General features: G+C 45.5%; 12 protein-coding genes and 3 long non-coding RNA genes across 37 annotated transcripts in view; 9 read left to right on the top strand and 6 right to left on the bottom strand.

Annotated features, from left to right (window-relative positions):
- Positions 1–883, top strand: part of ZSWIM9 (zinc finger SWIM-type containing 9) — a 5,843-nt gene extending 4,960 nt beyond the window's left edge. For all 7 annotated transcript variants that reach the window (XM_081835012.1, XM_081835015.1, XM_081835010.1 and 4 more), the window contains one exon: positions 1–883. This exon is cut by the window's left edge and continues 1,347 nt beyond it. In XM_081835012.1, coding sequence (XP_081691138.1) covers positions 1–25 — 25 coding nt within the window. In that variant the 3' untranslated portion in view covers positions 26–883.
- A 3,370-nt stretch (positions 884–4,253) lies between these two features.
- On the top strand, positions 4,254–23,856 carry LIG1 (DNA ligase 1). Its single transcript, XM_081835046.1, has 27 exons — positions 4,254–4,356; positions 5,052–5,138; positions 7,836–7,992; positions 8,341–8,452; positions 9,485–9,595; positions 9,713–9,868; positions 9,968–10,123; positions 11,189–11,300; positions 12,650–12,748; positions 13,401–13,457; positions 13,551–13,723; positions 13,896–14,062; positions 15,169–15,245; positions 15,539–15,630; positions 16,178–16,277; positions 16,902–16,987; positions 18,036–18,151; positions 18,252–18,347; positions 18,493–18,603; positions 18,920–18,991; positions 19,133–19,277; positions 19,594–19,676; positions 20,039–20,191; positions 20,455–20,508; positions 20,863–21,006; positions 22,674–22,766; positions 23,553–23,856. The coding sequence occupies exons 1-27, from the start codon at positions 4,340–4,342 to the stop codon at positions 23,628–23,630; spliced, it is 2,904 nt and encodes a 967-aa protein (XP_081691172.1). The 5' UTR covers positions 4,254–4,339; the 3' UTR covers positions 23,631–23,856.
- A 55-nt stretch (positions 23,857–23,911) lies between these two features.
- ATF5 (activating transcription factor 5) lies at positions 23,912–30,326 on the bottom strand. Its single transcript, XM_081835042.1, has 4 exons — positions 30,056–30,326; positions 27,588–27,716; positions 26,223–26,501; positions 23,912–25,057 (listed from the first exon to the last, which is right to left on the bottom strand). Exons 3-4 carry the CDS (start codon positions 26,398–26,400, stop codon positions 24,414–24,416), a joined length of 822 nt encoding a protein of 273 aa, XP_081691168.1. The 5' UTR covers positions 26,401–26,501; positions 27,588–27,716; positions 30,056–30,326; the 3' UTR covers positions 23,912–24,413.
- A 225-nt stretch (positions 30,327–30,551) lies between these two features.
- LOC309326375 (uncharacterized protein) lies at positions 30,552–45,855 on the top strand. Of its 3 annotated transcripts, none has more exons than XM_081835020.1 (4): positions 30,552–30,572; positions 40,092–40,253; positions 41,874–42,626; positions 43,533–45,855. In XM_081835020.1, exons 3-4 carry the CDS (start codon positions 41,907–41,909, stop codon positions 44,346–44,348), a joined length of 1,536 nt encoding a protein of 511 aa, XP_081691146.1. In that variant the 5' UTR covers positions 30,552–30,572; positions 40,092–40,253; positions 41,874–41,906; the 3' UTR covers positions 44,349–45,855. The 3 variants fall into 3 exon arrangements, with proteins under 3 accessions (XP_081691146.1, XP_081691144.1, XP_081691145.1); XM_081835018.1 differs by lacking the exon at positions 30,552–30,572 and adding an exon at positions 38,731–38,936; XM_081835019.1 differs by lacking the exon at positions 30,552–30,572 and adding an exon at positions 39,370–39,677.
- A 2,888-nt stretch (positions 45,856–48,743) lies between these two features.
- On the top strand, positions 48,744–59,214 carry SULT2A1 (sulfotransferase family 2A member 1). 3 transcript variants are annotated; one of them, XM_081835040.1, is made up of 8 exons: positions 48,744–50,183; positions 50,428–51,027; positions 52,246–52,381; positions 53,168–53,376; positions 54,005–54,131; positions 54,982–55,076; positions 56,422–56,602; positions 57,442–59,214. In XM_081835040.1, exons 3-8 carry the CDS (start codon positions 52,246–52,248, stop codon positions 57,591–57,593), a joined length of 900 nt encoding a protein of 299 aa, XP_081691166.1. In that variant the 5' UTR covers positions 48,744–50,183; positions 50,428–51,027; the 3' UTR covers positions 57,594–59,214. The 3 variants fall into 3 exon arrangements, with proteins under 3 accessions (XP_081691166.1, XP_081691164.1, XP_081691165.1); XM_081835038.1 differs by having other exon boundaries at positions 52,243–52,381; XM_081835039.1 differs by lacking the exons at positions 48,744–50,183; positions 50,428–51,027 and having other exon boundaries at positions 51,172–52,381.
- A 1,140-nt stretch (positions 59,215–60,354) lies between these two features.
- On the top strand, positions 60,355–100,829 carry ARHGEF40 (Rho guanine nucleotide exchange factor 40). 3 transcript variants are annotated; one of them, XM_081834998.1, is made up of 20 exons: positions 60,355–60,630; positions 72,636–72,833; positions 73,568–75,359; positions 80,401–80,521; positions 83,365–83,470; positions 84,339–84,437; positions 85,376–85,492; positions 85,961–86,059; positions 87,422–87,549; positions 88,531–88,648; positions 89,579–90,180; positions 91,067–91,313; positions 91,804–91,890; positions 92,816–93,040; positions 93,347–93,508; positions 94,317–94,479; positions 95,622–95,774; positions 95,867–95,973; positions 96,534–96,587; positions 97,326–100,829. In XM_081834998.1, the coding sequence occupies exons 1-19, from the start codon at positions 60,628–60,630 to the stop codon at positions 96,570–96,572; spliced, it is 4,566 nt and encodes a 1,521-aa protein (XP_081691124.1). In that variant the 5' UTR covers positions 60,355–60,627; the 3' UTR covers positions 96,573–96,587; positions 97,326–100,829. The 3 variants fall into 3 exon arrangements, 2 of the variants coding, with proteins under 2 accessions (XP_081691124.1, XP_081691123.1); XM_081834997.1 differs by lacking the exon at positions 96,534–96,587; XR_014150285.1 differs by lacking the exons at positions 95,622–95,774; positions 95,867–95,973; positions 96,534–96,587; positions 97,326–100,829 and having other exon boundaries at positions 92,816–92,906; positions 94,317–94,454.
- A 1,556-nt stretch (positions 100,830–102,385) lies between these two features.
- Positions 102,386–121,008, top strand: ZNF219 (zinc finger protein 219). The gene is made up of 5 exons (XM_081835003.1): positions 102,386–102,969; positions 111,814–111,922; positions 113,312–114,713; positions 117,444–117,563; positions 118,817–121,008. Exons 2-5 carry the CDS (start codon positions 111,917–111,919, stop codon positions 119,638–119,640), a joined length of 2,352 nt encoding a protein of 783 aa, XP_081691129.1. The 5' UTR covers positions 102,386–102,969; positions 111,814–111,916; the 3' UTR covers positions 119,641–121,008.
- A 2,825-nt stretch (positions 121,009–123,833) lies between these two features.
- On the top strand, positions 123,834–141,487 carry LOC309326371 (tubulin polymerization-promoting protein family member 2-like). Of its 3 annotated transcripts, XM_081835006.1 has the most exons (5): positions 123,914–124,020; positions 128,477–128,566; positions 138,142–138,322; positions 140,226–140,376; positions 141,223–141,487. In XM_081835006.1, exons 3-5 carry the CDS (start codon positions 138,153–138,155, stop codon positions 141,406–141,408), a joined length of 507 nt encoding a protein of 168 aa, XP_081691132.1. In that variant the 5' UTR covers positions 123,914–124,020; positions 128,477–128,566; positions 138,142–138,152; the 3' UTR covers positions 141,409–141,487. The 3 variants fall into 3 exon arrangements, with proteins under 3 accessions (XP_081691130.1, XP_081691132.1, XP_081691131.1); XM_081835005.1 differs by lacking the exons at positions 123,914–124,020; positions 128,477–128,566 and adding an exon at positions 132,772–132,890; XM_081835004.1 differs by lacking the exons at positions 138,142–138,322; positions 140,226–140,376; positions 141,223–141,487 and adding an exon at positions 129,546–132,232 and having other exon boundaries at positions 123,834–124,020.
- Positions 141,488–141,774: 287 nt separating this feature from the next.
- LOC309326393 lies at positions 141,775–143,196 on the bottom strand. The gene is made up of 2 exons (XR_014150288.1): positions 143,094–143,196; positions 141,775–142,188 (listed from the first exon to the last, which is right to left on the bottom strand). It is a non-coding gene; the product is annotated as an uncharacterized lncRNA (long non-coding RNA).
- Positions 143,197–143,266: 70 nt separating this feature from the next.
- Positions 143,267–146,632, top strand: LOC309326387 (tubulin polymerization-promoting protein family member 2-like). Of its 2 annotated transcripts, none has more exons than XM_081835043.1 (4): positions 143,267–143,375; positions 143,961–144,138; positions 144,970–145,123; positions 146,374–146,632. In XM_081835043.1, the coding sequence occupies exons 2-4, from the start codon at positions 143,966–143,968 to the stop codon at positions 146,554–146,556; spliced, it is 510 nt and encodes a 169-aa protein (XP_081691169.1). In that variant the 5' UTR covers positions 143,267–143,375; positions 143,961–143,965; the 3' UTR covers positions 146,557–146,632. The 2 variants fall into 2 exon arrangements, with proteins under 2 accessions (XP_081691169.1, XP_081691170.1); XM_081835044.1 differs by lacking the exon at positions 143,267–143,375 and adding an exon at positions 143,393–143,544.
- Positions 146,633–151,448: 4,816 nt separating this feature from the next.
- Positions 151,449–191,578, bottom strand: NDRG2 (NDRG family member 2). Of its 6 annotated transcripts, none has more exons than XM_081835024.1 (17): positions 191,432–191,578; positions 182,522–182,604; positions 180,259–180,303; positions 173,898–174,003; positions 171,116–171,236; positions 170,949–171,011; positions 170,239–170,299; positions 169,219–169,305; positions 167,348–167,404; positions 165,028–165,131; positions 161,511–161,555; positions 157,369–157,420; positions 157,152–157,199; positions 155,883–155,918; positions 155,099–155,150; positions 154,617–154,650; positions 151,449–153,467 (listed from the first exon to the last, which is right to left on the bottom strand). In XM_081835024.1, exons 2-17 carry the CDS (start codon positions 182,597–182,599, stop codon positions 153,269–153,271), a joined length of 1,188 nt encoding a protein of 395 aa, XP_081691150.1. In that variant the 5' UTR covers positions 182,600–182,604; positions 191,432–191,578; the 3' UTR covers positions 151,449–153,268. The 6 variants fall into 6 exon arrangements, with proteins under 6 accessions (XP_081691150.1, XP_081691151.1, XP_081691154.1 ...); XM_081835025.1 differs by having other exon boundaries at positions 191,428–191,555; XM_081835028.1 differs by lacking the exon at positions 154,617–154,650.
- On the bottom strand, positions 159,637–161,494 carry LOC309326395. Its single transcript, XR_014150290.1, has 2 exons — positions 160,830–161,494; positions 159,637–160,516 (listed from the first exon to the last, which is right to left on the bottom strand). It is a non-coding gene; the product is annotated as an uncharacterized lncRNA (long non-coding RNA).
- A 49-nt stretch (positions 191,579–191,627) lies between the features above and the next one.
- LOC309326392 lies at positions 191,628–206,235 on the top strand. Of its 2 annotated transcripts, none has more exons than XR_014150286.1 (4): positions 191,628–192,302; positions 192,532–192,732; positions 199,074–202,769; positions 204,159–206,235. It is a non-coding gene; the product is annotated as an uncharacterized lncRNA (long non-coding RNA). The 2 variants fall into 2 exon arrangements; XR_014150287.1 differs by adding an exon at positions 194,879–194,986 and having other exon boundaries at positions 191,628–192,732; positions 199,566–202,769.
- Positions 206,236–216,261: 10,026 nt separating this feature from the next.
- On the bottom strand, positions 216,262–238,494 carry LOC309326368 (von Willebrand factor A domain-containing protein 5A-like). Of its 2 annotated transcripts, none has more exons than XM_081835000.1 (18): positions 238,352–238,494; positions 235,211–235,307; positions 234,258–234,460; positions 233,599–233,821; positions 232,602–232,774; positions 228,796–228,985; positions 227,351–227,532; positions 226,930–227,018; positions 226,216–226,360; positions 225,665–225,744; positions 225,471–225,585; positions 223,851–224,015; positions 223,590–223,693; positions 222,679–222,884; positions 220,832–220,999; positions 218,039–218,190; positions 217,390–217,513; positions 216,262–216,914 (listed from the first exon to the last, which is right to left on the bottom strand). In XM_081835000.1, the coding sequence occupies exons 2-18, from the start codon at positions 235,248–235,250 to the stop codon at positions 216,835–216,837; spliced, it is 2,439 nt and encodes an 812-aa protein (XP_081691126.1). In that variant the 5' UTR covers positions 235,251–235,307; positions 238,352–238,494; the 3' UTR covers positions 216,262–216,834. The 2 variants fall into 2 exon arrangements, with proteins under 2 accessions (XP_081691126.1, XP_081691127.1); XM_081835001.1 differs by having other exon boundaries at positions 228,871–228,985.
- A 5,288-nt stretch (positions 238,495–243,782) lies between these two features.
- Positions 243,783–279,087, bottom strand: LOC309326367 (von Willebrand factor A domain-containing protein 5A-like). Its single transcript, XM_081834999.1, has 19 exons — positions 278,949–279,087; positions 276,063–276,156; positions 275,625–275,827; positions 274,967–275,189; positions 273,823–273,995; positions 265,834–265,948; positions 265,539–265,711; positions 265,260–265,348; positions 264,417–264,561; positions 260,897–260,976; positions 255,602–255,716; positions 254,202–254,366; positions 253,941–254,044; positions 253,513–253,718; positions 251,368–251,598; positions 250,693–250,797; positions 247,771–247,913; positions 245,690–245,813; positions 243,783–244,114 (listed from the first exon to the last, which is right to left on the bottom strand). The coding sequence occupies exons 2-19, from the start codon at positions 276,100–276,102 to the stop codon at positions 244,035–244,037; spliced, it is 2,514 nt and encodes an 837-aa protein (XP_081691125.1). The 5' UTR covers positions 276,103–276,156; positions 278,949–279,087; the 3' UTR covers positions 243,783–244,034.
- Positions 279,088–281,808: the final 2,721 nt, after the last annotated feature.

Raw genomic sequence — 281,808 nt, 5'->3', positions numbered from 1 at the left:
CTGCACAGGCCAGGAGGAATGCTAGCTATGTTGCCCAAGTGCCGGTCCATTAAAGTGGCAGAACACAGTCCTGGTGACCACTTCTGTAATTGCCACGCCGGCACAAGGAAGATGCTGGCTGCCACACTTCTTTGGGTGGAAGTGATCCAGCCTGGGGCACTAGACAGATTACTGACCAGCTGTCGCTGGACAGACGTCTAGTACCCAGCCATATGCCCAAAATTTGGTGGGTACTACAAAACATCACATGAGCACTGACACATTCTAGGACCAATACTAATGGACCAATCGTCTTATTCAGTAGAAGGCAGCTTCCAGTGTTCCCAGGATGCTAGTTCATTATGCAAGTCAAAGCACAGCTAAAAAAAGCCAAGTTCTGACCATTTTCAGTGAGTAGATCTGTGTACACACTGCCTTAAAAAAAAAAATATAAAGATTGTGCACCAAGGTAGCTCAATTTTTTTGTGAGGAAAGCTAAATTCTGTATACATTACTTTATGCAATTTGCAGCACAATCCTGTGCAGAGTTCCATGAACCCATCTACTGAAATCAGTGGACTAAAGGTGTGCCTAGCTCAGCCTAGGATAGGGTGTTAAGCATATTCTAATTTTGTTAGTTATAAGAGGAGGCAGAAAGCGATGGAAGTCGCCGAAAGGCCATCCTCCAACCAACAGCAGTCCTGCTCAGCTCTCCCCTAAGCTTCTTAATTACCCCACCTCAAATACGTCCACTGACTCCAGAACCTGGATTTTATGTCTCGTATTAGTTCTCCTAGTAGCCAAATGCACAGAGCCCTAGGAATAAGCAATGTATCTAAATAGATGGATGTATACCATGCTATCTGACTATCTGATCTAATAAATTCACTCATTTATTTATTCATTCAGAGATTTATATATTGCCTTTCATTGTGTTGTGTCCTCAGAAGGAAATGTATGTACAGTTTTAAAAAATAAAAATAACAATTAGAAATGAAGCATTGATTTGCTTATAGGCAGCAGCAACTAAAAAATTTCAGACCCACAATGGACTGAATTTTTTTCAAGCTTCTTAAAAACCAACAGACACTGAGAAGATCGTGTTTCTGATACCTGGCAATCTAACAGCTCCTACCAGCAGTCTGGAGAGCAGGAACTAGACATGTAATGCTCAAGCAGTCTCATAACAGGAGTAAGCAATCCTTCCAATAACACAGTTGCAAACCATTAGTGCTTTAAAGGCCAAAGCCAGCAAATAGAATTGCACATGGAAGCAAATAGGCAGCCAATGTAACCAGTACAGAACATGTGGAATATATCTCAGCTCCCACATTCTTGCTGCTGCATTCTGCACCAATTGCAGTTTCCAAGCACCATCAACTATTCTTCAGTGGAATGGATATTTTGTGGCTTCCACAACAGTTTTTTTTTAGATTTTCAAAGATGCCCCCTGGCCCCAAAAGGTAAGGATGGGCTGATCTAAGTTAAAGGGCACGTTGCGAAGCAGGACTATTTGCACATTAGTGGCTAGGCTAGAGTTTTGAACCATTTTGTGTTTCTGTTTTCATATTGTTGGTAAAATGTCTGAAGAAAAATACACTGGGAATAAAGGTTTCCAGGATCAGAAGATCTTAAGCCTTTTCAGTTTTAAGATTGAGCAGAAAAACAGTGGATTTGGTTTGGATCTAAAGTGTTAACATGGTTATATGCCACTATTTTACATTAATACCGAATGTTCTAACACACCTTCAAATCAGTAGTGTCTGTTTTCTCCCAATAAGAGGAGCAACTGCCACAGTCCTATAAAAAGAGTACTGAAAACTGGAATAAAATCATTTAATTGTGCCTTCGCTAACCGCAGCAGCACTTGCCCAAACTCACAAACATAGACTACATTTCCCAGCACGCACTTCACTAAGCAGTTCTGAGTGCAGGACATCAAAAAGTGGAATGCGATCTAAAAAATAATAATAAATCCATTTTCTAGGATGCCGCCGCCCGACCACGAGTAGTACAAAGCGCTTGGGCTGCCTCAGATCGGACTTCATTTCCCAGCATGCCCACGGAAGGAAGGATGGAAACGGGGGAAGAGTGATTCCCCACCACACCACCACCAGAAAACTACGTTTCCCAGCGTGCTGAGGGTTGTCGAGTGTGTGACGTAGCTCCGCCTGTCAGGGTTGGATTTTCGCGCGAAAAAAAATAGAAAGGTTTGCAAAGCGGCAGAGAGAGACAAACAGACAGCGATATCGACGTTGCAGAGGCTCGTGCAGGTAACTGTCGCGTGCAGGCCGTTGAAGGAACCTTCGCAACGAGGGGGGAGGGGCGGGGTAAAGTTTTGGCGGGAATTCACTGGCCAGCGCGAGACGGAGAGTGGGGCCCCCCTTTCGCGAGGGGGGGGAATGGCGGGAATGTGGCAACCCCTCCCCCCACCCCAGTTCTCCAAGGAGGCGCCCCCTCACCTGCCCCTTTTTTCTTCTTACTCTTCTTCCCAGGGACCCAAGAGGGCGTCGGGTATTATTCTCTTTGGCTCCCTCCCTCCTCCGTTGGAGGTGGCTGCTGAGGGGGGCGGCCTATACTTTTCACCTCCTCTGCTCCTCTCAGTGGATGGGGTTCTTTAAACGAAAAACGGTTTATTCGTTCGTTGTTTGTCTCATTCGCCGTCATGAGGGCGGCGTATTTCTGTCTCTCCCTCCCCCTCCCCCCCCCGCACGCCTTTCTTCAACAGAAGGTGTGGCGACGTTTGATCATACAAAATCAAGGGGCGCAGGCAGAGATACTATTGTGCCAGCCAGCCTGTTCCTGGTGAAAGAAACAAATCCTGCCACATCCGGAGTTCTGTTTCTTGGTCATTTAAAATGTGGCAGGACACGAGAAACTAGATAAAACTGTGGGGCACGTGAGCGTCACCAGGGACGCCTGTTTGGCTACTGAGGTTCCTGCGCTTTCAAAAGTTAGGAAAGAGCGGAAAGCCTCTCCTGCTGAAGTTTCTCCTTTTCCACAACTTTTCAAGGCACAGGGACCCTGTCCCTGCTTTCTATCAGACAACATATGTAGCAGCTGCAAGGAATTTTGCCTACTGTGTATTTTGTAAGTCGATTAATCTTAAGAGGTCTAGCATTTCTCTGCTATGCAGCTGAAGCACAAGGATGTTCCTCTGGACCCTGAAAAAGACATGGCACCAGATAATGTAGCTTCTCCGCTGTCCCTTATACTTCACAGATCTTTCCTTTTTTTAGATTACTGTACATGCTCTTGGCTGTGTAGTGCCACACGAAGCGTTTCAACATAATTTCTTTTTTACAAAAGAAAGCCTTTCCAATTTCACACACACGTATCTTCAGCAGCTGCCATCCCCTTCTATCCTGTCCTGTGGCACATAGTACTACAGTACGAGGGATTTACAGGGGGACTGCACACACACACACACACACACACACAATTGTAGTTGGGCTGTTTTATGCACAGTTGAGTAAAACAGTTCTAATCCATGTTAGTGACGGGGGATATAAAATCATTAGCTAGTACAGTAGTCATTCTTGATTAGTTCACTATATACATGTAAGATTATGTGTAGAAGGGTGCACAAGTTAGCTGCATTTTTTCCCCACCACCCTTTCCTATTTAAATTTAGTCTCAAGGACAACTGATGCTACAGGAAGTGCTCTCCTTTTTCCTAAGGTGCCTCTGTCAGTCCCTCACCAACTCCATCCTCTTTTTTGTACCTAGCGAAAGGGTTGTGGAGGCTCACAGCATTGTCTCTCAGCTGACATCCTAGGAGGGAACTGGAGCTGTAACTGGAGACACTGTCTTGTGAACCAGACAGCTGTGTCTCATAAGACTAGCTATTCATACTACACTTTTGGGTTTCCTCCACAGCACAAGTATGTATGTGTGGATGTTTGAGGTGCCATGTTTACTACATAGCATGCTCCCACTGTCATGCCTTATATATATACACATACACACATACATACATACATACATATACGCACACACACATTTCTAATTGTCATATCACAATAACTTGGAATGGATATCAACACTTAAAGCAAGATCATGAAAAATATAAAGTACTGCATCTTGAGATGGATTAATATTTATATTTTATTTGAGCTTTAAAATCAACCCAGATGAGGTCTTGCCATACTTCTGGGAGTAGCTCAGGCTCAAACTAATTCATGACTTGTTTGTTCATCTGCTTCCTCTTTTCATTTTTATCAGCTATAGGCCATGAGAGGATAGGATCTAACAACCTGTTCCATGAACCCCACTTGTGCTCTCTTTGCCTTGTGGAAGTGGCCAGCCGAGTTGTTATTCTGACAGCAGGTTCAGTACTACCCTTATCCAAAGCTGCACAATGCAAAGCACTATAAGGTAAGCATCACCTTGGAATGTGGGAATGAGGAGAACTTCCCCCCCCCCCAATGTTCAAACATAGAAATTGGCAACTTGGGGAAATGTTTGCTTGTCAAATATTTTTTGCTGAGCTGAACAGTGTGCTCGTTCTTTAGAGCAGGTATTGTCAGCCTTTTCAGACCCAGTTCCCACTTTTAACCCAGACATGCATTTGGGGACCCATTTCTTAATCTTTTACCATACATTTGCACGGTGGTAGTTTTCCTGTAGCAACCCACCTTGGATCAGGCCACAACCCACTAGTGGGTTCCAACCCACCAGTACTGTGTGCATGGTTCTCCTTCTCCCTATTTTTATCCTCACAACAACCCTGTGCGGTAGGTCAGGCTGAGAGAGACTAGTTGGCCCAAGGTCACTTAGCAAGCTTCATGACTGCATGGGAGGACTTGAACCCTGCTCTCCTAGTTCCTAGTCTGCCACTCTAACCACTCCACCACCACTGACTTGCCATGTATCATCATGCGTACTATTTCTGCCTAAGATACCCATGTAATAATATGTGACTCTATTTGGTATTGGGGGGAACTATTGGCTTTTCGAACAGCCAGAAGTACTGATAACCTCAGTCCTGTTGTTGAAAGAAGTGGGTGAACTCTGTCGCCAGGAGTAGAGGAAGATAATAGACATAACCATATTTATTTGTATCTGGGCAGATCATTCTTCCAACCCCTGGCACAAACGAAGCCTGGAAAAGAAGCAGCAGAGAAGAATCACCTGGAAGAGGAGCCTGCCCCCAAAAGGTAAGTCACATTGGGGTATGCACTGGTATATGGACAAAACTGTACACTACTCACCCTTTTTAATGCAGTTTGAAACTCTCAGGATGCAAAATTTTCACAGAATATCAGATTCCACACATGCACAATAAAATCTGCTGAAGACTAGTGCTTTTAAGTAAGAGCCTTTTGGTTTTACTCTTACAATGCAGTGGTACTTTGGTTCTCAAACTTAATCCATTCCAGAAGTCTGTTCTAAAACCAAAGCATTCCAAAACCAAGGCGCACTTTCCCATAGAAAATGGATCAATCCATTCCAGACTTTTAAAAACAACCTCTAAAACAGCAATTTAACATGAATTTTACTATCTAATGAGACCATTGATCCATTAAATGAAAGCAATAATCAATATACTGTACTATAAAATAAATAAGACAGTATCATAGATGATAAAAATAAAAATTAATTTTTTTCTTACCTCCACGGATGATAGTCATTGTTTGAATAGGGGGCTTTTATCCATTTCCGCAGTCACACAATCAACCAGTAGCTGAATTGGGTTCCACACAGTAACAAAAACAAGTGAACTGAAAAAGCCTCAAAAACAAAAATGCAAAATAAATGGCAAAAACAAAAGTGCCAAACTTAATCTATTCTGGAAGTCCGTTTGACTTCTGAAATGTTCGAAAACTAAGGCACAGCTTCTGATTGGTGCAGGTGCCCTGGAAACAATAGCCGACAGCCGGGTTTTCGGCGTTTAAGAACCAAGGCGTTTGAGAACCAAGGTACCACTGTATTTTCTCAAAATATTTAAAATGCATTTAATGATATTAGATAAATACACGTGCAGAAGTACAAATTAGGAACAGTGTTAATGTAAAACAATTTTATACTTCCAAGCAGCACTTTTCAATTCTACCACATGTTTCTCTCTCGGAAGCAAAGAAGCTTTAATTACTATTATTACATTTATATCCCACTTTTTAGGATAACAGATTTCTTGTTGAAGCTAAAAATGAAATTTAAAGGAAAACCAAAAATACTGCTCAGCAATCCAATATGGTCATTATCTGTTTAAATATGAAATATATTTTTATTGGCTTGCTATTTTAATTTTTGTTATAATTATGTCATGGGTTTTGTTATATTATTATAGAGTAGGAGCATTTATCATTCCAACACTGAAAAGTGTTGACCCTCTTAGAAGGCTGGTAAGGAACTGTATCATGTGATGGACAAGAGCATTCCAAAGCAGTTAGAATCGGTTAGGAGAAAGCTGCAATCTGATAAACTCTTGCCCATCCATAGGGCTTAATTCTGAGTAGACAAGTGTAGTCCAACTACTGTAGAGTGAAGAAAAACAGGAGAATATGGAAAGAGAGACTTCACAGGCGTTTTAGTGTCAGGATTTAATGTAACTATTAACATGAACAAGTTTGATCTTTTACTTACTGTTTGCTTTTTCACTTTTTATGTACAAGTTCCTTGACATTGATATAAGAATCAGAGACCCAGGGTGTACATTTTGATTTAATTATGTTTCAGATATTAATAACATCTAATGTTTATAAAGATAGAATGCATCACTGAATAGTTTTTATGTGTAGTTCCTGTGTGCCTATATTTTATAACCCCTGTGCTCTCTAGGCCATAAACAAGAAACCCTATCTAACCTTGAAAGTGGCACAAATGGTTATGTTGTTCTAGTTAACATCAGAGTGTAAATACAAACATCTCCTTGAAGCTTCCTGAAATGTCCCAGGGACAAGGGAAGTGAGATAGGGACTGGAATGTAAACAACCCTTCTGAAGGCCTGGTTGGCAAGGAAATTGTGATAGAAATACAACATTTGAGACTAAAAAGCCAGGACACTCTTGGGGATCTCAAGGTGATTGCAGGGGTGAATATATAGAACCATATATGTTTTACTTGTCATGTAACCTTTCTTGATGTATGTAGAAGGATGTTTATGTTTTGAGAATGCTTAGGTGTTTTATGACTCTTTGTGTGCTGTGCCTATAAAACCCTTGTTTTAATTCTTCTCATGGCAGACCTTCTTAAGTGGTGGTTTGACTAGAATAGCCGCATTAAGTTGGTTCTTTTGCAATAGTATCTAATAAACTTCAAGTCCTTAACTGGATCTGCTGAATCTTGCTGTAATTCTCTTGGTTCCGTGTTTTATTTAAAAGCTGTCCCCTCACCTGGGTAACAGGTGGTGTAAAAGTAAATTCTTGCCACACCATCAATTCTTTTTACCTCTTCACAATGTGCCTGAAGTGTAATTGCTACCTAAACCTCTCTACTAGAACATTTGCTCCTGCTTTTTGCTGATGGCACATAAACTAGAATGGATTTTGAAATGAATCCAGCTCAAAGAGTCCGCATTAGGGATGGATGATGGGCTTATGCATACATTGGAGAGCCTGTATGGTATAGAGGTTAGTGTTTTGGATTAGGACCGTAGAGATCCAAATTCAGATGCCCATTCAGCCATAAATGTCACTTCATGAATTTGGGCCAGTAATTATCTCTCAGCCTAACCTACCTTATAGGGCTGTTGTGAGTATAAAATGATTGAGGAAGACTACGTTTGCCAACTTGAGGTCTTTGGAGGAAAGTTGAGGATAATAATAATAATAATAATAATAATAATAATAATAATAATAATAATAATTAATATGTCCAGTTGTTCTGTTGCTAAGCATTCTGTCTCGTTTTAGGAAACTTGTAGATTCTGAACCACAGGTAAATGGTACAACACACCATGCAAATTCCCCAGTGAATACTGCAGCCCAAAAAACCACCTCCGTTATTAAAAGTGAAGAGGATTCTGGGAAACCAAAACAAAAGGATACAGAGGCAGATAATAACAAGCAGGTAGGCCCCCTTTCTGACATGCCCTGATCTTCGAATAACTATTCATGCAGAAATCAATCCATCTCTGAAAACTGTAGTTCAGGTCTTGCAGCCCTGGTCTTTTGGGTGTGATTTCAGTTTCCAGCAACTTAGTGTATTTAGGGTGCCCTGGTTCATCACTATGTATAAAGAATGCTACATCCCCCTTTTACCCTCAAAACCGCATCCTTTGTAGTGCCTCTTTCATTTCAACATTAAATTGATTCTCAGGTAGTTTTCTTGTCTTGCCCAGCCCCAAGAATGCAACACTTTTATTTGGAGTTATTTCTTCTGCTGTCACCTTTTTACTGTGCAGTTCTGCCTTTTTAGGTTTCTGACTGTGTTCCTGAGCAAAAGGTTCCTGTGCAGAGCACCTCACAAAGCACCAGCCCAGCTACCTCTAATTCTCCCTCACCCACCTACATTCCCCGGCGTAGAACAGGTAGGTACCCAGCCATTTGGTCATCAAGAGCATCCATAAAATCTTAGGTTTTTTCTTCTTCTGTACATGATAGTATAATGGAATATTGACCTGGCTCTTATCTTACAACTTTCACCTCTCTGCTATAAGACTTCTTTAGTGGCATTTGTTTTGAAATTATTCTTTAAACACATAAGAAAGTAAGTTTCTTTGAAGTTAGAGAGGTTTAGTTCTAAGTAAGCATGCACTGTTTAGAATATGGGCTTATTGATCAGTGCCACTTCTAGTTCTTTTAGCTGCTTGGAAAGACTGTTACATACATGCACATCACATATTTAAATTCCCTAATTTCCCCTGTGTTACACATTTGAAAAATTAAGATGGCAAGGATGGATGGACCCACAACTTGCAATAAAATACTTTTTCTGATGCAGCAGAACAGGTTGAAATCACAAATGTGTTGAAAAGTTTCTTGCACACTTTAAAGTAATAGGCTGTTTCCTCTTAACTGGAGAAATTTGGCTCTGAACAGAAGGACAACTTGCAGTTTGAGATACACATAGGGGATTCATTAGATTCCAGAGCCTGGGGAAGTAGTTTTCAATCATAGCAATCCTAGAAAAATGCAAAGAATTTTCAAATAGTAAATGCAGGCAAAGAAAAACTGGAACTAAGGCTTCCAACATGGTATTCTCTAAGGCTTCCCTTAAAATATTTCACTTCCCTTTCAGCAGCCTACCATCTTAACCCTTTTGGGAAAATTCCCTCAGGCTAACACATCAGTGTGTGGTATTATGGCTAGACAAGTGCAGAGACAGAACCCATAGGACCTGAACATCATTAATGTCTGTGAATGTGACATTCCATTGTTGCACCCATAACCTAGGTTTAAGGTGACATTTAGCTCCTAGGTTTCATATCTCAGTTTGGCTGAGGGGCTAGTGAGGTGACAACTAACTCTTACTTTAGTTTGTACCAACAAGAAATTATCTTAATTGTTAAGAAAATTGTAGTGCCAATTTGTCCATCAGCAAGACTTATCTCTGCCTTCAGCACGCAAGCAGCTCCCTAAACGTAAAGCAGAGGAAGAAGTCATTAACCATGATAGCATCCAGCAGGAACATTGTACCAAAAGATGGAAAGGAGATAATGAGGATGGAGAGGGTGAGTACTTTCTGATGCCTGGTTGCAAGGCTGAAGAAAGGTACAAGATGATATCCAGATATCCAGACTGAACCTTCTTTGAATTCTGTTAGACCTTGTCTTCTCCTTCTTGTGTAGGCACAAAAGGGGAGCCAGATGAGGAGTCCATCAAGACAGAAGAAATGAAAGATGATAATTCAGAAGTGGTGCAGGTAAAAATTGAGCAAGATGCAGAGGAAGAGACAACACCAGCACCCCCTAAGCCATCCAGCAAGCCCATCTATAATTTTTTTGGTGAGCATATGGTAGATGCAAATATTCATGCTCAAATGATAGTACTTCTATTAGATCCCCACTGAGAATGTTGTGTGGGAATGTATCCTTCTTGTGTAGGCACAAAAGGGGAGCCAGATGAGGGGTCCATCAAGACAGAAGAAATGAAAGATGATAATTCAGAAGTGGTGCAGGTAAAAATTGAGCAAGATACAGAGGAAGAGACAACACCAGCACCCCCTAAGCCATCCAGCAAGCCCATCTCTAATTTTTTTGGTGAGCATATGGTAGATGCAAATATTCATGCTCAAATGATAGTACTTCTATTAGATCCTCACTGAGAATGTTGTGTGGAAATGTATCCATGGCCCCATTTAGAAACCACTATATTATGAGAGTTTTGGATTCTTGAAAATATAGGATTTTTTAAAAAAAAATTTAGTCAGAATGGTTGTGAAAGGAAATTGGAAAGGGATTGGCAAAGAACTGTGTGGAAGAAAGAATACCTTCTACACCAGTACTGTGCTGCATAACACGGAGATAACAAATGCCAGGAGGTTTGTGGGTTTCCCTCTGAAGACTGTTTGGAAACTTCAGCTGGTGCAGAATTCAGTGGCCAGGTTGCTCACTGGGGCAAGATGGCTTGAGCATATAACACCAATCCTGGTTCGACTGCACCTGCTGCTATTAGCTTCTGGGCCTACTCAGGACCACAATACCTCAAGGTCCGCCTCTCCCCATATGAACCAACCCAGACCCTGCACACTTCATCTGAGGCCATTCTTCATGTGCCTCCTCTGCAAGAAGTCCAGAGGTCAGCAACACAAGAACTGGCATTTTCTGCAGTGGCTCCTCATTTGTGGAATGCTCTATCCAGTGAGGCTCACCTGGCCCTATTATTATATATCTTTAGGTACCAGGCAAAAACTTCCCTTTATAACCAGGCCTTTTTCACTTTTAACTATTTGTGGTCTTTTAGAAGTGAGTGGGATGTTTTTAATGTATTCCTCTTTCATCTTGGTTTCAATGTATCTATGTGGGTTTTATTGTCTATTTGTTTGATTGGAAGTTGCTTTGGATTGCCCTAGGCAAGATAAAGCAACTGACAAATTTAATAGAATAAAAAAGGAAAAGGAAAAATAAGAAGTGATTCTGAAATCTCACTGTTGATAGTCCAAGAAGGGGCTAAGAGTCTGGCCTACTGCAGAATGCTTCCAATGTCTTAGACTTGGTCCCAGTACCTCCCAAGTTTGTGGTAATTCTCATAGATTCATCAGTACTCCAATAGTTGTTCTGCCTATGGAGGGAAACTGCCACTTTTGTCTCATTTCTGCCTTATAGCCCCTCGGAAAGCCTCTATGAAGACAGAGAAAAAAGAAGTGCCGGTGATAGGAGGAATCATGCCTGCACCAAAGAGCCTTAATGGCCATGAATCCAATAGCAAAGCTGACTGGCAAGTGATCAGTGCCATCTGAGGCACTATATTTCTTTTGTGTTACCACCAGGTTAGGACTCTAGAGTAACTTGCAGGAATTCATACAATTGCCAGCCACTCTGTATGGAAGCAAGCTAGTTTTTGCTCACTTGGGAGAGTTGATTGGAGGGAAAACCAAAGGTAATGGTAGCAGCACAGTAAGAGAGACTGTAAAGTGTTTTGTCCACAGAAAAAAACCACCATAGATGACAATAAATTCAAATATTTCTGTTTTGGACTGTATGGGAGTCCCACAATTGTACATGTTATGTTGGTTGTTTCTAACAACTGTAATGATGGTGATAAGAAGTTAGGGCTGGGAGACAGTGCCTTGACAAACTTTGAACTTTCTGTTTCACTGTTTGTATAGAGGAATTGGTCTATGTTTCCGCTCATTCCCAAGTAAGGAATCCCACCACAATCACCCTTCATTTTTACCCATCTTCTCTCCTGCATAAACTAGGCATACTTTGAGAATCTCCTTGTCCAATGAGACAGTTGAATTGATGGTTGTGGTCAGTGCTTTTTTTCCTAGAAAAATAGGTACTGGTACTCACCATGAAGCTGTTACAGTAAGTGTCACTTTTTAACAAAACAAAAAAAGGAGAGGTGTCGGTAATGTGTACCCTTGAGTACTCCCTGGGGGAAAAAAAAGCACTGGTTGTGGTCATTATTGGCCCCTTCATTCACTTGATGTTGCTAATTTTACTTAGTTGTCTTCTCTGTTCCTTCTCACATTTGTGAAGGCTATCCCTAGAGCTTTGATTAGCTTAGTACTGATTATAAGAAAAAGCTAGTAACTCCAATCCCAGACTGGGTAAAGAATGTCTGGGGAAATAATATGTGTTAACCTAGGTCTTGGCTGGCTTTGTGGGAAGAGTTGGGGTTGTTAATATTTTTCAAGGTGCCATTGAATTCCACACCCTCAAGTATCTAGTCACATGTGGGGTCTAAAATGGTTTTGACTATATTATTTTTATCTTTTTCTAACTAATGTGTATTTAGTAATGCTAGAAAGTTTCAGCTCTTGTCAGTGCTAGTTTGTCTAAATAAGATTACCAACTTTGAACCATTTTGGATCCTATCAGTCTGTCTTTAGGAGAGATCTATAAATAACCACTTGCTTGTGCTGAGCCAGAAATTAGCATCAGAAGATGGAGAATTATTGTAAACAAAGTAACAGTGGATTATGCATGTGCAGGTGAACTAATTTATTTTAAGAGAAAAGGGTTAATGGTTTGAAACCTTTGTGGACTTATTTGCTAAGTTGCCTGAACACATACATGATGGTCACAGTCAAACTGCATGCCTATTTCCTACTTTTATAGTTATGCCAAGCCATCTCTTACACTTGAGCCTACAAATTACAACCCAATGAAGGGAAATTATCATCCTATAAATGATGCTTGTTGGGGCCCTGGCCAGAGGTAAGTGCTGCTAGGATGGGGGCCTTTTTGTGTGTGACAGAAGGCTGTTAGTCGCAACCCTTGTTTCCATAGTCTACCTTCATACACCCCTTATAATCCAAGAACTAGAGAGCATAGTTAACAAGTGGCTAACCTGTGACCCCCAGATGTTGTTGGACTCCCAACTCCCATCAACTCCAGGCAGCATGGCCTATAGTCAGGGAAGATGGCAGGCCAGCAACATCAGGAAGGCTAAAGATTAGCCATCCTGTTTGGATAGTCTGTTTTCATGTTAGCCACATTCATGCTTGACCATAGAATCATAGTGCTGAAAATTACTGCATTGATCATCTAATCCAATTCCTGCCCTGAGGTCAGATTCTAAATGGTCCAAAAAAGCACTCTTGTCATTGGTTTGTCGCTCCATGTTTGCTTTGGTTGGAGGGGGAAAGTGGCTTTCTTCTATGGTGTATCTTGGTTTACTTGTTTCAGTCAATCAGAAGGTGGATGGACTTTTTGGTATGACTTAAGACTTTTTAATACTCACATTCTATGACCACAGCCCTTGCCAGGCAATGTAAAAGGTACAAGAAAGCAGCAACTGACACTGTTGCCTGATCCTTATTTAGCTACATGGTTCTGAACCAGTGTCATGTCCTCATTCCTCTGACAGGGTACCATACCTGGCAGTAGCTCGTACCTTTGAGAAGATTGAGGAGGAATCTGCCCGGTAAGGTCACTTTCTAGAATTCATGGAATGAATGGGGGTAGCATTTTATCTGACCACAAGGTGTTCTAATACGCTTCTGATCTATGTTGCCAGGTTGAAAATTGTAGAGACCCTGAGCAATCTTTTCCGCTCTGTGATTGCTCTGTCTCCAGAAGACTTGCTGCCCTGTGTCTACCTCTGTCTCAACCGGTTAGGCCCAGCATATGAGGGCCTAGAGTTGGGCATTGGTAAAACCATCCTCATGAAAGCTTTGGCTCAGGCTACAGGTGAGTTTGCCCAGTTACAGTTACTGCTAATCTCCAGGCATTCAGCACCAATGTAATAATGGCTGCCTCTGTCCTTATCTAAATGATGAGACTGTCAGGAATTCATAAGAAATTGGCGATTGAGCTAGACCATGGTGTTCATGATCATTGTGGTCCTTCCTTCCTTCTGTAGGTCGTAATTTGGACCAGATCAAGGCAGAAGCAGCAGAAAAGGGAGACCTGGGTTTGGTTGCTGAGAGTAGCCGCACTACACAGGGTACCATGTTTGCCCCACCCAAGCTTGATGCTGCTTCTGTCTTTGGCAAACTTCAGGCCATTGGGCGTATGACAGGGAGCTCTGTAAGTAATGGATGATTGGGCACGGATGGTCAGGGACAAGAGTCAAGAGAAATCATTGGGTTATCTGGGGAAGGGGCAAGACTGAGGTCAGGTTAAGCCTAAAGCAGAGACTTAGAACCTCCAGCACATGGGTCTAATTTGGCCTGCTAGCCCCTTTTTGTCAAGCCACACTCATCTGTGGAGCATGTAAAGACCTGGTTTAGGCAGAAGAGGTTTGCTATGGTTTGTGCAATAGGCTTTGCAATACCTGACCACCAGTGAAACACTTTGAAAGGAGCTTTGCAACCAGTGCACTTGCCTGCACAGTTGGATTTGAAACTGCAGGCGACAAAGATCAGCTGATGTAACACCAGATGATTGACAGGTGGACCATCCTTCCCACCTACCAAATTTGTCTTACACAAGGAAGAGATATAATAATTCTGGCCCACCATCCAAATCTAGTTCACCACCCCCCAAAGCGTTTCTCCTCTAATGTGCATTTGGTGCAACATATCTGATGTGATATTTTCCAAGAAAGCACAGATAATGCTGTGCTAAAGGAGTATACATGTGTGGTACTCAAATAGTACAAGAATTCTAAAGCAGAGGTTTTTTCTCTGTACTTTTAGATTGGGCTGTTCTTTTACTACAAATACAAAGGATAGGCTGCAGAGTCCCCAAGGGAACATAGCTATAAGCTAATATCTGGGAGGGGAGTTGTAAAAGCATTAATATGAACACAATTTTTGTGAGCTTGCTGTCTTCATTCATTCATTTAAAAGCATTTCTAAGCTACTTAATATTTAAAAATCTGTAAGCAGTATACAAAAATAGCATAAAAACAATTAAAAGCAGTAAAACAGCATTATAAAAAGAGGAGCAGTGAAACACAGGAATTCAGAAACATCAGGGTCCATTCTTTCAGGTCAGTGAAAGCTGGGCAAAAATATATCTCTTCACATGATGTCTGAAGCAACCAAGATATATGCTTCATGTATGACAGAGGAGTGGGGATTCCGCTGTGTTTCATTATATAACACTAAAAAGAGTTCCTGAAGTATGTGCCAGGTTGCCCTTCCCTCCAGATGCATCTCAACATTAACTCCCATTTGTGCTCCTTTCAGTCAATGAACAAGAAGATTGACATTATCAAGACTTTGTTTGTTGCTTGTCGCTATTCAGAGGCTCGCTACGTTGCTCGGTGAGTGAGATATATCTTCTTCTAGTGTGCATCCACTCATATCCTCACTTTAGCACCTCCATACTGCACCCCTGTAACATTCTGTTCCCTAAAACTATACTGTAAGTTATTTCTCCCACTCCTATCTTACCCGCTGGTTTATTGTTGCCACACACCACCCTATTTCTCAGTCCCCACTCCTAATATCCCTGCTTCCAACAAACACAGACCCATTCACACACAGAGTTCTCCTAGAGCCCTCAATTCCAGCCTTGTAATGTTACAATTGGGTTTTTTTTTTTCTTGTATCACAGGTCACTAGAAGGAAAACTGAGGATTGGGTTAGCAGAGCAGTCTGTCCTGTCTGCTCTAGCCCAGGCAGCATCACTCACTCCTCCAGGACAAAGTGAGTTCAGGATACAGTACAGCAGTGAGGGTTGGAGCTGTGTTGTGTTGCAGCTGGGAATAGTTAGTGTCCAGTGTCAAGCATTTGGATGTTGCATGTAGGGAATTTGGTGCCATCCACAGGACAAGAGTAATGTGTATTTTGCAATTGGTCAGAATTAAATGCAAATAAATGGGTATCTTATTTCCAAAGATGAGATTTTGTAAGAATGTGGAATTTGAAGCTTTGAGACATGGAGGAGAAGGAATAGGAGAAAGACAAAAAGTTGGGCTGTGGTAGCCATGAATGATACAGAACTTTGCAATATATTTAAGCACGCTCAGCTTCCCTTTGTTTCCTGATCTGTTTCCAGATACTGTCTATGTATAAAAACTTCCTTGTTATCTTGCAAGCTTAAGGGTTAGGAATTAAAATTAAAAACTGTGTTTAACAGATTCCGTATTTTTCATAGTGAAATCATAAACAAAGAGGCCCACATCCCAGCTACAGGGACCTTAGCAGTTTATATGTGAGCCACTGGGAATAGATATATTTCTTCCCTCTATAGAATTTCCCCCAGGAGTTTTGGATGCTTCAAAGGGCAAGTCTGCAGAAGTGCGCAAAAACTGGTTGGACGAGAGAGCATTGATTGTTAAACAGGCCTTCTGGTAAGTAACATTCTGCTTAATGTTCAGACCCAATTGTTTTTCATCTGTCCCTAGTTCTCTGTCTTCAGAGGCTGAAATAGCTAAAGTTTCAAAGAGCAATGGGACCTCAAGGAATATCAGATCTTTTTGCTCTCAGCCACGTGTATGTGGGCCTTTCCAGACTAAAATAAATAAGTGTATCCATTCTGGGATGGTAAGAATAACCATGTGTGGTAAAAGAGTAATTGTGGGTACTGTTAATCTGCTAGTTTGCATTTTATTTGTAAACTCAGCCTACCCCACCCAATGCCTAAATGCACTCCTTTTTGGGGGGAGGGAAGGGGAGAGGGTTGCTCTTACTGTATTGTAATTAGATTGGAGTGCAAATTATCAAATTAGTAGTAAAATGTGGGTTTTTCTCACGTTAGCCTTTCTTTCCTACAACCTGGAGCCTGATAGAACTTTTTGCAAGAGCAAATAAATGCCAGAGAAGACATACATAGCCATAGGGAGTGCTGCATGAGTAGTGCTGGCTTCTGAATCAGCAGCCTAGGGCTGCAAGCAGTACTACTCTTTTGCAAGACCTTGGCTTGGAACTAAGGCCTTAGCAGAAATCTTAAGTCATTCTGGTTACTTTGTTTTCAGTGAGCTGCCAAATTATGATACTATTGTGCCTGTCCTTCTGGAACATGGTGTGGAGAGTCTGCCTCATCACTGCAAGATCACACCAGGTACCTAGAACATTTGTCTTGTGGGTGGAAGGCAATGTATTGCCTTCAGCAGAGTGGTTACCTCTTTTCCAGAATTATTTATTCTCCTACAAGGAGGAGGGAATCTTCAGATGGGTTGGTCCTCTCTCTCACACCAATATGCAGGGCTATTCAAATTAGCTGCAATACAAGGGAGAAAGTCCCTCTCAGTTCTAGTCCTGCCTCTGATCAGGGTTCTGGCTAGCTCCACCTTTTTTGCTTATTCTGCCTAGAATTTTTTTGTCCTTCTCTCAGTTTTCTTCTGAAAACTGTTAACCAGTGCAAAACAAAAATTTCTAAAAAACATATGCTTTCATTTACAGAAACAAAATAAACCAGTTTCTAATCCTCTTGGTTGTGGGTGTATATTTTAAAACACAGGTGTTGTCTATAACAACAGTAAGAAGTGATTCTGTCATGCATGATTTCATGTTTTGGAATCTCTTAAGTTGGGACCTCCATACTTAAATTGGGAATAAATAATAATAATAATAATAATAATAATAATAATAATAATAATAAATGTATTACTTATACCACGCCCATCCAGCTGGGTGTCCCCAGCCACTCTGGGTGGCTCCCAAGAGATTAAAAACAAAATAAAACATTAAAAGCTTCCCTAAATAGGGCTGCCTTCAGATGTCTTCTAAAAGTCAGATAATTGTTTATTTCCTTGACATCTGATGGGAGGGCGTTCCACAGGGTGGGCACCATCACCAAGAAGGCCCTCTGCCTGGTTCCCTGTAACCTCACATCTTTCAGTGAGGGAACCACCAGAAGGCCCTCGGAGCTGGACCTCAGTGTCTGGGCAGAACAGTGAGGGTGGAGACGCTCCTTCAGGTATACTGGGCTGAGGCTATATTAATAGGGGGGGTAATGTTGAGCTTCCCATGCCCCTTTCTTCTCCATTACCATCATATGTTTCCTGAATCCTGTTCTTTTCCATACAGGGATCTCTGTCACTTTCCATTCCAATGACTTGCTGATTAAACTGTAGTTGCAAATCTCAGCTTGTGTACTTTCCCCACAGGGATTCCACTGAAGCCCATGCTGGCTCACCCAACAAGGGGAATTGGAGAGATATTAAAGCGATTTGAAGAGGCAGCTTTCACCTGTGAATACAAATACGATGGGGAGCGAGCACAGGTAAGGGTGCTAAGGATGCATGGTGTAAGGCCAAAAAGGGGGATCCACCCCCATCCCTTTTCAATTTGTAGCTCAAGATAAACTGTTTCCTTTCTCACAGATACACATCCTGGATAATGGAGAAGTGCACGTCTATAGCCGGAACCAAGAGAACAACACAACAAAGTACCCCGACATTGTTAGCCGTATCCCCAAGGTGCAGCAACATTTAGAAGTATGGGGTGAAAGGAGTGCATAACTAGGAGGGAACAGAATGTGGTGGAGGCTTGCTAACACAGGGTCATCTCTATAGCTACTGGGTCTCAAAAGGGTAGCTAAGCTAAATCCACTCCCTTGTTCAGGTAAAAAAGAGCACTGTGCAATCATGCATTTTGGATGCAGAAGCTGTGGCCTGGGATCCTGATTCCAAACAGATCCAGCCATTCCAGGTACTCACCACCCGCAAGCGCAAGGTAAGTGGCCTCTGCTGGATTGTTTTACAAAAATATTAACCGGGTATGGTGCACACCATAGTTATAATGAGGTGGGTTATGTTTGGATTGGGGAAGGAGGGTATTGCATGTGGGAGTTGTGGCTTTGGGAATAAGAGTACCTTCCATGAATAAATTGTGCGGCATATGGAAAGAAGATTTCTCTTCTAGCATCTGTTAGTTGGGGTGTGCAAGAGACATGAAGAAAAATAAAACCAATAAGCAGAAACATTTCAAAGAAATTTTCCTGTGAAAATTTGTACTTCCCCTTTTTTCTGACTGCACCTTTATTCTCCAGGATGTAGAGGCCACAGAGATCCGAGTGCAGGTTTGTGTGTATGCATTCGACATGCTCTTCCTTAATGGACAGGTAAGTGTATCCAGTATTACCTGGATCTTTGGTGCTTTCAGTCATTTGTTTTCCTGATGCCCTGCTTTAGGCTTTCCTCACCCCACTGGAGTCCCTGTTCTGTATCTGCCTTTCAAAACGTGTAATTGTGCATCTTTCCAGTCTCTAGTCCGGAAACCCCTATCTGAGCGTCGGGCTTTGCTTCATGATTCCTTCAATGAAGTTGAAGGCCAGTTCCTGTTTGCAACCTCCATGGACACTAGTAACACTGATGAGATAGCAGACTTCCTCGAATGCTCCATCAAAGGTATTGTGGGGATAGTGGTGGATCACTGTTCTCCTTGCCACTGTATTATTTCACATAAGAAGCTCTAGACTCCTGGTGAGCCCCCACAATGAGAGCCAGCATGCAGTCATGGGTAGGAGACCCAGGTTTAATTCTGTGCTTAACATGAAGCTCACTGAGTGACCTTGAGCATGTCCCTCTTTCTGCCTAACCTATTTTATAGTATTGTGAGGATAATAGGGGGAACCATGTGGACAGCTTAAAGCTCCTTAACAAAAGGAGCAGGATAAATAAATGTGCCATAGAGGTTGGGATAATGATGGTTTGTCTCCCTCAGACTCATGCGAGGGGCTAATGGTGAAGACGCTGGAAGTGGATGCCACATACGAAATTGCAAAGAGATCTCACAACTGGCTGAAGGTGAGAACAGAATCCCGGTCCAGCTTGTAGTGCCACCTGGCAAAAGAAAGTCTGCTTTAACTCGACTGACCTGAGGCAGAAGTGAAGATCCTGCCCCCTTCCTTCCCCAAATTGACTGTGCTCTTGTTGGAGGGAGGAGGGCATCTTATTTATTTTCCTCCTTGCTTCTTCATTTGAATAAAATGTCCTTATGGAATGCTGACAATGATATTATAAGCAAAAATTCATAAAAGCAACATTATATACCTCAAATTCAGAATCAAAATTTGCATCATTTGAAAGTTCCAGACAAAGATACAAGTTCAGCCCATATGCCTGAACAGACAAGTTGCTCCACTTAGTAACTCTGTTTTCCATACCAGCTTAAGAAAGATTATCTGGAGGGTGTTGGCGACACCTTGGACCTTGTGGTGATCGGTGCCTATCTGGGCAAGGGCAAACGTGCAGGCGTATATGGTTGTTTCCTCTTGGCTTGCTATGATGAGGATAGCGAGGAGTTCCAGAGCATCTGCAAGGTAAGGCATCCCCAGGATTACCCAACTGTTAAGGACACTTGGCTTAGTGGTGCCCTGTAGCATCAAGTGCACCTGGCCCGAAACTTTAAAAAGTACTTTTGTTTGTTGTCGTTTTATAAGTTAAAAGGCAGGAGGGTAGATGAAAGTAGTCTGAGAAGTAAACTGAGTGGGTCTTGCACTTCCCACATCATGTCCAGCACATGGATTTGCCAGCTCTGCAAGGCAACACTTCCCTAACAGCCATGTTTCCCCTCTACTCTCAGATCGGCTGTGGATTCACAGATTACGACCTAGAAGAATTCCACACCTCTCTCAAGGTAGGAGCTTTTTTCTGCTCTGACAAACTATCCTCCTGTATGTCCCTCCATGCTTGGATACAGAAGAAATTCTCATTCCCGTCACCCCCACCGTATCGCTTTACAAGGAATTTCTATTTATGTGGAGTTAGGAGTGGCAAAGAAGGGAGCCCATCCTCCTTGGATCTGGCCTTCTGCCCTAGTCAACTATTTCTTGATTTATAGGGGAGAAACGCCAGTGTTCTGGGTCCTATGCCTAGAGAGTCTTAAGTGGGCACCCAACCCTCAGCTATAAGTAGAGCCCAGAGGAAGATTGTTCAAACTCCTCTGAAATAGTCCATACAAATACTACTTACTCTAGTCTCTATATTGCAGGACTATGTGATTCCACAGCCACGACCCTACTACCGCTGGGGTGGAACAGCTGAGCCTGACCATTGGCTAGAGGCTCAGCATGTCTGGGAGGTGAGGTGTGCTGACTTATCCATTTCTCCAGTCCACAAAGCAGCAGCTGGTTTGGTGAGTGATTGATGGGCCATTGGTGAGAGATTGTATGTATAATTCTACACTAAACCTCTCAAAACTATCCGTAAGACAGGCTTAGATGCATATACTTCACTTACCTGCTTTTTGTTCCTGAACTGTCCCACCCTGGAATAAATTTGTATGAAGGGCAGTACACACATACCTTGAGTTAGGAAACTATTTTTTGTTCACATTAATCATTCTGATTAGATACACAGTGGGTAATGAGTAGGATGTAACTATTCAGGAAATCTTTTTAATGCAAAGTTCTCTGAGAACATTAATTCAGCATGCTATATAAAGGCACTGTTTAGGTTTTGTCACTGGAGAATCAAAAGACAACTGGGTGTAAAGCATTGTGCCAAACTGAAAACGTGCTAGTGAAAAACCACAAAACTTTATTGTCCAAACACAATCAAATGCTAACTAATTTTGACCACATACTCTTTTTTTCAGAGATTATGTGTTAAATAGGAATTCCTCATGGGATTTTGAAGCAATTGTTAATATGTAACACATTTTATTTGAAAAACATTCTAAATATATATATATATATGGTGCAGAATTTACTGTTCATTGCTATGTGTGTTTATAATCAAATGAACAAGTAATGTGCTTCTATGGGTGCAGAGAAGCTGGATTACACTTTGATCTGGCTGAAATCCATCACTTGCCTTTAATAATGTAAAGACAGGTAACGTTTCTTGGAAGATTACTTCATATTTAAGTGTGCTAACCTTGAAAGACCTTCAGCACCCTGTTTCTAGAAGCATCAATGCCAAAGTCACACATAAATTCTTATTTCTGTCACATGCTTGGTGAATGTCCTGACATCCGTCATAGTTAAAACTCCTCTGGGCTCTTCTGCTTAGAACATACAATTACTGTTGAACAATATTTTGCAGCTATTTACAAAGTTGTACTATTTGTCCTATTAGTAACCATACTATGTAATTTGTGGCAAGTTATATTTTATCCATTCAAATCATTATGTGCTGCCAAAATTGTGGTATAGTTTGTATACTACTGCACAGTATTGTGGAGTGTGTAATGTTTTACATAGTTTTTCATGTTTTTAGAATTTTGTAAAACATGCAAGTTTATTATGGCCAGTGGCTTAACACTGGCAAACATTTTTTCAATGTTTCGTGAAATGTCTTGTCATTGGTGCTTCAGTATATCAGATCAGTCATAATGTTGACTTTTAGACAGACGTTGCAATTGGTCTGAGCAAATTTTTCAGTTCTGTATTATTGGTGTATTTCATGTGTGTTCCTCCTCAGATTTTTTTTCTTCTGCAGTGTATACATATGCATGCAGACATGGATAGAAAGAGCCCCGCATATGCTGAAAGGCAGTGTCAAGATTGCTCCCAAGAGATCATGGCTTAGTTCTGGACAAGGAAAGAGTAGTCAGTGCTTCAAGTAAACTAGGCACTAAAATTTGCCTCTTCAGAATTAAAATAAGTATCACATCGCAAAAACTGTATTGCAGAAGAAGGGCATATCCTATACTGTTTCTTTTCCCTTGCTATCCAAATCGCCAAGTTCTGAAATTGGCTAGAACTCTAGATAACATATTTTGGGGGAAACTGCCTTGTACAAATGAGGCACTGAAACATCCAACCCTAAACTTCTGACCAGCAAGTCCTTCCACTGCAGGTTGATGAAGAAAAGGGCATCTCCCTCCGCTTTCCCAGATTCGTACGCATCCGTGATGATAAGAAACCAGAGGAAGCCACTGCCAGTACTCAGGTACAGTGATGGGAGGATACATATGTATGGGATTGTAGTCTATGGGTCTAATAGTCATTGTCTGTTTGCAGACTGTGCAGAGCCATCTCTTCCTTTTACTACTCTAGTATTTAATTTCTGTAGACCGGCTAAGAAGCGGGTGAGGAGGGAGAAGGGATCATCTTCAGGTTTTCTTGACAGATCTGTGACATGGAAGAGAATGGCCTTGTTTTTCTTTGGAAACATATACAGTGGTACCTCGGGTTAAGAACTTAACCTGAAACTGTTCTTAACCTGAGGTACCACTTTAGCTAATGGGGCCTCCCACTGTCGCCACACGATTTTTGTTTTCATCCTGAAGCAAAGTTCTTAACCCAAGGTACTATTTCTGGGTTAGCGGAGTCTGTAACCTGAAGCGTCTGTAACCCAAGGTACCACTGTACAATCTAGGACATTAAGGAACCATCTCCCTCCAGAGATCTAAAGGTTTAGGAACACTGGGCAATATTCTAACACATTCCTTCAGCACAAGGAATTCTGCTTGCACAATAGGACTTCCTCCCTCTCCTCCCCACTATGTGCCCCATTTCCTCCCCAGAGAATTAGGAGAACCCCCTAGAACTGAATTAGGGTTAATGTTCCATTGTGCAAACAGAAACCCTTGCACTGACAGAATGTTCTCCATAGTGCTATGTTGGATTCCACCCACTGGAACTGTAGATAAGGACTAGGTAGCAGTGTGCAGGGTTACTATGGTGAATGGCAATGGAAAATGGACAACTTTCCATAATATTTCTCTGGCTGCAGGTGGCTGAGTTGTACCGGAAGCAGCAGCAGATTCTGAATCAGCAATCAGTGGAAAAAGGAGATGATGATTTCTACTAATCCTATTCATCTGATTGTGAAAGGGTTTTTGCTGAACCCCTCTTGGAGTCAAGGTAGAATCTTGGTGCTATCTTCAGACTTTATCTAATGAATGTACCCCACCCACTCTGTGGAGCTGTGGTAAAGATACAACGAGGCATGTTCTGATAAGGACCTGCGCTTGCCCAAATGCAGGCATATGTTGAGTTGATGATGGTCTGTTAATAAATCCTTGTATTTTTGGTAACTGCCTGTATCATTTGCTGTGCTATCTTGGACTTTCACTCACATGACTCATGGCAGGTGTTCAAAACAAGTGTTTATTGGTGCATAGTTGAGAAAAGGTGCAAGAAAGTAGTGCTATATAGTGTACATACGAAAAAGCCATCTCACAGCCTTGAGACTGTTGTCTGTTTCCTGATTTGGGGGACAAGTAAGGATGGGGAAGGAGAAAGAGAGAGAAGAGAGGTACTATCCTGTCACAGCCTACTCCAAAAAACCTGAGACAATTTCCAAAACTAGCTCATCTTGGGCCTTTACACAACAGCAATCCTCTTTTCCTCCAAATGTAATCCATTCTCCCCCTAATTTGGGCAGAGTTCAGTAGCCCCACAACTCTGAATCTGTCTTGTATAGTTCGTCTACGTGGCCCTAACCTCATGCAGGCTCCTAATTCCCAACACATCCCAAACTTTATTCCTACATGCTTGATCTGTTCTTGTCTACTTCTGGTATCCCCATGGTTTCTCCTTGAGGCTATTATTTGGGGAAGTGGAGAGAGAATTGATACACAGCCCCCTGCCTTTAGGGGGAGGTGCGCTGGCGCTGACTTCGTGCCTTATAGACTTCAATGAGAAGGTCTTTTACATACTGAATTTCTCTCTCAATGGATTCTGCTTTCTCGCGCAGCTCACGATTGCGTGCCTCCAGGGCCTGGCACTCATCCCCCAGTGCCTCATGTTCAGCCCGCTTGCGCTGACGGTACCGCAAGGCTGCTGTCTTGTTCTGGTCTCGCTTCTTCTGGCGCCGGTCCCCCTTGGGTGCCAGGGCAGATGACCGTGGTAATGGGGCATGGACATCACTGCCCTGCAGGGGGAGCTCAGCAGGCACTTCTCCGCCATAGATCTCCAGCAATTCTAAGCAGCTTGAATCCAAGGTTTGCAGGGGAGCAGGTGCAGGGTGGTGGTCGAGGGGTTGAAAACCATCACCAAAGGGGAAGTGGAAGTTCCCATCAGAGGGAGGGGTGCTGGGTGCTACCTGGTCTGGTGAGAGTGACTCCTCCAAGAAATAATCCTCCATCTGCTCCAACTCTTTCTTGAGCAGTGAGGCCATGGCCTCCAGGTCCGGAGCAGGAGGGGAGGGCAGTGAGAGTGGCGAGGGCTCCCCTGACACACTCAGGAGCGTGGCCAGGTCTGTGCGCTCCGTCATCCAGTCTGAGAAGCCATCGCCTACAAACAAGCAGCAAGAAAGTCAGCTGTAGACAGGCAAGTATGAATCTACAAGACTCTGCTAGAAAGCTGACCCCATCAACTTCTACACATGAGAGTGGACAAACTGGGAGTCAAGAGCTCTTGCACATTAGGCAGTTGGTACATATGGGATGTTCTGGAGACAGCCACGTGTCAGAATAAGCACAGGAAGGTCAAAATATGCAGCAACCAGAAGCCAAATGTGGGAAAGGGTAGGAGGAAAGTGTAAAAGAAATTAAAAGACTAATTGAAGCCTTCTCCAGTCCTTTTATTGGTTGTAAAACAGCTGTTCACCTTTTAGCTTTCAAGCTGTCCAGTATAATTGTGAGTCTTGAGTCTTTAAAAAATTAATAATTGAATACTGTGTAATGGATATCAAGAGGATAATATCAAAGAGGAATAATAAGTTCACTGGGGGGGGGGAATGCTAACCCTTGATGGAGTGGCATAGCCATCCCTGCTTTCACAGTCGTCCTGCTTAAGATGGGAAGGGAGTATGGAAGAATACATTTTCACAAGCTGCAGCAGCAAAGAGGCCTGGATCAGGTCTGTTGCTGTCGTACGATAGCAGGCTTCTCGGGCCTATACTCACCCCCTCCATGAAATGCCCCAGTGGTAGCTCCCACACAGCTTCTGTTGGGGCAAGGCCATTGTAGTACTCCTCACAAATGGGGCTGGAGCCATAGCTCAATGGTAGAGCATTGCTTTGCATGCCCAAGGTCCCAATTTCAGTTTGTAGACATCTCCAGGTAGGGCTGAGAGATAATCTCATCTAAAACTCTGGAGTGCTGATGACAACCCCGAGCTACACAGCCAATGATCTGACTCAATATAAGGAAGCTTTCTGTGTTAATGGCAGAGACCAGCCAGGCAGACACATCCACCCAGCAAAACCCTCTCCAGCACAGAGGATCATCAGATGGGATTGCTCTGCCCACTCTCAAATATATCTGATTTGCTGATACTTTGGTGTTTCCCAATGCTGTAGCAGTTTTATGAGCAATGCTTAGAACTACAATCTATGCCAATGCTAGTTTCTCAATGACCTTCAGGGAAAAGATTCTCCTTTCCTGCTGCACCTGGAACAATTCCCCACAGCCCTCAGACTCCAGCTTATGGTTCCTCCTCTGCTCAACCTACTCACCTGTCAGCAGTGGGCGCTCCATGCTGAGGGCAAAGCCCTCATCCACAGGTCCGGCAAGCAGCTCGCAATGACCGGCGTGGGGCAGCCGGTGCTTGAGCAGCTCCGGCCTGCAGGACATGGTGCTAGCTGGGAGCATGGTCAGGTCCAGGTCCAGGGTCAGTGCCGCCAGCAGGGACATCGTAGCAATGGTAATTCAGGGTTGACACAGGATTGGGATGCAGCACGCAAGGAGTAGCTCGGCTCCTGCAGGCAGGGATAGTGGTGGTGGCAAAAAGGGACCTGGAGGAGGAGGAAAATACAGGTCAGAAATGCATACAGTTTACCATTTTGGTAGAGGACCGGAGAAAAGGCGAGATCCCTTCCTACTCCATACCAGGCTTAGTTTACCCATCTCAAACTGGAACTTTTAACTTTTTTGTTCTGCTACAGAATTTAAGTGATATCAGAGCAGACAACAGGACTTGCAATGCAGGCCTTCGTATGTTGTTAGGCGGTTAGCTGTGGCCTGGCCACTCCCCACCTCCAATCCTACAACCTTCCTAGCTTCTCTCTCCCCTCCCCCATCAAGAGTATTATCCAGATGGACACGGCATGTGTATGTTGTACAATTCCTGCCAGCATAGCCTTTGGAAGAAGTGTTTCATGATTCCAACCATGTGGCATCCACAGTACAAGCTCTGGACCATTCGACTGCTGGTTTCGGGTGTCATGAAAGGGCAGCATATGGTAGATTCCATTGATTATCATTGTATTTTGACTGCCAGGCATAGAGCAGGCATTTGTGGGACTTTCCGTCTTGGGTGCCAAAATAACCTGGCCGCAAAACAGCATAAAAAAAAAAAGCTTGGGCCAGCCCTATAGAAGCACTACGCCCTTGGGACAGTGGAAAATCTCCCTAGAGGTTTAGCATGGGATAGACAAGTCGCGCTCTCTCCCCCCCCCCCCATCCATCTGCCTTATGCGCTGGGAGGGGAAGAGGGCGGGGACATGTCATCACGCACCTGCTTCTCCCGGTGAGGTTTGGCATGACGCACCTGCTCCCTTCCCTAGACAGCCCAGAAGAACAACGCGCCGAGAACCGAGGGAGCAGATTTCTCTCTGCGTTTTTTCGGGGGGGGGGGAGTCGTGCTGTTCTACAGCAATACAGAGGACTATGCGGCGTTAGGAAAACCTCGATGTCTAGCAACACGCCCCCACCCACTGCGTTTCGGTCTGTATCCTCAACGCCCCCCGGGATTGCAAAAAGAGATACAGGGAGGGAGAAAGGGGGAAAGGGACCCGACCGCAGCAAGAGGCAGCTCGATCCCCGACCCGCTTTTCCTAAAGATGGGTTCTGCCAGCGGAAGCCCCAAAAGATCTACTCACTCCATTATGCTTGTTTCGTTGCAGCGTGCAATACACGCTTGTTCGCTTCAAGATCCGCGCAGCTCTAGAAAGCCATCTCCTCGATCTCGCCCACGCGTCGCCGCTCTCCGTCTGAATCCTCTGTTGTATCTGTGTCGAGAAAGGAATGAGTCATAGCGGGGTGGAGTCTTCCTATATAACGCTCCAGCCGCCCAAGCCGCAGCGCCCGCTCGTCGCGTATCCATCCACCGGCCCTTTCCCTTGACACTGCGCATGCTCCTTTTGGAACGGGATTGTAATCTCTTTATCCTTCCTTAAAACATATTCTTTCTTCCACGTTAGGAAATGCGCGGTTAGTTCGTAGCTAATTCTTTAAAATAAAGGTGTTTCGGTGCTGTACTTCCCGAGGAATGCAGAGCTGAGCTGCGGTTAGTTGAGCGAGATGCATGTACTCTGCACATGCTCAAAGGCAGCCTTGTGATCTAAGAACACCTGTTCAGAGGTTGAGCCTTGAAAACGAGGTTCCTGGCAAATTCCTTCTCTACTCGAATTAAGTTATGGCATTACAGGTGCAGAGTGCCCTGGCTCAGTTTAGCTGGAGCCATACCTGGTAGGACATGAGCAAGTAAATCATACTTGACATATACTGTACCCAGCCATACTTTTGCTAATGCACAACAGCTCTCGAGTTGAACAGATGTTTTCCATGGAGGAATAAAAAATCAGAAAGGTGACCTACAACCCAGATCAATTTTCTCTTCTGGTTCTTTGAACTTTCTTTACTAGCAAGAAGAATTGAAGAAAAGGTGGGAGAGGAGGGAGGAGTCATGGTGAAGACCCTCTGCTTCTAAGTCATTGATGGGACTTCATTGCTGCTTCTACTTCTGCAAGCAGTTTTCAAGTGATTTCTGATATTTGCCTGTTCCCAACAACTTTATGCCTTAGGTCCTCCATGTTCCTATTGTGTGATCTAAGAGGTTGAGATCACAAAGCATCATGTGATAGGAAAATGAAACATGAAAAGGATCCAATCTAGATCAAATATTTGCTCTAAGCGGGTGGGTGAGTTATTTCCCACTGATATAGACTGCCACATGCTTCCATCACAATCACACAAATAACATAACGTATGCTCCTTGTTTCAAATGATATTTGAATATTGGGTCTTAGATGTGGCATCTTTCTCTGACAACACTAGCTGGTGTAAGCAGTGTGACTTGCACAGTTGAAAATAGTGGAGGTTGCCAAGCTCGGCCGTCTTCCACTGCAAACAAAACAGTAGCCCAAGTGGGTCTTTCCCAACTCAACAAATGTCAGGCCCTCTAGTCCCTCTGATTCACAGGGAAAGCACCAAAAAGTCTCCACAGAGTAGTGTGCAAGATTTTAAGATGCACCTTCAAACACCCATCCCAAAGAATCCTGGGTAACATGAAAGCTTGCACATTTGTTTCTTGATTCTCAAAAAGCTGGTGTATAACTCTCATTGGAATATACTTATTTTTAACCATCTAACATAGATATTAAACCCCTGGCCCATCTCTTTTCTATACAGTATTTAGCACTCAAGTGGCTAAAGAAGATTTTAAGCAGTAACAATAGCCCTCTCCTCTGCCCCCAAATTGAAAATGAGATAATCACAAGCTGGTCTTTGGGCTTGCCAGCCTATAATGTCCACATGTTAGCAAGAACTAAATGGTACGGTATTTCAGAACTATTTTACCAGTGCAGAGAGCAGAACACACACAGCAAAGGCAGCCGCGATACGGCTCATTGCACTAGGGTTGCATCAGCTGTGGGTGTACTAGGATAAAGAAGGGAAATTCTCAGTTGCTTCTCATTGGCTACTGGACAGGCAAGTGCGGCATCAAGATTAGCTTCAGGAACTGTCCATCTAACAGGAGACCAGCAACTCAGGCCCGCCTCCTGCAACGGCCTGCTGAGGTTGTCACAAATGATTCCCACATATGCTGAAGTGGCTCCTTTTATTAGTGTCCCTGAAAGTAAGCAAGCTTTTGCATTGCACAGGTCTCCTATCAGGCAACAACTGTGAAGGCTGTTGTTACTATGTTGCTGTTAGTCAGGGATAAGAGCTACAAAGAATATAGGAATCCCAAAAGTATCACATGGTTTTAGGGAGAGAATTTAAAGCTTATTGTAGCAGAGGAGGGAGTCACTTTGGGTTTGTCATATACTGCTGGCCATGGCACTGCCATCTGCTTCTGAAATCAGTCCCACTCAGAAAGGTTAAAAGTCCATCTGTATTGACCTGAGATGAGTAACAGAATGTAGATTTCTGAATGTGGAATCTGCATGTCAAGAGGGAAAATAAAAAAATGAAACCCTTGCTATTTGTACTGTGAGGTTTTAAAAATCAGATTCTTCTGATTTTTTTGTAGTGAATTTGGATAAAGGTTGACCCTTGAAATCGGGTCTTTTTTCACTGCCATCATGCTGAATTTTTAAATGTGTGGGATTCATTATACTCTTACCTCTTTTCTCCTGATCGAGCTAATAACATTCACATCTTATCTCCGTTTATTCTTTAATTCAGTTATTTCTTTCCTGTTACTCTTGCCTCTGTCTTCCCTTTGTCATCGTGGCAATAGAGTTTGGATAGAAATGCTGCTTCAGGAACTGAAGGAGAGAGTTGTTGTCAAAGGACTTGTAATTATTGAAGAACATTGAACAGAGATTTTATCTTATTGGCCAATGCTTCCCATAACATGTCAGTTTCAAGACAATAATAATCTGGAAAGTCCCTATTATCCGCCTCCTCCTTTCCTCTCCCTGCTCTGACTAACTTCTCTTCCTGAACTGACTCCAACTGCCTTGGAATGCTTCTGCCCATCATGAGTGGCATTCCAAACGACTCCATCAGCAAAATTTGGATAGTAAGCTCCTTGGGGCAGGGAGCAGTCTTTTTTCCCTTATATTATTATGTTAAGCGCTGTGGGATGGATGAAGGAAAAATTCTGAGCTTGAATCCTGGCAAGAAATCCTGGCACTGTAAGTAGTTCCTGTGTCAGAGAAACTGGCCCATTATCTGCCCTGGACAGATGGAGGAGGAGGAGCACAGTTTGTTCGGGTGTGCACCCAGGAATTATTTGTGCATTTATTTATTCATTTATCATTTCGAAGAAAGGAGAAGGGAAAATGACAAGACAAGGAAATAAGGACAAAGGAAGAGGCAAAAAGCTAACAAAACAACCACAAGAAGTGTGCTCACAAAGCTGAAACAGGAGATTTTCCCTGAAGAGGGGAAAAAAACAAACTCGTGCCAAAGTGACCAGAGGCAGGGCTGATTTGGAAGGCTGAGGGCACCAGACCCTCAAAGTGTCCCTATTTTCGAGGGATGTCCCTGATTTACAGAAGCCATCCATTTCTGAATTGATCCCAGAATGTCCCACTTTTCCTTAGGATTTCCCTATTTTCATTGGAGAAATGTTGGAGGGTATGGAGTTATATGATCCCTGAGCTGTCTGAAGGCAATCTTGTATAGGGAAGTTTTTTTTTTTTAATGTTTAATGTTTTATTATGTTTTATCTATGTTGGAAGCTGCCCAGAGTGGCTGGGACAATCCAGTCAGATGTGAGGGGTATAAATAGTAAAATTATCATTATGGAATGGGACGTCCCTATTTTCATCGGAGAAACATTGGAGGGTATGAGGCAGGATGGCTCCTTCTCTACACTTCCAGGCCACAAAAGCAGCCCCTCACCCCCACAGATCTCTCTCCACAAAAGATGGCAGCCTATGGGGCTGGGAGAGCTTGGCCACAGTAGTCCAGGCATTGGTGAATCCAAGACTAGATTACTGCAATATACTTTAGGTGTGGAGTTTCCCTTGCACTTGATCTGAAAATGGCAGTTAGTGCAGAATGATTGTTAACATGGTCAGCATATAATACCCATGCTCAAAGATCCGCTAGTTTGTTGCCAGATTCTGGGGGTGGGCAGTAAGGTTTTGGAGGGGACACAGTTGTGTGTGCCCTACAGCCTGTGTTTTGTTGCCTAAGCTAGCCAGCTGACTTCAGTTGTGGCAAAGACAGCAGCCCTGTCACCAGTACCAAAGTACTTACTTGTAAACACTCCTAAGGCAAAATAGGAAGCGGAAGATAATTCCCAGACCATCAGTTTATTGTATCAGATGCAGGTTTTTTATTTAAATAACCTTTGGATTTCAGAACTTGTGATTTCACAGAACATTTGAGGATCTCTTGTGAAAAACTGAGTGAATCTCTGTGGTACTTTGAATTGTTTGCTCCACTGGCAATGGCAAGGCCTGGCCAAGAGGCCACCCTCTGTTGCCTTGACCCCTGGTCAGTTCTCTCTTGCTGTAGGGTGACCCTTGCCTTGCCAACTGCATTCCTGGAGGTCAATAGCCCAGAAGGGGCAGAGGTTGCCGTATGCAGCCAGCATGGCGGGGACAAGGCCTCTGTCTCCTGGATTACCCCTGTATGTTATTTTCTCTGCCCTTTTGCCGGCCATGAAGGCAGCACGTGGAGATTGCTAACTGTGGCTGGTTAATGAGGCCAGGAAATCTAGGACTTTTGGGTACCTCTGTCCCTTGCATTAGTTCTATTATTGCTATTATTTATATAGGTTTAGAGTAACAAACCAAACAAAAAGCAGGTCCCTGCCCCAAAGCACTTACAGTTAGGGTTGGGCAAATCTAGCACTTTTGGTTTTCCCTCAGTTTTCCAGACCAAAATTCATTTCCACATAAGTTTGCACTTTTTAAAAAAGCTCCTCATGAAAAATTTATAGCATTTTAGTAAGAACTTCCCCTAATAAGCACATCTGAATGCAATATTGTTAGACGTTTTCCAATAATACAATGCATTTGGTATGACATGTTCACTAATACATGCATATTTATGCACACTTGACCTCAGTGTATGCGTTTTTGTATGCATTGTCTCAGGGAGCACAATGCAACATTTGGAGAAGTGCACATTTTGAAGGTTTCCTGTGTTTCAGTTCTCATTAGTTTTGGAAAGTTTACATTAGGTAGATTTGCCTTTAAACACAAACATAATTTAATTTCTCTTGCGCCCCAACTTATGGTCCACAATTTACTGTGAGGCAGGCAACAGAAGAGGGGGGGAAAGATGGAAGCAAAGGTCAAGTGGGAAAACCTATCCAGTCAGTGCAGCACCAGAAGCTTAGTTTCAGTACAGAATGAGTACTAAGGTGTTGTGCCAAAGGTGTCATAGAAAAGGGGCTTTTGCTGATTGCCACGAAGTTGGGGGGGGGGGGTGACTGGCTTCAGGGTTGGCCCAGGACCTGCTGCCTGAAATGAGGGGCAAGATGTTCCCACACAGGGGTGTAGCTAGCTGCTCTGGTACCTGGAGCGGTGGGCGTGGGCTGTGGCCATCCTCCCAGGGGGGTGCCACGGCAAGCTGCCCACGGAGTCCGCCTGGCGGACGCAAGCCCCACGCTCCCATTTTGGGCAGTGCAGGGCCCCGAGCCACCGCGTCACTCCCAGGAGAGACGCGTGGCTCGGGTGCGCTGCAGGCCAGGCCCTGCTGTAAGTGCCGCCCCCTGTAGTGTACCATTTTGTCACCCCCTCAGGTATGACACCCAGGGCGGACTGCACCCCCTGCACCCCCCCTTCCTACGCCCCTGTCCCCGCACCCATTCCATGTACAGAAGCTGACAGGTTTCCTCCTCTGCAAACTTTGCAAGATATTTGTAGCTATGCAAAACCTGAGGTGCTTGGGGTAGCAGACCACGCTTCACAGGAAGAAAAAAGACAAAACAGATAGCTGATGCTTATACATAGACACACATTGTTATAAATGGGTAGCTTGGGCTGTAATGTGCCAAAGGGAGAAGTGGATGGTCTCAGTGGCGTAGCGTGGGGGGTGCAAGGGGGGCCAGCCGCACCGGGCGCAACATCTGGGGGGGCGCACTCGCCGCCTCCGGAGTTGCCGAAGAGCCTCGGGCGCAGAGTTTAACTCTGAGCTGCCTGTGATGTGGAGGGCACGACTGTTCCGCGGGGGGCGTGGTGTGGATCTGTACCATTTGCCGCTTTGATCTGGCGCCTTTTGCGGAGAGCACAAGACGGGCACGTCGCTTTGCGGGAGCCGGGGAGAGGAACCTGGTTCAGTCCCGCGGGGCGCGCTTCTCTTGCGAGCCCCCCCCCAGCCGCCTCCCACTGCCCACGCTGCACTTCTCCGCCCCCGCCCCTTCTCCTCGCTGTCAGCAGCCATCTGTGTCTGATTTGAGAGGAGAACGGAGGCGAGGCGAGGCGGCTGCAGCCAGCGACCCCCCTCCGCCTCCCACCCCGGGGCTACCAGAAGCCCCCCTCGGCTTCAGCTGGGGACAGAGAGCGCGCCTGCTCGTCCCTGCGGGCCGCTGCCCCACTGGAAGGGCGGCGGAGGAGCTGCAAGCCGGGGTGCGCGCCATGAGCCTCAGCCTTGGGGTTCAGGGGCCAGTGGTGGAAGCAGGGCCAGTGGTGGAAGTGCGGCGCTTTCCCCGGGTTGCTGGGCGCGGGGAGCCCTCGGGGCGCGGGAAGAGGCAGCGCTCCTGGCTGCAGGTCCGAGGCCCGGCTGCTGCCCGCCTCTCGCGGCAGGAGGGAGTTGCGCTGCCGCCACCGCCGCCCGCAAGGAGCCAGCCACTCGCTGCCTGCGAGGCTCCTCTCTGGCCGGCCTGCCAGCTGGGCTCATCCTCCTTGCCAGCGCAGGCAGCGGGCTCTGCTCCCGGGGGACCTCCCGGGGGAGCGCAGCAAAGGGGCGCCCTTCTCAGCCTCCCCAGCAAAGGGGCACAAGCAAAGGGCACGTCCCGGCGCCGTGGTCGTGCCCTTTGCTCCGCTGCAAGCCACGCTGCCGCTCGCCTTTGCCTTTCACAACAGCCCCGCAGGGTAACCCAGGCTGCGAGGTCAACGCAGTGAGAACTCTCCGAGGCTTCTCTCCGGCCCCAGACCAGCCCCCCAGCGCCGCCACGGCCGGTCTCTTGAGTCCGTTGCCAGGCCACGGAGGGCCAGCAGCCGAGCCTGACAAGCGCAGAATATAGAGGCTTGGTGGGGGGGGGGCGCCACGGCGTGGGGCGCAAATTACTTGCCTTGCCCCGGGTTAGGGGGCGCAAATTACTTGCCTTGCCCCGGGTTAGGGGGCGCAAATTACTTGCCTTGCCCCGGGTTAGGGGGCGCAAATTACTTCCCTTGCCCCGGGTTCTGACAACCCACGCTACGCCGCTGGATGGTCTTGCCTCCTGGCAGGGAATGGTTGGACGGTTGAATGTGTGGCAGAAAAGATACCTAGAATGAAGCCTGTCTGCAGTCTATGCACACACACACACACACACAGAGAGAGAGAGAGAGAGAGAGAGAGAGAGGAGATAAGTAGCCCTTGCAACATTTCCTAGGTGTGGAGATGCTGGCTGCAATTAGGAGGGAAATGCACTCTGCATATGCACATAAGCAACCATTTCCTAATACAGTACTAAAACTAAAATTCCAAGGTTGATCCTAAGCCTTGGCTTGAAGCAAACTCTATTGACCTTGAAAGCCTTTTCAACCTTTTTGAGGCCCACTAAAAGTACTTGGGGGGTTTTTTGTTTTGTTTTTGGCATGCTGAACAAAGTTCCCCATGGAGTATTGTGTAACTAAATGTTGGCTCCATCCTCATCGCAACCTCCAAGTCTCCATGGTGACCATGGCTGGATCTTCCCCTCTCTTTAGTGAGTTGTCATGGAGATTCCTTTTAAAACTCAGGGGAACTGAAGTGTTCCAGCCAGTCCTTCCTCGAAGCTCAAGGCAGGGTGAAACATAAAATCCTGTGGGGAGTTACTGTCAGCTTTTCCACTGAGACTTTGTAGGAAAACATACTTGGGTTGTGTAAATGCAAGGCAGCCACTCTTCCCATTTACCTGAGGCAGTCCCTGTCTTCTGATAGTCAGTTACTACCCCTTTCTGAGGGAAATTTTATTTATTAACTCAGGTATTCATTCATTCCACATTGCATTAACATCTCTACATCCAAAAAACACCCAAGTCATTTACCGAAAAAGAAAATACCTAAATGGATGTTGGAGATACCGTCTTTTAATGTTGTTATGTGCACTAAAGAGGGTGTTCACCTGTCCTACTTTACAGAGGACAGTCCTCAGTTTGGAGACCTGACCAGTTCAATGTTGTGTACACACCATACCTTCAAGGTACTTTCCCCCCACAAAAAAATAATCCTGGGAACTGTGGTTTGTTATGGGTGCTGGGGATTGTAGCTCTGGGGTGATGAACTATAGTTCCTATGAGACTTTAAACGTATGCTATGTATGCAGCCTCAGCTTGGTTTAGAGAGAGAAAACTATCAGAAAGCCTTCAAGTTGCTCATCCACAGTTGGCACCTAGACAGCAGACTGAAGATGAGGCACTTCTAGGGTGACCTAGTCATCCACCTACATCTACCTTTGCTCCAGTACAAAAGCATGAACCCACACTTCTGCCCCCCCACCTGCCTCCCTGGTGTAAGGTATTGCATTTTTATGAACATTAAAGTGCATCTATTCATATTAATTAGTGCAGTGTTTCCCAACCTTGGGCCTCCAGCTGTTTTTGAACTACAATTCCCATCATCCCTGACCACTGGTCTTGCTAGCTAGGGATGATGGGAGTTGTAGGCCAAAAACATCTGGAGGCCCAAGGTTGGGAAACACTGAATTAGTGTATGCACATTTTATTGAAATCATCTTTGGCCCTCTTTTTGAGCGGTGGAAGGGTAAGATATATAGCTACAGCCATTCTTGGATTGAGCTATCTGTGAAATGGTAACCACATGGTTGGATTACTGCAATACACTCTAGGTGTGTGTGTGGGGGGGCTACTTTGGAATCATAGAATTGTAAAGTTGGGAGGGACCTTGCGGATCATCTATTTAAACCCTCTGCAATGCAGGAATACACAGCTGTCCCATATGGGGATCAAACCTGCAACCTTGTCACTATCAGCACCATGTTCTAACCAACTGAGCTATCCAGAAGTTGTTGTTCTGGAGGCTACAGCTGGTACAGAAAGCAGCAGCTAGGTTGCTTGTGGGTGGGTGGGTGGGTGGGTGGGACATTGGATAGAACACCTTTGCTATCCCAATCCCGCAATGGCTGTAGCTATATATCCTGTCTTTCCTCTGGAAGAAGCCCAGGGTGACAAGCACATCAACAATAAAGCATATTTTTTTAAAAAAAAGCATTCTAAAAACAGTTACATTCTAACAAGCTTAAAACATTCTCTGAACCAGTGATCTCAGGGTTGCCAGGAACAGTGTTTCATGCCAGGGAATTTTCGATTTCCTCCTGAAAGTCAATAATGTAAATAATGAGGGAGATAGATGCACCTCACCAGAGGAGGACATACCAAAAATAGGGAACAACAAACAGGTCAATGCCAACCATGCAATCACCAGCAGCAGTGGCATCACCATGAAGCTTGATTTGGTTGGCACTTGGGTCCTAAGCCATTTAAGGCTCCATCTGCTACTACTACCTTGAATTGGGCCCAGTAGCTCACTGGCAGCTAGTGCTGTTAAGTTGTGGGTTGACATAGCAGACGAAACAGCGATTTTTCCAAAGCAGCTCTTTATTTTGTAAGCTGGAATAGAACTGACTAGCAAACAGCTCAGCCGGCCTGCTTTTATAGGCAGCCGGCTGTCAACATTGTAGCAACAACAACCCAGAGTTTCCCGCCTAAAATAACTGACGTGGACCTGAGTGAAAACTATCTACAGACCTGAGTGAAAACTATCTACAGTATCCCCCTGCTGGCCCAGGGTGAAACTTCACTACATAACAAGTGCAGTGATTTCAGGACCAGTGACACCTGATGTCACTGCACTGGATCCCACCCTAGTTTCTGCCTCCAGACTATCTTCAAGGGCGGCCCCACAAACACACGGTCTTATTTGGTATAATAAAAAGCTTTCCTATGTTCCTGACTTTAGCCCATGACCAGCATGGTAATGCAAATCAATACTATACAGCATTTTCTCATAGGGTGCACGGCTAAAAGCTCTGTTATTATCAATTAAAAAACAACAACCAGATTGACATTCTCAGTTTTAATCAGATCTATTACTGAGAGACTAGCTTCTCTTCCAAGGTTCGAAACATTCTTCTCCCGGGAACATTTACAGCCTTGTTGACATTGCTGAGGCAATGAGCACAATTCAGGGACTGTGTTTACTACCTCTGGTTAGTGTACTTGGCATCTGAACAGCTCCAGCTTCTTCCATCTAAGGTGGGTGCTATCTGTTGTCAGACTACAGGGCCAGATTTAGGTTTGATGAGGCCCTAAGCTACTAAAGGTAATGGGGCCCTTTATATGTCCAGCTGTCCTTTGTCAACAACAAATTGTTACTTTTTTTTTTTGGAGTTGAATATATGCTATATGGTAATTTATGGATCTAAGTAGGTATCTAAAGCCATTTGCCACTACTGCTGTATGTAGATTTTATTTTATTTGTTTTTATCTTATATTTTGGAAATGTACATCCAGGTTTTTTCCCCCTTTACATTTTTGGGGGGGGCTCCAAGGGAGCGGGGCCCTAAGTTATAGCTTGTTTAGCTTATACGTAAATCCGGCACTGTCGGACTACATCAGCCCTTGACCATGAGCCACGCTGGTTTCATGTAAAGGAAATTCCAAATAAACATCAGGAAGAGCTTTCTGACAAGAGCTGTTGGACAGTCTCCCTTAGAAGGTGCTGGGCTCTCCTTCCTTGGAGGTTTCCAAGCAGAGGCTGGGTGGCCATCTGCCATGGATGCTTTAGCTGAGATTCCTGCAGTGCTGGGGGCTGGACTAGATGACTCTGGGGGTCCCTTCCAACTGTACAATTCTATGATGGGAGGGGGGAGAGGGAGTAGGTCAGCCCCGCCCCGCGTAATTGATCAGAAGACGCAGCACATCATTTGCACGACAATGCCTACTAACGGGGGGGGGGCTCAAATATTTTACTGGGGCGGAGCTAAGGGCCCCTGGGCCCTTAGGAGTTGGCCCTATGAAGCAAAGAAAGGGGGCGGCCAATGGCGCGGGAGGGAGAGGGAGAGGGAAGAGAAGTTCCTTGGTGCTTGATCCATTGCGGAATCCAGTGCGGGGCGGGGGGCGGCAGCGAGACGGTGCATGCGCACTTGCGATGGAAAGCAAGCAGGGTGTGTGTGGGGGGGCTGCTAAGACATGCACCAGCCTTGCTGCTGCAGCTGCCGCCGCCGCCTGGAAGTGCTGCCGGGTCTGCCGAGAGGAAGAGGAGGGCGGCCCAACTCTTGGTGCGATCGCGTGTCCGCCAGGAAGGGGTCGGGTTGGGGGAGCTCCGAAGCAGCGCCGGCGCGAAAGGGGCGGAGGAAGGAGGAGCGAGACAGAGGAGGCGGGCGGCTCCGCAGGGTGAGTTGCGGCAAGACCCGCCGCCCCCCTCTCCCGACTCCCGCAGGCAGGCAGGCGAGAAAGGGGTCCGCGCCACCCCACCCTAGGGCGCCCACAGAGGGAGGCGGTGCAACCCCTCTCGGGCGGTGCTCCATGAACCCCGATCCCCACAGGCTGCCAGTGCCCCCGTGGCAACACCTGAGCCATTCTCGAAGGGGAGGGTCAGAAGGGAGAGCCCTCCCCCTAGAGGTGGAAGGAGGGACGTGGGATCCTTGGCTTGCCCCATGGAGGAAGTGGGGAACCTGATTTTATTTTATTTTAGCGATGCTGAGGTGGTCCGTCTGCCGCCTCTGCCTTCCGCCCCTATTTTCCTTATTAGCAGTGGATTCAGACGTGCTACACACAGTTTGTGAAACAGTATGGGAATTCCAATCTCTCCCCTCCGCTTAGCGAGATGACGGCAGTAATGCCATTTGATCTGCCATCCTCACTTCCTTACCTAAATAAAAGAAAAAAGGCAGGATAGAATTGGGATGGGGGGGGGGTGTAACATTTTTTAATAAACCAACATACCAACAAACAGAAGTAGCAAAATCAATCACCATATGCTGTAGGTTCTGTCTTGCAGTACTGTGCTCTCCACCTTCCACAAACCTGGTAAACTCCCAAATGTTATTTGAGGTGTCACTTGCTGGGTTAATTTCAGCAGGTCTTGCGAAATCCAGTAGTCCCAGGGGTATTTTGAATTTCTGTGCCTTCAAGGTAGGGCTGTTTTGTCTGTCGTTCTCAAAGGAGAAGCTGTTTAGGGCATTCACCCATAGTAGATTGGTGGATATATACCGTATTTTTTGCACCACAACACTCACTTTTTTCCTCCTAAAAAGTAAGGGGAAATGTCTGTGCGTGTTATGGAGGGAATGCCTACGGGTGGCATGCCTACGGATTTTCCTCCTCTAAAAACTACGTGCGTGTTATGGTTGGGTGCGTGTTATAGAGCGAAAAATACGGTATATATATTCTAAGATGATTGGAGCATGGGTTACATGCCGTGTATTGTGGTGAATTTCCTGTGGTGGGGTGGTGGGCAATGTCATCAGTAGACAACACCACATTGTATGTGTTTGTGTGGCCTCCAGAGTCATATTTTTTATTGTTTTCTCCTGTTTTTTTGCATAGGGTCAAGGAGACCAGTTAACTCTCAGCATTGTTCTTTGTTGGATTAGTCACTGAAGAGATGGCCCATACTGCTGCCAACTGCCATTTTGAAAGGATGGTAGTGGCAGGATCCACATTCCCATTTCACTCGCCAATAGTCTTAAAATGAAGAACTTCATTTAGGTAAGTATATGAAAATGTGGCAGATCACTTGACTCCTAAATACCTAGTAGTGCCTTCCATTAGGCCTTTATTGCTTTGCGGCAGCCAGGTTTCATGATACTTGGAGAATTTGGAAATGCACAAGAATATTCATAGAAGCAGAAGGCACCCTTTCCCATAATGCTATAGCTAGTAGTTGTGGTTGGAAACTTGATTTTTCCCTTGCAGAAACACAAACACTTGGAATATTTTCGTATGCACCGCGTATGTACTTTGTTGGCATTATAAAGTGTCTTGGGAAATCAAGCTGTATTTCACACCCAACAAAACAGTATATCGTTCCAAGTTATGGAGTATATAACATCTCACAGGCACACATTGTAGATATTAGGATGGCTTAGAACACGACACAAAACATTTACACGGGAAAAGTTTCTGTGCAGAGAATATGTCATTAACACAGGATTATTGTACAATTGTATATTTGCTCTGCTTAGCCTTGTGTGCTTGTGTTTTTCTACTGCATGCAGTTGTGTGCATGCTGCAAAACAGACTTGGTAAATGTGCACACGGATTGAATGTTCCATCTTTTCCTCTGTTACATGAACTTTAACATATGAAACTGCCCTTCCTGAGCCAGCAAAATGCGATCTGCTTTTCTCATTGATTGGCTTGCAGCTGCCCCTGCTGGAGCAATATTGAGGCTGCTTCTGGAACCAAATTACCTAAGAACACCAGAAGCCACCTTCTACTGAGTCAGTCCATTGGTCCATCTAGCCCAATACTACTGTCAGTAGTGGCTCTCCAGGGTTTCAGCCAGGAGTCCTAGCTGGAGTTGCCGGGGATTGAACCTGGGACTTTGTTCATGCAAACCATGTGCTCTAAGCCCTGAGCTATGGCCCTTCCCCAATTTACCAACTGCCCAAACACATCATCAGCACACAGAGAGGCAAAAGATCCAGAGCTTGGAGAGGAGAGGACCATGCTCGCCAGGTGAATGCGGCTAGACTGAGAAACACACTCTGGTCTTGAATCGGTGTCATGTAATGACTATGATTTTGTATATATATATAATTTTTATTGAATTTTCTGTTTTACAATTTAAAGAAGTCAATGACTTCCCTTCTTCCCTTTCCATGGTTCATTTTACATATCATAAATCCCTGCATATTTTACAGAAACTATACCATTCAGTATTCCATTATTACATCCATCTTAACTTGTTTACATTGTTGAATTTATCTTGATGCTGCCAGCGTTTTCAGCTGTACACAGTTATTTCACATATATTCAATAAATGTTTTCCAATCTTCTCTAAACATATGTTCTTCTTGTTCTCTTATTCTGTCAACTTAAGCTGCCACTCTCCTTTGGTTGGGACCTTATTTGTTTTCCATTTTTGGGCTAACAAAACACGGACTGCAGTTGTGGCATACATGAATGATTATGATTTTGAGTTGTCTGTTCAACTTTTTACCAGGTGGTTTTGGGCAAGCCACCATCCCTCAGCCGTAGTCTTATCTTCAGTGATAACAACGCTGACCTACCAGACAGTGTAGGTAGTGAGAAGCATGTGTGAAGTGCTTTGAATGGGAATAAAAAACACTAGGCAGATTACTTGTTTTTTGTCATTTCTTGTAGAGGAGTGGGCTCGTGAAGTTAGCAGCACCCGCCATGGTGGATGTTCCCTCTTCTCCTGACCATGAAGCAGATTTCTCACCATGTCGCATACCAGAGAACAGCTCTGAGGGATCTGAGCTGCTGGTATCCCTGGAGGACTGGAACGATGGTGAGAAGGAGCTGGACTTCTCCAGAAGCTCTGTAGGCCACTCTAGGAAAAAGCAATTTCTATGTGTCTCCTTACAAGGCAAGGATGCCGCCGCCACCACCTCCAAGACTGAGGTGAGGGTGGCAGAACTGCAACACTCCTCCCTCTCTAGCCACAAGCCCCAGCAATGTAGAAAGCAAGCGTTTGTGGCCCAGGAGGTTGGCAGGCCTGTAGCAAGCATGGAGGAAGCTGGGCCTTCCCATGGGAGGCATCTATGGTCTCAGGGTGCCTGCAAGAAGAAGGGAACTGTGGCGAATGGGCAGGAAGTGCAGGAGAATCTAGACTCCCAAGCTCCCCACTCAGATGACGTGGTGCGGCTGATAAATGAAGATGGGGTGTATTCCTCAGCCAAGCTGGTGCCCGCTACAAAGGAGGCGCTCTCGCCGTGCCTGCCGCAGCGTTTGGAGCTCTGCAGAGGGGAGGATTTTGAGATCCGGGAGGTGATCGTGGATGAGAAGCCATTCCAGTGTGCCATCTGCGCCAAGGCTTTCAAGCGGGCATGGGAGCTGTTCAGCCATGAAGTGGTGCACAATGAGGAACGCCCCTTCTGCTGCCAACTGTGCCAGGTGAGCGGGGTGAAAGCAGACAGGAAGCTAGAAATGGGAATGAAAGCAAAAAAACACAGAGAACTAAATTGTTGGGTTCCCACAATTAGCTTTTGGAGCAAGGTAAATATCCAACTCGTATTTTGAGGCAGAGCTGCCGCCCATTGTTAGAAGGAACCAAATGTATTGATTCATGCTTCCTGCTTTCCCAGACCTGTAAACACCATCTAGGGCAAAGAGTCGTTCGCTGCAGCATTTTCCTTGGGAGGAAATAGTAAGGGATATATATGTGTGTGTTTGTGTTTTGTGCTCTTTATATTGCGATACCTAAGGGCCTCCATATGTTGCTGGACTGCAACTCCCACCATCTCTGACCACTGGGCATGCTGGCTAGGGCTGATGGGAGTTGTAGTCCAGCAACACCATTGTAAAGTTGCAGTTCTCATATATAACAACCAGCTGGGATGGAAGCAGTTCAGGTATTCTGATGGAATGGCAACAGCTCAGGGAAGCCAAGGCATTCTTTTCATTTTGGGCAACTGCTGGTAGCCACCAGCCATTCAAAAGCAATCAGAGCTCCTTACATAAGGATGTTTCATGGTTAAGCCATACAAAAATCCAAAGAGATGACTATCTTCTTTTTTTGTATTTTTTTTTTTTTTGGTTGATTTTCCATTAATAGCTTTCCAATTAATAACATACCAAATCGTAACACAAATAATAAAGCCAATTATACATTCCAAATTAAATAGATGACTATCTTCTTTCTGTGTGGCTTTATCAATATGATAAATGACAAGAGGCAATTTGTGCAGAGGAGCAGGCACCGGAAATTATTCCGCTCTGTCCTGCAGTGGATCCCTGGGGGTTGCTGCGTGTGTGTGTCAGCCTGTTGCTTTGTGCCCCGCTTTCCCTCTCCCGCTCCAGGCCTCGTTCAAGCGCCATTCGGACTACAAGAGCCACGCTCTCGTGCACACGGAAGAGCGGCCCCATCGCTGCGAGCTCTGCGGGAAGCGTTTCAAGCGCGCCTCCAACCTCGCCGAGCACCGGCGCATCCACTCGGGGGAGCGCCCTCACCGCTGCGCCGCCTGCGCCAAGCGCTTCAAGACTCCCTACGAGCTGCAGAGGCACATGCTGACGCACTGTGCGGAGCGCCCCTTCGCCTGCACCGCCTGCGGGAAAGGCTTTGCCGCGGCGGGGGCCCTCCTCCTGCACCAGCGGCAGCACTGTGACGACAAGCCCCACGTCTGCGGCGTCTGCGGCAAGCGCTTTGCCTACGGACACAGCCTGCGCGTCCACGAGAGGGTGCACACCGGGGACCGCCCGTTTTCCTGCGTCCTCTGCGGCAAGGCCTTCAAGCAGTCCAACGCGCTGGCCTCGCACGAGCGGGTGCACACGGGGGAGCGGCCCTTTGCCTGTGCCACGTGCGGCAAGGCCTTCAAGCAGTCCTCGTACCTGGCCATCCATGCGCGGTCTCACACCGGCGAGCGCCCCTATGCCTGCGGGGCGTGTGGCAAGGCCTTTGCACGGCCCTCGCTCCTCCTGCAGCACCAGCGCGTTCACAGCACCGAGCGGCCTCACCGGTGCCGGCACTGCAGCAAACTCTTCAAGGACTTGGCCTACCTGGCCGTGCACGAGAAGGTGCACACCGGTGAGACTCCGTACAAGTGCTCCATCTGCCAGAAGGGCTTTGCGCACCCGTCCAACCTCCTTCAGCACCAGCGAATCCACCGGGATGGATAGCAAGGACGGACGCAAAGAATAATTTGTCATTCAGTGTAACTTTATGTTCCCCGACTAACAGAAACACAGCAGTTTCTGTTCACCTGTGCACTCCAACCTGCCTCAGTGCCACACATGCATGCTGCGGTGGACGGAGAGCATCACTTGCATGCCCTTTTGCACATTCCCCAAGCCATGCTCAAGCTTGCCTGGGCGTTCGTTGTTGTACACAAATGCACTATGGTTCCCCGCTCCTGCAGCAGCACAAAAATAAATAGTAGCGGGAGTATGAGGATCAGGGCTCCATGTATTTCACACAAAATCGCACCCTCTGAGAATCTGTGCTGTGGCTTGGTTTTCCATACTGCAAGCGTGTTTCTAGTCCATAAGATTATAGAAATAATGTTGAAAACCATGCATGGTGTAGTTTTGCAAATCGGAGCCATAGGGCCGAGCAGGAAATCTACAAGAGCTGCAGTGCTCTGGGTAACCCTTTGTCCTTTTCCTTAGCTAGCAAAAACAGAAGGCAATTGTGTAATATAAGCAAATGTATGCACATTGGCTTAATTTGCATAATGTGCTCCACTGACTATTTTTTAAAAGCACAGCCATGGTTCTGAGTATTGTTGTCTTATACCCTGATGGGCAGTATTGCTGACTTACAGTGCCTTGCATATTTGCAGGCGCTTACAGAACTTCCGAAAAAAGTAATTTGTGGATTCTTTTTATAAAAATGTGGGTCAATGCCAAGTCTCTCACAGTGTTGTGAGAGTGTGTTTGTGTGTATTGTATTATGCAGGGCCAGCCTTACCATTAGGTAGAGCGAAGCAGCTGTCTCAGGAAGCAGATGCTGGAGGTTGGAGCTGGAGGTACCATGAGCCTTGCCATATGCCACCTAAGCTAGCCTGCTACCCTCAGGTGCAGTGCAGGATACTGACCTGTCATCATTGTTGATGTAAGATTGACTTGCCAGGCCTGTCTGTATACAGAATGGGAGGGAGGAGGTCTTAACCTTTCTTCTCTATTGTAGCTTAGGCAGAATGGGCCTCCTTCCCTCTACCGCTGCCTTTGAGCAAGAGGCGGTGTTTGCAGTATTACAGAAATAAGCTAGGGAAAATGCCATCTATATGTTTAAATTGTAAACAGCCCTAAGAGCTACAGTAATGGGGTGGAGTACAAATAATAATAATAATTTCAATTAAAAAGCAATCCTCTTTATTTTCTTTGTCTTGTGATTTCCACATGCATGTAGATTATTTGTGGGATAAAAAAATTCCTGTTCTCTATGGGGTAACCAAATTGAGAAGATCAGTGGATCTCACATCCACGAACTGGAGGTTGTCTGTTCACCATACTCTCACACATGAAATTCAAATGGTGTTAATTATATGTGTGGTCTAAAACCACTGAACCTCTTGGGCTTGCCGATCAGAAGGTCGGCGGTTCGAATCCCCATGACGGGGTGAGCTCCCTTGCTTTTTCCCAGCTCCTGCCAACTAGCAGTTTGAAAGCATGCCTGTGCAAGTAGATAAATAGGTACCGCTGTGGTGGGAAGTTAAACAACATTCCTGTGTGCTCTCGCTTATGTCACGGTGTTGCGTTATGCCAGAAGCTGTTTAGTCATGCTGGCCACATGACCTGGAAAGCTGTCTGTGGACAAACGCCGGCTCCCTCGGCCTGAAAGCCAGATGAGTGCTGCAACCCCATAGTTGCCTTTGACTGTACTTAACCGTCTAGGGGTCCTTTACCTTTACTTTAGTTTAACATATACTTAGAATTTAAATAAGGATCTCTCAATAGTTCACATTCAGACACAATGACAATCCATCATCTGCTGTTATGAGGGTGCGCTTTCCCTTCCCCTTCTTTTGCACACAAGGGAAAAGAGATTAGGAGATTTTATTTTGCAACAGTACATAGTTTGGGTTCTGGATTTGAGGGCAATATGGTTTGCACAAATCAGTAGTTTGGTGCGTTTAGAATCTAACTAAGTCAGCAGACTAGAAGCAAAACCTAATCTCAACACCCACAAGGGGATGATGAAGAGAAGGAACAGCACACATCTTTTTATGTCGAACTCTGAATCGAACCATTGCCTCTGTTATTCTTACATGCCAGAATTATCTCCATACTTGCAGACGCAGGGGCTGAGGCTGAAAGGGCGGTGGATTGCCAGAGACATGTGGGTTCATAACAGAGGCAGGGTTTGAACCCCTGCCTTGACCGTTGGCCTCTACTTCTGTGTATGTGTGTGTGTAAGCATGTAAAACTCCCTGTGGCTTTGGGGTGATTTTTAAGGGTAACTTTTTTGGTGTTTTAGAAACCCATCACCACCAGGCCTGGATTCTCTTATTGTGGCCTGATTAACAGACCTGGACACCAATAAGCTTAATGTGACCTGCCACAAAGTTTTCATTTGGTGGTTGTTGCTGACTGCCATTTTGAATCTTGACTAGAACCTCACTGTTCCATCTTTTACAGTGATTTGAATTCAAAACCTATAAATCCATAAAATGCAAACCTCTTGAACAGCCTAACAAGAAGAATACCTGCCCATAACAATGTTAATTTAATAAGTTGCTGAGATGCCTTTTTTAAAGGTGATGTTATGAAAGCAATTCGGACCTCAGAGCCCAGTATGAGAGATATCAACAAGTTTGGTCTCAGTTTTATGACACTCTTAATGTGCCCTGGAGACACCTCATCAGTTGTGGAGAGATAGAATTGACCAAGGCTTAAATACTTTCCTCTTGGATACATATGAAATTACCTGTTAAAACCACATATAAACCATAGAATCAAAATAGGCCATTCATTCTTGTGGAAACAAATTGATCTCTGACTTTGACTTTCCAAGCTATTCTTTAAGCTCTACAGATCACCACAGATCCTGCACGTTCAGGGCTCTTCCACTAGAGGGCATGGAGGAGTAAGAGACTGGGCTCCCTTTGCCAAATTCAGATTTCACCTCCAACAAAAAAACGGGGTGGGAGTCCAGAGGTAACAGAGGACACCTGTGCAGAGAAGCAAGGAAGGGAAGGGTCCTGCCTTGGTGCAAACAGGTGTTATGGTTGAAAGCTACCTCAGAAAAGGTGGAGACTCCATAATCTGGGAAACTATTGTGGAGCTTTCCCCAATTATATAGTTTTATGATTTTTATTATTTTTGTGAGTATGGCCTGTAAGAAAAAGTTGCAGGGTTGAGTGTTTCTGTTCAGGATACTCTATTCTCCTTCATTTTCCAGTCCATCCCCTCACAATGGGGAACATTTGTGGGCCACAGTGCACAAAGTCTTCATTGTACACCCCTCTTTTTTTGTTGATGGGGAGAAAGGTTTTGAAACTATTCTGTACTTTTGCAAACCTTCTGCCATTAACTTGGGGTTGTCATATTTCAGAAAGTGAAAATCGGGACACAAAAGTTGCTTCCCCCCCCCAATGTTGAGCTTTCTTCAGTTTTGCCCAAAGTTGTTGAGGTTTTTTCCACACCCACAAACAAAAAAAATGTACCCCCCACGGCTATTTTTAAGGGAAATTGGCAAAGACGATACTGCTGATACGGATTGCCATACTTGCGGATTTTATGCCCAGCAAATCCTTTCCCTCTTTGTTTTATTCTTTTTTGACTGCAGTATTCTGGATATGTCTGGTAAATTCCAGACGTAGGTCAACCTTAGTTAACTTTTCTGAGTGTATAGTGCTCTTTTGACTACATAAGAAACAACACAGCCTGAACGTCAAAAGTATCTTATTCACACATACACATACTGGCCTATGCTGACAAAATGGCTATTCTCATGAGGCATAAAAATCAGAAACAGCACCCCTAGGCTAGCCCCCATTTATGTGACATGTAAAAAGTGTTGTAAACAAAGCCCATCTCATGGAAGCTAGCTGGTACCACCTATTCTAGACACAGTCCTATAAAACCTGGCAAGTCAGATATGTAAAGCATACTTTATATACGCCATCACGAAAATGCTTAGGTATATATATTACAAATTACCGTAACTCAGTTGGTAAAGCATGAGACTCAGTATCAAGGTCAAGGGTTTGAGTCCCCCATTGAGCAGAAATTTTCCTATACTGCAGCAGGCTGGGCTTGATCCTTGCGGTCCCTTCCAACTCTACAATTCTATAATGAATTAACATCAACAATAATAAAATAGTATCAAAACAACATGTGCCAAAACATGACAAAATTGGACAGGGCAGGCAGGGGAGAGATATGATAAGGAGTCAGAGAAACAATATAAAAATACTGTCTATTTATTCCAAACTTTTCAAATATAATGGTGTCTATCAAGGGCCTTAAGACTGCAATTCTGTAGTCACTCGCTGGGCAGGAAGTCCTATTGTGCATAACAGGTTTTACTTTCAAACGGTTTTGAAAGTAAGGTTTTACTTATTTTACCCACCAATGTAAAATAAGGCCGATTGAATTCCATGGGACTTACATGTATTGGTCTAGGATTGTATTACAAAGTGTGTCAAAACCATCCAATTTATAAAACACAACGTCTTTCCCTTGGGAAGTTGGCTCACTGACATTTCAAACCATTTTCTTCCTCATCAAGATCCCACTTTACACACAAACATGTAGCCTGTTAAGAGTTGATGGGGAAAAGAAAAAAAATTACATCATCAAGGGAAACCCCTTTAGAACATGTAACAACGATTCATTCTCTCTCTCTCTCTCTCTCTCTCTCTCTCTCTCTCTGTCCTCTGTAATGCACGCAGTAACTAACTCCCAAGGGCAAAGCATTTCACAGCCAAGCTGAAAATATCTACTTTCTTAAAATACATATTCTATCGGATGAGAACCTACTACCAAGGCTGCCTCTTGCATAATCACAGTCATTATTCAGTCTGGCAATTCATTACCAAAGTGAGCTTGGCTGAGGAAGAATAAGGATACATATGTCATAAATACACTGAGAAAATAAGATGTAAGGTTCTAACCTTCAGAGATGTAATGTATTATTCTGCACTCTGCACTTTCCTGAGGGCTGAGGAGTGCTGGGGTACTGCCACTGGGTCCCCCCCCCTTTTTTGAATGAAACATTCCTTGGGGATTTAAGATGTCTGCAATATTCAACTTATTGATAAATGCAGAAGTAAATGGAAGCAAACAGGCATACCTGAAGCACAGAGGGGTCTGAAAAGAGGGTGCTGGTGAGTTCCCAAAGATACAGTTGCAGTTCCAGCTAGAAACTTGAAACTCTTGAACCCATGGCCCTAAGCTGAAGAGTCCCATACGCTTCCAACTGAGCCATGCATGTATGTACATGCAGTACCCAAGCAGCTGGATCTAGCCACTGTTTCTGAACCCAGAGAGAGTGATGCTACATCAGAGACATTGTGGTGAATTAAAATGTCGGCTGGAATTAGCTGCTCGGAGAACCAGGTGAATCTTTTTTTAAAAAAGCAAGCACGGTTCAGGGCAGGTGGGACTTGCAAGGATGTTGAGGCCTGGCTGCTGCCCAAGGATGCCAGGTTGAGCTTGCATCTTCCAAACTGCCAACTGTGGTCTCTGCCCCTCTTGACCCCCTCATGCCAGCTTTGCTTGTGGATAAAACATCCACAACCATAAAGATTAAGGGCTTGGGGGGTCATATTTAAGCAGATTCTAAGCCAGTGGTGAGTGGTCAATTACCACGAATGGGGCACTGCTTCACCAAGCTCAGTCTGCCCTCAACCAACCACCAGCTTGCCTGTCATCTCACAACCAGTCCGGGGGGTAGCGTTGCCTATCAGCTTCCTGCTCCTTAGCCTCCTCCACCACCTGTGGGTCTGCCTGCCTTCTGCTCCAGCAGTCCCAATGGGCCTCGGCCACCAGTACTTTCATGCAAATACAGTGGTACCTCGGGTTAAGTACTTAATTCGTTCCGGAGGTCCGTACTTAACCTGAAACTGTTCTTAACCTGAAGCACCACTTTAGCTAATGGGGCCTCCCGCTGCTGCCGCACTGCCGGAGCACGAGTTCTGTTCTCATCCTGAAGCAATGTTCTTAACCTGAAGCACTATTTCTGGGTTAGCGGAGTCTGTAACCTGAAGCGTATGTAACTTGAAGCGTATGTAAGCCGAGGTACCACTGTAAGCATGCTTTGTGTTTCTTTCCGATTTTTTGCTCCATCGATGGAGATGGGCTAAGCTTATCCATTGAATTAGCAACTCTGTTCGTAGCAAAAGCGGGGGGGGGGGGAATACTTTAGGACGATGCAGAAATCTTCATCTTTTGAATTCAAGTGGACAAGGAAAGGCTGAGGAGGGGGTGTCAGGTGATGGGGTTAACAACAACAGGCATTCCAGCCGCAGCGAGTGGGACAAAGCAACGCTCACAGCAACAAGGCCCGCTTATGAATGAGACTCACAACATCTGATTCACATTATTTCCACCCATGCACATTTCTTTTTTGTTTAAAGCCAGGGTCAGTGAGGGCTGTATAGACTGTGCAGGACATTCTGTTAATGATTTGCCTTTGGGTCGCTGCTGCTGCTGCTGAGGCACATGAGAAGATTAATAAAGACCTTCTGAAGAAGAAGCAGGCAGGCTGAGCTTGGGGCAAGCGGGTGGGAGATTTAGCTGCCCACTACTCTTTGGCAGTAGACGTTATCCCACCCATCCCTGCAATTTTGCTGCGGTCTCCTGGAACTTCTCCTGCTCCCCGCACATCCGAGGAAGCCATATTATTGCACAGGTGAGTAAGCAGATTTAGAGGAAATTGAGTCTGTGTGTGTGTGTTCCTGCAAATGCGACATCAAGCTTACTCTCTCAAGAAGGTTGCTATGCTCCACCTCCTGCCGGGCATTGGCTGGTTCGCCTGTGGCCCTTACAGTTTCTACATGCCGTGGGGCAAAGAGGGCTCATGTATCAGTACTTCACAGCACATAGAAACAACATTAAAGCAGGGCCCACACAAGGAAATATCTACTATTGGGTCCCGTTCAGCAGTCCGGTTACTGGTTCCATATAGGCCCTAGTTCACATTCCTAGATATGAGGGGCAAAGAGCCATCTGGCTCATTCAGGAATATTCCAGGCCTGCTTCCTGATTGTCACCTCTTATTAAAACAACAACAACCAGACCTTTTTTCTTTTTCATTTTTACTTTTGGAGAGAGAAAGGAACAGTGTGAGGCAATATTGTTGTTGCTAACAGAAAACACCAACACCTGCAAAAACATAGAAAAAGGAGGTGCATAATTTGAGTTGCTCCCCAAATCACGATGATCACTTCACTGAACTATCGTTGTGCAGCAGCCAGGAATACTGATGCCTGGCTTTAGCTGGTGCAGCAAAGGTAGCCATGCCCTTGTAACCTCCAAGTTTGACTACTATGATCTGTCCTTCAAGTTGGTTCAAGAATTGCAACTAGTGCCACAGTCAGGATGCTTATGGGAGTGACAGGCTGGGTATAAATTCCATTTTAAAGCAGCTTCCCTGGTTACCAGTTGTTTTCTAGGCCCAATTCAAGGTGCTTACGGTTACAGTCCTGGACAGTGTGGGGCCCAAAGATAGAAGAGAATGTCTTCTTCGAATATGGATCTATGGATGAGGTTTGCTGGTTGCCCCACACAGGAAAGACGTATGTAGTGCTGGGACCTATGAAGAGCTTGTTCAATGGCAGCTCCACATCTATGGAAAGCTCTCCTCATTGAGGTGCACCTAGCTTGGCTCAAGGGCTTTCATGACTGGCCACAGCTTAGTGGAGCAAGGAGACTTCTTTGGCTGGCCTTCCTGCAGTTCCCTCCATTGGCCAGGGCACAGTGATGGCAAACCTCCATTCAAAACCATTGTGTGATTGGATCCTGACACCTGAACACACTCTACAGTAGACCCACCTGTCTGCATCAAGAATCCACAGTTTCACTGATGCTTTGTCCCCATGTTGAACTCTCTTTTTTTGCTCCATAGGAGATGGCTGTCCAGTATGTCCATTATAAGGGGATAAAGTTCCCCCCTGGATATAACTCTGTGGAGAACCTTTGCTTTGCTGAGAATGAGTTTGAAGTGCGAGATGACGACATCTTCAACGTGACTTACCCCAAGTCTGGTAGGAGTGGGATTCCTGCTCAGGAATCGGGTGGGGGACGGGATTTCAAAACGGAAAGACATTCTGCATTTGTATAGAGTCACAGAATGAACAGCCCTGCCCATTATGTTTGGACCTACTATGAATTCAGGCCAGCTTTGTCCTAAACAAATTATTACAATGCCTTCTTTTCTCGTGCACTTGCAAAAAATGTAGCTGTTTTTATGTGCTTCTGTAATTTGCTTCCCACCCCTGGAAACATTTGTAGTTGTTTAGTTTATGGGGGGGGGATTAAAGGACACACATAACTGAATTTGGAAACTGGATAATTAAGACGATGGCCTTAACATTCTTTAGATAGACTTAAGCTTTTAAATTCTGTAATAGTAGCCTTAAACACCGAATTTCAAAAAAGAAACATGGGATTGCTCAAAATCCAAAATCAAATTTGCTTGATTCAGAATTGATTCAGATTCAAATGTTGCTTGAATTTGAATGTTTGGGAAATGTTATTAAGGATGTAATCCTCTATCCACTTTCCTGAGAGTAAACCCCATTGAACTTATGAGTTGGCATGTACAGGAAGGTTTGCACTGCATATTTTGAAATCAAATTCAAAGCCTTGTTTTCTTCTTCACCACTCCCACTCCCAAATTTTGAACCAGATTTAGATGTAGGAATTGTGGTGGATTGCTTTGCAAATGGTTTTGGGCCAGCCACTGTTAGAAAATGATGGTGTGCTTGGCTTAAAGTAAAATAACAACCCTCATTAAACCTGTGGATTTCTTTCTTCTTTCCTTGATCAAGGAACAGTGTGGATGATTGAGATCCTCAGCTTGATCCTCAATGGAGGTAATCCAAACTGGAATCAATCTGTGCTTAATTCCTGTCGTGCCCCCTGGTTCACCACCCAGCTAGGCCTGGAGGCAGCGCATCTCCTCCCACCTCCACGGCTGCTCACCTGTCACCTCCCCATTCATATCTTCCCCAAAGCCTTCTTCAGCTCCAAAGCTAAGGTGAGTAAATGGTGAGGAGCTGAATATGGAGTTGCCTGGGGTCCTATCAAAGAGCCTAGGGGCACTGCCATGGTGATTGCTTGTGTGTGAAGGGAAGGACATCTTTGAAAATGGAAAATAACATTTCATTTGATCCAGGAGTGAAGGTGAAAAACAAACCATTTTGTAGTACTGTGAGTCTAGCCCATTCAGCACGAATGGGCTCCATGTTGGGTGTGCAGCTTATTTACAGGGGGGGGGGGGATTTTGTCATTAAAGTTGTGGTTATAACTCCAGGCCAGACTTTTTTTTTTTTGCTTCAAGTACCTTAAGCTATTTTCATTGCAAGGACTCAAAAACCAAAATTATAACTACATAGTATAGTTGAGTTAAAGTGATCAGTGTTGGTGTTGCCATATTCACCAGTGAACCATATTCCATGTCTCATCTGTACCTGCCCTTGGCATCTCACTGTTATCACTCTGAATGGCAAAAGCCATTTTTCACCACAGAGGTTCAGCCTTGGATCATGCAAAGTTCCAAATTTTACAACATAATGCTCAGGTGGTTTCCTTGTAGTCACCCTAAGACAGTGTTCACCCACTGATAATGCCCCAGCCCCACTAATTAACAAAAGTTTCTCCCTTAGGTGGTGTACACACTGAGGGACCCCAGGGATGTCCTTGTTTCTTACTATCATTTCTCCAAGATGTGTGTCCCCTTTGAGAACCCCGAATCCTTCAACCACTTCCTGGAGAGTTTCCTGAGTGGGGATGGTGAGTTGGATTGAGGGTGGGTGGCTGGAGGAGGAAGAAGAGGCTGGGACATTTGGGTGTCCTTGGTGGAAATACAGTTCATGCGCCCAGCAGTTCATTGCCACAAGATGCAATGAGGATCCACTCGCTCAGGTGGCTTTCGAAATAACAGCTGAGACAAATTTATAGGGTATGGTTTATCTATAGGTTTTGAGCTGTGGCAGTCACAAGGGAAACTCCTTATGCCTATGGCCCTCCAGATATTGTTGGACACCCACGCCACATATTTAAAGCACTTTTGCTTTAACAGTCATGCCTTCCCCCAAGGAATCAAATCAAAGAAATCGTTATTTGTTAAGGGTGCTGGGAATTGTGGCTCCATGTATGGCGTGACCCTCATATGGGTTCCTGTTGTGTGGCTGCTTACCTGCATAAATCTATCTGTATGTGCAGAGACGTGCCTTTTCGGACGCTTGGATGCATGTGTGGCAGTCAGGGTCAGGACCAGCAAGGTGCAGTGACATTGGGGCCAGGCCAGCAGGCTTGGTCCCATTCCCCCTTCTGTGCATTATCTTTAGTCATGGAGAGAACATAGGAAGCTTCCTTATTCTGAGTCAGATCATTGGTCTGCCTAGCCCAGTACTAGTCTACAATGACTGGCAGTGGCTCTCCAGGGTTTCAGGGAAGGGAAATTCCCAGGCCTAGCTGAAGATGCCAAAGATTGAACCTGGCACCTTCTGCCTGCAAAGCAGATGCTCTAACAGCGAGCTACATCCCTTCCTTGCAAAAAAAAAAAAGGGGGGGGGTTCTGTAAAAAGTATTTCCACCACCCATTGCTGATGTCTCTATCTCCATGTATTCCTTGGTGCAGTACCTTTTGGATCGTGGTTTGACCACGTCACAGGTTGGATGAAGCTGAAAGGCAAAAGCAACCTCCTTTTCATCAGCTATGAGGAGCTGAAGCAGGTGAGAGCATGGGGCAGATAGGACCTTTTCCAAGGTTTCTGTAAAGCATCCTCCCCATTGGTAGAAAAATGAATGCAAACCTATTCCATGCGTTCTTCATTGGTAAGACAAATGAGACAATGTTTTAGCAAAGCGAAAATCAGGGTTGAATTCAACACTGCACACGTGTAGTTCCACCCGCACAGCAGGACTTCCTGTTCTTCTCCTTGTACCTCACCCCTGAACTGTTCCAGACGGTCCCCCAACTTAATAGAGCAGATTTTGAAGTTGCAATGGGGAACAGGGGGCTGCAAGAGAGAGGAGGGGGAGATTCCACTGTCCAAATGGAAGTTTATAGACCAAGCAGAATGGCCATGCTGGTAGGGTTGGCCGTCAGACACAAAAGTAGTTTTTGAGCTATTTTTAAGGAAATCTACACTTGCCAAAATCTACACTTCCAACATGGGTTACAATGCGTCTGGACACTGTTTCAGACAGCCAAATCCTGACTATGTCCGGGAAATTCCGGGTGTATGGCAGCCCTAGGTGTTGGATGCAACCCAGAATTCAAAAATGTCTGCTAGGTGATGGAGGGGAAAGACAATTTACACAGGAACCTCCCATACACCAAGCCAGATCATTGCTCCATCTAGCTCAGTCTACTGAACTGTCTCACAGGTTTCATACAAGAGCCTTTCCCAGCCCAACCTAGTGATGCTAGGGACCTATCGTGAGCAAAGCATGTGCTCTTCCAGTTGCCCTATGCCGCCTCCCATTTTTATTTCATTCATCCCACGAGTCACAACCTGTATTCCTTTTCCATTGTTATCAGTTCTTAAACTGCATCTTAAACATCACTTGAGCTGCAGTCATGGACACACTTTCCTTGGAGCAAGTCCCCGGAGTAGACATGTACAGGGTCGTGTTGTTCTTTATTTAAAGCGCTACCTCCTACTCATTTCCCCCCGGGGTTGTTGCATTGGATATTGCAGTATCATAAACAGGCAGACACCATTATTAATATATGGTGAAACCTCTAGAAGCTGTCTCTAGTCTTTTGTCTTGGCTGTGATTACGTCTCAAGTTTTGTGCAAAAATTAGAACCCAGGGAATGATAACAGAGGGACTTGGGGTTAACTGGGAAACTGATTCTCTGGCTGTGCTCAGGATAAATAGGGCTTTGTATTTTCTGCAGTTTTCTGACATGATGCAGGATGAGTGCACAATTCATCACCATGAGCATCTCAAATTTCATTAAAACACACACTTCAGGATACAAAACCTTAAGACTGAAGTTAGGTATCAAAGAACATAGGTCTTACTTTTTCTGCTGCCTAGAACACTAGTCCCCTCTGTATCTGTTCAGGACCTGTTTGGTATTGTGGAACGCCTCTGCCATTTCCTAGGGAAAGAGCTCGATGAGGCAGCGATTACATCAGTGGTGGAGAACACTTCCTTCGAAGCCATGAGGAGAAACGACATGTGCAACTCAACAATGCTTCCCAAGGAATTTATGGACCAAGAGAAAGGGACCTTCCTGAGGAAGGGTGAGGCTTGCTCCAGTAGCTTTTTCCGTAGTTTCATAGGAGATGGGGGGGAAGGGGCATGGCAGACAGATCACGGATAAAGGAACAATCCAGCCACAGTGCCAACATAGGTGAGAGAATTTGGGTGGCACCACCAGTGACCTTGCACAATCACATATGGCTGGGGCGAAGATGGAGTGAGGACAGGAGTGGGTGGGATGTGTGTGTGGTGACACAGCAGAATCTGCTGACACAGCAGAATCCTCTCCATGTCAGCAAGACCAGAGACACGCCACCCAAAAACCATTTATATTAATCAGTGCTGAGGCCCATAGCCCTAAATTAAAAACCAGGCGATAATTAGCATGCATTAGTGAAACAGTAGAGCATTAGGTTGTTAATGGAGTGGGAGAGAGCAATGTAGTATCTTTGCCATTGCCTAAGAGGCAGGCAGTGACAAAACAGAAGAGGAAAGTTAAGCAACTTGAGAAGATCTTAGCTGGCTGGCCATAACAGAGAGTCTAAATAAGTCTTCTGGCACACCAGCTCCATGGGGGGGGGGGGGGAGAGAGAGAGAGAGAGAGAGAGAGAGAGAGGGAGAGAGATCTGAAGGCTTCTACTTTGACCTCTGACCCTCCTGACTCTGCCTTTGCACCGGTCACTTTTCCCTTTGCTGGAAGTGTCCTGCACAATTTCATTGGCAATTACAGGCACCCTTTGATCTAGTAGCACTGGCTTTTACAATGCTTATTTTCTCTGGCGGGCAGAGGAGCTGACTTGCAAAGTACTGAGAAGCTCAGCTCCAGAGTTTAATCAAAGGTAGTTTGAATTTAATTGTTGACCATGTCCTCATTTTCTAGGCATCTGTGGAGACTGGAAAACTCACTTCACGGTGGCACAGTCTGAATACTTTGACAAGGTTTACCAGGAGAAGATGGAGGGCCTGAAAGGAATATTCCCTTGGGAATACACTAGGCAAGAAAACCACTTGGGAAAAGGCCTTAATTTCTGAACTGAAAGATGCCGCAGCTTAAGCTTGTCTATCTGCTACCAAGAAAGCCCTTCCTTAATCCTAAACCCTAAAGTACAGGCACTTTTTTGTAGGGGAAAATGTATGAGCTCAGAGCAATTCATAACATTTTTTATAATTTCACATGCTTCAGGGTGCTGGATGTGAACACATGTTATGCTTCAGGGCACAGAGTGGCACATGATGTATCATGTGAAGGCATCTACTGCAGTCATCTGGCTGAAGCTGGACTGCATTGGAATTAGCAGGGGGAAACTGACAGAGGCTGCCTTAAGTTGCACAGAAGAAAACGGGGATCTAATCATGTTTCTTTTTCAAAAGAAATATTATTAAGGCAAGCAACGAACAGCAACTGAATATAGCGATGCAACACACTATTAATCTCAAGATGGTAAATAGTAAAAGAAAGGCAATTTTTAAAATAATAATAATCAGTGCTTTTTTCCTAAAAAATGTTTAGGGGTACAGTGGTACCTCAGGTTACATACACTTCAGGTTACATACGCTTCAGGTTACAGACTCTGCTAACTGAGAAATAGTGCTTCATGTTAAGAACTTTGCTTCAGGATGAGAACAGAAATTATGCTCCGGTGGTGCGGCGGCAGCAGGAGGCCCCATTAGCTAAAGTGGTGCTTCAGGTTAAGAACAGTTTCAGGTTAAGAACGGACCTCCGGAACGAATTAAGTACTTAACCTGAGGTACCACTGTACTCTCATTTTGACTCAAGAAAATCACCATTTTATAGTTCAAATAGGGAAAAAATAAATGCAGTAAATGGACAAAAGTACAAAATTCACAAAATGTTTAGGGGTATGTGTCCCCCAGCGTCCCCCCAGAAAAAAGAACTGATAATAATAATTATAACAACAACAACCACCAGTTTTACAGACAACCACAACAGAGATCATATTTTAGAATCAGCAGTGTGGATTTCAGAAAGTTATTATTCTAGAACGTTTGTGGGAAAGGGCTTCCATACCCCATAAAATAAACTTGAAGGTAGGATGGGTGGCAAAGGCAGAGAGGCCTGCAAAAGCATGTGTTTGGGGGGCAGCATTTTGATTTGAGCTAATCAGATGCCTTTCCTAACTAAACAGTTTTTAAAAATAAATAAATAAATAAAAACGGATTAAATTTATTTGTTCTTTTGGCTGCAGATCTGGAACCTGATCAAAGTTAAGTCACTTGACTCCCACTCCTCTATTGCCAGCTTTTCTGGGTATAGGCATCTCCATCCTGCCTTGTCCTCCTTTGCTTTCAGGCTTATTAGCTCTGCTCAGTCGAAAAGCCTGGAAAGTCTCGTGTGTGTGTGTGTGTGTGTTTAAGTTTTTCCTGGAATTTAAACTTGTTCTGAAAGGGAAACCTAGAAGAAAGTAGCCCCTCCCCCTAGCTGGCATATGAAATATTGCTGATACAATGTCAGTCTGTTATGCATGCGTTTGTGTGTGGCCCAGCTCCTATAAACTGGGGGGGGGGGCAGGGGGGGATACAAAAACCCGCTTGGAACTCACATTCTTGGAATCTCACATCCCAAAAGTATGAGGGTCGGCTGCGGTTACGCACTGGCAAGGAAACCGTATGGTATAAGTGGCATGGCTCAAAAGTATAAAAGTATTCACATTGCGGGATTCCTCCACATGCTGAGGACTGCCTTCCTGCCATACTCAAGAGCTTTATAGTGGCATCTGGCTTGTTAGTAGGTTTTAGTGGTCTGTTGTTTAGATGCAGCACGGTTCTTTGAATGTTATTGGTGAGAGAAAGTATTCTGAATGTGGAACTAGTAGATAGTAGTTTTCTTGGATTAATTAATGTTATGTTGTTGGGTACATAAGGACCCGTCCTCATGCCTGTAGGCCTCCAACAAAATGGTTCTGTTTTCATGGTTTGCAGCTCATAGCCCAAAGACAATGTCTCATTTCTGAACCGGAGAGGTACTGAGGCTAAACTCTGCCTGGGAATTGCACCCCTGGAAGTGGCACTCTGCATGCGGTCAATAGCCATTCTCTTCTATAGCAACCTGCTTGGACTCTGACATTTCTATTGTCCCAAGGCAAAGGCAGCGAATCTCTTGGACTATAACCCGGGTCACTGGCCATGCCGCCTTGGGCTGATGGGAATTGGACTCCAGCAACATCTGGAGGGCCACAGGTTCCCCGCCCTTGTTTATGGCCAAGCATCTGGTTTAAGTTAAGCCAAACAAGCAGTTCCTGAATTGGGAAGGGAGAGAGAGAGGGAGAGAGAAGACTCTTAATGAAATCCCTGTCTCCGCTGTGGTCCAGCGCTCCTGCGAGCTCGCATTTCTCAAACTGTCTCAGCATCATTTGCTTAAATCATTTTTCTCCAGAGGATCGTGTGTGTGTGTGTGCAAGAAAAGCCTTGGCTTAAACGCCAAATCTGCCCGGGGAGTGCGAGCCCTTTTACCGGGCACCCTCCTGGTCTAATGAGCCTCCTCCTCCTCCCGTGCCTTAAAACAAGCGCGCTCTGCACACGCTCAGAAGCAGCCTCGCCTCTCGATTCGCAAACGTTCCGACATCGCCGGCCGAGCCCCGCCGCTGCAAAGCGGGCTCGAGGGACTGAGCTGCCTCGAGCTGCAAGTCGAGGCGCGATCACCCGGCTGGGGGAACTTGTGGCTCGGCTCTCAAGGGCACTCGTAGGCGGAGAGCGGAGGCGTCGGCCGAGCCTGGTCCCCCTCCGTCCCTCCCTCCCTTCCCCTCCCCTCCCCTCGCCTGCCTGCCTCCCCTCCCCTTCCCCTCCCCGCTCACTCGGCGCTGCCGCAGTCGCGCCTCCACGTGCCCTTGGCCGGGCTCCGGCGGGGACTGCAGCTGCAGGCAGCCGTGGCGTCGGGGGCCGGGATTTCTGCCAGGGGGTGGCTCCAGGCCGGGCTAGAGCCGGCCAAAGCGGGGGGCGGGGGCGCAGCGCGGAGTTCGGAGGCGGCGGCGGCAGCAGCTACAGAAGTAGCCGCCTCAGCAATAGATCAGGCGAGCCCGTCCCGTCGGTGAGCCCGCCTGTCTGCGCCATGGTGAGCCGCTGTGCGCTCTGCTGGGGGGCGGCGGGTGGGGGGGGGCGGGCTGGGCAGGTAACGCGATCTCCGGGGGTAGGTGGGTGGGTTGCTAAGGGCAGTGGGGAGGTGGTCCACGTCGGGAGAGGTATTCTAACCTGACCGCCCCCTGCCTTGAAGGAAGCGCACTAACTGCGGGAATGAGGTGCTGGGCATCAGAGAGGGCATTGCGATACTGGAGGGGGAGAGGGTGATGGGGATCAGGGTGGCTCGCCGCTGGAGGGAGCCCACAGCACTGGGGGGGGGACGCAGGCGGGGGCGGGGCAAGAGTTACTGTCAGGGGTGTAACTGGCGCTTGCAGCCGAATCGCGACCGTGTTTACTCGGGAGTAAGTACTACTGGCCAACCTCGCTGTGCGCACGCAGGACTTCTAAGTCTGCTCTTTATTTCCGAGTAGTTAAAAGAGATGGTGTATCTCCTCCTCAACCGCGCCTCCCCTCCTGAATGCTTCATGCCTGCTGATGTGAGGGATCCCAGCCTAAGATTTGTGATTCTGCGTCGGGAACCCCGGTACTGTGGTGGTGGTTACTGATTTCTGGCCGTGCAGTAAAAGAGTGTGGTTTTCACCAAGGGATGCTCAAACAGAGAGTTTCCTTTGCCGTTTCCTGCATCTGTAATTCAAACTACAGAATCTACACTAACCAGAACACTCCTTTTGGTTTAGAATTGTGTGTCTTCATTCTGCTTTCTAGCCAACTCTTCCATCCTCCCTCCCTCCCTCCCTCCCTCCCTCATTAACAACACTCTCAAATGTTTTTTGGACAAAAAAGGCATTGATAGAGTATATTATTGGGTGTGTGGGGGGGAACCTTACATTTTGGAGCGGGGATTAAGAGCAGCATAGCTAGCTGAAAGTTGGCTCTGAAGGAGACACCTGATCTCACTGTGTGTGTGGACCAGGCATTTGTTCTAGCTGGGCTCAGGCTGGTTGCTCCAAGCTGGAGGTGGTGGCAAGATACCTTTTCTTCCGGATTTAAACAAAGTCCTACGATCTGTGTGGGAGGTCAGCAAAGGGGAACATATTTTAGTATCTTATTGCATGGCTGTCATTTATAGATCCAAAGAAACCCCAGAAAAGGTTGACCTGGTTCCTGGCTCCATTGAAAAAGAGCAATCTTTGGTGTGAACACACATGCAAAGAATTGTGAGAGTCGAACTGCACATGATCTGCGTATGCATGCCACAAAACCACAGTAGGTGGTTCTTCAAAGGAAAAATGGTTAGACTGATACTTTTTTAGGCATTTGTTTGCTGCCTTATAACCTTGCTTGCCATTTTCCCATAGCAACTCTATTCCCCCCACCCCAAAACACAAACACATGCTAGTTGCTACTCTTCCTCCTCCTCAGCTGCTAGGTATGGGTTTAAATAGGTGGAACACATTGGAAACCTGTGGAGCAAGGAAGGAATAGGACTGTGGCTTGGGCAGAGGTAACTGCCACTGAAAAGTGCCAAACAACCCCTTCCCTCCTTATTATCTCCCTCCCAGAACTGCTTGTCTTTAGAAGCAGCAGCTTTTATTTCACAAGTTTATGTGTAATTTGACTTCGGTGGGCCTTGCACTCTTTTTTTGCTTCTGCAAGTTGACAGTGTGGCAGAGGGGCTGTCCCATAACCCCCATAATGGCTGTGTGGTCTAGGGGAGTACCAGTCAGGACACTGACTGGTGTGCTTCATGCGCCTCCTCTCAGTGCTCAGTGTTAAAAACAAAAGGCACCAGAGCTTTAATCCTGGAAGCGTAAACTGGAAGCCCCCTCTTTGTCAGGTGGGACCGTACAACACATACTTCGCAAAGAAGAAACCGCAAGTTCAGTCTGTGGTGTCTTCAGATAAAAAGGACCAGGCAGCTGATAGGCCTATGCAAATTGTTTAATATTTTCTTGAGCAGATGGTCCTTTTCACTATTGTTCTGTACCACTTACAGTGTTGTTGTTTTTTTAAAAATGTTTTTATAATGTTGTACACCATCCTCCTGACCTCCTATGAGAGGGCAGTGTAGAAATACTTCTGTGAATAGGTGGATAGCAGGTGATGGGAAGAATGTTTGCCACAAACCAGAGCATTTTTCTACCTGAGGCAGAACAGGAAACAGCCCCTCCCACAAGCCATGGTGCATAGGACCCCTAGGAGTATGTAATAAATAAGCAAAATAAAATAAATAAGAGTTTTCTGCTCTTTCGTGGCAACCGTGACCAGTTGCCTCCACCCTGACTCATGGTGGAGCCGGCCTTCTGCTGAAACTGCTCAGTGCTACTCAAAGGAAACATCTCTGGGCTAGATGGGCAAATGAGCTGGCATAAGGCAGACTCCTGTAATCCCAGGTGTGTGAGGGCTAGAGTTGATTGTGAAGTCTTCTCCGGTAGGGAAAGGCACTGCACTTATTCAGCAGGGTGGTTCGTAGGTAATTTTTTCAGCTTCTTATTTTCTCCATGGAAACCATTCCCCTGGTACACACAAATATCTGCAGAAACATAATCATGGCAGTCTGTGGTGCCCAGCAGCGATTTCTGAGATCAAGGTGACGTTTTCTAAATGATGTGATTTCCCCCCTCCCTCCACACATTCAAAAAGTGGGTATCAACTGTGTTTTTAAATAGAAAGTTATTAGTTCTTGATGTATTTCAATCTAAGACTCTCTTCACTGGGGAATATCAGTAAAAAGGTAAAGGTAAAGGGACAATTAAGTCTAGTCGCTAACGACTCTGGGGTTGCGGCATAACCACTAAACACAGGCACAGTTCTGCAATGGTAATATTTACAAAAAATAAAAAATAAAGAGAGAAGAATTTAGAAAGTCAGTATATAAAATCATATCATAAATATTGCTAATATTAATATCTGTCATAAAAGTGATTAAAAAAATAAGTATACTTGCTTGGAAAGAATAGATGCACCAATGTGTGCCACATAAGTAAGGACAACGATGATAAGTAATGAGTTTAAACATTTTTCTACATTCTCTATTTTAAAAGCCATACAAAAACTAGTCCTCAGCAATCTGGCTAGGAAGAAGCAGAATTTAACTCTGGCATTTAATTTTCTTAATGCAGGAGGTGCCAACATGGAGCCTTCCAGAGATGATGCTGAACTGCAGTTCCCATCATCCTTGGCTGTTGGCCATGCTGGCTGAGCCTGATGGGAGCTGGAGCCCAACAAGATCTGAAGAGCATGATATTGGCTCCTCTGGACCTAAAGAGATAAAGAACAGCCTGTACCATCTTAGTCATACATAGAACCACTTCTTTAGACTTTCTATAACTTCCCTGATCATAAAAAATTGCTGCTTAATTATATATGGACTGAGTTCATGGCTTACACAGTATATTGCTGGGCAGGCCATCCCAAGACATTCTGCTACCTGAGGCGGAGCAGTCCCCCCAGGTGCTGAGTACCTAAAGCCAGCCAAGTTATTTTAGCACCCGAGGCAGAAAATTCGGTGAGCACTTCTCTGCTGCTGTTTCCTCACACTGTAATAATAGATTAGATGAGTAGTAATTTGCTGACCTTCCATGACACCCAAAATCAACTGCCTGAGGGGGCTGCCTCATTGCCTAATGGTAGGGCTGGCCGTACCTGACGCTAGTAAGAGAGAAGACTTGGTCACTTTTAGAAATGGAGGCAGTGAACCCCTTTGAGCAATCCTTGAAAGTTTACTTTGACCCATTGAAAACCACCGCTGTAGAATTAGATGAAAGACTGAGATCTGCCTCTGGTGTTTGATGTGAGACGATGGCTTTTCCACCGACGCTAATACATAATTTGTGCAATTACTGAGTGCTGGGTATGTGCATGCATGCATGTGTGAACTTGCCCCAAAACAGGGCATAATCTGACCAGGGTTCAGCCCCTGTGAAATGTTGCATAGTGTCCAAGAAATGGTGTTGTGCACTAAGCGCTCCTCAGTTCCAGTCTGGAATTCTGTAAGTGATCTTAGGTAAGCTGCTCTCTCTTGGCCTCACCTGTAATATGGGGATAATAACTCACAGAGTTTTCCCTAAGGATTGGTGATGTTGAGTATGTGAAGCTTCTGGAGTCTGCTAAAAACACTATATGAATGCTAAATCCGATGATGACCTAGTGCAGAATGTATTTCCTTGCCGGAAGGGCTGTAGCATAGTGGCAGAACATCTGCTTTGCTTGGGAAAGGTTCCAGGTTCAATTCCTGGTATCTCTAGGTAGGGCTGGGAGAGAATGCTGTCTGAAATCCTGGAGGGCCACTGATGGTCACCGTAGACAACCCTGAGATGGATGGACCAATCGTCTGCGTTCAGGGTAAGGCTCCCTTTCCACTGAGTAATCCTAACTAGGTTGCTGTATATTGATTACATTAATCTTACACTTCCTCCCAGAAGCTTATTCAGTGATACCTCAGGTTACAGATGCTTCAGGTTACAAACTCCGCTAACCCAGAAATACTACCTTGGGTTAAGAACTTTGCTTCAGGATGAGAACAGAAATTGTGGGGTAGCGGCCCAGCAGCAGCAGGAGGCCCCATTAGCTAAAGTGGTACCTCAGGTTAAGAACAGTTTCAGGTTGAGACCGGACCTCTGGAATGCATTTAGTTCTTAACCCAAGGTACCACTGTAGTGGGTTTATGTGGTCCCCCCCATTTTATTCACAAAGCAAGCCTGTGAGGTATGTTAGGCTGACATACTGTCACAGTGAGCTTCATGGCTAAGTTCAGATTTGAATATTTTTCTCCGATAGGGCCAGTCCTATCATTACATAGAGTGAGCTGGGTTGCCTTAGGCGGCAATGTAGAATGACCTGGTTCAGGGTTCCAGCTAGCCAGCCAAATCTGTTCCATTCTCACCTCACGTTTTCCCCCTTCCCCACCCTGTCAGTCAGTATTTTGTGCCCACTGAGCATGCTCAATGAGCGATTTTGGGATCTCCCATCTTAGGATTTTTTAAATAGAAGGCTTCCCCCTTTTTGTACTTCTGCAAACCTTGGGGTTCCCCCAAGTCTGCTGATAATTCTCCTTTGTGCATGGATGGTGCTGTTTTCATTGCAGAAAGATCCACACTTTGAGAAGGAGTTTGGGTTTGATATTAGTACATAGGATGGAGATGCGGAGACTCCAATTTGCGTTTATGAGAGAGAGAGAAAATATATGTACTCCACCAGCAATATTTCTGGAGGAGGACGGCTTTCTGTTTTTTTGCCAGCCACTGTTCTCCCTGGAACCATCTGCCTTGCACACCCTCCAGGACGGCGAGCCAAGAAGGGGCCTCCCCACTCCTTCCTGCCTCCTGCCAGTGTCTGTGGGGGAAGGGGGGGTTGCCTCTTCCTGTCGGGGATGTAGAACTTCTCCCTCAAGCTTGGCTGGCTCCGAGTCTCTACTTTCCTGCCTCTCTTCCAGAAAGTGGCAAAAAGCTCCTGGGGGGGGGGCAAAGGAGGAATGTAAAACAGACATACTTTCCACTATTCTACAAAGTACCGTGCGGCTAAAAACTTGAACTGAGGCCTGGTCAGGGCTAGTCCCTGAAAAGTAGCCAGGTTGCCAGTTTGAGCCTTCCTTGTGGGAAGAGGGCTGGGGCCGGCCCTATTATGAGACGCGCTGAGTCACTTGTCTCAGGTGTCAGATTGAAGGGGGCAGTGGAATGAATGCCACCCTCCACTGCCTTGCTAAGCCACCCCCACCCCCGGCTGCTAGAATGAGTTTGCCCCCTTGCCAGCTGCTGCTTGAGCTCTCGTTTCCGGCAGCTGCCTTGGCTAGACGTTTTGACACGGTGCTGCGAGATTTGGGACACCTTTGCTGCTGTGCTTGCAGTAAGTAGCAGTTGCCCGTCTTGTTGGTTGCAGTGACTGGGGATGAGGGGTGGTCCTGCCTTGCTTCAGGTGGCAAAACGGCTTGGGCTAGTCCTGGTTGTAGGGCACCTGCTTTGCATGTAAAACAAGGATGTAGTGCCTTGGCCTTGGGGATATGAGTGCCACCGCCTGGTTCTCTTTATCAAGCCGTTGGGACTCTTTGTCACTCGCCCTCTTGAGTGCTTTGGCCTGCCTGGAATGCGTCCTTGAGCAGTAATAACTGCTGCTTGCCAGAATGGAGGCTTGTATGTGCACTGGGTGTGTTTAGAAGGAAACCTCTTGACTTCTGTGTGGCTGGAATGCAACCTGCTGTACAAAGGTAAGAGTCACATGTATCTCTCTGCTTAAGTTTGCTTCTACCTCTCACATGTGCCTGGAAGGTTTGTTTGCTTGTTTATTTTATTTATATCCCACCTGCCTTCCAAAGAGCTCAAGATAGCATTCCTGGCTCTTCCTTTCCCCTCACAACAACCCTGCAAGATAGGTTAGGCAGAGAGTGTGACAGGCCCAAGGCCACCAAGTGAGCTTCATGGCAGAGTGGGGATTAGAACCCAGGTCTCCCAGGCTGTGGTCCAGCACTCTAACCACTACACAACTCTGCCCGTGAGCTTCCTCACACCAGTGAAAAGGTTCCAGGTTCAATCCCTGCTGTCCCCTGTTAAATGATATTGAATAGTAGGCAGGAAAATTTCTCCGTTGGGAAGCCGCTGCCACCACACAAGGGCAACGAGTTTACTGGGTGATTTGGGATGCTGGTTGCAGAGGCAGATTTAGGGGAGTGTGACTGGTGCAGAACCTCGGGGTTGGCACAGCTGTGATGCAGAATGGAAGGCAAGAGGCACCCCATTTTGGCATTGCCCAGGGCACCCCTGGAGAGCCAGAGGTTCCTCACCATTGTCCCAAAGGGTAAAGGCATCAATAGTACGCAGGATCTGGAGTGGATGGAAATTGAATGGAAAGGGGTAGCAATGTTAATGGATATGCAGCGGGATGTGTTTTACAAAAGAACAGAAGACAAATTCCTCACTACTTATGCCAAAGAGGAAAAATGCACGGAGAATATCCTTTAAGCTCAGTGATTTCATAGACTGGCTAATTATACTCACTAGAGAAGAAGCAAGGGCAGTTAATGATACAATAAACAAACCCTCTTCAAAGAGAAGGATCTGATTCAAAGTTAAGAGATCGATTCAAATTTATTATCACCAGGAAATTATTATTATTAAAAGCTTTCTTCATTTTGACTCTTTGGGCACAGATGACTTGGCAAGTTACTTATGCAGCAGAGGTGAAACTGGGATCCCAATCAATCCAGGAAAGGAAAAGGCAGGCTACAGTGGGACTGAAGATCTTATGGAAGTGGAAGCTTGAAGGGTATAGTTGGCCAGGTAGAGTGTTCCCCCAGCAACCGGGTAGCTGGCCCCGATGCCCTGATGGTCATTATTGTGCGGTTGCAAAGAGAGAGGACAAAATTCTTCCCTAGAGATTTTGCCCATCTCCAGCAAAATGAGCATACCGCACCTGAAGACATTCATGTTTTGCTTAAACAAAACACCTGCTGATAACCACAAAGATGGGATTTCATTATTATTATTATTAGTTTATATACTCCTTTCTGAAGTGGTATGTGGCTTTTTCCAGGGAGCCTCTGTTGGCCACCACATCTTTCTGGCTCTCGGGCATCATCCTGACACAATCCCTTCTCCTGACATGTGCACCAGTGCATGTTACCTCCTGGCACTTTCCTTACAGGCCCCAGAGGTGACCAGTGGTGTCTTCCTTGATGTGTCATGGAAGGAGCACTCCTGAAGTATCTCTTGGTGGAAGTGGTGATGAAACGTGTGAGGATAAGGGTAGCCAGATGACACTTCTCTGACATCCAGTTTTGTAGGTGGAAGTTCCTCCAGCAGGCCTTGCGAACTACCTCAGCAGGGAGGTTTGCTGCATTGATGACAAGTACTGGCACATGGCTGGAAGGATCTAGACTTGGTGCACATTGAGTTTGGCTTAAAGCATGAGTGGGGAAACTTTTAAAGCCCACAGGCCATGTACTTTTCCAGACAACCTTCTGGGGGAACCCAGTGGTGGGTGTAGCCAGAGGCAAAACATGAGTGAAACAACAGGTGTTACTCTTGTCTTTGTGCAGTAGGCCACATTCAAGTCACACAAAGCTTGGAGGTTTCTAAGGCAAGCAAGAGGCCTTATCACAGTTCAAGGACACAGTCCAATCGGCCTCAAGCTCTCCAGAAGAGGGTGGAGCAGTATCCATGAGAGAGAGTCCCAAGGGGTGGACAGAGATGCTTAATGGCCCCCAGGCCTGAGTTCCTCACCACTAAGCTAAAGCATAGAGGGTTACACATTGCTCCATCTTGTTTCCAAAGCATCCTGTCCATATATACCACTTCATATGGTGTATTTGAGGCGGAAGAATTGTTGATGGTGTTGAGGAAAGCAGAGTATTCCATCAGTGGGACATTAGGTGCGTTTTCAAAGTTTGCCCTCCGGTGCCATTAAAGTTATCCTGCCAAGCAGCTAAGCAGGTGCAAGAATGTGGGGAGAGGCAGGAGAACAAAGAAGCACAAGAAAAATAATAGGGAGTGCTGGCAGAAGACGTGTGTTTCTGGGAGAGTCCTAGCTCCACAAGGCTCTTAAAGAAAGAGTAGGGTAGAGTGAAAAGGCAGGTAAGGCTAACACTCTCAGCACACTGCCAGGGAGATGTATTCATACATCTCTTGCCTTGTGCCCAGCTGGACCATATACTTCAGCCTGGTCTTCCACCCCCCCTAAATAAGATTCATTGTTTCTTCCTTTGCCTGGTGGAAGAGTCAGCAGGAGAGGGGAGAACAGTGAGCTGAGAGGAGGTGCAGCAGGCAGCAGCTGTGATGGGGGGGGGGACAAGGAAGAAAGGTGTGTGAGGCGGGGGGGGGGAGCGGGAAAGCTGAGGGTGGGGAGATGCAGATGCTGTCGCAGTGCTTCTTCTTCTCTGGGCCCCTCTCTGGCAGGTGACATCACCGTTCTGGCACCGAAAGAAGGAGAAAAAGCACCAAATCCTGTTTTCCCTACCATTGTGTAATCTTAGGCAGCCTCTTCTATATCTGGGATTAGGAGAACTGATTTTTTAAGACATAGTAGCATACCCTCTCCTTTTTAGAAATGTAAAATAAAGCCCTGTTTACGCAAAACACATGAATATGTGCTCTTGCATTTGGTGTCCCCCCCCCCCCCATAGACAGCTACACCCAACCTGGCCCTACCGTTAGGGAGAATAAGGTTGCTGCAGCAGATGATGATAGCAATTCTCTGTGTGTGTCTTGCACAGCTCCCCGTATTCCCTAAGGGAGCCTGATGTCCTTTGGCACATTGTCCTTTTGCCACTACAGAAAACAAGATTCATATGCAGTTTTAGGAGGCGGGGGTCTGTATCTTGTCCTTCACCACAGGCAGCAAAATGTTTTGGGCAGAAAACTGCATGGTCTGTAAACCATTTGAAGAAACGTGGAAATAAAAAGAACAAAAATCTCAAAATCTTGTGGCGTTTTAAAGACGAAGGGCTGTATCCCAACTTAGTCCTATTTAGAGTAGGCTCATTGAAATGAATGAATGTGACTCAGGTCATTAATTTCAACAGGTCTATTTGAGTATGACTAACACATTGGATACAACCCTAACAAATGTCTCATGACATTTTGGGTGTGCTACAAGACTCTTAAATTGTTTTTGCTGTGACAGAGTAACACTGTTACCCCTTTGGAAATACCGTATTTTTCGCTCTATAACACGCACCCGACCATAACACGCACATAGTTTTTAGAGGAGGAAAATCTGTAGGCATGCCACCCGTAGGCATTCCCTCCATAACACGCACAGACATTTCCCCTTACTTTCTAGGAGGAAAAAAGTGAGTGTTATGGTGCAAAAAATACGGTAAATACAAGAGCTAGTGGTACAAATAAGTCAATTCTAAAGGGTTGTAATGGTCACTGTCTGCTACAGGTTTTTTTTTTTTTTTAAGGCTCAATTCAGGGTGGATTTGATTTAAATCAAATCAATTACAATCACAATTTAAATCACTAGTCAGTAAGACTTGATTTAATTCCCCCCCCTTTTTTTTTACAGAAAGGCATTCCTGCTGGTATAATCTTAATATTTACAATGAGATGAAGGTTTCATTTTTTGGAATAATAAATTTTCAGAGTAGTTTTTACAGCTATATCAAAAGTTAATTATTTGATTATACTATTAGAAATACATAGACAGATTATTATGAAATTATTGTGAGGTTTAGTAAGTTAACTGTTTACGTATATTTGGACAACTTTTCTGCTATACTTTATTGGAAGGAAAAAAACAATCATTTCCTTAATAACAATTTAAACAATTTATTTAATGAAAACAATAACATTGTAGCATATGTATCCATGTTTGTTAACTTTAGTGGTTAAACGTTTATATATATACTTAGACTGAGTTTTAACACGCATGGAAAACTTAAAACAAATCCTTATTTCCTGATGGCCTTTGGACTATAACATAACTTAAATAGAAAACTATCTTTAGAAATACTATTTCTTCCAAAAGCATTTTATTTTAAAAATCCAATTTAAATAAAAAAAAAATCCATTTTTTATTTTTTTTATTTTAAAATCATTGATTTTTATCCACCCTGGTTCAATTGATGGTTTGGTTCCATGGACCCCTCCAGAATTTTCACATTTCAGTACCCAGCAGTGTGTTCCTATGTCAGTGGAGCTTGCCTCTAGGTACGCGGATTTGGATTGCAGAATACCCTCTTTTTTTGGACATGTGTTTCATTCCACTTCTGAATAGACATGGAAGGGATTAAAAACCAAGAAAGAAACTTTTAGCACCTTAACAACTAACAAGCATAAGCTTTCATAGACTTTGGTGCACTTCAAGAAAACTTGTTCCTTAATAAATTAAGCTGCCTAGGTGCCAAAAGACTCTGTTGTTTTCTAATGCAGAAGACTAACAAGACTGCCCCTCTGTAAATGTACAGGACTACACAAAGGGGAAGGGTCGCAGTTCAGTGATAAGAGCATCTGCTTTGCACACCAAAGGTCTCAGCTTCAGTCCCTGGCCTCTCTAGGTAAAGCTGGGAGTCACCCTCTGTCAAAAACCCCGAGGGGTGCTGCCAGTCAGTGCAGGTAATACTCAGCTAGATAGGCCAGTGCCTTGCTTGGTATAGGGTAGCTTCTAGCATGTGCCCTGTAAATCAAGCCCACCACCACCTGATTCTGCAGTTTTTGGGATTTTTTGAAAACAAAGCAAAATAAATAAATAAATTGCAATAGGTTTGCAAAGTCGTTTGATCTGGATTCTGAAACCAATGCAGGAAAGCAATTTAAAAGAATTTAAAGGTTTGCATCTGATTCAATGTGCTTGCAAGTGGTACGGAAAGGGTTCTTGCGACTCGTGATTAGGTGCATTTGGAAGGTCTGGCACAATGGCTGCCTCTTGCTGTTGGCCCCTTTCCCTCGCAGCCTCTTTCTCTCTCTCTCTCCCCCCACCCCCATTTCCTTTGCTGGGTGGAGCTGCGGAAGGAATGAGCTCACAGCTGCTAATGTATTCCAGATGGAACCTCGGCTGCTCTGTTCTCAGACTTTGGCACCTTCCCAGACTCTTTCTTCCCTGCTGCCCCCTCATGCCCCCTGTTCTTTTTACACGCTGCCAATCTCTGCGCGATGCGCCGCCGCTGCCAGCTCCCTTGCTGCCCTGTCCCATTTGGCTCGCCGCTAGGGGGCAGTGATCTGGCGTGAGGCTTCAGCCAATGCTTGCAGGTAGCCACCACCGCTGCATCTCTTCTGTGAGAGTTTGCTAAAACAAATAAAAATGTGCTTTTTAAAAAATGGACAAGATCAAGTACAAGAGGCCCTTGGCAGCAGTGCAGCAAGTCCTGTGTCATGCAAAAAAGGACATTGCGTTTGTGCTGAGAAGGCACCGGTGCAACTGGTTGGATCTAGCAGTGGTGGAGTTTGTCCTGGAGTATTTAATGGTCTGGGAACTGGCATAGATTCCCTGGTGATTGTATGGGCATTAAAGAGCCAGGGAGCTGGTGATGGGGCAGAAAGGGAAGGTGCAGGGGAGGCTACTGTTGGATGCTGTTTTCCCCTCACTATGCTCTCTCTCTCTTTGCAGGAGCCTGAGCCGGTTGAAGAATGCGTCCAGAGTACGCTGGCCGCCTTGTACCCCCCCTTCGAAGCCACTGCCCCCACCCTGCTGAGCCAGGTCTTCGAGGTGCTGGAGCGGACGTACCAGCACGACGCCCTGCGCTACACCCTCGACTTCCTTGTTCCTGCCAAGCACATCCTGGCTCGCATCCAGAGTGAAGCCTGTGTGAGCTGCTGCATCGGTTTGGCTCTGTTCCTCCGGAATATACCTCTGAGTGGGAAATCTAGCTCAGCACAGGGGCAGTATAAAAGCACTCTGTTCTGATGCTGGAATCCCATTACAGACCTGTAGAACCACAGCTGGTGGACTTCCCTTCTGCGCTAGAGCTCACTCCAAGAGTCAGGCCGAGTCTTATTAACTTCAGCATCCCCCTTGCTCCAGACAATAAGTTCCAAACACATCAACCTTGTACCCCCATTTGACTGTTGGCAGATGTGGGTGGGTGGCAGTTTAGAGAAGGAGTGTACATTTTCTCCAGCTTTAGGACTCTTTGAAATGTTAAGCCGTGCACTGGGCTTCCCTCTCCCCTCCCCTCCCCATCAGTTGTGTGGATTCCATGATGGTGCCATGCAAAAGCAGGAACTGTGTGCATCATGAAAATCTCAGCTTTGGTGCAGAAACCAAGTTTTTAGCCCTTAAGATGCTGGAGGGATTCTTATAAATCCTTTGACTGGTGAAATGCCAGCTGCCAGAGGAGGGTGGGACAGGATTTCTCATGATCAGGGAGTGGCTCTTTGCCCCTCTGCGAGGTTGGCAGAAGCAAAATAGATGGTGCAAAATAAACAAATCTTCAGTATATTCATTGTCACGGGACTTAGCATTTCTTGATGCAAAATTTTCTTTTCTCCCAAGGCAGTGCTGCATATATAATTCTGTGCCTCTCTTTCCCACTGTTGCAGGCTCAGTATAGTGGCTTTGTGTTCTGCCATGAGGGCTGGCCACTGTGCCTCCGCGAGAAGGTCCTAGTGCAGCTGGGCTCGCTGCCCTGGCAGCACCTCTGCCCTGGCGATTTTTACCTGCAAGTGGTGCCTCACCGGGAGTGCTCTCCGCGTCTGGTGCTGAAATGTCTGTCCCCAGAGGGCCGTGGTGTCCAGGAGCTGCCTGTGTCCTCTGACTCCTACCCCTTCCTTTTCACCGTCGAGTGGCTCAATGGCATCAACAAGGAACGCCGAGCGGGGCGCCTGGAGCGCTGCCTCCTGGCTGCTGGAGAGAAGGTGCTGAGCCTGCCCTGGCCAGAACTGGTCTACCCCCAGTTTGTGCACAAGGACGGGTTCATTGTGGGCCAGCGGTGCCCTGCGGACTTGCCTCCTGAGGTCCTGGGGGCCCGGAGCCCTGGAGACGGGCGCCATTCCGGCGGCGAGAACCGGGAGTCTGAGGGGGAATACGTTCACCTCCTGGAGGTCAGCCCCACCCTGCACCAAGCCCCCAGGATCCCACAGCCTTGTGGTACCCAAATTCAGACAATGCCTACTCGCAAGGGGCACAATAAGAGCAGGAGCCGGCGCCATCGGGCCTGGCTCCACCACAAGTCTGGGTGTGGGGAGAACTTTGCCTTGCGCCAGGCCTGCAAAACCCAGGAGGCGGAGAGGTGCAGCCGAGAAAGCAGTGCTCGGGGGGATAGGGTGGAGCAGCAGAGAGGAAATCCTACTCTAGTCCTGGGTTTAGCATCAGAAGCCTCTCAGGAAGTGGCGAGCTTGAGTCCTGGGCAACAAGAGCAAAACCAGAGCCCCTCTGGAACCGAGGCACGGGCGGCCATTTTTGATGTCGTTGCTGCTGCTGCTGCTGCTGCCGCCACTGAGGACACAGGACAAGGGAAAGCTGAGGTGCCAGGAACTGTCCACCACGATCCTGCTCATTCCAAGGAGGACAGCAATGAGAACCACTCTCCGGCTGCAGCCACACCAAAACGCACCTCCAAGGGAAACCGCAGGAAGAAAAAGGGGGCCGGGAGAGGCGGCGGCGGACGAATTAGACAGGGGGTCGATTCGGCTAGCAAAGAAGAAGCAGCTTCTACCGATATAAAAGAGCCCAGGAAAGAGGAAATTTCTGTTGGTACAAGGGAACAGGATTCGAGGAATGCAGAAGCTGTAATTAGCACCCAAGAGCAAGCAGCTAGCATCGAGGACTGCTGTGTCAGCATCGCAGTTTGTGGCAGCACCCAGGAGAGAAGTAGCGTCCCTGGGGATCGAAGCCTTGTTGCCAGAGAGGAGGTTGTCAGTGCCAGTGAGTTGGCTGCTGGCACTGGAGAATGTACTGTTGACACCAGGGAGCCAGAGGGTGATGCAGAAAAGTGCTCTCTTTCTGTCGGCGATGGTGGCATTGGCACCAGTGGAAGAGGCGTCGGCAGAGAAGGCCCGAGTATTTGTGCCGAAGACCCAGCTGCTTTTGCGGAGGCTGACGGACCTGCAGTTGGCAGAGAGGAGCAGAGCATCAGCCCCCCAGGGCAAGGGGTGGATGGTACTGAAGGGCCTTGTATGGGAGAACAGGGCCTCCCCATTAGTACCGAAGAAGCAACGTTGATCCCATTGCCAAAGAAGAAGGAGCCAAGTGCTGATGGGAGAGAGGACGCCCTAAGTACTGCAGCTGATCAGGGCGCAGAGGAAACACAGAAATCGCCTCACCTTGCTGCAGTTCATCTCGGGCAGGCTGTAGACTGGGCGCTTGTGCTGTCGGGTGTCTTTGCTCTAACAGGTAAGTGACAAAGCAAGGTTGTCTTAGGTTCAGATAGTCATCTTTTCAGGATTTGAAACTGCCTTGTTTTGTCCTTCTTGTAACCCTTAGGATGTGCAGAAAACTTTGGACCCCTATGCTTCTGTATTCACAACAGTGTGGGAATGCAGTGTCGGGATTATATTCATTTTATAAATGGGAAAACAGGCTTTGGTTAGCTTATCCACTCACACTACAATCAAAAGCTGGTTTTAAGCCAGTTGAGGCATCTCCCCAGGCAATGCTGCTTTTGCATGAGGAAGTCATAGCTGTTGCAAAGGATCCCACAAACTCACTGGGTAAGGGTAGACAAGCCATCAGCTTTCAGCTTTTGCCCACTCCCATCCTACAGGTAAAATAAAACTGCTTTCTCTTACAGGGCTGTTGCAAAGATTACTGCAATTAAAGCACCATCTATGTGTTAAATGTAATTATGGATTGCGAGGATCCACCTGTTGGATGATGCTTGTGACATCTCTGCGGCGAGTCACATAGATCCCGCCTGCTTCTACCTTTTCTATTTTAAGAAATGGCTTTCCACTATGGATAGGCTTTTCCCTTTTGTTATCATTTTTCTACTTTGGAGGCTGTGCACTCCCAAGTTGTTGGAGCACATTTCTGTCCCTGGAATGTTTATTCCCTCTGTCTCTCTTCTGCTCTTCTCCACTACGCAGGGATGGGGAAGTAGTGCCAGAGATGCTGGGTGAGGCTAGTGCTAAGAGAAAACCATAAACAGGTACATAATTGGTTCAGAGCTGCCCTTAACCGAGAGGTGCATTAAGGTGAGGAAAGGCCACCTGGGGACGTAGATTTTGGTTGCCATTGAAAATGGTGGAGTGGGAGGCAGGCAAGTGTGGCCCACAGGGCACAATCGACCAACTGGTCCTCCTGGCTGAAATTAGTAGGAGCTGTGCGAGAGCCCATTATACAGCTACTTTTAATTTCAGTGGGACGTGTGCAGAAGAATTCTCCAGTGGATTGTGCCCCATATTAACCAGAGTGCAGAACAGTAGAAGTGCACCATGGGAACTTGGGATGGGATTCCAACACCAAGTCTGGAATTCTGTGCGCGCTGCATGAGAGCAAATCCCATCAAATGCAGTACTGCTTAACTTCCCAGTAAATATGCATAGGCTTGGGAAGCATGGATTAGAATGGAGGTACTCTGGCAAGTGGGAAACCCAAAGGGCCATTGCACACTGCAGCCTGTGTCTGACTGTGCGTAAGATCTCTGCAAAACTAGTCTCCTTGGGCTTCCCAAACCGACTGTCCTTTCGCCCACATTTTGCCATCTTCCTCAACATCACAAGGTCTGAGCAAAACAAACCTCCTCACATGCCACATCACAGCAGTTTGCAAAAACCACTCCCTAACCCAAAGCCACAAGACACGACCCAAAATAACACCAGAGCCTGATCATGTTACCAGAGGCCTGTGGCTTGCAAAATGGGAGGCAGACCTCCCTGAGGGCAGACACAAAAGGGAAGCGTAAACAAAGGCAAGACAGAAAGGAAGGGAAAAACTGGAATGTTACAGGGGAGAACAAAGGGAGGAGCTGCTTCAAAAAGGCATAATATTAGTGGCACTCTTTAGGATCCCTCTATATTTAACAAACTGGTCATCAGAAGTAACAGTGCATCTGACCGTGTGGTTAAGCGCCATTATTTTCTTTGAATTTGCCTCATCTTTTTCCCTCTCCCAATTTAGCTTTTGGGTGAGATGATAAGAGGGGGATCAGAGGACCCTCCACACACAGAAAGAACATGGGGCAGGGGCCATGTGGGTTAGCTTCACATTCTGTTTACCATGCCATCCATATATGTTTAGAGCATGTTGAAAGGAACTCTGTATGTGCACTGCTATACGTGCATAAAACTTCTCCAAGCAAGGGAGAACTCCCTTGAGGTATTCCTAGGCCTCCTTCTGACACACTCTGAATGAGTTGAGGGGCGGGGCATGACCACTTGGTACATCAGTGGAAGTGGGCAGAGACCTCCCCCCACATCTTTTTCCAGTGTGTGTGTGTGGGGGGGATTATTTGAACTGTCGGAAGAACAGCCCTATAAGAACAGATCAGAGCAGCAATTAGTCCCATGTTCAGCAGCAGCAAATCAGATGCCTTTGGGAGCTCAAAAACAGGGTGTGCTAGGCAATATCTCTCCCCACCCTCCAAAAAAAAAATCTGTTCCCAGCATCTGGTATTCAGAGCTAAATTGCTCCACTAGCATGGAGGTTCCATTTCGCTTTCATGGCTAATAACCTTTGATTGACCTGTTTCCCCCTGCATTCATCTAATCCATTTTAAGAGCCATCTAAACTGAGGTTAGGGGGAAAAGGCTGTTTCCTTTCAACTGATGTGGTAGAGACCTTTGGGGCTGGATCCAAAGGTTCTCGCTTCCTCTGTTGGAAAGCTTTTTCCTTCGATAGAAGAACTTCCATTGGCAGAAGACTCGGAGGAAGCAAAGGACGAGAACTTTGGGATCTGATTGTTGCCCTTTCCCACAGCACATCAACTTAGTGATGACAATGTGTTCCTCCATGCAACACAACACTGCTTTGAAAAAGACCTGTAGCGCAAGCTTACATTTGTATAGGGCAGGGATGGAGAACCCTTGGCCCGCTAGGTGTTGCTGAACTACAACTCCCATCAGTCCCAGCGAGCATGGCCAAAGATCAGGGATGATGGGAGTTGTGATCCAGCAACATCTGGAGGGTGGCATGTGTTCCCCATCTGTGGTGTAGGGCAATATATCCCAGCACACAATACAGCAGCAGGGGAAACGGAAGAATTTTCATTACAATGACAGTGTGTCACCATCTGGGTGTGTGTTTATAAGAACAGGTAACTTAAAGAAAAAGGTAACTCGCCTGGCAAGATTTTCCTAAAGGAAAACAATGAAAGGTGGGTGGGGAGTGTCTTTTAAACAGCCTTAATTTTGTCAGTTATGAATGATACAACTTGCAAGTCACAAAAGTGGAGTACTTACACTATTTTTGAGCAAACATCAGACCTTTCAAGTGTCCCTATTTCCCAGGGACAGCCCCTGATTTACAAAAGCTGTCCCAGTTTCTGATTTGATCCCAGAATGTCTTGCTTTTCCTTAGGATGTTCCTATTTTCATCAGAGAAATTTTGCAGGGTATGGAGTTATCTGACCCCTGAGCCATCTGAAGGCAGCCCTGTATAGGGAAGTTTTCTAATGTTTAATGTTTTATTATGTTTTTATATATGTTGGAAGTTGCCCAGAGTGGCTGCAGCAACCCAGTCAAATTGGTGGGGTATAAATAGTAAAATTATTATTATTATGGAATAGGTTGTCCCTATTTTCATTGGATAAATGTTGCAGGGTACAGAACATTCAGGGTCTAGGTATCTGGAGGTATCCCTCCTTCCCCTCTACCCAAAAAGAACAATGCATACTATGGCTTTGATGGATCCTTAGTTAACTTATGGAAGCTGTTCCTTCCTCTTACCTGCAGCCACCTGCCACCCTCACAAAGGTTTCATTGAGGGTCTCTTGTGTGTGCGTGCTCCCTCTTGAGAAGGGAGGAAGGAATGGAAAAACTTTCTCTATGTGAACTTCTTTAAGTGAAATTATCTTAGGGTTCAAGCTCTATCCTTACATTGTTGGGGAGGGGGGCTGAGCTTCCATTTAGGCTTTTTGGAGGGTTTTATGTAGCTCTTCTGCGAAGGCAGGAATTAGAAACTTTCCTTCTGTGAACTCTCTTATGCTAACATCTTAGGATCTTTGTGCTGTGTATTTGATGTTATGGAGCAAATAAATTATAGGAACTGGTAGGAAATGGATTTTTTTTTTTCAATCAGTAGGAAATTACCACTTTTTCCCAACCCCAAAAGGCAACATAACCCTGGGAAGATAGCGCAGTAACTATTTTATGGAGCATGAGCTCAGGGGTTCTTTCTGTAATAGTCTATTTTTAAAAAGCGTTTTGTGTTGGCTTGGTAAATAGGCATGGCTTGCATATGGCAATGGCTAAAATCTGTCCTCTTTAATCTTGTATTATCTCTGCTTTAGCATGCAAGCATATCAACCTTCTTCATTGATATAGTTGCATCTGGGCTTTTCCACACTCTTAACATGCAGCAAAAACAAGGTTTGCAACCATCTGTATACTTGGCAAAGTGCTGCAGCCAAGTTTGCTTCTCTGAGGGAAGCATGTGTTTTGTCTCATTCACAGGCTGCGTTTTGAGATGTATACTTAAACCTTAAGGTGTACCCTTTAGAACTGCAATGTGTGAACAATTTAATTATATGGTGGGGATTTGAGTGGCATCTAAGCTCAGTGTGATTTCAGAGGAGGGAACAAGGATTAACTGTGAGTCAGGACTAAACTGAATCAGACCCCTTGGCTGTTCCACAGCCTTATGGCAAGTAAGGGAAGATCTGGCCCACAGATCCTTTCTAACCAGCCCTTAGAAAGAACATTTCACAAGCCTCATTCCCCCTTCCCAGCTCTTCTTCACTATAATGCCTGCCATCATTTTGTTCAATTGGCATCAAAAGGGTTCAGGAACCATCAGAATGTACGCTTCCCCATATCCTCAAATGCTTGCTAAGGTCTTCATTTAAAACTGTGCACTTTAGAGTAGGGGTTTTAAAGGCTTCTATCCCTTGCTATTCCCAGTGAAAAAAGTGGCTGTTAAGAAGAAAGGCTCTGTCAGACCTCACTCCAAGTTCCTGCTTGCCGTGAAGCCGTGGGCCCAAATGCTTTTTTTGCCCCTCAACTTTCTTGATAGGTTCTTGAAGCCGCAACCCTCTCTCTCTCTCTCTCTCTCTCTCTCTCTCTCTCTCTCTCCCTCCCTCCCTCTCTCCTGCTGTTTGCTGTTTCCCAGTAACTGAGTAGCTGGGGTTGGGTGGCAACGCAAGAAAAGGAAGTTTGGAGTCAATGAAATTTGGATTTTGAGTGGCTAACCTGCTCGTTTGTTTAAATCAGGACCGGAAGCTTTCCCAGGTTCCAAGACAAATGTACCTTATGTTTTTCTTCTGATGCTCCCTCCACAGGAGGAATGGACAGGTCAGGACGGCCCTTGCTGATTGTGGTGCCTCAGCCTCTTCGGGATGAGCTGCCACCAGGACAAACGGATCTAGTCAATACCATGAGATACCTGTACTCCCTTCTCAGGTAAACTTTTACCTCAAGATGCAGCTCCTCCCAAGGTGACCCAGCAGGAGATAAAGTGTGTCGGCTTGAGTAAACAGCTGTGCTAACAAAGATGTAAATAGTCTTGGAGTGAGGCTGATTGTCAGGATTTCTTTCCAAAGAAAAATAAAATAAATTCATCAAGAAAGGTTGAAAATTCAGTAAATTCTCCTCAGCATCGTCATAAAATAGCAAGCTAACAGAAACCACTTTGGAAAGCCATTAACAGTCAAATTGGCTTAAATTTGTAATTTAAAGCTGCTTTGACACTTTATGCTAAAAAGTGCCTTTGAGGCACTGTTTGCGCCAAGTGTGAGTGTTTTCATGAGCTAGTGTGGCATCATGGTTAAGGGCATGAGCAGTGAGCTGGAAAAAAACCCCTCAGTTCATATCTTACCATGAATTCATTTCATGGCTTTAAGCCAGGGATGGGGAACCTGTGGCCTTCCTGTTGCTCTTTGACTCCTGATTCCCGTCAGCCCCAGCTTGCATTCAGAGGACCTCTGGTTCCCCATCCCTGCTTTAAATAAGCCACTAGATCCCACTGCCCTCTCCTCATCTGTGGAGATAATAAAGCAGGCCTACCTAATAAGGGCCAGTAAACTGTGCTGATATAATGTATGTGGAGCACTCTGAACACCATGATGTTAATTAGTACCATTCAGTGCACAGTTGCTGTCAGTTCTCTACTTCTTAATTTGGAATTGTTAACAACAAAGAATTTCCTCCTGTGCCTTGTGTGTACTAATGATAGTACACAGAAATATATATATATATATATATATATATATTTGCTTTCGTAGATGTTGTATCTCTCTTCACACAAGTGCCCATTAATGAAGCCTTGACAGCTATTCAAAACAAATACAATCCCCCCGAATACATCTTGGACCTGACCAACCACTGCCTAACCAACACGTACTTCATCCACAATGGACAAAGATACAAACAGATAGAAGGAGCACCTATGGGATCACCCCTCTCACCGGTCATCGCAAACCTGTACATGGAACACTTTGAAACCAATGCTTTAGACAAGTCAGAACACAAACCCAAACTTTGGCTCAGATATGTTGACGACACCTTTGTAATTTGGCCACACGGGAAAGAAAAACTGGATAGCTTCCTCACACATCTCAACAACTTACACCCCAAAATACAATTCACTATGGAAATAGAAGCCAACAACCAACTTCCCTTCCTTGACGTCCTAATCTACAAAAAACCTGATGGCTCCCTAGGACACACTATCTACCGGAAAAAAACACACACCAACCGCTACTTACATGCACAATCACACCACCACCCTGCACAAATAAACTCCGTAGCCAAGACTCTCATCTCCAGAACCAAACGCCTGGCTGACAAAGACCACTTGACAACTGAGTTACAGAATCTCTCAAACGTGTTAATTGCCAATGGATACCAGCAAAACAGGATTACGAAGCTAATCCAAAAGGAAACACCCCCCAAAAACCAAGACACAGAAGAAAACAATGGCATGGCCCTCCTCCCTTATATCAAGGGCACTACAGATAAAATTAGCAAAATCCTCCATAAACACAATATCAAAACAGCCTTTTGCACCAACCAAAAAATAGCCAATATCCTCAGAAACCCCAAGGATAAAATCCAGTTGGAAAACCAAGGGATCTATGAAATACCCTGCAAAGTCTGCCCAGCCACATACATTGGACAAACAAACAGACGAATAAATGCACGTATCGCAGAACACAAGAATGCCGTCAAAAAAGAAGAAAAAACTTCCTCTCTTTTCCAACACATGAAAGAAACAGGACACGAAATTAATTTTGCAGATTCCAAATTGCTCTTTAACACGGAACATCACCACAAGAGAATAATCATGGAAGCCATCGAGATAGAGAAACACCCTCACAACATGAACAAGCGTGACGACACATCCCGCTTGCCAGACATCTGGAAATTAGCCCTCGCCACAAAAACTGACACCAGATCCAGAGGCACACAGAACGCCAACACCAATCAACCACACCAGACCCAAACCCAGACCCTCTCCACAGATGAATTACAGACACCATCCAGTAGCCAATCCATGGTGGCACCTCCGGATGCTGCACCCCCCTGCAATCCCTACACAGATCTGGCTGACACAAGCCACAAAACCACAGCTCGCCCCTATACACGAAGCCAAGCCAGAGCACAACTAAGTACAGTACAGCCATCTTCTCAGGAAAACTCTTCACAAAGTTCAAGAGGTCAAGACACAAAGACTTTAACAACTAATCCACACCTAATGACCCACCTAAGTGGTACTCAGGATATCACTCAAGAAATCACTCAAGATATCTCTCAAGTAATTAAGGAACAAAAGAAGAAAAGGCACACTAGCCTGGGAACTTCCTCTCTGCCCAGAACATTGGAGGCTATACACCACACCCCCTCTACAGTATTTATAGGAACTCAAACACTGAGATCCTGCTCTGTTCCAGTAACAAGAAGCCGAAAGCACCAGCCTGAAGATGACGAGTGAGACCTCGTCGAAACGTCGCCTAGACACCCCAACTTTTACACGGGAAGACACCCGAGGACACCAAAACCTGCATATATATATATATATATATATATATATATATATATATATATATACACAGAAATTTCTTCAGTTTTCTCATCTGTACAACTGTGGCCTAGAGTGGGGTTATTGTGAGGATAATATAAGCCTTATGCTTCCATGAAGCCCTTTACAAGTGAAATATGCTGACCAGCTTTTGTACACTGACTTTGCTGCCCCTTTGATGACTTTGCAGCTCCATTTCTCCCTTTTCTCTCCACAATTGTTCCAGGCAAGAGCTGAAGGCCCGTGGGTTGACACTATTGTTGGACCTGAGCCAGGTGGATGACTGGGCCCTCCAGGCCCCTGTGCTGCTGCCGGCCATTAGGACATTCCAGGTATCTTCCTGACTTGACTGTAGGAGCTCTGTATCTGTGTCCTCGTGTTTTCTGCTCCTGTTCTCAGTAGACAGGCTGTGGGTTTTACTGATGCAGCAATAATTTATTATGGCAATATCTTCAGAATGTAAAGGGGAGGGGGAGGAGAAGGTTCTCACTGTCACAGCCTTCCATATTTAGGATAGGTATGTATAATGGCATAATAACAGTAATGATCATGGCGATGATTACGATTACATAATGAAAAGTGATCACCAACACTTCTGCCCTGGACATCAAAATGGTACAGTGGTACCTCAGGTTACATACGCTTCAGGTTACAGACTCCGCTAACCCAGAAATATTGCTTCAGGTTAAGAACTTTGCTTCAGGATGAGAACAGAAATTATGCTCTGGCGGTGCGGCAGCAGCAGGAGGCCCCATTAGCTAAAGTGGTGCTTCAGGTTAAGAACAGTTTCAGGTTAAGAACAGACCTCCGGAACGAATTAAGTACTTAACACGAGGTACCACTGTACTGGATTAAAACAACAACAAAGCTTTCCACCCTTTTGAGAATATATTAATTTATTAATTAAATTTCTATCCCACCCAGAGGAGGGATGGGGTGGCAATACGGTAAAGCTTTGGCTTTTCCATTTCGTTGTCTGAGAGCCACTGCTAAGAAGCCCTTTCTGTGACCCCTTGTTGCCTCTTGCATACCACAGAACATTGCAGCTCTTGTGGCTATGCCCTATGTCCAAGGCCCCCTCCTCTTCCCCAATCCACAACTTTTTCTCCCTCTGCCTGTAAACCTCCCATCTTTTCTTCCTACTCTATGAAAGCCTTATGCAAATACGCCTCCATAAAGCAAAATCCTTTATCTTTTTAGGAGAGTTCTCCAGCCCCCATCCGTCAGCTGCTGGTGATATTGCCACCTGATGACCGTTTTGTACCCCATGAAGAGGAGCTGGCTTTGGAACCTGCTGCGGTAAGTTCTCCTATTTATTATTATTTATATACCACTTTTTCCTCCAAGGTGCTCAAGGTAGTGTACATAGCCCCCTTTCTCCCTATTTTACCATCACAACAACCCTGTAAGGTAGCTTATGCTGAGAGACTGTGACTGGCCCAAGGTCACCCAGTGAACTTCATGGCTAAGGGGGAAAGGTCACTTATTGACTGCATTTCTGAATCACCTTTCTTCCCAAGGGATCCCAGTGCAATGCACAATAAAAAAGTACTTCCAATAAATAAAGCATAACAGATAGCCAAATATGATTTAAAAATATCAGAACCATTAAAACACAAAAACCTTACCTGTAGTTGTTAGGTATTGAAGCAACTTTACTCGTTTTGTAAAAGCCTAGCAGAAGCATCTTCGGCTAGTGCCTCAATGTATAAAGGAAGGAGGGAAAATGTACCGCCAAATGGAGAGCATTCTAGTGTTGGGGTGTCACCACAGAGAAGGCCCTGTTGCATGCCCCTGTACCAGGAATGCTCATGGGAACAATGAGTAGAGCCTCATTTTGAAGAACAAGTTGGATGTTATTGGATTTTAATCCAGGCCTCCTAAGCCCCAGCCAGCACTCTATATGCAGAATAAAAATAGTAGAATATAAACATGACAAAATACTGCAGAGAGAACACTGAAAGAGACAACATAATTTGTACTTTGTCGTACATAACTGTACTTCCAAGATGTGTGTGTGTGTGTGTCCATATATATATATGTGTGTGTGTGTGTGTGTGTGTGTGATAATTATAAATAGCTAAGGACTGCCCCTCTCTTCTCTAATGTTAGTTTGGGCCTAACTTGAACCTAGGGTTCACGAGTGGAGCAGAAGATGGGTGGTGAAGGGACTGGGGTTAGGCACTGATGCAAGGAGGCAGGATTGCCTCTGACCTAATAGACTCCTTTCCCCACAGGAGGTCAGAGTTCTCTCTCTTCCTGAACTGCCACATTATGTGGCTTTGGACCAGCTGACTCCGACACTAGGAGGGACCCTGAACTACTCAGCACGCAAATGGGTTGAGGAACACCAGGTAAGAGACATTAACAAGGAAATGGACCTTGTGCGCTTCTGCACATGGTTCATCCATGGAACCAAGGCAGCCTCCCCGCAGCCCTGCACAGAATCCCCCTGCCTTTCCTTCCTAGTGGTATACGGTAAATGTCATAGGCGCCGGCTCCCTGGGTGCCACATCACCCACAAAACTTCCCATGAAGGAGCTGGGCACCCACAAATTTCGGCGTCGTGTCCATAGGTAGCCTTTTCCTTACTGGCTTTCAGCATATCCTTGAACCTTCTCACCCCACTCCAGCTGCATCCAGACTCTGTGTTAACTTGGGTCTCGTGTGGGCCCACAGACCACTAACCACAAATGACAACGGGCCACTGTGACTCCTCCTTCTCTCACAAGGCATTTTCTCTGGGTGACCTTCATGTATATTCCAGCTCGGCACTTCTGTGGTACTTATCTTCCTCCGCCCCACCTCTTCTCTCTGCACAGGCTCTTGAGCAACTGCAGTCACTCTGTCGTAGTGTCCTACAGGCTGTGTGCGAGGCCAGTGCCCACCTTGAAGCAGTGGGAACAGCGTCAAGTCAAGAGGTAAACTCATGTGGTGGTTCTCCAGAGACTATGAGGGTGCAGGAACATAGCAAGTAATTGGTTTGTTTTTGTGATGTGTGATACTTCTGTTTATGGATTTGTACGTTTCTCTGGTTCACTTGTGGTTCTATAGTTGTTACGACTTACAGTCTTAAATAAGATACGGACATGTCTGCTCAGAAGTAAGCCCGATTGAGTACAGTGGGGCTTACTCTCAGGTAAGTGTGCATAGAAATGCAAACTTACCTACTGTGAAAGCATCAGCATAACCATTCCGATGGGGACACTAAGATGGGACTGAACTTTGGTTCAGTTGGCCTCAGGCCTGTATGTAATTCATGTATTTTGCATTAGTCCTAGAAAGAATCATATAGCGTGAGGAAACTCCAGCTTGGCATGCTAAAAAAGACTGGAATCTTTTTGCAGATACTCCCTTGTGTACCGCTACAGTAATAAGGGTGAAAAAATTAAGACAGTGACTAAATAAACCTACATCTCGGTTGTACCACTTCAGAGTGCAGGCTGCTTAGTTTTCTGTGGAGGGTTGGGGTAACTGACCAAGTTTTCTAGTGGTCAGGAAGTGAGGTTTCACCACTTTGTGTATCTCTTTGCTCTTCCCTTTGATGAGCAGCGGCTGTAAAAATTATTCAAAGTAAGGTGAATATCAACAAATTTGCTTAATTATTTGGCCATTGTAGAAACCAGGGTTTTTGCTGCAGTATTTGGGTTACTGAGGATCTGAATGCCCCCCCTTCCTGTTTTTAAAGCACAGAATGTGCATGACTTTAGTGATTTATTCCCTAGTACAGTCAAACCTCAGTTGTCAAACGCAATCCGTTCTGGAAGCCCGTTTGGCTTCCAAAATGTTTGACAACTGAGGCGCGGCTTCCGATTGGTTGCAGGAGCTTCCTGCACTTAGTGGAGCTGCGTCGGATGTTGGGTTCCAAAAAACGTTTGAAAACCAGAACATTTACTTCCAGGTTTTCTGCATTTGGAAGCCAAAACATTCCAAAATGGAGGTGTTCGGGATCCGAGGTTTGACTGTATCTCTAACTGCTCCGTAAACAAATCAGCATGAATGCTCAATAAAGACTGGATACAATCTAACCTCTGTATTAGCTTGGTGCAAACATATCAGGATGAATTCTGAATAAACATGTTGGGTGGAGGAGTCAGGACTGGTTGTGTTGCTGTGCTGTTTTGTTCTATGCTAGTTATTATGATAGTCATGTCAGCGCTGGTATGCAGCATTACCACGTTGCCATAGTTTCTTTTCTGTCGTTGAAGTCAGAATTCCCATTCCACTATCCCCCAACCCATTCCTTTTGCCTTGTCCTAACTGCTAGGATCTCACCCCTGTAGGAACTGTCGGCCCAGATCACCTTGCACCAAGAGACCATGCAGAAGCTCCTCTCAGAGCCGCGCCTGCTGGAACTCCAGCGCCGTGGGGGGGCCTTGCTGGCACGGCTGCCCCCCCTGGGGCCCTGCAGGTGAGGATCAGGGCTGCAGGGCATCATAGCAGAAAGTTCCCTTTGTCCCCTGTTCCCATTTGTTCTGTAGCAGAGTTATGTAAAATAACAACAGCACTTATGCATAGCTTTTAAAGCTATTGTATAATACACTTCACTGCTGTTCAATTAACCTTCCTGCGTGTTGGAGTAATCCTGCAGTTATGTGCTTACGTATCTGGAGGGGATGCTTAATTGGTGTGTGAGTGGGTGGCAGGGAAGGTAGCTTAGCAGCTTGATTTCCAGTGTGTGTGTGTGTGTGTGTGTGTGTGTGTGTGTGTGTGTAATCAATATTGTGTGATCTGCACCACCAGGACCAGCTAGACATAGCTGATTTCCCACTGTAAGCATGAAGTTGTTGTTGTTGGCTGTCTCTCTAACTTTATGTTATGCTGCACAATGGCATCTGTTTTGCACTATGACACCCCACCCTCCATGGTAGCCATTTTGTGACTGGTGCCCCCCAGCACTCCCTCAACAATTGAAATGTGGCCACTGGGTCAAAACCAGCCCCTGATATATGTAGCGTGTAGCTTGTTCCTAAGATCTCTGAAACACAAGGTGGGGGTGGGAAGGCAGCAACATTTTAGCTGATCTGGAGCAGTGAAAAGACTTGCAGCAGTATGCAGCCATTGGCCTGTGAGGGCTGATTCCTGTCCCTCTCCGCCCAGGGAGAATGTCCCATGTAAAGAATTTTCAACAGATTTTTATCCAAACTTTCCTCAAACCCTCTTTTTGTACACGTTGGCATCTTCCATTGAAGCAGACAGAACCTTCTGTTACATAAAGCAAAATAGCCGAGCAGAAGGGGATTGTTCCCCAGAATGGCCGTAAGTGGGTCACGTTCAGTTTGGCCTTCACTGGCGTTAGCCTGGCCCATGCCAGTTTCTTCCTTCCTCGCTTCATGCAGCAGCTTCGTACCGCAAGGCTCAGAGTAATTGTGTGTGTCCTTTCCCCCTGTAGTACAGAGGCTGTGGCTGCTACCAGGCTCTACCAAGAGGTGGATGAGGCCCTTCATGGCCTGGTCCAGCTCAGCAACCGGCGCCTGGAGGTGCTGCAACAGGAACGGGAAAACACACAGGTAATTCCTAAAGTCCCTCATTATGTGTCCTTGGGGAAAGCTGCGGCCTTCGGGGCTTTGGAAGAGCTGGTACCAGCGAAGAGGAGTTTCCCTTCTTTTTCTTAGTGTTTGGCAACTGAGCTGAAGGAGCCTTAAAGACATCACTGGGACTACAACTCCTGATATCCCTAACCATTGGCCAAGTTGGGCCTTACCTCTGAAGCTCATTATTACTGTTCCTAGAACTGAACTATAAAAATCAAGCTGGAGGAATTCTGCAGAGGACGTTCGGGAGAGATGCTAGGCCTAAAAACCTACAATGCACCTACAAACAGTCACATCTGAAGCATGAGTCTTGATCCTGCTGGGAGTTGTTGAAAGGGATGAGAGGAGCTTCACAGATCATTGCTTTATAGGGCTCAGTTTTCCTCAGGCAGGTGATGGAAGAAGGGGATAAATGTAGGCACCATGTCTGAAGGGGCTCTGAGGAGGCATTATGGTGAAAGAAATGCAGGGGTTACAGAAGCAGGATAGGTATACCAACTGTGGAAGTGGTAGAGGTGTGGCGAGACTATAGAGATGCTGTGATGATAAAATCTCTTGTTCAGAATTTCACCTCTCTTTGTGCAGAAGCTAAAGACTTTGGGCCTTTGAAGTGGCAACCAGGGCCAGCTCTAGAGGGTGGCTGGATTGACCCACTGATAGTATTTCCACTTTGCACAGTTCCAAGATCAGATGCAGCTGGAGAGATTTCTGAGTTTGTTTGCCATGCCACCTCCACATTTTGCGAGCGTGGAATGGGACTGCAATGCTTAGGAGTTCTCAAAGATCCTAAATTACAGTGGAATTTGTACACTGGCGATATAAGAAACAGTGAGGTCAACAGAGAGCAGCCTCCTGGGATTGGCCAAGCTTTTGCTACTTCTCTCTTTTTCTCCCGTTTCTACACAGGTTCAGGAACAAGCTCTGGAAAACAAGGCCCATCTTGAATCTACTGGCAACTGTGTAGAAGAGAAGAGGGAAGCAAAGAGGCCTGTCGAAGGGTTGGCTGAGGGGGCATCACTGGAGAGGACACTGCTGCAGAGCCCCAAGTCCCCAGGGAGGATGCAGCTCATGCCAGAAGCTGGCTGTGCCCCACGGCCCCGTGCCTGCAGCATCAGTGCCTCCTCCTCACCCAAGCACGGCTGGGGCCTGGGGTCCAGATTTGGCTCCTCTTGCAGCCTGACCTCCCTCTTCCAGCCGCACCCCAGCCCCAAGGCCTCCCCTTGCTGTTCTCCCACTCGAAGCGGCGTCCTGGAGAGTGGCAAGAAGAGGCAGGGCCTTCCCAGCAGCCCCAAATCATCTCTGTCCCCCGTCTCCCAGCTGGCTTTGCGGGCCTTGAGTGACCCTGGCCGCCCCAGCGTGCACATCCGCGGCCTGGAGGTGAGCAGCCGCGAGCTGGCAGATAGGAGCTGTTCTCCCCGTGAGCATGTGCTGCTGAGCCGTAGCGGGACCCACGTTGCAGAAGCACCTTGGGGGGCCACGCCTCGCACGGAAAGAAGGCGCTGCCTTGGGTGAGTAGCGGAGGGTACATGTGGGAGGTTTTCCATCCACGGTCTTTGTGTTACCCCAGGAGTATGATTGGGGCTGAGAAGATAGCACCCTGACCCTCTTTTCCTGTGAATTAATGTTTAGTATGGTCAAACTTTTCTTCGTAAGTGTATTAAAATGCACAGAGAAGCTGCTTGTGTGCTAGGCCTCATGTGTCTGCCATTTGATCTGCCATCCTCTCCCCAGGAAGGTTAGCCTGGTGCTATCATTATATATCTTTAGGTGCCAGGCAAAAGCTTTTCTCTTGAACCAGGCCTTTGGCCTCCATCTTTCTGTGGCCTCTTAGGAGTGGGTGGGGTGTTTTTAATGCATTTTAATGTAGTATTTTAATGGGGTTTTTAAAAATGTATCTATGTGGGTGTTTGTTTGTTTGTCTTGGTTGTAAGTTGTTTTGAGATCCCTTTGGCAAAGAAAAAGCGACCAGTAAATTTAATAAAATAACAACAACACTAGCCAATCTCCTAGCACTATATCATCAGCTGTATTGCACCACCAACACCCCACAAACATTGTTCACTTCACAGGACCCACCTACCCTATATTGTTCAGGGAGGGCTGAGTGGCTTGGTACTGGTATTGCGTTTTATTTTATGTGCATGTTTGTAGAAATATATGTGTGTACTTTTTATCATTTCTATGCACAGAGTGTTTGGTAAATAACTGGCGCATATATATATATATATCACACACACTGCTTATTTACCAAAGACTCTAGTGGTGGATGTAAAAATGATAAAAAGCATACAATAGATAAGATCCATTTAACTCAATGCTAGTAGACATGGGCCTTGTATCAGAGCCATGGGGAGGGGTGTGTGATTCTTTTCCAACCTCCCCCTTTCTCCTCAGGGTCCAACAGCAACTTCTGGCAGAGCTGCTGGAGTGTGAGCGGGAGTATTTGACTGCCCTTGCCCAGCCCCTCTCTCTGTCCCAAGAACCTGGGGGACAGGCCTGGCCGGCCGAACTGAGGTGCTTGGGCAGTGCTCTCCGGACCCTGCGGGACCAGTTGCTGGCTTTCCATACCAACTACTTCCTTGGCGAGTTGGAGGGGTGCATGAACCACCCGTCACGTGCTGGGGGCTGCTTCCTGCGACATGTGAGTGCCCCCCCCAACTAATATCATTTTGTTCTTGCACACTGGTGTTGTTCCCTTACAGAAAAATCCTTCTTCCCTTTGTGCCTGCTGCAGAAGGTCTGCTTCTTTTGATGAATGAAAACAACCTTAAAAACTAAACTAGCTCTGCTCCTGTTTTTTTTAACCATTCTGACACATAGGAATGTAGCAGCTGAAGCCTTTCCTGGCACAGAGATAAAATGATGGGGAATTTAATTGCCCAATTAATGCCTATTGGACCTCTGTTGAAAGAAGCAAGTGGAAAAGAAGGAGAGATAACAATCCTGTCCTTTGAGCTCACCTCTGGGGCATATTTTCCCATTAAAGGAAATGGGGGTGGGTTGGGGATGAGAAGGAATAATCCCCCTCACATGAGCTAGATTTCACATTGTTTCATTGCAGCAGCCTCATGTCTGGCCTCCTGCTCAGTTGGATGAATGAGGGATTTCTCTCTCTCTCTTTTCTTCTGTAGGGAGAGAAGCTTCAAATTTATGCCACATATGCCAAAGAGCACCATAAGTTCCAGGCTGCCCTGGCTTTGCTTCGAACCACCAGCAAGGTAAGATCTGTGGCCGCAGGGGACCGAGTTTTAACTTTGACCTTTGTGTGGGTGGGTTGCTGATAGAATAGCTTTCTCTTATAATAGATTCTTTCGACCCACTTATTGGAAATCCTTCCATGGCACTAATCTTTAGTGGGAGTTTGATGTTCAACTAGGCAGCCATCTGATTTGTGAGGAGCTTGGCCTCTGTATGTGGGTGTTTTGAAAACTTTGTGCACCTATCAGTCTCTCTCTGACTCTGGGTGAGACAATTGTCAAGGCTGGAGTTAGATGCAGGTCAGAATAAAGAGACAGAGTCGGCTGTAAGTGAAGTTAACTCTTTGTTCAAGGAAATTGCATACAACTCAGCAACACTTCCCCGCAGGTCTTGCCCCTATAGAGCAGTTGCCAGGACTGAAGATCCCAGTGTTCCACCCCCTCCTAGGGCTCCTCCTCTCCCAGATGCTTCCCAAGCAGTCTCAAAATGTGTCTGCGCACCTCTGGTCTCTGTTGTGCCCTCATCATTATCCTGTGAGTTCTTGGAGACCAGGGAGAAGGGAAGTTTGTGATAGCCGGAGAGGGAGACTCCTGGGATGCTTCAGCCTTGGAGTCTGAACTGCTCCCTGTCACAGGTTCCTCCTGTTCACTAAACCCTCTTGCCCCTTCAGCATCCAGCCTCTCTTCCCAAGCTTCCCCCTCTGACCTCTCCTCAGCGTCCCACCACCAGTTCCCAGGCTTTGAGCCTTCCTCCTCTGGGATATCCCCTGGGAGCTCCCTGCCTGGTGCCTCCCACCACCCCTCATCATCCAGGAGTCCAGGGTATTGTGGCAGGTGGGTGAAGGAAGGGCAAGAGATTGAGTGCCTTGAGTTCCATCACTTCTGCAGAAGATCTGTTGCCCTGCTCCCAGCTCAGCTGCCTTTTGTCTCCCCTTCCTCCATGCAGAAGAGCCCGGCAGAGCTGCGTGAGGATGGGCAAACGGCGCACACATTGCGTGTGCCCCTGGAGCAGCTGGAGCGGTACCGGCGCTTCCTGGGTGAGCTGCTGCGCGAATGTGAGCTGGAGCGGGGGCCTGACCGCCAAGCCCTGCAGGAGGCCCAGCAGCTGCTGGAGGCCCAGGAGCAGCGAGGCCGGGACCTGCTGGCCGCAGAGCAGATCCGGGGCTGCGAGGTGAGCGCATGGGCGCTCCCCTGGCATGCAGCGCTGCATCCTCCCTGCTGCTTCCCTGTGCATGCGCTGCTCCCTCCCCTACTGCCTGTCCCTCACTCAAACCAGATATCCCCTTCTTCTGGTGCTTGCCCATGGCCAGGTTTTGCCCTTGCTGCACTCTCGGATCTCTGTGCAGGACACTGAGTGGGAACACACACGAGGAAACTGGACAAGTGACACTTTTGACCACTTCTGCAATTGGGGCGGTTGGGGGGAGGGAGAGACCTCAGCCAGATGACTCTGATCAGCCCTCCTGCTTCCTTGCAGATGAAACTATCGGAACAAGGGCCACTGCTGCAGCGTGGCGAGCTCACCGTGGTGTGTGGGCGTCGTAAGTGCCAGCGGCATGTCTTCCTCTTTGAACGGCTGCTGCTCTTCACCAAGTGCAAAGGACCCGAGGGCGGCTACGTCTGCAAACAGGCCTTGCAGGTGCGCAAGCGTGTCTACAATGGAGAGCTCCTTTCCTTGAGTCGTGAGCTGCGTGGTTTGGGAAGGAGGGCACTGACACACAAGACAGGCTCCTGCGGCATAAACGGATGGAATAATGGTTACTTGGAATGGAATTGCTGGACCTGTTTGGTGGAATATACATCCCCACCCTTGATTTGCATAGGGCACAAAGCGGGAAGGAACTGCCAGTGCAACAATGAATGGGATTAAAATTCAAGAAAGCTGAATTTAGCAAAGACAGGTGTTCGGCATTACATAATACACCAAGAACAAGAATGGATTATTAACCATGGTTTGTCTGAAGCAAGATAAGCCAGAAGCTTGGGTTCAGACAACATGCTAAGCCTAACCATTGCTTAGCTCACAGCAGTGCAGCGGGGCTAGAGGAGGAGCACAGCAGTAGCTGTTTCCCTTCTGGGAAATACGCTGCTATTATTATTATTATTATTACTACTACTTTATTTATATGCCACCCATCTGACTGGGTTGCCCCAATCACTGTGGGCAGCTTCCAACAAATTATAAAACCACAATAAAACATCATTAAAAGCTTCCCTATACTGGGCTGCTTTTGGATGTTTTCTAAAAGTCAGATAGTTGATTATTTCCTTGACATCTGACAGGAGGGCATTCCATAGGGCGGGCACAACTGCCCTCTGTATTCAGAAAGTCACAGTTTGGCTTAATGTTATCTCTGAACCAGGTCAGTCTTGAACATAGACTTCCTACTTCTTGTTGCAGGTGGCCGTATCCTAACTTTTCATTATCCTCTCTTTTTCTTCCACAGACAGCATCCATGGGGCTGACAGAGAGTGTGGGGCCTAGTGGGCTACGCTTTGAGCTATGGTTTGGACGTGGACCAGGCCGACAGGCCTACACATTGCAGGCAGCCTCTGCTGAAGTCAAGCATCAATGGACAAATGTTATAGCCCAACTGCTATGGAGACAGGGTATGTGGCTACCTAAGAGATGGTCCCAGCAGGATGAGAATTGTACCAGGGCAATGTTTGTGCAGATAGTTACTTCACTTTAACAAGCTCTTAATCTTCTTCCTCACTTTCTTCCTCTTTCAGCGAAAATAGTTAAAGAGCCAAGAGCACAGACTGCTCTCCAAAGAGGAATGGTTATTTATTTTATTATGAAATGTTGTCTGCCTTCCTGTAGTTAGAATGATCAGAGTAGCTTACAATAAAAAAGGGTTAAAACAGAGAGAATAATACATTCTCAACATCTAAATAAGCTAAAGGCAAGAAATGTAGCAATATAGCACAAAATAAAACAGTCCAGCAAGAATTAACAGCACTAGACATCTGGGGAAATAAAAAGGTCTCTGCATGCTGCCATAATGACACTGGCATGAGCAACAGAAAAGCTTCTCTGGGGTGGGAATTTCAATACCAAGGATGCCACCACTGAAAAAGCCCTTTCCCTGACAGCCACTTGCTGTGCCTCAGATGGCAGGGGAGCCCTTAGAAGAGTCTCTGGTGGAAATCTCGGTGTACAGATGGACACATGTAGACAGATGGTCTCGTGGGCACTTCAGTTAATATTCCTGAGCAAACTAGGGAGAAGTGGAGAAGGGTCCTGCCCAGGTATCAGAGTAGGGCCTGCCCCACTCCTCTGAGGTGCTTCTCTCATTTACTGTAATGAAGATCTGTTTTCAGTATGAAAAGGAAAGAAAGGATCATTGATGGCTGGTGGATTGTGCCACTAATTCCCTGGGCTGGTTATCAGGCGGCAGACAGGTGGTTGTGGGCAGGCTGAGATTCATGGGGCAGTGCCCCACTTGCGATAATGAGCCAGCCTCCGCTGGAAGAAAACTCAGGTATCAACACATAACCTCACTGAGCACTATCCTCTCTTTGTGGAGAAAAAAAATGGAAAATGAACTCATGTGCATAATATGTGTGTGAATAGTATGAAAGCAGGGCATAGCTCTTTGAATATTCCGTGCTATACCTAATGCTTAGTATAGAGAAAAGCCAGAAAGATGTTTCTGTTTGGTGAGATGGGAGAATGCCAAGGGTACTGATAGCACTTGGAGCAGTTTTTAAGAATAATGCCTTGGATGTTTTTCTCTCCCTCTCTTCAGCTGCCCATCCATCTGTCTCGATGAGCATATCCTCCTGCCCTGCCCAGCGCCTGACCCCTCTCGGCCTTAGTCCTGGGGCCCCTCCCGGGCTGTCGTTACCTGGCCACTTTGAGGAAGAGGAATGGGACCTGGATGTCAAGCCCATCCCAAGGGGTGAGTGCACACTGCTGTTCTCCCTGCCTTCTTATTGAGCGTTGCTGCTCAAATTTGCACTCACCCCTACCTTTCTCTGCTGCTCCCCTTAGCCGAGACGTCTGAGTCCGATGGACCCTCCCCAAGCCACCAAGAGCTACCTAGGCAAGGAAGAGGATCGTTGCCCGGCAGCAGCACTGCTTTGGGGCACCCCCAGTCGGTGAGTGTACACAACACCCAACGGCTCTTTGATGAGGGTGTCTGTGATCATGGGTCCATTTATACAATTGAGAGAATCATGTGGTAAAGCCCTTCTTGGAGTGCACTGGTTCAGGCTGCCAGCAGGGAAAGAGCCGCATGTTCAAATGGTTCCCCTTATCCAGACAAAATGAGCACACTCAGGAAGAGTTCAGCCCCATTTATGCTAACTTCCTATAGAAATAAGGTATCCACTTCCTAGGCTCATTACTCTCCCCCACCCACAAACACCCACACATTTTTATCACTTGATCCTGCCGATTGTATAAATAGGCACTAAGTCTGGGAAGAGCACCAGTGGGGCTCTACCAAATCTCTCCTTGCTGTGAAAAGGGTCAGGGGCATGCTGTTCTGGGTTAGGTGCTGGTAACCCAGTGGCTGTGTGTGCCTGGGCAGAAGTCTTGTGTGCTTTTGTGTGTGTGATAGTGCAATCCTCCTGTCCCACCCTTGCCCCCCTCCCTTCCCCACCAGGATTCACCACGCCATCCCTGATGGCTTTCATATGTTTTCTTTATTTGCCAGAGCTCTGGCGTTGCCGACGAACCAGTGACCCCACTCTGAGGCCATGGCGGCCAGGTACAGAGCCCCTGCCAAACTTCTCTGCCTTTGTGCAACCCTCTTTACCTAACTACTGTCACCTTTTTCCCAAAGTGCAGCACATGGCACTCCCCCATGTCTTTCTCTGAGCCTTTATTTCCAGGCACACTACTTGCTCAAGTTCACTCCATCCATGTTACATGTATGACTGTACTATCCAGGTTTATATGTGTTTCACCATCCTGCAGCTTCTCTTTGTCTTGTGTGCTGTTCTCACTGGCTATCCAGTTGTCTTAATGCTACTACAATTGTTTTAAATTAATCCAGTCCCTACAGAGCTGGCATAATTTAATGGCTAACAGTGTGAACTGGCAAGTCACTGATTTAAACTTTGCCTCAAGCATGGATTTACTGGGTGACTGCCATTTATCAGCCTCATCTCCCCACCTGTGAGAATTGGGGGAAATAATATTGACCTACCTTGCAGGGTTGTTGTAATAAACCTGGAGATAATCTAGCTGAAGTGCTTTAAATACTTAAAAAATCAAGCTACAAAATGCTAAGTTTTATTTTTACAGGGAAGTAGGACCTATATGTTGTCCCTATCGCAGCTTATAATGCATTATATTTAACTAGACCAGGATGGGTTGCAGAGAATCATGTATAAATTTGGCTCATGAGGACTAGAAACTTGTCGAGTATTGGGTAGCCAGAAAAACTAAGAGGCTTGGTGTCTTTCTTTGTATCTAGACACTTACCCATCTGTTTCTTTTGCAGCACTGGGTGTGGAGTCTACACCGGAAGCTGTTCTCCCCAGGCAGCCGTGGAAGGCAGGACTCAAACCCCAGGAACTCTGGGAACAGGACTGTCTGAGCCCCACCAAACCTTGGAGATGGGGCATGAATGGGCACTAATGACAAGCAGTCCTATGACCTGCTCCTACCAAGACTCCTGATGGCTGTCCCATTCACCCCCCTCTGCTACCATCCCACAGGAACACCCAGACATGGGCTGCAGTCTACCTTGGGATGGCTCTGTCCTATCCCTGGCAGTACCCATCCAGTGCCTTTTCCACCATTTTTTCGGGCTGCAAAATACTGGGGATTCTTGACCAAGCTGATGTGGTTGGTAGTGAAATGGTTGTGTATTAGGCAAGGAAGGCCAAACCAATGAGCTCTGGGCTGACCCAAACTAAAGTGCAGACTAGAAGGAAACTCTGGAGTCACTGATCGAGTGGGGTGGTTTCCAGACAGTGTTGAAATACTCATTTGCCTGGTGCCCTACCTTTGATCACAGCTTCTATCTCTTGCCCAATTGGTATTCTGATCATTTTGATGGGAGATGGAAGGAAGAATCTGGGCTGCAGTTGCTAGGTAACTACAGTATGCACTCCCCAAACCATGTCCAGGTTAGCCGAAGAGGAAAAGGAGGTGGGTCTGGATTGCATGGTGAATTACTATAGGACACAAAACCACCTTCATCCAGAGAGCGAGTTCAGAGGCAGCAGAAAGGAAAGGCATGATACAGCAATATACATAATGCTATGGAGGTTCACATAATACAGCTCCCCTAGGACTGTACCACTTTAGATTGCAGATGGGTAGCGTGTTTGCATACCCCCACATAAAATAAACTAGTATGCCGAGGAGAAGGGCTCTAACTTAAGTCATCTCCCTGGTGTGCTGTTTTCTTAAAATATGTGAAGAGTTTTGACAAGTAAGAATACTCGGTCAAGTTTACTTCCCCACACTCATGTGTTTGCAGTCTGAGGACACAGAATCCAAGGAGGGCTGTATCATGATTCTGCTGCACCTGGGGAAGTTTTCCCCCTCCCTTGATTGCTTGTTTGTTTTTGAGATAAGTCTCTGCACACAGTAATGTTACCACATTGTTATGAATACAGTAAGCCTACAACTTATGTGGGGGTTACATTCCAGGGATCGCCTTTAAAGCCAAAGTCATGTATAGTCAAAACACATTTGAGTGCAATGGTGGGTGGAATTGCCAAAGTCTTTTTTCCTAGATGCCTACCCTCTTTCCGCCTCCCTTTAATTTTTTTAAAAAAATTATTACCAAGCGTGTGAAGCTGAATGCACACAAGTTAAATGTGGTTAAGTTGTAGGCTTACTGTACGAGGAAAAAGTCAAGTGAAAAAAACACAGGGGCTGTGAAAGAGTGTTTTGCCTCTTTTAGATTACTTGTTGGTCTGCAAACCCTTCTGCAATGTCTGTGACATTTTGGAATCTGAACTGTAGGAACTGATCTCTAACAATTGGTGCTATATTTTGTGTTAGGTGGCTGAATATGTGGTGTTTTTGTTTATTCAGACTCTTCTATTGGATACAAATGGCCTACCTTTGGTCTGATTTTGGTAACTTGAGTTGCTCAGCTAACTTGTTCTCTTTGGCAGGTCTTGTGCTGGATTTAAACCTGGGGCCACTCATATAGAAATCACACACACTTCTCCTGCCCACATGAAAAAGATTTAGTAAACTCACTTGGGTGTATAGAGACTAAGTTAGTGGCACTTAGTTCCCACTGAAATCAGCAGGAGTTGTATCCAACTTTTCACATTGATTTCAACAGTAACTAAGTGCAAAACCACCCTGTGAGCTTCAGATGAAGGGCAGTATAGAAATTTAATAAATAATAATTATGATACTAAGGTGGCCTCAATACAACTAACTGTGTGTGGACTATACTGCTTCAAAAACAAACATTAATAGGGAACCAGAAAAAATGCAAAAGATAAGCAGTAATAATGGAAGACATGTTTGTAATGTCAGAATGGTGCACAGGCCAGGCAGTTCTTGAGATTTGTAAGGAAACGTAGGAATTCTTTCACAGAGAACACTGAAAGTGGCTGCTAACTACAACCTCTTCTCCCAACCTTTTCAAATACTGGCCTAACAATCCTCATCAGCCCCATGTATGTCAAGAGCACTGATATACATGCCTTTGTCCAACTTGCCACTATAGAGCTGTGGCTCTACAACTCCCTCCCTCCAGTTGGCTTGGAATGAATGTCTCTATTTACAACCACTTTTTGATGAGGCTGGTGCTAACTTGTGCTTTGACCTAACCACTAAAGTAAAATATAATGCAGAAAAGCAGCTTCAGATATGCAAAGCAGGCACAAATGAGACTTAGTTCTTGAAAAAGAGTATGTACGGTAGTAAATCTGTTTCTGGGGTGTACTATTTGACCAACTAGACATGATGAATGGTCCGTGTGTTTTAACACGGAACTGCTCTTGTTATGTTTGAAAAGGTGTACATGTTGAGTTTAACCGCAAAAGTGGTCAATGGGTAAGAAGTGCAGAACCCTCCCCTGACTGTGGTTTATCTCCCTGAACACTTGGCAATCCTAACCCATTCACTCCTTTTGCTGTTGAAATCATGTGCTTCTCACATTACTGGGCAGCTTCATGTTTGTACACGGCACTGTCATCATCATATATAGCGTCCAGATTACATGACTGCTTTTCCACGCTAACATTCCCTGCACAGAAATGACAGGAAGAAAGGTAGGCATTCCCAGAAACTAGTTCTCAAAGCACAGGGAATTGTATTTGGATGAACATTTAGTCACATGAGCACCTGCCTGCACCAGTCTGAAGCAGTACAATCCATACATAAGTTTAGCACATCTGCTGTATGTGAAGTCTAGCTACTGTAAACTGATTGGGTTCAAAATTCAAGGTATCATGGTAGGGGACTGTTTTCACAATTAGAAGCATTTTCTGTGTGGGTTCAAAAACCAAAGCTCCAGCCCTGAGTTTTGCGGCATCTGCAACTCTTTACCTGTGCTGGTCTCAAATTACCAACATTGTTTTAAGTGTTATGAAATGGAAAAGATGAGGGCGGGCCAACAGTAAGCTGGAGTTGAGGTTGGTCCTGGGGAAGGTAGAAGCCCAAGGAAAGTAGAAAGTACGGGTACTGCAAGTGTTCCCATTGAAAGGGTTCTCCAAATGGCTGCTCTGCTGGCTGGGAAGATATGGTGTTCTAGCTATGCTGGTTCAAAGAAGTAAAAATTGTGCAAGCTGCACAGGTGTTCATAGGAAAATTAAAATACGATGGGAACAAACTAATTTTTAACCCATTTGAAGAATGATTTTTAGCTACTGCTGCCCATGAACCTAAGCCATGTAAGGTACTAAGCAAACCCCTTGGGTCTCTGTAAATTAATGGTTACCTTTGCCAAACATGTATTCTTGTCAAAATAATCAGTCAGGTTTGTCTAACAAGACCTTATTTTATATAAAAAGCATGCTGAACTGTATTAGTCATTTCTGTTCTTCCGTTGCAGGGGCTACCCTATTAATTGCTTTCCCACTACTTTTAACTTGGGTTTTCTGTCAGCTTAAGGCAGAACATATTTATCTCTAGGGCCGATTTCACTTGCCCTTGAGGGGCTTAATATTGGTTCAACATCTTACTCCCACTATTCTCTGTTTTTTCCTTGATTTGGAGGATGTTATTCCGGAGAAAAGGCTTTCCTCAACCAACTCCTTTAAAAGCAATGACTACTTGCTTAAGCTTGCAGATATACGCATGTGGGCATATATCTTACTGAAGTTAATAGAACTGAGGAAGGAGGGTTAGCTTGTTTGTGTATTTACACCAGTGCGTGCTTAGTGAGGTCCTTCATTCATCCCCATGCTCCCTCCCCACAAGGGTCCTTTTCACCATACTGCCATTTACCCTTTAGCCTGCCCTAGCTGGAGCCTCCCCCCACCCATACCCTGATACGGGGAGGGAAACAATGCCAGGCTGAAACAGCCCCCTCCCCCATCTGCTTTCCTGTCCTTATAAGTATTTGGCTTGTGTGCTCCTGTTCCCACTCTCTCTGAGGCCTACACAGGAGGTGGATAAAAACCTGACCTGTAGTTGCTAGGCAACCAGAATGTTCCTGTTCCTACCCGCTTTCCCTGAACTGACCTGAGTGGCTAAACAGTGAGAGGCCCATCTAGCAGGCCTCATGCCTGAGACCAATATTCCAGGCGTGCCTATCTGCAAACGCAGCCTGACAGAGCCCGGCTCTTCCTCTCCTTGTCAGTGCCCATAGACCTTGCTTTTTCCTCTATGGTTTGGTGATGGAGAGAGGCTAGCATTTTGCCCTTCCCTGTCTCCTGGCATCACCACAATCCAACAAAGCAGGCGATGCCACTTGTCACATGCCCTCGCCACAAAATGGTTCACAGTGCCAGGATCTCAACTCTTAACAGCTAGCTGTACATCTGTAAAAGCTTCTAATCTAGACAGTACCTTCCTCTGCCATGGCACTGCTTTATAGATAGGGACAGGCTCTGCCAAGCTGGCCATGCCAACCTAGCATCCCCTTTCTATCATGGCATCACAGAACAAAGCTAGGCTGTGTCTAGCTAGTGCCAGGCCAGTGTGCTACTCCCCACCCACCCCTGCCAATGACACTCCATCAACCAAAAAGAGCAGACTGCGTCAGGCTTCCCGCCCACCCACCAGTGTACAGCAGAGCAGACAATACTTGTCTGTGCCAAGATGGTGCCCTGCTCTCCCCCCTCCCTGAATCAGCAGAGCAGCATCCTGCCACCACAACACAGTGGCTCTTAATCTACTTCCATTACGGCCCCTGTGTGCTTGGCTCTGCCACAGGCAGCAAATTTTGACTATCACTGACCCGCCTGTCCCCCCGGTCAAACATTGCCCACAGAGCAGGCTGTGTCCCTCCGCAGGCCACTAGGATGCACTGGCAACTTGGGTTGTGCCTGGGCAGTGCCACCCATCCTCGTGGCGCAATCTTCCTAGGGGCTTAATGGGGTAGGTTTAATCCCACACTGTTCCCTTCCCGCTGTCCCCCCCCCCCCCGCGTTGAGACAGTGCCCCTTCTTCCTACTTATTCCCTGCCACCATGGCAAGGGAGATCCAGACTGCCCTTCGCCGTGCCGGGGCAGCGCTTGCTTCCACTCCCGTGGCGATTTTCGTTCCGTTTTGCAATTCACGGCCTAGCAGAGCGAAGAGAGGCAGCAGTGGCAACCCTAGCCCCAGCGTGCCTCTTTCCCCATCTCTCTCTCTCTCGGTCCCCATAGAGTGCCCCCCTCCCTCGGGGAAGGGCTGCCCCCTCCGCGCCCGGCCGAGCGAGAGCGCACAATGGAGCCGGGCAATCCCTCGCCGCGCAAGGCTCAGAAATGCAAATCGCCGCCGCTGCCTGCGGCTCCGTACAATGGAAGGGAGGGAGGAAGGGAGCGAGAGAGAGGGAGGGAGGAAGGAAGGAAGGGAGAGAGAGTGAGAGAGTGAGAGAGAGAGGGAAGGCGAAGAGGAGAGAAGAGGAGAGGGGGGAGCCCCACTGGCGGGGAGGCTGCTCGCCCCGGCCCAGCCCCGACGACGCGGCGGGTCCCCGGAGCGCCCCCCTCCTCCTCCGCGCCGCCTCGCCGTGCGCCTTGGTGAGTAGCTGCGCTGCGCCGCGCCGTCCGCCCGCCCACCGTGCGCCCCCCTCCCCAGAAAACCCGCCCGACCACTCGGCTCTCCTCTCTCCCCCCCACCCCCGGGGCTCCCAGAGCAGGTGCATGGCAGCAGGGGAAGCGAGGCCCGGGCTCCGATCTTCGTCGCGGGGTGGGGTGGGGGGCAAGTCACCCGGCCGCGGGGCTGCAACCGGGCCAAGCTGCGGGGTTGCGCACCGCCTGGGCGGCGCACGGAAACCGCCCGGCCTCGGCCTCAGGCTTCGTTATCCCCGAATGACCCGGTCGATTTCCTCCATGTCTTTCTCTAATAGATCCTTCTCTCCCCACCCCCAGCCCCACTATTCCTCGTCGCCTCTCTCCCCCCCCCCCCGCGCAACTCCCCAGCCACGTGACTGTGATTGGAACTTAGAAGGGGGGCTCTGCTTCAGAAATCGGAGTAGGGGGAAATGTGGCGCGGGGGGGTGGGGGTGGGGGTGGGCCCGTTGGGGCCATTTGGGGTGAAGTCGCTTCTGCGGGAGGAAGGGAGGGGGGTTCCTATAGCAGGTGGCTCGGAGCCATGAGGGGTGGCGGGGTGGGGTGCGGTGGGGCGGGAGTGGATCGCGGCTGGTGCTGCAGCGACGAGGGCCAGAGGGCCATGCTCTCATTCCATCTCTAGGGCATCCCCCTCTCCCTCAACCCCCCTCCCCGCCCCACATACTTTGTAAGGGTTGTTTCGAGCTGTCCCACAATCCCACATTTCTGTACCCTTTCAGTGGCACTAAATGGAATGCGCACGCGGGGGGGGGGGCTGTCCTCCGATGTAATGACCCAAGATTATTAAGTTATGACTCTCAGAAGCTTGAAACTTAAGTGGGGAGAGGGGTGTCTAAAGGGTGATGACTCGGTAGCCCTTCATCACTGGAACAGCCCCCTTTACTCATCCTAACCCCCACCCCCCACTGGAATGTGCACTGGAGCATTTGCTCAGGCAGCTGCTCCCTTTGTTCAGGGCGTGTGGGGCGGGAAGGGGGGGTCAGCTCTGTGTCTTGCTGGGACAGTCACTCTCTTGTCTCTTCTCACACGCCAAAGCGGGGCTGTGGTGTGAGTGAGGGGACTGGCCTGCTCCCATGGATATATTTCCCCCTCTCCTCCCCCTATACTCCATCGTGGCCTCGAAGTTGGCGGGAGTTGGCTTGAGGCCTGGCAGCCGCCATCCCTATTCCTGGGACCCAGGGGAACCTTGAAAAGCTGCCCTGTTTTTCCTTAGGGTGCCTTCCCCTAAGAAGCAGCCATCTTGTTTGTTTCTGAATAAGACTAAATGGGCACCCAACACACACACACCACCGTTAGGTACAGTTGCACTCTATTATCATGTACCTCTCCCTCCGCATAGTATGCACAAACAAGCAAGACAGGACTGTCTGCCTCCCTAATACTGAGTAGGCCCAAAAGACTTCATGGTGTGTGTGTGTGTGTGTGTGTGTGTGTGTGTTAAAAAAAAAAAGATTAGTCATTTGGGTACTGCTATAGGCCCAGCATGGCAAGGTGCCAAAATGAATCAGCTATCTTTTATGCAGGCTTATGAATACCACCAGCCTTGCATTGCTGCAAGAGAACAAGGCCTCCTGCTTGATTTTGGCAATACCTAGGGGAAGAACAGGCCCGTAACACTCTCTCTGCAAACTAGACCCACCATTATAAGCAACAGAATGTTCTATAATAAAGGTGTCAGGATAGTACCTGGTGTGCTGTTCCAAAATCACGGCTTAGTGTTAGAACCTGTTTTTATATGCCTCTGGGCACAATCATGTGTAAGAGACACTCTGCACATTGTCCAAGGCACTCTGTTATTAGTTCTTAATAACAAAGAAAAGAGTGCCTCAGAGGATGTGCAGAGTGTCTATTACACTAGCCACAGCAAGCTACCCTCAGCTCTCCCTCCGTGCCACCACATGAGAATACAGGGCAGACCTGCCTTATCAGAGGCTGACTTACAAACAAGATTAAGGCCTGCCCATTGGGCAAGTGTCCCCTCTTTTGAAGAGCGTTTGCAAGGAAATAATTAGTATGGTAAACTATAAGACTGTGTGCCTTTCTAGATGGCAAGCTTTCAGGTTGCATAGAACACTTGCAGACAATAATAAAAAGTTGGACAAGGCAGAGTCTTTTTTTTCCGTCTGAGAAATGTTTCTATGCTTCTCATATGATTGCTGCCTTACTCAGCCTATATGAACCATTTTAGGGCTTGTTCATACAAGGTTATGTTATCCCGAGTTTGTTACTCTGAAATAATATTCTATGTCTATACAAGCAAAGAATTCCAGGGAGTCTCTGCTCACTCTTGCTTACTGTCTCAGTTCATTCAAAGACTGCTAAATTTGCTCTGAGGCACACTGAACTCCATCTAGCAGCTATCACAACACTATATAAGTTTACATGACCTCTTAGCCCACGACGACATGGGAGCCAAAGAGTCTCTGATTTTGCCACAGGTTGTCAAATCTCATTTCAATTCCTTCAACCCCTGATTCACCCCTTGAACCTGTAACAGGCCAGTGTTTATGGAGAGTTGAAGGGTTGCTGTCCTTGAGTAATGAGGACATTTCTCCAGCACAGCCTTAAACTGTTAAAAATAGTCATGCTATTCCCCACCTGTCCCAGAAACCTTGGAAACTGTACTTCTGTTAAGAATGCTAGGGCTCTAACAGAAGTCTGTATTCTTGTTAGACTGCAGTTCCCATGATTCCTGGAGTTGGAGAGCTTTGACAGCTAAACTGGTATAAAACAAATAGGAATTTGCAGTAGCATAGAGGTCCCCTAAGAAGCTTTAAGGATACCATGGTTCCTTTGGGATAAGAATTGCCATCTGTGTTACAGAGAGTGTAAAAGCTGTGAAAGATACATACATACACAGTTGCCATCAGAAGTAAAGTGCATTCCCAGAGAAGTCTTAACTAAACCTGAGGGTAGAGCCTATGGCTTATTTTTATGTAAAATGTGTAACCTTTAAAGGGATTCTAGAAATATTACTATAGTTATTAGTACTACCTCTGCTACTAATGATGGTGATGGTTGCAGGATTAAGGAAGAAGTGCTGTTCACATGCATAATCTTATGATGCTGTATGAATGCTGTGGTTAAATTTTATTTGTTAAAGTTTATAATCTCCTTTTTTTCTACCAGGTGCTATGGCACATGTCTTTAGCTGTGAATTATTTCTATAAACAGCAGGTGTGTTGACAAAACTGCTCCTGGGCTCTATCACTCCAGATTGTAGGTGGCAAGACTGAATGCCCATCCATAGGAAAATATTTCTTTCAGCAAGGGAACTAGATATGAAGAGCTCAAGCTGAACCTCCCTGATCTGCTGGCTTTTGTAGGTGCAGGAAGCATTCAACCACGTGCACAGGAAGCCAGTTCTGTGAAAGGTATTGCCTTTCCAGTGTGACTATCAACTCCAGACAGACGTTTCTCATAGTTGCTCTCTTCTGTGAGGTCTGTTGCCCTTCCGGAGGGGAGGAGGGGTGTCACATGATAACTATGAATTCACAGCTCTGATTCACACATGCCAAACCTACAGCGAATGTCATCTAAGGTTTCTACCCCCCTCCCCTTCACCAAAGCCGACTGTTTTGAATCTGCAGGCCTTGGACCACCTTGCTTCTTGTTATAGTCCTTTTTTTTTTTTTTGCTGGCTTCTGCACAAATCAAAGCTGCTTCCTTTTCTAAGAAGGTGCTTGCAAGCTGTAAAATTGCATTTGGACATTTTCCTTAGAATGTGGGGGTTTTAAGGCACACACACTTAAAGTGATGTACTTGGGACTTGCTACCTCTTTACACGATTTAACCAACCTATTGTTTCTGTAAATCAGTGTGATTAACGGGCTGGTTTTTCATTTTTATGGTTGAAGTGAAGATTCCAGTTCCTGCTTGTAATTGTGAGTACAGAATCAAGAGGTGGTTGTTCATTTCAGATTAATTAATGCAGGATGCTATCTTGTGATTCTGCTGGTGTTTTGTTACCTAGAACTGGGAGGCTTAAGAGCCAGCTGGGATGCATCAATTGTGCTTAGTTCATCAGAAATCCTTGCAGCCTTGAGTATTTGTACAGTGTTTTAGTAGTGATGTAACCTAAAGCAGAGGTGAGGAACCCCTTTTTAAGAGTGTGGGTCACAATATCAATTTGGTGGGCCTGACCAGAGAACACAGCACGAAGGCACTTTGGTTCGCAGGCAAAGGATTGTTATTTATTACACACAGAAAATAGGCCTCTTCAAACACTCCCCCCCCCAAATCAAATGAGGGGAAGAGCAAGAGAGTGCTGCACCTTTTGTTGTGTCACCATGCCTACAGCCCTTCAGGTGTAGGGAGCTGAACCCTGCAATGGGGGGAGCCTGTTGAACATGTGAAGGCTCCCTTGTGTGACTGGGAGTCCCTGGAAGATCAGAAATCTGAATTCTGTGGGGAACCAACACAAATAGAACAGGCTCCCTGCTGCGGAAGTTCAGCCCCTCAACATGTGGAGGGTGGCAAGAGCAATGACACCATGGAGGGGGCTTGGCAAGGGAGCACCCTCTTTGTCCCATCCCTACTCTTCTAAGGACAGTGGAGTCTGGTGAGCTGCTAACCCAATTTGCACAGGGATTGTTTCACCACACCAGTCCTGCATCCCATTGAAGGCTACTGCTTTGGGGAAAGAGAAAGGTCATATCCCAAGCCAATCACTGTGTAATGAAGATCCCAGATCAAACCTACTACCAGCTCCAACCCCTTTATAATCAAATTAGCCCTGAAGCCCAGCTCTAATTCCAAATCAGACTGGATGAGTCAGATCCTGAAGACACTGTAGGATTTATGTCACTATAATAGTTAGGACTGCTAAAAAATCTGGGAGTTGCGAGTTGGGTGAGGGTGCAAAAGATGCTTTTTGTTTTCTTTTTTAAGAGATCCCTCACAAAACTACAGGCTTTGGGGAGGAGGGACTGGGATAATTGCTGTGGTGTAGTGTTTAAAGAGTTAGGCTTGTGGAGACCTGGGTTCAGCTCTTTATTCAGTTTGTGAAACTTACTGCTTGGCTCTGGGCTATGTACCATTTCTCAGCCAATAGGACTTGTTTTCATAAAAAGGCAGGAAGAAATCCAGGTACTCTCTGCCTGCGAGCTTCTTTGAAGTTGAGGAGGAGGGCAACAAAAGTGCAATAAAAATAAAATAAAATGACTTGTTAATCCAACTGTTGCATAAATGCACTTGTAAGTCTCTCTCTCTCTCTCTCTCTCTCTCTCTCTCTCTCTCTCTATCTATCTATCTCGGCTCCTCCTGAATTAGGGTTGTGGGATTTGTAGGAGCAGGGCATGCCTGAAAACTGTGTAGAGGGCCCATTGCAGAGCGAGGGAATAAGTAGTAGGAAGAGCCAGCCGCTCATCCTGTTTCCTGGATTCCTAACATGATATTTACAGTCATCACGTTGAATACTTGGCTGCCTGAATGCATCCATACATTCTGAGCTTGGTAAAATATTTTAAATAGCTGGGCTCTGACAGAGCCAATTTTTCAAGGATTTTGTCAGTCTTCTCTTTCCTTTTCCAGGGAGGAAACTCTTGCAGGGAATGAGAGGAGACACACAACCTCCATCACCAGCTAGCCTTACCCCACTGCCACTGCCATCACTTGCTGCAGTCTACAGGCAGGGGTGGGGAGCCGTAGGCCTCAGGGTCAAATGTGACCCTCCATGTGTCAGTCTGGCCCTTTGGGACTCTTCCTCCTGAACCACATCCCCTCTTCTCAGGCCACACCTGGCACCAGCCCTGCTTCACACCCTCCTTGAGTGGCTTTGTGTGACTGGAATGTATCCTTGAACTCTGAGGTTGCAAAGAGGAGAATGTGAGCCTGAGGAAGGTCCCCTACTCCTGAGACGAGGCCACATCCAGACCTGACAGGTAGGCCCTGCGTCAGGAGGTGGCATTGCCGGGCACTCACAAAGCCCACACCCCAGCAGGGAGCCCACTGCCAGCCCCTAGAGCCCCCTGGTTTACCACTGATGCTCCTCCTAAGCATTGCTGCCTGTTCAGCTTTTCAGCTACTGTGTGGATTGAAGGAAGAAGGCAAGCGAAGGGGAGGTGAACCCACACAGGAAACGGGCCCAGTAAGGACATCTTGCTCAGTGACCATTCAAAGCCTGATGTAGGCCAGAGTGAGAAAAACTGAAGGATGGCTGGATTTCAATGCACCTCCTTCCAGTGGTTCCCGATACAGTACTTTGGGAGGCGACCTTTGAAAGTAACCATATTTTATCTCCCCTTTTCTCCAGTTATTGTCTTCTGGTGGGAAGAGAAAGAGAGAGAAATAGGATAGGAGGGCTGTGCTTGTTTGCATCTGCTTCAGGAGAAAAGAGGTTCCAAAGAATCCATATATTGTGGGGTGTTTTTTTGCCATAAATTATAGCTTGAGTTCCACATGCATAGAATTGTAGAAGATGACAGCCTTGCCTCAGGCAGAGTGGGAGCGAGGTTTGGGTAAACATGTTGATCAGACCACACCTGCTTATGGTATTGGGGCATATCACATGTCTGTATCTTGGTGTGCAGTTAGTTCCCTGCCATTTGTCTTCTGCATCATCAGGATTTCAGATTTGAGGTAAAATAAAGCTATTAAACTATGGAACTTCTTGTCCTCAACTTCTGGCATTGTCTTCTCACATCTCTGTCTCTTCTGCTCTCTCCCTTAGAGCTGTGCTTCCTAGCCCCCAGTTTCCTTTCCTTTAGCCACTCTGTCTTGTATTCCCCCACCCTTCAAGAGCTTTTTGCCCCTACTGTCCTTTGCTCTGTGCAAAATGTTCCTAACAGCCAAAGTATAATTGCCCTCACAGAAGCGGACACCCCTGGACACTTGAATGTTTGTGAACATTCCCTGACATCACAGTAGGTCAACTAATGGTTGTCGGGAAAGGAGTAGGGTGCAGAGCACAGCTGTTTTGTTTTTCCCCTGTCTCTTATGAGCATGATCCCAATTATTCCTTTAGAGCTGGAATATCTTGAAATGGTGCTCGTAGAAGCCCGAAGAACACCCTATAGAGTTATGCATTTTTGTTTCAATTTCATGAACTGCAGAGCCAAGTGTTTCTGTTTTTATTAGCTTCTGTGGAAGCGTAGGTTTTCTGTTATTCGGAGCCGTGGGTGCATGTTCTGCTGAACTCTGCAAAAACAATGGGATGTTTTACGTGCAAGCACTTGTACCGTGAAGCATTGAGAGACATTTCATGGTATGAAAGTTGTTAACACACACTTTGCCTGTTTGTATCCCACTCCTTCCTCCGATGAGCTCTCCACAGTCAGCATAGAAGTTGAGGGTGTGGGGCCCAGAAGGAGAGGCTGCATGGGAGGTCTCAAAGGGATGCACCCAGCCTGTGAGCTAGAGACTCCACTGAGGTCATCCATTGAGCCAAACCAAGCACCCCTACTTTTACCCCACAAATTTTCCTTTGGATGATTCATTGGGGTAAGATTTGACGGATTCGACAGGCAGTCAGATCAGGAAATAAATTTCCCCCAGGGATGTTTTGCCCTTCCCTGCATTCTTGTCAGACTTTGTACAAACTCTGCAGTGAAAGAAGATGCAGTTGAGGCTTTTCCCACACTTCTCCTGCCACTCACTCTCTCTTTTGGCTTGCAGGGTGGTGAAATAATTTCCTGCTGCAGGAGGTGGGAAAAGAGAGGTTGGGCAGGGCCGAGGGAGGGGCAGCAGTGAAGAGAAGCCATGGCTACGCCCTGTTTTTTACTTCAGAGGCACTAAGCTGCGTGGCAGACAAAAATCTCCATTGCAACCTGGCAGTGTATTATCTGGCTTGGCTTCCTTCCTTCATCTTACTGCTGGACCAGTCCTGCTTTAGCATCCCCAGGAATGTTGGTCTGAGACACAACATGGGCAAAATACTTGCAAGGTTCCAAAGGCTCTGTTCCATAGAGATAGAATAAGGACCACTGTGCTGTCAGTTCAAGGTTTACAACTTTCTCACCTCACTCTCTGGTTCCTAAAACAGGTTAAATCCAACTTAAATCATGCACATTGCATGTGGAAATTAGGGTGGGTAGCATTCTCAAAGCTACCAGCATGAGTTTGACTAAACTGCGGGAGGCAGTGGAAGACAGAAGTGCCTGGCGTGCTCTGGTCCATGGGGTCACGAAGAGTCGGACACGACTAAACGACAACAACAACATACTCATGTCAACAAATCTCTCTGCACTTGAACCCCTTCCCCTGATGTTGGGGGTCTCTTATGTCAGGATTGGGGAGCATGATGGTGGTCTTGCCGACGCTGTGGGCTAAAACTCCCAACTGCCCATTGGTCATGCTGGCTGCGGTCAATGGGAGTTGGGAGTCCCAACTTGCAGAGTTCCCTTCCCTGCTCTTACATATTCAGTGGTGAACAAAATGTACCCTGGGCAAATCCAGGGGTACTTCAGTCCTACACTGTATAAGTTCCAGGGTTAAGCCTCAGCAGCAGAAATGTGCCAAGATAGCTCTCTGGATGTGGCACAGATTAAGTCCTTGTGAATGAAGAATTAATGGTATTTATCAAATAGTGAGCACTGCAAAATGGCAACTGTGGGCAGAAGGCCTGAGCTTTTCTTGTTGAAATTCCTTTTTTTAGTAGAAGCATGAAAAGCTGCCTGATATACCAAGTCCTATCTAGCTCAGAATTGGCTGGCAGCTGCTTTCAAGGGTTTCAGACAAGGGAGTGTTTCCTCTCCCTATCTGGATATGTTGAGGATTAAACCTGAGACCTCCTGCATGCAAATCAGATGTTTGACCTCTGAGCTAAAGCCCTTCCGTTTCTCCCCTTTCCTGCAGCTCATGCTCCCGCCTACCTGCCTATCAGGTGTGAGATGTCAGGTCACATCCTACGTGCTGCCCTTTCACCAATCAACGACTGAAGCATGTGATCAGGAGCATCATGGAGGTAAGCCAGAAGACCAGGGTTAGGTGTGGCTGTCTAGGAGAGGGACTTAAATGCCCTTGCATGTCAGCCACACTGTCTCAGCTAGAGATGGGTAAGCTCTCCCAGGCTTATCATGAATTAGTTTGGAAAGTAGGATCTTCTTTCTCCAATCTCCGCCCCCCTTCGAATGGGAAGATCTTGTATAATTTTTTCCAAGCTGAAAGTCAAAGCCTAGAAAAATTACTTCCATTCGCCCTCTAATGGATGTAATGGAATGACATGACTTAATTACTTTTAATAGGGGAGGCTACACACACACACACATTGTTGCATTGTTTTTTTTGTGTTCTTTTCCACCTTTGATACAAATCCTTGCCAGGCAGGCTACATTCAAATCAAAATATAGCAATGAAATTACAGCCAAATAGTATCCTAGCATATCAGTTCATCAGGATCCTTCCCACAGGGCAGCTGGTGTCATTTCGTACGATTTTTTTTGCTTAGGGTGGTGAAGGACGGTCCATCTGGGACAGGAGAAGCCTCCAATGCCTTTTTCATCTGCATTCTTACGGGCTTCCCATGGGCGGCAACTATGAGAGGAGGTTCATACACCTGCCTCATAAGCTCTTGTTCCTTCCCACAGGGCAGTTGGTGTCAATTGGCATGGGGGTGGGACACATTCCAGTTGGAGCAGGAACAGGAGAATGGGCAAAAACTGAAAGGAGGAGGAAGCTCATCTCCTGTCAAAGAGTCCTTTGGAATGTAATGAAGCCCCATTTTCCCATCACATTCAAGAGGGAAAAACTGTTCCCTCCTTGGGCACAGGAAGCCAGCAATTGGGGTAAAATGTGGAGAAAGATTCTGAGGTTGTAAAGGTCATTTCTCCTTTGGTGCCTATGGGCCAGGCTTTTACTGGCCTAGCTCTGGAGAATGTTGCCTTTATCTCTATTCCCAGCAATGGGTCTTACTGCTCTTCCCCTTGTTGGGTTCCCAGCAAAGCTCCCTCAGCATGATGTCCCTTTGCAGCAAACCTATAGATTGATTGGCTTTCAGCCTATGGTTCTGCAACCTCCACTGTGGCAAAGGATTAGGTTTGGGCACCTAATCCCTGCAGGAAGAGATGCTTGAGTCACCCCTTGCCCATACAAGCGGAGCTTGGCCTTCATATGAGGGAATACCACGTGGCTGTGTTATCAGCTGCTAGTTTGCAAGCTGCTTTTGTAAGGGTGTCTGCAGGCCTCCTGCCTGGCCAGCGCCACTCTGCGTAAAGATCATTCGCTCCTTCCTCCAGCAGTGAGCTGTTTAGTTACGCTGGAACAGCAGTGGTGTGAAAGAGGATTTTTTTTTGGCAGTGTGTGTCATTCCATGCTGAGGCTTCCACTGCCTTTCCCCTCCTTCTCGTTCCTGCAGGGTGCAGATTACCAGTTGCCTTCTGCCCACTCAGCCAGTGTGACCCTCTCTTCCCCATCCTCCTCCCCCTCTTCCTGTGATGGAGCGGACACCCTGGCTTTCAACGGGGAGCTGGATCTGCAACGCTACTCCAACGGGCCGGGGGGACCTGGGGGCGAAGCCCGCCCTTACCCGTGCCCCATCTGCGGCAAGCGGTTCCGCTTCAACAGCATCCTGGCCCTGCACACGCGCATCCACACCAGCTCTTCCCCTCTCACCTGCCCCTACTGCGGCCACCGGGCGGGGCAGCGTGCCAGCCTGCGCCTCCACTTGCGCTCCCACTGCCCCGAGGCCCGCGCCCGCCTCAGCCACCAGAGCCGCCTGCTGCTTGAGCTGGAGGAACGGGCGCTTTTGCGGGGGCAAGAGGAGGAGGAGGAGAAGGAGGAGGAGGAAGAGGAGGAGGAGGAAGATGAAGAGGAGGAAGAAGAAGAACAAGCTGCCCCTGCTCCGCCTCCACCCCTGCCCACCTTCCGCTGCCCTTTCTGCAAGGGCAAGTTCCGTACCGCCGGCGAGCGGGACCGCCACCTCCGCATCCTCCACCAGCCCTACAAGTGTGGACAGTGCTCCTTTGCCGCTGCCCAGGAGGTGGAACTCCAGTGGCACAACCAGCAAGCCCATGGGCTCCCGGCCGCCCGGCTGCCCACCCCTCCTGCCCCTGTCCCTGCCGCAGCCGCTCCGCCTGCCCCTCCGGCCTCTGCCCCTGCCGCTCCCTCAGCCGCTGCACCCACTGAGTTCCGCTGCCAGGTTTGCGGCCAGGCCTTCACCCAGTCCTGGTTCCTCAAGGGTCACATGCGGAAGCACAAAGACTCCTTCGACCACAAGTGCCAGGTGTGTGGGCGTGGCTTCAAGGAGCCGTGGTTCCTCAAGAACCACATGAAGGTTCATCTCAGCAAGCTAGGCCTTCAGAGTGAACAAAGAGGGCCCGGCCCAGGCCGGTCCGCCCAAAGCTTACTCGTCGGCTGCGAGGCCCTCTACCCTTCCCTCCTCTCCCCTCGGCCCACGGATAAGGCCAGCACGGGCAATTTCTTGGGCTATGGCGATGCCAGCTGCGCCGAGCGGCTGCAGGCCACAGCTCGGGCGGTGGAGAGTGGCCAGCAGTGGAGGGAGCGCTCTTACGCAGGAGGTTCCAAGCTGGTGAGAGAGGACCCAGGAGGGAGCCACCGCTGCCCAGATTGCTCCCGGACCTTCGGCACATTCCAACAGATGGCCTTGCACCGACAGAGCCACCTGTCCCGAGAGAGGGAGTGGAGCAAGGGGCAGTCGCTGGGCTCTCACCTTCTCGCAGGACACTGGCTCCCCACAAATGTCAGAGCCTCCACAGCAGCCAACACCAGTCCGTCTCTGCTGACCCAGGAGGAAAAGGGCAAGTATGGACAAGCAGAGCATAGCTGCTTTGGGATTTGGGGGTGGTTGTTTTTTTGTGGGGGCTACCAAAGTGGGTCTCACATACCACAAAGCAACCTCAGATTCTAGACCAACCCGTGCTTTTGAGCTGCTTCCTCTAGCAAAATAAAAAATGAGGATGTGGGTGGGTATACATTCCATAGCTAGGCTGCTTTTAGCTGAAAACTGCATTTCCCCCTTTGTTTTATAAAAGGATATGTGTGAGGGGTGGAGGAAGAGATTAAGGGATATGTCCAGTTGATGGATATGAATAAAGGTCAGGAATAAACTGATAGAATTGTATCGGTAGGCCAAACCCAGCAAATGAAGCAACATACTGGATGGAAAATGCTTAACAGAACCATATGTTTAAAATAATGATGTTTAGCAGCGGCCTGTGTGGTGGGACATGGTTGCCACTATTGGGTAGCATCCAGGGCAGAAGCAGGGCAAGACCCATGTACTTACTGACGTCCACCTTTCCTCCAGCCCTCTAACAGAACTGCACAGGAGGCTGATGATGCCATTGGATATCAGAGCACATCCCACCAAATAGGATGCTACTAAATTCTTTAAAACATTTAAGTAACTAGCCTAAAGGGATAGCCAACATGGAGTTGACCAGTTGCTTTTGGACACCAGTTCCCATCAGCCCCATCCAGCATGGCCCAGTGGTCAGGGGTGATGGGAACTGTAGTCCTTAAATATCTACAGGACACCACTTTGGTCTAAACAACGGAGTGCTTATAATATAAAATACAAAATAAACCAACTAACAAAAACCTTGTAAAGCTACCATGCCTGGAATTCTGGGAAGGGCAACAAGCCTGGCATGCAGTTATCTACAAATTTTACCTCAGAATGAGCAAGAGTTCCGTGATACCCAAACAATAGCTCTCAGTATTCAAAATATTAGTTGGTGTAACTGAAACATTTCTCCATTGCTCTGCACAGTTTTGCATGATTGTACGGTGTCTCACCTCTGCCTCCCAGTTAAAACAAGTTTGGGCAAGGGGATGTTGGTGTCATGAGACCTTGTAGCTTTCTGCATAAGCACTCACGTGCACCCACACCCAGATTCTGCATGAGGAAAATTCAAACTCTGTGTCTTGAAGGAAATAAACTGCATTGATGCAAATAAATACTTTCCCAAGTGGTTTTACAACATTCCTTCAAAGCACATATCCGCACAACAAATGCATATCTGTTTTATACTGTTCCACTGTTCTAGAAGCCATACTGTTTTGCTGTTCTCCCAGTAAACCTGGGGAACTGTGATAATTGTGCTGAGAACTTTTCTGGAACCTGTAACTCCTCCCTCCACAGAACAGCAGTTCCTACCAATTCCTGATTAGAGAAAAGGGCTATTAAGCCATTTTAAGCCTATGATGTAGAAATGTCCTAATTCTCAAGTCTGCCACATTGTTTAGCTCTTAAAAAAAAAACAACGTAAGGCATGAATCACATGCTGTGTCACCGCCATGAGGTGATTTTTACCATGTCATTTTTGTATGGTGGATGTGTTGCTTAAATATGCCCTCAGGTGGCGAAAGCTGGGATTTACCACACTTGTTCGAATAACTGGAAACTAGGCTTTGAGGTTATTATGTTTAGTGTAGTAAATTCCATCTCTTTCCACCTGAGGGTGCATTAAAACATGTTCACCATTCCAAAAATATCATGGCCTCATTTTTTGCTTTGTATGCATTTGTGTGTGCATTTCTTCTTCCCCACAAGACCAGCATGAACCAACACTCAGGCAGCTAACTTGGGCCTCAGTACAAACCATAGTTTGGAGTGATGTGAATGAGCTGAAGTGAGCCTCAGGGTCTTGTGGCTGTGCTCTCCCTCTCCCGCTCTTCCATTAGGATGAGTTTGAAAGCTTTTGCCTAACCTCAGCTTGTCATCTAAACTGACAAGCTGTGGTTAACGTTGATTATGGTTTGTTTGAAGCAAGCCAATGTGAAACCATGTTGCTGACCAAATGGTTTTTATTTTAGACTTGGTGTATGAGGGTGCAGTATCAATTTTTCCAGTCAGTTGATATATATATATATATGCGCGCCATATGACTAAGAAAAAAGAAGTGGAAAAGATGAAAACACGGTCAGATGTTAATATAACAAACAGAATATCTCTTTTTAAAAAATCAAACCAACCTATCAAAGTCAACTTCTGTTGTCACAAATGATTGTTTTTCTATTTCCATCTCTAAAAACATTTTAAAAATCACCATTTTTTTGACACATCACTGCATGGTGTGTGTGATGTTTGTGAACAGTTGCAATGATTTTTTTTTATTCTAAAGCATTCCGTGTAATCTTTACCCAAGGCAGCCAATCTTCTGTCATTGGTGTTTATTTTCAATTCACAACCCACCCACCCCCGTTTAGAGCAGTCATCATTTTTTGCAGCTACTATGTTGAGCTACATTTTGAAACAAATGTGACAAATTAGCTACAGATCCAGACCTTGCAATGCAGCTGTCATGGTTGTCTTTGAAGGCATGGTCTGTGTTGGGGTGAAAAAGTGAGACACCTGTGGCACTTATGGATGTGTGTGTGTGGGGGGGGGTAAAAACTATGTTTCTATAGCTCTAAAGAAGAGCAAAGCGGCAGAGAATCCATATGTAAAGCATATAGAGAAGGGTCAAGAAACCTTGCAATCCCCTCCTACTAAAAATCTTCCCTCCTTGCTGTGTTTTCCCCAGACATGCAAGGGCAGTCGCGCCTGGACGGATCCCGGCGGGGCACTGGGAAAGACTGTCCGTTCTGTGGGAAGTCCTTCAGATCCTCCCACCATCTAAAGGTGCACCTCCGCGTCCACACAGGTAAGATCAAGATGCTGCAAAAGTGGGGTAGGGTTTGCCTAAACCGGTGGAAATGTGCAATAAGGCTGGTACCTGCTAGGTCCCCCCCCCACCGCCCCAAGTTCTGTATCTTGCAGAGGCATACCACACGGGTGGAACCTGATACCATCTGAGGCAGCTCAGACCTCTGTAAAGTCGTACCTTGGTTGAAGAACGCCTTGCGAGTCAAACCTTTTGGCCGCAAACCTGGAAGTGGGTGTTCTGGTTTGTGAATGTTCTTTGGAACCCGAACGGGCAACAGGGCTTCCTGCAGCCAGTTGGAAGCTGTGCCTTGACTTCCGAACGTTTTAGAAGTCAAATGGACTTCCTGAACGGATTCCGTTGGACTTCAGAGGTGCAACTATACTGCCTGTTCCTTTGCTTTCACCAGACATGCAAAGCAGTGGCACAAGTGCAGACGCGGAGCAACATTCTCTGCTGATCTCAGTTTAGGCTGCCTTTCCTTTCCGTATAAAAACTCAAAACTGGTTACAAAAAGCCAGCACAAAGAAATATATATTATGTATAAAACTACCAATAAAAATGGTAAACTAGATTAGTAGGCTGATAAAATGTTTTTTTTGAGCTAACAACTTTGGGGGGCAATTATTTATTTATTTATTATTACACTTTATATCCCACCTTTCCTTCAAGGAGCTCAAGGTAACTCACATAGTTGTCGTCTCCATTTTATTCTTCCAACAACCTTGCGGGGTAGGTTAGGCTAAGAGACAGTGGCTGGTCCGTGAGAGCTTCCTTGCAGGGGATTGAAAACACTCACCACACCAGACCGACTTATTTGCAAGGATGCTTCATATTTTGTCTGTTGGTTCCTTTCGAGGCTCACCACCTTAGAGAGGAAATGCAAAGTTGTGGTGTCACAACCCAAAGGCCCTGCTCTGCCTGTTCATTGATTGAACCTCCTCAACAGGTAGAACTTGAAGTGGGGCGTTCCCCGTGTGTCTTAAACACTGGGTGAATTGTAATATTTCGCTCTGAAGATCACACTGTAGATGGTTGATGCTTTTTGCACAACTCTGCAAGGTTGCCTTTATTCCTTTTTTATAGTTGGGGGAAACAGAGAGAGAATGATTCACCCAAAGTCCCTCGGTTAGTTTGCCCCAGAGGTGGAGCTTGAACCAAGGGCTGCCAGGTCCAAAGTCAACTGTCTAGGAAACAGGAAACTGCATTTGTTTGCTGCCTTTCCAACTTGCCTCTACCATTTCTCCTTGCAGGCGAGCGCCCGTACAAATGCCCTCACTGTGACTACGCTGGGACACAGTCTGGCTCTCTCAAGTACCACTTGCAGCGCCATCATCGGGAGCAGAAGAGTGCTGCGGCTGCAGCAGCTGCTGCGGCAGGAACGCTGGAACGGTGCCACATTCCCCTCGCTCCCACCGCAGTCCCTGCCTTTCCCGCCACGCAGCTCGCCAAGAGCCACGGGCCCTTCCTGTCTCTCGGGAGCTTGGGTGCAGCTCGGTCCCGCCCATCCCGCCGCAAGCCGCTGCTCAACGGGAAGACCGACTTCCAGCCCCTGGACCTGTCGCTGCGCCCGACTTTGGCGGGAGGAGCCCTCCACCGCTGCCAGTTCTGCCCCTTTGCCACCTCGGCTCCTGAGCTCATGGAGTTACATCTCCAAGTCCACCACAGCCGGAAAGCCCGAACCCGCCGCTGCTCTCACACTGCCCCTAAGCCCCGGGGGGTGGCGGAGGAGGAGCTGCCCGAACCCCAGAGCCCCCAGCTGAAAGCACCCAAGTCTCTAAGTCCAAAGGGGGAGATGACCAAACCTCAGAACCTCTGGCATTCGGAAGACCAGGGAGAACTTCCCCTGCCTGAGTTGCCCCGCGGGAAGAGGACGCCCGATCGAGCAATAGTTTCCAGCCTCTCTCCTGGAGCCACACCAGCTAACCAAGATTGGGAGAACCTGTCGCAAGACTCTGAAGAGCCAAGAGGAGAGGAGGAATTGCCTGCCCCCAAGGTCCAAAAGGGCCCACACCAGGAGACATCTAAGACAGGCCAAGGCCTCATGGAATTGCAGCTGGAGCCAGTGCAGGCCTGAGTACGTCTACTCTGCATATATAAACCAGTTTCGAGCCTGTTTAACTGTCATGGCGGCTCTCAAGCAAGGGACCCTGGGAACTGTAGCTCCTTTCTATGAAGCAGCAATCTCTAATAAAGAATTCTCAAGCACCCTACGAATCTACGCTTCCCAGAGTTCACGGGGAGGGTCTTGGATAGCCCCTAGTTTAGTGGTAGAGCCCATGCTTTGCATGCATTAAGGTCCCAGGTTCAGTCCCTCGTATCTCTAGCCAAAAGAGGCAAGGCTCGGAAAGGCCGCTGCCAGAAACCTTGAACGGACACGGCCAATTAAAGCAGAAAACATGGGGCTCGATGGATCAATAAATAGTCCTGCGCAATAAAAGGCAGCTTCACAAGACAGTTGAACCAATTTCAGACCTGTTTACATTTGTAGTATAGACGTGCAGAGACCAGAAGAGGCAGCTAGTAAGATGCCACTCCACAAATGACAGGGTCATGCACCCATCTGTTGAGAGGCATCAAAATAGAAGGTAGTAGGGTTGTCTTTTTGGAAACAGGTTTCTGTGTCTTTAACAGCAGCGAGGCAGGCAGAAATTCAAGAGGTGCAGATCTTCTCTGTCATGGAGCTGTTAATGGTACAGAAGACCTGTCAGGAAAAGTGCCAACCTTGGGATGTAGAAGGGAGAAGCTGTGATAACGGCTGGGGTGTGGAATTGGTTAAGGGGCAGCGATGCTGTTAAAAGTCTTTTTTAGTCAAACAGGGTTTTGGGGTGAGGTGGCTGGAGTCCATTGGATTCCAATGCCTTGTTCTCGCCTCAGTTCTGGGCTTGATGCTGCTTCCTATCGGTGCCACTGTATGAGAAATTGGGCCCTTTCAGGACCTCATTGTTGGCACAAACATAGGGTTGATAGGCCCCGTAGGGAAGAAGACACCTGTGGTGTATACCGTTTTTGTAAAAAAAGGGGAGCATTTCTGCGGGCACAGCTTTCCCTCTCCGTGGTGCTGCTGCTATGGCGGGAGAAGCTGGTCCTTTCAAAATCCCCCCTTTAATAACACAGGAGCCCTGTCTCCATTAGCCTGTTTACCCTGTCGAGTGCCACAGAGGCAGGGCAGGCCGCACCAGCCACTCTTGGCCTAAGGGGACTTCAAGCACCTGTGTTGGGGCCTTGTCTCCATAACAACCAGGTGCTACAGTCTCTTGTGTGCGTAGCAAGCAAGCAAACCCAGTGCCAGTATGTTATCTCCGTAGTGACCCAGGAACAGAGCCCTGTTTCTGTAGTGAACTGGCATGTCAGGGAGCTTGACAACTTCTAGAGTTTTCTATTTTTTTATTGTTTTTCTTGTAGAAAATTTGAAACTGGAAATAAAAATTAAAATGAGAATCAACTAACGCTTCATTCAGTGCTTGTGTGAGTTGTGATCAGTGTTCTCAATGCAATCCCTGTCAACAGATTTAAAAGCTGCAGCTTCACATACCCCCCCTTTTTTTAAAAAAAGAAAAATCCCCTAGAACAACTGTAGTACTGCTGTAAGCTCACTGTCCTTTAAATGGTGCAAAAATAAGTTTTACCAGATTTTCTGTTTCTGAACATCTGAGAACTGGAAACTAATTCCTAAAATTGTGTGTTCCTGGGTTTGAGCTCAACTAAATCATATTAAAGAATCTCATGGCGCCTTGAAGACTTAACAATTTTACTATAGCATAAACTTTCTTGGGTGGCTTGATGCCTCTAAGTTTAGAGGAGGAACAGAGCCACCAAATAATACGGTAGTAGTTTCTACATCTTCAATATAGTTCTAAGGTATGCAGAAGTATATTTGTATGCATTTTTTAAAAATAGCCTGAAAAAAGATCTGTGGTCCGTGCTTTCCAGGACCTACAGAATGAAGGTGTCAGCTTAAAAACAACAACCACGAAATGCTGGAGGTGTCAGGCTTTTTTATATAAAAAAGAAAGAAGGTGGGAAGAGGATTAATCTGCTTGAATAAATAAAAATGTACAGTATTCTGGAGCAAGGGGTGAGGGTGGGGGATGCATGCAAGGATTTTTTAAAAAAAAGCTACACTGGGCTCCTTACGACCTGTTTATTGAGCATTAATTTGCTTGAACAAAGCATATGAGGAGGTTATGGTGATGTCCGATCTTTATTTATTGAGCATCTGTTCTGATTTGTTTGCAGGGAAGTGCAAGAATAAGCATCCTCATTTGTTTTTGCTCATTTACATGCCTTCCTGTCAGTCATTTGTCCCCATACTCACAGTTTTTAGTGCACGTCACTGACAGTCTCCTAACCACATTTTGTGTGTCTCTCTCATGTATTATTATTATTATTATTATTATTACATCAGAGCTACAGAGCACTGCAATCCATTGTAACTCTGAAAACCTAAATTTCCAGTGTGCAATTGAATCCCTTCTGCAAAAATACAATCTAGAAGTGACTGATGGCAAAGTTTTTCCTTCCTACCCTTTCCCAATGTGTTCCTTCTCTCCTAGCTAAATAGCACAATCTGGAAAGGCTGAAAAACTCCTTCTAAACCTTCCTTCTGTTCTATATAGGCTGGAGTTCTATATAGTAAGAGTCATTTTAGGAATCATATAACGGTGATACTGAAACCAACCTGATACCAGGTCTTTCTTGAATTTCTTTTTCTTAAAAAAAATAAATTATACAGATTAAAAAGATTATACCCATTTTCAGTATAAATATATCTCTATAAGTCCACAATTCACCATAATTATTACTTTTTAGCACAAGCGTCTATTGGGGAGGGAATCAATTTGTCCAAATATTTTATATCCTTATTCCTTTTCTGTTGAATTCCATTGGCACAGCAAATGGAGGCCACAAACGGGTCTCTGAACTTGCCTTTAACATCTTGCCCTCCATGATTGCAGTGAGCAGCTGTTCTGGCTTGGCCTTGGAAACACATGAAAATGGTCAGCGGCCTTTCCTCCCCTCGAGGCCTGCTAACTATGATGAAGCGTGAGAGAAGATTCCTTTGAGATTTATGGAGTAAATGCCTCATAAAATAGATTATTTAAGCAGCATACAAAGCAAACAAACCATTAAGCACACATAAAAGCCAAATACAAAACTTCCTCAAATGGCCAATGGCGATACAAGATACACAGTATGGGATTGCTGGGTTTTTTTGTTTTTGTTTTTGAATAATGGTGTCTCAGTATTATTTACAGCCTTGAGTAATTGAGAGGACAATGGGGATTTTCTTGGAATAATAATTGAAAGGTGTGCTCCTAAGTCCTAACAGCTTAGCCTTGACCATACACATGCCTACCTCGAATCAGCTATGTGGGCCTCAATGAACAAGAAACATAGAGGACACAAAACCAAACCTTTTACTGTATTGAGAATAACATGTTCAAAATGCAGAAACTGACTGTGGACTCCATGATTTGAGAAAAAGAAAAAGGCCATTTCCAAGACTCTCTCCAATAATTTTTAGTGGTTTTACAAAACAAATCACACATTTATCACATTTAAATTTTAAAATCAAACAAGAGTCTTCCAAATCTTAGGACTTGCCTCCTCCCCTCTGTGGGTCCTTTATATACTGTATCTAAAAAACTGCATATTCTAGTTCATTTGCACTATAGTCCTCCAAAATAACCAAAGTCTTTGTAACATTGCAGAAGTTATTGAAAGCCCGCCAAAGAGCTCAAGTGATTACAATACACTGTTCTTTTAAATACAGTCTGGGCAGGGACTAAGAGAGGCGAGTTCCCAGTTCAAAATATCCACTCAGCCTTGGACTCACTCAGTAATCTTAGAAAAGTCATCGCAATCCCTCTGTGCCTTAACTTCTCACGTGCAAATGGGGATAATAATGTTTGCCTACCTTACAGGGTTGCTGTAAGGAGCAGTGAAACGGCGAGTGCAAAGTACCTCCTTCCCTTAAAAGTGCAACGGAAATGCTAAGAAATAGTGTTATAATAAAGGAAGAAATAAACTGCGGGTATGCACTGCTTGAATGCAAAAACGACAGCTCTGCATAGGTACGCCCTATATTGCATGCAAACAATGGAAACCCGGTGTTCAATTAATTCGCTCCCCTTCTCTGGGGGGCTGTGTTGCGGACCAGCATCCGGGACCCCCAGCGACCCGGCTTGGGGGAGGAGAGATGCCTCTACGTCATGGGGATTCCTGGCGCGTCACGCCGGGGGCGTGGCCGCAGGCCGTTTAAACTGCAGCGCGGCCAGGAAGCGGCCTCCTTTCGGCTGAAGAAGTGATCTAGAAGGAAGCCTCGGGCTTGATTCAAGCAGAGAGAAGGCGTGCGAGAGGAGGAGGTTGGGAAGCAGGATCTTGGTCCGCCCCTTCCTCTCCTTTCCCGGTTGAATTCAGGACCTTCCACGATGCACCCATTTGGACAGAACATGTGAGGAGTGTTTATAATATTCTCTTGGGGAAACCCAGCCAGATGGGCGGATGATGGTGATGATTATAGATCATCATCTTCAAGGTAGAGACGGGGACATGATCACCCCCTGAGGTGGATTTTTTTGATTGGGATCTGATGATTTGCGTCAATTGGTAGCGTAGTTTTTTTTCTGGGGAAGGGGAGGCGAGGCTTAGGGTTTTTCTCTCTTTGAAGCTCTTACTTCCGTGGTGCACAAATGTATAGGGCTGCTAATATTTATTCGTTGACATATTTTTTAAAGATCTGTTGGCGTGAGGGATACCTGCGCCTCCCTGGCAGCCAGGAGGCTGGGTTAGGAAACCACTGGATCACACCCGTGATTCTTGGGACTGTCCACACTATACACGTGTGTTTTATTCTAGAGCCATGCATGCAAGATCAATCCGCCTTAAATACTTTGTGTATTCCCATCGCCTTGATTTAAAATATAACAGAGTAGCTGAAGTTGTTTCAGAGGCAACCTTCCTTTCGTGCAGCGCATCTTTCTTAATGCCACAGTCGCTTTACTCTGCTTTTGTTATTCTGAATTTTGGACTAAGGGTCCATAAATCAGAGGAGATTACCATGCCTTAATATCTTTCAATTGCCTTCCTGTTCTTTTGTTTGAGCGCCATAAAGGAGGTTTTCCCTTCACAGTCCAGGAGCAAAATGGAGATTATAATCTAGGCAGATGGTGTTTAATTACAAACTCTGGGGTAATAAACATGAAGCAGGGATGTGTGATTGCATTCAAGGCCCACCCTTCTCACCTTAGTGGCAGTGTCTAAATTTTCCTTCCTTCCTTGGAAAAGGTGTAATTAGGCTCATTGGCTTTTTTTGATGGATGAAATATTCATTGTGGCGATCACACAAAGAATCATTGTTGAAGGAAAAGGTGGGGGTTTTTTGTCCTGCCTGCTCATGTTCTTCCACAGGAAGATTTCACTTGTAGAGAACAAAGAGTTTTCACTAGGGGGACAGACAGCAGCCAAAGAAAGGCCTTCTCTCAGCCAAGATGCAACTTGCAAAAGTGTTGGGCCTTTTAAAGAGGGTTCGTTGTAGTTGTTTTATTTTTACACCCTCTGAACAATGGTATCAACAGGCCACTCACCTCTTTCTCAACCTTTTATTGAAACAAGTGGCCTAGCAGGAAGTGGTAGCTTTGATCTAATATGCAATCTTTACCTGTTCATATTTATATTGATTATATTAATGTGTCTGCATACTTTATGCAAAAGAAAAGGAACTTCTATTGATGTTTTGAGAGTACATTCAAATTCAGGTGGCAGTCTTACACATACATGGGAGTAAGACTGAATTTAATAATTCCGGCTAGACGCATGTAGGATTAGCAGTCAAAGACTTGCCATATTGCACTGGCCAAGGCAGACAGTGGGGGAACATTTTTCTTCTTCTTTTGCTATGCCAGTTCCATGCTGGCTTGGCCTAGCTTCTGTGATAGGAATTTTGAGGTCTTTTTGAGGTTCATAAGTGTACCAACCAAGCACGTACACAGATCAGCACAGGAAGACCGACCTGAAACCATTTTGATTCCTAAACTGACTAAAAGTTTTCCCTGCAAGGAGGGAGGGGGGTCAGGGAGCCTTCCCATTGTCTCAGGAATTGAGTAATCAGCATTTTAATGCGTAACAGACTATCAGGAAAGACAACCAGGAAAGGAAATCAGATAACCTGGCAAACAGGAAAAACAACATTCAAATTTCTGTTTTAGACTGCCTTTTCTGTGATGTAGGTATGATGTATCTGGGGGGGTGGTCTTAGGTTACACCCCTTCTATGATCAAAACAAAAAATTCCTTCCAGTAGCACCTTAAAGACCAACTAAGTTAGTTCTAGGTATGAGCTTTCGTGTGCATGCACACTTCTTCAGATACCGTATCTGAAGAAGTGTGCATGCACACCATATCTGAATAAGTGTGCATGCACACGAAAGCTCATACCTAGAACTAACTTAGTTGGTCTTTAAGGTGCTACTGGAAAGAATTTTTTGTTTTGACTATGGCAGACCAACACGGCTACCTATCTGTAACCCCTTCTATGATGTATGTATGATGTTTCTGGGGGTGGTCTTGATCTACAGGGTGGCAATCTCAAAAGTCTTTATAAGGCTTTGTGTGCCATTGTTCTGGGTGGTTCCTCTTTTCCTGCGTGTGAGGGGAGCACCCTGTTGCAACAGATCAATAAAGATCAAGCTTAGTAGCTGCTTTGCTTCTCAATATTCTCTGTTACAGATAGGTAGCCGTGTTGGTCTGCCATGGTCAAAACAAAATAAAAAAATTCCTTCCAGTAGCACCTTAAAGACCAACTGAACTAACTCAGTTGGTCTTTAAGGTGCTACTGGAAGGAATTTTTTTATTTTGTTTTGACAATATTCTCTGGTTGGCCTCTGTTATTTTCTCCTACCAATAGGGAACCTACGTAAGGACTCTATATGGGCTCTTGGATACCCCATAAGGGAAAAGGGCAATTTTTGTTTACAACACTTCCTTGTAGAGGAACTGTGGGGCTTAATTAAGATGCATCATCAGTAAGGGGTGCCTCCTGCCCCCCAGAACTTTATTGGGCTAGTGAAGCTGGGACTAACAGAGGGGACCCCACCATTCTACCCCAAGCTATCAATATGATACAGGCTTATTACAGGCTGACAAATTGAACTTTTAAGGTACTTCAGCCACAGAACTTAACCTCCCATGCAGATCCTTGCACAAGGTTTGTGCTATCATTTTACTTCCATTACTGTATAATATTTTTTATTCTACTTTTCCATTTTAAAAAACCTGAACATGACTTATAGGACTTGGAGTATTACATTGAAATACTATCATAAAATGCAAAGGTAGAAACCATATTAAAACAGCAGAATAGATAGTGATACTTGTTGCCAGGTCAGCAGAATAACAATGTAAGCAATTAAACATTTAAAATATTTATTACTGCCACCTTTTCAGGAGGACCCGGTTTTGTTTGGGTTGGGTATTTTATTGGATTTTTTGGGGGGGTAAAATGGGTGACATACAGTGGTATCTCAGGTTAGGAACTGAATTTGTTCTGGAGGTCCGTTCTTAACCCAAAACTGTTCTTAACCTGAGGCGTGCTTTCACTAATGGGGCCTCCCAGCGTGCAATTTCTGTTCTCACCCTGGGGCAAAATTTGCAACCCAGAGCAACTACTTCCGGGTTAGCGGAGTTCATAACCCAAAGCGTTTGTAAACTGAAGCGTTTGTAACCTGAGGTACCACTGTATTGGCCAAGAATTGTTAAAGCATTGACATTGTTAGAACCCCATTAAAGGTTATTATCAACTACCTTATTAACTTCGTCAACAACAAAATTTCTTTTTAAAATGTTATTTTATTGTGGGGCAAGGAAATTAACTTATATAATACTTTTTTAAGTTCTTAATTTTTAACAATCTTTGGTAAGGTCTATGTAAGTGAAATGATTTACTAAACAGCTCTTTTCATTTTACTCATGGAATGCCATGCTAATCCTGAAGAGCTGTGATTTCTTTTGAAAATGGAAGAGCTTCAACTAACTGATTAATTAAAAACCAAGCACAGTAGCTACAGAATTTTAAAGAATTCTTTAAAATAAATTTAAAAATGAAGTATTTGTTAAAAAAGTAATTTTGTGGGCCCTACAGTGACCTACAGGGGTCACCAGTGATGTTTGCCATTGCTGACAGCTTCCCTCTTGTTTGGAAATGCCTGTAGTTATGGCAGTTTACCAGTAGGATAATAATAATTTATTGCCCCGTGCATCTGACTGGGTTACCGCAGGCACTTTAGGCATCTACACACACACACACACACACACACACACACACACACACAAAAATAACGAAACCTCAAACATTAAAAATGTCCCGATACAGGGCTGCCTTGAGATGTCTTTTAAAAGTTGTATAGTTATTTATCTCCTATACATCTGATGGGAGGGCATTCCACAGGGAGGGTGCTACTACTGAGAAGGCCCTTTGCCAGGTTCCCTGTAACCTCACTTCTCACAGTGAGGGAACTGCCGTAAGGTCCTTGGAGCTGGACCCCTATCTGAATGATAGGTGTGGAGACACTCCTTCAGGTAGGGTGTACTTTTTAAAGCTAATGTGCTAAATTTGCCCCCTGACTACTGAGTGGGACATGTTGTTGTTGTTGTTCCCTGTTCATCTGACTCGATTTCCAGCACATATAAAAACATAATGATATGACAAAGGGAGTAGACTTCCCTTCTGATCTTGCTAACTAATGACACCAAAAAAAACAAAAAAAAGGTAGGCTGCCAAGTACAAAGATATTTTTCTCTTCATAATAGTCAAATAGTAGACTTTCAGTTGGCAATACCTGGTGGCTGATCAGTAGACCAGCATGCTAACTTTAAATTACCCCCTTCTAATGCCCCCTGAAATTTCTTCAACAGACCTGAACTCCAAGGCTTTTGAGGATCAGGAGCATAATCTGTCCCCAGTGGCCTGTCTACAGTGAGAAAAAGAGGTTGAACCAACAAAAGGTGAGTTTGTCCAGGGTGGTTGTCTACCAGCTCCATTTGGTATGCTGGCTGAGACCCTTCCTGCCTGCACACTGTCTCATTGGAGTGGTACATGCACTGGTTATCTCCCGCTTGGACTACTGCAATGTGCTCTACATGGGGCTACCTTTGAAGGTGACTTTGAAACTGTAACTAATCCAAAGAATGGGAAAGATTTATAAAGTATTTAAGAGACCACTGTAAACAAATGAAAACATTAGCAGGACTTTAATAACACTTGTAACGTAACAAATACTTTGGACAATAGAGAGAGACTTAAAATATGGATGATGAAATAATATGCAGTTGAAAATGTTGACAATAGGACCCATGGAAGGGATGGAGGGAAGTCATGAGATTCGGAGGAATCTCTAAATTTTAGTATGTATTTGATATTGTTATAATTCTACATTTGTAAAATCAAATAAAAAATATTTATGAATACAATTAATCCAGAATGTGGCTGCCAGACTGGTGATTGGCAGCAGCCACTGGGACCATAAAACACCAGTCCTGAAAGACCTATATTGGCTTCCAATACGTTTCCAAGCAGAATTCAAAGTGTTGGCGCTGACCTTTAAAGTGTGTACCTGAAGGAGCGTCTCCACACCCATCATTTAGCCCTGACACTGATGTCCAGCTCCGAGGGCCTTCTGACTGTTCCCTCACTCTGAGAAGTGAGGTTACAGGGAACGAGGCAGAGAACCTTCTTGGTAGTGGTGCCCGCCCTGTGGAATGCCCTCCCATCAGATGTCAAAGAGATAAAGAACTATGTAACTTTTAGAAGACATTTGAAGGCAGCCCTGTATAAGGAAGTTTATACAGGGTTTAATGTTTAATGTTTTATGCTTTTATATTTGTTGGAAGCTGCCCAGAGTGGCTGGGGCAGCCCAATCAGATGGATGGGGTACAATTATTATTATTATTATTATTATTATTATTATTATTATTATTATTACAGGGGTAAAGAGACTACGCAAGGCCAAAGCCAATTAGAAGCAAGCAGTCCAAATCTGTTAGTACTCATTCCTTTGTAGGCAGATTCAAATTTTTGTGAAACTCATAGCCAATCACTAATCAGAAGAACTATTCCAAGGCCTTGTGGGAAGGAGTTCTGATGGCCCTCTAACCTTGCCCGACACCTGCATGTACATTTTAGGAATACAGCAGCTAACAGTTCCCAGTTGGTGATGAATCAACACACCCAGTTCAAGAAGTCCTTCAGCTGTGAGAATTGCGGGAAGAGCTTCCGGTGGCCTTCCGACCTTGCTAGACATGAACTCGCTTGCCGTAGGAGATTAAGGACAGACAAGAGCACCCAATCCCAGAAGTCCTACGTCTGTGAGACACGTGGGGAAAACATCCAGTCATCTACTAACCTTGCTCATCATAAATGCTCTAGCAGTGGAGGAAAGATAAAGACTGACCAGAACACTCCCTCCAAGGCATCCTACATCTGTGGTCTATGTGGGAAGAACTTCCAGTGGCCTTCAGACCTTGCTAGACATAAACCGCCTTGCCGTAGGAGAACGTTAAGGACAAGCAAGAAGTCCTATGTCTGTGAGAAGTGTGGGAAAAACTTCCAGTCATCTACTGACCTTGCCCGTCATAAATGCTCTTGCTGTGGGGAAAAGGTAAAGACTGGCCAGAACAGTCCCTCCAAGGCATCCCGCATCTGTAGTCTATGTGAGAGGAACTTCCGGTGGCCTTCAGACCTTGCTAGACATGAACTCGTTTGCCGCAGGAAAACATTAAGGACAGGCAAGAGCACCCAGTCCCAGAAGTCCTACACCTGTGAGAAGTGTGGGAAAAACGTCCAGTCAGTTACTAAACTTGCTCATCATAAACGCTCTTGCTGTGGAGAAAAGGTAAAGACTGGCCAGAACAGCCCCTCCAAGGCTTCCTACACCTGTTGTATATGTGGGAAGAATTTCCGGTGGCCTTCAGACCTTACTCGACATGCGAACACTCACTCTGGAAAGGCGTTAACAGAGCAGAGCACAGCCTCCAAGGAGCTTGACATTTGTGATCATACTGGGAAAGGCCTTGACAGTCTTGCCCAACATAAACTCAGTCACCCTAGGGGGGAACAACAGATTGAAGCACCCAGGCACAACAGCCAGACAACAGAACAGAGCATCAGTATCCACAAGCCCTTTCTTTGTGACCAGTGTGGGCAAGGCTTTCCGTGGCTTTCTGACCTCATTCAACATTTGATGGTCCATCCTGGAGAGCAACTTTATGGCTGTGACATTTCCCACTTGCAACCGATAAAGAACAATGAATCACATCAAGAAAACAATAAGGAGGAAGGCCAGAGTAATTGTGAGGAAGATGTCCCTGTGGAGAACATATCTGGAGAGTATCTGCAACGCCTTTCCCCCATGGGTTCTGGGGAACCTTGCAAACCTTTTGCCTGTCAGAATGCCTGTGAGTGTGGCAAATGCCATTTTAGAGCACACAGTGACCCCAAAGTGCTTCCACCAAACATTGTGTGGGAAATTGGGGTCGAGGGCTTGCCTCATCCCCTGTTCCAAATGCAGCCTTCTGAGAGTGGGTACTGTGGGACTGATGAAGACGTTAACCCACAGCCCGAGCTGTCTCCCTTCCGTGTTGACATCAAACCCAGCACTGAGTTGACCCCCATTTTGAGTTCCCGTGAAGCAGTCTCTGTGGAGTGCACTGTCCCAAGCACCTCAAGGGGACTACAGATGAAGGCTTCGACTGAAAGCATCACCAGTTCTACTGGGCAACCACAAGCTGTGGCCAGTCAACACCCTAAGGTGGCCCAATTCCTGAGCACTCCAAGCCTGTTGATGGAGGGAGCTTCCTCACTAGTGGAAGGGGACAAGCCTTATGCTTGTCCCAAGTGCCCAAAGCAGTTCAGCTTGACTTCATACCTGTCAAAGCACCTGCTCACCCACCGGGCGGGGAAGCCATATAAATGTTCCACCTGCGGTAAGGTCTTTGCCCAGCGTTCATATCTGACCAGGCACCAGGAGGTACACACAGCGAGCTTGGAGCATGAATGCCTCGTTTGCGGAAGCTTCTTCACACGGTCTTCGTATCTGAAGAAGCACATGCACAGGCACAGGAGGTCGGGCCAGCCCAAATCTTAGGTGGCAGGCGATCGTTAAAGGGCAGCAAATTGACAGTTAATTAGTACAGCTTTACAGCTGTGGCAGGCCCCCTTTTGGATGCACCAGAACATTTCAGGCCTCCTCTTCTCCTCCTCCTAAGTATGTGCATTGTCTTTTTTGTGTGTGCAGTGTGCTAACGCTCTCCCTTCGCTGTTGGCGCATTGTGATTGGCTGAGTGGGTCGAAAACACACATGTCCTGAGCATGATTGGGTCAGCTGAGGGTCAATAGATATATCCTTGTTTTCATGGCCCTGAAGCTCCCTTGAGGGACATTAGAGAAACCTCAGACTCATGCCCAGTATGCTGGGGTTCTTTACTCTGCCTCCGTCAAACTAGGGATGAGATGGAACAGAGGCAGGCAAGCAGCCGCTTTGAGGACTGCTTAAGTTAATTGACTTTAGATTAATTGCATACCACAAAAAACCAAGGATGCCTTTGTGAGGATTCTGAAGGCAGGAGACAGCTTATTTTGGGTGTGAGATAACTTGACAGTGTAAAGCAGGGCTCAGCAACCTTTTTCAGCCGTGGGCTGGTCCCTCAGACCATGTGGTGGGCCATACTATATTTTGAAGAAAAATATGAACGAATTCCTATGCCCCACAAATCACCCAGAGATGCATTTTAAATAAAAGCACACATTCTACTCATGTAAAAACACCAGGCAGACCCCACAAATAACCCAGATATGCATTTTAAATAAAAGGACACATTCTACTCAGGTAAAAACATGCTGATGTAAAAACACTAAATCCGTGGGCCGGATTGAGAAGGTGATTTGGCCGCATCCAGCCCATGGGCCTTAGGTTGCTTACCCCGGTGTAAAGACTTATTACAGACTGTCAGAAGGAAAGACCAAGTTGATTAGCGCCCACTCCATTCCATTTTGGTATGGGGAATGTTCATCAATACAAAAGAAGTGTCATTATTTTAAAAAGTATCATCTCTGGTACTCTAGTTTCAGGAAGTTGTCTCCTTCTCTTCATAACCTGGTCCTCAAAACTACAGGATCAAGAAGATGATGTCACCACTGGCATCATCGACAAGTCATAATCGTCACCTTAAAATATATGCTTCAACTTTCTGGTTTGCTGAAACAGAGCAGCCCTTCCCCTCCCAGGCAATACATAAACAGAACATACAGGGCCTCGACCATCTGCAAGCCCAGGTAAACCCAGCTTCTGGCTAGGGTTGGAGAGAAAGGGCTCAACTTTCTGGTTTCTATGTTCTATGGATGCAGGAATATTTTTTTCTTTTTTAAAATGAAAACTGAAAATTCAAGGGAAAGACCTGAAAAATCCTCGTAGGGATTGGGCTCCAGTGCAATGGCTCTGAGGCAAGAGATGATCCAAAGTTTAAAGGGACACTTTGGGATCAAGAGCTTTCTGGGTTTACTTTGCAGAAAGTGACGAACATACAAATGGATCTTGGAGACCCTAAGACTTATGCTGCTTAATCATCCTTTGTTATAGGGCAGTCTCCTACTTTGGCATAGGTATGAAGTACAGTAATACAAAGTGTTTTGGAGGAGAAACCAAATGGTGTTGCAGCTGAACTGAAACTGCAAGCTATTTGTAATGTGTCTGTTGACAGGTTGAGAAAATGCTGTTCTTATAATGCTTTAAAATATGTTTATTATTGAGGTGTTTGCCATCTTGCCTCCTGAAGGGCAGTTTACAAATAATGCATTACAACGGATACACTTTGGTAGCAATCCTGTGCACACTTTCCGGGCCATAAGCCCTTTGGACAAAGTAGGCATACTACATAAACACATATAGGATTGTAGATAGGATTCATAACTAGCAAGAGTCTAGAGTGAGATTTCATTATTTCAAAATGCCTCCCCCACCCCCATGACCTCCAGAGAGGTAGCTGTGTTGGTCTATTGCAACAAAAACGAAGAGCCTTTGGTACCTTAAAATCATTTAATATGTTATACACTTCTAGGTATAAACAGGAGTGCCAATCTGAACTTTTGACATAGTTTATTGCTGCAGGTCATGGCATTAATATAGTTGGTATCATTCAATATGAAACATACCCCTAAATGATCTTTCCTGAGCTTGGTCTAGTTCTTAGTGCAAACATGTCCTGGAAGCCACTTACAAGGAGACTTCCAGAGCTCCTATGACTTTTATGTAAAGGTCAGCACAAGTAATGCACTAGTTACCAGCAAAATTTAAGCAATGCTTCCTGTAAAATAATGGATTCCATAGATTATAACCATTTTGATCATGGCTCACTAGAATTATACTCTTTTAACTACCAGTTTAGCAGAGCCCATGAAATAGGAATCGGGCATCTCAAAGACCCCTTCCCCTTTCTATTAGGATGCATTGGCTAAAATTAGTACATAACGTTAGATTTTTCAGTGGTTTGTTGATCAAGGAGCTCCACTTTACAGTGTCTTCAAGAAACTAGCACATACTGTACTTTGCACCAAGATAGGTATGCCCTTCTCCTTCCCTTTCTAACTTTACTTTTAACTCACTTCCTCTAAATTTTTGGGAACAGGGATTATTTTACACTTTAGATCAAGGTGTGTTTGTGTTGTGAGATTTTCTGCCTGCTTATTTTGTAGCTTTGCTGTCCAAAGCAGCACCCATTTATTCTGTCGCTTTCATTTTGTGTAATAAACCAATTCTCCTTTCTCTGGCGTGAGAACTTCTTGTGGGTATAAGGTTTAAGGTTAAACACCTTAACAACAAACACGTTGTAAATAGCAAAAGATCCCCAAAGTCTCTTGGCTTAATATTAAGTGTGCCCATAAGACAACATGGGTTCTGGACACAGATGCAGGTGTTAAATGCACCTCTTGTAGCACATGGACTTCAGTCCATTGAATATGTGCATTATGCTGAGCTAGAGTTAGATGCAAACAGTATTTTTTGGAGGGCTGGGGGAATTGCAAGCAGTGAGGTCAAAGTGAAATGGAATGCAGAAAAATACAGATGGTGATTTATATAATTGTTGTTTAGTCATTTAGTCATGTCCAACTTTTTATGACCCCATGGACCAGAGCATGCCAGGCACTCCTGTCTTCCACTTCCTCCCACAGTTTGGTCAAACTCATGTTCGTAGCTTCAAGAACACTGTCCAACCATCTTGTCCTCTGTCATCCCCTTCTCCTTGTGCCCTCAATCTTTCCCAACATCGGGGTCTTTTCCAGGGAGTCTTCTCTTCTCATGAGGTGGCCAAAGTATTGGAGCCTCAGCTTCAGGATCTGTCCTTCCAGTGACCACTCAGGGCTGATTTCCTTAAGAATGGATAGGATTGATCTTCTTGCAGTCCATGGGACTCTCAAGAGTCTCCTCCAGCACCATAATTCAAAAGCATCAATTCTTCGGTGATCAGCCTTCTTTATGGTCCAGCTCTCACTTCCATACATCCACTACTGGGAAAACCATGGCTTTAACTATATGAACCTTTGTTGGCAAGGTGATGTGTCTGCTTTTTAAGATGCCGTCTAGGTTTGTCATTGCTTTTCTCCCAAGAAGCAGGCTTCTTTTAATTTCGTGACTGCTGTCACCAGCAGTGATCATGGAGCCCAAGAAAGTAAAATCCCACTGCCTCCATTTCTTCCCCTTCTATTTGCCAGGAGGTGAGTTATTCAGGTTATTCAAGCCCCTTTGCCACGGCAAGGCAGTGATCCGTGAAGGGGAGTTATATAATTAACTGTGGTCAATAAAACAAAGCAGTTGTGAATGTTTTGTGAATGACCACAGTTAATTGTGCAGTTATTACTGGATTTTTCAGCATTTCATTTCCTTTTATTTTGCTTATAGTTCCAATCCACTATCATGTGCATATATTCCTGGTGCATCTGATGAAGTACAGTGGTACCTCGGGTTAAGTACTTACCGTATTTTTTGCACCATAACACTCACTTTTTTCCTCCTAGAAAGCAAGGGGAAATGTCTGTGCGTGTTATGGAGGGAATGCCTACGGGTGGCATGCCTATGGATTTTCCTCCTCTAAAAACTACGTGTGTGTTATGGTTGGGTGCGTGTTATAGAGCGAAAAATACGGTAATTCGTTCTGGAGGTCCGTTCTTATCCTGAAACTGTTCTTAACCTGAAGCACCACTTTAGCTAATGGGGCCTCCTGCTGCTGCCACACCGCCGGAGCACGATTTCTGTTCTCATCCTGAAGCAAAGTTCTTAACCCGAGGTACTATTTCTGGGTTAGCGAAGTCTGTAACCTGAAGCGTATGTAACCCGAGGTACCACTGTAGACTTCAGTCATGAGACCAGAAGAAGCCCCTTGCTGGATCAGGCCAAAGGCCCAGTTAGTCCAAGACTTCATTCTCATAGTGACCAGTCAGATTCCCATGGGAAGCCTGCAAGCAGGACCTGAGCATGACCCCCCCCCCCAATTTGAACTAGTGGTCAAAGGCCTAATGGCACATGGAAGCTTATTCAATAATTGTTGGCATCCGTCTGTCTTGGGAGACAATGGAGGAGTGCACTTTTGGGGATTATGTCAAACCATTGGGAGAGTTATAGCACCTGCTGTGGTTGCAGAGACCTATGCTGGAAAGACATGTTCAGTCCCTCCAAGTGTCCCTATTTTCCAGGGACGTCCTTGATTTAGAGAAGTCCTGTCCCTGTTTCTGATTTGATCCTGGAATGTCCCACTTTGATGATGATGATGATGATGATGATGATGATGATAAGCCCCACTCTTGGCGGCTTTACACAGAACATTAGAAACAGAATAAAACTTTAAAACATTAAAAACATCCCTGAACAGGGCTGCCTTCAGATGTCTTCTAAAAGTTGGATAGTTGTATTTTTCCTTGACATCTGATGGGAGAGCATTCCAAAGGGCGGGCGCCACCACTGAGAAAACCCCCTACCTGGTTGTCCCTATTTTCATTGGAGAAATGTTGGAGGGTATGGAGTTATCCAGCCCCCAAGCCTTCTGAAGGCTATCCTGTATAGGGAAGTCTTTGAGTGTTTTATTTTGTTTTTATATATGTTGGAAGCTGCTCAGAGTGGCTGGGGCAACCCAGTAAAATGTGTGGGGTATAAATAGTAAACCTACCATTATGAAATGGGATGTCCCTATTTTCATCAGAGAAATGTTGGAGGGGATGCATGATTTGTTGCTGCTGGGGAAACTGAGGCGTCCAGTTCTGCTGCTGCAGGTGTCCCATGGCGTTTCTTCTCTCTGCGCTCCTCCAGGTGGTTATTCCTCCTCTGGTCACTGCTATGAATACATGACCTGACTCTCTACATGCCGTGATAGCTGATGTTGTAATACATCTTTGTTGTAAATCTATGTAGGTGTGCTTAACTAAAACAGCCCTGCCAATAACTGCTGATACTCAACAGAGAGAGGCCAGATTTAAGCTTTATCTGGTATTGTGGGATCTTCCTCTTCAAGCATCTTTCACAGATGTATTCAACTATCTGGAGGAAAGGAGCTATCTCAGAAGATGGAGCAGACTTGCTCTCTGTTGCTGCAGAAGGCAGAGGGTGACATCTTTTCAAGGTAGCCAATTCTAGCTGAGGATTAGAAGAAACTTCCTAATGCCATGAGCTACCGAAGGCAAGCTGTCCTTCAAGTAGAGACTGCATGGCCATCTGTCAGGGAAGCTATAGTTGTAAGATGTCTAATTGAATGTTGGACTGGAGTAGATGATCTCCAAGATACCTTCTGACTTTAAAATTCTGTGAACTCAGGTTTGGGAACACAGTTGGTTCAGGGAACTGGTCATCTCTAGTATCTGGCTACATCTTGAGATGCATGTTACCACATGCTCACAAGAAATGTGAGGGAGCTGGACTGTGATAACCTGCACTAGGTAGCCAGGTGCAACAGATTACCAGATACCATAAAATATTTCCACACCAAGTAACCATTTGGGGAACAGGTGTATTTATTTACCTATAAAGCTGTGCAGGTGTAACAAAGTGTGTCCCCCTAGTTGTGAGACCATCTGGTAATACAGTATTTTTTGCACTATAAGACCACAAGACGCACCTAGTTTTTGGAGGAGGAAAACAAGAAAAAAAATAATTTCTGAATCTCAGAAGCCAGAACAGCAAGAGGGATCGCTGCGCAGTGAAAGCAGCAATCCCTCTTGCTGTTCTGGCTTCTGGGATAGCTGCACAGCCTGCATTTGGTCCATAAGACGCACACACATTTCCCCTTACTTTTTAGGAAGGAAAAAATGAGTCTTATAGAGCAAAAAAATACGGTATATTGAATCAGTTTGGGATTCCTAAACAGTCAATTCTGAGAATTCTGGGTCACTTCCATTTATTACCTGTGGCTCCCATTACCTTCATACACTACAAGGACCTCCAGTCCCATATTGAGAAGGTATAGTTCTTCTACCAGCAATATAGAGGCAGAAATAAGTGCAGACCTCTAAACACTCCACTGTCTTCAACTCCCTTCCTCTGCAGTTGTTGGAAACATGTCAGAGCTGGAAAAAACTTTCCGCAAATTTGCCGTGTACGGGGATACCAGCAGCAGCGGCAATGAAATAACGGGCAAGAACTTCTCTAAGATGTTGAAGGAGTGTGATGTGATGGACGGGAAGTTTGTGACCAGCACTGACGTGGACATTGTCTTCAACAAAGTAAAGTGAGCCATGGGGTGGGAGAGGCAGTGTCTGGTGAGGAATGCTGAGACCACAGGGCAAGGACACTATATTAAGTGGTCACTGCAAGGCTCTGGCCCAGAAATTGGACTTTCTCAGGCCTTTAAACTTTGCAAGTAAAAAGTTAGTGTATTAAATCTTAGGACAGGAGTACCCAAACTTTTTAAACAGTGGGCGAGTTCACTGTCCCTCAGACACTGTTGGGGGCCGGACTATAATTTGAAAAAAATATGAACAAATTCCTATGCACACTGCACATATTTTATTTGCAGTGCACAAAACCAATGAGACCAACCCTTCCCTTTTATGTTGCCTGAAAAGGAGGAGTGTACCCAGGGGTTGGCTCCAGTAAAAGGCGCAGACCCATGGGAGCACAAAAATTGCACCACTCTATTCTGGCTCATCTCCGGCAAGGATGCAAGGGACCGATACAGCTTCTTGCCAAGGGCACAAGGGAGCCTAGGTATGCCTCTGCTGATAAGCCAGCTCTACCGGGTAGCATAGCAGCTGGACTCATTGCTCCTCTCTCACACCAGCCTTTTCTTCTGCCTTGTCCCATACTTAACTGACTTGTACATGGTGACAGCAGCACCCAACCCACCTGGGTAAAGTCCAAAAGTTCTTATGTGCTCTGGAGGAAAATCCTTTCCCCTTCGTTCCTCTTGTCAGAATTCCTCCTTGCCAGGAGACTGAGCGCATGGTGAGGCTTCTGTGGCTTCTGCACACTGAGGTAAATCTGGCACGGTGAGGTGTTTCTGTTGAAAAGAACATGCGCATGCGAGCGTTCTTTTCAAGGAAATTCCTTGCCATGCCGGGTTTACCTCAGTGCGCGGGGTCTGCTCAGTCAGTCCCCGTGTGCTGGTGTGCTGAGGGCCAGATTTATGAGCCTGGTAGGCTGGATCCGGCCCTTGGGCTGTAGTCTGGGGATCCCTGCCTTAGGAGGTTAAACTCCCCCCCAAATAAAACAACCCTAACCCACTGAAGATTGAGCACACTCAGAGGCCACAAAATACTGTTTCTCTTTGGAAAAGACATCTGAAGGCAGCCCTGTTTAGGGAAGCTTTTAATGTTTGATGCATTACTGTATTTTAATATTTTGTTGGAAGCTGCCCAGAATGGCTGGGGAAGCCCAGCCAGATGGGTGGGGTATAAATAAATTGTTGTTGTTGTTGTTGTTGTTGTTGTTGTTGTTGTTGTTGTTGTTATTAAAAGGGTGGAATTCCCTGTGTAGAGGAAATAATGGAATGGAATATCCTAGAAAAAGGTGGGCTAGCTTGCTGGAACCCTGAACAGGAGCACTCTTAATCCAATCCAAATCTTTATTACAGACAGACCAGCATATAGGAACACTCTATACAGCAACATTTTGTTGTAGGGCCCACTTGTTCCTCCATAGTCTGATATAGTGGCAAAGAATGTGCAGTATGGTTTGGGTAGTTCTAGGTTAAAATATCACCTCAGGCATAATCAAGTCACTCTGCTTTCAGCCTCATCCCTACTACTGCAATATGGGGATGAGAATAATGGGCCGTTGAGAGGATTACTGAGGTAATCTCCTGTGCAAAACACTTTGCACACTTGAAATCTACAATATGAAATTATTAGGCCATTTCACACAGAACCCAGTTATGGCAATATTTTCACCCTCCATTCTGATTTGTGGGATGAAGAAACTGTTTTGAGCAGAGCTGAGACAGCCTTCTCAGCCACAAAGCATCGAAGGGTCTTTGACTCTTTAACTCGCCTCGCAGGGTTGTTGTGAAGATGAAATGAGATAAGGAACTGCTCCAAGAGCCTTAGAGAAAGGGTGGGGCACAAATGTAGTTGAACAAATCAAATAGCCGCAGAGGCTATGAGCTAACAGCGTTCTCCCTCTGCAACCTTAAGGACCAAAGGGGCCCGCAACATGAACTACATCGAGTTCCAGCAAGCTGTTAAGGAACTGAGCAGAAAGCGCTTCCAGGCAAAGTCCCCAGAGGAGGCTTTATTGGCCACATACCAGCTGATGGAGGGCAAAGAACCAGCCAGCACGGGAACAGTGAGTGTGGCTCTCCTATGAAATGGGAGGCAACCACTTTTTAAAAAAATAAATAAATAATGCATTTAAATTAATTAAGTCATTTAGGGAATATATATATATATATATATATACACACACACATACATACATACACATACATACATATATACATATACATATACACACTCTGCATTTCTGTGGGAGGGCAGGGGAAATGTACAGAATGCAGTACTGAGAATCCTAGCTTTATTTTTATTTTTTTAAGGGAAAAAAAGTTTACAATCCTTATGGGTGGGAATGTATGGCCAAAAACTGTAGGAACAATAACTCCTACAATCTCAGAAGGAATTAAGATGGGGAACAAGGCTTCAGCGCCCCGCATAAATCAAAATAATTTACGTAAAATCGCAAGTCCGTAGCAGGAATCATATCAAAATGAGAGAATATTCAAATTCCACTTGATTTGCCTAATTCATAAAGGCTGCAGAATTCACCTCTTCGTGCAGAATTTGGATAGGAAGGAAGCTGAAGCATTGGCCTACTGACCAGCACGGGAACTTCTTCAAAAGTGCCGCTGAAGAGGGGTTTATCCTGAAATGATTTGGGCCTCGCAAATTTTGCTGCAGATTTTGAATAGCTTGTACCTGTTTTTATTTTTGCACATCGCATGCCATCCCGCTTTCAGTGCCCTACACAAATGCGAAAGGCTTAGAGTTTAGACACTATCTTTGAGGGACGAGGCAACGAACACATCCACACATTCCCCACCTCATTATTTTGCATTTTTAAGCATCAGCTCAGCGCTAACCCCTCCTTCCAAGCACCACCACTGCACCACTGACTTTCCACTTGCTTGTCTTGCAGAAATCAACCGCGGCTAGTGTTGTGGAGAGGCTGACAGACACCAGCAAATACACAGGCTCCCACAAGGAACGGTTCGATGAAACTGGCAAGGGCAAAGGGCTGGCTGGACGTACGGACCCGGTTGAAAGCCACACTGGCTATGTCGCTGCCTACAAGGGGGCTGGAACCTACGACAAGTACCACTAGATGTGGGGCACAGCCTTCTGAAAACCCTGCCTGTTCCCATTGCCTTGGGAGGGGAAGGCAATAAACATCTGCTCTGATATGTTGCTTGCCCCGGGTGTGTTTTTGGCTGTGTCCAGGCCTAATTTCATGCAGGTGGCAAGAAGTGAAAAAACTGGAATGGAGGAAGGGGTGTCAGAAAGAGAGTGGGGGAAGGGGAAAGGCCTGCAAGGTAATGCCCCCCAAATTAAGAGTAGAGAACTTCTAGGGCACTGGCCAATGTTGGCCACAATCAACGAGCCCAGATTAAAGCTACTTGGAGGCCCAGGGCTATGAGATCTCAGGAAGCCCAAAACTTAGTAGCATCTGCTCATGAGAAACAAAACCTTGTCTCTTCTTTATCTACTCAATGAAATTAGAATGCTGCCAAAATGTTAGCATTGATAAAAAGCTTGTTTCCTTAGATGCTTTCTGCTTTTTTCTTGTTGGAATTGTCTGCGTTTGGGCCTTCAAAATTTCATCTTTAAGAAACTCCCATCTATCTTGGACTCCCTTCTCTTTGAGTATTTCTGACCATGGGATCTCACCCAGTAGCTCCTTCAGCTTTTTGAAATTGGCCTTTTTAAAGTCCAGAGTGCATGTCCAACTACACTCAGCTTTCCCTTGCCTCTGTATCCTGAAACCCAGGATAACATGATCACTTCCTTCCAAGTTTCTGAATACTTCCACTTCTTTGATCAGCTCCTCCCTGTTGGTGAGTACCAGGTCCAAGATAGGTGATCTCCTTGTTGCTTTTTCCATCTTCTGGGAAATGAAATTGTTAGCAAGGCAATGTAAATCCAGCACTGCCAATGTAAATCCAGCACTCCCTGTCAGGGGGCCAATTTGGCCAATGATGCCACTTCCCCCAAAACATTCCCACTGGTGTGCTGGCAAAGCAAGACCACCCACCTATTAATCTCCTGGTGCCATCATGATCTCAGATGATTAATATGTGGGTGGCTGTACCCAGTTATCAAATTTGGCCCACAACGTGGGAAGATATTAAGATCTGTCCTGCTAGGCCAGAAGGATTACCATCCCACCATTTTCTTATCTATAAACCCAACATGGTATATTGTTTGATTTCTTTTATATTGACCTACACTTCGCATATTGTTTTGAGATTCTTTTATGCTGTATTTGATTTTTATGTCATGCACAGGGCAATCTCCATTTATGCAGGGATTCTGTCCAGAAGACACGCATAAGGGAGTCCCTTCTTCTGCTCCCGCCCCGCGCCCTTTCAGCGCTGAAAAGGCACGCTTCTGGGCAGGAGAGTGTGTGCTGATTGCACGCAAGTGGGGAAGATGCCTGTGTTGATTTTGAGATCTTGTTTGTTTGAGATTTGGTCCCCATTTTGCACATTGTTTTGACAGGCTTTTGTAAAGTACTGGACCTCCAAGTTGTATCATGTTCTGAAACTGTTACATATGATTTATATTTTTTGCACATCAATCTGAAATTATTTAGAATCTAAAATGATTAAGGAGTTTTCTAAATGAAATAAAATAACAATACCAAACAAACAAACAAATTGATAGCTGTTGCTCTAAAATGTACCCGAATTTCAAGAGTCTGTAAACCAGCTTGTGAATCTCTGTGTAACCAGCAACTCTCTGGGTGCCATCTCAATTTCAAGTATGTACAAGAACAGCTATGTGAAATACCTTCCTTTCTGGTCACACCTTTCTGTATTTCTTGCTCCAAAATACTGTGATGTTGGGCCAGAGTTGATAAGATGATCCGGAAGCTAGAAGGCTTTCATTTTACATGGAAAAACAACCAGCACCCTGCCAATCTGCAATGCAGAGCAAACTATGATGTCATAGAGAACTTGACACAGTCACAATGACCACCACAACTTGCACCATCAAGCCAGTGGTGCTTCTGGCTCAGAGCAGGCTATCCTTCCTAGGAGGAACAGGGCAGGAGGAGAACATCTAACTCAGGTAAGCCCAAGCTCAAATTAGAGCAGGGGTGGTGAAAATGTGGGCTTCTAGAAGCTATTGGTATACAACTCCCACCACCCTTCATTCGTCATTGACTTTTCCGACTGAAACTGATGGGCGTTGGTGGCCGACAATATCTAGAGAGCCACAGGTTCTCCATCCTTGATTGGTATGCATGCTTTTATTTGTTTTGTTTTGCTTTGGGTGCTACTTCAAGTTTCAGCTGTTGGGAGTAAGATTCAGGGCAAGGGCGAAAGGCCAACCCTTGTATACAAGTGGTACATTTCAACAGCATTTGTACCTCCTAATATACCTCAGAAAAACAGGTTCTTTTAAGGAATAACCAGGTGTGTGGTTTGATAGACCTATGTGTGCATGAGAGAGGGAGATTTCGCTCCAAAATGTTTACCCCTGGACCTTCTTACACAGCTGCCAAGGAAGCACAGCATAAAACAAAGACACCATCACTACAACACTGCTCACCCTCTGCCTTTTTTAATAGCTCAAAGAGGGCTTTCGAGATAGTCTTGGTGGAGGGAACCAGAAACCCACATCCCTTTTCGTTCCTATTTCCCACTATTGCAGGAGGCATGGCATCTGAGCTGGAAAAGGCCTTCCACAGATATGCTGTGTATGGAGACACAGCTGCCACTGGAACTGACATGACGGGCAAGAACTTCTCCAAGATGTTGAAGGAGTGTGGTGTGATGGATGGGAAGCTCGTAACCAGCACTGATGTGGATATCCTCTTCAACAAAGTCAAGTGAGCTGAGGGTGTGAGGGCTGGGTGGATTTGCGTTTGGACAGGCGTTTTGGGCCAACCCCATAGCTAAGGGCCACTGGAAGGTTGTCCTGGTCTAAGCCCTGTGTCCTCCTCTCTACTGTGGAACGGCTCAACAATCCTGCAAGCAAAATCAGTTCAGCCTTTTCTATATGCTGTTATGGAGATAAAAGCACTTGCCTTACCCTTCAGTAAGATCATAAGAACCGGCTGAATCAGGCCAGTGACCCACCTAGTCCACCATCCTGTTCTCACAGTGGCTGATCAGATGCTTATGGGAACCCAAAATCAGGCCCTGAATTTGGCAGGAAACCCATAGGGTTAACTCTACTCAAAGCTGACCCCTTGAAATTAATAAATCTAAGTTAGCGAGGCCCAATAACTCCAGTGAGTCTACTCTGAGTAGGACTGGCATTGGATACATCCCATAAGCAATCCTACACAGGAAGCATAATGAGGCGGCAGAGTCCTGAGCTGCACAGATCTTTGAATGCTTCTGGGTTGATGTTTTTTTGGTTTTTTAAATTCCTATTCAAGTAGAAAATGAGCACATAAGGAAAACTGCGAGCCTGGAACTTTCCTCATGGATTTACTGGTTTCTACATTCAGGGAGCTGGGTGGTTTTTTTTGTCCCCCCCCCCCAAGCTTGGGATGCCATTAAAAATGGTTTCTCCCACCTGTGATGTAAAGTGGTGCAAATCTACACCAAGATTCATGTCAGCTGTGGGTATGGCACTGTGTGTGGATCTGTGAGCAATTGGGAGGGTCTGCTGTAAGTGGGGCTCAAAGATGATGCCGTTCTCTTGTCTCCAGGAGCAAGGGTGCCCGCAACATCACGTTTCCAGAGTTCCAGGAAGCCCTGAAGGAGCTGAGCACAAAACGCTTCAAAGGAAAGTCACCCGAAGATGCTTTAGCAGCTACACACCAGATGCTGGAAGGCAAAGAACCAGGCAATGTGGGGGTAACGGTGAGTAACAAAGAGCTCCCCTGCAAAGGAAGAGCACATCCAAACTGTCCTGCTTCCAAACCCCCCCCCCAAATTATTGGGCTCTTTTGGGCAAAACCACCACACAAACTGCCAAGGGTGGACCCTAAGGACCTGTCTACAAAACCAAGTTGCCATGAGGCAGGACTGGGAACCTCAGCTCCAGGAGTCAAACGTGGCTGGACTGTGCCCTTGAACTTTGATAATGCCTCTTGCTTATAGGAATAGAGGACAGGCAGCAGTGGGTGCGGAAACTAGTCAACTGCACTATCACAGAGCTCTCCCGATGGGGACCCTGAGGTCCAGCTGACCTTTACCAGCAGCCAAACTGTTATTGTGGCAGGCCCTGCCCTGCAGAACACCTTGCCAATGGAAATCTGGCAGGAGTCATCCATGCTCATTTTTGGACTTCTTCTAAAAACTGTGTATCATTCAGACGGACCTTTCAGATTTGCCAGCCAGCTCCTCCTGATGTGCTTAACATTGTTCTTGCTTTTGTTGTAATGCTTTGTTTCTCATCCATATATTTTAGATGAAAGTGCGGTTCATGAATATTTAAAGAAATAATTACATTTGTTGTGGTGCCCACATTTACCTCTGGTTTGGCCAACTATTGGCATGTGGCCCTCAGAAACTTTCCCAGATGGTAATATGGCCCTCAGGCTGAATTCACCCTGCTTTACTATCTCCACATTGGCAGGTGTCAGCACACATGTTATCATCAGGCAGCTGCCAGGGCCCCACTGTTGTGTGTCCTAATTCACCTCTATTCCCCCCCCCCCCCCCCGCCCGGCCATTCTTTAAATTTTCCACAATGCTTCTTAGCAAGCATATGTGGCACAAAAGGAAATTGAACAGATGGCTACTTCCAATGCCACAACAGCCAGGCCAATTGGGCCTCACCAGACCTCTTCCCCACTATTAGACCTCTTCCCAATATAGAGCAGGAATGGACTCAATGCAATCCTTAGAGCCCAACCACTTTAGGGATATAGTTCCATCCTACCCATGAGCCTTTGCTGTACAGTCAAGGGTTGTGCGGACCAGCAGCAGTTTGTGCTGCCCCATCCCTAAACTTTCCATAGGCTGGAATAATCCCATGACTCAGGCCTGCTGGCTTGGTCCAGTGTTGTGGGGGCTGGAGCACCCAGCCCACCCAGCACCTATGCCATGACTAATCAGCACCCACCACAGCCATCACCACTTAAGTGTTCTGCTTGCTTGTCTTGCAGAAAACCGTTGCGGCTGGTGCAGTGGACCGGCTGACAGACACCAGCAAATACACAGGCTCCCACAAGGAACGTTTTGACGAAAGTGGCAAGGGCAAGGGCATTGCAGGACGTGCTGACCTGGTCAGTAACAGCGGCTATGTGGGTAACTACAAGGGGGCTGGAACCTATGACAAGTCCCACTAGATGTGGGGCACAGCCTTCTGAAAACTCTGCCTGTTCCCACTGCCTTGGAAGGGTAGACAATAAACATCTGGCCTGATCTGTTGCTCTCCTGTGTCTTATGTGTGCCTCTGGTGCCTGAAAGAGGAGAGTGTTAAAACTCCCTTCTCCCAATCTTAAGAGCATAAGAACTTAAGGAGAGCCTGCTGGATGAGGCCAATGGCCCATCTGAGCCTGCATCCTGTTCTTACAGTGGACAGCCAGATGCTGGAGGGAAAACCAAAAAGCAGGAGTCAACCACAAGAGCGCTCTTGTCTTCCGTGATTTCTGGTTGCTGGTATTCCAAAGCATCGCTGCCTCCCAACTGTGGTGACAGAGCACAGTGATCATAGCTAGTAGCCATCAACAGCCATGAATTTACCAAATCCATCCTGTGGGAGAGAGTTCTGTACTTTATGCACTGGATGAAAAAGTACTTTCTGTCCTGATCCTTCCAACCCTTCCCAGTTGGGTGTCACCTGTGAATTTGATCAGCATCCCCTCAATTCCTTCTTCCAAGTTGTTTATAAAGACGTTGAACAACAAAGGGCCCAGGACAGAACCCTGTGGCACCACACTTGTCACTTTTTCCGAAGCTGTGTGCGGCAGACACCAGCAAATAAAACTTTCTGCATGTTATGCTGCAATTGTGGGGGTCCCTCTGCCCTTTTTTGCTGTGCCGTTTCCATCATGGCCAGCAGAGAGCAGCAGCCTACCACCAATAACCCTAGGCAATAGGCGCTCAAGTAAAAAACATGCCAGTGCTGGTCTCTCATCTCCATGGGGTGTGTCTGCAGCAGCTGTTTTCCATGGAACAGCTGGTCCAGTCTTTAGTTCCTCTGTCCCTAATTAGAGCTCGATTTCTTCTGCAGCTCATCATCCACCACCCCAATAATGTGATTAGCATTTTTAATAAGGAAATTGCTTTTTCCTGCACTGACAGAACATTTACCGTTCAAACAGATATATAAGCGAGTGCCAGCATTGCTTAAACAAAAGCTGGAAAAGGTCAAGAAAAGATGGAAACTAGGGAATGAAGAGTAGAGGACTTTCTACAGGGGCTAGCACCATTACGGTTAAATGCTATGAGTTGTATCTAGTGTTAGACTCATTGGGATTAAGGGGCCTAAATTAGTAAAGTCCATTAATTTCAGTGGATATACTCAGTAGAATTGACATTGGATACAGTCAATGGTTGTCCATGAATACTCAGAAGTAAACACCACTAGAAGTGCCAAGAGGCTTAGTCTCATGATGTAAGTGTGGCTAGACGTTTAGCCATAATTGGCTTCCTCATAGTTTAAATGGACTTGTTCATATTTTGAAGATAAAGCTATTCTGGGGTGTTTGCTAGATTCAATGAGAATGGGAGATACAGCTGTTTCTTTGTAGATTACATTTCCTTTCATATATGTATCTCAGAGGTATTGATACTGAAGTTTTGAGATACCTATTTTGAGATAGGAACAACTGAGTGGTTTAGAAAATGGATGATGAATCAATTAAAAATTAGTTAATAGCATAACTTCCACATGATATGCAAAGCATGTTGGAGCCCATCTCGTGGTATTTACACACATGTAGGCTACCTACGTTTCTGTGTGCTGCTCTGGTTCGCCAGAAGCAGCTTAGTCATGCTGGCCACATGACCTGGAAGCTGTACGCCGGCTGCCTCGGCCAATAAAGCAAGATGAGCGCTGCAACCCCAGAGTCGGGCACGACTGGACCTAATGGTCAGGGGTCCCTTTACCTTTACCTTAGGCTACCTATTTGGAGACAGAGCATGGAGGAGTATGATATTTCTTTTCACTTTGTTGAGCAGATACTTTAGCTTGATTTGAGCACAGCTGCAGATGAGAGACAAATGCTGTAACATCAAGGCCACCATCCTATACAGTGTTAAGCATGTTTAAGCTCACGGATTTCAATGGCTTCAAGTGCAAACATCTTTGAATTGCAGTGGCTTGATCTCTGACAGAACATTACATTCCCACCTTCCCCTTCCTTCTAAAGTGTCAAGCCTGCTTTTTGGGAAACTGAGGGACCCTTGTGAATTAGGCAGGAAGGTGCAGAGAAGAAGGAAATTGGCAGAAATAATCTTCTCCCACTTACATTAATGGGGGGAGCAGCTAGGATCTGGAGCAAGCCAATACATCTAAAAGAGAACATAACTCTATGGCTGATTTCCCCTCAAATATATAGAAGCGCCACTTTTTGACTCAGATGGTGGGAGTCGGGGAAGCGTGGTGCCCAAGCCAACTCTAGTTGCACATAGTTAAATGGGAATAGTTGTGTGATAATATAATGCAGATAAGAGGACACCTGCATTCCTTTGTGCTTCCGCAGACTTGAATCAAGTGCACAGCAGCCCGATGCAGATCAATGCGTATTGTTTCCCTCAGCCCTCATTCCTTCCACTTGCAGACACCCAAATTATGGGTTTGCTAGTCACAAGGAAATTGTGCCTGACTTGAAATGGATTGAGCCTAAGAGTCAGGGAATAAGCTGAAAGAGGCTTGTTTTTCACCCATGGCCTAATTCAAAGGTCTCCAACAGGACTGCTTGCCCCCCACTCCCCCAAGGATACCATGGCTTCAGCCTTAGAGGATGTTGTTTGGCATTCCAATCTCAACTTTCTTTGCGCCGCTGCCTTTTTAAACAAAAGGCCTTCCAGCCTTCTTGCTGGAAGCAGAGATGGGGCCCAAATTCAGTTTTTAGTGAAAACATTGGACACAGTCACATGGCCTCGAGCTGGGATGAAGGCCCAGGCCTTTGCGGAGACAGGTTCAAAACTTCCCCATTCCACAATGATGGATACTCCTTTTGTTCCTTGAAACTAACAACTAATAAAGGCTTTGACCCTCTCCCCCTCTCTCTCTTTTTGGAAGCAGTGGGGGAGAGGGAGCACTTGGCAGCATGAGTGGTGTTTTGGTCTTGGAGCTGCTTGCTGGAGCACAATGGCAGAGGGAAAAGATTTACACTTTTGGCTCTTGGTGAAAGGTTAGCCCTGCAAAGAGGAATGTCAGCTCCACTGGGAGGAAGGCTTGGATGGAAAACAGATCTGCAATGGGGAATTCTGCTGCAAGGGCGTCTCTAAAATCCCTTCTGTGGGTGCGGGTTCTTTGAATGCTCACCTACATAATAAAAACATGTGTAGTAAATTATTAGCTCAGGTATCTGGGTCCAAATTTGCTATCTGCAGGGAGTGTTTTAGTAGGGGGGAGCATTAAACACCTGCATGGTTCAGTCCAAGCAGGACAGTATCATATTGCTCTACAGGCTCATCCATGCTTCTGTTTCCCTGTGATTTCTAGTCACAGGTCCAAGAAGTTCTTTTGTCCTGCTGCTTTTCCTGGGAAAACTTGCTGTTTACTACTGAATCAGAACAAATGTCAATCAAGTTTTCTGGGGATTGCCGTTTGTTCTGATTTACAAGTAAACAGCGGGTTTCCCTGGGGAAAAACAAAAACCTCTAGAACCCGTGACTGGAAATCATGACACAAACAGGAGTGTGGATGAGCCTTACCTCTTCCAAGGCCAGATACAATAAAAGAGAGCTTTGGGATCTCCTACAGGAATATCGGCAAAGTTTTTGTTTGCTTGTTATTCGACCCGTAAGAAATGATTTGAAGATCAGCAAGTTAAGTTCCCTAAACTTAACACTCTCGTCAAATGAACTGGCTATTCAGATGATTCCCTCACCTGAAATCTGCACCTGTACATGTCTCTCCCCGCAATTCTGTTGCTTAAATAGCAGCTGCGGGGCTGAGGTGGTGGGGAAAAGATTTGGAGAAGGGCATGGTGTTAAAGGTTACATACTGCCTTTCAGAGCACCAGATGCCAGTGCTGAAAGCAAAATAAAATGAATTAGCTAAGCATGACATGCAGATCATTGGCTTGTGGTCTTCCTTGATGCATCACATCTGGCTTGGCCACCAATTCTATGTAGCATGTACACCAGGCACAGGGAGCCTTTTGCCCTCCAGATGTTGCTGGAACTACAAATCCCATCAGCCCCAGCTAGCAATACCAATGGTCAAAGATGATGGGAACTGTAGTCCAACAGCACCTGAAGGGCCATTGGTTCCTCACCCATGATGCAGACTGTGAAGATGAGCTTCAGTTTCGATGGGAAAACTTTTTGAGTTCTGTGGAAAGAAAAACGGATCTGGGGTTTCTATAGAGTCATGGGTAAATGTGGGCAGGCAAGTCTTACCCTACACATCAGTTTCCTACATGGCCTTACCTCTCTGCCTCCCTCCCACAATATGGAGGTAATAATATAGAAGAACTACCTTAGAGACTGTTGTGAAGATAACTGAATGTGTACAAGCTAAGTCTCATAGGTGGCACCTGCAATGAAATGTTAGAGTGCGCATCCTTACCTCCCAACCCAAGAGCTCCTGTTCAAAGTTCAGGTCAACTAAGTATTCCTTTAGGATATGATAAACTGTAAGGGGCTCCAAGCTTCCACCCAATTTCCCTTTTCCATTTGACATTCAATATTTCCGGGCTACCAAGCATCCTCAATCTTCAGTGGGCTGGGTTGCCTGCTAATGGGGTTTTGTTTATAGTGTACTTCTGCAAACCTCAGGAAGCATGCTTGTTTGGGACTACAAAGCCAGTAGCACTGACCACCAGCTTCACTACTAGGAGATGTGAATTGCTTGTGCATTTCCCCGAGGCATCCGATTGGCCAGTGCAAGATGGCGGCATGGTGAGGCTGAGCCTCAGTCTCTGTCTCCGACCCACCCTACCTGGCAACTTTGGTGTTTCATTTTCATCACAGTGTGCTGTGAACTTCCCTGTTCTGCAGAAAATGACCCTGGCTTGTTGCATGAATGGGCCACCTTGGCCATAAGAAAAGAAGCAAAAACTCATTCCTCTAGAGACTTTATTGTTAAGAGTCAGAATTCACCATCAATGGCTCTGGGGGAAAAAAAAAACACACAGAGCCCACACATTCTCAAATACAACAGGATCCCATTACATGATGGAGTTTAAATTCCAGCTGGAATCCATTTCAAACAATGCCCGTATATACAGGCAGCTGAACCGTTAACCCCCAGTGCCTATTCAGGTTTGCAGAATAGGTAAGGTGACTTTCTAACTGGACCATTGTCTTTTGGGTTCACAAACAACTCTTTATTCTGGGTTTCGACGAAGCGTTCTGTGCCACTCAGAAGTTTACATACTGGATACCCTCACCTACAGCTGATTCCAAGAAAATATTTTACCTTATTTGTTTTGGATTCCTTATTCTGTGAGATCAACATGGCAAACACTATCGATACGTTTAGGTTTGTTGTTTTTTTAATACAGCTGATAACATTCAGAGAACTGATACAGTTGGAATCCCGTTACAGAGTTAAGCTGACGCAAAGTTTCCCTCCACGGCACCACAAGAGCCCTGCTCAAAGCCAGCACCCAGAACCCACTACAGTCAGCCCTTGTTGCAATAATAATAATAATAATAATCACAGCCGTTAACAGTCGGGAGTCTCCTCCACTCATCTCATTACACAAAGCCAGTATAACTGTAGCCTGTTGACATCTGTGCCTGGCACAGTCACAACAAAGCAATCCGGCTCAAGCCTTCCAGCAAGTCTCCCCTCCCAGCATCCCCCTTGAAACATCCTGAAAAAGGAACAACCCCACCCTCCCCAACCCCTAATTTTAGCTTTGCCCAGCCTCCCAAAATGGCCCTAACTGCCCAAATCACTCACTGTCTTAGCAGGAACCGTACATGCACATCACAACGCAGCTACCATCTACAAGGGGTTTCAGGTGGGAAAGAGAATGGCTAAGGTGAGGTGTCTGCATGGGACGGGCAAGGGGAAGATGAGAAACGAAAGCGAGAGAGATGACGGGCGAGGAGGAGCGGCTGAGGGCTCCGTTTCTATTGAAGTGAGAATGGGGAAGAATAGAAGTTGTCTAGGCCCTGGAGAAGGAGCTCTAACCTCCCAAGACAGACGGAATGGACAGAAATCTCAGGAGATGAGGCGGGTAAGGGGGGCAGAGGGATGATGGGGGTGGGGTGAAGCAATTGCCACGCTGGGGGGCACTACGTCAGCATGACAGGAGCATGACAAGTCCTTCTAAGGGGGCTTGTGCGTCTCTCTTGTGAGGTCCTGCTTTTTTTGCCTACGTACACTCCGGAGGGGACAAAGAGAGAGAGCTAGCAAGGCAATCTGTTGCCTATCCAGGCTACTCCACGAACGAATCACTCAGAAATCAGGGGGAGGAGGAACCATGGTTAGTTATGATCTAGACAGGAGAGAAGGAAAGAAAAAAAGAAACCCAACGCTAATCCAGACTTCCCTTATTAAGGAACCTAAGTGTGCAAAAGGAGGGAGGATCGAGGAGAAATTCAAAACAGGTGCAGGATGATCTAACAGTTTAGAAAATGTATAGTATTCCATCCATACCTCCCTAGGTGCCGAGGGGGGTCACTAAGGGAACTGGGGTGGGGGCCCGACACTAGTCTTGAGGTTACGGGAGAGAAGAGGGCAGGGTTGGCGAGGGAGGGTGTGTATGTGTTGGGTGAGAAGGAAGGGTCAAGGGGAGTTAATGTTTGTTTTAAAAAGAGTACAGTTGCATCCCATCTGGGCCTCCCTGGACGTTTAGTACCGTTAGGGGAGATCGTCACATGGCCCAGTGGCCGGAGTGCATTGTGGGATAGCAGAAGAAGTCCTGTTTAGAGGTGGGAGGCGGCCTCGTCCCCTGGCCCGGCGCTCAGCAGGACACCTCCATGGTGGGGGCTGGCGGCTGAGGTGCCCCCGCCTCGCTGCTCTGGGACAGCGTGCGTGAGCGGGAGCGGTTCCCGTCCCCTGAGGCGGCACTGGACAGAGAGGCGGTGCGCGAGCGGGAGAGGCGCGTCATGCAGGACGAAGCCACTGTGGGGAGGAGAAAAGAGAAACGGGCAGAGTCAGACAAAGCTCCTGCACGTAGCCAGACATAGGTCGCTCCTCCAAGGCAGGGTGAGCAATCAGTGCAAGGTCAGCATAGTCTTCACATGGCCACTGCAGCTTCTAAGACACATTTGGGACTGAGCACCTTTGGGTGTGAAATACGGATCTGGAACTACCAGGGAATTGTGCAATACTTGCTGGTTTTATATATGTGTACAAGCTCAGCTTTCTTCAAATTCCCAGCACCTGTGTGCACTGAGACCCACAGAGCAAGTTAAGGGCTGACTAGGGCAGTGGGAAGTGAGAAGCATAGGCACCATCTCTGGGGGACCCTGGGTTCTGGGGCACCCACAAAATCTTCACTGTGGTAGCCCGTTGGGCCTTTTGGGGCCTATCGCAGCCACAGGAGGGTGTGATGGGGCCCTTTGAGTCATGTACGCCTCACAATGTGTGATGTCACACACGTGACATCAGGCACCCCCAATGTGAGGCAGAACCCACTGCAACTGGGCAGGGGAAGGGAGAAGGACCTTAAGGCAGACTCCTCTGGAGAAGGCTCATGCAGCAGATTTCAGATCATGTGAATAACTTGCATAGTCATCAACAAGGCCTGTGGTCCTGCTCCCTCCATCACTTATTGCCATTTTGCATTTTACCCCTTCTCCAAAACAAAGCCATGCATCATCACCACTTTCTTTCCCCCACCCCCAAATATTTTGCACAGTCAAAGCCCAGATTGGGGTGCAAATTGATTGAATTTGTACATAATTAGGTCATTTGCATAACATGTTGATAATGTGAGCAATTTTGTTTTGGAATGCAAACTTAGGGTTTGCATGGTGCAGAACTGCGGCAGTCCTTGTTGTCTGATAGTGTCATACAGCGTACGACATTATACAAAGGCACATCACCAGCTTTATTGACTTAGGTGCATGACAGAAATCTAAATAAACTAAATTTTGCTTTCTCATCATCACAGCAAACAGTGTGTCCTAACTGGAGGTGGTGTAAGTGTGAGTTTTAGAGAACACGGGAGTGAGGAAGTCACAAGGGAGGGTGTGCAGGCAAGTTGGGGAGAGAGTGTGTCAAACGGTTATAGGTGGTTGGGTGGAAATACCATAGAAGGTACCTGACCCCTGACTCAGTTTCTTGTCCAGTACATAAGGGACTGAGGATAAAAGGAAAATCTACCTCAGTCTACAAAGAAAAGAACCTCCCCCCCCCCCGCCCCCGGAACAAGAATTCACCGCTGGCCGCTTTTCAAGGGTTTTGGTCAGAACTGGCACTGGCTTCAGTTTCCGGACACCCCTAGTTCCCAGGCAACTTAATCTAAGAGGCCCCCAGGAATGTCACAAGAAGGAGAATGTCAGCTGGGGGAAGGATGGAGGGAACATGGTGCTTGGAAAGAGACAGATCCCTTCGTTGTTGCAAGGGGCTATGGGGAGCACTGTAACTGGGTGCAGGGCCCAGTCAAGGTGGAGACAGTGAACAGGGTCTTCAGATGCTCACAAAGGAATTCTGAGAAATCTCTGCTCTGGCTCAAACATTCCCAGTAATGCATGCCCTCTGAGGGATGTATGGGGGAGGGGGCAGAAGGTCTAGGATCCAATACTCACTGTATCCCATGCCTTGTACGAAGTACTTGAAAGCCTCAGTCAGTTTACCAGGCTGAAGGACGGAAGAGAGGGAAGAGAGAGAGCGCCAAGGAAAACATCAGAGGTGTGCTAACATCAAGGTGGAAACATAACCAGCCAATCCTTTTTTGCATTATATTTGTAATCTTGCCTCCCTCTTTATAAGGTAACCACTCCACCCAATGCTTGGGGTTGGAGGCAGAAGAACCCACAATAAGTTGGAAAATGTCTGGCATGTTAACCTCTTCAAGTTAAAAGCAAAAATTGGACATAAGTTTAGTCACATTTTGGGAAGGGGTCTATGCCCAGTTTCAGGACAAAGACAATTTTTCTTTGAATGTTGAATTTTATTTTTTCTTATCCCCAAAAGTCTGATATTCTGGGGAAGCAGGTTTCTTGTACAAGATCTGCCAATCAATTGTAATTGATTGATCCTACTAGAAAACAGCAACAGTCCAGAAGCACCCACAGGCATATATTTGCAAATTATTGGGACCTTGAAAACTTTTGTGAGATGCATTTGGAACTGGAGAAACAGCAGCAGGGAAGGAGAAATTAAGTGCTTGCTCTCCTAACTCTAAACCACCCCTTCCCAAAGTGACTTTTCTATTTAAATCAAAGAAGTGTGCACAAACGTTTGAAGCATGTCCTAGCAGAAGCTCCAATGCACTGAGGAACATTAGGGATGGTTTAACTAAGTGCAGCAGAATGGACAGAATCCAGTCCTGCCCCCAACACTCCCACCAGTCATGCCAGCCTGTCTCACCTGGGTCAGCTGTGGTTGTCCTCCAGAATCTGCCATCTGAAAGAAACAAAGAGAAACCTAAATGGGGAGCAACTGTCTACAGGCTGGAAAATATGCAAGACTAAGGAGGAAGACCTGACCATCTCTCTTAAGTGGCCGTCTCCCACTCTCAACGATTCTCTGCAAAGCACAGGTTGTTGTTCAGTGACAGCAGAGGATGAGGAAAAGTTGAATTTGGTTTGTATGTGTGTGTGGGAACCTGAGCTGATTTCTGTATAAACATGAATAGACACACCAAAGCTTTGACACCAGTGGAACCTCAGTCACAATCTACCAAGAATACTCCTGTGCCCTACCTCTTAGCACAGAGAATCTGTGTTCAGAAAAATCCTGCCCCTCCCCAAAAGGAAACCTTAAGAAAGCATTTATGCATTCATCCTTCAAAGTTTTAAAGTTATATAAACAAAGAAGTAGCTGTGGTGTGTGGTGTGTGGGAGGCAGCAAAAAAGATTTAGGCAAACTTTAGGAATCTCAAAAGTGATGTTATGGGGATGGTAGACCAGCCCTGAAAGACAGAGGTAGAGGAAGTGGGAGGTTTGGGGAGACAAAATGGTCATAGAAGAAACATGGAGCAACCGGGTTTTTAGCACTGAATTTCATGGGTATTCTTAATAGATTATATTGCTTTATGTAAGGTGCTTAGAGGCTTTTGTTGGTGATTGTATATAAGTCTAGCCTAATAAAATAACAAATGGGAGAAGGGATGATAGAATATTTGATTTCTGCACTTCTTGCCTGTAAAATCTATGAAGACGACCAAATCGGATTGGCGACTTGTATTATCTGAAAATTTCCAGGCAGGACTTCTGAATGGTAACCGGCCTACCTTTTGGCAGATTCAAACAAGTTATTAACAGAGATTGTGGCTAGCTTTCTCTTTCTGACTACAAAGCATGAAAGGAAATCTTTCCTGATCAAACCTATCCTGTATGGCTGCTGTTCTCATGCGTTACAGTTTTTAATCTGGTTATGTTATTTATTTTGTTCGGCTCACGTTTAAGCTCCATATTTTAAGGTATCATGTTGTAGATCTCATTTTAGACATTCCTGCTATTTTATATCCTTTATGCATTGCAACCCATTGTAATGTATTTTGAATGTTATGCTATGTATCGCTGTTGGCTTAATTTTGTTCAGGTCTACGAAATAACAAAGGTACAGCAGCAAAGTTAATGGAAGCCGAAAGCTAGACTGGCATTCTCTGCAGTAGCCTTGATAGGCATTGCTTACCTTAAGGAAAGAGGTCTGGGTAGGGTCCAGTTTGGAATTGCACTCCACCTGGCAGGAGAGATAATGGCAGAGTGAGCATAAAGAGCAGAGCCAAAGTGAGACAATAGGTATCTTAGTTCCTGTCAAAACCAGAAAGTAGAGGATGGGCGGAAGGTCCAATGGCTCCATAGTCTTTTGCTGTGGAATTTTTGAGAAGATATCTGGCACTATCACTCACCACTGCATCTTCATGAGGGGCCTGGTCTCCCACCACCAGCATCACAGGACACCTGGCAATGTGAAGAAGAAGAAAAATGTGTCAGAAAGTTAAAGCTGCTGTAAAGGTTGCAACTCAGCTTACTTGGGTCTTGCAAACAGGTGAACAGCTTTTGAGTTGGGGCATCAAGAGCCCTACTCTATGTTTCATGAAAAGCTAGACAGCCATGGTGATTTGTTGGGGGGGGGGGAACCACAGTATGGTAGTACTTTTATTAGGACCAAGAAAATGTCAAAAAAATAGCAAGCAAGCTTCAGAGTTTTCCACCAATCTTGAGCAAGCTAAGCAGGATGGGGGAACAAAGAAGAGAAGAAATGTTTGCAGGTTGAAACAGTCTGAAGATGGGAATCCAGGAATCTGGGCCCTTGCAGACTCCTGCTATTTTCAGGTGGGATGCAGTCACAGAGTGGCAAATTCAGGTTGTGCAATCAAAGCCGATAGGGCACTTTTTTTGCACAACAAACTCCGGGATGGGAAAATAGACTTGAAGTATCAGATCACATTTGCTTCCTGCAACACCACACCCCATAATGTCCCCACAAACAAATAAAAACGGATGGTCATTAAGCAGGCTGCCCGGAAGCGGCCTACAGGCTACAACAGCCTCCTGCAACCTAGTGCTCTCCAGATGTCTTGGATGGCTGCGCTGGCTGGGGCTGATGGGAATTGTAGTCCAAAACATCTGAAGGGCTCCTGAGGTCTCTGGGTTGGGAAGGGCTGTGTTATATTGACCACAGGAGAGCAGCTGTACTTCCGGAGAACTCTGAAAACTCCTCTCTTCCACACAGGCAGAAAAAGGCAGAGGACAGAAACTGCAGAGTGAAGGAGTAGCTGTTGGCTGCCCCCCCCCCCGCCCTTGCCCCAAGTGACTAATTTTTCCCAGGCACTCAGAGAAAGAGAAGTCGGGGAAGTTAGCTGTTAAGAAAGAAAAACAAATAAGAGGAGATAAACAAGGGGGGGGGGGGACAGCCAATGATTCCTCCTCCACTCCAATTGATCTCCATCACTTCCCACTCTCTCTGACTCTTGGTGCAGGAGCCATTAGAAATCACAACAAACAGATCTCTCATGTGGTCAATGTAACATGTAGTTATGCTCTCAGGTACTGCTGGTGATATGTCAGGCCTTTCTGGGTGGTGGGGACAGCAGGAATCCTTGCCTCAGTGTCGATCATGGGCATGTCTATCCTGGAAGTTTGTGGAAAAGGGGACCTGGCAATCAGCTACACACTCTTGCACACTGCATCTGCTCAGACCCAGCCATTTTGTTTGGGGTGCAGAGGTTGCTTAGCAACCACAGTACACTACTGATACCCTCCTGTCTCAGGGTCAGCTCAGCCCTAGAGGCCATACAGACCATTTTGGGTGGGTGGAGAGTGGTGTCAAACCTCGAGAGCCACAGTTTTACTGTCAAAAACCCTCAAGGGAGGAGCACACTACCCGCCACCCTGCGAACATTTGAGGAAGCAGGGCAGCCGCCATTTTCCCAGTAGCAGCTCCATCTCCTCACTCCATCCAATTGTGAACCAGGGGTACAAGACTGCAATTGGGAAGACCCTTAAGGAAGGACCGTAATCTCCCTGCATATAAGCTGTCAATATTGGGAACAGCAAAATTATAATTACTGATTATTATTCATTATTGTTGTACTATGTATTTTGGGTCTACAGACTGCCATAAGGCTGTGTGTGATTTTTTCTTTTGCCTGGAGAAGCAATATAGCTTGAGCCAGCCCAGGCCCCTCATGAAACCTGGCACAAGAACCAAGGCCTATATCCAAATTCCACAGAGATGGAAGCCCTCGTTCCCATTAACTTCCCATTCCAGCAGAGTTTTGCTGTTATAAAAGGGTGTGCAGCTGAATTTTGTGTCAATTCAGGGCGTTGGTTTCTTTTTGAAAATAAAATAGCTCAACCAAAAGAACAGCTCGTGGTTCCTCAAAGGAGCAAGTGTACAAGAATGGGAAACTCATGAAGATGAGCACACACAAAAAAATCAGGGTTATAAACAGCTTTTTCTGGGTCCCTCAGAAGAACATAGTCAGGGACCCTCCTTTTTACTGTGAATTCATGATGATGGTGGGGAAGTTATATGTGATTCCATTTTCAATACTGTTTGTGCCTACAAGTTGCAAGGTGGACATACTGCTTCATTTCCAATTGGTGCATGCCCTGTGACTTCCTGCTGAAATCCTTTAACTTTTTATACTCAGATTTTCCACTTTATTCCCCCCCCCCTTTCACTGCCCTATAGCACAAGAGTGCCCCTCCAAATGGCAATGCCATAGAATCGGGGAAGCACTGCAGAATAACTTATCAATGTGTGGACCTCTGGTATATATTCACCACTATTGCACTATTATTGTGCCAATGACATACAGAAATTTAGGAAGCTTCCTTGTACTGAGTCAGACCATTGACCCATCTAGTTCAATCCTGTCTACACTGACTGGAAGTGCCTGTCTAGCCCTACCAGGAGATGCCAGGGACTGAACATAGGATTTTATGCATGCAAGACTTTACCACTGAGTTATAGCCCTTCCCAGTGGCAAAATGCACCTTGGGGAATCTGGAGGCACCCCCCCCCCAGTGGCCCTTCTGTGTAGCCCCTGCTTGATGCTGCAGAATTGGCTCCATTTTCCTCACTGGTGTGCCCAGAAAGCTGGCAAGTGAGCACGTGACAGTAGCAAGGATTTTTGGGGTGGCTGTTACTGGGGTCTTGACAGATGCCCATGGATGCTGACCCACTAAGTTGGGATCAGTGAAAACAAGAAGGAACAAAAACTGCAATGCAAGATTGCCTTCGTTCAGACACAACGTAAGAAATTGCTATTTTTAGCATCTCTCTTTCCACATCCCTCTTGCCACCCCTGGGAGTTATTCACAAGGTCACACCTTTTATTTTCGATTAATTAATCATGCAAGCCAGTCCCTGAAGTTTCAGAGTGAAGAAAATAAAAGAATTGCTGGGAAAACAGAGCAAGCTTGTCACTAATTAATCTAAAATAAGATTAATGAGGATGAGAAGCAATGTAGGAATAGGTGGGAAGGCACTGACGCATCTTAAAAAATTCTGCTCTTCCAGCTTTTCCTCCTAGAGATTCTAAAGTACTTATACAGTGGTGCCCCGCAAGACGAATGCCTTGCAAGACGGAAAACTCGCTAGACGAAAGAGTTTTCTGTTTTGGAGGCGCTTCGCAAAACGAATTTCCTATGGGCTTGCTTCGCAAGACGAAAATGTCTTGCGAGTTCCTGCGGGTTTTTTCCCCTCCCCCCCTTTTTCTAAGCCGCTTATCCGCTAAGCCGCTAAACCGCTAAAAGCCGCTAAACCGCTAAGGCGTCAATGGGCTTGCTTCGCAAGACGAAAAAACCGCTAGACGAAGAGACTCGCGGAACGGATTCTTTTCGTCTTGCGAGGCACCACTGTATATGTTTGAATGCAGAAGTGCTTTAAAAGCACAGTCATACCTTGTATTGCGACCAGGATCCATTCTGGAGCCCCGGCCGCTAGCAGAAAAGGACGCAGGGCAAAGCGCTGCGTCTACGCGCGCACGCGGAGCGGTTTGGGCTTCTGCACATGCGTGAAGCGCAATTTATCGCTTCTGCGCATGCACAAGCAGCAAACCCGGAAGTAACCCATTCCGGTACTTCCGGGTTTGTAGCAGACATTCGCCGGAATGGACGCTAGACGAGGCGGATGTTCGCGGAGGTATTATTGTATATAAATAATTGCTAATTTTTCAACTTGCCACTGTTCCTATGCCTTTAAGCAATGCCTAATAAGCAGGCTTTAGGTAATAAATTTCATATCCAGTTTCATGAATAGCTGCACTGCTAGCACCCCCAAGCCGCTGTTCAAAGGCACAAGAGCAGGCCAGACCAGTTTTCCTGTTCGGCTGGCAACCCTCTTAATGTGCATCTTTTTCAGTGCTGTGTTAGGATGAACTGTGCATCAAGTGTCAACCCGAGCCTCTAATCTGTTTTAAAAAACCAATTTTAAAAAACCAGTTTGCTACTGACAGCATGTGATCCCTCCCAGAAGCAAAGGTGGCAACTTGAGGACACAAATGTGTGAAAGAAAATGCAGGGGCTGGCTGGCACTCACTTGAAAGTGATGTCTCCTCCGCGCTCCAAGCTCAGGTCTCTGCGGCTGTAAGGGGGGAAAGAAGGGAATTGTAAGCTTATTTTTTTTCCAGCCTCCTAAACAAAGACCTCCTTATGCAACCCGCTCCCTGCCCCTGCATACCAATACCATCACCAGGCTCTCCATATGCTGGTCTCCCTTCTTATATAACTCTAGGTCTAAGAGTTGCCAACCCCTAACACTTCAAAAAAGTGCTCCTCTGTCTTGATCACTGTGGCCACTCCAAACATCTCCTCTCCATACCATTGTTGAAGGCACATAAATATCCTTCTAACCCAGAGGTTGGCAACCTTGCCAACTTTCAGGACCAAGCGTACTGGTCAAGTACAAAGAAAACAAAACAATCCCAGCACCATCAGTCTGAATTCTGCAGCCAATCTACATCCTACACTAAGCAGAGCATAATTCTCTAACCTGATGACAATTTGCACCATCCTCTTATTTTGCATTGTTCAGTCACAACTCTTTTAAAAAGTTTGCATCATTGAGGATATGATCCTGATGTTTACTCCTGGGGAGGAAGGGGCAAGGAGAATCACAACTACTTGCCTTTTCCATCTCCTTCTGTCAGTGGAGAGGAACACTGCTCTCAGAGGAAGCCCCGAGCTTTGCTCAACGGGTGGGGAGTTGCCACTGGGGCATTTTGGGGTGGCATGCTGAAGCCTCGACTCTCATGTCATATTCGCATCATGCATTCAAAATACATTTAAAGTGAATGGTTCCCCCCAAAGAATCCTGGGAACTTTAGTTCACATCTCACAAAGATACAATTTCCAGCACCCTTAACCATCTACAGTTCCCACGATTCTTTAGTGGAAGCCATGTGTTTTAAAACAGGGTTGCCAAGTGTCCTCTTTTCCCAGGACACACCTTCTTTTTCAGGGGTAAGATTTGGGGCAAATTGCATTCATTTGCTTTGAATGTCTGTCATAGGGTCCTCTTTTTTGCTCTTCCAAATATGCCATCCCTAATATATACTATATTGGACCCCTCAGCTGCATTCGCCTGGAGCTAGCCCAGGGGAAAGAAAAAAAAACCATAATTCCCACCTTATATCCTGGCTTGCAGGGCTTTAGAAGTGGGATTGCTTTGCCTTTCTGTTTTTACTAGTCATATGGCGAAGCAAAGAAGTATGCAAGCCATACCCTAATGTCTGGAAATCTTATTCTGCCACTCATCCAGCACCTGAGATTTCTCTTTGGCATTGCCAACAGACTTTCCAACATTTTCTCGCAGCCATGAGGCCTGGAAACTTGCTTCTTCCTTTTTCTTTTTATAAATAAAGTTAAGATTCTCTGAAGATTGAATTCTACCACCAATATAACATCCTGCATTTCCCCCCCTTGGAACTGCTGCAGAATCCCAGCACACACACACACACACACACACACACACACACACTCCTCCCTGTGTCTCATCTTTTTCTCTGGGCCAACCAAATGGTGCAGTGACTAAACAACTGCAGTTATTATTTATCATTATCCCATCTTTTCACAACCACGCACAAGGAAGCTTACGTATGATTGAAATAATACAAAGGCTTCAGTCATCTGCCTTTTAACTTGAACAGTCCATCAGTTCATTGATTTACGTTTAAGTAACACACACCAGCATATTGTCAAAACCTTTAAACAGAGCAGCCTTTCTGAGAAGCATGAGGTTAAATTTATGAGTGAGCAAAAGAAACACACACAAAAAAAGCAGCAAATTCATTAGAATGGCAACTCCTTAAACTGTTCCATGAGAGGAAATGAGGATTGAAGGAAATTAATAAGGGCTTCCGTGAACCTAAACCATCTACCCAGGCCCAGGTTCAGCAAGTGGCTCCTTTCAGCTCTGGTACACCAGCAGAACACAACTTACATTTAAATTAAAACATGTGAGTTCCCTCAAAGAACCCTGAGAGCTATAGTTTTTTGAGGGTGCTGGGAACTGTAGTTCTGTGCAGGGTAAATTACAGTTTGCAGGATTCTTTGGGTAAAACCACATGCTTGATATATGCTGTTAAGTGTATGGTGTGTACACAACATCACTGTGGGTGCCTGTTTTTAGCCCTCTTTAGACTAACACTCATATTGACACCAGATGGTGGCTGTGTTTTTTTCTAACTCTTTTTACAGTGCCCTGGAAGTTAAGTTATGGTGAAATAAAAAACAGGGTCGTTATCCAGAACTACAAAATTAGCCACACAGAGGGTCTATCCCCAAGACCCTGTAGGAGTGGAACGGGTCCAGATGGCACTTCTCCAAGGGCTCATTCAACTTTGGAAACAGCCACCCCTTTCCAATCCATTTCAGCTGGAGACGGGCAATTCTACTGTGATTCTGCATTGAGTCTGAACGGATGTTCAGCTATTCCCCAAAGGAGAGATGCAGCAGAACCACCCATTTCATCCTTGCATGAGTCACACTGCCCTGGGCTTGCTGCCTTCAAGTCAGGAGACATCCTCAGAGCAGTGAGCCATGCGGTAACACACAGGGTGTGCTTCTCTAAAGGCAAGCAGTTCTTTCAATAGAAAAAGCAAGCAGTTAATACAGAACAGAAAACCCGTAGCTGTCAGAAGTCCGAGGAAAGCCAGTGTGGGAATCAAAGAGCGTTTCAGTCACAGGGGCCCTTGCCATTAGGCAGAATGAGGCAATTGCCTCAGGCGGTAAGTGCTGGTGGGGGAGAATTATCATTCTGAGCACCCCCTGGTTGTACCCTTCTGTCACTTGCTATGCAGCCAGTGCTGTGCAGCCACAATGAGCCTGCTGTCCTCAGTCCTTAGCACTGTTAGAAGTGCTAAGCAAAATTGAACTGCCAGCCCAGTTAACCTCTGTATGTGGAATTGTGTGCACATGCAAATGTCTTGTGCCAGTCCTGGTTCCAGTTATTTATTTAGATACCTTAATATTTATATCCCTGCCAACTACCTAACATTGCTAAACTCTAGTCTGCTGGAGAACTAGAGGCCACCAGGGCTTGAGCAGGGAATCTGCACCTATGTTATTGTTATTATTATCATCTACAACTTTGTTGTTGTTGTTGTTGTTGTTCATTTCATTTCTATGCTACTTTATATTTTTAAGAAAAACACCACAAAGCGCTTTGCAACCCAAATTAAAACATCGCATGAAACATTCCAAAATCAAGCATGCATAAGAAGATAAAATATAGAATAGATGTTCAAGGTAACATAATTGACAAGAAAATAAAATGTCTCTTAAAATTCAAAAGAAGACATTACAGAGGGAACATATTCCTGCGCAGTAAAATCTTATTGGTGTCTGGACCAGCCCTGCCTACCCAGGCTGGCCACTGGATGTACCTAGGCAGGAAGAGGTCTAATAAAAGACTTCCTGCTTAGTCTGGATCTGTTTCTTGCACAACAACTATCTTTCTTGCTCTGGCTTGCTGCTGCCAACACAACCTTGTCATGCCCTCACGCTGGTCTTTGATGCTGTGTCCCCACCCAGGTAAGTCCTGCCCACACACCCACCTGTTGTAGCTGCTCCAGTAGAGCTGGATATTGGGCAAATTGGTTGCATGACTCAGGACATGCCGCTGTTGTTGCACCAGCTCAGTGTTCTTGGACAGTTCCTCCTGTGGAAGAACATAAACGGGGTGTTAATGCAATATCCTAATCCCACTCAATTAAGACATGCCGTAATTAGTACATGGAAATGCTTATTTCTGTGCTATGAAAAGCTCTGCTATCTGATTTCCACAGATCCGAACAGTAACAAGAACAGGCCAAGATATTTTCTTCGGCAAGTTTGGCAACCCCAATCACTTCTCTCAAATGTAAATTACATTATTATTATTTTGCAAAAATGCAAAGAATGCCAAACATCCCCTCCCCCTAAAAATACACTGGCCTGTCATCAAATCCCCACTTTTTTTTTTTTAAGATGCATAATTGGATACCAACTCCAGCCATCCCTTGTTTAGAGAAAGCAAAACCATCTTCATTCATTTCCATCAAATTTGCAAAACAGGCCGTGCTCTGGCCCTCGAGTTTAGATGGTGGTTGTTGAGGTAACCGAAGCTGACATTGTGATGTGTCTCTCTTCTTCCCCTTGTTCTCCAGTCATGATTCTGAACATCCAAGGTTGCTAATCCTGGCAAAACTGAGAAATGTGTGTGCCTCACTCACAGGGCTAGCCATTGCTGAATCCCAGTTCAGTTGGGACTGCTGTGACATGGATAACACAGAGCCCCTCAGTTCTTCACTCAAACAAGGGAACTATACTGGCATTTCCCCACATAGTGGATCAATATTATTATTCTCTATTATATTTAAATCCTGCCCTCTTTCCTGAAGGAGCCCAGGGTGGCAAACAATAAGTGACAAAACAAGGAAAATGTCTTTAAAAGCATCTTAAGAAATCATGAGGTAAAGTGAAGTGGTAGCCAGATGGCTTTTGGAGACAGCTTATCCACTGAGGCAGGGTCAATTGGGAAGTTCTGCTGAGCAAGCCCTATTGAGAAGAGTGGGGGCTACCCAAGAGGGCCCACCCTTCATTTGAATGGATCTTTTTCAGAAGAACAGAGGACATTCCATATTTTCTATCCCTTCTGCACACTTATGTCCAGGCAGAAGCTATTCTCTTTCTACAGTTTTGTGTACCCTTTCCATCTTTCTTTCCTCTGTTGTTTTCTCCACATTTTAGAAATTTAGATTTTACTTAGTTCCAGGTTTTTGGTCATAACACTTAAAAAAACCCCCGTTTGATAGCATTGATTCCCCACCCCCAACTGTAGAATTATTACCAATATACCAGTCAACCTGAATACAAATGGAGTGGTGGTGGTACCTAACATTTACATGTTGGAACAAAATAAATATATGTTGGCCTTAGGTTCACTGAATAGGTCTGGCAAGGCTATTTTTTTTTTAAAAAAGATGGAGATTTCTTCTTTTGTTTTATTACTCTGTAAAGTGACATGCACAACAGTTATACGTGCAATTACTTTTGTTATTAAAATAAACACACCTGCATAAAACTCACAAAGATTACAGTCAGTGAGGGTAATTGGGGAAATGCAAGCACTATAGAAAAATTACATAGTTTGGAATAAGGTGTAGGGTAAAGCACAACCATATAATTTCCTGGTAATTTTGCAAAAGAGAGAGAAAATAGTTGGATAGATAATGTTGGAACACTGACGATGGAATACCTTCTGTACTGATGTGTGACTGTTGCTGACATGATTTGCAGTGCCAGGTTTAAATTTTATTTTATTTACCCAGCCATTTTAACAGTTCACATTGATTAGTCTGCCTTATTGTTTTAGCTGCTTCTATACTGACTCCATGAAGATGTCTTGTTGTTTTATTTATGTTATAAAGGTGGCCAATTTTAACCATGCTTATTATATACTGATAAAGAGCTATCTATACAAATACGTGGTAATGTACATATAGCAAAAAGTGGGGGTGGGGAAATATGAAGTAAAGATAAAAAAGACAGTGTTTTTTAAATCAATAATAATAATAAATTCATAAAGTTCTAAATCCATGAATTTTAAAGAATGGTTTCAGCTTGGTCCCACACCAACCTTCACCAATCTGCTGAGCTCCAAAGGTTTTGGGCTACAGGTCCAACCCACTCCAGTCAGCATGATTATGCTGACTGAGGCTGATAGGACTTGCAGTTCAAATAATCGGGACGGTACCAGGTTGGCGAAGGCTCTCACATCACTAGAGAGCACCTTCTCAGATGGGGGGCGGGGGGTATCCCTGGTCCATTCTATCTCCGACACACCGCTCCATGCACCAACTACTGTCGCCCTTCTCCCCTCCTGCACATGCTTACCTGGCTGAAGAGATGTTGCAGAATCATCTCAGAGTTGGAGGATGTGAGGCCAGTCAGCTGAAGAGAGAAACAGAATGAGATCAGAGGAGATGCAAAAGTAGACACTGGTTTGAATGGGCCAGATTGGCACCTGCATGAGAATTATGGGGATTGGCTTATTCCCCAGAGGGAAAGCAGAGATCTCTGAGAATCTATTGCCTTCCAGAGCACAGCCTGTACTCAAACGCTAAAATCTCTTTTCAGTACCAGGGCTTCATCCTGGAACATGCAAAGAAATCAGAATTAAGTGCTTCTGAGAATATGCAGAATGCATTTTATTCCACTGCTGAATTACTGTATCCCACCTCTAAAAGACATCAAGATAATGTGAGATGTGTTATGTATTCAGTGGTCTGTGTTTGCCTGAGCTTGAGTTTGGACTAAGGATTCTGAGCTCCTGTGTTCTGATTTGATACATGATGTCTAATCATAGAACATTTCAGGATTTGGGCCTCTGCCATTGGCCCTTGAACTCTGAGTCATGATTTGAAGCTTGGAAGTTTAGACAGCCAATCATGTTGGGAGTAGAAGTGGCCCAGACTATCAGGAATGTACATAAGCAGTTGCTTTGCCCGTTTCCCAGTTATGTAGTTCAATAAAGGTTCTTGCTGTTTTCGCTGTGTCTTGCCTGTGGGAACCCACCTACACATCAAGAGGGATAGCTTTTATGTAAGTCACAGTGCTTGAATTTTTTTCCTTCAGAAATTGGCCTTTACCCTTCCTATCTCCTAAGTTCCCAGAGCCAAAAATTGGGAAAGAGGAGGCTCACTAGAAAGCTTAGCCAGGTGGTGCTACCTGGCCACAAATGTCTAAGCATCCTGCCCTTTAGGTTGTTTGGGGGAGTAGGTTGCACATCTGAGTCTTTGATAAACTTGGGAGGAATATGGAGGAAAAGTCGGGGGGGGGAGAGTAAAGCGTTTGGTGAAAGTGGGCGAAGAAAAAGTTGAAGAGAAACCAGAGGGGAAAAAAGAGGGAGACAGAAATGTAAGCAGATGAAACAGGGCAGCAGACAGAGGAAGAAGAGTAAAATGGAGGTTGCTTTCAGACAACCTGTTTATGGAGCATTCATCTCGGTTTCTTTGAACAAGGTTTGTGGGGAAGAGATTAGATGTCAAGCAACTATTGAGCATTCATTTGTTTGTGGGGATATTATACACCCCATCTAGTAACTGTTATCCTCCACTTTCAGTTACAACATCTCGTCACTTTCTTTTTTAAAAAAATTCAAATTAGTTTTCCAGTATACCCCAATGATAGCCAAATTATAACAATGAATTAAGCCTCTCATCACTTTCTTTAGCACAAAATTTATCTTCCCCCCTCCCTCCTGGAAATGGGCTTGTTGTGCAGAAGTGCCACTTTAATTGTATGACCTCAATTTGCTGGTATGTGTGAATCCCATCCACAAAAGTGCAACAGTCTAGAAGTGCCTGCAGCTGAGAGGTTGATAGACTGAAAGGAATTTCTGCTATCTCTATAGTGATGGGTAACTGGCACCAACACCAAAGTTTATGGGCTTTTTTTTTGTTTATTTGTCATTATAAACAGGCAAAGAATAGGTTGTGTTAGCTGTTTAAATTTGTAAAAATAAGAACAACGATTCAAGCACCCATTGGAGCAGCCTGCCACAACTGTGAGCCTTCCAAATGTTTAGACTACAACTCCCATCATCCCAGCCAGCATGGCAATGGTCAGGAATGATGGGAGCTGCAATCCAAAATATCTGGAGGACACCAAGTGAGCAAAGGCTGCATCAGACCCCTTCACTTCATCTGCAATTGATTACTAGGCGCATTAGACAGTGGTAAGCCCCTTCACTTTCCCAGTCTCACCTTGTGAGCAGCCCAGTCCATCCAGCCCTTGGCATTGGGGTCAATGTTGACCAGAACCAACCCCTCCACGGTGTCTGCATGAGAGAGCTGTGGAAAATCATAATAACACTCATGACTAGCGGATAAAATGTTCGCATGGCACTCACCATACTGCTTATGTATAATTTCAGGGACATAAAACAGAGGCTTCTCAGTGCCTCATAGGCAGCTGGCTGGCCAGGGAAGGAAATAAGATGTGGCAATTGCAGAATCCTTGGCCTGATCCAACAGGCTCTGCTTATGCTAAACTTTCCCCCCCTTCTGGTTCTGGCTGAAGTGAGATCTGAACCAGAGCATTGCTTGTCCTCTCCTCCTCGTTGTCACACTAGCTCTCATAAATAGCTTTTGACACATATTCAAGTTGCTCTGTGTACATTATTGCAGCAATCCCTACTGAAACCAGAGAGATAGGGTGGTGCGTTTGGAGCATCAAGCTAAGCCTGAGGTTCAAATCCCTGCTCAGCCATGAAGTTCACTGGGTGACTAAGGGACATGTACTCCCTCTCAGTCTAATCTACCTCACAGGTTGGTGTGAAGATAAAAATATAATTTTTTTCAAAAAAAAAAGGGAGCAGGGAGCACACATGCAGATCTGGCGTCTCTGAAACAAATCAATCGATAACATCAGAACGAAGTTTCTCCATTCGTCCTGTGGCAAAGTCTTGGCCTCTAAGAGAGAGCCACTTATGTAATTTCACCACACGCGTTCATGCCTCCCCTGAGATTTGAAACAGGAATTTCCTGTCTCTCAACTAATTCTCTTAATTACTGCAGCACATCACACTTGCTGGAATCAAATGTTGGGCCCATCCTTCCTCTGTACTTCAGCTCAGGAAACAACCGAAACGCTGCTCTGTGGTTGTTAATAGGAACACAGATGTCAGCTACTCTGCAGCCCTGCTGCTTTTGGAGAGGTTCAAACTGGGCACGGAGAACATTTACTTAATCTGACCACCACTCATGGGTCCCTCACCCACTTACGCTGTAGCGTGCCAGGATGTAGGCGCCGGCTCCGACTCCAATTCCGATGATGCTGGTGAAGCTAAAGGAGGAAGAAAGAGGCCAGTTTCAAAATACGCAAAGGAGCAGGAGCTGCCTGGCACTTTTCTGGCTCCAGCCATTTGCTTATCTTGTGCCTTTGGAATTTTCTCTAAAGTGAACACTTTGAAATGGCACAAACTGAGTGCCTCATGTTTTCATGCCCCCCCCCCCCCGGCTCCAATTCCCTTCCCCCTCTCTTTCTCTTTCTCTCATGTGTTAAGTGTGTGTTCAGCTATCTATCTATATTTATCTCTCTCTGTGTGTGTGTGTGTGTGTGTATAATCTGCCAAACGGAATATAACACTTCATGATGAAAAGGCGGGAAGCCTAGGCCACAATCACTATGTTAGTGTTTAAGATGCCAAAAGATGCTTGCATTTCCTGTAACAGACACACACGGCTGGCTATCCCACTGGAAGAATGATAATAATGGGAAATACCCAAGAAGGAATCTTACTTTGGTAGGTTACCTTGGGTCCCCAGATGTTGTTTCTGTGCTTTGTTTTGTTTGATTGATGTGAATGAAAGGCTGTGCCTTTTCTGATTTTACACTCCAGGGCAAAGAACCCTTGTTTGAGAAGGCTGACAGGTGACCCCGTCGCAGGTTGTTGTCGCAACCCACCCACCCGTGTGATCTCGCCCCGACTCACTTCACATATTGCAAGATGCAGGGGATCATGTCAGCCAGCTGGTCCAGCGAGGGATACTGATACCTAGGAAGAGAGCAGAGAGCAGGGGCTGTGTTAGACTGCTAGGCTGTTGTCCCCATCACACCCAACGATGCGGGTGGGGCAGGAATGGAGGCTGCAAGGCTCACCCCAGAGGGAAGGCCGGGGCCCCCTCCTCCATGCCAGGCGCGTCCACATGTATCACCACGAAGTTCTTTATGATCTCTTGCATGTCCTCAAAGTGGAAGAGGGTGTCGAAGCACGAAAGATCTGGGGTGGGGGTGGGGAGACAGAAGAAGTGGGTGTCAGGCTGCAAAAGGCCAAGCGGTAGTGCCGTCGAGACTGGCGAGCTGCAAATCAAGACAGCGGCTGCCGTCTTGCTCCAGGAGTCAGTAAACAGGGCAGCAAACTGACTGTTGTTGTTGTTTTACATTGGAAGGTGCTATTTGGATTCCTAGCCTTACCATGCAAGCCTATGCAAGTTTACAGTCGTACCTTGGTTGTCGAACGCCTTGGTACTCGGGACGTTTTGGCTCCCGAATGTCGCAAACCCGGAAGTGAGTGTTCCGGTTTGCGGACCTTTTTTGGAAGCTGAATGTCTGCAGCGGCTTCCGATTGAGTGCAGGAAGCTCCTGCAGCCAATCGAAAGCTGCGCCTTGGTTTTTGAACCGTTCCGGGAGTCGAATGGACTCCCGGAACGGATTAAGTTCGACAACCAGGGTACCACTGTACTCAGAAGTAAAACCCACTGTGTTCAGTGAGGCTTTTCCCCCAGGTAAGTATCCTAAGGGCTGCAGTCTAAGGGATCAAAATGTCTTCAGCTGGCCTGGCAAAAGAGCAAGAGATGGGGGCATTCAGATAAGCAAGCAACCTTGAATAGGAGAGAGCTCCTATGTTCTCCTTAACAAGGGTGAAAGCTTTTGAAGAGAAGAAGAGCCTTCTAGGCCAGGCTTCTCCAACCTGGTGCCCTCCAGATGTTTTGGACTACAACTCCCATCAGCACAGCCATGGAAGCACAGCCATGCTGGCTGGGGCTGATGGGAGTTTCAGGAAGGCACCATGATGGGAAAGGGTGGTCTAGATGCTTTCAAAACCAGGAGATGATTGGCCTCAAGGGATGGTGGGGAATTCTGGAACAGAGCGCAGATCACTTGGGAAACATTAACAATAAATAGGACAATGTTTAAAATTTCAAATTAAAGTTTTAGAATGGAATCTGGTGATTCTAACGTCAAGGTATGAATCCCTTTTTTAAAAAATAAAAAAAGAGTTAGGGAATAAAAAGCAGGCCTTTTGGGGGTATGAGAAAGTAGACCAGAGTGCACCAAAATGCAAAGTTGCATGACTGAAAGCTTTCCTCAAGTTTTCTTCTTCTTCTTAGCAGTGATTGTTTAAATGGTCCCTTGGCTGTGGAAAGAATGCAAGACAACCCATGTTTCGTTCACATTCACAACCCAGTGAGGAAGACCGCTATCATTCCTGTTTTCTAGGACGGGAACTAAGGACTTGGCTAGACATTACACTCACCCTGAGAGAGCAGGCTCCACCATTCCATGGGGAATTTTGGAGACTCCCTCACAGACCAGCATAAATGGTTAGAGGGAATAAAAATGTCACACGTGCTGGAGGAGGCGCTGCTGGCTGCATTTCTCTGCCCCTTGTTTATCTCCCCTACTTGGTGGCTATTTTTCTCTAGGAGTTGGAAGGGAGAGTAGTAGGGGAAATTAGCTGCTAAAGATAAGGTTGAGATAAACAACCAAGTAAGAACGAAAGCCAGCAGTTCCTCCTCCCCTGGATGAGTGTTTTCTCTCTCCTCCAGCTTTCAATGCCTGTTGCAGAAGGCAGAAGGCAGGCAGGCGGGTGGGTGGGTGGGAAACTTCAGAGACAGCAGGAGTCAGATGCCTGCAGACAGACTCTGAGGCAGAGCGACCGACTTGCTTGAGAGTCGACCACCGAGCAAGCCCACAACGTAAACTCGAGCATCCTCAAAGGCCACAAAGATCTGGTATTCTAGAACAGGAGAGTGGAAACATGCTCACAGACGCCTCTCCCCACCCCCCCGCCCTCAAGCGACCCAAAGGCATGATCAGAGTTCAGGGACATATTCCAGCCAGGCAGCAACTCTCAAGGACAGTGGTGAGGGGAGTGGCCAAAGAGAGGTGTGGTCCGAGGAGAGTCCTGAGGGGCTGTATTTGCCCCTCCCTCCTCTACATTGTTAGGAAGTGTTGGTTCTCCGTCCTCAAGCAGCTATGGTAGGATTGATTGTGATGGGTGGGGTAGAGTGCATCCCCAGGGGGCGGGCAGATCAAGGCAAATTAGGATCCACCAGTAGATTGCAGGATGATTTGCAATCAGAAAGCAAAGGCTTTTGATTCCCCATTGTTCAAGAATAGTGTCCACAAATGGCTCTCCTTCCCTACATTAATCTGTTAGAATTTCTGATCCACACAAACTTAGATGTAGGTTTGTGCTCATACATGCAGGTCTTCCCAATGTTTTGTTCATGGGGGGCAGCAGGTACCTGGCTCCAGCCTCCAAATAGGCCTTGACATCTGTTTATAGTATTCTCCAAATAGGCCCTTGTATTTTGCACCTGATTGGTGGATCTTGGGGTTGTAGCCTGAAGTTTGCCCACACCAATGGTATAGTATCAAGGAACCTCCACACAATAGGAGACCGTGTGTGTGTGTGTGTGTGTGTGTGTGTGTGTGTGTGTGTGTTGCATAGGTGTGAATATGTGCTGGGACTTCCTGACCCCACCAAAACAAAAAGTTCTTGGGGTTCTTCCAGAATGGCAAGATCCTTGACGCAAACGTTCTACGAACTGGACTGTAGGGCAAATTGCCAAGTTCTCTCTTGGGGTTGCACCGCTTGGAAAGCCCCCAATCTCCCCTCCCTCCTGCCCCAACCAAGTGGGTGCTCCAGTCTTACGGTTTTGTCCCACATCATGGTAGGTGAGGATGGCTGGACGTTTGGGCTTGGGTGTCCCATGGATGGTGATTGTCACAACCCCATAAGGTGTCTCCACTGTGTGTTTCTGTGGAAGGGGGAAAAGAGAGAGAGATAGAAAGAAAGAAGGGTGAGCAAATGTGACATCACAGGGCTAGACCATAACCCAGTGCAGACAGCCATAACCAGACTTATGCTGAGGGCATGGAGGGAGAAGTCGGGTCATAAGTGCTGGTGGCCCCATCTCTGACTTCTGTGCTTAGATGGTTCCTTGTAACCCGTAAACTGATTGTATATGTGTGGGCTTCCTCTGTGAAATCTGGGATCCAGCTAAATGCAGGTGTTGCACATCACATGGCCATAAAGATTTTGCATGCATAGATTCTATGTACAATGCACAATCAACATGGGCATGGGAAAGAAGCTGGTTGCTGTGATCCTAGTCCCCCTCCCCTTCCAGGCTTCCAGTGTATGCTGATCATAGTAGCTGTCTGCACAGAAAACATACAGTGCATGAGTAAAGACATAGGTTCAATCCTAGTTTGTTTGCACTTTTTAAATTAGGGTACATCAAGGGACAGGGATGAGACTGGGTTCAGAGACGGCAGAGAAATGGGCCAAGTCAAAAGACCACTCAGGGCCCAGTCAGTTGTTGCTTTCCCATACATCTGAGGCTGTGTGTGGTGCGTGGTTAAAAACAAGGAGTGGGAAATGAAAATTACATGCGCGCACACAAAACTGGATATTTTCACTTATTTTGCACAGTTTATTCTACTTATGCTAGTTATGGGGTGGTGAAAACTACTATGCATGTACCATGGCCCATCCCGGCTGCTAGAACTTCTGCTCAGAACTTGAGTCCCCAGCATTGCCAACAATGCACAGCAATACATAATCACCAGGTGGACCTTATCACAGTACGGAGATAAAATATTATCCCCCTTCTATTATCTGCACATCATGATACCGTTAAAGACCCAGTTACCAGTGTGATTAAAAATTGATAATATTCTTCTCTTCTATTCCACCACCCTCAGCTTCTGATTTTCTGACCCTTCTATTTTCATGCCTATCTTCACAGCCTTGAGGACTAGAACCTTGGTGTTTTGTTTTAAAGAAGACTCTGATTCATGGGATGCTCACTTTTGTTCCCCTGCCCAAGTACCCGCCAAGACCATCAAGATCACTAGTTGCTTACTTTGTCCCTACAACTACTTCAAGACAACTCTATGTTTTTTGACCTGTAGATTAAAATCAGCATCCCTTCCAAGGCTCTCAGGGTAAAATTGAGAATAGTAGCCAAACCATGGTTTAAATATGAGTTAGGAATCAAACCCAGAACATGTTGTTTATATGGTAAAGTCCAGTCCAGGAATATGCCAAGTAAGATAGATTAGCTTTGAGTATACAGGGTTCATTTTCTTCTCATCCCAATTTGGAATTTTATGAAATGCCATATATTATAATCCGCTTTCCTCTGTGCTTTTTCCTAATGTACAAATCATCTCCAAGCCATGTTGTAATCTTGAAATACATCTGAAGCGTGTGCAAGGTCAGGCGGTATGACTCATAAGTGAAGACTATGCTGGCACTCGCTGCCTTAAAAACGAAACACTGCCCACAACATTCCAGAACAAGTGCAGAATTCAGTGTTAGAGGACTGATCGTCTCCACCTTATCATTCCCATGATACACTGGGAGAAACCTGGGCCAATATTCAAAACAATCACATTTCTTCTCTCTCCCTCTCTCTTTTTAAAGTTCCTTGTTTGTTCTACAAGCCCTTCCTGCTAAGGCTTTCTCGTATAGCACACAAGGGAACTCAATGTATTCAAAAGCAATTGGATACTCAGAGAAAGGTTGAGTGATTTGGCACCGGCAGATACTCCTTTCCAGAAAGGCAATAACACAGGCGTGAAAAGGGTAAAAGGTGGAGATGAAAGAAACAGTTCAGAAGAGAGGCAAGCGACCGCGAGCCTAGATTTAAGACTTGCTGGCAAGGCTGCCACCAGCCCAAAGCGTAAAGCAGTGACTAATGGTTACAGATGATAGTCCGGGACAGCACCCACTGAGCCAAACAGAGGCCACCAGCCAGGCATTGTGGCTTGCCAGGAAGGTTGTTTGCTGAACCCTGAGTACTGTATTCAGGTCCTACACAAGCCCTATTCAAGCGTTCTCCTTGTCCTGAGCCCACATGCACAGGGGAAGAAGAGTGCTAGTTCCCTCAACCCATCCCATGGGGGTCAAGTGAGACAGAAGCAAAGAGTTAGTTGGAGGGTTAACTTTTGAAGCAGGAAGTCTTCTCTGCTCATGCACCGTTCCTGGCATACAGCCCATGACATCAGGTTCTGCATCCCGAAGAGAAGCTATACCTCCAACTCATGGAGAATGACAGGGATGGCAATGGGGGGTGGAGGAGCTGTCCTTGCCTTCCCCCCTCACACAACGATTAAACACAACAGGAGAATGCCTGCATGAAGCCCCTGTTGGTGTACAAACTATGGGAGGCAACTAACAGGCATTTCTAATGGGGTCATATACAGCTTCCTGGTAGGACTCTAGGAAACATCAGGTGGTAGTGGCAGTGCAGGCAAAAGTGGGCAGGATGACAAGTGTTAACTTACTCTCACACCCCTCTCCATCCTCCACCCAGGCATGGGAAAGGAGGATTATAAGAGTTTGGGGTCACGTTCTAGCCAGGCAAAAACACTCAAGTAAAGGAGCCAGCGAAACATGGCCTGTGAGGAACAAGAGTCCCAAAAGTCAAACAGAAAGACCTGGAGGCGATTCCTGGACCTGAGGCTTCCCATTCCTGTCCTATGTCAAGGGAACATGGCAGAATGGAAGTCTGGCTTATACTAAAGGGTACAACTTGTAGAGAATGGACTGTGCCTAAACACAACATACTTGGCAGCTTCTGTAGTTTTACAAACCCAGGCAGGAAGTCAAAAGAGGAAATCCCTTGTGGGCTGCTGCTGCTGCTGCTGCTGCAGAAAAGTGTTGGGCTGTGTTTGGCTTGGTGGGTTTTCAATCATGGTACAAAGGCAGACATTGCTCCCATGTCTTTAACAGCTGTGTAGGGGTGGCGAATAATGCCAGTGCAGGAGTGTGCAACATGGTACCAGCTGACCATACACAGAGGCCTCTTCCCTTTTTGCATCTGGTCACTGAACTAGCCGTAAACCCCTTGGGAGGTTTTTGCTTCATCCATGTCGGCACCCCAGCTACTGTTGTTTATTGCAGCCTAATCTAATCTTACGTTTTCTTATCTACTCTCCTGCATTCTGATTTGTTTTATGGGTTGTAGTTTTATTGCTTTTGTGTTGACTTTGGATGATTTGGCACCTGTGTGCATGTTTGTGTTCCCAAAAACATTTCAATAGAAATATTGTGATTAATGCAGCAGTGTGGTGGAACAGGGAGGGGCAGGGATGTTGGCGTCATCTCGGGGGGGGGGCATTACTTGCCAATTCTTTATGTGCCAAATAATTAAGCTTAACTCAAAGAGAAACCCACCAAATAAACTAAACAGAGGAAGAGGGAGGTAGCCTTAGCAAGCATAGCTAAGAGGTTAAAACCAGCACTTTCCTTTCTGAAAAAAATCCCAGATCCCTACATCATGACCAACCAAAATGTCACAAAATACTGACCAAGACTTTGAGCCCACCCAAACTGTTCAAAGTGGGGGATGGGTTGAAGGGAAAAAATGCTGTCAAAGGTTTTTCTTCTTCTTTTGTATAGGCTTAGGAGGGGCTTGGCTATCAGGCCTGTCATGAAGAGGGCACGAACATCAGCATTTACCCACTACACCACTGAATGAATGATCAAATGAATGAACAAAGTGGAACTGCAAAATTCTTTTGCAGTACATCCACCCCCTGACTGCTTGGGCTGCTGGTTTTTTTGTGGTGTGTTTTTGGTCCATCTAGGTTGTCTTTTTCTCTCTCTGTTTGGTCCAACTGGGTTTTGTTTCATTCCTTTAAAATATATTTTTGGACTTGGAAAAACATCAGGGCTACCAATACTGCCCCTCCTGTTACTCAGCAACCTCATTTTGGCTCCATTTTTCTTGGCACACCCCACCTCCGTTCGCTCTTAGAGGGAGCAATAAATAAAGCTAAACTTGTCACCCACCAAGTGCAGCTCAGAATCCTAACAGCTGGTAAGGTCTGGAAGCCAAGCCTCCAGGAGTCTGCCTCTAGCTCTGGGATGAAATGCAAATATAGTTTAAGAATTTGACCTGTCCGGGGCTTGACCTGGACAGATCCCTGTCATGCTGGGTGGTCTTGGAGAGACCTAAGTTTCCTGATCTTTAGTTCCTCGTTTGGAAAATGGGCACAAGAATGACTTACCTTGCGTGTGGGTGGACTGGTGCAATAAGATTTTTGCAATCAGGAAGAGCAGCTATTATTTGGCATTTCCATTATATAAAGGGTTGCCTCTTTCCATTTACACCTGCTGTGTCACCAAACCTCGTAACAACCCTATAATTATATTGTCCTATTTTACCAAATGGGACTTTGCCTTGCCTAAGGCTGGTCAATGAGGTCATGACTAAACAGAGAAGAGTTGCCACCTTTTTAGCCGGATGACGAGCAGGGATTTCAACAGGTGCAGCTTTCCTCAACATAGTGGTGGTGACAGAACTTGTCCCTGCTGCTCCTGCATTTTTCAAAGCAGCTTGATTTACAGAAGTCAGCAGGAAAAGCTTTTCATAACATAAGGGATGAGCACGGCTGGACTTGCTCGTTAAAGGCACAGGAGCAGGGATATTTCTAAGACCTGGCAACCCAAGTGATGGAATAAGCTGCAGATGTTGAGGTTCTGCACATCCCACAGCCATTTAAGGCCAGAGAGTGGAAGCAAGGATGGTAGAAGCTTTAATTCAAGCCCATCAAGTTCCTGGCACTGACCAAGGAATTGACTGGTAGATGGCAAGGAAGAATAGTGTTAGCCTGCTGGAGTTGGCAAAGGTGCCTCCTATATATCTCGAAGACAAGAAACAAGAAACAGGCTGGGCCAGAGCCAAGATTCCATGGGAGAGCTGTTGTGCCTTTAATGATTATACAATGGAGAAATTAAAGGTGGCTCATTGCGAGATCTTGTGCAAGAGGTCTTTTGAATCTCCAAGTAAGGCTAGGAAAGACCCCTGCCTGAAACCCTGCAGAGTATAGACAAGAGCATAGTCAGCAAGCATAGGCAATAAGAAAGCTAGATAGACCAGTGGTCTGACACTCTCTAAGGCAGTGCTCTGTTTCAGTTTGACAGAGGCATCTTTTCTCAGCATACAGAGAAAGGTGGCAACCCCAGAAGTGCCCTCAGCTCCTGCTCACAAGGCCTTAAGTTGGTTACACAGAAGTCATGACTCTGTTATCTGCTTATGTTAGATTTGGGGAAACTTTGTCCCTCCAGATGTTATGGAACAACAACTCCTGTCTTCTCTGGCCATTGGCTATGCTTGCTGGGGCTGATGGGAGTTGTAATTCTGAAACATCTGGAGGGCCAAATGTTCCCAACACCTGGCTAACACTGACTTGATAAATAAACCGTGGGGATGTGGACCCTCCAGAAGGACCCCAACTCCCACCAGCCCTGACCAGCATGGCCAGTGGTGATGGGAGTTGGGGGTCCAACAACAACTGGAAGGCCACAGCCTCTCCATCCTTGTGCTGAAAGCTCACTCTTCCTTCACAGACTGGGGTTGCTGCTTCTCCCTCAAGAAGGACTCAGTGTCTTATCCCAGAGTAGCAAATCAACAGGAGTTGTTGGCAGGAATTCAACAGGAGCAGAACCAGGTGCGCCAACAAAAACTTTGTTGTGGGTGCTCAGCACCCACACTGCAGAGCCCCCAATGCAACTTCTGGTGCCTTGAAAGCACCAGAAGTCATGTCCAAGGTCTTGTGAGACCTCAGTGATGCTGTCCAAGGCCTTGCGAGACCTTGGTACCTGAATTCTGGTGGCAGTGGAAGTCGGGTTCCGAGACCTCGCGAGTCCTCAGACAGCATCCCTGAGGCCTTGCCACCAGAAGTCAGGTTCCGAGGCCAGGGCACACGTGACGTCATAACGTCATGGGCACCCATAAGTTGGCTCCCCTGGGTAGAACTCTGAAACTCCAGGCTGAGGGAAAGGTGCACTTGCAAGATTTCTGCTCAATCAATCAGGCAGCAACTGCAATGCTTGGATGTACAGTATACCCAGCGTGGATGGAACAAGGAGAGAAGGAACGAACATTGAGGGGTTAACACAGCTTCTTTCTGTTTGGCATTTTTGGCATCGGGGCGTTCTGAGGGTTCGGGGAACCAGTTCTGTCCCCGTGAACAAGAGGGGAAGGGGTGGTGATTACCTGGCCTTGTTCCTGCAGAAGTTTGGCTGCTATCAGTTCAGCATCCTAGAACACAGAGAGAGAGAAAGAGAAAGGAGGGGGGAAGACAGACAGACAGACAGACGGAGAATGCAGGGTGGGAAGTAAGTGAGGAAAAAGTATCAGAGTTATGGGAATAGGGAAGGGGAGCGGAAATCAAGGGAGTGCAGAGACTTCCTGCTATAGATAGGGGCCCTTTTTACCAGCACGGGCAATGAGCAGACATTGAGCAAAACTGGACTCCCCAGAAAGCTAACTGCACTCTAGAGCTGTAACGCTAAGGGTTCAACCTGCTTTCTTACATGCTTTCTGTTAAATGATGCATTGCTTAGCTGAGGTCATACTGTGTCTTTGGGGGAAGGCAAAGGCCTGCTCCCTACCCATGCTTCCCCAAAGAAACTAGCCATTTAGACTGTATAGTTCACCAGAGCAGTCCCGGCAACCTGTGTCCAATGGTAAGGACAACTGGGCTAAAAGCACACCTGTGCCAGATGTTTTCCCTGCCACATATCCTAGGACTTCTATGATTAAGAATATGATTTCCTGGGAACATTTGCACACACACACACCTTACTTAACGCAGACGATTTCACAGTTTTGAGATCAATTGCCGGGAAGTGATTAGCACCTGAGTAAAAAGGAATTAACTTGACTGCACTGTCCCTTGCAAGGGCTGAGCTGCTTTCACATGGAACACAAGCTTGGGGGGCGGGGAGATCCTTTGTTGACAGCACCCCTAAGTATTTAGTATGACAAAGCAGATAGCGCCAAGGCATTTAGATACAAAGCAATCTGTTGATCATATAAATCAATGATTTGATTTCTATCCAAATACAGTCTGTGGTTTATTAAAACAGATACCACATCATCTCTTCGGTCAGGTCAAACTCTGTTGCCTCCGAAAATTAAAATAAGTAGTCTAGGGGCTCCAGTCACCTAACTTTTACTCAAAAGGAGACCCACTGAAATTAATGTACCTACATTAGCCATTTTAATGGGTCTACTCTGAGTATGACTAACACTGGGTACAGTTCATAATGTCTGTGGATTTGCAGTGCAGCTCCAAAAACACAACAACAGGCTGGACAAGTCTGGACCTAAATCTTCCCCAGCAGCATGACCGCAAAGGATTGCAAGTGCAACATTTCTGCAAGTGTTTTTTTGCTGTTTTATTTACTGCATTCATTCATATTTCAGCATTTACATCTGGAAGCTCAAGGCTCTACTGGGTATCCAAGAACAGGCCAGCTTTGGCAATCCTGATAATGCCCTGGACCTGGTATGTGATTCTCCGGTCAACCAGTTTATATAAATGTCTCACTTCATCATCAATGGAAGGCAAAACAAGTCCTCTGCATAGACCAAGGGAAGATAAGGGTTTATACCACTATTCATAGAGTTAAAGCTCTCAAATAGCAACTCCCAGTGAAGGGCTGCAGCGCAGTGGTAGAGCATGAGTTTCTGAATCCCCCCCCCCCTCAATAGAGATGGTCCAGCTGTGCTTTGAAGCAGTGCTTTGAAAGAGACGTGCTTCATCTCTCAGTAGAGCTCTGTCACCTCTATGGATGTGGACAGCAGAATTGGTGGATTGGCAGAGGTTGCAATTTTTAGGTATCTGGAGGGGACATGGATTGGTGGTAGAGTCAGTGGCGGTGGCTGCCCATTGGGATTGGTAGGGTGGAAGGCAGGGAGGCCACCAGTAGGTGGAGCCAAAGCCAGGCACAGCCAACTACCATAATTCTGGTTTTGTCCTCCTTCTGCTCCCTGTTGCATTCTGCAAGGGCAACACTTGAGATTGAGGGGGGAAGAAACTGACACCCAGAGCTGCCCCCTGGACTGGATGTAAGGAAGAAGGCAGGCAGGTAAGGTTGGTGGGGCATTTGCGATAAGGGACCAGACTCCAATGGGTAGAGCACATATTTTGCACATGAAAGAGCCCAAGTTCATTTGCCAGCCTCTCCAGCTACAAGGATATAGCAACAGTGCGATGTGGGAAAAACGAAAACAAAACAAACAAAACTTCTGCCTGAAGCACTGGGCCCTTCCGCCATTGGGCCAGATGGACTAACTACTGAGCTCAGCGTAAGGGAGAATTTTTATGCGTCTGCTTTGCCAATCTGCTTCAGATGGAAAAGAGCAAGGAGAGAAACAGGCAAGACTGGACAGCTTTGGGTACACTGGTGAGAAGGAGAAAGAGGGATGGCAGGGAAAGGGAGAGTCAGGGGAATCCTGTCCTTTTGCTGACCTTGCCCGGATCAGGTGCTCCTGGAGCTCGCAGAAGCGGCTTCTCCTCAGTTATCTGCACTTCCTGAAGCTCCGTCATGGCTCCTGAAGCAAAATATAAGAGACACAGACATCAAGCAGTGTATTAGCTGGGGCACAGCCACATGCATCCGATAAGTCACTGGTTGAGGATGAGGCTCCTGTCAGGACTCTGCGTCATGGCAGAGCCAGATTTTGGGCGGTACAAGCAGTTCCCCTGCACAGAATGCAGAGCCAAGGGGGCACAAAATGATGATAATAACCACCTATATTTATACGGATACCTACTGAGAAGATTGAAAAAGCAATAGTACCAAAAGGAATTATTGTGAAAATAATAAATATTTAGGGTCTGTGTGTGCACCAGATTTTGTCCTTGCTCAGGGCGCTGTATTACCAAAGTACACTGCTGCTCATGGTTTTCCTCAAAGCTGGCTTTCTGCTGTATCTTAGTGATGGCTCACACAGGAAGAGTCCTCATCTGATGGCTATTCTATCATGCACGGATGGCAGATTTGAATCAGTCATCCTGGACCAAATGCTAGCCAATGGAACTAGAATATTATCCAGGGTGAGCTCAATTGTGATGCTTTCCAATGTGGCATCACTTTACAGTGACACATTTATCTGCTGGCCATTAAGTGAAGAGGTCAAGAAATGTGAACCAACCCAGAGTCTTGGCCTTACTTTAACCAAGAGATGAGCCTCATTGTCCATCAAAGAGTGCTTTTGCACACCACACATAAGACTGCCCATACTGTGGATCTCCGGCAGGTTGTATTGATTTTATTGTATATCAACTGATTGCATGTGTATTATTTCTGCTGGACACTTTTGAGACCATTCCTCAGAAAGGCAGGATACAAATTTAAATAAGAAATAATTGAAAAGAAATGTGTGCCAAGTTGTGAGTGTGGGATTGAAAGTGGAACAGAGAACATATGAGGTAGGTGTCACTTTAAAATTACTGATGCAGGTGATGCAAAATAAATTTTAAAATCTCAAACACTCTGAATCTTGATTACTTGTGAAAATAACTGAAGCCTATAAGGATGCTATTATTTTGGTTTGACTATCACGGAGGCAGCTGCAAAGACAAAGTGTAAGAACGGAGGACATAACACAAGTTGTAAAAATATCATACCTAAAATGGTGTTCTGTGTTTTGCTGTTGTGGTTGAAATAATATCTTTTAAAAGTCTGTGGGTATGTGTGATATTTTGCGGCACCGTGCTGTTGTTTAATCTGTGGAATTTATGTGACTGTGTTTTGACCAATGGCCCTATACCTAATGCAATAAACCTCCCATTTTGCAGGTTGGGGGACTGAGGGAGAGAGACTTGTCTAAGGGTACACAGGGGGTCCTGGACAGAGCTGAAGAAGTGAACCCAGCTGTCCTAGATCCAAATCCTCTGGTTATGTAATGGAGTGTAACTTTATATAAAGGACCATTCCTTGGGCCAGCCTGACATCAAAAACGACCCAAGGGTTCCAATTCAAAAACAGTGCTCTGAGACGTGTACCCCAGAATCTTTTGCAATATCCCAATGGGTGTCAGGATGCAATTCTGACGAACGCCATTGCACCCTATCATTCTCGGCAAAGGAGCAAGAGATTGTGGGGAGGCACTTCTTGAACTGTGCCATGCTGTTGCTTCCTGTGGCAGCGGAACCCCTTGGCTAAGCTCTGCAGCTGGCACAGCACCAGCCCTGCTCATTCCTGCTGGGAGTGCAATACATGATCAAGCGCTACAGTAGTTAACGAGAGCCGCTGTGACATGTGGAGCAGAGTGGTACACCAGCAGAGACACCGCATCAAACCATTGGTGCACCCAGCTCAGTATTACCTGCACTGACTGGCAGAGGCTCCCCAGGGTGTTGGGAAAGCCCTACACGGAGATGGCAGGGATTGAACCTGTGACCTTCTGCATGCAAAGCCGATGTTACAAGCATGCATACACTGAAGCATGTATGCGCCATGGTACTATCTCCCCAATCCAAATTCTGCACCGAGGGAACCAAATCTCTATACACAGCACAACTGTGATCTTTCCAATCATACAAAAAAGAAATCTATACTTATATTTCACAATTTATTTTCTTTTTTAGTAACTACCTGGAAGGGCCAGAAGTAAAAAACTTAAAAGCCTAGCTGAAAGATTAGCTCTCCAGCCCCATGCATATCCGCACCCTAAATCCTGAGGTTTCCTCAAGCCCACGTCATCCTTTTCCCAATTCCTACCTTCTCCCTTCTCTGGACTGGTATGTTCAGTGGCTAGACTATTCCCTGTTCAGTTGATGCGGAAAGCTACCCCCCTTCAGGATAAATAAAAATCAGTGTGATTGTTTTTAAAATTGACTTTTTAACAAAACATTTCAAAATACATCATAGGCCTCCCCCAACCCCCAAGCAACCCATCTAAAGTAACACCTGAATGGGACAGGTTCCAGTTCATACTGCCAAACTCTTAAAACTGAATCACAGCCATCTATCAAACAGATTACTGTATAAATTAAAGTCTGGTCTGTTTAAAAAAAGCTCTGGTGGGCAGAGGGCGCTTGACTGCTGAGGTTAAGCATCATAACGATGCATAAGTTTTGAGTATCCTGTTTATTGCCAAGGGCTTCCTAATGCACCTGGTGCCTGTAGACACTAGGATACAGATGTGCTCTCCTACATGCCACTAGGATCATCCACATTGGTGATCTTGGGCTCTTTTATAGTGTGCGCTATCGAAGCTCTTCAGTGTGTCCCAGTTCTCAAATTATGAATATTTGTGCATCGGCCTCCACAAATCCACTTGCCAGCTCACCCGGGATGAGCGCCCTCCGTCCTCTAGCAAACAGGACATTCAGCACCTGACAGAGGTTCCATTGTCAGTGCAGTTTTTGAGCAGGTAAGAAACAGCAGGAGTACCTTCCAATCAGCATGAGACTTGAGCTGTTTCCTGTCCTCTCCATGCCAGGCACAGACAACAGATGATCCTGCATTGGACTAGATGAGCCTTGGGGTCCCTTCCAACTCTACAATTCTATGATTCTGTGACCCTGCCTCTCCCAAAGCCCTCTGTGCATGCCAGAGGAGTTAAGGAAGGGAATAGGTGGTGACTGCATATAATAGTTGACTAGTAAGACACTTGTTTTTGAACCTACTAAACAAACGACATGGAGATTTATTTTCCATCTGATGGGCAAACAGTGTTTTGCCCAGCAATGACTAACCTATGTTTACAGAAAGCTCTGGACATTTACAGCCCAGTCCTATGCTTGTTTACTGGAAGTATATCCCACTTTGTTCAACAGGACTTAGCTCCAAATAAATATGCACATGACTGCAACCTTAACTTCCAAGTAAGTGATCTTGCTTAGTATTCTCACATAGCACAGAGAGAGCCCAAAAGAAATTTATCCTCTAACAGATGTGCTGTGCATGTGAATACCATGGCCACACATTTTGGATCATGTTCCTAGCTGATATTAAGACTTCATTTAGTTTCAAACCAGCAGGTTAGATCCAGACTAAGTCGACTGAAGTTAGGCTGCAGCCCTATGCACATTTACTTGGGAGAAAGTCTCACTGACTTCAGCAGGGCTTACTTCTGGGAATATGCATATATGATTGCAGAGTTAGTTGCCACTGAAATCAATGGGAGAAGTTAGTTGTGACTTAAATTAAGCCTCACTGATTTCAGTGGGAATTAAGGGTGCCAAATGGCAACCTATTTGAGCATTCCTCCTGATTCATTTGCAGGAAAATCAGACAACGTGGGCCATTTAATAAGCATTCGTACATACTAATTTGTTTGCAGAGAAAGCTTCCCAGTGCATTTTTTAAAAAATTGCAGAAAGTCCAACCATTGGGGGAGGAAGTGTTTGTTGCGCAAGCTCTCCCAATCAACTCTAATTGCACTACCCAAATTTGCCAGTACGCGATTGAATTCCACTTGAGAATAGCAACAGCCTGGAAGTGCCCAGAGTGCAACTGACTTGAGCCTGGATGCAAGCCAATGTTTGAATTGTGCTACAGCAATTCGCCAGCCTGCTCATGCCTGTTCAGGAAATACGTGAATTTCAAAATGTAGAAGTTGATTTATTTAAGTCAATGATCTAAGCCTGTCTTCTTTTTTTCTCATCCTGGCCGTGCCTAGGAAAAAAATGCTGTATGGGAAATAGCCCTGAGCTACTACAAAGTTCACTGGGTGGTCTTGGGCAAATCTCTCTCCCAGGGCTGATTCACACATGCAGGTGTATCAGAATTTCTCTCTGTGCCTGCAACACGACATAATGCATTTTAGTCCCACTATGGGGCTAGTTCAGTAATACAGGGACAGCCAAGGTAGACTACAACTCCCATCACTCCTGATGGCCATGGTGGCTGGGACTGAAAGGAGCTGGAAGTCCAACAACATTGGCCATCATGGTACACATGTTGAGGACTGCAGCCTTTATTACTGTTCATGTGGTGACTGTCATGTGAACATACACACTACAGTGGTACCTTGGGTTACAAGCACTTCGGGATACAAACTCTGCTAACCCGGAAGTAGTACCTTGGGTTGAGAACTTTGCCCCAGGATGAGAACGGAAATCGTGCACCGGTGACACAGCAGCAGCAGGAGGCCCCATTAGTGAAAGTGCGCCTCAGGTTAAGAATGGTTTCGGGTTTAGAACGGACCTCCAGAACGAATTAAGTTCATAACCAGAGGTACCACTGTACTGAGGAAGACAATCCCTAAAGGAAGTTCTATCTGAGGGGAGTTAGAACCATGGCAGCTCATTCAAACATGCAAGTCATCCATGCAAGTCATCCCTTGATGGTGCAGACATCCCTTTGAGGAGTAGCCCATGGGGCTGTTGGAAGGATTACAAAGAAGAAGAAGAAGAAAGGCAGGAACTGTGAAGCTCTTTGGACCATTCTGGAACATGCAGTAATGAACTGTGCTTGTAAGGGGTGTGTCTGCATACAGTCTGCCAACACTCACATATTTCGATGCATCTGAAAAATGGAACCGTCCTCCCTCCTGCCCCAGGGCACTCTGGAGAAGGGGAAAGTATGTGTGCGGGTGTCTGTGTGTGCATGCCCCCCCCACACAGTGTCCAAGAGCACACCAAACAACCACCACGAACACATAGACCCCCTAGAACCATGGAAGGAGCCATTATCTGGCAGCTAACCAGCCACAGGAACCTGTGACCCAAACTAGGGGTTTTTATCCAAACTGGGGCAACATCTATCTCCTCTCTTCTCCCTGGTAGATACCTTCAAGCAAGCCTTACCTACTGAGGGTTTGTTTGTTTTGTTTATTTTGCACTGGAGTTAAATTTTATGAACAGAAAAAAGAGAGGAGAAGCGAGGGAGCAGGATGGCTAGGCATCCTCTTTCCCGGACCTCTTTTGCTCTTTCAAACTAGGCTACTTTCCCCTTGCTGAGCTGTGAACCTTCCTTACTTCCCTCCCTCCTTCCCACCACCAGGTGCCACTCCATTGCTGGCACAAGCAGAGGGGCTGCCAGGAGCCCCATAAAAGCAGGAGGTCCCCCCTTTTCCCAGGCTCCCTCTTCTCCTCCTCCTCTCTTTCCCTCTTCTTCTCCCTCCCAGGTGCTGTGGCTGGTTTCCACTCTGGCCTCCATCCAAGGATCCCCCTCCTGGGCCATAAATAGCTGTTTTGATCACCCTGGCACGGGCAGCGATCCAGTTCCCCCGGGGTGCTCCTTGTCACTCTGGGGCCCTTAACGGGGCCTGGAAGGAACAGGCATCCAGAAGAGAATTCTTCCAGCCAACCACTGAAGCAGCAGCTGCACACAGAGATCTTCCCAGGGCAGAGAAGGCCAGGCCGAAGTGGGGGAAGCCAGGATCTCCCCGGTCCCTGGCTAGGAAGGTACAAAGGGGAGAATGAGGTTTGCAGAGAGAACGGCGGCCGATCTGCTGGCACAGAATGCAATAAAGTACTTTTGGGGGCTAGGTATTCTACTCCTGACAAGCCATACATTTAAAGCACATATCCCCCTTCCCCCAAGAATCCTGGGAATTGTAGTTTGTTAAGGGTGCTGGGAACTGTAGCCCTGCAAGGGGTGAACTATCATTCCCAGGATTCTTGGGTGGGTGGGTGCTTTAGATTTATGCTGCATTCACAGATTTTGTCTCACTTGCTGTATAGTCCTTTCTACAGTTGCTGTTTTTTTGTTGTTGTTGCTATTTTTATTCACCTTGGTAGGTCTCCAGTGTTTTCAGGTGCTGAATGGTAAGCCAAAAAATCGGACAGGTGCAGTTTCCCTGGCACAGAGCTGCTCTGCTGGAAGGAAAGCCCCACCTGTTGAATGTACGCCTGCTGCACAGCTGTTAAAGACACAGCCCTGCCAGGAAGGTTTCCATTCACCAAGCCAATGCTGCACAGAACCTCAGAAGCCGTGGTTAAAAGGCTCCTTAGCTGGGTGGGGGTATCCCCTCTCCCACCCACCCCTTTCTCTTTTTCTCTCTCTCTCTCACTCACTTACTCACACAGCCAGGTTTGATCCAGGGCTGAATAAGCCTGAGAATCTCCCTCCCTCCCTGTCCCTGCTTTCACAACCAGCCTTTTGGAAAAGTAAAGAGTGCCTCTGAGCACGTGCAGTGATTTTTCTACCCCACTTCCCCCACTTTACCAAAGGCAGATCGTTCTGAACCCTGGCAACACCTATTTTAGAAAGGAAGTGCTACAAAGGGGTGGAGGTTTATTCAGCCTTCTCATGTGCTTGCCAACCCCCTCCCCATTTTGGAGGTCCCAAGACAGCAGCAAAACTAGGTTTACTGAGCCCATCGTGGGTTGTGTACTTTGTTTTGCTGCTCAGAGGCCTAGGCTATGCACATATCATCCCCAGACCCCAACAAACAGGTGCTCCAATTTTAAAACAACAACAACAATAATAGCTACTTGTGTATACCAGGACATGTGTGTTTGTGTGTGGAGAGTCTTAATGTCCATGCATGTGAGACATTTCGACTAAAACTGGTCTGTTTTCCCTTCACTGCTTGCTCCGAATAAACCCAATTATTCCCAGACCTTCTGTCTGGAAAGTGGGCAATGTGGGTTCCTAGATGTGCTCACATCTAGTACAGTCAATAGGTTATGTGTGAGGAGGTGCTACATGTGGGAAAGATCCCTGGTGTCTTCAGTAGTAGAACCCAAGCACATGGCAAGGGGGAGGAGACTGTGCTGCTGCTGCTGCTCTGCTGAAGACTGTGGAAAGCTGAAAGTTAGCTCCAGGTAATGTAGGCTGCCTCAGAGCTTCCAGGTACCCACAGATGCCAACACAGGGAGGGCCTACGTGTCAGGCGGCCTTGGCACTCACACCAGAGGAGCTGGAAACACAGGCACACACCTGCAGCTGAGGCCACGTGAAGCCCCACCAGGCTTGGGGGCTGGGAACATGCAGCAAAAAAAGGGAAAAAAGCCCAAACCCAGTCACCCTCCTTGCTCCAAAGGGGATGAACGGCTTCCAATCTCTTTGGGCCCTGACCCCGTGAGATCCGGCTCCCTTCCCAGAGCCAGGAATAAAAAATCCAGGCATCCTAGCCTTGGACTTCAAACTCTCTGGCTCTTCTCTCCAACAAGCCAGGAGCCTCGGCTGAACTCCCAGCACACGGTTTTGACAGCACGGTATGCCTCTGGAAGTCTTCTTCTGCACAGCCAGGGCAGAATCCGGATGCCTCCTCTCCCAGGCAACCCTGGGTTTTATGGTCCTTAACATTGGATCCCAGAGAGCCCAAGGCAGCAACATCCACCTGCTCTCACCTGATCACACACCTCCCAGAGAACCCAGGAGTGCTGACTCCACCACCGACTGCTCTCCAACCTGCCAAGCCTTGCAGAGAGAGCCCCAGAGCTCCTTCAGAGGACCTAGGAGTGCTGCCTCCCAGATCCATCCCCCTTGCAACCCACTAGCATCCTGGCCCCCTCACCTGGAAGCCTGACCTCCTAGCCCCACCCCCCTTGCTTCTACCCACTGGGGCTCACTGCTCACTCCCAGAAATAGGACCAAGTTGCCGGCGGATTTGGGACACGCACATACAGACGCCAGTTTCACCTCTCCTCGCTTCCAGCAGAGCTCAGGGACCCTGCAGCTTGCAAATCCTCCTCTGGTTGCAACCCACTTAATCCTCCGAGCGACCCCCCCCTTCCCTTCTGCCTCCAGCAGAAGGCAAAAATCCCTCAGCCACCCCCCGCCGTCTTTCCCGATTCCATCCTGACAGACCCCCCTCTCACATGGAGACCAGGGGGGCAACCCGCCTCTCCTTCTTCTCTCTTTACCCCCCCTCCCCAATACGCATAAGCAATCTGGCCCTTCGAGGGCTGGGGGGGGGAGGGAGGGGTGCCTCCCATCCGGAGTGTTTTTCCATTTGACATTTGAGTCTGTTGATCGTGTCAATCGCAAAGCGAATCGAGGAAGCGGGCAGGAAATCAAATCAAAGCAGCTCATGGCGCGGGCGAGGAGGATGAGAAGGGAGGGGGCTCCTACACATACAAGACATTTCCCCGAAAATACTCACAGCAATAGCAACGAAAAGCAACAGAGGATTCTTCTGGTTTTGGTTGTGTGTTTTTTTTAAGAGGCGGGGGGCGGGAGGCGGCTTTTGTATAGTTAGCTCGAGGGAGGTTAGGCACCCGATTTAGGGGTGTGCGCGGGGGGAGGGAAGCGGGAGATTCTGCCTGCAGGGGCATTTAATCTCCTATAAAACTAGGCAACATCTGGCAACAGATTTCTCCTCCCTCCCTTTCGGGGTGCTCGCAAGGGATCGGGGGAGGTCAGAGGCGAAGAAGAAGAAGGAGCAGGGGATAGGAAAAAAGGACAGCCGCGCTTTGCAGGCTGGCAGCCCCTCCCACCCACAAAATGTCACCCCCTGTTTTTCTGGTACCCACTGTCCGCGCGTCTGTCTGTCTGTCTGTCTGCCTGCTTCCCTCTCGTCCGCGGCGGCTGCGCTCGGTCGCTCCGTCTGTCTTTCCACCTTCACTTGCCTTTGACTCTCTGACTGCAAACACCACCTCCCCCCACCCCCAGGGAGAGACCCCTCCCCCCAGATCCCCTCCCCCCAGCTCCGCCTCTGCCAATCCAGATTGCCAACAAGGAAGGGGAAGGGGGTGGGGGGAGGAAATCAGGGGAGGGGAAGAAGGAGGGGGAGGAGAGACCGGCAACCATCTTTCCCCAGATCCTTGGTAACAAAGGGGGATCCCTACAAAGGCAAAGAAAGACCCCCCCTCTCCTCTCGGGGTGACCCGAGCACCTCGCTCCCCGCAGACCGCCAGATTCGGTTCGAGCGCAGTATACTTTTAAAAAAAATATACGTGCAAATGCAAAATGGGGCGAAACAATGTGTGGGGAGCGGAGACCCTGCGCCCCCTACAGGGCAAAGGTCCTCGAATCCCCCCCCCCCCACCGCAACCTATGGCCAGCCCTAAGGGGCGTTCCCGAAAGCAGCGAACAGCCAAAACAAAACCTGTAGTAGTTAATCCGGAACTAATAATGAAATAAAATAATAATCGCTCAGTCGCACAACCGATCCCGTCTCCCCTTGCAGTAATCTCAGCGAGGATTACAGAGCTCCAGTTAAGCGCCAGGCTCAGCTCAGGCACAGAAGAAGCAGCTATTTTGGAATGGGAGCCCCGGAAAACGTGGAAGAGGCGGCACCGCCGAGCATGTGCAAAATGCATTTCCGCTCAGCTGTTAGCAACCGGAGCCCATATTCACAAACCTTGAGATTAGGTAGCAGGCAGCGCTTGATCTTTAAAATAGGTGATTCTTCAAAATCTATATTGAAGTTGCACCCCCTGCATTTGTCAGATATATGTTGTTTGCGGGGGGGGGGGGGGGCTGCCCAGGATTCCTCTCTAGGTTTCAGGAAACACTCTGCACATGCTCTTAGGTGCTCTCAAAGAAAAAGGGTTCCAGGAGAGAAGGTTAGATTTCCTAGCAGGCTTGGCGTCTTGGTATAACTCTTCTTCCTCCTCTTGCTTTTTCAAAGTTAACTACAGGGTACCAATTATCCCCCCTATGATGAACCTGGGTCAACATAAAAGATCCAGAGTCAGATTTCAACTTAACCATCAACTCGCTGAATGCTGCCAAGCATGTCTCTCTGGTCTGCAGCTTCAGTCTGCCCATCAAAACTTGCAGTCAGGTGAGACAAGAAAAATCCTTCTTTGCAATGCATATTAATTCAGAGGTAAGTTCCACGACTGACTCCCAGTGAAGGATTTTGAAGCTTTAAAATCCACACGTGCCTTCAAACAAACAGCGATTTCATGGTGGTCGATTCCCAGCTCTAAAACTCTCTTCCTCTTGGAAGTTCACCAAATGTTGAGCCTGAGCATTTTAGGATTCTGATGTTGGTGTCAGAGATGGATCTGAAATGAAATGTTGTTCTGTTTCAACATTTGGAAAAAATACACCTGTGTTTAATTTTTCTTTTGAAAAGGGGGGGGGGGGCAAATGCAACAGAGCTTGTTTTGCACATGTTGAAGTGGGTTGAAGTAATATACATTATGATCCATAGAACTCTTCTCCATAAGACCATCAACACCCAGAGCCTAAAATTACTTAACTGCGTCTTAAAGCAACCATCTTGCCAAATTCAGTTGGTCTTCCCCCACCCTGTTGCGTTCGCAAAGTAAAGGACCTGATCACTACATCTCTGGATATTTGCACTCCTACACACCATGCTGGGTTCACCCCCAAGCCATATATTCAACAGCATCCATAACCATGGACATAGCTGGGGGGGGGGGGCAATCAAATCAAAATCAATGCAAATCTGAGGTTCTGCCCCACTAACAAAAGCCTCCCCCCAAAAAAATTCCTCACTGCGCCCATGTCTATAACTGGGAAGACGAAAGCCTTTCAAAGCAGGAGAGTATACATTTTAATTTTTGAAAGCAAATACAGGAATTTAGGAAGCTGCCTTTATCCAAGTTAAACCACTGGTGTAAGCTGTGCATTGTTTGCACGAAATAATCAAATTATTATTAATAATAAACCATGGTTTTGCTTACTGTTAGATGCAAAGGGGTTCTCAGGCAAACTCTCCTGTTTCATGGGGAAGGATATTAGCTCAGAGGTAGAACATCTGCTATGAATGTAGAAGATCTCAGGTTCAACCCCGGCTTTTCCATTTAGGGCTGGGAATGTCCCTGTCTGGAATCTTGGAGATCCCTTGCTAGTCAGTGCAGAAATTGTTCAGCTTGATAGACCAATAATTTTACAGAGGGTCCCCCTCTTTTTTTTAAAAAAGTGCCAAGGTCCTGTATACCTGAAGGAGCGTCTCCACCCCCATCGTTCAGCTGAGATCCAGCTCCAAGGGCCTTCTGGCAGTTCCCTCATTGCGAGAAGTAAGGTTACAGGGAACCAGGCAGAGGGCCTTCTCGGTAGTGGCTCCTGCCCTGTGGAACGCCCTCCCAGCAGATGTCAAGGCAATAAACAACTATTTAACTTTTAAAAGACAACTGAAGGCAGACCTCTTTAGGGAAGTTTTTAATGTCTGATGCTGTATTGTTTTTAATCTTCAGTTGGAAGCCGCCCAGAGTGGTTGGGGAAATCCAGCCAGATGGGCGGGGTATAAATAATAAATAAATTATTATTATTATTATTATTATTATTATTATTATTATTATTATTATTAATTACACCAGTGTGGTTACATTCACAGGCCAGAATACTGGGAGATAGGAGCAGGTTTGTTTTATTTTATTTTTTTAAATGAGCAACTGTGTAGCAGGGTGCCTGTATCTTTCCCCTTATCTACCTTGGTTAGTTCTGTTGCAATAATTTTGAGGTTAAGCACGTTTCTGAGCCAGATTGACTAACCTTACCGGGGGGGGGGGGGGCAGTTCCCAGCATTTGGTTGCAAAAAGGCATGCTCAAAACACAGAACCTGGGATGCAGCCTTGATTTTTAATGTCTGGAGTCACCAAAGGCATGGGGTAAGTTCAGTTCACATCTCAAAGGAGCCACATCTGAAAGGGTCTCCTTTATTTTGCACCACATAAATCTATGAGCTCCATTCAGCTCTGTGGGGGAAAAACCTGCATTTTAGGGACAATGTTGCAGTGCAGGCAAAAGCTGCATCCAAGCAGTGGATGGATGGATGGATCAGCTATCCGGAAGGATGAACACCCATCATCTATCACCCGGTGGTTTGAAGATCTCACCGCCCTTTCTTACAATCACCCCAGTTTCATTTAGGCACCTGTTTGGACTGCTTATATTAATGTATACGTTTAAATTGATGGGGTATTCTTATTTTCCACATCAGATGGAATAAAATTATTAACATTAGCTTGTATTTTTCCTTCCTCTTTTCTGTTGCAAATTAGGGAAGGGGGCAGAGATTGAGGGAGAGAACTGAAAAGCCAAGGCCCAGAATATCCTGGGCAGGGAAGCAGTTCTCTGGGGAGACCCATCCCTTTGGCTTTCCAAAGGAGGTTTGTTTGGACCCTTCTTTTCTTGATGCTTAGTGGGACTCTTTTTGAGGTTGTTCTATTTTATAAATTAGAGCCTCTGTTTTAGTGCTGTTTTATTACTGCTATGGATTTGTTGCTGTTGCTTTTGAACTGTAGTTTTGTATGTGTTATATATACAAAACTAGTCTTGTATGTGTGTGTGTGTGTGTCTGTCTGTCTCTATCTATTTGTCTCCGCCTTGAGTATTCCTTGAGTGTGTGTGTGTGTGTGTACACACACACACACACACACACACACACCCCTACCTTGAGTAGCAGCATGTAAATACTATAAATAAATATTATGAAGGAAATTCCTTGTTCTTTTGCAAAGCTTACAGGTGGGCCATGGGCCAGTCACTGTCTTTCAACTTAACCTTGCTCACAGGACTATTGTAAGGACAGAAGATGGGGGCAGGACTGCACATACTGCCTTGAGTGTCGTGTAACCAAAACGAAAACTGCTATGTGGCCTTGTACGCACATTTTCCACAATCCTGTCCTAGGATAAAACACTCAAGCCAATAGCCAGGGTCTCCCCAGTGATCCGTGTCACTGCTCTTAATAGAGCCCCACTTTATTGTCATCTATCAGGTGCTAGATGACATCTGCCCCAGTTTTTGCACTCCTGCAAATGCAGTGAAAACAATAGGATGCTGAAATCTTTTACTACCCCAGTAGGTTGTTGCCACTACAGCACGACTGTGCACGGTTGTTGCGAAAAGAGAGACGCTATGCCTCTCTTGTGCCCACGTAAAGCAGCACACAGAGTGAACTCTGTATGACTACATTTCGAAGCATAACCTCTTCTCCGCAGCCGTGAGTGTCAGAGAGCTGATTCTCTCCCAGCTTCCTAACTTTTCTCAGTTCACAGCTAGTGGCTGCGTCCTGTTCCTAACCCACCCACTTAAATGTTGCTTTTTCTGGCAGGGCTGGGTGGGACTGTTTTGCCTGGCACATTCTTTGAGCGAGTCTAGCTGGTCAAACCAGTTGGGCCCTGTACTGCTTGCATCCTGGACTAATCCTAGTGAAGGATCACAACACACACACACACACACACAGAGAGAGAGAGAGAGAGAGAGAGAGAGAGAGAGATAGAGAGAGAGAGAGAGAGCTGCTATACATAGCTGCTACTAACTCTCTGGTGTTGGTGCAACCCAACATCCAGACCCTTTACAAACTTTTCTATTTCCCTGCTGAAATACTTTGCTTAGCAACCTAAGAATGGTATTGGTTGACTGTTGGTATTGAGCCCCTAACCCATACCACCCCAACTTGCTATCAATGTGGAGCTGAAATATGAATTGAGGTCCACACTGTAGCCACAGCAGACATTTAAAGCCCATGACTTTCTCCAAAGAATCTTGTGAACTGGGCTTTGTTAAGGGTGCTGGATATTGTAGCTCTGTGAGGGGTAAACTACAGTTCTCAGGGGTTTTTTGGAGAAGCCATTTGCTTTAAATGAGTGGTGTGGATGTGACTCCAATGTGAAGTTAAATGCATCAGGGCATCCAAAATACAGGGTTCTCTCATATATGTCTGTCTGTCTATCATCTATCTATCATCTATCTATCTATCTATCTATCTATCTATCTATCTATCTATCCATCCATCTATCTAGTGCAAATAACATCAGCTGGAGAGCGACTTAGATTAATGGAATCAGAACAGGCATGGAGGAGGGCCTTTAACCCTTTAACACCTTCAGAAGACAGAGGGTGCCAACCCCCCAGTTCTCTCTCCCCTTCCTGCCAGTGTTCGAACCCAGTGGCTCCCCTGCTGTGGTCTAAAGCAACACCCCTCTTCCAAAGTTGATACTTGCTTTGGGTCGCTTCCAGACAACCTTTTTAATGAGCCTTCATCCTGATTTGTTTTAGGAGAGATTAGGCAGCCTTGCATCATCAAGCAAAGTGTTGCATCACACTTTCCAGGGCATTTTCCCTTCCGTTCTGCAAAAAAAGTCAGTTGTTTGGGAGAAATGAGTTTGTTTCACAAGAGCCCCAAATCAGCTAGAATTGGGCAGCTTGCTGGGATGTGATGGGATAGCATTTGAAAATAGTGACTGGAAGCCCCTTTTGGTGATATTAGTGGGGCAAATCCTCCAATTCATTGATATTTGCTTTGGGGCGCTTCCAGTTAGTCGCTGTTTTCGGGCGCGATTCCATCCTACACTGGCAAATTCAGGTTGTGCTATTACAGTTTATTTGGGACTCCTGCACAACCAAGTCACTTCCCCTATAGATCAGGCTTCTTTGCAATAAGGAAAATGACAAAAAAAAGGTGTGAGATTACACTTGTTTTGACAGAATGTCACCCACTCTCTCCACATAAAGGATGAATAGCCAACATGTCATCTAATCTCCCTGCAAACATATCAGGGTGAATTCTCAATACACAGCTTGTCTCGAAGCACCCTTGGTGATCCCTCAGAGGATGGGTTTTCTTCAGGGTTGTGTTAGCAGGGAAGGAAAGTGTCAAATTTGCTTTCTCGTATGCCTGCTCTGATCCAGGTAATTCTCATGTGCACAGAGCTGATACAATTTGCCTTTTAAACAAACCTTAAAGGCATAATAATAATAATAATAATAATAATAATAATAATAATAATAATTTATTACAGTGGTACCTCAGGTTACAAACACCTCGCGTTACAAACACTTCAGGATACAGACTCTGCTAACCTGGAAGTAGTACATCGAGTTAAGAATTTTACCTCAGAATGAGAACAGAAATCGCGCGGCGGCAGCGGGAGGCCCCATTAGCTAAAGTGGTACCTCAGGTAAAGAACGGTTTCAGGTTAAGAACGGACCTCCGGAACGAATTAAGTTCGTAACCAGAGGTACCACTGTATTTATACCCCACCCATCTGGTTGGGTTTCCCCAGCCACTCTGGGCAGCTTCCAACAAGAGATTAAAAATACATTAAAACATCAATCATTAAAAACTTCCCTAAACAGGGCTGCCTTCAGATGTCTTCTAAACGTCAGATAGTTGTTTATTTCTTTGACATCTGATGGGACGGTGTTCCACAGGGCGGGTGCCACTGCCGAGAAGGCCCTCTGCCTGGTTCCCTGTAACTTGGCTTCTCACAGTGAGGGAACCGGCAGAAGGCCCTCGGTGCTAGACCTCAGTGTCCAGGCTGAACGATGTGGGTGGAGATGCTCCTTCAAGTATACTGGGCCAAGGCCATTTAGGGCTTTAAAGGTCAGCACCAACACTTTGAATTGTGCTCAGAAACGTACTGGGGGCCAATGTACATCTTTCAAGATCTTGGTCTTGGTAGCTGCTCCCAGTCACCAGTCTGGCTGCCGCATTCTGGATTAATTGTAGTTTCCGGATCACCTTCAAAGGTAGCCCCATGTAGAGCATGTTGCAGTAGTCCAAGCGGGAGATAACTGGAGCATGCACCACTCTGGCGAGACAGTCCGCGGGCAGGTAGGGTCTCAGCCTGTGTACCAGATGGAGCTGGTAGAGAGCTGCCCTGGACACAGAATTGACCTGCGCCTCCATGGACAGCTGTGAGTCCAAAATGACTCCCAGGCTGCACACCTGCTCCTTCAGGGGCACAGTTGCTCCATTCAGGACCAGGGAGTCCCCCCTCCGCCCCACCTCCCAAAAACAGTACTTCTGTCTTGTCAGGATTAAACTTCAACCCGTTATCCGCCATCTTCAGATACGAATCTGAAGAAGTGTGCATGCACACGAAAGCTCATACCTAGAACTAACTTAGTTGGTCTTTAAGGTGCTACTGGAAGGATTTTTTTTATTTTGTTTTGACTATGGCAGACCAACACGGCTACCTATCTATGATTTCATACGTATATGCATTATCCCTGAGCATGCGAAAATGCTTTCCCTTCACTAGTGAGTAACTAGGACCAGCTCCCTCTTCACCCCTCTTGCCACATATCTGAGATTGCAGGCAGTAGGTTTTTGAGGGCAGCTGTGGAGCCTCAGCGTCACTCGCATTGGGAACTTAGCACAAAGAGTGTATCGTCTGTAGCGAATTCTTTTTAAAGCGAGACAAAACAAACGTATACCTCATTTTTTCATTCTTTTTTATTTGCAAGGTTTATTACTACAAAAAAGAGATCAAGATGACATGAACAAAAGATCAATGAAACAACCATATTAAAAGCCCATTTGAAGCATTCTGAGGATTGGTAGCAGTGGCGTCACGGTGCAAATTATGTATTTAAAAGTTTAGAATTCAAATGATTCAGCCTCATATTCCTTTCAGTCAGGTTTATGGAACAATGCAGATCTCAGCCTCAGAGGACACCAGACACCGGGACAAGACAGCCTGACTTTAGCAGCAGAGCTCTGGGTACCATAAAAGGGCAGGGAATTGTTAGTTATTTAGTTTAGATTTTTACCATCTTGGGGGCTTCCTGCCTCTGGCACCAAAGCATCTAGAAACACACAAATACAGATATAGATATATCTGGCAGTGGGCAAGTTCACAAAGAGTTGTTTTACACTTGAGGGATGCAGTATCTGGTATGAAAACACCTGGGATGTGGTCCCATTCTTTTTCTCTTGCTCATATCTCCACCAAACAGAAGGCCCCATCGCTGAAAGAAGTGAGGACTGGAACATCACTGTAGTGGCCTCATGGAATTCACTTCCTCCTGAGATGAGCAAATACTCTTCACTGTTGTTCCTCAGAAAACAATGTAAGGCTTTATACCTTTCAGCAGGCTTTTTAGGAAGCCAGCAATTTCCTGAGAGCTGAGGAGAACACTTTTCTACCTGAATTGAAATAAGCACATTCCACTATTGTACCTGAGAAAAGTTTGGTTTTTAAGAGGGAGAGTGAACTACTCGTAGCAGAGAGCACCCCTGTGATTCTGTATCAGTCCCTTTTATGAGCAAGTTTTCTGATTGGAAGGCTCAGAGCACTGTGTTACACAGAGACGCAGCTTCCTCTAATTTTGTTGCATATGTCCACAAGGGAGTACACCTTCCGATGCAGAGGTGCAGCAGAATTTATTGTTCCAGCCCTGACTCCTTTCCATGAGAAGCTGATTTAAAGAAGGCAAGGCCAGAGCAGTAAATCATACAGAGAAACAGTGGGCAGCCTCCCCTGTGAATGAGTGTTTTAGGCTCATAAAAAGTCCCTCATTATTTAATAATTATCACTGTGGCAGTTGTTTCATGGCACACAGTCTGTGAATTACTACACTGAGCCAGTAAGCTATGGTGGGTTGGAACTTGGTTGTTAAGCCAGGGAGTTTGTGCTTATTATCATTCTTCTGAAGTTTTATTTTGTGCTATAATTTTAAAGGAAGATTTTTCTTCACCGTAAGTCGCTATGAGCTGAAGTAGTCAATGTAAAAATTCCTCATTAATAAGCCTTCATCGTCTCTCCATTACAGAAAGAGGTTGCTTACACCAGACACTCTGAACCAAACACTTTTCAGTGTAGGCAGTTCACACAATCAGCGCTGTGCTGCTGAGTTGCCATGACTGGTTTCTCAGTGCTCACTCAGTAACAAAGTATAAACGCAGGTGACCCTCATGTCTCCCGGTCCATCCCTGAATGATTCTGAGAGGTGTGAACACACACAATATTTGGATTTTTTTCCTGAAGGAAGTGGATGTTTATTTTTATTTATTTGAATATTTGTAAATGACACATTCATATAAAATACCACAGGATGAGATGAGACCTAAAAAACAATATAAAACATGTCAAGCACTTAAACAAAAGCTGGTTTGCAAATGAACACCCCTAGCAATGGGAGCAGGGCTGGAATTATTGGTGGTGGGGAAGTTGGACTTGATGAAATCCACAAGGCCCACCCTTTGATTTCCCTTTAATTTTATCTGAATCAAGCACTCCCATAGTTTTACAGAAGTGTCACTAAGGGGGCTACCACAAAAATACCCCTCCATCCCTTCTGTAATTTGAACGCTGGACTAGAGGCCATCTAGATATTTTGGCACTTGAGTTAGAAAACCCAAATGGCATCACCCAGCCAGCGGGCAATAAATCCTTGGCCATGTGTCCGATAAGCCTAGTAGTAGGGGCGGCCCTGCCTCTCATTGTCAACATCCGATTTTGGAGTTGGAATCTGGACCTTCGTGTCTCTTCTCGGAAACACCAACCTAGACTTTGGAGAGAATTCCTCGCTCTTCTTTCTCTCTTCCTCGCACCCTTCCACCCCACTTTTTCTCTTCTTCTTGGACTCGCTTCTGGGACATTTTGTTCCTGGCCTGCAATGCAACAGAAGCCCGCCTCAGCTGGACTCTGCTCTTTTCTCCTCCTCCTCCTCCTCTTACTCTTTAGCTCCAAAGGGGAGCACCCGAAGAAAAGAGAAGGCCTCTGGTTTCTACAGGACACACAACAATACATGGTTTGTGGTGGAACCTCCTCCCTGGCGGATTTGAAAGGAAGCGGGGCTTGCAAGCAGTCCTTAGTGAAGAGTGAGTGGCTTGGGCTACATTTGGAAAAGAGGGAGCAGCCAAGGGCTATCTGGGGAACGGGCTGTGTGTGCAAGAGACCCAGCCCTCGAGGTGGACTTTCTGGCAGTTGGCCAGGGTGGCAGGGACACGTGGAGGGTGGGATGCAGAGACATGGAGACGGAGGGGGCAGCGTTAAGGTGGGTAATGCGGTTGGCACTGGCCTCTCCCACCCCCTTGGCTCAGGCTCAGAGAGGCTGGCAGGGGAAGCTGCAAAACAAGTCGAGGGGGGTCGGATCGGAGACAAGGAGCGTCTCTAAAAATAGGACACTTGGCAGAGCATGTGAGGCAAACAAGGATTGATTTAAAGAGACACCAGAGCAGGCATGGGGCGTGGGAGACACCAGCCCTTTAAAATGGGGCCCCAAACACACTTAACCCCCCACGTGGGGCAATGGGCAGAGCTAATCCCTCCTCTGGTCTACATGAGCCCATCTGTTCCCAAGGCATAAAAGGGGGCATTTTTATTGGAGGAAGAGTGGGAGGCAGTGAGATGCTTGAAACTCCCCTGGGCACTTGGATGAAACAGGAGGAAGTGTGGTCAACAGAAGGAAAGATGGGAAATTCATCCCTTGAGTTCCCTGGGATGGGAGAGTGTGACCTAGTGGGTAGTGCAGATGTTTTTGTGTGTATGTGTGTGTGGACTCCAGGGCTCTATTCCAAGCTTGGATTGGTAAGGTTGGGCTTAGCTATGCATCATGGTGGGTGGTTTGGCAGCCAAGGGGTACACAGTGTAACACCAAGATGCTGGACATGGATTAGATTTCGGCTCCTCTTAATCACTTTGCTGTGGGTGTATTCTTCCCCAACCCTTCCACTGTGTTCCTATAAAGTGAGGGTCGTATATCCACACAGGGGTGCGTGGTTTGAATATGGCAACAGGTGACAGTAAATTGTTCCAGATTAAATAACAGGCTTATTATTTTAGCATCTGCAGGCTGGAAAGTATGAACCTATCGCAAGGGTGGGAAATCCTCCTTCTATCAAGCCCCACTGGGTTGTATTTCAGTGTGAGGCATAATCAGAAAAGACCCATTTAAATTAATGGGCATGTCTAACTAGGGTTGTCCATTTTTATTTTTTATTTTTTACTCTTTTACCTTTTGTAAACCACTTTGACTCTTTTTACAGCCAAGTGGTGTATAAATTTTATGAAATAAGTACATAACTGAGGTCCATTAGCCTACAAGGTTTAGTGAAGGAAATGAAGGGCAGCGATAGGCAAATCTGCCAATTTCGATTTCTGGCAGTATTTCATTTTTGCAATCTTTAAGTTCAGTGCTCACACATTCCCACATCAGGTTGGTTGTTTTTTTAATTCCTCATGAAAATTCACTAGCATTTTACTATGAATTTTTATCCTAATATAATCATTTCTTAATAGAGTGGCTGGGGAAACCCAGCCAGATGGGAGGGATATAAATAATAAAATTATTATTGTTGTTATTATGTTGGGATGCAATTTTGCCAATTGTTGCAGAGTGGTTTTCCCCAATCGAATGCATTTTTGATATGTTGTTTTCACCGATCTATTCATTTTTATGCACGCTTCGTCCTAGCTGTTCTATGCCTCTTTGGTATACATTACTAGCAGGCACTGCAAAACTTGGAGAAGTGTATGGCTGTTCTTGTGTTCATGCGTTCTTTGGGGAAGAGAGAGAATGATGCAGGAGGTCTTCCTTTAAATGTGAACTAAGTTTATTTTCTCTCTATTCCCAGCGGAGGGTCGAGGTCTTTGACTTGGCAATCCTGAGCTCCATTTAAGCCTGGGTGAGTCTGACGCAAAGGAGAGCAGCGCTCCTACGCTTTTAACAATCACGAAGGAAAGAGGAGCTTTTGCCAGGGGGTGGGAATAAGATGCAGCAGCTGATGTGCCCTGTTCTCAACAAGCATTTACAAGATGCCCGTTAATTATTTGAAGAGTGAAACTGTCTGGGAGCCAGGACTCCGTGTCAAGTGATTTTAAGATCCCGTCCCAATGAACCACTCCTGAATACCTTTTAAGCACTCTTTAATAGTGAAAGAGGGATAGAAAGCAGCTCTTTCAGACTTTGGCAGTTAACTCCTACATAGGTGGATTCTAATCCTTATTAATAACTGGAAGCACAGACCTAGCAAGTGGTAGCTGTACACTAACACAGAGTACAGGAATGTGCTTATTTATACATAATTCTTGCTCTCTTGGTGTTCCGTCCACAACAGACATGCTTCCTTGAGTGAAAATATGTTGAAGAAGCAGAGTGCCCCAAGGGATATTCTAGATCCAAATATTTAACAGAGAGCATAATCACTTAGGGAGTCACTGGATAATGTCTTGCCTTATGCAGTGCAGGTAATGTATGCCCTAACCCAGGCATAGGCAAACTCGGCCCTCCAGATGTTTTGGGCCTACAACTCCCATCACCCCTAGCTAACAGGACCAGTGGTCAAGGATGATGGGAATTGTAGTCCCAAAACATCTGGAGGGCCGAGTTTGCCTATGCCTGCACCCTTATGAGATCCTCTGTTTTTGCTGGGCACGGGAAGGCTCTCTTTGAGGAGTAATGCTCTAATGCTTGGGGGGGGGGGCTGAGGAGGCAAATCTCTCTATGCCTTGAACAGCCAAGCCCTTAAGAGGTAGCAAGTCAACAGGTGCATTCTTGAGGAAAACGTCACCTGTTGAGCTTCTGCTTTTGAACCTATCTCAACAGGCACAGCAAGGCAAGGGCCGGCTCTCAATGGAGGGAACAGTTAGCAGCTGCCCTTGCAAAGATCCTCCGTTCCCGACTTCCTCCCACCCGTGTGAGGCTTTGGCTGGTCACCGAGCCAGGGCTCTGGGTAAGGCGACTTTTCCCAGTGAAGAGAACAAAAGATCTGATGCCAAGCGCTATGAAGGGGTGTGTGTGCGCGCAGGAGAGCGAGCGAAAAGACTTCTCAATGCCCTATTGTGCACCAGGGCTGGCCTGCCAAGGCGTGGGGCTGGCAGGCTCGACAAACAGCAGCCCCCTTATCCTATTCTTTTCAGCTTAGGTCTGGCCCTGGGGCTTTCCAGAGACTTGTCAAGGGGGTTCTCCGCTGAGGGAAGGGCTCTCATGCGGGGACAGGGTGGGGGAGAGAGAACCTTTCGAAAGGGTGGATGAGGAAGGGAATCTGGATAGGCCTCGCTGTGGGGATGGTTTCCATGGCAATTTGGGGAAGGGGGTGGTGGTGTATGAGTCCAAAAGGAACTGGCTTTGAGCCTGGAAACGTGTTGGCACCAAGTGGCAAGCAGCCAGGAACAGCAAACCAGAGCCGGATCTATTCCACTTCTCTTGCACCCTCGGGCCGCCCCAGGATCAAAGCTGATGGGGGGGGGGGATGGAGCCCTTTGGAGTGCTCACCTTGCTCCAATCTGGGAACGGGTGGATAGCGTGGGGTGGAAAGGGTTGTGTGTGTGTGTACGTGCATGCATGCACACAGTGGTTGCTTAGTTCCTTCACCAGCTTCCTCCTGTGCCTGCCAGACTTTTAAGCCCAGGTGGGAGCGTTTGCCAGAGGTGGATGAAATCCTCCCTCACTTGAAACATCCGGTTTTGCACGAGGGAGGAATTAACTCTTGCTGCCTGCTGCGGCGGCCTAACTCGGGGTCATGGAGTCACTCACCACTAAGCCAGAGGGGCTTGCCAACTGTACCAATCTCATAAGCTGCCAGCCTCCTGCAAGATTCAGGCCACACGGTTACAAATATTGTTGTGTATTTATTTGCTTATTATCAGTGTCAGAGTTAAATCATTTTAAAAGCGGGCAGCTGACCATATGGAACAACCTGTTTATACATAACGAGGGTTTGACGGAGGAGCAGTCATACCAGCAGGGCCCTGCAACAAAATGTTGTGGCGTATCCCTGATGTGTGTATGTTACCAGACCCAGACGCTGAGGGATTTGAAAAATAATAGTATACGCGATAGCATTCCTGCTCTAACTTGGAGTCTTACTTGAGGTACCTTTTTTGGAAACATGCCCAGGTGCAATCAGTCTGTATGCAAGTCTATGGAGTCTCCATGTAACTGACTGCTGGGTTGCTGGGGAGGATATTTGAGGGTGCAATTGAAGTAACCCCTCCTCTAGCCTGGAAAAATACATTGCAGGGCTTATAAAAGCTACTATATTTTGACATAGTATTCTAACGTTCAGCAGGGTTATAGTAGTGAACTACACTGCAGGGGTGTTGTGTTTTTTGTCTTTATTTGCTGTATTTCTTCCATCAAAGCAGCTTACATGTGGTTCTGAGGCATTGACCAGGCCCAGCTTCAGCTAGGTGGGAGCATATTCAGACCATATATTACTCTTCTCAGCCCAGTCTGTAATATGGGTGCTAAAAGCAATTCATTACAATGCAGAGGTAGGTGTTGGGCTGGAGTACTGTTTATGTTGTTTCGTTGACATGTGTTTCATTTTTTGTTTGCTGTTATTGATATTAAATTTTTGTAGCTTTATTTTAGAACTTACGATTTATGTGGAAATTGTTCAGTTTGGTTTTGCCCTTTTTGATACTTTGTCTGTTGTTTGTGACTACTTTTGTTACATTTGTTATTATGTATTTTTTTATGTTGTAAGCCACCTTGAGCACGATTTTAATTATACAAATAAAAATGATGCGAGTATGTAAGTTGCTCTCCGTTTTCCCAATTTACAAACACGGGGAATAAGGCTGAGAGTCTGGAACTTTCCAAAGGTCCTACACCAGATTCAGCAGTAGAGCTGGGCCTTGATTAGGCTCTTCCAGGCCAAACCAGATACTCACCTTACCACATTCCCTAAGTGGCAAATGTCTTGTGTATCTTACCTGTGCCTGTGTAGTATGTAATTTATACCAATAACGTGTGCTTGGAGAACCTCTGACAGCTAAGCAGTACTCAAGCAGTATAGCTTAGCAAAAGATGCTTGTGGACCTTGGCTTTCAAATTCTAAAGCCTTGTTGCCCAGTTCAAAGTTTTTGCAGACTCTCTGTGACATCACAGCAGGTAAGCGAATGGCATTAAAAGAGCAGACAGAGAGAACATAGAGGTTGAGTCAGCCACTGACTATAAAAACACTGCTACTACAGGCTCCAAAGATTGTGTGAATGAGCCCAAATTTAAACTAGTTTCATAGTCACTGGCTCTCAGCTAGGGAACTCACAACCTATCTGTATTCTCACAAAACTATTGTCTGCAGAATTTTGGGGGGAGAGCAGAACTTTGATCATTGAACAGCTTTAAACTGAAGTATATGGCTATGGTTTAACCATAGAATCACAGAATTGCAGAGTTGGAAGGGACCACGAGGGTCATCTAGTCCAACCCCCCTGCAATGCAAGAATCCAGTTGCCCAACATTGCTCATTTAAGAATTGTAGGGCATGAGAAAACCAGAGCAAGAGAGAAAGCAAGTACAGGCTTCCTAGCAATTAAACACGTCAGGCTGGACAATGAGAGAAAATCCTTGCCCTAGTCTTGAGCATTAATTTGCTTTTGGCAAGGGAGTTACTGCCTCTTTTCCTTTTGGTGGTTTTAATACCTGCCTGGCACTGAGAAATTCAACAGATTCAGATTTTTCTTAGGAAAACAGCACTTGTTGAATTCCTCACCACCATGCAGCTGGTAAATGCACAGAAATATTCATCAGGAAATGCACTTCATATTACAAAAAAAAACAACAACTATGCAAAGCCAATCTAGTTTCTGTCTGCCACAACTGTGTGGGCAAGGATAATGTAATAGATCTTGAGAAAAGCAAGCTGTTTACATGGTTCCACTTGATGTACTTAAGCATCAACTGAAGGAACACGGTTTGGAAGGTGTTATAATGCAGCTCAGCTGGTTGGAAAGCCACACCCAAACAGGTAATGAATCAGTGTCTGGTTGGGAGGAGTTACCTGGTCCTGAGTTCAATAACCTTCAGCATATCCACTGATGGATGAGCTTCTGAAAGATTGGGAGGGATTTACTCACCCACTTGAATGTGACATAAAACTGTAAACATTTAGAAGACAGGATTAGAATTCAAACCGACCTCACTTATACCAGAGCTTTGGGCAGTAAATCATAAAGGGAAATTTATGGAAGTCAAAAGTGAAGTACACTGCAATATGTGGACATATTTTTCAAAGCCAAAATGAAACTCTCTAGAACCTGTGTCCTCCAGATGTTGTTTGACTACTATCCCCATCACCCCTGGCCATTGGCAGTGCTGGCAGGTGCTGATGGGAGCTGTAGTCCAGGCATAGGCAAGCTCAGCCCTCCAGATGTTTTGAGACTACAATTCCCACTATCCCTGACCACTGGTCCTGTTAGCGAGGGATGATGGGAGTTGTAGTCCCAAAACATCTGGAAGGCAGAGTTTGCCTATGTCTGCTGTAGACTAACAAAATCAGGAGGGCCACAGGTCTAAAGACCCAGCCAATGGGATCTTCAGGTAATGCTAATAATAATGAATTGGTGGTATATGTTGTGAAAGGGACAGGTTACTGTCAACAACGCTGTGTACAGGATATGGGATGCAACTGAAATGACTCAAAAATTAAGCTCACTTCTCCCGCAGTACCTTAAAAACTAACAGGTCTGTTATGGTATAAGCTTTAGGAGATTCAAGCCCACTTCATCGGATGCATGAACTGAATTCTTTTTTTTTTTCTCTTTTTTCTCTTTTTAAAAAAATATTTATTTATACAACAAGAAAAAACAAGAAAACACACACACACACACAAAACACAAGTACCAAATTACACACAAATTACAAAAATAACCATAGATGCATAATTTTCTTGACAAACAATAAAACATCTATTGGTCTTAACACTAAAGACCCAACTTCCCGTCTATTCCATATTTCAAGTTCAAATTACTTATTGCCAATACACATTTTTTTCATAATTAAACTTATTCTCAATAAATCTAATTTCTTCTCTCTGCCTAGCAACTATTACTGAAGTTCCTCGAATGCTGCAACAGAATTTAAACTACTATATTTATTTTTCAGATATTCTTTGAAAACCTCCCATTTAGAAACAAATTCCTGTTTGGATTTATTCTTTATTTTTTCTGATAAACCATCTAATTCGGTATATTCTGTCAGCTTTTGGATCCAATCTTGTATAGAGGGGATTTCATTACTCTTCCATTTTGCTGCGATCAAAACTCTTGCTGCCGCCGTCGCATATAAAAAGATACCCTTCCTCTTTTGTGGAATATCCAAATCTGTTATTCCCAGGAGGTAGGCCTCTGGTTTTTTATTGAATGAGATCTTTAGCATTTTTTGCAGTTCTGCATGTATACTCTCCCAGAATACCTGTATTTTTGTACATGTCCACCACATATGGTAGAATTCCACCACATATGGTAGAATGGATGCATGAACTGAATTCTTAAATGGCAATTCCATTCCTATTAGTGCAGTTGCAGGGCCTTGATTTCTGGTGGGCATCAAGTAGCGGGGATGCTCTGGCACCACAGCACTCCTGCCCCGCTGGTATTCTGTGTCTGCCATCCTAATTCTGCTGAAGGCGACCTCGCCACCAGCTTTTGGGAAAGTGCCATAGCCCAGGGATGGAATACGTGCTCTGCACGCGAAAGGTCCCAGATTCAACCCCTGGCATCTCAGGTAGATCTGGAGCCCTGGGAAGCTGCTGTCAGTCAAGTGTCAACAGCTAGACGGAGTGGCAGTCTGACTTCAGATAAGGCAGCTTCCTCCGCTGCACTCATGCCAGGCTGAGGCTCTTACTCTTGGCCAGTGGCTGTGAAGGCTGGGCAACTAAAGGACGAAGACAAGGTAACACTAATAAGTGGCCAGGCCAGAAAGAAAACATAAGCCTTTGGTAACTGTTTGCATACTTCCCTAAACAACTTGACTGCGTGCCTGTAATCATGCCTTTTCTACTGCTGTATTTTACTGGCATTGGCAAGGAGCCCAGGCATGTGATGATAATCTCAATGTGTCGAAGCCAAGTTTATGTGTACTGTGTAAATTAACCTTCCAAAGAAAAAAGTTTCAAAGGAGACTATTCTTCAGCAGGTCCCTACCTGCTACACCTCAGTATATCTACACAGAAAACAAGAGCCAGGGAGGTGTGGTGCTTTGAGTGATGGACTGCGGCTCAGTGCTAGAGCATCTGCTGCAGGTTCAATCCCCAACATCTCCAGGCCCAGCAGGGAGAGACCTATGCCTGCAACCCTGGAGAGCTGCTCTCAGTCAAAGCTAGATGGAGCAACAGTCTGGTTCAGCATCCTGTGTTCCTATGACCCGCAGGTTCAAATACTCACTCAACTTCAAAGTATACTGGGGGACCTTAAGCCAACAAGCACTATCTCTCATTGTAATCTACCTCATGGGGTTGCTCTGCAGCTAAAATTGTGGGTGTGGGTAAAAACTCTGCATGCTCCTTGGAGGAAAGCCTGGCTATAAATGGAATAAGTAAATCTATATTTATTTGTGGGACACTGATGTTTTCAAAGGGGAAAACAGCAAAACAAGACCCCGTCCTTCTTCCAACTGACACAAACTTTCTGGCCCAGTTGTCTAATGGTAATTCCCACATGACTAATGTGATAAGCCAAGCAGCCATATTGGATGTAAAAGGCTTGGTGTACAGTGGTACCTCAGGTTAAGTACTGAATTTGTTCTGGAGGTCCGTGCTTAACCTGAAATTGTTCTTAACCTGAAGCTAATGGGGCCTCCTGCTGCTGCCGCGCCGCTGCTGCAGGATGTATGTTCTCATCCTGAAGCAAAGTTCTTAACCTGAAGCACTATTTCTGGGTTAGCGGAGTCTGAAACCTGAAGCGTATGTAACCCGAGGTACCACTGTATTTAAAAGCTGTTTGTCTGGTCAAAATGTGACTGGGTGGCAACTTTCAGGATGGACTACTCTGCATTGTCAAGGCCTTAACTGGAACAAACTGGAATATGATGCTAAGTTTTGATTGCCATACTTAAAGGATGACACAGACAACGTGGAGATCTAGAGTGCTTCCAAACAGGAGCCTTATATTACAAGAGCTAAGATCCTAATAATTTATTTTTTCTGGGTGCACACTTGGTATGTTAGAGCACTTTCGGACTGTCAGCATTTTTTTGGGGGGGGGGGGTTCAGTCACAGACCAGCAAACTCAGGCTGGCAGTTAAAGCTGGAACTCTTGCGAAAGAAACCCGCTTGCCTGAAAGATTGGGCAATGAGGAAAGTGACAGGAAAAATGCACCGGAAAGTGTGGGATAACACGCTTGCTTGACGCATTGTCTAATCTATCCTCAAACAAATCAGGATGAGTGCTCATTAAATAGCTAACATTGTCTAATCTGTCTACAAACAAATCAGGATGAATGCTCATTCAACAGGTCTGGAAGTAACCTTAGTTTCCACAAACACTTGATGTCCCCCCACCCCCCGGTCGTGGATATTCAATGCTATTCCATTGCTTGTCATCCACACCTGTGGCCAAACCATGACAGAATGTTACCTGGGTGGTATCATTTGTCCTTCTCATTCAATCATTTCCTGCCCTCTGCTACTTTTTCCCATGCTGAACATGTTCACATGTATTTATGTACCTATGCTTGCACACACTATATATATCTTTATCTATATATAGATATCACAGGAAGTGTACAAAAGCAGGTGTTACTTACCCTAGTTATCAAAGTTCACAGTGGCCAAGAAGGAGGCTGGTGGTTTTTGTGGAGAACAATATCAATTTCCTTTATAAAAAAATACTGAGGTTTGCACAAGAGCAATATTTACATGAATTATATAAGACTTGTCCAAGAGTGAGAGGTCTTGCATAAGACATCTGTATTAATTTTTTTAAAAAGACTGATCTTGTGTTCGTACGATCACAGTCTCTGAGGTAATCCCTCACATGTGCTTGAGGTAACAGTTTCTACAATCCGGGTTGTTGAAATTTGGATGTGGCTTCAACATTCTGCAGTCAATGTAGATTGACACATGTATACCATTTGGGCCACTGGAAAGTGTCATGCGCTCAGAATCAAACCGAGGAGCAAACAGAAGTAAGGGTTTGAGAGACAAACTGCCCTCCCCCCCAAGATATGTGTTAATGAGCTCCCACGCCAGTGTTAACTTTGGTTGTATTACAGCTTATTTTTACTTATTGGATTTTCTGCATTAAAGGGAAACAGAGATTAAATGCAAACAAAGTGCATGCTAGCGATTTGATGATGACGTTATGTGGTTGCTGTGAAAAATATTTGTGCATGAGCGGCACTGATTCCACAATAAATTCCTATCTGGAAGCACCCCTGGTAAGGATGGAGCAGGGTTTGACGCACACACAAAGTGGTTAAAAGGAACCAGGCATATTTAGCTTAAAGAGAAAAGAAAACGAAGCAGGGATAGGACGGCAGTTTTCAAGAATCTGAAAAGCAGGTTGTGTAGTTTTGCATGCCAAGAACGACTAAATCATGTGCCAAGGAAAACTAAGCTAGAAAGCGCATGCTGCATATTAAAGCTCAATTAAACAAAATGTAGGACATTTCCCCTCACCGATCATTCTTAGCACAGTCTTTGAAAAAAAAAAGAGTCAACAAAAAGACGACTGTCATGAAGAGGGTATGTTTGCTACAGCACTGAATAGAGATAGAAAGTCCATTAAAGTGACAGGGGCATTGTGAAGCAGGTTGGGGGAGGGCAAGCAAGAGGTATTTTGAGCCGGGCCCTAGATTTTCTGCTGCTTTCCTTCTCTTTTTAAAACATTTTTAAAAACCAAAAACTTTACTGACAGGGGATCTGGGCTCAGAGTGCTGTTGAGACCCCAGCAATGTCTGTGATGACTGACCTTGTTGCCCCTCAAACAGAAGACAAAGTTCACCACCTGCATACTGTGGCCTGGCCAGGAGCCAAATAGATTCATGTGACTTGCAGGCCTGGTCTATGCACAGCTTTTGTAAAAGTAGACAAACTTGTCTTTTTTTCTTTTTCTTTTTTGAGAGAGGGGAAAACCTGTTTTTGAAAACAGCAAATAAAGAGAGCAATGGTTTCTCAGGGTCACAGACAGAACAAGGATCAGCCGGTCCAACTGACAAGAAAGTAGATCATTAGGCTGCAAGTTGGGTCACACTCACTTGGAAAGAGGTCCCATGGAACTGGGTGAGACTCTGAGGAAACATGCATAGGCGCAGGCCTTGAAAACTGGGACGGCTGAAGTCTGGGGAGGCCCATTATTGAATACATTTGGAGCAGATAACTCTTGAAAGTATAGATCCTTGGTATTGAAGACAAGAGGTGCCAGAGTCTTCCCAGCAATTCTCTGTAACATGCCATGTAACATCCCTCTGCAAAAAAAACTCCCCGGCCTCCTATGAACTAGCAAAAGCAGTCACTTCATGTGAAGAGCTTTGGATAGGCCTTCAGCCTTCAACTGATGTGCTGAGATCTGCTACTGGGCTGCAGTCTGGTGGGGAGAGGCTGTAGCTCAACGGCAGACCATCTGCTTTGCCTGCCTGCAGAAGATCTCAAATTCAATCTCCATGGAGAGCTGGGAGAATCCTGTCTGAAACCCAAGAGAGCCACCAGGAGTGTAGATATTACAGTACTGAGCTAGACAGACCAATTGTCTGACTCAGCGCAAGACAGCTTGCTGTGTTTCTCGGTACCAAAGTCATCAACATCACCATGGGGGGACGGGACCATACAATATGTATGTTGTGGTTAAAGCTGGACTGAAGACTGCTGAAGGAAGCCCACCAGAATGCAGAACTGAGGAAACCACTGGGCAGCTTAGGATTTTCACGAGGCATCCTCACTAATAAAATATTCCAGGCGTGTGCACTTGAAGGGTGTCCAACTCCTGTTTTGCACTGTGCCTTTCAGCCATGAGCCATAAATAAGGCCAAGGAAAATCACTCTGCCTGTGACACTGAGCAGCTCAGATGGTCCATGTAGGATAGCTATGTGGTCCTCCTTAACAAAGGACCGTCCTCTAGTTCAGTGTTTCCCAACCTTGGGTCTCCAGCTGTTTTTGGACTACAGTTCCCATCATCCACTGGTCTTGCCAGCTAGGGATGATGGGAGTTGTAGTCCAAAAACAGCTGGAGACCCAAGGTTGGGAAACACTGCTCTATTTGAAAGGGTGCCTGGTCAAAGTCTGGTATAAAGATACACAAACCATGTGGGGATCTTGAAGTTGCCAATCAACAATTAGCTCCTGAGTAGCAGAAACGAGGCCACCTGGTCAGTCATCTGTATTCCTATTTGAATTATAGTAATTATTTATAAATCTGCCTTCTCTATTTATATTTATGCAAATATTTTCCTTTTATTACTGATGCATTTTCACTTTTCTGGAGAGGAACAAATGGCACCCTAGTAGGTTGGCTGCATACAGCAGAGAACAGAATTCCCACACCTTAATAACCATTGTGCAGGAGAGGGGATTTAAACAGGAGTCGCTGGCATGACAAACTACATTTGCTGAAATTCCCTCTCCTACCCACTATAAAAGGAGCAGGAGGCCTGCCTTCTGCATTTAGCCACCTTAGGGTATAACTACATTAAGTGGGCTCACAAGTTACTGAAATTATCTTGTCCTCAGGGAAGGCATTTTATTTGATCTCCCACACTCAAATTCTTTGACCAGCTTAAGCAAGCTTTGGCAAAGTTCGCCTCCTATCAGCTGTGTGGAGGAACTGCCTGTGAAATGTGGCACCCAATTGCAGTAGGAGTTTCAGGTAGGAATCCCATTCTGGTTGCCTTCACAGTTGTTTGATTAGGAAATCAGCCCTGAGTGCACACTGGAAGGACAGATCGTGAAGCTGAGGCTCCAATACTTTGGCCACCTCATGAGAAGAGAAGACTCCCTGGAAAAGACCCTGATGTTGGGAAAGATGGAGGGCACAAGGAGAAGGGGACGACAGAGGATGAGATGGTTGGATAGTGTTCTCGAAGCTACCAGCATGAGTTTGACCAAACTGCGGGAGGCAGTGCAAGACAGAAGTGCCTGGCGTGCTCTGGTCCATGGGGTCACGAAGAGTCGGACACGACTAAATGACTAAACAACAACAACAATAACAATTGTGGAGGAACAGAAGAGGGAACACAAGGGGATATAGAATATATAGATCTTAAGGAACTTGGAGAAGGGTGGGAGGAATGGGGTGCAAAGAAAGCTAACACATAAACTTCCCATTCAGCCTGCTGAGTACTGGACCACACTGGCTGTATGCACAAATGGTTGGGCTTGTTTTTCTCTTAAGTTCTGGTATCTCAAGAGTTGGTTATGCAAAGTATTCCTGTTCATGCCCAGGACACTCTAACAGCTACATCTTTCTATCTTCGTATACTTGTGGTCCCCGTGTTCTCCAGGCACAGAGTGCCATCTGGTGGTCCAAGCAATGCTTGCCTGCTTGGCATACAATTTCTTCTAGCCCGATCAATTCAGCGGTCTCTGTGCGGAAAAAGTTTGCTTGACAAAAAAGCATAAGAGGAAGTTATACCTTTCAATATGACCCAGTTCCATTCCTTGGTAAGAGTAAAATTAGAACAAAATATCATCACATGTTGATGGCAAGACTTTGCTCTGTCTGAATCCATCTCAATTTACAGACAGGGTCATGCTACAGCTACACCATCTATTACAAACCAGCCCCATTCTGCAAAACAGCTCTGCTCAGCTGAAAAGATACAAAGTATCTGCTTATCTGTAAATCACACCACAGGATTTGTCAATTGCTTGCAGATACTTTCAATCAGTCCCTTTTCCCTCAATGAAAGCTTTGTCTGTTGACAGCAGACATTGAACATTGGAATACCTGCATCACTGGGCAATTACCCTTTCCTCAATTTGCAAACTTAAAATTGAAAGGTTACAAAATGAAGATCAAAAACTCAAAACTCAAAAGACTGTAACAGTACAAGAAAACATTATAGGTGTCAAAAAGACCATAATGCAAATGGAGGACACTTCATAATCAGGGCATCACCACTGAAAAGGCTCTCTCTGGCCATCATCTGTCTTGCCTCATTAGGTGGGGAAACCTGGAGAAAGGGTTCTCTGATGACCTTAAGGACTAGGCACATAGAGCTACAGAAGATAGAAAGCTGTGTATCTGAAGAAGTGTAGAAAGCTACAGAAGATAGAAAGCTGTGTATCTGAAGAAGTGTGCATGCACACGAAAGCTCATACCAAGAACTGACTTAGTTGGTCTTTAAGGTGCTACTGGAAGGAATTTGTTTTGTTTTGAATAGAGCTACAGAAGACAGTCCTTCAGGTAACCTGGCCCAAATCCATTTGGGGCTTTAAAGGTTAATGACAGCACTTTAATTGGGCTTGGAAACTGACTGAGCTGCTTCATATGTAACACTAAGTCAAACTATGGCTGGCCATGAGGATTTCTGGGGAGATGGCAGCTGCTGCTCTCTGGGGAGAGATGGCATTTCTGGGGAGATGGCAGCTGCTACTCTGTCCTGCTGCTGTGAGCTAAGTAATGGTTTGGGGCTCAGCAGGTCATTCAAACTGCTGTGAATTAAGCCATGGTTTAGGTCAGTGGGTTGTTCAAATGTGGCCCCATGGTTTGTCTTGCCCCAGACCAACCGCAAGCTGTTAATCTAAGGTTGATCTCAGTTTAGTAGCTCTTGGTTTGTTTGAAGAAGAGAGACTATGTGCTTGGGCTTGGACGAAAACACTAAGCCAAATCAGAACTCAGAACAGTGTAGCAGCAGCAGCAGCAGCAGCAGGAGTGTAGCAGCCACAATTTCCTCTCCAGGAACTCTCACATTCCCACTTACATGTTGAAGAGAATTGTTGCTTCCACAGTGAATGACTTTCAGCACCCACCTATACAACATTCATTCTCTTTTTTTAAATTAATTTTTATTGAGTTTTCCATATTTATCATAATCACATTTTGTTACATACAACAATACCTTTAAACATTGCTCAAATGAGCACAGACTTCCTTCCCTCCCTCTTTCTGACTTCCGAACATCTTTACTAAATTCTTAGCATCTCTATAACCCCCTTTTTACTTTCTGACTTCCTATTAACATTTCATCTCATTATATGTAAATCAGGTCCTTATGTTCACATTACAAAACATTTCAGTATACAACATTCATTCTCAACACATCCGACCCACTCCTCTGCTGTGTACCCTCTCCCCTTCTTAAGGCAACAAGACCTTTAATTAATTAATACATTACATTACATTATATTACATTACATTAATGTAAGGCAGCTCCAGAGGAAGGAAACTCCAGTGCTTTTTGCAGCGAAGCTATGGCAGCATCAGAAGCAAGCACACAGCTTGGGATTGATGACACCCTAGTGGGAATACAGCTGGGTACACTTGGAGGGGGAAAAAAGAAGAGTGAAGCAGAAACTTCAGTTTTAAAAGGCACAGAGAGAAAATTGCAGAGAGAAACTCAGATTTCAAAAACGTCTGGGCTCACACCGCTTCCAAGCATTGCATTGCCGGCCTTTACACACTCAGCCAGCTGAGGCCCTGCTGACAAACAAATAAGCAGAGTTAGCTAGGATTTATCAGTGCCACTCACCTCACTGCAGCCTGTGCACAAGTAGCTTTCAAACAGGCCTGTTCTTTTTTCTCCATTCTATGCCCTCCCCATGATGGAAAAATGGGGACATCCACCTCTGAGTTGGAGATGAAGAGTGTGTGCCTTCTGCATTAGCATTTGTTTGGAGAAAATCTCTATGGTGGGAGCTAGGGTGTAGCAAGCTATGCTGCCCAGACTGGAGCTCTAGTGGTGGGGCAAGATTTTTTCTTTTTAGTGTGGATGCTAAATTCACAAGAAAGAGGATTGGGCTGGACCCAAGTAGGGATCAAATAAAAGTTTAAATGAAGCATTGGTTGGACTGGGGAACAGAAGTGCTGTCTCATCTTCAAGCTTCAGCCTCTCCATCATTCTTCCTCACACCATCCTAAGCCCGCCCGCATCCCGCTGCCCACAACAACTCACCTGCGGTTGCATGGAGCCAGCTGAGAGCTTTAGCTTCCAGTAACTCCCACTCATCCTTCTGCTCCATGGCATTGATGTGGAGCCATAGGATGGCCAGCACTGTTGCCCATGCGTTTGGGGCCACCTGGTAGCGAGAATCAGGAGTCAAAAGAGAGAAACACTGGACCCTGGTCACTCACTGGTCCTGCACATGCATGGCAATGCTTAAGCAAAATAAAACCATGGTTGAGTGTGACATGTTGGAACTATGGTTACAATTTAGCGACAACCCAGGTTATGAAGCCATGGTTTGAAGCAGGTTTGAAAACCATCGTTTACCTTACTGCACATTCAAACATCATTTCTATGGAGGAAGCCATAGTTAAGGCAGTTTCTCCAACCTTTCTGCTTATAAGATGAGAAATAAGCCTCTCCTGCATCTCATTCTACATGATCTCTATAGAGGGGCTTTTGCCTGGCAATCTAAACCCTATGGCTTCATATGTATATATGTATGTATGTATGGCAGAAAACTATGGTTAGTGCTACCACATCCCCTTGTTATACGCCCCAAAATCATGGGTGGCCATTTATATCCACAGACATCCAGTCAGATTGCTGTTGCCACTCTGCTCCCAGTAGATGCCACTGGTTCTGCCACAAAACCTACCTGGGCAGGTGATTTGCTTGAGATCTCAGCCTCACTCAGGCCTAGGATGCTGGCCAGGTCAGAATCAAGTGGCCAGGAGCCATCAGCATTCTGCAGAGATACCAGGTTCAAGAAAGGAGATTCCTCTTTCTTGGGGGTGGGCTCAACGTCCTCTGCAAAAGAGCCATTAAAAATATGATCAACTTTAAGGCAGCTAGTTTCAAAGTGAGTCAGCTGAAAGCAATCTCCCTTGAACAGCTAATACTGAGGAATAAAGGACAAGGGAGCTCCATTGCACTCGGTACCCAGTTTGAAAGTTTTGTGAAACTCTCTGGCTGGAAGCAGAATGCTGGACCTTTCATCTGACACAGAAGTGTTACTAAGGGCTTGATGGGTTGACCACTTGGGCAAGCATGCTTGCTGGAACAAGTACAGTTGCAGTATACTATGTTCTCATTATGTCCAATTTCTATCAAAAGATGGGAGGAGGTATTCTGTACCAGCTGAAGCTTCTCAGCTCCTGTAAAAAAGGCAGCCCCACACTGTGTAGAGAAGGCTTCAATCTCAAGGTTGCTTAGAAAAGCATGGATGGTACTTCCTTCATTGCACTGGCAGGACAAGTGCATTCCTTTCCATTAGTATACATAGGACAATAGCTGAGCCAATGGGCATATTGTTTCTGAGAGCTCATCCACAACTTGTTCTTCTTGCTGCTTTCCTCTGGGAAAACCCATGGCTTAGTACTGAATCAGAACAAATCAGAACAATCCATGAGTTTTCCATGGATTGCTGTTTGTTCCGATTTACCACTAGAGAGTGGGTTTTCAGGGGAAAAGTGGCAGAACTGTTGCCTTTGTAGGAAGCACAGGACAAGCAGAAAACCGCTCAGACTCATGTTTTCCAGGCACGGGGCAAGCAGGAGTGTGGATGAACACTGACTCTCCCTCCTAACTGGACACCTTATCACCACCTGGCAGAGAAGCCCTCATCCTGTGTTTAAGGAAATTCACCAACATTGACACTTCTGATATGTGGGTACATTCTTTCACCTTTGGTGGACATGCCCAAGGATTAAGACTTTCTGGGAGATGATCTATAATGAAATGAAAAAGGTATTTAAATATACTTTTCTGAAGAAACCAGAGGCCTTTCTCCTGGGCATGGTCGGCCAATTGGTGCCAAAGAAGGATAGAACTTTCTTTATGTATGCTACAACAGCAGCAAGAATACTTATTGCAAAGTACTGGAAGACACAAGATCTACCCACCCGGGAAGAATGGCAGATGAAGGTGATGGACTACATGGAACTGGCAGAAATGACTGGCAGAATCCGAGACCAGGGAGAAGAGTCGGTGGAGGAAGATTGGAAGAAATTTAAAGACTATTTACAGAAACATTGTAAAATTAATGAATGTTAGAAGGATGTTGGAATGATGTTATGTGGTTTTAGCAGAAATGTTATAAAGGATTAGGAAAAAACTGACTGTTAATTGATGAAAGGAGGGAAAGTAAAGTTACATTATATTAAGATAAATTACAGGACAAAAATTTGAAAAGATGGGAAGACACAAGATTTGCCCACCTTGGAAGAGTGGCAGATGCAAGTAATAGACTACATGGAGATGGCAGAAATGACTGGCAGAATCCGAGACCTGGGAGAAGAAGCGGTGGAAGAGGACTGGAAAAAGTTTAAAGACTATTTGCAGAAATACTGTAAAGTTTATGAATGCTAAAATGATGCGGGATTTAAAAATAATACGGCATTAGTGATACAGGTTTTAGAGCTATGTAAAAATGTAATTGAAAAAAGGTGAAAGACTAAAGTTATATTATGTCAAAAGTAAATAATACGTTAAAGGTGTTTAAACATAAGGAGGAAGGATTGGAGACATAATAGAATGATTTTAATAATCAGAAATGAGTTTTGAAAGAGGGTAAGGATTTGCTGTATCTGATTGGGTAAAGAGGAACACAAAAAAGGGAGGCGTGAGGAAGTCAGGAAAGAAAATTTTGTAAACATGAATTTAAAAGTCGGAATTTTTCATTTTTAATTTTTTCTCCTTGTTCTTTGATGGATGGAATTTCTTTGGAGTTTTTGTATTTTATTTTATTTTATTTTCTTAACTGTTATATTGTCTTATGTGACTGGTTTTGTTTTCCTTACTGTTGTGGTTGTTATGTTTTCTCTTTTCTGTAAAAGCAAATAAATATATTAAAAAATTTTTTTTTTTGAAAAGATGGAAAGGATTTGCTGAAACAGATAATCGAACTAGAATACAAAAAAGGGAGGTGTGAGGTCAAGGAAATAAGCTAATGAAAGATAAGTTATGGGAAGATTCACTGTATTTTTTTGTTTTTTTTAATGAATTTTATTTTTCTGTTTTTTCTTTCTTTTTCTCATCCTTGTTTTTTCCTTATTGTGATGTGTTGTGTTTTTTGCTTAAAATGGTGTTTTTTACTTTTTCTTCCTGTAACCTTTAAAACTTTAATAAATATTATTTTTTTAAAAAAGACACTTCTGATATGTGTTGCCACATATCCAGATTTTCCCGACTTTCAAGCGATTCCTGTCCAGTCACTGCTTTTGACGGCCAAATCCCTGCAATGTTCAGGAGAGGGGGCGGGGCTGGGTGCTCTTAGGCAAAAGCAAAGGGAAATGAGCCCGCGATCGACAGCCATCAACTGCAACCTCCTGGGGGTCGACCAGTCAATCCCGATCGATCTGTTGGACATCCCTGGTCTATTAGTTTGACACATGTTTCTAGTTTCCACTGTTTCCAGTATGTGCCCTGCATCCATTCCATGAGGACTGACCGCAAAGAGACTCATTACCAACTTCATCAAAAGCTCCATAGCAAGCTAGGGCAGGACTTGCCATACTGCACATCATAGCCATAGGTGCTGGTGCTGATCGTCTGCTTCGTTTCATGCTAAATGCTTGCATCACAGCAGGTCCACCAGGTGCTGAACAGAAAAATAGATCTAGCAGAAAGAGAAAAGCCATAGCTCATGCGATTTTTTTTGGTTGCTACCTTCCAGGATATAGCAAGTTTATTTGTAACCTTCCAGTCCTCCAATGAGCTCAGGGTTGTCTAGACCTTGACAGCAACTGCAATGAAAGCCCACCTCTCTTACAGCAAGTGTGCGGTGGGGAAGCTGGAAAAAGTTCCAAAAGAATTGTCCAGACTTCACAACAAAAGATTTGTCGTCTATCTACTCCTATCTTTACATTGGCCTAGGAGCACACTCCTCCATCTCTTGAACATCCATATCTTACTATCTGCATTAAAATGTAAGGCTGTCACCATGCAGTCCCCATTAGAGGATTTGCAGTGCCTCATCACAATCCTGGATTTGCATGGAGTCAGGGTGGGGTAGGGGGCAGAAGGGAGAAGGGAGAAGGGAAAGGCTCTGTTCTGTATAGCACCCATCTGTTATTTCTTCTTGTTAAAACTTAAAAAAATAAAACCCTCAGTGCTCCTCCATCCCTGCTTTACTCAAACATCTAAGGGAGGTATATAGGGTGGTGGCCTTTTCAATGGTGGCCCCCCTCATTTATTGAATGCTCTCCCCAGGGAGGCATAACTTGTTATGATATGGATGCAATGCAGCTGCAAACTGCTAGCTTGAAAACATCACATGATGGGAATGTTGGGACTGTCTGTGGGAAACAGGACAGTCAGTTCACAGGGCGATGCACCGGAATTAGCTCAGAGTGTAATAAGAGCTCTTCCTCTTGCTCTTGTACAGGAAGTGTTTGTCTCTCAACTGCTGGAGCTTGAAGAGAGCACTCATGTTTTCTGTAATGCTGGAAAGACAGAAATAAAACCATGTAAATACGTTTCTGTCCTTCTCCATTTCCCTGCCGGGAGAGCAGGAGGGAGGGGGTGTGTTCTTCCCACGTTTGGGAAGAATCGCCTATCGTGACCTAGCTTGGATCTTGCTGGGGGAATGCAGCCAGGGAGGTCAACAGGAGACCAAGCCGGGTGCCTGGGAGTGTTGCCAGTTACTCCCGATATAGGCTTGATCTCCGACATAACTATCACTAGCTGTTTGTAGGTGCCAGAGAAAAACATTCTTATTCATTGAGGCCAATGGACCTTAATTTTAGTGAGGTGTGTGGTAGAGTTGGATGTGAATTTTTAGCTGTATTGTTCTTGTTTTTAAAGTTGCTTTGAGTTTCATGTTTGGAGAAAAACAGCTGATAAATAATGATAATAACGAAGATAATTTTGTGTGCAAAATGCTAAACAACTGATGATTTGAAAGGGAACTGATTTGAAACTGATCACAGTACAGTGGTACCTCAGGTTAAGAACTTAATTCGTTCTGGAGGTCCATTCTTAACCTGAAACTGTTCTTAACCTGAGGTACCACTTTAGCTAATGGGGCCTCCCGATGCCGCCCTGCAATTTCTTTTCTCATCCTGAAGTACATCTTAACCCGAGGTACTATTTCTGGGTTAGCAGAGTCTGTAACCTGAAGCGTCTGTAACCCGAGGTACCACTGTATTTGAAATGAGCTCCCTGAAAGCACAATCAAATCAGCTCCTGGTCATCTGGACAAGTTCTGCTAGATGCCACTAAATAGATGTGATGACATTCAACTAAACCTTCCCTTAGTGACCAGGGCTATCCCACAATACATCCCCTTGAACTCACATGGATGGGGAACGTCTCGGCGGGTGAGGGGCCCTTGAAGTGGCTTGCCGAGCTCTGTGTTAATTCCCACATAGGCGGTCTGTGAACACACTACCCCTGAACTCAGGCTCGTCTCCAGAGCCAGGCGTTGTTTTTCCTTTTCCTTCTTCCCGACCCCCTCCAGTTCCTGCAGGAGGGCCTGAGCTGCCAGACGGTGAACAGGGAGCCTGCAGAGAGGGAAAACAGGGAGCATGGAGAGAAATGCTGGGACCATCTGGCATGCTGTAAACCCCTTAATGTATTCTATAATCCAGATTTGCCAATGGACAGGGAAGACTTGATTTGGATGGCCAACTCGCTTGTGAATCAGAGGAGAGCATTCCACAAACTGGGGGCCACGGAAGAAAAGGTCTGTTCTTGTGTTGCCACCTTCTGGACCTCTCATGAAGGAGGCACATAAAAAAAGGGTGTCAGAAGATAATCTCAGAGTCCAGGCCGGTTCATCTGGAAAGCGGAGGTCCTTGAGGTATTGTGGTCCTGAGCTGTTTAAAGCTTTATAGGTCAAAATCAGCACTTTGAATTGGGCCTGGGAAGTAAATTGGTAGCCAGTGCAGTAAGACCAGAATCGGTGTAATATGGTTAAACCGTCTTGCCATGGTGAATTCTGCACTAGCTGATTTTTAAAATTGGGTCTGTTTTAAAGTAAGGCTGTGAAATTTTCTTGGTTTTCTTGTTTTATCTTTTGTAAACTGCTTGGAGGGTTGCTGTTGTTTTTGTTTTTTACAATCAAGTAGTATATAAATTAAATTAAGCAAGCAAACAAATAGTAAGGGGAGAGCTTTCCAAGTCAGCCTGTAATTACACAAAGCACATCGTGTTTGTCAAAAACTATGGAGTGGAGGGCAGAGGCAATATAATAGGAGAAGTCTTACCTGTCACTCTCCTGAGCCTGGAGTGAGAACTTCATTGTTTCTTTGAAAGTCTGGTCTTGGAACTGGTACTGAAGAACAACAGTCCCTTCATTGGAGCCTGAAGACTGGAGCAGAAGAGAAAGCATCAGAACTGGGAAAGGGCAAGAAGCCTTCGGAACAATACCTTCTGACATTAAAAACCACAAATAAAGTCAAGTTTTGGTATTCAGGATAGGAGAGAGGCATTCTTCAGTAGTTAAGGTCCTGGTGGTCATTGCTTACCTGATGCTGCCCACGGATCTGGGCATAAATGAGGCAGCGCTGCCCCTGGAAGATGACCTGTGGGCCTGACCCCACAAGTTCAGCCTTCAGACCAGGAGGCAAGTCCCAGCTCAGAGAGATCCTGGTCACGGCTGGCTGCAGGGCCTTCTTCAAAGACTGCAGGGCCTATGGGAAAGCAAGAATTTTGCAATGACATCAAGAGAATATCAAAGTTCCTGTTCAACTATCGCTTAAAAATAAGTTTCTATGTGAGATTGTTTTGAAACTGTGTGAACAGTGCTTGCAAAGAAGTCAGGAGAGGGGCTGGTGAAGATGCCATCTTGGTTTCTCCAAAAGCCACTGAACATAGAATAGAAACCCACTGGACAGACTCTGAGCAATGCAATGACCCTGCCACATAGGGGACGCTAAAAAAGAATGGAATTGATAAGGAGACAAGAGATGCTATGAGAAACCAATTTCTTTATTCCAGCAGAAACTATGGCATTGAGATGGTGCGATGGACAGGAATTGGGTCTACTGGTGACCAAACGACCAGTGTCAGTTGGGGAGTAGATCAGCCAATTGGGAGAGAGAAAGAATGGAATTTAAGTTTGAAACTGACAGTTACTGTCAGAAATTGCTCAGGCAGGTATTGCCTATGGGTTAGATAGGGACCTGGGTTTAGAGATTAGGGGCTTTCTGTCTGGGTGGGCAGAAGGGGTTTCTGGCTCTCTGAGCAGGCTCACGATAGGGCTTATCTGTTAGAGAGAACAGATTGCTTTCAGTAGCTTTCAATTGAACCTTCTCTGCCCACAGACAATCTATGTGATGGGCGGGGTATAAATAATAAAATTTATATAAATTATATAATTTATATATATAAAAAAATTATTGTTGTTATTATGGATAGTGGAAAACAATGGCCATCCTAGAAATGATTACTCTGTCCAGTGACAGACTGAAAGTGTTAAGGCAGTTATTAATCATCTTTGAAACAAAGTATTGTACCTTGCAAAGGAAACCACTAAGCTACAACAACCCCTTTGCATAGAAACCACTAGGCCCTTCTACACTCGCCATTTTGTGGGTAGATTCAACAGCATACTGGCAGATTCAGGTTGCACAATTGTGGTTGATTTGTGTAACAAACTCACTTCCTCCCTAAATGATTGGATTTCTTGCAATAAGGAAAACAACAGGAAAATGCACTGGAAAGTGTGAAGTAGCAATGGCTTGATGCAACGGTCATCCAACTTCCCCATTAACAAAGCAGAAGGAAGGTTCAACCAAAAAGGAATCTGGAGGCAACCTATGTTGCTTTTTCACAATGTGTTTTCTAAATGTCCCATAAAGAAACTCCAGCTGTAACTCTAGCTGGGCACTGCTAGCTGTGTAAGGTTTCAACATGCAGTCTAGGAGGAGAGTAGAAGGCTGAGCAAATGATCAATCCAAGGGTGCAGCCCTTATGACAACGCCTTATGAATTTGGGCTTCATGGATGCTTTGCAGAAGTAAGAAAATGTGCTATTTTGGTGAGGAGGGAGCTGGGATTCCATGCTCTGATGGCAGGGAGGGATCTAGCAGTGTCCCTGCCTGGTAAGGACAGGCAGAAGAGGAATGTGCAGCTCCTGAGCCTCACCTTGGCCTGCATGCGCTCCTTGCCTGCGATGAATTCAGCACTGCCTCCGGCCGCACGGGCAATTCCTTTGATGAGGGCTGTGGAGGCCCCTTCGCCAATGCCAAAGGAGAAGCACCTGTCAGAGAAAGAGGAGGTGAACCTAGGGCCAGGTGCAGAGAGCTGTGAGAAGCTGGTTTCCCTCTCCCTTGCCTTACCTGTGGGAACTGCTGTGACGTCGAACTTCAGCAATGACCTCATCTGTATTAGACACCTCTCCATCCGTGAACACAAAGAGCTAGAGAGAGAGAGGGAGAGAGGACAGAGAGGTATCAGAACCTATCCTATTCCCCTTTTGAAGTCCATTTTCAGGGCCCGGCTGGATTCAAACCCTACATGTAAACAGGGAAAACCAGCCTCACTAACAGCGACCCCCTCCATAGTGCAGCTGACCCCAGTAGCGCACACCATCGGTGCCAATCAACTGCTTGCAATGAAACAATCAGGGGCTCCTGGTAGCTCCTATGTAGCTACATCTTATATGATGTCAGATATGGGGCAATTGGGCATGATATTGGGGGTGAAATGGCCTTGGGAGCCAAATTATGGCAATGCTGGGTGGAATGAGATGCACCGATTGAGGGTTCCTTCACCCCTGCCATAAAGGAAACTTCTGAGATCAGGCAAAAGAAATCTCATTTCAGTAACTCTATTCCCAGGCCAGCCCTGAATACAGGAGAACAATGCCAATAACTACAGGACTCAATACCTGGCGAGGATACCCTTCTCGGCATGGCTGGCTGTAAATGGCCTGCAGCGGCTGCAGAATCTCTGTACCCCCCAGATCGGCTTGCAGCTCCTTCACCCGTTGGAGGGACTTGGACATGGTCTCCTGGGTGTATTCTACACTCTGCCTGTAGAGAGTTTCAGAGAGTCAAGGAGGCAAAGGACCTATTTTCCTCCCAAGCTCAGCCAGTTCCCCACCAGGCTTTTTTTTTTAACCTCCCACAACACTCCACGTTTCCACCAGAACCAGCTGTTTAATTGCTCCCCTAAAACTCACCCATTCAGATGCATACCCTTCCTCTCATTAGTCAGTAGTCAGACTGTGCTATGCCTCATCAAAGTTAGAGAAAAGCTATGTTTACTCTGCAGCTAGCACAGAGGAAGAGAAACAGCAGGACTTGGAAGGCACACATGGGGAAGAGGAAGATTTGAGGTAGCCAGAGAGGACAGAATTTCTAGGGGTCCAGGATGTACTGCTTTGCAGATGAAGTTTAGAAGGCAGCTTGCGAAAACATCCCTTCTGGTTGGGAGAATCTTTTTCAATTCCTTGGTTAAATCTTTTGGGGTGCACATGTGCACACACATTGACATCAAAGGTCAAGTAATGTATCTAACACCCTGTTTTATTCTTTACCAGTGGCCAAACATAAACAGGTGGAGAAGTCGGAAAGTAAAAGGTCTGTGACAGTACACTCACGGGTAGAAGGAGTCATAGGTGGATCCAAAGCCATAGATGTTGAAGTAACATCCCAGAGGGAGACTCTTCAGCAGGAGAATCAGGGTCTCCTAAAATAAGGTTAAAGATGAAGCTACGTGGATATCCCAACCCACCCTTTGCAAAGGGCTGGACTAGATGACCCTCAGGGTCCCTGCCAACTCTCCAATTCTATTTTTTTATATAATCTTTATTTATAGTTTTCAGTTATGTGAGTGTTTCTACAACTCATGAATTCCAAAACTTTAAACATTAAATCCCAGGATACACTGTCAAATGCCAACTTTATAATTCTATGATTATAGGCCTTCCCACAAGGATCCACCCACCTCCAGGCTTCCATTACCCTGCCTTCTCCAAAGCACAGCACCATCCCTCCCTATGCATCCAAACACGTGGGTACCTTGGCACTCTGAATGCGCCTAGGTGAATCAGGTGAATCAGAGCTATACTCGGTGTTGCACTCCATGCTGCCAGAGCGATCCAGCAGGAAGAGGAATTCTCCAGTTGCCTTCTGGCTTGGCTTTGGGGCAGGGACGCTGGGGTACAGAGTAAGCAGGAGAGCCGGGTCCCCCATCAGCGAGGCTGTGTTTCATTGGAAAACAGTAGATCCAATAGGTATTTGGCAATATCCCCTCTTTCTTTCTTTATATAATTTTTATTTGCATTTTTAATAAACAAACAAACAAACAAACAAACAAACAAACAAACAAACAAACACCCTACATCCCCTTCCCTCCACCCACCAATTATAAAACTTTCATATCAATCACAACATACAACTAAATACCTAGTGACTCCCTCTTCTACCCTTTTCCTGGTTTATTTACTTTTCTACTAAATCATGTATTCCAAATTTTTAATCTTCAAACTTCTTTCTCTGTTAATTTCTATTAGCTCCTATTCTGCTAAAGGTAAAGGTAAAGGTAGCCCTGCCCGTACGGGCCAGTCTTGCCAGACTCTAGGGTTGTGCGCTCATCTCACTCAAGAGGCCGGGGGCCAGCGCTGTCCGCAGACACTTCCGGGTCATGTGGCCAGCGTGACAAGCTGCATCTGGCGAGCCAGCGCAGCACACGGAACGCCGTTTACCTTCCCGCTGGTAAGCGGTCCCTATTTATCTACTTGCACTTAATTGTGCTTTCGAACTGCTAGGTTGGCAGGCGCTGGGACTGAACGACGGGAGCGCACCCCTCCGCGGAGATTCGAACCACCGACCATGCGATCGGCAAGTCCTAGACGCTGAGGTTTTACCCACAGTGCCACTCGCGTCCCTATTCTGCTGGATTTACAGGATTTATTTACTTGCATATACTGCTTCTTAAAACATTCAATAAACATTTTCCAATCCTCCTTATTTATCATCCTTTTATCCTATCCTGTTCGTTATACCTGCAAATTCAGCATATTCAAGCATTTCAATCTGCCACTCTTCCCTAGTGGGTACCGTACTCGTTCTCCACCTTTGTAACAATAAGATTCTAGCCGCAGTGGTGGCATACTGTAATAAATTCTTTTGTTTTTTAGGGACTTCTGTTGTTACCATTCTCAAGAGGAATGTCTCAGGCTTTTTTTTTTTTTTAATACCTTACTTAATTAATTGTAAATTACTTCCCAGAATTCCATGATTACTTTATAGGACAACCACATGTGGAAAAAAGATCCCTCTACTTCATTGCATTTACAACATTTGCCTTTTTCTTTTTTAAACATTTTTGCCAGTTTGGCAGGTGAGAAGTACCATCTATGGGTCATTTTTGCCGTATTTTCTTTTAATGCTTATCACGCCGTACAGCTCATATTTACTGTCCATAAATCCTCCCATAGGACATAATTAATATTATGACTTACATCCAGTCCTTTCACCTCTCAGCACCCTTTTGAGTTTCTGCCCCCATGTCCTCTGTTGCTTTAGGCTTTGCTCACCTGGGGCAGCCCCAGGCTTCCCAGCCTCTAGGAGGGCGCTGGGCTTGTGAACATCCTCATAATATATCAGCAGCTCCACATCTCTGTCAAATTGGTGCCCTTCAGCCAAGGAGACCTTTGGGGTGGCAAAAAGAAGCAGAGCTTGAATGCTGGGCAGAGTTTAAACCACCCACCTCTAAAGAGCTCTCACATATATTTATGTGTGCAACACATTTTAAAATATTGTTACCAATTGAGATCTTTAATTCTAAAATAGTGTGTCTTGAGAGATCACTGAGGTTACAATAATCTATTAAAGAACAGATGGTGGAATAAGTATTGGGTAGAGACAGCTGCCTGCTTTTACTCATGCAGGGAAAGCTCTTGTTTCCTTTCCTTTCAAATCTTCCTCTCAATGTTGGTTTCAAAGAGACCATTCAGTGACTCCCACTACAGACACAGAGTAAAAAAAACTTTCCCATCCTAAGGGGAATGCTGGGACTTGTTGTTTTTGGTGAGTTTGGCTCTTCAGGTCGACAGTGAAGGCCAGAACCTAGGCTAAAGAGGAAGACCAACTTGTGAGGAAGTGGGGAATACAGAAGGATGTATTCCTTCAAGCTTGGGAGACAACATGGGAGTAGCAGACCAGGCAAAAGTGGCCAAGGCAGCCATTGTCAACTTCTCTTTGTACATTAGGCACCAAAGCTAGAGATCTCACAATATATATGCACGTATGTGTGCACAAAGATGTATCCATCACAAACTTAAGTAAGATTAAGTTTTTAAAGTAGAACTAGAAAAAAGTAATATATTAAGAATATTAAGGATGAAACACTAAAGACGCAATGTTAATAAGAACTCAAAGATTAAGGGATGATGAGTATTGGGGGAGGGAATTATTATTATTAATTAGTATTATTAATAATACGGGTGCATTATTCGTTTTCTTTGTATCGTTATTATTTTGTATTTTGCATTTTTGATTGATCAGTGTACTGTATATCTTTGGAATTACACTTACACACACACACACACACACACACACACACACACACACACAGATGTATCCATCACAGTTCAAGGGCATAGTTCAGCCAGGCAAAAGCACACAAAATGGGCACCAAACTGCAGTTCCCAGTCCGCTTTCAAAGCTTGAAACATGGGTTGTGGTGGAAGATGCCTGCAGCTTGTGTTCTTAAGCCACAGGAATGTACTTAAAGATCAGGCCTTCTCTTCCCCTTTTATTTGCACTGTAAGGCTTGTGTTTCATCCCTTGGTTACACTACAGTGAAGTTTGCTTATGCATATAGCAAGTTAACGCTTGCATCCACTGAGGTTATCACCCCATGACCCACGAGTAAGGGTGGGTGGGGATTTCTGCTTAAAGACAAGTGGCCAGACTTACTGATCTAGCCTTGTCACATGATGATGACAGAAAGGGCTATACTGACCCCACCATAGCATGGCCCACCTGATCCAGATCTCCTCATCCTGCCCTCAAGAGCACCAATCCATGTTATGTATTTTCATGTTTTTATTCATTAAAATTCTATCCTACCCTTTCCCCCAAAAGGAGCTGAGGGTGTGAAATGAAGCAACAATGCAAAATTAGAAAAATAAAGAACACTTAAAAGCATTAACAGCATCTAAAAACAGTTATATATCCCCGTAGCAAGCAACCCTAAATGTTAATCACAAGGAAGACTTGATGCACCTCACCAGAGAGGAAATTCCATAAATGGGGAACCACCACCCAAAACACTTTGTCATGGGTCAGGGCCAACCAGGCAGTACTCAGTGATGACGTCACCAACAGGGCCGACAGCAGCGCCTGAGGTAGTCCATATTGGGCAAGATGCTCTTTTAGGTACATGGGTCCTAAGCTGTGAAGAACTTTGTATGCTAATACTGACACTCTGAATTAGGCTTGGGGGCTCACTGGCAGTCAGTGACTCACACATTATTATTAAAAGGTGCACTTATAGTACATATATTCAGATTATAGGTTCATCATGAGCTCATTCAGGATTCAAGGCCGCACCAGACATGGCATTATACACATTGTTTAAAAATAAAACCAGCCATGCAAGGCCAAAGAAAGAGCCAGTGGTGTCAAAGGAAAGTCATATTCAGACAAACAAAAACAATACTGTTTCCTGCCAAATGGTGGTCTCAGTCAGAATTGCCCCCTGCCCACAGCTCCCACCTCACAAACTGCAAGGATGGGGAGCAAGATTCCAAACAGGGCTTGTAGTGGTGTGGCAAGGCCACCTGAAGAAGGTATAACAGGTATATCATTGGGCCTCATATGCTACAATGTCCCTTAATAATGGTTAATGTTAATGCTAGGAGTGCCCAAATGACCTAAAGCAGTGGTACCTCAGGTTACATACGCTTCAGGTTACATATGCTTCAGGTTACAGACTCCGCTAACCCAGAAATAGTGCTTCAGGTTAAGAACTTTGCTTCAGGATGAGAACAGAAATCGTGCCCTGGTGGTGCAGCAGCAGCAGGAGGCCCATTAGCTAAAGTGGTGCTTCAGGTTAAGAACAGTTTCAGGTTAAGAACGGACCTCCGGAATGAATTAAGCACTTAACCCGAGGTACTGCTGTGTCTCTCTCTTGCTGCTGTGCTTGCAGAAAGCAGAAAGCTGCGTTTGCAATCTGTAAAGAACATTCCTCGTGCTCATGCAATGGTCACCATGACCTGACAAAGCAGGATGTCCAAAGTTGGATACTTTCCATCTTACGCAAATGACTGATAACAAAAGGGGGGATTTTGGCTTTGCCTGCCAAAAGGGAATTTTTTAGCTTGCTTGCTGATAATAAGGTAGAAGCAATTACAGTGGTGCCCTGCAAGACGAACGCTCGCAAGACGGAAAACCCGCTAGACGAAAGGGTTTTCCGTTTTGGAGGCGCTTCGCAAAACGAATTTCCCTATGGGCTTGCTTCGTAAGACGAAATGTCTTGCGAGTTTCTGCAGGTTCCCCCCCTTTTCCTAAGCCTCTAAGCTGCTTATCAGCTGATCCGCTGATAAACCGCTTATCACCTGATCGGCTAAAAGCCGCTAAACCGCTAATAGCGCTAATCCGCTAAGCTGTCAATGGGCTTGCTTCGCAAGACGAAAAAACCGCTAGACGAAGAGCCTCACGGAACGGATTAATTTCGTCTTGCGATGCACCACTGTAGTAATATCCTGAGTAGATATATGGAAAAAGCAGAATGATCTTTAAATGGATCTTTAAAAGCAGTGATCTTTAAATGGACATAGGAGGATTTAGGAGGGGTTGTGACCAAGCAAATTGGTTTGATTTTGCTGCAGTTTATGAATATGTAATGCTTAATGCTGTTTGGAAAAAGGTATATAAACCCAAAGCCCCAGAGCTCCACACCCAGTCTTTGGAAACCATTCCGCTGCGTCTTATTGCTGCCAGCAAGAAAACTTTACTTTCTTTTTCTCCATTGCTGTGTCTGTGATTTTTGAGCACACCTTGAAGGTATCAGGTATTCATTTAACCCTTCGCAACAGTGGTTGCAAGAGTCAAACGCTCCCCTTCCCAAGCCATGGCCCCAATCCAGCTTACTCTTCCCTTTCCTGCTATTTGTTTACAAAAGAAAACCTGTCGTGTGAGGCTGCATATGCACAAACGTCAGCCATTAGACCTAACCACAGATTTCGTGTACAGTTTCCAGTGGAGAATGAAAGGGAACAAATACATCCCTTTTCAGAAGCTGTTCCTTTCACTATCGCACCTGGGCAATCGTACGGTCTTCTGCCCTGTAGCGCAAGGGCTCAAGGGTGCATTTGGACTCCACACGGTTGATGCCATAAGGCGACTCCAGCGTAGCACTGAGGCTGAGGGTGTAAGGAAGCGTCCCCTTGGGCACTCGTGGTATGCTCTTGGTGACATTGCCCCCTTCTGAACCTGCAGACAAGAGAACGAGAGTGTCATGGGTTATGGAACACAGTGGTCAAGCTCTCATGAGGAAAATGTTGCAAAAACAACATTAGCTACCATTACATGATATGGTGCTATAGCACACAAGGGTGGAAGAATTAGGCTGCTAGAAGTGTCACCAGGAAGTGGGAACACAGCCGGGATAAGAGTGACACTACACTTTGGCTTAGTTTACATATGCAGCAGAATGAAGACTCAGAATCCTGAGAGTGTACTGTAGAATTTCAGGCAGCCAATCTGAATGTTCTTATTTATTTATTTATTTATTTATTTATCCATCCATCCATCCATCCATCCATCCATCCATCCATCCATCCATCCATCATAATTTTTAAGAGGCTTGTACATGAAAGAGAAAGGTTGGCAGATGAAGTACAAATTTTACTATATAGTCAAAGACCTGGTAAAACAACTTAAAACACCGAAATCATGCAGCTTCTAAAACACAGTGTTAAAATATATGGTGACCTCTATAAACCATGCCACAAGTAATTGTAACAAAACACATTCATGGGTCTTTACAGCAGGAAAGAGGAATCTAGCACGTTTCTGTTATTATTTTGTTTGTGTCAGCCAATAAGGAGGTCAAACCCAATTCAAAGGTCTTTCCTGGGTAATTTGGTAGGATGGGAGTAAAAAATAACTCGTCTCATCCTTATATAAGTTGCATACAAAGGAGCATATTTGTATTCCCAATGTTCCAAATCCACAGAGCTTAGGAATAACAAAACAGCACTGCAAGAGGCTTGTATGTGGGGCTAGTTAGTGTGTTTGGGGGTGCAGGTGCTTACCCTGAGGTGCATAGCGGGGGTTGAGGACAGCGGGCAGGACAAAGCGGATGGCCCCGTCGGGCTCTGGAGCCAAGGCCTGGACGTAGGAGAGCTTCAGCGTGGCCTCCCCATCGGGAGGGAGGTTACCCAGGCTGCAGGTGAAAATGTCACTGGTGTTTTCTTCTCTTTCAAGCAGGAAAGCCTGCCGGCCTTCACTCAAGGCATCCTCATATTCCTGTTCTGCCTGCATTGGGTGGTGGAGAAGAGAAGAACATCAGGAGTGAGGAAGGCAAGGACACAGGCAGGTGTGGTCCCAAGAAAGGATTCCCATTTAAAAACAGCTGTCAACCAATTGGTTACCTACCAGCGAAGCTTCCATGCTTTTGTAACTTTACCTTGTGAAAGTAAATTATAAGCACTCTAGTATCTACACTGTGACTTTAGAATTCATGCATTAGGTTAAAATTACACCAAGCTGCAGCAGAAGAGGCCAGGAAGCCAGGCTCCTTACTACAGCAACTGGATGTTGTTAGGCACTCTTTCTTTTAAGCACAACATGTGAGCTTCTTAACACAAAATCTGCTTGTAGGCACAGAGCCCTATTTAGGGAAGTCTCCGCCTCCCTTCTCAAACTGGCCACCCAATGCCAAAGGCCCTGATTCTCCTCAGACCTTCCATACCTGTTTCTTCTCTCGGATCTGGGCCTCAATCCGCGTCCCACCAATCAGGCCCTCGAAGGCATATACGGCGGCTTCATCATCCAGAGGGAAGACAAACACCACCTCCACTGGGGACTTCTCCTCATTGTGGTAGCGAAGCTCAGACACCACGTCAGCCACAAAGCCTCGGACCACCACATCCACAGAGATGCTCTTCAAGGGCACTGGGGCAAGGAGAGAACAAGGAAGGCTCAATGTCTGGTCCTGTGTGCACTTTGGAGAAACCCTCTCCAGTCATCTTGGCTCCCACTGCCAGGCCAGCCAGTTACCGTATTGTTTGCACCGTAACACTCACTTTTTTCCTCCTAGAAAGTAAGGGGAAATGTCTGTGCGTGTTATGGAGCGAATGCCTACGGATGGCGGGGGGATCTGCTGCAGTCGTGAGCAGAGGATCCATGGTTCCTCTTCCCTCCTCCGTGGCTTGCTTTGAAACAGCAAAGCAGGATAAGAGCCGCTGAGTGGGGAGGAGAGAGGGACAGAGAGCCTGCTTCTTTAAAGGAGCAAAGCGGGAGAGGAGAGGAGCCTTCTCCGCTTATACCCCTCTTCTGCATTATTAGCAGCATCCTTCTCCACCCCCCCCCCTCGCGTGCTCCTTGTCCCTTGAGCGCTTTTCCTTCCCTCCCCACCTAAAACGTGGTTACAAAGCATGGATCCACATGGATCCTCAGGATTTTTGCATTGGGCTACCCCAAACTCACCGTCAGATCACATGTCTGTGGCCACAGCATGAACCACAAAAATCATACATCCACTGTTTTGTTATATTTTTTTTCTTGTTTTCCTCCTCTAAAAACTATGTGCGTGTTATGGTCGGGTGTGTGTTATAGAGTGAAAAATACGGTATTTAGGATACCTGGACCTACATCATCACATACCCTAAACTAGAAAGCTGTATATTGTCAATTTAGACTTACCAGGTTCCTCAGACTTTGTGATAAGGCCACAGATAATCATGACTGATGACGATGATGATCTTTGTGGAAGAAATGGTTTCCCAACAATTCAGTGCAACTGTAGAAAACAAATAATTTTTGGCTAAAGCGACGGAGAGTTCAAGTGAGCGAAGCTGACCCTCTATCAGAAAATTGCTGGGTGTAATTAGGAAAAAAGGATTAATAAGCAATGAAGATATGAAAGAATACAGGTTGCCAAGGTTAAAGAGCGGGTGGGAGTTGAGTGTTTATCCCGAGGAACTAAAGACGGAAAGAGTTCAAGTGAGCGAATTGGACCCTCTTATTATTTCAATATGGCCATTTTTATACTGTACCAGCAGAAAATATCTCAAAAATTGTACGGAAACTTAAAACATTATAATGCTGTTGGATGAAAGAGAATGCTGTATACAATTCTGGAAAAAAATGGTACAAATGTTTAGCCTTTAGTGGTACACAAATAAGAAAAGGCTTTCGTTGTGAATTCATTACTTGGGAATAAGCACTCTTGTTGGTTCTTGCAGACACTATCATCATCTGTCCTAACACTAATCTTGTTTCTCAAGACTCTGGTTCTTATGTAGCCAAAATGGGACCCTCTGTTCTCAAAAGGGAGGTGTCAACAGATGCAAGGGAAGCTCAAGGTTTGCAGAAGTTCAAAACAACAAGCTTTTTAGAGGAGAGAGTGCTTGGGGGAAGGACTCTCCCCTTCCACCCAATAAAGACTTGAGTGGCTATCAATCCTGTAAGAGGACTCAGTTCCAACCAGTTAGCCAGGATCAGCATTCTATACTCTATAACATTTTACAGCCAATTTCACTTACAGATTGCAGGCCACATTTTATGCAATGTGCATCTCAATTCTCATTTAAAGGTAAAGGACCCCTGACAGTTAAGTCTAGTCGCGAATGACTCTGGGGTTGCAGTGCTCATCTCGCTTTACTGGCCGAGGGAGCCGGCGTACAGCTTCTGTTGGAAAAATGTCCTGGGAAGGCTGCCAACTTCCCAAGTCTTCGGAGCGTCTCTCCAGTGGTCCTCTATGGTTGTAAATCTTCTTCAGTCCAGAGGGACTGGTAATAAGCAACCCTTCTCTCCTGAAAAGAGCACACCAGTCTTCTGGCATATCATAGCAGAAGAAAGACTCAATCGTAGTTCTAAAACTACTTTATTTACAGTCTTATATACAGAGACTCCATCAGTATGTCTGTGCTCTCTGAACACCAGTACAGAACCTATGACACACACAGAAGTGAAACCAACCTCCAATAGTACTCAGGAAGGAAGAAAGATATAATACAGACTTCCTTTCTCACGTTCTCTTAAGACACTCACATGATGTATACAATCATAGTACCACTTGCTGAAGCAGCTCGGATAGATAAAAATCCTAACAGCTTCCAGGTCATGTGGCCAGCATGACTAAGCCGCTTCTGGTAAATCACAGCAGTGCACGGAAACGCCGTTTACCTTCCCGCCGGAGTGGTACCTATTTATCTACTTGCACTTTTATGTGCTTTTCAACTGCTAGGTTGGCAGGAGCAGGGACCGAGCAATGGGAGCTCACCCCATCACGGAGATTCGAACCACCGACCTTCTGATCAGCAAGCCCTAGGCTCAGTGGTTTAGACACAGCGCCACCCACATTCTCATTTACCTCTCTTTAAACACATGACTGTGAGTCTAGGGAAGGTTAAAGGACCTCAAGGGGTTACAGTGAGATTCTGTGTTTATTGAGATTTCTTGCCTGCTCTCTGGAGGGGCCAGTAGCATTAGCACTGGATTATAGCGAGTGTTGGGAAATGCCTTCCAATTTCCACTGCACAAGGAAAGGTAGGGCTTGGGGTCAGCTACGGAACTGTGCAAATCACTACTCCAAATAACTACTCCATAATGCAAAACCACAGGCACGCCTCATGACTACTGAGTCACCCTTGAGATCAATACGACAGAATTAACTGTTCCATAGAAGAGCTGGTTCAAAAGTGTTTAGGTTCCTGGGTGGAGCTGCAACAAACACTCCCCACCCTTAGTCAAGATGTGCTATTGCCCAGGCAAGGTACTGTGGCACCTAAAGGAGAAAACCGTATAAGCAGAAATTGGTGCAGCTGCAGTCTCTCCCTGGCCATTTTTTTTTTTAAAGCTAACAACTTGCTGCTTTTCTATGGCACACAAATCCAGCTGCCTGAGGTGCCTGCCTCACTCTGCCTAAAGGTAGGGCCACTCTGCAACTCCCACCCCCCCAGCCACTGCAGGGCATAGGTGTCTAACCCTGGTTGTACCACAGGAAAAACATCCACAAGCTCAGGAGAGGAAGAAGAGGCCATGAAGAACTTCTGAAGTTTTGAAGTCTCACTAGACTACATCACAGTCCCAAAACATCTCTTCACAGCAGCAGCAACACAGAATGCACCTCTGAGCACATGCAGAGTGCCCGTTGGTGAAACCAGCTTTCTTAGGCTCCAGAATTAGGACGCAGAGTTTTAGGATGAGATTTCCAGGGTTCTAGGCAGAGTTGTCCACACACGCTACACTTAGAAAATAAAACAGGAGGAGAGAGATCAGACCTACCAACCACATTCTCAATACAGTGGTACCTTGGGTTAAGTACTTAATTCGTTCCAGAGGTCCATACTTAACCTGAAACTGTTCTTAACCTTTAGCTAATGGGGCCTCCTCCTGCTGCTGCGCCGCCGGAGCACGATTTCTGTTCTCATCCTGAAGCAAAGTTCTTAACCTGAAGCACTATATCTGGGTTAGCGGAGTCTGTAACCTGAAGCGTATGTAACCTGAAAACTATGTAACCCGAGGTACCACTGTATTGCAGGAAGGGAGATTCCTAGTCAATCGCTGGCTGTAATAAGGCAAAAAGGCTCAAGAAGCAGTAAATATATGATAGAATATTGATCGCCAGGGTTAAAGAGCGGGTGAGTGGTGAGTGTTTATTCGGAGGGAACAAAGATGCGGGAAGGGGGATGCAAAAGGGGATTTGAGTCCCAAACAGATCCAGACGCAAATACTTAAGGTAACGGGGATCCAGATAATCTAGTCGGGGCTGAATTTTTGTTTACATGAAAGAGAGAGCGATGCTATGAGGAAATCAAACGCAGTAAATCATTTTCTTACCTCAAAGCGCCAGCAGACCTCGATCGACGTCCTTCCTCCTCGACTTGCTCTGCAAACAGCCGAGCTAAACCGAAAGTAAACCTTTCTGAGCTGAATGCAGAGGGACTTCCCGTTACTCCCTCCCCCGGCCAGGGAGTGTCCACAAATTCCTTACTAGATACTGGTGCGAATTTTTCCATTCCATCTTTAGGCCATTAATCTTAAAGTCATGGTGTCCTCTTGTTTTTGTTGTAAACATGAGCCCTGTCCTTTCTAGGTTCTCCATCGGTAGGAGAAAATAACAGAGGCCAACCAGAGAATATTGAGAAGCAACGCAGCTAGTAAGCCTGATCTTTATTAAAGCTGTTGCAACAGGGTTCTCCTCCCATACGCAGGAGAGAGGAGGAGGACTTGCAATATTAGAACGTGGATTAAAGATGGTGTCGCTAGAGGAAGCATCGTTTGAGCTCTGTCTCAGTTGTGCGGTTTTTATTAGTTTTCACTGTGTGTGTCTGGAAGCGGTTGGAGGATGGATGGCGGCTAACAGATTGAGGTTGAATCCTGACAAGACAGAAGTACTGTTTTTGGGGGACAGGAGGCGGGCAGGTGTGGAGGATTCCCTGGTCCTGAATGGGGTAACTGTGCCCCTGAAGGACCAGGTGTGCAGCCTGGGAGTCATTTTGGACTCACAGCTGTCCATGGAGGCACAGGTCAAATCTGTATCCAGGGCAGCTGTTTACCAGCTCCATCTGGTACGTAGGCTGAGACCCTATCTGCCTGCGGACTGTCTCGCCAGAGTGGTACATGCTCTGGTTATCTCCCGCTTGGACTACTGCAATGCGCTGTACGTGGGGCTACCTTTGAAGGTGACCCGGAAACTACAACTAATACAGAATGCGGCAGCTAGACTGGTGACTGGGAGCGGCCGCCGAGACCATATAACACCGGTCTTGAAAGACCTACATTGGCTCCCAGTACGTTTCCGAGCACAATTCAAAGTGTTGGTGCTGACCTTTAAAGCCCTAAATGGCCTCGGTCCAGTATATCTGAAGGAGCGTCTCCTCCCCCATCGTTCTGCCCGGACACTGAGGTCCAGCTCCGAGGGCCTTCTGGCGGTTCCCTCACTGCGAGAGGCCAAGTTGCAGGGAACCAGGCAGAGGGCCTTCTCGGTGGTGGCGCCCGCCCTGTGGAATGCCCTCCCATCGGATGTCAAGGCGATGGACAACTACCTGACATTCAGAAGACATCTGAAGGCAGCCCTGTTCAGGGAAGTTTTTAATATGTGACATTTTAGTGTATTTTTTATCTCTGTTGGAAGCCGCCCAGAGTGGCTGGGGAAACCCAGCCAGATGGGCGGGGTACAAATAATAAATTATTATTATTATTATTATTATTATTATTATTATTATCACTAGTTTTATCAGCTTTTTATTAGCTTTTATCAGTTCTAGTATTTTATCGCTCTGTATCTTTTTCTTAATTATTATAATCACAAGTTTAAGCTAAACGTTTTAGAGAAAGCCTTGGAAAGTCTCGGAGAAAGCCTTAATTAGCTCCAGCTCGACTCAATCTACCAACTACTTATCCGCCGGAGAGGAGATCAAATGCCCTAATCGTGGAAGGACACCGAGTTTCCTGATTCACAGCTGAAAATAGTAGCAGCTGCATCTCCATGAAAATGTCTAGGAAAAAGAAGTGATCAGCTTCATCGCCACAAAGTGAGTCCATAGCAGAAGTGCAAGCAGAGCAAACTGGATGATTTCGTAAGAGCCCAGAATCCAGAACCTACCACAACAAACAGAGTTCATTCGCAGGTATGTGGGGATGCTTAATGGGTGGAGACCACCCAGGGGAGAACGCTGAGATGAGTGCCCATGAACCATAGGAGCGCCCATGAACCATAGGGCACCACTCTATGTGGAAATACTCGTGAACCACTGCCTGCTGACTGCAAGAACAGTGGAGGAAATTAACACCAAACTAGAAAAGGTAACATCACTCAAGGCTGAGTTGGTGCTTTTGGCGGCCAGAAATAGCACCCTCAATACTAAAGAGACTGACCATAGTGTTGCCCTCCAAGACCACTGTGCACAGGGGTGTAACCAGTCTGGATCCGACAACCGAGAGACTACTAATAGCAAAAGTAACAAAAGTGAAAGTAGGGACTGGATCCTACAAAACACCCAAGTAGCTCTCAAGTATATCCTTTCAACGGTATGCTGCCTTACTGGAAATCAATCGCTAGTGTGAAGAGAAACCTTAAGCTTTTACTAAATATCCAGTGCGACAATCTGATTGTGATAAACCTGCTTTGCACGGACTTCCAACACACCAGACTCATGCTGACCTTTCCCGACTCAACTACTCCTAAAAAGCTCCTGAAATATAGGGCCCTCTTACAGGACTATAATATTGAGTTGAGGAGAGTTTTTAAAAACACAGAACGAAAACAACTACTGCCAAATTTGCCGTATTGCCGGACTGATCCTAGGGAATCAATGCCCTCTTTGTCAGAGGGCACTTGGCATAGTCCTGTGGTTCATTCGGCAGGGCTGTTAAGGATGGATATGCGTGATGCACCCAGCCGTAACATTCCCTTGGAGAGGAAAACTTCAGAGCAAAAGGCCAGTTACATAAAGAACGCCAGCCCAATCTAGATAAGTCAAAGACAGAATACTCCAGTAGCCCCTTGTTTGATCTCAAAATTCACCATCCATTACCCCAGCTGGAACCTGATCAGCCAGCGCCAAGTGACGCTCCTCCCAAGGGAAACGCAACACACAAACAGAGACAGATCTAGTCTTTGACGAAGACCCAATTGCCTTAGCAAATGACAGCAGGGTCCACGGATTAATCACCTACGCCCCAGAGGTAGTGGAGGAAATACATCAGGAATCATCCAGGGCTTCAAGTGATAGCCAACCTTCTGACATGAACCTAGATTGACTTTATACCATGGCTGGGAACCTGGTGCAAAAATCCTCTCTGCAGTTGTTATTGTGGAATGTGGCAGGGTAGTTTTCTAAGCCCTTATATAGACTTTTGAATTGCCTGCCCTGGAGTCCAAGAGTCAAGACCACCCCCAGAAACATGCATACATCACAGAAGGGGTGTAGCCCAAGACCACCCCCCCAATATATCATGCGTACATCAGAGAAGGGGCAGACTACAACAGAAATCTGAGTGTGTTGTTTTTATCCTGTCTGCCAGGTTACCTGATTAGATTACCTGGGCATCCTGACCACTCTTTCGTTATGACAACCACTGTACAGTGGTACCTCGGGTTAAATACTTAATTCGTTCCGGAGGTCCGTACTTAACCTGAAATTGTTCTTAACCTGAAGCACCACTTTAGTTAATGGGGCCTTCTGCTGTTGTCGTGCCGCTGGAGTACGATTTCTGTTCTCATCCTGAAGCAAAGTTCTTAACCTGAAGCACTATTTCTGGGTTAGTGGAGTCTGTAACCTGAAGCATACGTAACCTGAAGCATATGTAACCTGAGGTACCACTGTAGTCAATTATTGAATCCAGGTCACAGGTCACAGGCTCACCCTATTCATATCTTAACTGTGCCCTTGAGACAGGATTTGTGAGCAGAGACAATGAGGAGGCTTCCCATTTCCTTTGACCTTGCAGAGAAATATTTGAGGTCAATTTGGAAGAGACAAATGGTTTCACGACTTTTTCTGTGGGTCTCAGACATGTGGTTTATACATTTATGTATGTGCTTGCTTGGTACATTTATGAACATCTATTTTATATATATAAGACCTTAAAATTCTTCTAACAATTGGTACATTTATGAACATCTATTTTATATTTATAAGACCTTAAAATTCTTATAACATTTTTATTAACACTGTTGGAACACTTGATGACCCCACTGGCCATCTATTTTATGTGATTCCCAGGAAACCAAATTTAATATGGGTCTAGCAGAGAAATACTCAACTAGTGTTTTCCCAGTCCTACCATTCTTGAGATTATCATTTGAGCATGCAGGCAGTGTTGGTGGCCAAGCTATTTTGATTGCTAGGCAAGGCTAACTACTTTTTAAAAGATGTGACTATAATATATAAAATTAATTGCCATACACACACACACACAACCTCCAATCAACTCTATAATTCATTTCATATATATATTTATTCAAAATTGAACCAAGTGACACCCAAGAATTCTCTTAAAAGCAGTTTTATTTCTTGCTCCAGCAGTATACAGCAAGCAATCAGAGAAAGCAATCAGAGGCTGAACCCTGATCCCCAATTACACAGATATAAAGCATAAAGCTGCAAAGATAGGTCAAACCTAGGTCAGACCAACCAGAAACCTGTTATGGTCTACCTGTCAGCCTGCCCGCAAGGCATACATTTCCTGTTTTGCACTTGTTTTTAAAGGTCATGGCTAAAGACACTTTCAGTTTTTTCCTTTACTCTGTTTGTGATTTGTACCATCTCTGTCATGATGCTGAAATGTAAACTTAAGAGAGGAACAATGAGAATACATGATCAAGTATTCCAAAAGGACTGGAGTAATTTTATATGATATATATATGATATACGGCATATGAAATCTATATGATATGAAAGATTATTGTATGCAATTAACATCACTAGCAGGGGTGTCTGAAGACTTGTAATGAGAAATTTTCTACCTTCTTATATTTATTTAAATGTTGAGCTATTTTGTAATGAGTAATTAGAATTGGAAAACATACAAAATGCAATGATACAAAGGTTAATTTTGAAAGCCATGAAGCAGGAGAGAAGAAAGTTGATAGAGTCTAAAGAGCCAGGGAGGTAAAGTGGATAATAATGATGTGAATGTATATTATTAAATGGAAAATAAAAATTATATAAAATCATATAAAATACATGATTATGGTGTCAGCCATCTGCACAAACGTTTCTTCTTAGGATTGCTGCTCTGAAGGCAAAACAGTCCACTTTTTTCAAAGGTATAGGGGGACCTGTCCCCTAAAAAATAGTTAATGGGATACCCAACAGATCTCTCAACTGAGAGTTTTAAATCTTTGAACAAGACTGCTCTTAAGTCCTTGTAGACTGGACAAAACAGTAGGCAGTAGGGTAAATCTTCAGGCACATTGGCAAACTCTCCCTTCATAAGGAATGGGGTGATAGCATTCTGAGCTTTTAAAGGTCTGGAACACTGAGGAGAAATGTGGCTTTCCACTAAAAGACATATTCAGTACCCACCTGTCCAGTATTAACTCTCAAACTATTTGCTCCCCTTTTCTGCTGACAGCATGCATTTGGATGTAGGTAGATTATAAACTATTGTTTTAATCTGCTGGAACAAACAGTATAGATTGTGTTCAAAATTTAGGTAGTGATTTGGGTTTCAGGTTAAAGCAGAAAAGTGGTCAAACCTGGTTTGTAATAAAATTTCATTTAAGTACTGAATGGTTGTTTATTTTGCAGTTTGTAATTGGTTTTGTTTTTTTTACCCTCACTAGCACAGAGTGCTGGCTTAAAGCACAGCAGAGCAATATAAGGCATCTCCATATGAGAGGAAACTCCAGCACTTCTTGCAGTGAAGACATGGAGGAATCAGAAGGAACTGCACAGCTCAGGGACTGACAAAGGCTTTATGAGATGGCAGCCAGCTATACTTTGGCAGGAGAAGAAAAGAAGAGTGCAGCAGAAACTCCTGTTTTAAAAAGCACAAGGCTACAGAGCCAAACTCAGATCCCAAAAGCCTCTGGGCTCACGTTGCTGCCCAGCATCTCATTGCCAGCCTTCATGCACTGAGCCAGCTGGGACCCTGCAGACAAACAAAGAGGCAGAGTTAGGATCTACCAGCACCAAATATCACTTTTCAGCCTGCGCCCAACTCTTTTTCCACGGCCAATAACTGATCACTCCATCTATGTGCGATGGGGAGGAAGACAGAAGGCTGCTGTTCATTCCATCTTTTACTCATTTTTTAAAGCGAAGTCTGAGTGTGCTCCAACACATTTTTTTCAAAGGCCTGGAAGGGGAAACCAATCACAAATGCACACAAAGGGGCAACATTAACTGAATGGCAGAAAGGCAATCAGAGACCACTGGATGGTGCAGAAATGATTTTTTTGGGGGGTGGGGGTGGGGGGGACACTGTTCTTATTTCAAAGCACAAATGTTCCTCATAGTGATTGCAAGCAGGAAGCACTGCCTTCTGAATTGGATAGGCAAGATCCAAGCAGGTGTGCTCTTCGCCCTGCAAGTCATCCTCATTCTACGCTCTCCTAGTTGGAATGATAGAGGAATCACCATCTTTCCCAGCCAAAATCTGAAGAAATCTCTAATGCAGGACCTGGAGACAGTTGTGCCTCCCAGTTTAACAGACTGGAACCCCTGTGGTGAGCCAGGATTATTTTATTTTTTAATGTACACTGTAAATTGTTGGGAAAGTGGATTGGTCTGAGATCAAGTAGGGGTGGAAAAACCCCAGCACCTCAAATGAAATACAGCATAGTTTAGACTCCTGTTGGAGACTCATCTTCAAACTCCAGCCTCTGTCTAGACTCCTTCATTCTTCCTCAGCTTACTGGCACCCAGCTGCCTAAAACCTTCTGCCTCCAGGAGAGCTGGGAAGCAGAGTTCATTCTTATCAGCTTTTCCCAAAGCCCTGCTCCATCAGGCACATTCAACCCCTAAGCAGTGCCAGCTGGTCATTATCAGAACAACAGTTTAGGAAATGGTGCCAGTTTGATTCCTCCCCTTTTCTCTCCTTGTCCCTTTCCCCCTTGTGGTGTTGTTGTTTTAAGATTGTAAGCCTGCAGGCAAGCACTGTCTCGCTTTACCTGACTGTATTTAAGTCGCACTGAAGAGTCATGTGGCCAGCATGACTAAGCCGCTTCTGGCGAACCAGAGCAGCGCACGGAAACGCTGTTTACCTTCCTGCCGGAGCGGTACCTATTTATCTACTTGCACTTTGACGTGCTTTTGAACTGCTAGGTGGGCAGGAGCAGGGACCAAGCAACGGGAGCTCACCCTGTCACGGGGATTCAAACTGCTGACCTTCTGATCAGCAAGCCCTAGGCTCTAAATAAATGCTCTAAATAAATAAAAGCACAATAAGCTTATTGTGCAATTCCCTTCCAAGAGAAGTTAGACTAGCTCCCTCTTTTGTTACCTTTATTCAGACAGGCCTTTGAAAACTAAGGCACAGGTGATGTGGAATAATGGGCTGGTTAGGATAAGCTGAACTTCCATGGTGGTTTCAAAGGCATTTTTAATGCATTTTCATTATTTTTGTTTTGCTGCTCGGTGTTTTAAAATATAAGTAACCTTCTATCCCAGTCTGGGAGAAAAAAAACGGGTATAAATACATTAAGCAAACAAACAAGTTTTTCACCTGCAGTTGCCTGGAGCCAGCTGAGAGCTTTAGTTTCCAGTAATTCCCATTCATCCCTCTGGTCTGTGGCCCTGGAGTGGAGCCAGAGAAGGGCCAGCACAGTCGCCCATGCATCTGGGGTCACCTGGCAATATGGAGCAGGAGTCAAAAGACAGACATGCACTGAGCCCTGCTTCCTCACTAGCTCTGTACAGAAATTTGACAGTTCTTTTTTTTTTTTTTTGCAAAAATGTTATTAGTTTTTACAGTATCAATGACAAACAAAAACATAAAACAAACAATACATAACAAACATAAATCCTAACCTTATTGAAAATAACAGTTATTTACTTTGTAAAACGACTTCCTCGTTTCCCCTTAGTTGAATTTCATTGCATATCCTTATACAGTGGTGCCTTGCAAGACGAAATTAATCCGTTCTGCGAGTCTCTTCGTCTAGCGGTTTTTTCGTCTTGTGAAGCATGGCTATTAGCGGCTTTAAGAAAAAGGAAAAAAACTCGCAAGAACTCGCAAGACATTTCGTCTTGCGAAGCAAGCCCATAGGGAAATTCATCTTGCTGAACGACTCAAAAAACGGAAAACTCTTTCGTCTAGCGAGTTTTTTGTCTTGCGAGGCATTCGTCTTGCGGGGCACCACTGTAACGGTTTTCCAAATCCCAATTTTAATACCCTTTAAATTAAACGTTAACATCTTTAAATCTTTTCCTTCTTGTATTAAACATATTATTTTGTCAGTTAACATAAGTACAATCCTAAGCCCATTGAGTATCTGGATGCTATTTCCAGTTATTCTAACTTAACAAATTTAGCTAAATAATCATTCAATTTCTTCCATTCTTCATGGTGTTTCTCCTCCTTCTGGTCGCAGACTCTTCCAGTTAGATCGGCTAGCTCCATAAAATCCATCATCTTCATCTGCCATTCTTCTACTTGAGTTTTCCACTTTTTAGCTAACAGAATATGAGCTGCAGTTGTGGCATACAAAAATAGATTAACATCTTTCTTGGGCAATTCCAAACCTATTACAGTGGTGCCCCGCAAGACGAATGCCTCGCAAGACGGAAAACCCGCTAGACGAAAGGGTTTTCCGTTTTGGAGGCGCTTTGCAAAACGAATTTCCCTATGGGCTTGCTTCGCAAGACGAAATGTCTTGCGAGTTCCTGCGGGTTCCCCCCCTTTTCCTAAGCCGCTAATCCGCTTATCAGCTGATCCGCTAAAAGCCGCTAAGCCGCTAATAGCGCTAATCCGCTAAGCTGTCAATGGGCTTGCTTCGCAAGACGAAAAAAACCGCTATACGAAGAGCCTCACGGAATGGATTAATTTCGTCTTGCGAGGCACCACTGTATTCCAAGAAGAAAGGCCTCTGGTTTCTTTGTAAATGTATATTTCAACATTTTTTTCAATTCATTATAAATCTTTTCCCAGAAGTCTTTCACCTTGGGGCAGGTCCACCACATATGAAAGAATGTTCCTTCCTTTTCTTTACATTTCCAATATGTATTATCATAGTTATGATACATCTTTGCTAATTTTACAGGAGTCAAATACCATCTATACATCATCTTCATAATATTTTCCTTTAACAAAGTACATGCGGTGAACTTCACCCCTTTCTTCCACAATCTTTCCCAGTCCTCAAACATTATATTATGTCCTAAATCTCTTGCCCAATCTATCATCACCGATTTAACTTGCTCATCTTTCGTATGCCACTCCAGCAAAAGCTTGTACATTTTAGATAAGTTTTTACCTTCAGTATCTAACAACTCCATCTCGAACTTGGATACATTTGACAGTTCTTAAAGAAAAACAAAACAAAGGCTGAGTGGGACCTTTCAGTACCTGGTTACAGTTTGGCCACAATCTGGGAAATAAACACATGAATCAGATGAACCATCTGCTTTTGCAGATCTACTTTCTCTCCCTCTCTTGTTGAAAGCATAAAACATGGCCATAGTGGGAAAATATCCACAGAAGGAACTCCGATGCAGGAGAAGTTTTTAATTAATTGCTTCCAACAATCGCTTTAACAGAACTTTTATTACAATGGACAGTGCCACTGATCCTGCCACAGACCTTACCTGGGCAGGTGATTTGCTTGAGATCTCAGTCTCACTCAGGCCTAGGATGGTGGCCAGACCAGAATCAAGTGGCCAAGAGCCATTAGCATTTTGCAGAGACACCAAGCTCAAGAGAGGTGATTCCTTCTCCTTGGGAGTGGGCTCTGCAAGGGGCAATAAAAAGAAGATAAATTAAGACAGCTCATAGCCTCCACACCACATTCAGAACTTTACCATCTACACTATTAGCTAGATTTTCCAAAGCTCTCAATAGACAGTCATGATGATACAAAGAGTGGTACTTCCTAATATGCTTCACCTTGATCACCAAGATCCTCTGAAGAGGCAGTTCTGGTGGTTCCCCATGCCCCCGAGGTTTGGTTGGACTTCCGTAGAGACTGGGTCTTCAGTGTTACATGCTCTGCCTCACAGGACTCCCTCCCAGTTTGCAGGGAGAAGATATCTTTTTTGATATCTTCTGTTAACTGTACTGTTCAGACAAGTCTTCATGTATTAATCTCTTTGTTTAAACTAGTATCAAAGGAAGTTTTATTGGTGTTTTTTTGTTATGGTTTATGGATATTTTAAACACTGATTTTATTATAATTAGTATGTTGTAAGCTGCCTTCATATATTTTATGACTGTGTGGATTATAATATATATATTTTTAAAAAAATTGCTGAACCAGAAAACCAGAAAGACTACAGCTCCCATCACCCCTGTCCTTTAGGCATGTTATCTTCCATCAGGGGACAGAGTCCCCCTTCCTGTATTTTCATATTATTTGATTCTGGAATTCTGTCAGTTCCTGTAGTGAGTTCTTCCAAAGTATTCCTCCCCCCAATAGCTTAAAAACAACAATAAAGACCCAAATCCATGTAGGAATTAGCTAGCTATATACCGTATTTTCCCGTGTATAACACGCCCCCCCCCCCCGTATAAGACACCCCCTATTTTGGGGAATAAAAATTTTAAAAATGGGGGAAGACTTGTTGAGTTTTTTGGGGGGAGGGGGATGCTGAAAAATCACTCACCCGCCTGAACGCTTCCTATCAGACGCAACAGAGAAGACACCAAATGCCTGATTACTCGCTACCAGCCACCTGTCGCCCACCCAATTGCCGCTGCAACAGCAAATCCAGTAAAAACCTTGCCACAGCCACCAATCACTCGCACGACCACCACTGACAATCTTCGGCTCATAGCATCAAACAATCACCCCCCCCCCGCACTACCCGTGCATAAGACAACCCGATTTTAAAACATTAGTTTCACGTAAAAAATACTCGTCTTACGCATGGAAAAGTACAGTGGTTGTGTCAGCTGAATGGAATCTGCCCTGAATAGCTTACACAAGGAAACAAAGGAAAAGGGAGAGTGATTGCAATTTAAACTCTGCTTGCCAGTTTTGCACAAGGGAAAATGCTGGAACTTTGGTCTGACACAGAGGTGCAGTTCATATATTCTAAGGGCTTGATGGGTTAAATACTTGGGCCTGGTTTACTTGCAGGAACCAGTGCAGTTGCTGTACATTATGTTCTCGTTATGTTTAGTTTCCATCAGGAGATGGGATGTGGCACTCTGCACCAGCCAATGCTTCTCAGTCTCACAGTGTGCCCATCAAACTTAAAGCTCAAGGTTACTGAGAAAAGTGCTTGTAGGGCAAGCTTATCCCTGTCAATTTACACAGGACAGTAATTAAGGCAATGGGCTTGTAGTTCACTTGGTCTCCCACTCCTGGCAGCAAAGCCTCCTTCATAAATTCACCACACATGGTGGGTGAGGTTGTACTGCACCAGAACAAACATTTACGCTGACTGAGCCTATGCATGAGTAGCTTCTTACAAGGAGACTTCCACATCATCAGGATGGGAGCCCAGGCAGGGCCGTCTCCGGCAGGGGGTGCAAGGGCGCTTGGGCACCATGCTCCTGAGGGCGCCGGGTTGGGGAGTCCGGGGCTGAGTTGGAGTCATCTGGGAATGGGAAGAGCTGTGAAATGTTCTAGGGGCAAGCATTTTTGTCGTTGTGAATTCTATTGATGTTAACAACTTTATCTGACCAGTAGTACCAAAATCTCTTAACTGGTATTTGAAGCATACAGTATGTGTTAATGAGATAAAAGCAAACTAACTGTGGCTCCAATTGAGAAAATGTTTGATATACATTGACTTTTAGTGGGTTGATTCATTTTCCACATTGATCAATGTTCTTTGACCAACAAGTTTGCTAGAGAGAGATTTCCCCCCCAAAAAAAGGTCAACAACTTTTGGGGCGCTGGGCGGATCTTTGCACCCCGGCGCCACATATGCTTAAGATGGCCCTGAGCCCAGGCAGAAGCAGCAGCTTAAATATTGTGTTTATAGACGTCCATGCTAAAAAGCATTGGCATCTGAGGATGAGGTCAGCAACATAGTCCTGTTCCCTGGTTTTCATGTGAGCACCAGTACTGACATGGCACATTCAAGAGGTTTAAAGTTCTGTTTTGAAGTGCAAGCTTCTAGACCTCACAGGGTCCAAAAACCAATACCACATACACTGAAAGTTGAATTGCTGGTACCCGATTGGAAATACAGAAGGGGTTGAATAACACTACATAACTGAAGTTAGGTAATAAATAATATGCAATTGATAAAGAAAACTTAGAACCTATGATGGAGAGATTGGAAATCATAATAGGTGGAAGGAATTTGTTAAGTATAGAACTGTATTCTTTTATGTATGTTATTTGTTTTACTGTTGACTGGTGATATTAATATATATATATATTTTAAAAAAATACAAGTGCAACTCAAGCCAAGCATGCAATTCAATATCCCATTCACATTATTTCAGTTACATACTTATTGCAAGTAAGACCTATGTACAAAATGAATGCATTCAGTGTTTTAACTCTTCTATGCAGAACACAAACAAATTCAAGATGGTGGCAGTGTTTTTATTACCTGAGGACTTAGCAGAGTAAGAATTTTGAATGGGAGGAGGAGGTGATGACTGCAGCGGGAAGCCACACATCTTTCTCATAGCTCGTTTGCCCTTGAATAGACCGGCTAGATCAAGGGGGAAAAGACACAGAAATCTATTGTGATTTTGAATAAGGTATAGGTCCCAGGATTATTTGGTGGCAAATGTGCTTTAGGTATGTGGTGTTTATGCAGCCATTGACTCTACAGCAAAGAGCTGCCGCCCTGCTGTCTTCTCCCTATTCTATGCCTGCCTAGGACTGCTGCTCTCAAAGCCTAGGCTGGACCTCCATGTTTTTTAAGGACCGTAGTCCTTTTAAGTGGCTTTCCCAATTGATTTGACTCCAACTTCCATCTGCCCCAGTCAGCAATGGTCACATGTACAAGTTGTAGCCCAACAACATCTGGAGAGCCAGAGAGGCTGATTTTGAAGGGAAGAGGTTTTTATGTAGTTTATAAAAGTTTAGAATTGTCCTCTAAATGGCTCCCTTTCACAGAGATTAGGGCCAAGCCACGTCTCAAATTAACCCAGATGATTAAAAGTTAAGGGAACAAGTATTGCAGATAAGGCCTATGTACAAAATGAATGCATTCAGTGTTTTAACTCTTCTATGCAGAACATGAACAGAGTTGAGATGGTGGCAGTGTTTTTATTACCTGAGTACTTAGCCAAGGGAGAATGTTGTGTGGGAGGAGGAGAGCAGGAAACCATTGAGCTGCCATACGCCGTCGGCCTTGATGAAAATACAGGTTGTGCATCGGACAATGCCATTCTACCATGAGCAGGAGAGCAGAAATCCAGCGGGCTGCAACCCACCGTCGGCATTGGTGAAAATGATGAGCCTAGAGATGCAGATTGTGCATAGCACAATGCCATTCTAGCTTGTACTAGACCAAGGAGGAAAAAACACACAAATCTAATGAGATTTTGAACAAGTTACAGGTCCCAGGATTCTTTGGAGGGAAATGTGCTTTAGACAAATGGCGTGTATGCAGCCATTGACTCTACAGCAAAAGAACTGCCGCCTTCAGGGGTGCCAACTTGAATAAAATATATGGGGGGCCCAGGTAAGCCCAACCCCGCATAATCGATCATATGACATGGTGCACACAAACAATTTGAATGGCAATGCCCATCAACTTTGCAGGGGTCCAGACCCTTCAAATATTTTATTGGGGCAGGGTGAATCCCCCAAAGCCCCTAGGAGTTGGCTCCTATGGCTGCCTTGCTATCTGCTCCCCATTCGGACTGCAGTACCCACAGCCAAGGCTGGACCTCCATTGTTTAAAAAATACTGTAGTCCTTTCTCGGCCAGGGAGCAAGTGGCTTTCCCACTTTGTTTGACTCCAGCATCCATCTGCCTCAGTCAGCAATCGTCACATTTTCAAGTTGTAGGCCAACAACATTCAGAGGGAGGGAGAGATGGGGAGAGAGAGAGATTTAGAAGGGAAGAGAGTTTTAAGTGGCTGATAAACACATCAGCAGGGCTGAAGGAAGTTCCCTGAGAAGTCTTCTCAATGGCTTCCTTCACATAAATTAGGACCAAGCCATCTCAAGGAAGCACAAGCCACATCCTGGACCAAGATTATTACTCCCTCCTCCTCCTGCTCAAGATGCTAAACTTTAAGGGCACAAATAATAGAAAACCCTTCTCCAAGCACCATCTTGGCTTTCTTGGGTTGTGACATTGAAACTCATTGATATGAGGAAAATACATTGATATTGTGACCACATATCACTCTGCTCTAGCACTTAAAGCATTATTTTACCTAGGTTAAACAAAACTTGTCAGTTCTTGCGGTCTTAACACTTTGTTATTAAACTTTGCTTCATGAATGGATTGTTGCCTAAGACCTAGAATATCTAGAAGACCTACTGAGACAGAATGAAAATGTGAGTTATATTCACTCTTGATATAGCTTGATATAGGTAACTTCTCACCTCAAGACACCTGGTAGTTTTCAACACTGAACTCTTAGCTCAGTTTTTTCCTAAGTAACACCATTGCTAAGGAGTACTTATCAAAAACCTTTTCAAGTTACATATTATTAGCAAAGCTAATGAATTTAAAGTTATACGTAATTGTTTGAGCACAGCTGAGGAAAATATTTTAAGGAGACTTTTGATGCCTTAGGATTAAAGTTCAGCTCATCATATCATCACGGCTTCTTCTCTTCTCCATTGGAAGAACTCAGAAAGATACTCTATGGATGAATTATTTTTTAAATAAAAGGTGAGTTCTGGCTCCTTAGAATTCTTGATAACCATTTGAAATGTTCTTATGCTCATTCAACTTCCACTATTCACTTCTGTATGTATATTATTATTTAAATATTGTTTGATATTTTGAAGCATATTAGCTTTTTCTAATGATCTTTTATGAAATATTTTGCCGTAACTATTTCTTTTCAGTGTAAAGGCTGCCAGAATCCACAATTAATCAGGCAGGTGTACTTCCCTAATGGAATAGCTAATATTGCTTCATTAGCTTGTAACTCTAATATTTAGAGAACACCAAGTGATGGAACTTTCCTAAAAGAGCCAAAAATATGCCAATTGGATCTGAAAGTTCAAGCTGGAATGTTGTAGAAGTAAGCTAAGATTTAGACAGAAACAGATTTGAAACACACACACACTTAGAGTGGGATACCGGATATCTCCAAATTATCTTAATGAAGGCTGAGTAAAACCAACTCCAAGTCACCCCAAAAGTCTTCTCTAGAAGGTACTGAGCAGATGCAGTGACACTGAATCCAACATGGAATCCATGGTCATTGCCAAACACATCTCCTTGAACTCACATGCATGGGGAACGTCTCGGCGGCTGAGGGGCCCTTGAAGTGCTGTGCCCAGCTCCATGTTCACTCCCACAAAGGCCGTCTGTGAGCACACCACCCCAGAGCTCAGGCTCGTCTCCAGTGCCAGGCGCTGCTTTTCTTCTCCCTTCTCCCTGGCCCCCTCCAGTTCCTTTAGGAGGGTCTGAGCCGCCAGACGGTGAACAGGAAGCCTGCAGTATGGGAAAAAGGGGGCAGCGGGGAGATAAATGCAGGGACCACTTGGCATGATGTCAACCCCTTAATATAGGCCATCCAAACCCAATCTTCCTTGACTATTGGCAAATCTGGATTATAACTGGATGGCTTCCAAATGCTATCTGTAATTAAATAAATCATATCACGTTTGTCCAAGGTTGGGGGGGGGGGAGACTTACAAAATGTGACAGTACTACCTGTCAGTCTCCTGAGAACTGAGTGAGAACGTCAACGTTTCTTTGAAAGTCTGGTCTTGGAACTGGTACTGAAGAACAGCAGTCCCTTCTGTGGAGCCTGAAGACTGCAGCAGAAAAGAAAGCATCAGAACTGGGAAAGGGCAAGAAGCCTTCGGAACAATACATTCTGGTATTATAAAACGCCAAGACTGGCAGGTTTTGGTATTTAGGACAGGAGGGAGGCATTCTTCAGTAGTTAAGGTCCTGGTGGTCATTGCTTACCTGATGCTGCCCACGGATCTGGGCATAAATGAGGCAGCGCTGCCCCTGGAAGATGACCTGTGGGCCTGACCCCACAAGCTCAGCCTTCAGACCAGGAGGCAAGTCCCAGCTCAGAGAGATCCTGGTCACGGCTGGCTGCAGGGCCTTCTTCAAAGACTGCAGGGCCTATGGGAAAGCAAGAATTTTGCAATGACATCAAGAGAATATCAAAGTTCCTGTTCAACTATCGCTTAAAAATAAGTTTCTATGTGAGATTGTTTTGAAACCGTGTGAACAGTGCTTGCAAAGAAGTCAGGAGAGGGGCTGGTGAAGATGCCATCTTGGTTTCTCCAAAAGCCACTGAACATAGAATAGAACCCTGCTGGACAGTCTCTGAGCAACACAATGACTGTGCCACATAGGTAAAGGGACCCCTGACCATTAGGTCCAGTCGTGACCGACTCTGGGGTTGCAGCGCTCATCTCGCTTTATTGGCCGAGGGAGCCAGTATACAGCTTCCGGGTCATGTGGCCAGCATGACTAAGCCGCTTCTGGCGAACCAGAGCAGCGCATGGAAATGCTGTTTACCTTCCCGTCAGAGCGGTACCTATTTATCTACTTGCACTGTAACATGCTTTCGAACTGCTAGGTTGGCAGGAGCAGGGACCGAGCAAGGGGAGCTCACCTCGTCGTGAGGATTCGAATCGCCGACCTTCTGATCGGCAAGCCCTAGGCTCTGTGGTTTAACCCACAGTACCACCCGCATCCCCGTGCCACATAGGGGGCACTAAAAAAGATTCGAATTCATAAGCAGATGACGGGTGCTATGAGAAACTGAGGTGTGGTTTTTTTGTCAAGCAGAAACATGCAAATATAGGCACTTCCAAGACTTGCTACTTCCCAGGTAGGATTCCACACGACACTGGAAGATTCAGATTGTGCAACTGAAGCTTCCTCCCCAAAAGATAAGACTTTCTGCAGAATGGGAAGCAACAGGAAAATGCACCGGAAAGTGTGAAATAACCCTTGCTTGATGCAACGTCATCTAACCTCCCTATAAACTGAGGAGGAATCCTCAATAAACTAGGCAATCATGAAGGCAACCAATGTTTCTTTCCAGCGAAGTGGTTTAAAATGTCCCATAAAGAAAGTATAGCTATTGGGCACTACTAGCAATGCAAAGTTTCCATATGCAGTTCAGGAGAAGTGTAGAAGGGTGAGCCAAATGATCATTCCGAGGGTGCAGTCCTTATGTATTAAGGTTTCATGGATCTTTTCCAAAACTTAGTGGTTGTGCTGCGTGGGAGAGCTGGGATTCCATGCTATGATGGATTGTCAGGGGGCACCTGGCAGTTTACCCACAGCTCAGGAGAAACTGGTGGAGACCAGGAAAAGAGGAATGTGGAGCTCCCGAGCCTCACCTTGGCCTGCATGCGCTCCTTGCCTGCGATGAATTCAGCACTGCCTCCGGCTGCACGGGCAATTCCTTTGATGAGGGCTGTGGAGGCCCCTTCGCCAATGCCAAAGGAGAAGCACCTGTCAGGGAAAGAGGAGGTGAACCTGTTAGGGTGTGTAACCTAAGACGCTGGCAAGTTAGCAATGTCATGTGACTTTAAGTAGTCAAGCTCGTTAAGTTGTTAAGTTGCTCAGTATATAAAGAGTGTTTGTTTTCTCTGCCTGTGGGGCGTGAAGCAAAAATGTCTGAAAGCTCCGGAGGTGTTTCTGTTACCTTTCTGCAATAAACCTGTCTTTGGAAAGACAGGCTTCCCTGTGTCGTTACTTCTTTGCTGCTGAGACTCTGAAGCTTGTACTGCAACAAGAATCTCTGCACTGGACTTAATTAATGCTCTGCAAAGAGAACTGTTGCTGGTTGCGCAGCGGAAGCGTTTACTGGACCAGTACACAAACTCTCTTAGGTTATGGCTCCTTCTACGTTTCTACAGCTGTATTGTGTGCAGAGAAAGTGAAAGCAGCTTTCGGATGAGAGAAGACCAGCTTGGTCGTAAATCCAGCTCTTAAAGGCTTCAGAGAAGGAACTGAGAGGCGTCTGAAAAGTGAGTAAGACAAATCCCAAGGGGAAAGAGAAGCAAGGGCACACAGAGGGAGTAGCAGCCGACCCCAAGAATGGCAGTGGAAAATTTCCAGGTTCCCTTTACAAAGTTGAACTCTGCTAATTACGTGCAGTGGTCTAAGAGGGCTCAAGTCTGGTTGGAAGCCAAAGAAGTATGGGCTGACTATGTCCAGAGGCGAAAGCCGCTTGTGGCTGTTGCAGCAGATGCCACAGCAGAGCAACAGGCTGCTGCACATGCTCAGAACAGGGAACATGATAAAATGGACACTAAAGCTAGATGCATGTTGATGGTATCGATAGACGATTCCCAATTACCTCATGTGGAAAATTTAAGGTCCGCATTTGAAATTTGGGAAGCTCTTAGGCGAATTCACCATAGAGCCACGCCCGGAGAGAAGGTGAACATTATACATGCTTTGTATGAGTTGAAACTGAAGCCAGGGGATAGTGTGGTTGAACACACGTCACAGATGACTGAGTATTTCAACCGACTGTCATCTCTAGGTGTGAATTTTCCTGAAAATATTAAAGTTTATACTCTGCTTAGCAGTCTGCATGCAGGGTTTGAAAACTTAGTACTAACTTTACAAGTTTTGCCAGAGGACCAACTGAATATGAATTATGTGACTGGTAGATTGTGTGAGCAAGAATATCAACATCATCGAAAACTTATTGATAATTCAAATACCCCAAGGGTTGGATGTTCAGATAATTCCCAGTGTGGGGGAACTAGCAGGCAGAGCTGTAAGGAAGCCTCACAAGTGTCTGCTATGGCCAGCAAGTCATGTTTTCGATGTGGCAGCAGGTTTCATTTGATAGCAAAGTGTCCAGAAAAGCAACAGGAATTTCAACAGTCCAAGGTCAGTTTCCGGAGCTACAGGGGAAGACGAAGTGAGAACTACAAGAATCAACGATCCAGAGGGGGAGCAGGTGCTGATAAGGGACTATCTGCAATGGCAGCACAACAGAGTCCTAAAAGGAGCCAACAAACCTTGAAGTGGATTATTGACAGTGGAGCTAGTCACAGTTTAGTTCCAGCGACATCTAGTGGCAGCTTGATGAACTGCAAGACATTGCCAGTTGCAAAAACTGTGACTATAGCAGACAATAGTAAACGAGAAATGAACCTTAAAGGCACAATTTATGTTAATTGTTTGCAAACTAACCTTCCTGTTTTCGTTCTTCCAGGAATGAAGAATGGACTTTTGAGTGTGTCATGCCTGGTAAAAAGTGGTTTTAAGGTTGAGTTTGAAAATGATGTGTGCACCATTTCGAAACAGGGGAAGGAGCTAGTTAAAATTCCCTGTGAGGATGGGCTTTTTGTTTTGGATGAAGAGCAGTTAGCAGCAGGTAGATGTTCAACAGGTAAAGCGCAAGCTAAGTGTGTAAATAAGGCTCCTCATACAGGTTGTGCACATCTACTACACAGAAGGTTAGCTCATATATGCTTTAAGTATGTAAGCAAGATGCCAGATTTAGCTGAGGAGTGTAACATTAAACCCTGTCCAAATTTTCTGGATTGTTGTGCTTGTAAACATGCTAAGGTTAAGACATGTAACTATCCTAGATCTGATAGAGTAAGCAAGAAACCCTTTGAACTTGTGCACACAGACGTGTGCGGCCCTATGCCAGTCAAATCGCTTGGAGGTGCGAGATTTATGCAAATTTTGGTGGATGATTTTTCAAGGGCTAGTTGGGTTTTCTTTCTGAAAGAAAAATCACAAGCAGCTTCCATCCTGATGGATTGGATTGAAGAAGTCGAATGTAAATTTGACACCAGTGTGCGTAAAATACAATCAGATCGTGGTGGGGAATATGTGAACCACACGCTGGAGACATGGTTAAAAAGGAAAGGTATAGTTCATAGACTTACCAACCCCTATTCACCACAGGAGAATGCAGTTGCCGAAAGAAAATTTCGAACATTACAGGAAGCCATTGCTGCTTTGCTGTTTGATTCTGGACTTCCACAGCGGTTTTGGGCTGAGGCTGCACTGTATGCGAATTATACTTTTAACAGAGTGTACAATAGCACAGTAAGCAACACTCCTTACTTCATGCTATTTGGAAAAAAACCAAAAATTGATCATCTAAGAGTTTTTGGATGCCGTGCTTATGTGCTGGTGCCTAGGGCACAACGTAGGAAAGGCGATCCTAGATCTAAAGAAATGTTTTTCTGTGGTTATCAAGCAAACACAAAAGGTTGGAGATTTGTGAATGTAGAAGGCAATCAAACAAAAATCACAATCAGCAGAAGTGCAGAATTTTGTGAACAGGATGGTTGGAACAAAATTCATGGAAATCCTGACATACTATTTGATGTGGTGAACAGTAACAATGAAACTCAGGCCCCAGGGCAGGTATTAGTTCCAGAACAGGCTGAGGAATTTGAGTCTGAGGACGAGGGTGAGAAATCGTCTAGTTCACCCAAGTCTGTAAAGTCAGAATCTTCTAGCTCTAAAAGTTCACCCGTACAGCAAGAGAGACGTGTAAAGTCAGAATCAGAAAGTTCTTCAACTACTAGTGACAAACAGGTGACGACTAGTGATTCTGGGTCAGAGGGGGAAACTGAAGGAACATTACAGGAACTGTTAAGGCGTTCCAAGCGTGCCAACAAAGGTATACCTCCTGAAAGGTACCAAGCTATTAGTGTTTGGGCTGGTTTGGCAAATTGCGAACCTGAAAGTTTTGAGGAGGTTGAGCAATTACCCCAGGAGGAGGCCAGTAGGTGGCGTGAGGCCATGCAAAAAGAGTTGAATTCTATGAAAGAACTGGGTGTGTGTACTGCCAGAAGGTACCAAGGCAGTAAGTTGTAGGTGGGTGTACAGGATAAAGACAACAGCGACAGGGAAACCAGAATACAAAGCAAGGCTTGTAGCTCGAGGTTTTATGCAAAGAGAGGGGTTACATTATTCCGAAGTCTATGCACCCACTTCAAGGAGTGAAACCCTACGGGCACTATTAGCAGTTGCTGCTCAGAAAGGGTTCAAAGTGAATCAATTTGATGTCTCTACAGCTTATCTTCATTCAGACTTGGCTGAAGAGCTCTATATGGAGCTACCGCCAGGATTGAAAGTTGGTAAATCAAATCAGGTATGGAAACTACATAAATCTATTTATGGACTCAAGCAATCTGCTCATAATTGGAATGAGTGTTTGAATGATGTTTTGGTAGGCATTGGTTTTAGCAGGAGCAAGGCTGACAATTGCTTATATTTCAGAGGTTCAGGAGATGCTCAAGAATCTTTGCTTGTTTATGTAGATGACCTGATTTATACTTCAAAGACACAAGAACAAGTAAAAAAACTAGCCAAAGAGTTAAATAAACACTTCAAAGTTAAGAATCTTGGTGATGTAAAGGTCTATCTTGGTGTTCAGATAGATAGGACCAAAAATGGCAGTTTTCTACTGAATCAAAAAGGCAAGATATTGCAAATGTTGAAAAAGTTTGGCATGACGGAGTGTGCAGGTGTTAGAACACCAATGGAAATGGGTTTTGTAAAAGACAATGAGTTCAAGGATAGTGCTGAATTCAAGCGTGCTGAAATCTTTCAGTCAGCACTGGGAAGCTTACTTCATCTTTCGCAATGGAGTAGACCAGACATTGCTTACGCTGTTAACTTACTCAGCAGAGAAGCTTCAAAACCTAGTGTAAATGCATGGAAAGGAATTCAAAGAGTGTTAAGATATTTACAATACACCAAAGATTTTTGCCTTGAATTATCTTCTGAAGGACAAGCACAGATTACTTGTTGGGCAGATAGTGATTGGGCAAATTTAAAGGATAGAAAATCAGTGTCTGGCTGTGTAATAAAATTTGGTAACTCTCTGATTGGGTGGAGATCCAAGAAACAGAACCTGATTGCTTTGTCGTCAACAGAAGCTGAGTTCTGTGCCTTATCTGAGTTATGTAGAGATCTGGAATTTTACAAATGCTTGGCACAAGAGATGTATGAAAAGGCCATCACTCCAATCACTGTATGGGGTGATAATCAACCGTGTCTTAAGTTAGCACAAAATGGGCAGTTTAAAGGTCGTACTAAACATTTGGATATCCGCTTTCAAAATGTTTGTCAAACGGTAAAAGCGGGAATTGTTAAATTAAATTACTGTCCCAGTCATGAAAATCAAGCTGATGGTTTTACAAAACCGCTTGGGTTTCAGCGGCATGAAAACTTTTGTGAAGAAATGGGTCTGAAGTAATTTTGTTTTTGTATTGCCAGCGAGAGGGGGTGTTAGGGTGTGTAACCTAAGACGCTGGCAAGTTAGCAATGTCATGTGACTTTAAGTAGTCAAGCTCGTTAAGTTGTTAAGTTGCTCAGTATATAAAGAGTGTTTGTTTTCTCTGCCTGTGGGGCGTGAAGCAAAAATGTCTGAAAGCTCCGGAGGTGTTTCTGTTATCTTTCTGCAATAAACCTGTCTTTGGAAAGACAGGCTTCCCTGTGTCGTTACTTCTTTGCTGCTGAGACTCTGAAGCTTGTACTGCAACAAGAATCTCTGCACTGGACTTAATTAATGCTCTGCAAAGAGAACTGTTGCTGGTTGCGCAGCGGAAGCGTTTACTGGACCAGTACACAAACTCTCTTAGAACCTAGGCCAGGTGCAGAGAGCTGTGAGATTAAGGTTTCCCTCTCCCTTGCCTTACCTGTGGGAGCTGCTGTGATGTTGAACTTCAGCAATGACCTTATCTGTATTAGACACCTCTCCATCCGTGAACACAAAGAGCTAGAGAGAGAGAGGGAGGGAGGGAGAACAGAGAGGTATCAAAACCTATCCTATTTCCCCTTTGAAGTCCATTTGCAGACCCCAATTGCATTCAAACCCCACATATAAACGGGGAAAATGCCTATCCTAGTGGTGGTGCAATTGTATAAAGTGTGTGAGGGAGTGGAAGACGCAGACCTAGTGGTGGGAGGAAAAAATCCTTAAATAAGAGACACGGGGGAATGATTAATGGACTTCAATGTCTGTACACTAATGCGCAAAGCATGGGAAATAAACAAGATGAGCTTGAGCTCTTGGTACAGCCAACTAAATATGACGTAGTAGGCATCACTGAAACCTGGTGGGATAAGTCCTATGATTGGAATGTAATAATGGAGGGATACAATCTATTTCAGAGAAACAGACCAGACAAGAAAGGAGGAGGAGGAGTGGTGTTATATGTCAGGGATGTGCATACCTGTGAAGAGATCCAAGATTTAGAACCTCAAAGCCAAAGTGAGAGCATTTGGGTCAAAATTAAGGGAAAGAAGAATAACAGTGACCTCATTGTGGGAGTTTACTATAGATCCCCAAGCCAAACGGAGGACATAGATGATGCCTTCCTGGAACAGATGGCCAAGCATGCAAAAGGAAGGAAGATAGTAGTAATGGGGGACTTCAATTACCCGGATATTTGCTGGATGTCAAACTCAGCCAAGAGCATAAGGTCAAACAGATTTCTCAAGTTGCAGACAACTTCATTGTCCAGAAAGTGGGAGAAGCAACAAGAGGAACAGCCATTTTAGATCTGGTCCTAACCAATGTTGATGACCTGGTTAGTGGGGTAGAAGTGGAAGGATCATTAGGTGTGAGTGATCATGCTCTTCTGAAGTTTACTCTACAGCGGAAAGGAGCAGCCAAGCATACTAGGACTCAATTTCTTGACTTTAAGAAAGCCGACTTCATAAAACTTAGGGAAGTGCTGGGTGAGATCCCATGGACAGTAATACTAAAAGGAAAGGGAGTTCATGATGGCTGGGAGTTTGTTAAGAGGGAGATAGTAAAAGCACAACTTCAGGCAATACCAATGAGACGGAAACATGGAAGGTGCCTAAAGAAGCCAGGGTGGCTATCTAAAGAACTTTTAACTGAGTTAAGATTTAAAAAAGATGTGTACAAAAAATGGAAAAGGGGGGAAACCACCAAAGAGGAATTCAAACAAATAGCGAGCACGTGTAGACACAAAGTCAGAAAAGCTAAAGCACAGAATGAACTCAAGCTTGCTAGAGAGGTTAAAAGCAACAAAAAAGGCTTTTATGGGTATGTTCGTAGCAAAAGGAAGAACAAAGAAACAGTGGGGTCACTCAGAGGAGAAGATGGTGAAATGCAAACAGGGGACACAGAAAGGGCTGAACTCCTCAATGCCTTCTTTGCCTCAGTCTTCTCCGATAAAGAAAACAATGCCCGACCTGAAGAATTTGGAGCAAATGATTCAGCAGAGGAAACACAGCCCAGAATAACTAAGGAGATAGTACAAGAATACTTGGCTAGATGTATTCAAGTCTCCAGGGCCAGATGAACTGCATCCAAGAGTATTAAAAGAACTGGCAGATGTGATCTCAGAACCACTGGCAGTCATCTTTGAGAATTCCTGGAGAACAGGCGAAGTCCCGGCAGACTGGAGGAGGGCAAACGTTGTCCCTATTTTTAAAAAGGGGAAAGAGAGGACCCAAATAATTACCGCCCAGTCAGTCTGACATCAATACCAGGGAAGATTCTGGAGCAGATCATTAAGCAAACTGTGAGCACCTAGAAAGGAATGCTGTGATCACCAATAGTCAGCATGGATTTCTGAAAAATAAGTCATGTCAGACTAACCTGATCTCGTTTTTTGACAGAATTACAAGCCTGGTAGATGAAGGGAACGCAGTGGATGTAGCCTACCTTGATCTCAGCAAGGCATTTGACAAGGTGCCCCATGATATTCTTGTAAAGAAGCTGGTATAATGCGGTCTTGACTATGCTACCACTCAGTGGATTCGTAACTGGCTGACTGACCGAACCCAAAGGGTGCTCATCAATGGTTCCTCTTCATCCTGGAGAAGAGTGACTAGTGGGGTGCCACAGGGTTCTGTCTTGGGCCCGGTCTTATTCAACATCTTTATCAATGACTTGGATGATGGACTCAAGGGCATCCTGATCAAATTTGCAGATGACACCAAACTGGGAGGGGTGGCTAACACCCCAGAGGACAGGATCACACTTCAAAACGACCTTGACAGATTAGAGAACTGGGCCAAAACAAACAAGATGAATTTTAACAGGGAGAAATGTAAAGTATTGCAATTGGGGGTAAAAAATGAGAGGCACAAATACAAGATGGGTGACACCTGGCTTGAGAGCAGTACATGTGAAAAGGATCTAGGAGTCTTGGTTGACCACAAACTTGACATGAGCCAACAGTGTGACGCGGCAGCTAAAAAAGCCAATGTAATTCTGGGCTGCATCAATAGGAGTATAGCATCTAGATCAAGGGAAGTAATAGTGCCACTGTATTCTGCTCTGGTCAGACCTCACCTAGAGTACTGTGTCCAGTTCTGGGCACCACAGTTCAAGAAGGACACTGACAAACTGGAACGTGTCCAGAGGAGGGCAACCAAAATGGTCAAAGGCCTGGAAACGATGCCTTATGAGGAACGGCTAAGGGAGCTGGGCATGTTTAGCCTGGAGAAGAGGAGGTTAAGGGGTGATATGATAGCCATGTTCAAATATATAAAAGGATGTCACATAGAGGAGGGAGAAAGGTTGTTTTCTGCTGCTCCAGAGAAGCGGGCACGGAGCAATGGTTCCAAACTACAAGAAAGAAGATTCCACCTAAACATTAGGAAGAACTTCCTGACAGTAAGAGCTGTTCGACACTGGAGTTTGCTGCCAAGGAGTGTGGTGGAGTCTCCTTCTTTGAAGGTCTTTAAGCAGAGGCTTGACAACCACATGTCAGGAGTGCTCTGATGGTGTTTCCTGCTTGGGAGGGGGTTGGACACGATGGCCCTTGTGGTCTCTTCCAACTCTATGATTCTATGATTCTATGACTCTTTAATTCCTCCATACCTTGCAAGCTAACTTAAATGGCAGGTGATTGACATGTGGGAGGCCTCTCTTCTTTGACATCCGTTTGCAGGCAAAGATTGCATTCATTGTCCATCTGCAAACAGATGAAGTTGGCCCCAATAACTGTTCCCCTTCCCACTTCCAAAGAGAGGTCTCAACTCAAGTATCTTCCATGGGGTTGTACATTTTTCTATTTATTCAAAATAATTTTAGACTGCTCTGTATCCTCATGGTCATCAGGGTGTTATGTAGAAAAAGCACAATGCACATAACTTAAAAACTTCACAAAAAACACCAACTTCATGTTTGTTCCACCACTCTTTGCAGGTTACTAAAAACCCTACTCTTGATACCTGGCGAGGATATCCTTCCCGGCACGGCTGGCTGTAAATGGCCTTCAGTGGCTGCAGAATCTCTGTACCCCCCAGATCAGCTTGCAGCTCCTTCACCTGTTGGAGGGACTTTGACATGGTCTCCTGGGTGTATTCTACACTCTGCCTGTAGAGAGTTTCGGAGAGTCAAGGAAGTAAAGGACCTATTTTCCTCCCAAGCTCAGCCAATTCCCCATCAGGCTATTTTGTAAACCTCCCACAACATTCCACGTTTCCACTAGGACCACCCTTTTATTATTTGTTACATGGTCTAATTGCTCCCCTAAAACTCATCCAGTCAGATTCAAACTTCTCCTCTTCTCATCATTCAGTGCTCAGAATGCGCGAAGCCACATCAAGGATAGAAAAAGCCTATGTTTACTGTGCAGGTAACAAGGAGGAAAGGGTAATAGCAGAACAAATAGGGAAGAGGAGGTGAGAAATGTTTAGGGGTCCAGAATGTGCCTTGCAGGAGATGCTGGGAAGCTAGCTTGTGAAAATACCCCATCTAGCTTGGACAGATCTTCTAACTCCTTGGGTCAAATCTCTTGACACTTTTAAAAACCCTTCCATTTCATTGACCTATAAAAGCAAGGGTGAGGAACCTTTGGCCTTCCAGATGTTGATGAACTACAAGTCCCGATAGCCCTAGCAGGCAATGATCCAAGAGGCAGGGATTATGGAGCTGTAGTTCAGCAACATCTGAAGATAAAGAAGTGTGTTCAGATTCCTGTGTCAACCGTTGCCAGTGATACAGCATAGGAGCAAATGGAGGAGCAGAGAAGTAATGAGTCTGACAACACTGGACACTCTTTTGACACTCACGGGTAGAATGAGTCATGGGTCGATCCAAATCCATAGATGTTGAAGTAACATCCCAGAGGGAGACTCTTCAGCAAGAAAATCAGGGTTTCCTGAAATGTGGGGTTGGGGAGGGGGGAGAGAAAAGCAGGAATCACCCTAGGTGCCCCAGCCCAACCTCTAGCATTTATTTCAACATTACAGGCCCAGCCCCCTTCAAGGAACCATTCATTTGCAGTCTTCAATTACCCTCCCTTCTACCACTCCATCCTATTCTTCAAAACAGGTTTGCCCCTTGGGTACCTTGGCACTCTGAATCCGCGTTGGGGAATCAGAGTTCCGATCGGTCCAGGAACCCATGCTTCCAGAGCGGTCCAGCAAGAAGAGAAATTCTCCAGTTGCCTTCTGGCCTGGTTTGGGGGCAGGGACACTGGGGTACAGGGTGAGCAGGAGTGCTGGGTCCCCCATCAGAGAGCCTGTGCAATGCGGGAGGAAAGGAGATCCATTAGGCATTTTCACCCAAGGCAGCACCCTTTCACCTCCCAGTACCCTTTGTGTTTCTGCCCCCATGTCCTCCATTGCCTTAGGCTTTGCTCACCTGGGGCAGCCCCAGGCTTCCCAGCCTCTAGGAGGGCGCTGGGCTTGTGAATGTCCTCGTAATATATCAGCAGCTCCACGTCTTGGTCGAACTGGTGCCCTTCGGCCAAGGAGACCTTTGGTGTTAGAAGGAAAAGCAGAGTTTGAATGCGGAGCTCTGTTCCTATTCCTCCCAAAGATGTTTATGTGTGTAACACTTTTGAAAACGTTGCTATGGAATTTGGCCATTTATTCCAAAACTGTGCAAAATGAGAGAATTCTAGGTTGTGCCATTTGATTCAATAACAGGCAGCAAAATAAATGATCAACTGCAGGACCTCCCCTGCCAAATGTAGAACCTGAGATACTGAGAGAAGCTCTCTTGGGTCCCAGGCTTTGTATGCCAATAGAAACACATTGAACTGGGTTCAATAGCTCACAGTTAGTCGATATTATTAAAATGTGCCCTTAGAGTAAGCATATCCGCATTATTACTGATCAAAAGGAAAGGATTTGAGGCCAAAACCAAACCCTACTGTTTTGGTTTTACATGACTGGTTTTATTTGTAAACCAATAGCCAAAGGTGACGAAGAGTCATATTCAAGCTGCAGGGTAGCAAGAGATTTTTAAAAACCTTCCCACCCCCCATAGTCCATCTTTTAGTGGGGTAGCATCCATCCACACTTTGGAACTCCCTATGTATTGACATCAAGCAGGCTCCTTCGCCATATGCTTTTGGACACCTGCTGAAAACATTTCTGCATAGGCAAGCCTATCCATGAATGTAGAGTACTGACATATGTTTTAATCAATTTTTAAATCCCTGGTTTTAACTATTCCTGAATGTTTTATTTTTTTTTTTATTTTTTTTTAAAATTTTTATTACAAACATATAAAATAACACATACAGAAAAAAAGAGAGTTACATAATAGAAAACATAACAGAAAACAGTAAAAGACAAAAATTATACACATAAGAAAATTTAGACATACAAACATTTAACTTCCAATTACCTCAGCTTTGGATTATATAATCTGCATATATCTTCTACAGTTATTTTCATTATATCTTTACATGTCATAGGAGTTAAGCATCGTCTACTGTTAAATTTTTAATTCCAAGATTATTCTCAATATAAGTCAAGAATTTAGTCCAGTCCTCTTTCTTCTTTACAGGATTATCCCGCCTAATATATTGTGTTAGTCTCGCAAGTTCTTGGTATTGAAACAATTTCACCTGCCACTCTCCAATTGTAGGAACTTCGGATGATTTCCATTTTTTTGCTATTAGGATTCTCGCTGCGGCGATGGCATATTGAAAGAAGGTCTGGTCCGTCTTTTTTATTTCCTCCCCTATCAACCCTAGGAGGAGCGCCTCAGGTTTTTTGGGGAAGTTATATTTCAGAATTTTCTTTAACTCCTCATAGACCTGTCCCCAGAAACCCTTCACCTCTTCACAGGTCCACCAAATGTGGATGAAGGTCCCTACTTTATCTTTACACCTCCAGCAGGTATTATCTACTGTTCTGTACATTCTACTTAATTTTGCCGGAGTCAGGTACCAGCGGTACATCATCTTATCTAGATTCTCACGCAGGGCGGCGCACGCGGTAAATTTCATACCTTTCTTCCATAAATTTTCCCATTTATCATACTCTATCTCATATCCTAAGTCTTTGTTCCATTTAATCATAACCTCTTTTACCACCTCCTCCTTATTTTCACTTTCCAGTAATTGCCTATACATTTTGGAAAGTAGTTTATTATTACTCTCTAGTATCTCCACTTGAAATCTAGACTTATTTTCTCCCATACCTAATCTCTTATGTTCACGCCATAATGCATTAATTTGGTGCAGGTGAAACCAATCCTTAATTTTCTCTTTCAGTTCATCAAGCGGTCTTAACTTCCACCCTTCTTCTGACTTAACTAAGATATCCTCATACGTCCATCTCTTACCTGTCATATTTAATTTCTTTATTTTGATGATATCCACAGGTGAGAGCCACCAGGGGGTGCCTTGTTCAATCAATTTTTTCTTCTTGTTCCAGACTTCTAAGAGTGGTCCTCTTATTATGTGATTATAAAAGCCTCTATGTACTTTATCCTTCTCCTGCCAAAGATAGGCATGCCACCCGAATCTTAAATCAAATCCTTCCAGATCTAATAAATCAGTATCTTTCAAAGTGGCCCAATCTTTTATCCAAAGTAAGCATGCTGCCTCATAGTAGAGCCTTAAATTTGGTACCCCGAAACCACCTCTTTCCCTGGAGTCCATCAAGTATTTAAGTCTCACCCTAGGCTTTTTCCCTTGCCAAATATATTTGGTCAGAATCCTTTGCCAGTTCTTAAAGCAGGCAGAGCCTTTAATAACTGGTAGGTTCTGGAACAAAAATAACAGTCTCGGGAGTATGCACATCTTTATCGAGGCCATCCTCCCCGCCCAGGATAAATTCAATCTATGCCAGGTGTCTATATCCCTCTTAATTTCTTTCCACAATTTATTATAGTTATCCTCCACCAGGTTGATATTCTTTGGGGATAACCAAACTCCCAAATACTTCACTTTATTTACTACTGTAATATTCACCTTTTGTTCCATCTGTACTTTCTCCTGCTCAGTCAAGTTCTTTATTAATATTTTAGTTTTTTCTCTATTTAACTTAAATCCAGACAGATTACCGAACTCTTCCAGGAGCTCTACCGCTCTGCTAGTACTTTCAACTGGGTTCTCCAAAGTTAGGACCAGATCATCGGCGTAGGCCTTTAGTTTATATTCTTTCTCTCCAATTCTTAATCCCCTGATGTTCGAGGTTGCTCTTATTTTATTTACTACTGTTTCTAATACCATGATAAACAGCAAGGGTGACAAAGGGCAACCCTGTCTTGTGCCTTTCATAATTGGAAAGTATTTAGTCAGATAATTATTTATGATCAGCCTAGCCTGTTGCTCTGTATATATCGCCTTAATGCCCTTCAGATAAGGACCGACTATTCCTACCTTTTCAAGATTTTGTAGCATAAATTCCCAGGAAACACAATCGAATGCTTTTTCTGCATCAATAAAAATGAGAGCCGCTGGAATGTCTGGTTTTGCCTCCAAATACTCGATGGAATCCAAAAGATGTCGGACATTATCCCTCAGCTGCCTTCCCGGGAGGAATCCCACTTGGTCTCTATGTATATATCTATTTAGGAGCTTTTTAAGCCCACTTGCCATTATATCTGCGAAGATCTTATAGTCACAGTTCAGCAATGAGATTGGCCTGTAATTTTTTATATCTACTTTTTCATTTTCAGTCTTAGGAATTAGCGTGATATACGCCTCCTTCCAGGAACCGGGGATCCTCCCCCCTTGGAAGATGTTATTTATTACTTCCGTTAATGTCGGGGCTAATAGATCTATCAATTTTTTATAATATTTTGCGGGTAGGCCATCCGGTCCGGGGGTCTTTCCGTTCTTCATCCTATTAATGGCGTCCCTGACCTCTTTTACTGACACCTCTTTATTAAGTTGTGTACAGTCCTCTTCTGTAAAATATTTTCTTACTTCTTGATCCAGGTAGTTCGCTATTTCTATGCTGCTCTCTTCCCCTTTTCCGTACAGCTTCTCAAAAAATTTAACAAACCTACTTTCAATTTCATCTGGGTCTTCTATCACCCTCTCGTCCACAATTAATTTGTTGATCATATTTTGTTTCTTTCTTTTCCTGAGTTGCCACGCAAGTAGCTTCCCCATTTTATTCGCAGACTCAAAGTACTTCTGTCTTGTAAATTTGATTTTCTGTTCTACCTCCTGGTTTAAGATAGCTGAGTATTGAGACTGCAATACCCTCATCACTTGGTTAGTCCCTTCATCTGTCGGGTTTAAGGTCAGTTTCCTCTCATAATCTCTCAGTTGGGCCAGAATGTCTTCCTTCTTTTTTTCCCTGAGCTTCCTTCTATAACTATTTTGTTGTATTAGGAAACCCCTTAAAACTGCCTTACCGGCATCCCATATCAGCTCTATTGGGGTGTCTCTAATCAAGTTTGTCTCCAGATAATCTTTCAGGGTTTTTTTTGGCCATTTCCACCACTTCTTCTGATTCAAATAGGTATTCATTCATCCTCCACCTGAACTGTCTTTTGGATTCATTTTTAATTTCCAGAGTCAAGGGGCAGTGGTCTGAAAGTGTCCTAGGTTGTATCTCACATCTCTTAACTCGCCCTGATAGAACCCTGGTCACCCATATCTGATCAATCCTACCCCAACTCTGGTGGGGTTCTGAGTAATGGGTAAACTGTTTAATAGTGGGATTTCTATACCTCCAAATATCAATTAAATCTAAGTTTTCCACTAATTCACTAAAAGATTTAGGGAGTTTCCCCCTATTTGTAGCCTTCTGGTTTTCGCTTCTGTCCAAACTCGGTATTGGTACCCTGTTCCAGTCTCCAAGCAAAATAAGATTATAGGGCTCCAGTTCCAGCAACATACTTTCAAGTTTCTCAAAAAACTCTGCTCTATTTGTATTCGGGGCATAGACAGACACTACGTTAATTCTTTCCCCTCGAAAATTTAGTTGGATACCTAGAACTCTACCTTCCTCATCTTTACATATTTGTGTTGGTTCCCACCTTTCTTTAGCATATATTACCACTCCTTTTTTTTTGTTTACATCCGAATTTATAAATTCTACTCCTAATTTTTTGTTCACCAAAATATGTCTATGTTTCTTCGCAATATGTGTTTCCTGAAAACAGATTACATCACATTTCTTATTTTTCAAAGCTTTCTGAATTTTATTCCTTTTAACTTTCTCATTCAACCCATTCACGTTCCATGATAAAAGTTTTAAAGTGTCCAGTATTGTTTAAATTCTTCAACTGCTTTGCCTCCGGGCAGTGCTCAAATTAAAATCTAGCGCCTTTATTTCCTAAGAGCCCCTCCTCTTCTGCCGCTCTTTCTCCCACTACGGCTTCTTCGTCTTCATCTCCAGAGTTTGTCATCCTCTCTCCTAGGTCTTTCACCCTCTCCTCCCTCTCTTCCTCCTTTTCCAGTCCCTTCACCTCCTCCTTGTCCCGGACTCTACACTCTATCTTTCCCAACTCTCTTTCATACCTTCTCATAAACTTCTCTGTTTCCTGTGTGTCCGTCAGTCTGAATTTCTTATCTTTATAGAAGAAAGTAATCCCCTCAGGGAACTCCCACCTAAATTGTATCCCATTTCTCTTTAGCGCAGCTACCACTTGTCTGTAGCCCTCTCTTTTTCGTAGCAATCTAACTGGGATTTCTTTGTAGATAATGATAGGCCTGCCTTCAATTCTTAATTTATTACGGTAACTCGTCCTTAGAATTAGATTTCTCATTTCTAAGGAGTTAAATATCACCAGGCAATCCCCCAAAAACTTGTTAGTTTTTAAGTGTTGTGGTCTGGACATTCTAAATGCATTATCTATCGTTGGAGCTATCTCTTCTTCCTTTAGATTCAGCCACTTAGAGAGTTCCTTAGTCATTTTCTTTCTAACATCCTCATTTCTTTCTTCTATCACACCTCTAAATTTTAAGTGGAGTTGCTTTTGTCGCATGTCAGCCATGGCAAGATTGTCCCAAATCTTGTCCTGTGCTTTGTTTAGTTCACCCAACTCTTCTCTCATCCTCCCTGTCTCTTTCTTCTGTTCCCTCATCTCCTTTTGTAGTTTTTTATTGCACTCCTCAATTGTCTTAGATTTGGCTGATAAATCTTGAATTTTGGATGAGAGCTCTCCTACTGCTTCTTCTATTTTCCTATCAATCAAATCATGCATTTCCCCTAACTTATTTTCCATGTATGTTTCATTTTGCTTAAATTCTTCCTTAATTTTTACCCATAAGCTATCTAGGTCTTTAATCTCCTCTTGACATGATGTCTTTCTTTCCACTGGGGTCCCACCCACTCTCTTCCAATCTTTTCCCTCCTTCCCCATCATTATCTACTGAACTCCCCCTTTCTCTCCGTCAGTTTCTTCCTATTATTCTCTTTTATCCTCTGATCTTGACCTTTCCTCTTCTCCTCTCAAAAACTCTCAGAAACTCCCACCGATATAAAGTATACAATATCCCAAATGGTTAAGTCATATACACATACAATCACCAGGGGGCAGTAGTTCCGCCGTATGATCTTTAAGTTCCCGGGTGAAAGATATCAATCCGGAAGCCTTAGTTAGTCCACTCAAAGCCTTAACGTCCTCTTTCACTTCTTTCCGTCTTCACGTTGATCTCTTTGGCTGACCTCACCTGCGTCACACCGGGGGGGGGGTAAGGGGGGCGTTGCTCTTAAAAGCGTATTGTCCTGCACAGCTTATTATACCGTAAAACCAAATTCAATCCCGCTTAAATTATCTCGAACACTTTCAATTATTTCAAACACTTCAGACACTTCAGACACTTTAAAGAGTCACATTAACAGTCCCGGTTGTGGTCTGGATCCCGTACGGGGTTGTATACCCCTCGTCACCCCCTCACAGATCTCACCTAGTCGCTACACCGGGTTCCCTGCCGTTCCCCCCTTGGCGTAGTTTCTCCAATTCTCCACTTCTCGTCCTTCCTTTGTTTAAATTTCCTTGGAGGGGGCAATGCTGGGGTGTCGGGAGGGTTCAGGGGACGTAGACAAAGCAAAACCTCGCTGGAGGGGTCACAAATACGTTGGTCGCGGCTTATATCCAAGAAACTAATTGACGTCGTAGTTGTTTAATAAAATCGTTAAATTAAGATATGTCCTTACCCCGCCAGCTTTGTTAGTGCGGGAGTCCGTACTTTGTACTCTGTTTTCCGTATTTATTGTTCAATTCAGATCTCATTCATTCAGTCAGACTGTTCACTAACCTCCTCACTCCTGTGACTTCCCTTCTGCGCCATCTTACATCCGCTGCCGAGGGAAATCCCTCGAGAACAAAAAAAGAGAAAGATACCTGGGCGTCTCCCAGCTTCGTGTCTATTGCGCGCTTGAAAAAAGGAAAATAAGCGCTTCAGAAAAAAGAAAAAACCTTTCAAACGCTGGAGACCCCCTTCTTGTCTCCAAGGGGTTCCGACGCTGTGCACAGTTGAAGCTCCGGGCGTTTCGCTGTGGAGTCGGCACTTCCCAAGTTCGCGCTGGCGGTCGCCGTTCTCTCGCTTTCTCCCTCTCTGCTTTATCCAGAGGAAGATGGGTCGACCGCGTCCACGCTGCTGGGGCCAGTCCCAAGGGTACCCCCCCTGGGATTTCGGGGTACGCTGCGCCCTCGCGTCCTCCCCACTTCTCCACAGCGCCCAGAAAACCGGGAGCAGGCTTTCCGCGCTTCCTCACTGTTCGCGTCCGGAACCGGAAGTCCTATTCCTGAATGTTTTAAATAGCTGTTTTTTAAACTTTGCTGGTGGTAATTTTATCGCTGCTTTCCCTTTTGCAAACTGCTTTGAGTGTGTGTGTTTATTTTAATTTTACAATCAAGTGGCATATAAATTCTGTGAAATATAAACAAACAAACAGTGGTCTCAATAGAAATCCTGCCCCTAGGCTGACTATTCGTAGTGGGAGGGCGGTTCCCACGTGCCCTTGTTACTAGTAATGCCCAGCATGGGAGTGGGATTCTGGTAGAGGCAACAGAGTTAAAACTCTCCTCTCCCACACCAAAGCCAAGATCCAGCTTGCCCCCTTCACCTTATTTGTTCAACCAGCCAAGCAAGGCCAATATACCTCTGTGTATAGGGTGGTATATAAATTCAATAAATAATAAATATAATACCTGGTGGCTATTCACAGTGGAAGGACAGCTCCCTTCTCACAAACTGCAAGCATGGGGTGGGAGATTCCAAACAGGGCCGTAGTGGTTGCAAGAGTCAAACGCTCCCCTTCCCAAGCCATGGCCCCTTTCCAGTTATTTGTTTACAAAAGAAAGCAAATAGCACGTCTATGTCGGCCATTAGACCTAAGCACAGATTTTGGGATGTGTGTGCAACTTCAAATGGAGAATGACAAATACACCCCTTTTCAGAAGCTGTTCCTTTCACTATTGTACCTGGGCAATCGTACGGTCTTCTGCCCTGTAGTGCAAAGGCTCAAGGGTGCATTTGGACTCCACACGGTTGATGCCATAAGGTGACTCCAGGGTGGCACTGAGGCCGAGAGTGTAGGGAAGCTGCCCCTTGGGCAGTCGTGGTATGCTCTTGGTGACATTGCCCCCTTCTGAACCTGTACATGAGAGAGCGAGAGAGTCATAGAACCACAGAATTGTAGAATACCATGAGAATCATCTCATCCAACTCCCTGCAATGCAGGAATGCTCAGCTGTTCCATATGGGGATTGAAACTGCAACCTTGGCGTTATCAGCACCACGCTCTAACCAACTAAGCTATCCAGCACACCATGGTTATTGAACACAGTGGGCAAGCTCTCATGAGGAGGAAGACACTGTAACACAACCCCACGTGGGAGGAAGAATTAGGCTGTTGGAGGCGAAGGCACCATGAAACAGTAATGTACAACACGCCACCCCCAATCCCCAGGAGATTACCCAGGATTCGAGTTTCCTGTTGAGAATGAGACACGGGACTGTCGTGTCTTTATGATATGTGGTTTTATTTACAAATATATACAACCTGAGTCTGGACGGAGGAAAATCCCAGCGCTCACATCTCAAGAGGGTCCCGCTCCTTCCATTGCTTCAGCCGCCAATTCAAAGAGAAATCAGCCCTGCTCTCGGGGTCCTTTCTAGAGGCTGCTTCATGTCACTCCACATGGCTTCAGCCCCCCTCCATCTTACCAGAAATCCTTGCCAAAAAATGCAACCAACCCTCCTTTCACTTACATCACCACTTCTAACAAACACACATATGGCACTTCTCCAATTGAGTTTATGTAACAAAATACCTTCCTGGGCCTTTCCATCAGAAAAGAGGAATCTAGCAACTGTTTCTTTTAATATTTTATTTGTGTCAGCTGATACACAGGACAAACCCAATTCAAAGCTCCTTCCTGGGCAATTTGGTAGGATGGGACTAAATAATCTATTTTGCTCATCTCTGTAAAGGTTGTACATATGAAATGAGCATGCATTAATGCTTCTGTTGCTCCAAATCCACAGAGTTTAGGTATAACAAAGCAGCACTGCAAGAGGCTTGTATGTGGGCTAGTTAGTGTGTTTGGGGGTGCAGGAGCTTACCCTGAGGTGCATAGCGGGGGTTGAGGACAGCGGGCAGGACAAAGCGGATGGCCCCGTCGGGCTCTGGAGCCAAGGCCTGGACGTAGGAGAGCTTCAGTGTGGCCTCCCCATCGGGAGGGAGGTTACCCAGGCTGCAGGTGAAAATGTCACTGGTGTTTTCTTCTCTTCCAAGCAGGAAAGCCTGCCGGCCTTCACTTAAGGCATCCTCATATTCCTGTTCTGCCTGCATTGGGTGGTGAAGAGAAGAGAAGAACATCAGGAGTGAGGAAGGCAAGGACACAAGCAGGTGTGGTCCCAAGAAAGGATTCCCATTTAAAAACAGCTGTTGACCAATTGGTTACATACCAGTGAAGCTTCCATGCTTTTGTAACTTTACTTTGTGAAAGTAAATTATAAGCACCCTAGTATCTACACTGTGACTTTAGAATTCATGCATTAGGTTAAAATTACACCAAGCTGCAGCAGAAGAGGCCAGGAAGCCAGGCTCCCCACTACAGCAACTGGATGTTGTTAGGCACTCTTTCTTTTAAGCACAACATGTGAGCTTGACACAAAATCTGCTTGCAGGCACAGAGTCCTATCTACGGAAGCCTGCGCCTCCTTTCTGAAACTGGCCATCCAATGCCAAAGGCCCTGATTCTCCTCAGACCTTCCATACCTGTTTCTTCTCTCGGATCTGGGCCTCAATCCGCGTCCCACCAATTAGGCCCTCGAAGGCATACACAGCGGCTTCATCATCCAGAGGGAAGACAAACACCACCTCCACTGGGGACTTCTCCTCATTGTGGTAGCGAAGCTCAGACACCACGTCAGCCACAAAGCCTCGGACCACCACATCCACAGAGATGCTCTTCAAGGGCACTGGGGCAAGGAGAGAACAAGGAAGGCTCAGTGTCTGGCCCTGTGTACACTTTGGAGAAACCCTCTCCAGTCATCTTGGCTCCCACTGCCAAGCTAGCCAGTTATTTAGGACCCTCCAACCTACACCATTACATACCATAAACAAGAAAGCTATATATTGGAAATTTATAGCAGTATGTGACTTGTTGCCATTTTGCACCCACTTAGCTGAATAACCGTATGCAGGTAAACTTACCAGGTTCCCGAGAGTTTGTGACAAGGCCACAGACAGTCATGGCTAATGACAATAGTCTTTGCGGGGGAATTGGTTTCCCAGCGATTCACCACAACTGCAGAAAACAGAGATTAATTTTTGGCTAGAGGGGAACCATACGTACAACAACTCTGTATTTTATTTTCCTTTGATTTAATGGAAATGGTAGCCCCCACTTATTTGTATGAAATATTGTTCCCATTTAAAATAATATTGTTTACCCAACTTTATTAAGCAATTGCTCTTACAAGGATATTTGTTTGTCATTGTTTTCTGTCTCCTCTCTGAATGCAGAATGAGGGGATGCTAAAATGACAGATGGAAGGAAGGTGAGATTTGATGCCAGGTTTAACCAATCTTCCCTCAGCCCATGTCTCTCCCTATACTCCCCACCCCAATTTCTGGCAGCCAATCTCACTTGACATGCCTCTCATCCATTCATCAGCCACTCTTTACTCCCTGGTGCTCCTTCTGTATTCAGATCCCAGAGGGGAGCACCAGGGCAGAGGCTATGGTGATCAGAAGACAAGAGTCTGAGCATGTGCAGAGTGCAGCCACTCAAGAAGAGGTGGGGAGGGAGCCAATGGACTGTTATGTTTCTTCCATCTGAAAGATGAAGAGACCCTTGAAGAAGTCCAAAGTGCCCCCACCTCCAGGTCCCCCAGGAGAAAGCTGCCTGCAACACTGCCCTCCTGAAGCTCTTAGCCAATGAATGAAGTCATAGCTATGATTGGCATGTGGGATGGGGAGGGGGGAAGTGGAAACCCCTGAGATAATAATAGAGAAGCATGTTCATTGTTCTACAAAGGGACATCCTGATTGTCTCTAAGCAGCAGTATTGGGAGCGGGTGAGAAGGAGATGCACAAGGAGATGTAGGGCTTGGGGCAAACTATGGCACAGTGCTCATCAATATGCACCTCCTGACTACAGGATCAAACTTGTCTGCAGGACATGTTTTCCACAGTGAGATCAACATGAAAGAATTAACTGTTGCATACCAGGGCTGGCCCAAGGTGCTTGGCCACTTGAAGGGAGCTGCAACGAGGACTCCCCTCCACACAAAGTCAAGGTGTGTTACTAGTAGTAGTCCTGGGGCACCCAAGGGAGAAAACAGCAAGGGAAGAGATTGGTGCAATCCCTCCCTAGCCATTTTTTGTGTGCTATCTTTTTATGGCACATAAAACCATCTGCATGGGCTGCCTGCCTCTCTCTGTCTAGTGGTAGGGCCACTGTGCAACCAACAACACTCACTTTTTCCTCCACTTTCTGCAGCTCTTGCCTGCTCTTTACCATAAGGTCCCTAAGGAGACCTCTACCACATGTGGTGGAAGTGTGGTAAAGTGAAGGGCTCCTGGGAATTAATTTACAATGAACTTAAAAAGGTTTTCAAGTACACCTTTCCAAAAAACCCCAGAGCCTTTCTACTGGGATTTGTAGGGAAGGAAATTAAAAAGAAAGATAAAAACCTATTTCTGTATGCCACGACGGCAGCAAGGACTATGTTGGCCCAGAATTGGAAAACAAATGTAATACCAACTATTATGGAATGACAAGTTAAAATGATGAATTACGCGGAACTGGCTAGACTATCAGGAAAAATCGAGATCAGGATGAACAGAAGCTTTATGAAAGTTGGAGCAAATATTTGGTGTATATAAGAGACAACTGCAAAACCTTAAAGACACTGGCAGGGTTAGATTAACTCCAACAGCATATGGTTAACCAGATGATACTTACTGAAGGGGTGGAGGGAAGTCGGAAGCTCGGCAGAGCCAAAGATATATGTGAGATGTATTTGTATAATGAATGTATATTTAATGAAAATCAATAATTTTTTTTTTTTAAAGGTCCCTAAGGATGCTAATTGTTCCCCCCTAGCATTAGCACTTCGGACACGGGTGGCGCTGTGGGTTAAACCACAGAGCCTAGGATTTTCCAATCAGAAGGTCAGCGGTTCGAATCCGCGCGACGGGGTGAGCTCCCGTTGCTCGGTCCCTGCTCCTGCCAACCTAGCAGTTTGAAAGCACGTCAAAGTGCAAGTAGATAAATAGGCACCACCTTGGCGGGAAGGTAAATGGCGTTTCCGTGCGCTGCTCTGGTTTGCCAGAAGTGGCTTAGTCATGCTGGCCACATGACCCGGAAGCTGTACGCCGGCTCCCTCGGCCAATAAAGCGAGATGAGCGCCGCAACCCCAGAGTCGGTCACGACTGGACCTAATGGTCAGGGGTCCCTTTACCTTTACCTAGCATTAGCACTGGGTTCCACTGAGTGTTAGAAAATACCATCCATTTTCCACTGTACAAGGAAGCGTGAAGCTAGTGATCAACTACAGAACAATGCAAGTCACTACGCTGTCAGAGGGACAGTGGATTGCCCCCCCCCCAAGTTTGCTGACCCCTGTTTTATGGCATGGGTAGGCAAACTAAGGCCTGGGGGCCAGATCCGGCCCAATCGCCTTCTAAATTCGGCCCGAGGACGGTCCGAGAATCGGCGTGTTTTTACATGAATAGAATGTGTGCTTTTATTTAAAATGCATCTCTGGGTTATTTGTGGGGCATAGGAATTTGTTCATTCCCCTCCCCTAAATATAGTCCGGCCCCCCACAAGGTCTGAGGGACAGTGGACCGGCCCCCTGCTGAAAAAGTTTGCTGACCCCTGTTCTACCCAGAGGGACCAAAGGTGAGGGGAGGAGAGAAGAGAAGCAAAGGGGAATTTTGCTCCCCAACAGATCAGACGCAAATAGTTAAGGTAACGGGGATCTCTAGCTGGGGGTGAAGTTTTGTTTAAGAGAGAGAGAGAGCGATGCTATGAGTGGGCTGTAGAGAGGAGCCCACTCATAAATCATTTGCAGTAGATCATTTTCTTACCTCAAAGCGCCCCCCAAACTCGACGTCCTTCCCCCCTCGCCTTGCTCTGCAAACAGCGGAGCAAAAGCGAAAGTGAACCTTTTTGAGCAGAATGCAGAGGGACTTCCCGTTACTCCCGCCTCCAGCCAGGGAGGGTCCACAAATTCCTACTGGACACTGGTGCCTCTATTTTTCCATTGCATCTTTGGGTACAGGTGGAATATGAACTGAAATATTACATAGATATTATCACACACACATGCCGTACCACTTTTAGCACTAAATGTGGGTTAGTAGTCCTATTTTAGACATAAGAAAGGGCTTTAGCCGCACTTTTCTTTTGCCCCACTCTTTCCAGACAGACACTCCATGTCAGAGGGGCTCCCCCCCCCCCGGAAAACCGGCTCTTTCAAGCTGAATCAGAGCAAAGGAAAAGAGCACTGGGACAAAGAGCTTTAAATCACAGATCATGCATGGGAAAATCAGAGGAAAGGTAAACGTGGATAAGCCCAAAGATGCGAAACTTCTGACATGGTTCCTTTTATGAGTGCTAAGGGGTCTGGGTAAAAGGCGGATCTACACGGATCCTCATGGATCCTCCACTTTTTAAAAAATAACTTCAACAAATGCAGTGTCAAATCACACCTGGAAGGCACGCCTACAAACTGGACTATAAAAAACGTGGATCCAACACTTTGCTGCGCCGCAGCACCACAAAAACATGGATCTGAGGCACGGATCCGCATGAATTCATATGATTTTTATATTGAAACAAAATAAAAACACCATGATACTGTAGACCACATCTTAGTCTGTAGGCAGAAACAAAAAAATCACGCATCCACTGTTTCGTGGTGCCGCAATGGTGCAAAAACATGGTTAAAAAACACGGATCCTCATGAATCCTCATGATTTTTGCACTAGATCAGCCCAAACTCACCGTCAAATTACACATCATGTCCAGGGGCACAGCCTGCACCACAAAAATCACGGATCCACGGCTTCCTGGCCATACCGTGGCCCAAACACGTGGTTCCGAAGCATGGATCTTCATGGATCCTCATGATTTTTGCAGAAGACCAGCCCAAAGTCACTATCAGATCAAACACCATGGCCAGGGGCACAGCCTGCACCACAAAAATCACGGACCCATGGCTTCCTGGCCATACCGTGGCCCAAAAACGTGGTTTTGAAGCACGGATCCTCACGGGTCTTAACGCTTTTTGCAGTGGCCCACCCCAAACCCACTGTCAAATCACACATCATGTCCATGGGCACAGCCTGCACCACAAAAAAACTCGGATCCACACTTGCCTGGCCATACTGTGGCCCAAAAACGTGGTTCTGAAGCATGGATCCTCATGGATCCTCATGATTTTTGCACTGGATCAGCCCAAAGTCACCATCAGATCAAACATCATGGCCATGGGCACAGCATCCACCACAAAAATCACGGATCCATGGTTTCATGGTGAAACCGTGCCCCCAAAACGTGGTTCCGAACCACGGATCCTCATGGATCTTCATGCTTTTTACATTGGGCCACCCCAAACTCACCATCAAATCACACATCATGTCCAGGGGCACAGCCTTCACAACAAAAGACTAGGATTCACAGTTATCTGGCAACGCCATGGCCCAAAATCGTGGTTTTGAAGGTCGGATCCTCACGGATCCTAACGCTTTTTGCATTGGGCCAACCAAAACTCAATGGCAAATCAAATATCATAGCCAGGGGCACAGCCTGCACCACAAAAAATTCAGATCCACGGTTATCTGGAAACGCCATGGACCAAAAACGTGGTTTTGAAGCACGGGTCCTCATGGATCCTCATTATTTTTGCACTAGATCAGCCCAAAGTCACCATTGGATCAAACATCATGGTCAGGGGAATAGCATCCACCACAAAAATCACGGATCCACGGCTTCCTGGCCACTCCATGGCCAAAAAACGTGGTTTTGAAGCACGTATCCTCATGGATCATCACACTTTTTGCAATGGGGAACCCCAAATTCATCCTTTAATCAAATATCTTGTACATAACCACAGATCTGACCACAAACATCATGGATCTACTGCTTCATGGCCCTGGCCAGATGCTATCCTGGATATATTGGCCAATTTTTAGGTGGGTGTGCTGGAATGGAGGAAATGGAGGAAATGGAGTCGGCTGAATCTCTATCCATTAAAGATGGGTGTCCAATGGCTTGGCCAGAATAATTTCAGTTTGGTTTGCCAGCTCCCAGCTCTTCATGGGTCGCAATAGTCACCTGTAGCTGCCATCAGGAGTCCCGGTGTGATCCTGGATGCTTCTGTCTCTATGGAGGCATTGGTCACAAATGTATCCCCCATGATATTATTGCAAAAAACCTAGTAAAATGTGGGCTAGACAAAGCTACTGTTAGGTGGATTTGTAATTGGTTGACGGGCTGAACACAAAGAGTGCTCATCAGTGGCTCACCTTCATCCTGGAAAAAAAAAATGACTATTGGGGTTCCACAAGGTTCTGTCCTGGGCCAGGTGCTATTTAATATTTTTAGAAATGATTTGGATGATGGAATAGAGGGCGTGCTAATCAAATTTGCAAATGACTGCAAACTGGGAGGGGTTGCTAATACACCAGAGGACAGGGTCAGAATTCAAAATGACCTGAATAGCCTAGAGAGCTGGGCCAAAACCAACAATATGGAGTTCAATAGGGAGAAATATAAGGTACTACACCTGGATAGAAAAAATGAAATGCACAGGTGGGGGACACTTGGCTTGACAACAGTACCTGTGAAAGGGATCTGGGAGTCTTAGTCGACCACAAGCTGAATATGAGTCAACAGTGTGATGTGGCAGCTAAGAACACCAATGCAATTCTGGGCTGCATCAAT

This window comes from Podarcis erhardii (assembly GCF_964252035.2).
Source record: "Podarcis erhardii genome assembly, chromosome: 13".
NCBI lineage: Eukaryota > Metazoa > Chordata > Lepidosauria > Squamata > Lacertidae > Podarcis > Podarcis erhardii.
This window is presented reverse-complemented; position numbering and strand designations above follow the sequence as displayed.

What these genes read in the sequence shown, in the direction of transcription:
- LOC309326387 (XM_081835043.1), top strand. Translation starts at nt 143,966, where the DNA reads ATGGCATCTGAGCTGGAAAAGGCCTTCCACAGATATGCTGTGTATGGA. An exon ending in ATCCTCTTCAACAAAGTCAA is followed by an intron (nt 144,139 to 144,969) that starts GTGAGCTGAGGG and finishes TCTTGTCTCCAG; the next exon opens with GAGCAAGGGTGCCCGCAACA. An exon ending in CAGGCAATGTGGGGGTAACG is followed by an intron (nt 145,124 to 146,373) that starts GTGAGTAACAAA and finishes CTTGTCTTGCAG; the next exon opens with AAAACCGTTGCGGCTGGTGC.
- LOC309326368 (XM_081835000.1), bottom strand. Translation starts at nt 235,250, where the DNA reads ATGATTATCTGTGGCCTTATCACAAAGTCTGAGGAACCTG. An exon ending in AAGACCGTACGATTGCCCAG is followed by an intron (nt 228,986 to 232,601) that starts GTGCGATAGTGA and finishes GCCACCCCAAAG; the next exon opens with GTCTCCTTGGCTGAAGGGCA. An exon ending in CCGAGACGTTCCCCATCCAT is followed by an intron (nt 221,000 to 222,678) that starts GTGAGTTCAAGG and finishes TCTTTCTGCTAG; the next exon opens with ATCTATTTTTCTGTTCAGCA.
- ATF5 (XM_081835042.1), bottom strand. Translation starts at nt 26,400, where the DNA reads ATGTCCCTGCTGGCGGCACTGACCCTGGACCTGGACCTGACCATGCTC. An exon ending in GGAGCGCCCACTGCTGACAG is followed by an intron (nt 25,058 to 26,222) that starts GTGAGTAGGTTG and finishes GCTTGTTTGTAG; the next exon opens with GCGATGGCTTCTCAGACTGG.
- LOC309326367 (XM_081834999.1), bottom strand. Translation starts at nt 276,102, where the DNA reads ATGACTGTCTGTGGCCTTGTCACAAACTCTCGGGAACCTG. An exon ending in AGATCCGAGAGAAGAAACAG is followed by an intron (nt 275,190 to 275,624) that starts GTATGGAAGGTC and finishes CACCCAATGCAG; the next exon opens with GCAGAACAGGAATATGAGGA. An exon ending in TCCCTTGGCTAAGTACTCAG is followed by an intron (nt 250,798 to 251,367) that starts GTAATAAAAACA and finishes CCCTTGATCTAG; the next exon opens with CCGGTCTATTCAAGGGCAAA.
- NDRG2 (XM_081835024.1), bottom strand. Translation starts at nt 182,599, where the DNA reads ATGACGGAGCTTCAGGAAGTGCAGATAACTGAGGAGAAGCCGCTTCTG. An exon ending in TGCATCTTGCAATATGTGAA is followed by an intron (nt 170,300 to 170,948) that starts GTGAGTCGGGGC and finishes TTCCTCCTTTAG; the next exon opens with CTTCACCAGCATCATCGGAA. An exon ending in CCCAGACCTCTTTCCTTAAG is followed by an intron (nt 155,919 to 157,151) that starts GTAAGCAATGCC and finishes TGTTTCTTTCAG; the next exon opens with ATGGCAGATTCTGGAGGACA.
- SULT2A1 (XM_081835040.1), top strand. Translation starts at nt 52,246, where the DNA reads ATGGCTGTCCAGTATGTCCATTATAAGGGGATAAAGTTCCCCCCTGGA. An exon ending in CGTGACTTACCCCAAGTCTG is followed by an intron (nt 52,382 to 53,167) that starts GTAGGAGTGGGA and finishes TCCTTGATCAAG; the next exon opens with GAACAGTGTGGATGATTGAG. An exon ending in AGGGACCTTCCTGAGGAAGG is followed by an intron (nt 56,603 to 57,441) that starts GTGAGGCTTGCT and finishes CTCATTTTCTAG; the next exon opens with GCATCTGTGGAGACTGGAAA.
- LOC309326375 (XM_081835020.1), top strand. Translation starts at nt 41,907, where the DNA reads ATGGTGGATGTTCCCTCTTCTCCTGACCATGAAGCAGATTTCTCACCA. An exon ending in TCTGCTGCCAACTGTGCCAG is followed by an intron (nt 42,627 to 43,532) that starts GTGAGCGGGGTG and finishes CTCCCGCTCCAG; the next exon opens with GCCTCGTTCAAGCGCCATTC.
- LIG1 (XM_081835046.1), top strand. An exon ending in GAGGAGCCTGCCCCCAAAAG is followed by an intron (nt 5,139 to 7,835) that starts GTAAGTCACATT and finishes GTCTCGTTTTAG; the next exon opens with GAAACTTGTAGATTCTGAAC. An exon ending in GAGGCTCGCTACGTTGCTCG is followed by an intron (nt 15,246 to 15,538) that starts GTGAGTGAGATA and finishes CTTGTATCACAG; the next exon opens with GTCACTAGAAGGAAAACTGA.
- ARHGEF40 (XM_081834997.1), top strand. An exon ending in GGGGCTGCTTCCTGCGACAT is followed by an intron (nt 91,314 to 91,803) that starts GTGAGTGCCCCC and finishes TTTCTTCTGTAG; the next exon opens with GGAGAGAAGCTTCAAATTTA. An exon ending in TGCTTCGAACCACCAGCAAG is followed by an intron (nt 91,891 to 92,815) that starts GTAAGATCTGTG and finishes TCCTCCATGCAG; the next exon opens with AAGAGCCCGGCAGAGCTGCG.
- LOC309326371 (XM_081835004.1), top strand. Translation starts at nt 129,775, where the DNA reads ATGAATCAACACACCCAGTTCAAGAAGTCCTTCAGCTGTGAGAATTGC.
- ZNF219 (XM_081835003.1), top strand. An exon ending in GCTGACCCAGGAGGAAAAGG is followed by an intron (nt 114,714 to 117,443) that starts GCAAGTATGGAC and finishes TGTTTTCCCCAG; the next exon opens with ACATGCAAGGGCAGTCGCGC. An exon ending in GCACCTCCGCGTCCACACAG is followed by an intron (nt 117,564 to 118,816) that starts GTAAGATCAAGA and finishes TTCTCCTTGCAG; the next exon opens with GCGAGCGCCCGTACAAATGC.